General features: G+C 37.3%; 2 protein-coding genes and 3 pseudogenes across 5 annotated transcripts; 2 read left to right on the forward strand and 3 right to left on the reverse strand.

Annotated features, from left to right (window-relative positions):
- Positions 1 to 26,822: 26,822 nt before the first annotated feature.
- LOC308425005 (pre-mRNA-splicing factor 38A-like) lies at positions 26,823 to 33,635 on the reverse strand (the record flags this gene model as incomplete). The annotated part of the gene is given in 10 exon segments (XM_080942622.1): positions 26,823 to 26,864; positions 28,360 to 28,409; positions 28,831 to 28,928; positions 29,017 to 29,043; positions 29,692 to 29,774; positions 29,778 to 29,798; positions 29,802 to 29,804; positions 31,438 to 31,548; positions 33,221 to 33,306; positions 33,632 to 33,635. Coding segments are annotated over 10 exon segments (525 nt in total).
- Positions 33,636 to 33,926: 291 nt separating this feature from the next.
- LOC308425006 (terminal uridylyltransferase 4-like) lies at positions 33,927 to 145,596 on the forward strand (annotated as a pseudogene). The gene is made up of 5 exons: positions 33,927 to 34,206; positions 35,513 to 35,613; positions 39,646 to 40,092; positions 143,740 to 143,895; positions 145,408 to 145,596. The product of its transcript is annotated as a terminal uridylyltransferase 4-like (transcript).
- Positions 69,796 to 77,803, forward strand: LOC308425018 (pre-mRNA-splicing factor 38A-like; annotated as a pseudogene). Its single transcript has 8 exons — positions 69,796 to 69,805; positions 71,304 to 71,389; positions 73,059 to 73,169; positions 74,811 to 74,922; positions 75,573 to 75,599; positions 75,688 to 75,785; positions 76,207 to 76,255; positions 77,762 to 77,803. The product of its transcript is annotated as a pre-mRNA-splicing factor 38A-like (transcript).
- A 10,226-nt stretch (positions 145,597 to 155,822) lies between the features above and the next one.
- LOC308425007 (transcription elongation factor A protein-like 9) lies at positions 155,823 to 156,137 on the reverse strand (the record flags this gene model as incomplete). Its single annotated transcript, XM_080942623.1, has 1 exon — positions 155,823 to 156,137. The coding sequence occupies one exon, from the start codon at positions 156,135 to 156,137 to the stop codon at positions 155,823 to 155,825; it is 315 nt and encodes a 104-aa protein (XP_080798749.1).
- Positions 156,138 to 252,514: 96,377 nt separating this feature from the next.
- On the reverse strand, positions 252,515 to 265,622 carry LOC308425008 (pre-mRNA-splicing factor 38A-like; annotated as a pseudogene). Its single transcript has 8 exons — positions 265,619 to 265,622; positions 258,926 to 259,011; positions 257,145 to 257,255; positions 255,398 to 255,510; positions 254,716 to 254,742; positions 254,530 to 254,627; positions 254,060 to 254,108; positions 252,515 to 252,556 (listed from the first exon to the last, which is right to left on the reverse strand). The product of its transcript is annotated as a pre-mRNA-splicing factor 38A-like (transcript).
- Between the last annotated feature and the right edge of the window lie 22,736 nt (positions 265,623 to 288,358).

Consider the following 288,358-nt stretch of genomic DNA (forward strand, 5'->3'; position numbering starts at 1 on the left):
ATCATCCTGAGTAAGATAACCCAGTCACAAAAGAACAGACATAATATGCAGTCACTGATAGTGGGATGCTAACCCCAGAGGCTCGCACTACCCCAGAAATAACTCACAGACTGTGTGAAGTCCATGAAAATTGAAAATAAAAAAACAACAAAAAAATAGTTTTGCTCAATCCTTACCCACCAAGAACACATTGACAAATTCCGGGTTAGACCCTGTATTACATGTACTGTTTGCTCATTGTAAAAAAAAAATCTTTACACACCAAGAAAACTTTGACTATTTCCAGGTTACATCCTGTTTTACATGTACTTTATGCTCATTTGTAACTAGTAAGATCTTAATTACACTATCAAATCTTTAAAAAAAAAAAATACTGACAAAAATGTATTGTATACTTTTATGCAAAAATGCTTAAACTCTGTACATTTATCTTTGTTTTTTCAAATAAAGTTGTAAAAAAAATGAAAAAAACCCAAATTTCCATTGCATAGTATCCCTGTTTTCCTGGGTTAGTCATACTGTAGTGCCTGTATCTCTTTTTTTCTTTATGCTCTACACTGTTATTATTTTTAGTGATGTATATATGTTATGGTTTTGAAATACAAGAAGTTAAAAGATAAAGAGGATAAGTAGGAGTAAATGGGGAAATCATGAAATTGTGCTAAGGAGACAAAAGATGTGCTCACACACTCTTAGGTGCAAATAGTGTTTTGTTATAACAGCTGATATTGTCTCTGGAACAAATGGAATTTTCTTCCTATAATCAAGGTTAGTCTTGATATCAGAATATAGAGATCTCAAGCTAGACATGGGGGCTATTGTTTTGTTTTTGGTATGTTTTCTATAGCACTCCTCCCACACACGAAAAAGACAATATGCACGGATATTTTATGCAAAATTGCAATGGGAACTGAAGTGGTTCTTGAAGGAATGTGCAGGACTCACTTTTCTGCTGGCTTTTCGCCGAGTCTCTGGGCTTTAAGATGAATTGCCCCTGTGTCTCCGAGTTTAGTTTTTCCACAAGCAGCCCAGGCAAGGTGGGAAAAGCTGTGCAAATGCTTGAGTTTGATTTATTGAAATTATTTTGAACTCTGGTCATTATATCACACAGATATTCGTAGCCTATAAGGAGAAAATAAGAATATGAATTGAAACTAATAGTGATGAGTGTGTGCAACCCTTCCAAGAGGATTTAGTATGAACTGCTGCATTTTTTATCTATTCTTTTTCTGAATAATATGGACTGTACTCCACAAGCATTAAGAGACTTACATGGACATTATGATAAACTAAGTATGTTTAAGCTTAGAACTCTAAAATTGAGAAAAATCTCAACTTGTCATTTTATTAAACCAACCAGAGCATTTGTATTTCAGAATTTTTCTGTGTTCTACTCTGATAGTGTAAAGACCTGTCTGTCAGAGTCTTGATGTCTAAGAATTTTAAATTGTAAGTAATGGACTTATGTAGCTTTATATTAATAAATTTAAATATTTCCTACTGTAGATATCTATCTATCTATCTATCTATCTATCTATCTATCTATCTATCTATCTAACTATCTATGTATCTACCTTTTCATATAGTTTGGAAGTTGGCAGTCTATAAACAATTCTATTAACCATACCAAGCAATTCTCTGTCCTGCATTTTTTCTCTTATGATGATAGCTACACTTATAAAGAGTCCATTTCCTTTCCCATTATGAGGACAGTGTTTATTGGAATCAGGGAAGTAGAATGGCCCCTGTTCCTGCCACTGCTGTTTTCCTTGACAAGGGTCAGGTTGATGCTGTATGCTGTGAAAACACATGAGGCCTTCTGGACTCACAATATCATTTTTGATTCTAGTTGGGGATATGAAACTGGGAGAATGTGGCCTAATAATAAGGCAGGATGAAGTTGTGTATATAGGCAACTTTTTTAAGCACAATATATACATTATAATCCAAGGATTAAGAAGGATCAGCAGAGGAAAGTGTACAACTCCCAATCTAGATGAGACTAAACATGTTTCTCCATAGAGGCCTATGAACAACAATAGTTGAAGTAAACGCTTTCCTTTCTGCTACTACTACGGAGGGCATAAAAACACATTCAAAGAATAATTCAGTATCTTTAAGGAAACTGCTGTCACAAGACTGTGTGTGTGTGTGTGTGTGTGTGTGTGTGTTTGCTTGTGTGTGAAGATTTCTCATAAGAGTAAAGAATAATTCCATTCCCACTAGACCATTTTTAGACTGTTTTGAGAAATAGTGACTCTGGGCCAGAATTACAATTAAACAAATTGGAATTAAATCCACGTATTGATATGCTCTCTCCTGTTTTCAGCTATTCATTCTCTAATGAAATATTAGCAAGTACGTGCTGTGTTGTGTATGTGGTTTTCCAGGAAATATGAAATGTTGGATTTTCCACTTCTGATGAACTACCTATATGATGAAAGTCTTGGTTTGCATTTTCTTCTGACACAGAACATCAGTGCTACAATCACAGCAAGATTTACATCAACATTGAGATGAAACGACTCCAGGTCCCTCGAAAAGATCAATACAGAAAATTCTAGACATGAGGGACGCACACTTGATTATGTCCTGTGGTTTGAAATACATATTCGAAATGCTGCTGAGAAACCAACAAATGACTTAATTTCTGGGGATTTTTGAAGCATCCATGATGTACAAACCCCTGCAGATGTTAGAATTAAAATATTTATCAAGGTGAAACATTTTACTTAAGTTTTCTTTAGAATGTGCCACTCAGCATTTGTCTTTTCACTGCCTTGAGTACTGCTGTTGTGTCCACCATATAAAGAGTGAAAGACCAGATGACTTTGGAACATGCTTGTATTTTCAATGATCATTGGATTAGAATAGTGAGGGCCAAGAGTTACTTACCTGCCTGGACTCAATAGCAGTACACTCTTGCATAAATGGAAAATAAAGTCAAGTATGGGCATTGAGTTTACACAGCTTATCTAGTGTATTAAAATCCTGAAAATAACTACTGAAGAAAAATAAATGTAGTCCAGTTTCATTTTCCTTCAAATAATCAAGAATATCCCCAACTAGTTCTTTTCATGGTACATGAAAATTCTGATTAAAAATGTTCTTTGATCTCCAAAGGCATTGTTACTTTCCATTGTCCAAAGGTCACTTTAGGCATGAAAACTTCACCTTTTGATTAGCTTCTAAAATATCATCTTTGAAAGCACATTTGATGATTCTAGAATTTGAAATCTTATGCAAATGCCTCTGATTATTTTATTATTATTATTTATTTAGCAATAATTTAGTTGGTGAGAAAAAAGGCAACAGAAGGAATACATTATTCAGTCATGAAGTCTCAAAATGTCTTAATATGATCTCTCAGTCTGTGGGGAAATGCTGGTCATGAGGAGATGTGGACTGCATATTTCACACGGATTCAGAGATATGGCTTCATTACCATTTTCATTACAAATCAGGATCTACATAGTTTGGAACAAAAAGAATATTTTTTAAATTGGCCATATTTCTTACTGGTTATGAGAAATCCTCACACACAGAAGTAAAAGTCTTGTGGCCCCAGTTTTCTTAACACATTGAATTGTTCTTTAAATGATTTTCATTTTAATTGTAGACTTATTTTTTTTGGAACTATTTTGCGCCAATATATATTTTTGTACCATATTGAGCCTCATGCCTGATGCCTGACCAGAGAATTTGATCCCTGAAACTGGAGTTATGGATGGAGATAAGCTATCACATGGGTATTGAGAATCACTGAAATATTTCTTTGACTAGTAGCATTTTCTGTAATGATTTTCAAATGATATTTTTCCACAACAATACATCTAGAGTTTTGTTTTGTTTCTCTTTTTAGAAAAATTGTTTCTCAAATGAAAAACAATGAAATTTTCAGTTATTTTTGTCAGACCTCACACTCTTTTATAATGATATGTTATCATGTATGTGAAGACTATAATAAAGTTATTTATTATGAATGTAATAAAATATATGTTTAGTTATTTTGTTTTAGTGTGTATTTAAATTTAACACTAAATTATAGAAAAACACTGAGATTTCAGGGTTAGACCACTGAACTCAGCTAGTCTTTCCTGAGATTTCTCTGTTATTTACCTTGGAGTGGTATTGGAGCTTCCTTCTGTCCAGGACAGAACCACAGTTGGAAATCTTCAATGATCTAGGAGCAAAAAGAACAATTTCTCACAAATAGTTTGACAGTAGAGTGTTGACGAATGTAGTGATTATTTTTAATTACACTTTCCAGCCATCCAGCAGGAAAATTATTAGTGCCTGTATTAATGACATGTCTTCTGAACACAGGATTGAGTCATCAGAACTGATTTCAAAGAGAAACCCTTGTGTAGTTGCCTTCCCTCAGAGAGGGAACCTTGGCATGTTGATCCACAGTAGAAGAAAATACTCCATTCAGACATCAACACTAACCAAGGCCAATCTTATTACAAAATTACTCACAGGTCTTTACAGTCTGGCAGTCCAGTAGTGAATGTTGACTTGACATGAGCACACACCTAGTACCCAGATAGCCATATACTCACAGTGATTATGCTGACTTGAAAAAGGAACATTTGAAACATATGGTTAATTTGGCAACAGTTAGGGAAAAAATGAACAACCAGAAAAAAAATAGAGAGAGAGAATGAGGCTTTGAGGATGCCGAGGAGCACACACAGCCTTTGACTTTCATGCATAGATAGCCAGTCTATGGAGAGGACAAAGATGTGTCTAGCCAAAAAAAAAAAAAATACCAGACACTGAAAACAATTTCCACAACATAATTACTTCACATAGAGTTATGGATCCATTTGAAACAATCATATAAAAAGAACATTCTATTGAAATAGTCAAAACCTCCAGAATTGACTACATTGATAATATGCTCTAATTGGAGTTATCATTAGTTGTACATTCTTGTTGATTCATGATTAAAACCAAGGAATTGTCCCTTAGAGTTCTTATGTATTACACTAGGTCACTAAAACCTACTGAAGCAGACACTCATACCTCCACACACCCAAACATGCAAAGAGAGGAATGAGTGAGACAGACGAGAGACTGAGACAGAGAAACAGACTGACACTCAGAGAGACATCATACAACTCACAGGCAGTGATAGAGCAAAACATACTCACACACACACACACACACACACACACACAAGATAGAGAGAGAAAAAGACAGACAGATAGACAGACACACACACACACACACACACAAGATAAAGAGAGATAAAGACAGACAAATAGACAGACACACACACAAACACACACACACAGAGAGAGAGAGAAAGAGAGAGAGAGAGAAAGAAAGAGAGAGAGAGAGAGAGAGAGAGAGAGAGAGAGAGAGAGAGAGAGAGAGAGAGCAAGGGAGGGAGAAAGAGGGAGGGAGGAGAAACAGACAGACAGACGGAGAGAAGAACAAAGATCTTGTTGGCTTTAAGACTGGCATAGTTTAAAACATGTGTGTGCATAGGATCAATGAGTCTTACTTTATTACAATGTCTTAGTTTTCTAATGATAGTAATAGCATAGCTTAATACCATTGGGCTTTGAGTTTCATTTCTATAGAAACTTATAGAAATATGTCAAGGAAAAATCTCTGTCAAGACTATATTTTATCTTAAATGCCTTTAGTTCCAAAAGCAGAAGATTTAAAAATAAGATTTGTAAGTGTATCATAATCAAGTTTTGTGTGTATTATGTATATGCTTACACATTTGCACATATGTGGATCTTAAAAGTAAAATTCAGTTGTAATTCAAAGTAACTTGAAAATAACTTACAGGCATTTGTATCATTGGTAGCAATTTCTCAATTATGTCATTTACTGTATCGATGTTTCTTGCAGCTACACGTAAAGGCTATGAAAGATATAGGGAAGAAGGTTTTAAAATAACTTTGAAGCTCATGATTACAAAGTTAGTTATTGTCTAATATTACTTACAATCTACAAACTGAAATGACAACCTTAATATAGAACAAACATCTTATTTTCTTCCCTTGAGATAACTCTGGAAGACTGCCATTCTAAAATAATCAGCACAAAATTAACTGCGTGTGTACTTGGTATTCAAACAGAACTGTAACATGTGGTGTATGATGAAGGATGACTTGGCATGAGTGCAGGAGCTCAGTGCTCTGATTTTTCTTTCATTATAGCAGTGGAATGGCAGGGAGAAGGCTTGGTTAAAATAGGGCACAGCCCTTTGCTTCCTATCTAGACTTCCAAATTTTGACAGCCTTACTTTCATGTACAGCATGTGCAAAGTTCTAGGGAAATCAGGATAAATAGCAGCATTTAAAAAAGAAAACAAAATAAAAAACAAACAAAAATGAAAATTAATAAGACAAAACAAACAAAAGTTGAGTGATAACTCTATGTCCTTCTCTGTGTATAGTTAGATTATAGGTATACAGTACAGAAATCTGTAATGGTGATAGAAGGAGGAACCCAAATTAATAATACAGATATATCCATCACTTAATAATCCCAAGACAAATCAAGGTGCTGTGTTTTATTAGCTCTCTATTATCTCTCACAGAGACCTGACCTAGGAAGACAGTAAGGAGAAAGTAGCATGAAATTAGATGATAAGAATCTGAGATGATACCACTGCTATATGAGAATTTAATATGTTACCATAGCATATCACAGTGACTAGATCTTCATGAGGATATTTTCTATAGCATTAGTTATCTGCAATATGTGTTATAAGTGTCTAGGAAACAATCCCTTTAATAATAAACATACCACAAGTACCCCCTCGCTATCCGTAACAACCACCTTGAACCAAGACCAAAGGAAACTACTTCATAAGCCACCGCTTTCACAGATTCTTAATTTAGTTTCTTCTATCCCCTGGGCATAACCTACTACCCTGAAAATCACCATGTGTGTGTGTTATATATGTGTGTATGTTTATGTGTTTGTGTGTGTGTGTGTGTGTGTGTGTGCGCGTTCATATCTGTTAGCAATACTGAGCATTTGCCACAGATGAAATCAAGTAGCAGAGGCGAGAGAACATTTCCTTACAGGACTCTCCTGCTCTTTTCTGTACTGAGGTCACATTTGGTTTGACCAAGCTACTGAGCGATCTCCTGATTTATGTCACTGATTCTAAATAACTTTCATACTACATTTTTCTCTTTAATTACTCTTTTGCATAACCTTGAAAGTCATCAGATCAAATTGTGTGGTGAACATTATACACATCTTTGTACGTTTAGTGGATTTTTAAGTGTGACATGTTAGAATATTGACTCTAGGTATATTTTATATCCTTAGGAATTTATAAGACAGACACATGGTAATCCTCTGAGAGACATTCCATTCTGCTTTACAGTAGGAATGGATTTCAATGAACTGCATCCTACTTAACAGTTAAATTTCTTATGTGTACTAAATGCAATAGTAAATGAAGCAATAATATAAGTATTATTTAATAGTTATGTGTGTAACTCAATAATAAAACTACTATATAGTATATGTGAGTTGAGGAGATTATCCTAAGCATTACACACACACACACACACACACAAACAGAGAGAGAGAGAGAGAGAGAGAGAGAGAGAGAGAGAGAGAGAGAGAGAGAGAGAGAGAGGAGCGCAATGGTAAGTTAATAAAAATGATTTCTAAACCGAAGTAGCATGAAAAAATATCTTTATGCCTAGAATATTCAAATAAATACAAGGATAAAGAGCCATGATTAAGTAGCTGGCCTTCCTAAGCAGGTTTAAAAATGCAAAGACACACTAAAGAGCAGAGGACAGAGGTCAACAGAAAAATGTTATAAAACATGGAGATGTGGAGAGCAAATTGGTTCTTGATAATATTTAACTTTGTCTAAGATTTGTCTATGATTATTTTATATAATAACAACAAGTAGCTGAAAAAATCAGATGCAGATATTTGACTCCAACCAATTAATAGAAGTTGTTGACCCCTGTGGTTGAATTAGGGAAAAGCTGCTGACTCCTGTGGTTGAATTAGGGAGAAGCTGGAGGAAGCTGAGGAGAAGGGTGACCCTGTAAGAGGACCAAAAGTCTCAATTAACATGGACTTCTAAGACCTCTGTCACTGAATCAGCAGACAGGAAGCATACACCAGTTGATATGAGGACCACAACTCATATACAACAGAGGTCTGTGTTCAGTCAGAGAAGATGCACAAAACCCTTAAGAGGCTGGAGGCCCTGCCCTAGGATTTTAGAAGATTGGTAGGGGTAGGGTGGGGACATTCTTGTGGAGAAAAAAGGGAGGGAGGAAGTATGTATGGCATGTGGAACAGTAGGAGGGTGGACTTGGAGAGGAATAAAACCTTGAGTGTAAAAAATAAATTATAAAAATAAAGTAAAATAAAACAATCATTTTGATTAGACAGAAATATTTTAAAATAAATAATAGTGGAACAACACTTAACTTTATATATAATCAGTAAGAATTCAAGCAGTTTAATTCTAATAACTATACTTGACTTGGAAATGGAAGCTGTTGCAACTACCTGACTGAAAATTAAGTCACTTAAGAAAAATATTTTCTCTTTTTTTTTGTTACTTCAGTATGTGGATCAATCTTGCTTCATATGCTTTCAATATATCACACATAAAAGACATGTGTGTGCATGCCTTACACATAAAGTTTTTTATATATGTAAATGCTTCCTATCTCTGCCCCCCACCCTCCTATGTCTCCATCTTCCATCACTCTGCAAACTGCCTGTCTCTCTGCTAGTCAGGAACTTGAAATACCAGTTTTGGTTTGTGTTAACATACACTGTCACAGCATGGGATGTCCTCAGTGAGAATCTGCAGTGAGAATGTGTTGTTCATACTCTTCTTGGCTTCATTAATACACCTGCTCAAATGTAATAACAACATACAATATAGCAAAATTAATTGGCTAGTAGCTCATTTTAAGCTAATTACTTAATATTTTATAAGTACCAATTTTATAAGTGCCATCTTAGTGTTAAATGCAAGACAATCATTTAGCAATATGTATTATTGGATTAGAACATATTTAAAAAATATTTCAGAACCAAAGACATGGTCAGGAACATTGACCTCTGCCTCAGAACTTTTTCTTTGCAAAGTTGTCAACTGGACTATATCTGAAATGAACTTCAGTCCAAAGATAGAAAGCAGACCTGTGATCCAGATCTTGAGGTTGGAAAACACAGGCTTCTGACTTGGACCTTGACATGGAGATCTGGAAGCATTGTGGTCATGAAAACCTTAGGCCCAGGCAAGGAACAACACACTAAACATTAATTCCTAGGGACTGAGGAAAGTGGATCTCTGAGTTTAAGGTCAGCCTGGGACAAAGCAAGCTCATGATGTAGGCTGGGTAGTACATGCCTTTAATCTGAGCCACACCTTCTGCTGGAGGCCTACATTGGAAGAAGACTCACTCTTCTTTGTCTGGTTGTACTTATTTGCCAGGATATCTGTAGCTATCTACTTCTTCAGGATTCCAGAATCTACAGAAGCTCAGGTGACACAAACCACCCTCAGCAATGAACTTTTTTTACTAGAGTTTTTTGACTTCCCACACACAGCTGCCCATACTGGGGTTAGTTGGACTGCAGATCTTACATTATTACAGTTAATTCTCTTAATATAATGACATGGTCTAAAAGTTCGGTGGCTCTAGAGAATGTTCTGTGACAAATTCACCAGAGAAAGCAAAAATCTACTTGACCTCCAAGTAGGAGGTAGCAGATAGGTTCAATATACATGGTAGAGCAACACCTATGGAGTGGACTTTAAATAAAGAATAACGAGTACTGTTTACTGCAATATAAAGAGGAGGCAATGAATGCAGAACCTCCTCAAAATAAAAATGAAATATGTGGTAGACAAGAGAATCTAAAGCACCATCCAGTGAACATCTAATCAACAACATATTGAAGATAGTCTACCTCATATATTATTAATATAGAAATGAACAAACTGCAATTCTCATATCAGTATGGAGTTAAAGTAGAATCACAAGTAAAATACCTTTTGATAAAATAGTACCATTTCTCTTTCTGTTCTTTCGAACTGTAATGTCAAAAGTGAAAAACAAAATTAGAGTCTTAACATCGCTAAAACTTTTAAGATTATTTCTCATAAAATTATAATAACCCAATGCCATCATAAGGGGGCAGGTTTAGAGGATATTCTCCACAGGAGTGCCATTCTGAATGACATGTTTCACTGGAACACTTGTATGACAGGAAGCTGAATATACTGTGGTAGCTAATTGGGAATGTCAAGACTTGACTATTTTCAAAGAGCTGTGTGACTATGACTGGGCCAAATTGACTCCTAGCTTTAGTTTAATATAAAAAAGAATAGGTAAGACAGTGTCTTCTTAGCGTGAGGTCATGTTCACATAGAAAGGTTTCTTTATTCAAACGAAACCACAACTAAGGTATATGACTTTGGTATGACCATACCTAACCCAGGGCGAACACATTTTAAGAAAAGAACAGTAGTATTAATTTCCTCCTGTGAATTGCAGAATTGGCATACAAGACAGGAAGACCCAGAAACCAGTGCTTCATCTCTGAGAGTCATCAGATTAACTCTCCTGATAGAAATTAATGATGCATCTGCCACTATTCCACTGTAGAATTTAATACTCTAAGGTAAGCTAAAAAAAAATTCACAATGGTAACATTTTATAACTATAATTTCAATTTTGAATGAGTTAGAATTCACTGATATTTGATACATTTTCTGTCTTAAAGTCATCAACATTATCTGGTTGAGCAATTGTTTTGTTATCTAAACAGCAATCATTACCCAGTACACTATTCCTCTACCCCATGCTCACAACCCTAGGTCAGGTATTGTTTTCTCTTTCTGAAATTAATTATAGATGCTGCAAAGATCTTTCATGGCAGAAGTTTCTTTTCACCTTTGCCATGTTTCTAACATCCATAAGTCAAGCTGAATATTTGTATTGATATCCTCGGTGACTTCCTGTGGAATTATAAGCTGATTGTTGCCCAAAGACTGGTGTATTTATATTTTTAACTTTAACTGCGCACCTCACTCACTGTATACTCTGCTTACAAAAATATTTTTCTGGAGTGTGGATTATATCTGTGCTCCTTAACCACACCCATATATACATATACATATGCATATATATATATCACATCTAATATCACTAAAATAAAAAGTGGCATAGCAGGAAACCTCATAGGTACTTGATTATGTGTAGGGGATGGCTCTGATACTTTGATTAGGAAGCTACTTGAGAACACTGAAGATCCTATTACCCAATGATTATTTGTCAATAAAGATGCTAAGGGCAATGACCTAGATGGAATAGGCAGGACTTACAGGTTTAATACAGAAAGTCTAGCAGACACGGGGGAGGAGAAAAAAAAATTGCCATGATACAGAGGAAGAAAATGTCACAAGCTATTTGGTGTCTAAGGCAGGTTGGCCATTGACTGCTTCCTAAACTGGCTTGGGGTAGCAGGCAGGAGATTAGAAACATGATTCAGCAGAGGTTAGATTTAGCATGCTAAGCTAGGACTAATGTGACTGATCAAACGAAGTTGAGGGCAGATTAACAGGTGCTGAGCTGGGAGTAAAAAGAAGGAAGGCTGAGAAGATCCTGACCATTGAGCTAAAGCATATTAACATTGGCTAATGTGTGTGTGTGTGTGTGTGTGTGTGTGTGTGTGTGTGTGTGTGTACCATTTTCAGATCAGTTGGAACCTTTTTTTTTTTTTACCTTTATCCTTGTCAGTTGACCATTAGTCACTAGTTATATTCTGCTAGGCAGGCATTCAAATACTTGAGCATTCTACTAGTAACTATTTTTGTCTATTAAATTAAATGCTCTTTATTACAGAAATTAACCGAGTAGTATTGAAGGTATTGTTCAAAGTAAATTATACTATGTAGCGTTATTAGAGAGAAATGAATTTGTGTATTTTGAAAACCTAGACAATTCCAGACATTATGGGAAAAAGAATGTGTAGGATGTGGCAACTCCTTGCTTTGAGCACATCCTTCTTAGTAGGCAATGTACCTCGGTTGTGCTCCAAGATTCCTTAGGAGTTCTGATGAACATCACAGATCAAAAACTCATATACTAATACATCTAAAATGTATGTTGTGGAAAACGTAGAAAAACTAGAGTCATCACAGTTGGGGGAATTTTGAGTCGGTAGCCTATATACAATGAGACTAAAATAAATTATTTTGCAAACATTCTGGTTAATTGGTTTAACCTGTGAACTATCATGCAATACATTCCCACAGTTTATCTTACTGTTGTCAGTACAGGTCCAAACTGTAGGTCTTACCGAAAGGTGGCCAAAAAGTTCCCAGTGGGCCACAACAGGAAAATGGTGTTGCAAGTACAGGTTTTGATTTTCTTGATTAGATCTACGTCATCCGTGGCACACAGGTAATTCAGTGGGATGATACATTTGATCTTAAACTTTTTCTTTTTTCTAGAAAGCGAATAAGCATCTCTGTTAGTGTGATTTGTGTTGTGAATTACTATACAATTAACACACATACACACAAACACATACACACACAAACGCACGAACACATACTCACATATATATATATGCCTGTGTGTGTGTTTGTGTGTGTGTGTTTGGTGTGTGGCATATACATATCAATCTATCTATCTATCTATCTATCTATCTATCTATCTATCTATCTATCTATATAACATTTTAAAAAGGCCAAGTGATTCAAAAATTTTTTTCCTTAATTTAGATAAATAGTAAATATTTTTCGTAATGTCCATAGTTATACAAAAATATTAGTTAAAATATTACTTAAATTTTTGTACTTTAATTAATTACATTTAATAATCTTTCCAAAATAAATGATATACAAATATTGTTTAACTGAATAAAATTCATTTTCTATTGTTATCTGTACACTAGAAAGTCACATCAGCTCACTAAAGTGGCTGTTTTAGTAAATGTATAGCACATATTTTATACAAGTAAACAAACAGATTTATCCCAATAATTTAAACAAATAATTAAAAATTTGTCTTTTTATCAAGCATTCTGATCTTATCAAAGTTTTTGTAAAAAACAATAATCTTGGAGGCATGAATTTTCTTCTTTCATTATTCCATTTATGTGGAGTTTGTCCTTTGAGAAATTCACATACATACACAATTTGCTCTGATTACTTTTTGTTGCTCTCTCCTTTCCATTCTTTCTGTTGAAAGAATCCTTCACAGATTTGTGACTGTCCAATTATTTTATAATAGAGTGAATATTACGTCTCTGTGTGTGTGTGTGTGTGTGTGTGTGTGTGTGTGAACTTGGGGATGTAAATATTCACTGGACAATGTGAAAGACTGACTGTGAAAAAGAGTACAGAACTGAAAATACTGACCTTCCCTCTGCCTAAAATACAGAAGACAATATGACAGAAGTGTAAGACTTGATTCAAAAATACTTTATGTAAGTAATTCCCTAGAGTCATACAGAAACAACTAAAGATGTGTGCAGCTAACCATCAGACTGAAATGGGGTCCCCAATGAAGGAACTAGTGAAAGGACTGAAGTAGCTGAAAGGCTCTGTTAACACCATGGGAAGAATAACATTATCAACCAACCATACTGGCAAGAATTCCCAGGGACTAAAACACCAACCAGTGAGCACACATGGAGAAACTCATGGTTCCAGTTTATGTCGCAGAGGACAGCATTGTTGGCATCAATGGGAAAAGAGGCCTTTGGTCAAGTGAGGGTGAGTTTCCCAGTGTAGGGGAATGCCGAGGCACTGAGGTAGAGAGGTGGTTGTGAGAGGGAAACAAGCAGATAGGGAGGGTGGATATGAGTAGGTGAAAGGGGAATAACATTTGAAATGTGGATACAGAGAATATTCATTAAAAACAAAAAATAGGAAAAAATCATCACTCAAGCACACAATGAAATGCTGTCTCTCAATGTCTGTGATAGCTGGTAGGCAGTGGAAAAGAAAAAGCTCTTTGATAAATACAGCTAGAGATTCAGTAGGGCCTGCCAACTTCATTTTATTTGAGTATTCTAGAAAATGATAAGACATATACATGCAAACTCTGGATGCAAATTCATGTAAATTTTTGTTTTTTTCTGTTCTTATTCATCATAATTATAAGCAAGTTAAGAATAGTGGTCCACAGCTTTACTATTAGCACTCATGAAGTAATGGGTGTACAAAGAGACTATCGATAGCCTATGATCCACAACAAGAATTTGTCCAAAGAGAAGGTGGAGAAAGGAAGATGGATAGAAGAGAGAGAACAGCAATGTGTTAAATAAATCAAATAGAGCATAGCCATGTAATGAATATTAATATTCAATTGAAAAAAGAAGTATCTATATTTGCTTTTAACATGGGTGAATAAAAGAAATGCTATATTGAATGAAATAGCTCCTCACACACACACGAAAAAAAATGAAAAAGAACATATTTTATTTTTATACAAAAAGACCTAATTAAAGTGTAGGATATCATAGAAAGGAATGCATGTTGTGCATACTCACAGGTTATTAGATATAACCAACACATCATTAAATAAAGACAGATGTCTTTTCTTTCTTTTTCTGCCACTCGTGAGTTCAACAGGGCCTTGGCAAATCAAGGTTCGGAGATTCTCTCCCATTCCTTCCTTCACAAGGATTTCCATTTAGACAAAATAAGAATTCTCCTGGTACAGGCTTCCACCTAACAGAACAAATATTCACTGCATGAGTTTTAAGAGCAGTAGTGTTCATACTTAATTTGAAGGGGTTCATGATATTAAAACACAGAAATAAAGTTGAAAGAGAAAATCTGAGAATTATTATATCAACATTTATAATGATAACAGCTAATTCAAGGTATACATGTGTGAAATTCAAAACTAAAAATGTGATATTAAAAGATAATTGTAACTAAACATAAATGACATGTTTATGGAAAATATGTTAGGTAATTAAAAAATTAACCGTACTTAAAATTTTCAGACAGCTTTTGTGCATTTTACAGTCTCCACTGATATTCCAGTATCTCTCCAAACCTCTCCATCTACTGTACTATGCTAACTATCAAAGCCCCTCTCCATCATTATGAATGCAAAGTTACTGCTACTCAAGTTCTCCCCATTTTTATCTCCTGATAGTCTTCCATCTTTATTGCACAGCGGTGGCCATAACAAAACTGTTTCTTTATTATTTTTTATTACACTCCATATTTAGTCCCTTTGTTTTCCACCCCATACATCTTCCCAGAACCCATGTTTACACTAGGATGTCCCCATTCCACCTTTTCCACCAGATCTAAACTCCTGGGGCCAAATTTGTTTTTCTCTTCTCCAAAGTCTTCCACCTGCCTCTGAACATGTTTCCTCTTTTATCCAAAAGAAAAATCTTCCCTTGTAATAATGGAGTGAGTAATCTTCTGTAGGTTTCTTTACTGTGACCTGCTCATACAAATAGAAATTTTTGACATATTTCCTCTAAATAAATATAATTCTGCCCAAAACTTATTGAACCTTTCAAAGACTAGGGGAAGCAGCACCGAATTTTTACTTAGAAAGCATTTAGTATCACTGTGAAACAGAGTCAGGAGAAATGGCAGCCAATATTGCCATCACATGCTGCAACATAATATGAAGACATGTTAAACATAATACCAACTCATTTTAGCAATAAACAAAATTGAAAGTAAATAAATATGCCTGAACAGCAGTTCCTGTATAATCTGAATTAATATTCTAATACTTTAAATAGATTCCAAACAGCACAATATGTGTTGGAAAATATAACAATTTAAAGAAAACTAGATACTTCTGAGAAGTGGGTTTAACCAAACAGTGTGACTAGATGATTAAAAAAATTGTATTCATGTTTGTAAAAACAATTGGGTTTAATATAAAATAATCTTCACTCACAAGGAAAACAGATTTTTAAGGTTTACAGAAAATGTTCTCATGTAGGCTCAAAGCATATCTCTCCTCACATAATATTGTTGTTTAAAGAGAAGATTTGTAGTGAATATTCCTACATGATTGCCTTTTCAAGAAACCATTGCTGAGTTGAGAGTTAGTTCATAGGATCTGAAGGAATGAAGACAGAACATTTTCTGATATCGTTTGTCTATCATGAGAATCAAATGAGTTCTAAAAGTACCTTTTCCGTGGAGCCTGGAAAGGAGAAGTTCTCAATGAACTTGAACTTGATTTATCTTTCCTACCACTGCACACCAAACTGGTGACTGCAGTTGTCAGACAAACCACTGAAGTCTGAGGCTTCAGTGGTTGTCAAGAAACAGGTCTATTGTGATGTCACTAGTCTGAGGTTCATGCCTGGTGACATGGTGGCACATCCAGTGCCTCGCCTCATACCTAGTGACTCTCAAAATTATTTTTATAATAATTGTTGAACTGTAAATCTTGTAAAGAATAACATTTTCACAACCATATACATGCACGTGAAAGTTATATTTTATAGGCAATAGAAATTAGAGACTGATGGATGGATGATATATCAATAGACCAACATAACTACTCTGTTGGTGTTTTCTTTACCCTAATCATGCAATTAGAATATTGAGACATATATTATGTGAAAATGACACTGTCCAAAACATATGATAGATCTTTCAAAAATTATGTAGAAAGAGGAGAGTTTTTATGTAGAAAGCATTTAAGACGTATGAGATGCAAAGAGTCAGAAAAACAGCAACCGAAGGTTATCATCACACACATAAAGCAACAAAGATATTTTACAAAACAATACCAACTCATTTTTATGATATTCAATATTTAAATATTAAATGAACATGCTTAGAAAATCATTTTTTAATATCTGAATGAACATTTAACTATTTAAAAATTTTTATAAACATACCATATGTAGAAACAAAAACAATTTGCAGATAACCAGAGTGTTTCTGCCCGGCTATAGGAGGTGGCCTCTTCATTTTGCATATCCCCAAATGTAGTGAGTCACAGCTAAGGTCACAGTCTTTGATTCTTGTGTGGAATCCTTGTTCCAGGTCTCTCTCATCCTGCAGAAGCCTGCCATCTTCTTACCCTTGTCTGTTGCAAATATCTATTCATGTTCATGGCCACCTAGAGATCTCTCCTGACCTTCCCTTACCTGTCCATAAACCCCATATTCTCCCTCCCACTCAGTTTCCTCCCTCCATCTGCCTGTTATGACTATCTTTTTCCCTCTTCTAAGGGAGATCAAAGCTTGAGCTTTCCTTCTTGTTTAACTTCCTTGGGTCTGTGAAGTGTAACATGGTATAGTTAATCTATCCACTTATAAGTGAGCCCGTACCATGCATGTCCTTTAGGGACTGGGTTACCCCATTTGTATGCATACTTCATGATATCCTTGTATTTAATAGCTGAATACTATTTCATTGTGTAGATGTACATATTTTCTGTTTGCTTATATATTTTGTTGTTTGTTTTATCTATTCTTCTGTTCAGGGGCACATAGATCTATTTCAGTTTCTGGCTATTACAAATAAAGCTGCTATGAATATATTTAAGCAAGTATCTTTCTGGAATGTTGAAGCAACATTTGGGTATGTGCCCAGGAGTGGTATAGCTCTGTCTTGAGATATAACTATCCCTAGGTTTCTGAAAAAACTCCTAAGTTGATTTGCAAAGTGGTATTACCAGTTTACACTCCTAACAATGAAGAAATGTTCCCCTTGCTCCTCCTCCTTATCTGCATGTTCTTTCTTGAGGTTTTGACCTTTGCCTTGCTGATGGATTTAAGGTGGAATATCAGAGGTGTTTTGATTTGCTTTTTCTTGATGTCTAAGGACATTGAATATTGCTTTAAGTGCTTCTCAGACACTCAAGAGTCCTCTGCTGAGAATTTTCTATACCCCATTAAAAATTGGGTTATTTGTCTTGTAGGTATTTAACTTCTTGAATTTTTTTGTAAGTCTTGGGTATCAGCCCTCTGTCAGATGTAGGGTTGGTAAAGATATTTTCTTTATCTGTAGGTTGCTGATTTGTCCTATTGACAGTGTACTTTGCCTTAAGGAAACTTTCTGGTTTCTGGGACAAGTTATTCAGGTGTTGGTTTATACCTCAGGCCATTGGTGTTCAGGAAATAGTCTCCTGTACGAATGCTTTAAATGGGATTTGTCACTTCTTCTTCTATAAGAATTAGTGTTTCTTGTTATAAGTTGAGGCCCTTGATACACTTGTACTTAATTTTTTTTTTTTTTGCAGAGTGATATGTATGGATCTATTTTTATTCTTCTAAATGTAGACATCCAGTTAGGTTAGTCTAGCATCATTTGTTGACAATAGTTTTATTTTTCAATTTTATGATTTTGGTTTCTTTATCAAAAACCAAGTTTCAATATGTGTATGGGTTTTTTTTTTTTTTTTTTTGTGTCTTGATTCAAATCCATTGATCAAATTGTCCTTTTCTGTACCAATGCTATTTATTTCAAATCACTATTTTGCTGTAATACAGCTTAAGGTAGGGATGGGGATGCCTCCCAAAGTTCTTTTATTTATTTATATTTTCATTTATTTATTTATTCATTTGTGTTTTAATTTTTATTGGTTGTTTTATTTATTTACACTTCAAATGTTATCCCCCTTTTCCCAGTTTCACCTCCCCTGAAAAACTTTCTTCCCACTCTTTTCACCCCTCCTTCTATGAGGGTGCTTTCCTAGCCACCCTCCTACTCCTACCTCACTGCCCTAGCATTCCCATATACTGGGGCATAAAGTGTTTACAGGACCAAGGGCTTCCCCACCCACTGATGCCAAATAAGGCAATCCTGTGCTACATATATGGTTGGAGCCATGGCTCCCTCCATGTGTAATCTTTGGTTGATGGTTTGCTCCCTGGGAGCTCTGGGGTTCTGTGTGGTTGATATTGTTGTTCTTTATTTGGGGTTGCAAACCCTTTCAGCTTCTTCAGTCTGATGGCTGTCTGTGAGCATCCACATCTGTATTGGTGTTGAAATCTCCCACCATGAATGTGTGGGGTACAATTTAAGCTTTAGCAATGTTTCTTTTGCAGATGTTAAAGACCATGTGTTGGGGTACTGATTTTTAGAAATAAGATTATATTATGCTAGATTTTTTTAATGAATATGAAAGAAAATAAATAAGAAAGTGTCTTTCCTTGTATCTTTTGACAATTTTTGTTTAAAAGTTTATCTTATTAGATCATAGAATGGCTCCTCAAGCTTGTTTCTTGGGTCTATTTGCTTGAAAAATGTTTTAGCCCTTTAGGATGAAGTAAAGTCTACCTTTATGACTGAGGTGTGTTTCTTGTATGCAGCACAATGAGTCTTAATTTGCATCCATCCTGTTAGCATGTGTCTTATTATTGTGGAATTGATGTCATTGATGCGGAGAAATATTAATGACTAATGGTTATTTCCTGTTATTTTGATATTGCTGGTGTTAGTGTGTGTGTGTGTGCATGCACGCACAAATGCTTGCATGTGTATATGTGAGGGAACATGTCTGTTTTCCTTGTTTTTGCTGATATGGAATTACTTATTACCTGTGTTTTCTTGGATGAAGTTAGCATTCTTGAGTTCAAATTTTCTTCTGGTATTTTTGTAGGTGTGAATTTTTGAGTAAATATTATTTGAATTATGATTTGTCTTGAAACATCTTTTATCCATATGGTGACTGAGAGTTTTTTCTGGTATAGTAGTCTAGGATGCAACATGTTTTTTTTTTTTTTTTTTTTTTAGACTTTTCAAGATATCTGACAAGGCCCTTGTAGCTTTTAGGGTCTCTTTTGAAAAGTCTGGTGTGATTCTGATAGGTATGCCTTTGTACATTACCTGCTCTTTTTGACTTGCTCCTTTTAATATGCTTTCTTTTTCCTATAGCTTTTGTGGTTTGATTATTATATGGTGGGAGGATTTTCTTTTCTGCTGCAGTTTAACTGGAGTTCTATAAGCTTCTTATATGTTTATTGGTATTTCTTATGTTAGGTTGGAATTTTATGATTTTGTTGGGAATATTATCTGGCACTAGGAGATTGGACTCTGTTATACAGAAGGCAACTTGAAAATGACTGTAAAATTGAAACTATAAATACACTGAAATAGACCTGTTCTAGCTTATCTAAAATAAGTTCAACATAATCATAAATTTATAGGTGATAGGTTCATTATAACATGACTTATCGAGGGCTGAAAAACTGGGACCAGGAACAGAACTTTGGAACTTCTGTTTCCAACCAGTGGCGACTTCAGAGTGCAGAACAGAGCCAGACACATCTGCCACGCATACCGAAGCCTCTAGGGGTTGAGAAACTAGTAAGTGGGAGATCTGGACGGCTGGGGAGCAGAGAGATCTCTGCAGAGTTCGCATGCAGGACGCACCCTCCGATCTGCCTGATCCGGGGACCAGGAACAGAACTTTGGAACCTCTGTTCCCACCCAGCGACTCTGAGGCATATAACAGGCCTGGGCCCATCTGCCACCTGGACCAGTGGACATCCAGGGACACAGACCAGATACAAGGGATAGGTGAGAACATATCACTCACTGACAACAAAATGGCAAGAGGAAAGTGAAAGATTATATCCCAAGGAAACCAAGACAACCTGGCAACACCAGAACCCAGCTCTCCCATAACAGAAAACATTGTAATTCCAAACACTCAAGAAAAAGAAGACGCAGACCTGAAATCATACCTCAAGATGCTGATAGAGATACTTAAACAAGAACGGGAGGAAAAGGAAAAGATTCAGAAGCATTTAAAGAGGAAACATGTAAAATACTCAAAGAACTCCAAGAACAAGAGGAAAAGAGAAACAAAGAAATAAAGGAATGGAAGAGGGAAATTAAAACGGAAATTGACACAATAAAGAAAACACTAAAAGAAATAACCCTAGAGGCAGAACATAAAAAAAAAAAAAATCAGGAGTCATAGAAGCAAGCATTTCCAATAGATTACAAGAGATCGAAGAGAGAATCTCGGGGGCAGAAGACAACATTGCAAACATAGACAAAACAGCCAGAGAAGATGCAAAAAACAAAAAGCTCCTAACCCAAAATGTCCAGGAAATCCAAGACACAATGAGAAGACTGAACCTAAGGATAATAGGAATAGAAGAGGGAGAAGAATATCAACTAAGAGGCACAGTAAATATCTTCAACAAAATCGTGGAAGAAAACTTCCCTACCCTCAAGAATGAGATGACCACAAGCATAAAAGAAGCCTTCAGAACTCCAAATAGGTTGGACCAGAAAAGAAATACCTCCTGACACATAATAGTCAAAACACCAAGTGCCCAAAGCAAAGAAAGAATACTAAAAGCAGTAAGGGAAAAAAGTCAGGTAACATATAAAGGCAGACCAATCAGAATCACACCCGATTTCTCAACAGAGACTATGAAAGCTAGAAGACCCTGGGCAGACATCATGCACACGCTAAGAGAGCACAAGTGCCAGTCCAAGCTGCTATACCCAGCAAAACTATCAATCACCATAGATGGAGAGATGAAGATATATCAAGACAAATCAAAATTTACACAATATCTGACCACAAACCCAGCACTACAACGAATTATTGGTGGAAAACCCAATACAATGAGGGTAAATACAGCCTAGTAAAAACAAGAAAACTCCTAAACAAGAAAACTAAAAGAAGAAAAAGACACAAACACAACTCAACCCACAAAAGCAATAATGGCAGGAAACAGAAACAACTATTGCTAGATATCTATTAACATGAATGGACTCAACTCCCCAATAAAGAGATATAGGCTATCAGACTGGATACATAAACAAAATACAGCCTTTTGCTGCATACAGGAAACTCATCTCAGAGACAAAGACAGACACTATCTCAGATTAAAATGGTGGGAAAAAAACTTCCAAGAAAACAGCCCCAAGAAGCAAGCTGGAGTGGCTATTCTAATATTGAATAAAGTAAATTTCCAACCAAAATTTATCAAAAAAGATAAGGAAGGATACTTTTTACTCATTACTGGGGAAATCTGTCAGGAGGAACTCTCAATTCTTAACATATATGCTACATATAAAAAAGCACCCACATTCATAAAAGAAACCCTATTAAAGCTCAAAAAAAAAAAACATTTCACCCCACACAATAATAGTGGGAGACTTTAATACCCCACTCTCACCAATGGACAGATCATGGAAACAGAAACTGAACAAGGATACTGCAAATCTAGCAGAGACTTTCAACAAACTAGAATTAATAGATATATACAGAACATATTATCCTAAAGTAAAAGAATACACCTTCTTCTAACCATCCCATGGCACCTTCTCGAAAATAGACCACATAATTGGACACAGAGCGAGCCTCAATCGATATAAGAAGATTGAAATACTCCCATGCATCCTCTCAGATCACCATGGTCTACGGCTGGTCTTTAACAAAAACAAAGACAACAAAAAGCCCACATACACATGGAAACTAAACAACGCTCTGTGAAACAATAGCAGGGTCAAAGTAGAAATAAAGAAAGAAATTAAGGATTTTCTAGAATTCAACGAAAATGAAAACAAACATACCCAAACTTCTGGGATGCAATGAAAGCAGTATTGAGAGGAAAACTCATAGCCCAAAGTGCTTCCAAAAAGAAACTGGAGAGAGCTTACATCAGTAACCTGACAGCACAGCTAAAAGCCCTAGAACAGAAGGAAGCAGATATACCCAAAAAGAGTAGACGGCAAGAAATAATCAAAATTAAGGCAGAAATAGACCAAATAGAATCAAAAAGAACCACTGAAAAAATCAACAAAACCAAGAATTTGTTCTTTGAGTAAGTCAAAAAGATTGATAAACCCCTAGCAAGACTAACTAGAGGGCAAAGAGAGAGTATCCAAATTAACAAAATCAGAACTGAAAGTGTGGACATAACAAATTAAACTGAGGAAATTCAAGAAATCATCAGATCATACTACAAAAACTTATACTCCACAAAATTGGAAAATCTGGAGGAAATGGATGAATTCCTAGACAGATACAAGATCCCAAAGTTAAACCAGGACCAAGTAAACCATCTAAATAACCCTATAACACCTAAAGAAATAGAAGAAGTCATCAAAAGTCTCCCAACCAAAAAAAGTCCAGGTCCAGACGGGTTCAGTGCAGAATTTTACCAGACATTTATTGGGGATATAACACCAATACTCTCCAAACTATTCCAAAATATAGAATCAGATGGAATACTACCTAACTCATTTTTTGAGGCTACAATAACCCTCGTACCTAAACCACACAAAGACCCTACAAGGAAAGAGAACTTCAGACCAATCTATCTTATGAATATTGATGCAAAAATACTCAACAAAATCCTTGCAAACCGAATCCAAGAACACATTAAAACGATCATTCATCATGACCAAGTAGGCTTCATCCCTGGGATGCAGGGATGGTTTAATATAAGGAAATCCATCAATGTAATCCACCATATAAACAAACTCAAAGTTCAAAATCACATGGTCATCTCACTAGATGCTGAGAAAGCATTTGACAAAATCCAACACCCCTTCATGTTAAAAGTCCTGGAAAGAACAGGAATCCAAGGTGCATACCTAAACATAATAAAAGCAATATACAGCAAACCAACAGCCAACATCAAACTTAATGGCGAGAAACTTGAAGCAATCCCACTAAAATCAGGGACTCGACAAGGCTGCCCACTCTCCCCATACCTATTCAACATAGTACTGGAAGTCCTGGCTGGAGCAATTAGACAGCAAAAGGAGATCAAGGGGATACAAATCAGAAAGGAAGAGATAGAAACATCACTCTTTGCCGACGACATGATAGTGTACTTGAGTGACCCAAAAATTCCACCAGAGAACTCCTACAGCTGATAAACAAGTTCAGCAAAGTGGCTGGATACAAAATTAACTCAAACAAATCAGTAGCCTTCCTATACTCAAAGGACAAACATGTGGAGAAAGAAATTAAGGAAAAGGTACCCTTCACAATCATCACAAAAGTATGAAATAACTTGGTGTGACTCTAACTAAGCAAGTGAAGGACCTGTATGACAAGAACTTCAAACCTCTAAAGAAAGAAATTGAGGAGGATCTCAGAAAATGGAAAGATCTCCCATGCTCATGGATTGGAAAGATCAACATCTTAAAAATGGCCATTCTACCAAAAGCAATCTACAGATTCAATGCAATCCCCATCAAAATTCCAACCCAGTTCTTTAAGGAATTGGAAAGATCAATGTGCAATTTCATATGGAATAACAAAAGACCTAGAATAGTGAAATCCATCCTCAACAACAAAAAAACATCTGCGGGAATCACTATTCCTGACCTCAAGCTATATTACAAGGAAATTGTGTTGAAAACTGCATGGTACTGGTACAGAAATAGACATGTGCATCAATGAAATAGAATAGAAGATCCAGAAATGAGCCCTCATGTATATGGTCACCTGATTTTTGACAAAGGAGCAGTAAACATTCAATGGAAAAAGGACAGCCTATTCAACAAATGGTGCTGGTCCAACTGGCACTCAGCATGCAAAAGAATGAAAATAGACCCTTTCTTATCTCCTTGCATAAAACTCAAGTGTAAGTGGATCAGAGATCTCCACATTAAACCAGATACACTGAAATTATTAGATGAGAAAGTAGGGAAAATCCTAGAACACATAGGCACAGGAGAAAGTTTCCTGAACAAAACACCAATGGCTCAAGCTCTAAGGTCAAAGATTAACAAATGGGACTTAATGAGATTGCAAAGTTTCTGTAAGACTAAGGACATTGTCAAGAAAACAAAAAGGCAACCAACAGAATGAAAAAAGATCTTTACCAACACCACATCAGATAGAGGCCTAATATCCAAGGTATATAGGAACTCAAAAAGCTAGACACCAGAGAATCAAATAACCCTATTAAAAAATGGGGTACAGAGCTAAAGAAAACGTTTTCAGTTGAGGAACACCGAATGGCCGAGAAACATCTGAGGAAGTGCTCGACATCCTTAGCCATCAGAGAAATGCAAATCAAAACAACCCTGAGATTCCACCTCACACCACTCAGTTTGGCCATGATCCAAAACTCAGATGACAGCAGATGCTGGCGAGGCTGCGAAGAACAAGGAACACTTCTCCACTGTTGGTGGAGTTGCAAACTAATACAACCACTCTGGAAATCAGTCTGGCGATGCCTCAGAAAATTGGATATAGTACTACCTGAAGACCCAGCTATTCCACTTCTGGGCTTATACCCCAAAGACACTTTAATACACAACAAAGATATATGCACCACAATGTTCATAGCAGCTCTATTTATAATAGCCAGAAGCTGGAAGGAACCCAGATGTCCTTCAGAAAATGAATGGATACAAAAATTGTGGTACATTTACACAATGCAATACTACCCAGCGACTAGAAACAATGACTTAACCAAATTCTTAAGAAAATGGCTGCATCTAGAGAATATCATCCTGAGTGAGATAACCCAGTCACAAAAGAACAGACATAATATGCAGTCACTGATATTGGGATGCTAACCCCAGAGGCTTGCACTCCCCCCAAGAAACAACTCACAGACTGTATGAAGTCCAAGAAATAAAGAAAACAGAAAAATATATATATATTTACAAAACAAGAAGACTTTGACTATTTCCATGTTGCGTTTTGTTTTGCATGTACTTTACACTCATTGTAACTAGTAGGTTTTCAATGCATATTGTCAAGCCCTTGAAAAAATCAAGTACTGACTAAAAAATATATTCACAAAATTTTATGAAAATTATTTTGATATCTGAAAAAACAGTACTGACAAAAATGTATAATTTTAAGCAAAAAAATTTAAAATCTGTACATTTATCTTCGTTTTGTAAAATAAAGTCGTTTAAAAAATAAAGTGAACAGCCTTTGTGAATTACTAATTCTATTATTTCCTAGGTGGCCCTCATTACTAGGCACTGCTGCTCGCTCCTACTCTCTGGGAATCTAAATCTTCTGGCCTAGAGCACTATGCTGAACTCCACTAGTCCCTATTTTACCCACATAGAAACACTACAACTGTCTCCAACTTACTAAACTGAATGTGTTATTTTCATTCCTACCACAACCGTCTCACTTCCATACCCTCTGAAAGCAGGCTCTTGTTATCCAGCAACTTAGGTCAAAACCAGGAACAGTACTAGTCTTCAGCCGTGTTGAGATTACACTCGAGAACCATGATACCTGGCTTGTATCAAAGCTGTTACGTACGATCACATTGAATTATTTCATGAAACTGAACTTAAAAAACCCAGAAAAGGCTTTATGTTTGAATGTATTCTTCTGTTCTTGCAAAACTAGCTAGTTGTTTTGCATGTTTATTGCAACCTCCACTGTCTGTCCTTAGAAGTTAAGAATGACTATGCTTTACTAGTTGGGTGTTTACAAAACAGCAGCATAAACCAGAGGATTCTCAAAGCAGTTAATTGTAGAGAAGAAACCAAAAAATCAGAGAAAAAGGAGAACTGTCTCAGGTTTAATTACAAATAAAAGGATCACATCTTTTTATTCTCGGGAACCTCTCCAATTCCTTGGCCTTCTTTGACCCTGTTAAGTATGAATAGCCATAGTTGCTTAGGCCAAAACCTGACCTTGATATAGTCAAAAACACTCCTCAAATCAGCTGATTATAATCCAAAGAGATAAAAAATTTAGCACATCTGTAATATAAAATAAAAACATAACCCAACAAAACAAGAAGTTGATTTTGAAAAATCCAAAATACTCATAGCTTCTTGAAGAGGAGATCTTGATCATCCCCTTAAACAGACATGCGCATATCCACTGCAGGTCATTTGGACTAAAATCAAGACGAATCCATTACTCATTTCCTCTCCGGCTCTTCTTGTGGCTTTTCTTAGACTTGAAATGGATAAAAGCCATTCAGTTAGGTAGCACATAAGATGCACATAGTGTGCTGACGATGATGAGTACAGACGACAGGAACAGAAGATGATGTGTGTGGGCGGAGGGGAGGGCCGGAGGCTGTTGACAGTCTCCCACTTTTTCCTCCCCAGTGCTGGGATTACATGTGAATTTGTGTGTTTTACATGGCACCAGATGTACACATGTCCTTGAGTGACTATGCAGGCTGGAAGCTATGACACTCATGTCTTCATTTTCATTTATTGAGGCAGATGTCCAGTTGGCACAACCCAATCACTGGGGAAAAGGAAATGTCAACTGAGGATCTTCCTATAGTAGACTGGCTTTGGCCATGTCTGTGAGAGATTGATTGTCTTGATTGAGTGGAAGCTCGATCCACTGAGGACAGCCTCATTTCAAGGTTGTTGGGTCTAGGCTGTGTAACTATCGAGAAAGCAAGAGAGTAAGCAGTTCTCTTCTATGATTCCTGCTTGAGTTCCTTCCCTGACTTTCTTCAACCAAGGACTGCCACCTATAAGTACAGTCTGAAAGAAATCTGTTGCTTTGGGTTATACCATTTATCCCAGCATCAGAAAACTAGAGCTCAAAATGAAGTGAGTCTAGATAACCAGTCTACCTTGAGGAACCTTCAGTGTTGGGAGTCAAGAAAGGCTTTTCAAAAGTGGTTTCTAAGGATTTGGACTGCTTTGCAAAGCAAGTACTTTATCCTTGAAGCCACTGAGATACTATTGAGTTTTTTGTTTTTGTTTTTCACATACTCAATTATTAAGAAAAAGCACTATTAAAGAGAACCCAAGTTGAGTTCTTAGCATCCACATTTGGTCTTCCAATGACTGCAGTTTCTGGGATTTCATACATTTGACCTCCACTGGCATCTGCACTCACTTCAAATACACACATATGTACAATACAAATAAAAATATATCTTAAGATTAACCTTGTCTGGGGGATTTGGGGTTGGAAAACAGGATACCTTATTTAAGAGAAAAAAATAGGTCTTAGATCCCAGAACCATTGAAACTATATAGGTCCTATGCTATCCAAACCTTTAATTCTATAAAGAAAAGCAAGGTACAAAAGAAATAGAATTCTAGGAATTTTCTGAGGGGAAAAATGTCTATTTTTGTTTTGTGATAGCTAAAAATAGCCACATCAAAACAAAATTCTTCATCTTAATTGTCTTTAAAATTGTGTGTGCTTACTCTTGCGTACACACAAAAGTAGGCACGCTCATGTGTGCAAGAGTGCACACTCTCTCTCTCTCTCTCTCTCTCTCACACACACACACACACACACACTGGTGGGCCAGCAAGGTCTTTCTAGCACTAAAATTTCAGGTGCACCTGGCTTTTGACACAGTTGCTTCAGACTGTATTCTAGTCCTCCAGCTTCCATGACAAGTACCTTATTTACCCAATGAGTCACCTTCTCAGCCAAGTACTAAATTCTTAAGATGGAGGTTTAGCCCATACCTTTCAGGAGACTTTGAGTGGCTTCTATGTCTGTGACTACAGTGGTGACCTAGGGAAGCAAAGGTCATTGGATGAGCATTTCTGTTCTCCCAATCTTAGAACATAGTTCTCCCCTCCTCCAGTTCTCATATTACTTTTTTGGCCTATTCTAAGGATACAACTTACTATCACATCTGTCGAAGGTGGTTGTTAGTTGCAGCAGGGAATGCAGTAATGCAGTCATATATCCAGAGCACGATAGCTGTTTTTTGCTTTGACCTCTATTATACTGTGCAATTAGGATAAAAAACTGAAATCCCATTTCCATATGATGAAGCTCAGAAACGACGAATGTGAACTTCTGGTTTCCATGTCTCCCTTTCCTTCTCTGCTGGGTAGTAGTGCAGCTTGTTATTTCGTGTTGCAGGAGTCTTGATGCTCCTTTTAGATTTGATTACTAAGAAGATCAGTAAAGGGCCCATATACTGCACCTGGGGATTTAGAGCGAGATCTGTGCCGTCTGTCTCTGGACCTGCTTCGATGGCGCCGTGGACTCTTGCTCCTGTGCCTTTCTCGTCGGGGAGAAGGACTATGGAAAAGGAGCAGTTAGCTCAGCACACATTTACACACGATTTCCCCTATCAAAACTGTCATGAGATAAACAACCAAGGACCTACCTTCTTCTTTTAGGAGATCTACTCCGCCTGTGGCAAGAGGAAGAGCAGGTTAGTGTACTGGGTATTGTACAGTACATTGAAAAAAAAAACCACTCCCTCCTTTAAGAGTGAGAAGTACTGGGGACTGAACACTGTGACTTCTGATTTGTCCTTGTTCTATGTCTTAACTGTAGTATCTTTCTACTTCTAATACTCTGTTTGACTATGCAACCTATTTTGAACAGTCAGATAACAGCAAATATGCCATATAGATACTGGAAAAACCATTGTCTGAAAGGATCTATTGGCTGTTGAATTCTGCCAACTCCTTCAGAACTTAGGCAATTTAACCTGGTGGAGGACAGGTGGTGCAGGGGAGTAATTATAACTGAAATGTAGATCCAGGTCCAGCTTAATTTCCTGAAGACACACTAAAAAATGGTTTTTTTTAAATATAAATAGATGTGAGGGTATGAGTTCCAGTTCCCCTGTATCTGGAGTTACAGCTGTGAGCTGTCACCTGGGTGTGGGGAACTGAGCCCTGTTCTTCCAGAAGAGCAGCCAGTGCTCTTACACACTTAGCCATCTGTCCCAGCCCCAAGAAATGGGTTCTTTTTTGTCTACCAATGAGGTTTTAAGGGTGATGGTTCATTAGTAATAGAGAAACATCAACACTGGCAACATGTTCCACCCTACCTTCTGGGAGAGCGTCTCCGGCTCCTCCTGTAGTGCAGGGCAGGTGAGTGCCTTGGCTTGTCCAAGTCTCGGTAGCTTCCTTGTCAGTGGTCAGGTGACAGCACTCTTTACAGCTTGAAAAGAGGTAGAGGGACATTGGCTTCTAATAACAGCAGCCATGAGGCACTTGGTTACAGTTCCCTTCCTGTTCTGTCCAGTGTACATCTATCTCAAGTGACTCTGCAACAGTGATATGACTACATGGGTTGGTAGTTATAGTGACAAAAGAATTAACAACACACAGTTCTCGGTAACCTGCCTAGGACTGACTACAATAAGAAATAATAATACTGATTTCCTTAGGAATGTGAAATAGATCCAAGTTCAGTACTGTTGAATGCAAACCCATAGTGAATATCTTTATAATAATTTCCTCTAGTTCTTCCAAAAGGGTATGTAGCAGCAGAAGCCGGCATGGCAGTGTATGTATTTAATCCTAGCACTGGGGACACTGAGGCAGGTGAGTGTCAATGAGTATGAGACCACTATGGTCTATATAGTTCCAGGACACTCAGAAGTATACACCCTATCTTGAAAAAACAAACAAACAAACAAAACGAGAAGTCAAGTGAAGCAATGCCCAGAGTGTTATTTACATACAACATTTACAGCTTGGAATTGTGGTAAAGATGTCAAACACATAAGTGGAGGGAAAAGAAAGAAGATTTAAAAAATAATATCTCAAGGGTCAAAAACAGATAATTCTGTGTTGAGAAAAAATAATTAATTACTGTTTTTATCAATATAAAACCCAACTTGAGGTTAGTTTTAGTTTTAGAGACCAGGTCACACTGTGCAGCTCTGGTTGATCTCAAACTCACAGAGCTCTACTGCTTCTCTAGAGGGTTCAAAATTAAAGGCATGTGTCATCACGGCAAGAATTTCTTTTATGTCCTTCTGGCTCTTGCACGGTGTTTGTTAGAATACAATTGCAAATGCTTTAAAGCTTTGTTACTATAAGCACTTCCACATCTCCATCATTTCAATGGCTGCTTAAAAATCATGTCAACAACCGGCCTGACTCCTTAAATACTGACAGCTGAGGAGGTGGGTTGGTTTCAACTTTTAAGCACTATAATCATTAATTCTGACAAAATATGACTGTGCCGCAGGTACCCTCTCTCCTTAAGAGTATGGTCAAGCATGACAAGTGTTTTGTCCAAGACTTTGATAGCTAGCATTCATTTACTAATTATGTAGAAATATACTGAGACCTTCATGAACACACAGCATTCTTCAGAGAAAAGTTCTGTAATCCTTGCTTTACAGAAGTAATCTAACAGAGCAGTAGGGTCTGGTACACCTCAGGAATAGAATATGCATTTAACATAGGTGAAACTGTGGATGCAATCCCTAACACAAAGGGAGATATACCAGGACCATTAGACTCTACTGCTACTGTGACAGAGAAGAGGTTTTCAAGCCCAGGGGTATTTGATGCTAAAGCTCAGAATTTTAGTAACCATATAGCACTCTTATTTTCTAGGTACAGGCTGTAATCCTAGTATTCCTGAGCAGACTGAAATGTCTATCTTGCCTTATCCACACAATTGGGCTCCCCTTGTCCAAAAGGCCCCCAAAACTAAGTAATTATTCCACAAAATTGTAAAAAGAAAAGGTTGCCATTAATTTAAAACTAAAGCTTAACAAATAAAGTGAGGGCTATTTCCTTCCTTCCCAGCCTTTAAAGTTCGATATGAGCCTTACCCTCTCGTCTTCCTCTTCCTCTTCCTCACTAGACTCCACGTCATCCATGTCCTCTTCCAGAGCACTGACTCGAGGCTCCAGTTGCTCAGCTTCTTCCAGCACACACCGTTTCTACAGAGAACACAGTCAAAGTTAAAAGTCATTGCCTTTCCATATCCTGACCCTATCACTGAGCTCCTGGGGTTGATGGACAAGCCTTGGAACCACAGGTCTGGTATGATATGCCACTTCAAGACTTTCCTAAAAAGTTAATAAACCTGGAATCCCATATGCTTTTTAGAGTTCCCCGACAAACATAAGCAGATTGCTGAAGAGAACAAGTTCATTTACAATTGATTCTATTTCCAATGATTTTATACAGTGAGGTCAATGCACTGTCAATCAATTTGTGTGTCAACAAAAATGTTAACTTCAGGGCTGGAGAGATCATTCAGCTACTAAGAACACTTGCTGCACTTGAAATGGACCTGAGTTCAACTCCCAGTACCCACATGGTGGGTCACTAGTTCCAGAGGCTCTAATGCCCTCTTTTGGCATTCTCTGGTCAAAGGTGAATGTCCTCTGGCCCCTACATGCCCTGGCCCATTCACACATATCCAGCACTAATAATGGTTAGTAAAGATAACATAAAAAGCAAATGTGTTAATTTTATAAAGGCAAATTTGCTCATCTGTGTGACACATGCACATGAGTCTGCAAATATACTTACCTATGTTATCTATAGACAGCCAGAATAGGACCTCGGTGTCTTCTGTGATCTCCACTTTACTTCACTGAGACAGTCTTTACCTGAGCTGGGAGTTGCCTTTTTGGATACACTATCTGGCCAGCAAATTCTAAGCATTTATGTGTCTCTGCCTGCCAAGCTTGGGTTATAGGTACTTTGCAGCCATGCATTTTACATGGGTGCTTGTGGACTTGAACTCGGGTCCTTATGTTCACAGATCAAACACTCTTAACAAATGAATCATTTCCTAGCACTGGGCAGTTTGTTTGTTGTTTGGAGGGGTATTGGGTGAGCTTATTGTTTGTTTTTGAGACAGTCTCACTACGAAGGCTTGGTTGTCCTAGAACTAGTGCAGGTCCCCAAGCGTTGGGACTTTAGTCCTGTACCACAATGCCCGGCACAATAAACTTTCAGTAAATGTGCTCAGTTCTTTCAATATTTTACAATTTTATCTGGGAGTGTGAGTACATGTCAGAGTGCACACGTGAAGTCAGAGGACGACTGGGTGTCATTTTTTGCCTCCCCTTTGTTTTGTGCGTGTCTCTTATTCACTGCTGTGGATGCTAGCTTAGATGACTAGTAAGCTTGTGACATTATCCTTTCTCTGTCTTCCATCTGCCAGTAGTGGCCTGCTTGAGTTACTGCTGCAGGCACCAGCTCTGAATGTGGGTTCTGAGGATATGAACTCAGAGTCAGGTCTACACAGCAAGGGGTTTACCCCAAAGTCATTTCCTCAGCCCTAACAGTTGTCCTTTTTTGTTGTTTCATGGATAATCATCGCTCTGTGATGGTTCTGAGTGATCGTTTTCTGTTTGATAGACTGGTTTGCCAGTTTGAAAAAGCAGTACTCCAGCTAAATTTGGGATAGATATCCTATAGAGCCTTTCCTCTATTTATTTTCAAGTTGGCCAACCCAAGAAACATTACCTGGTTCTTTCTCATTCCCTATCCTCTATAAATTTTGGCATAAGGACTTTTTAAGACTACTCTTAAGGCTTCAATGATTCAGTAGGTACTTGTTCATGTGGTAGGAAAAAGGTCACCTTGGCCTCATACCTGTAGCCGAGGCAAAATGATGTCACAGACTCTCTCACTGTGCAGTAATTCATCAATGAACTCATCTACATGCATCAGTTCAAACTCTGGAAGAGAAAAACAATTAGATTAAGAAATCTGGAAATGACTTAAGTTACCTAAAGAGTAAAAGAATCATGAGCTTTTATATGAAGCTCCCTCCATGCAACACCTCTTTCCTTCCTTCCTTCCTTCCTTCCTTCCTTCCTTCCTTCCTTCCTTCCTTCCTCTGAGACAAGAACTGAAAGTAGGGCTTTGAGATTGCCTAGCTAGTATTTTGTCACTAAGGTAAATCCCCAACTGTAGCTCCCTACTACTGGGCTAAGTCCCCTACCCTGTGTCTTAGCTCTTTAAGAATGATTTAATCACATTTATTATTTACTTATTACATGCCCATGCACACGTTTTGCCACACTATATGTATGGAGGTCAGAGGGAAACTTTCCAGAACCTGTTCTCTCCTACCATATGGGTCTCAGGCTTACATCCACCATCCCAGTAGTGGCAGGAAGATCTTGAACTTGAGGCCAGTGGCTTTTACATAGCAGGCTGTATAGTGAGAGACTGTCTCAAAAATTAAAGAAACAGACAAATGATTTCATAAAACAACAACAATACTTATTTTTTGTCATGATTTGGGTATGTTTTCATTAGAAGTAGCTTTTTGAAAAAATAACAGCATAGAATTATGTATGTTAGTCCATTTTTCATTATATATGGTTTAGTTTGTTTTGCAAATCATCAGTTTGTAAGTTCCTGGCTCCACATTATTGGTATCAGCAGTTTACTGTTTAGACTAAAGAAGAAAGACAGTGAAGAAGAGAAAGAAGGAAATGAAGAAGAAAAAGACTCCTGGGACCTTCTTGACTCCCGAGACCTTAGGTGTTTCATATGTGGAGATGCCGGACATGTTCGCCGGGAATGACTGGAGGTCAAGATGGCCCACCAGAGGAATAGTAGTGTGGAAGGTAAGAAAGGATTAAAAAAATTGCAAATGTTAATTTGCTTGTTGCTAGGGATCAACCCAAGGCTGTTATACACACTACCCACATGGTTTACTACTGAGCTACAGCCCCAGTACTAGTACACTTCATTTTGATAACAGTTTTGCTATTTAGTTCAGGCTGCCCTAAATTTGTGGTCTTCCTTCATCAGCTTCCATGGAATTACACATGTATAACACCTGGCTTAACATATTAATTTTTAAGTAATGTGGCCCAAGATTTTAGTTTAATAGGAGTACAAATCTGCAATATAAAAGGCTCTGGTTTTGATGCTCTACAGTGTCAAATTTAAAATAAAAAAACAAAACAATTTACATGAGAGATTGGAAAATATTTTTTAAGCCAACTATCCCTGAGACAGAAACAAGCAGCTTGTTTGGCTACATAACAAGACTGTTTCAAAAAACCTGGTAATTAAGAGGAAGAGCCTGGGAGACATGCTCAGCTGTTACTTGCTGCTCTGCTAGGGGACCTGATCAGTTTCTAGCATCTTGGATAGGCAGTGAAAAAAGTTGCCTGGCAACAACTTCTGCTACATGGGATTTGGTTCCACCTTCTCACGTTTATGCATCTGGTGCATACATGTAGGCAAAACATTAATACTTATGAAGTAAATTATAATAAAATAAAATGTATAATAAAAATTTTAATAAAATAAAAGTTATATACAAAAAAACAAGGAGGAAGTGAATACAACTTAGTGGTAGAGTCCCTATGCAATGCTCTGGCTTTGATCTCCGCATGGGCTGGGCAAGAGAACAGTGGACACATCTTTAAAAGGATCATTGCTTAAAAGTTTGCTTTAGTATAATCTTTTGAGAAATATATATCTATTGCTTATGTAGAGTATATTGCTGTACTTGATCAATGCCAGCCTTGTTTCAAAAAGTATAGCTTGATAAAATTTATAGACAAGAAATTGTTAAGACACTGGAGTTTAGGGTCGTAGCTCACTGTAGAGTGCCTGCCTTACACATGAAATCCTGTGTTCAACCCACAGTGCCACAAAAAAATGCCATTAAAATCAGTGTTCTTTAATTTTATTGATGTCTGTTTATTCATTTCTATTACTTCCCGTGAGGTAGGTTTGTCTGAGACAGTCTCATACTCTCTCCACAGTGCTGGCATGGAACTCACTGTGCAGGTTCCCTTCTAGTTCACAGAAATCATCTGCCTCAGTGCTTCAAACATTGAGATTACAAGTGTGAAACAACTTGCCTACCTGCTTTTTCTGTATCTTGATTTTTTTTTCTGTGATGTCTTCTCTCAGCAGCCCAGCTGGTCTGTAATCTTGTCAATGCTCAGCAGGTGGCTGGTTCAGCCACACAACAGAGTGACCAGTCCATGAGGACTAGACAGTCTTCAGAATGAGTGAGTACTCCGCCTATGAATGAGTTTGACAGGAAGAGAACTACTTTTCATGTGTCTTAGTTTCTTTTCCTGTTAATATAATATACCATCAAAAGCAACTTAAGGGAGAAAGTATTTATTTTAGTTTACATTTCAAAGTCCGGTCTGACAAGGCAGCAGGAGCTCGAAACAGCTGTCATATCACATCCAAAGAAAGTGAGTAGAAAGGCATGAATGCACACTCATCTTCTTCCCATTTTATACAGGCCAGAAACGGGAACCTGTTCAGTGGTATGCCCAAAGACATCCATCTCTCCTGGATTCTAGATTGATGTTGACATTTGTCTTAGGGTTTTATTGCTGTCAAGAGCAACCATGATCATGGCATCGTGTAGGAAATTTCTTGTAAGGAAAATATCTTAATTGTGACTTGTTTATAGTTTCAAAGGTTTAGTCCATTATTGCCATGGTGTGAAACATGGCAGCATGCAGGCAGACATGGCGCTGGAGAAGAGGCTGAGAGTTCTACACCTTGATTTGCAGGCAGCATAAAGAAACTGCCATGTTAGTCTTAGCTTGAACATATGAGACCTCAGAGTCCACTCTACAGAGACCACTCCACAGAGACATTTTTCTTTTCCAACAAGGGCACACCTCCTAATAGTCTTATTCCCTATGTGCCAAACATTCACACATATGAGGTTATGAGGGACATTCCTGTTTAAATAGGTAACACCAACCATCACATCATATGTAATACCAAAGATCACATAATAATTTGCAGAGTTGTCCTTATTAGGCCCATAAGTTAAAGTAACATCTATGTTCCTATTAATAATAATGTAGCTATTTAACTTATCTGAGCCTGCTTTCTCATTTTCATAATAAAATAACTAATATGGAGGATTAAGTATTGCTGTTGCATAGTAGTAAAGTATCCTTTTCTCATTGCATATTCTTCTTTTGTTGCTGAGCCTAGCTGTAAAAATTTATATTTTCATTTGCTAGCATAAATTCAATTTTAGTTTCTAATGACTAAATGTAGGAAAGGAAACATGCGTTTTATGTATGTTTTTAAGTATGTTCAAAAAGATAAAATTATACCACTGTGAATATGTTTTGTTGATTTTTACCAAAAGAGAGGTTGGGAGCTGGGGATGATGATAGATTGTAGGGAGCCATTGCTGCCAATAGATGGCGCCAGCTTCCCGCCTATTATTCAGCCAACAAAACCTTTCTCCTCATGGTGCTCAAATACCACATAAGTCACAGCCCACTCTAGGGGCATGCTTATGAGCTACTGGAAGATGCACCAATCAGGTAGCAACACAAGTCTCTTAGGCATATATAAGCAGTGCATTTTTCTTCCACGTGAGAGTCTCCAGCTCAGAGTGCTGTACAATAAAGGTTGTTCGCAGAAGAATCCTGAACATTTTTTCTGAACATTTATTTGAATTTTTCTACTGTTTATTCATGTTTTTGTTTTTGTTTTTTTGTAAATATGGCATATTACTCAAGGTTGTCTTTAGAACAGAATTGATAGAATAAAAGAGAGAGAGAGAGAGAGAGAGAGAGAGAGAGAGAATGTGTGTGTTAAGAGCTGGAGAGATGGCTCAGTGGTTGAGAGCACTGACTACTCTTCCACAGGTCCTGAATTAAATTCCCAGCAACCTCATGGTGGCTCACAACCATCTCTAATGGGATAAAATGCCTTCTTCTGGTGTGTCTGAAGGTAGCTACAGTGTACTTATATAAATAAAAATAATTTAAAACATTTTTAAGTGGCTTACAGCTTATGGTCTGCTTAGTCCAGTAATGGCTGTATCCTGACAAAAAAGCCAAGAATCTGGTAGTTGTTGAGTCCTAGAATCTAGATGTTTCAGCAGTCACATTCTGGTGCTAGAGGTCCTAAAGAGCAGCCAGTTTTCAGCTCACATTGGAATTTCAAAAAAGGAGATTCTAGCACCAGAAAAGAACTGGTTCAGGAGAGATGAACCTGATAGTGAGATTGAGGGCAAGCAGAAAAAAGTCTCTCACATATTTGCATACCTGCTGGGGTTTTAGTTACTTTTTAATGTAGTCAAGTTATCAATCAAAGTTAGCCATACTACATAGTCATTGTTGTTGTTTTGTAATAATGTTGGGAATTCATTTCTACTTGGGTAGTTGTTTCATAGTCCTTTATTTGCCTATATATTAACTTCTTTCTCTCTCCAATCTCATGCCCTGGCTTTTCTAGAGCTCACAGTGCAGATCAGGCTGGCCCAGAACTCCACCTCTTCCCCTGAGTGCTAAGATTGAAAGTGTTTACCACCATGTCCAGATTTGTATATTCTCCTCACCTCACATCTGGATGTGTCGTGAGTGAGAATATAACTTGTGAAAGACCAGAATATCAAATGAGAATTCAGATGTTATCGCACCTTTTAATTAGTTTTATCAGTGTTTTCTTTTAGTAGTTTTTTTCATTATTATTAAATCAGAAAAATTTTAAATTTCAAGTTGATTATATTTCTTGTTCAAATTTTCAGTGGTTTTGTACTGCTCTTGTATAAATTGCATAAATTATATGATAAATAAAACACAGGCACCCTCATTGCCTTGTTTCTGTTTTAGTTGGTTCTTGTTTTATAATGGAGAGAACTTGGGCTTGATCCGAAAGCTGGCAGGAATACTGGTCATTGTATAATTTTTTACATGATTTAGTTCTAGTTTTTGTGCATTAGTGTCTTGCCTGCATGCATGTCTGTGTGAGGATGTCAGAACTCCTGAAATTGGAGGTGAGACTTTCTCTGGGTAGCCCTGATCTTAACAAATCCACCTGCCCCCCCTACTGGGATTATTTCTGTGTAGTTCTTAAGCCTCAGATACAGTATTCCCTTAGCTGTGTACTACACTATTTAACATCTTTTAGATTTCATTTATTTTACACAGTTAAGCATTTTCATGCCCATTGTCTCAGTTAGGGTTTTATAGCTGCGAAGAGACAGCTTTACTATGGTAACTCTTATTAAGGAAAGTTAATTGGGGCTGGCTTACAGATTGAGAGGTTCAGTCCATTATCAGCCTGGCAGGAAACCTGCCAGCATCCAAGCAGGCAGACATGGTTACTGCAGAAGCCATGAGTTCTACATATAATCTGAATGCAGCCTGGGCAGAGCCTGAGCATAGAAACCCTCAAAGCCTACCTACACTTCCTCTAAGAAGGCCACACCTATTCCAGTAAGGTTACACCTAATAGGGCCACTCCCTTCAGCCAAGCATTAAAACAACCGGGCCAAACCTCTTCAGAACATCACATTCATAGACCTTCTGACATGTTATTTCTGTTGCTAAGTATTCTTTCCTTCTCTGAAGCTTCTTAATTTTCGATTTGCTTCTATTTACCTTTTAGTCTCAGGTAAAGGTTACTTAATCTTGGAAAGTCTTTGATTTCTACTTTTCTTCAAAAGTGGAAGTTAGGTGTTTCTGTTTATCAAACTATACTATAAATGATACTTTTCTTGTAGAGAGCATTAGTCTCAATAAGCAGCCCATTTTGCTAGGCTTTATCCTCCGGCTTGCTTAGACAACACATATAATACACTAGCAAGCCTGACTTTCTAATTATATAGTCTTTATCATAGTAAAAATTGTTATACTGTGTAATTTTTTTCCTACTCCCCGATTTCTTATGCAGTAAACATTTAAACATCACGAAGGCATAGATGCATATTCAGTACCTAGTAATACTGCCTAGTATACACAATTGTTCAGGGGCTGAATGGAAGGGGATGTGAGTAATTTATGTGTTGGTTTCTAGTTTACAAAGGACATATGGTGTTCATGATGCTAGGTTTTCTCTTTTTTTTCCCCCTTGAACGAAGGGGGAAAAAACAGCTTATGAACCATTACTCAAGTGAGAGAATTTGAGCACCTGGGGGAAAATTTTATCTTCATGTAATAGGAAATTTTATTATTTGTTATAAATATCATATAGTTCTGTGTCTAATGTTCTAATAAAATAACTATTTTAATAATCTTAATTTTTAAAATTATTCTTTTTTCCTGCAGTCTGATTCACCATCCTATTCTCCTCAGCCTCAGCCTTTTCCACAGACTTCTCCCCAACCATCTGCTCTTCCCCCACCTCTATCCCAGCCAGGATCCCAGCCTAAGCTTGGCCCACCCCAGCAGGGAGGCCAGCCCCCTCACCAGGTTCAGGTGCCCTTGTATAACTTTCCTCCATCACCTCCAGCTCATTACTCACCCATGCACGGGATGGGATTATTGCCAATGCACCCCCTCCAGATCCCTACCCGTCATGGCCCATCCATGGCCCAATGCTACACTCTGCACCTGGCAGTACCCCCAACAATATTGGCTTGAGTGATCCCAGCATCATCTTCGCACAGCCTGCTGCCAGGCCCATGGCAATCCCTGGCTCATCTCATGATGGACACTGGCCTCGTACCGTGGCACCCAATTCCCTGGTGAACAATGGTGCAGTGGGTAATTCGGGTAATTTCCCTTTTCTCTTCCTTTTATATTTGGTTGTGGAAAGGTTGGGTGGTTAGTATTATTTGTTGAACATGGAGTAACAATGAGAAGAAAGGAAGATTAGCTGTATTTATGAAGATAAAATATAAAATTAAACTGTATAGACTTTAGATACAGACTAATCAACATTTGGATCTTGTTTGCCATTTCTTACAGTGTCTTGAGATTATTGCTCTATGTATTTCTTTCACTTCTAAAATAAGGATATGAATAGCCTCTAACAGGAATGTTGAATATTATATAATGCTTACAGCTATTAGTTTTATTGTTTTCCTTTTCACCTTCACCTCACTTGGTGTAGATATTATTAGCAATCATTTGAAAAATGATCTAATCAAGAGCCTGTGCAATTTCTCCACTCAGAATTGTTGAGACTAGCCTAGGCTAAATGAAATCGTCTCCCCACGAACAAAAGCCTAACAGAAAGCCAGGTGTATTTGGGGCCAGCTTGAGATGCTATCCCCCATTTTGGGGTGGTGAAATTGAAGTAGAATTAATAAACATTTAGTAGAATTAATAAACAGTATCTATTCTGATATCTTAATAAGTACAGATTTGAGATGTAATAGAAAGTTTTAAAGATGATTTAATATGTTACTAAAATGTTATTCTAAAACATTACTATGATTATTCAAAAATAGCTTATTTGCTGCATTTGCTAATTCTGTATCTAGCTTTGTAGTGCTGTCTTCATCTTAAAAATTACTATGGGAAATTTCATTTAAAACTGTTCTATATCACCAATGAACTTACTGTTGCTGAACTTAACAGTTACCGGTATTTTTTAAATCTGATCCTTTTCCACAATTTTAAGATCAAATCTCCGACAGTAGATCAGATTTGCTTTTAAACTTGCGTTTGGGATGATGGTGGGGTGGTTAAGCGGGTAAAGGTCTGCCACTGAAGCATGATGACTTTAGTTTGGTTTCTAAGATTTACATGGTAGAAATGATGGCACCAAGGCGGGATGTCCTGTCACTTTTTCCACAGACATTTCGTGGGTACTGGCAGACACTCACATACACTGGCAGGATTAATTGCTTAGCCTGAGCTACAACAAGGCTCTGCTTCAAGACACATTCTACCCACCACACACATCTTCTCTGTTCTTCACCATCCCACCACTTCCACTTAGCCTTCCTCCCACCTGCCTCCCACAATACACAAACTCCTTTAAGTAAGGAGCACATCACAGGTACTGAGGTGAGACACAACATCAGATGAAGGCCAAAGGTTAAAGATCTCTGGCCTTGTAACTCTCTAAGCTAATGGCCTCTGGCAGTTTAACTCTTAAGAGTTAACTGTTCTGTGGTTAAAAGTTTCTGGTTTCTAGTAATTAAGTCCTGTTGGTAGCAGCATGGGATTAAGGAAAGAAGGGTTAGTTACTTGGCTCTTTTTTTCTCTGGTTCAAGGGTCCCTACCTGACCAGGCTAGAATCAGGAATTCATTAACTCTTTATGAACCAGAGAGAAAAGGAAAGAAAAAGCACAGTGAGAGTTGGGGGGAGAAAAGAAAGTCTAACAAACCTTTATTTCTGTTCTCAGGATTAACACTTTCTCTAAAAATTACCTCATATAACTGTCAGAACCATTACAGCAGGATCATTAATTATATGATTTTCTAAATGCTCTTACACTCCATATCTTTATAGTAAGTTAAAGGCAATAGTTGATGTCATAATGTTGGAGGAGTTACAATAGAAATGTTTACATGTCTTCCCATACAGACGAGTACCTGGAGTTCTGGTGGAGAGCACAGGGAGCTCAGTGGTGTGGCCTCCTTCCACTCGGGCCACCCACGGCCTCTGCCCAGGCCAGGTGAGCCTTGGGGGGCCCAGGAGCAGCATCTGTCCCCTTCCTGTGGACAGTAGAAGCCAGAGCCCTAGGGGCAGGCACTGGCTGGGCTCCCTGCTATTCTGCAGCAACTCTTTTCCTGCCAAGGATGTGCATGGATGGAGGAGGCCTCTGTGCAAGGCCTTCAGGACTCTCCTGGCCCCCTACTGTGCAGGGTCGGGTCGGCTCCACAGAGAAGCCCAAGCCAGGCCTTCGAGGATGTCTCCGGGTGGTGGCGGGCATGGCATGCGGGAAAAAATGGGGCCACCTGAAAGCCAAGGCTGGCCCCTCGGGCTTCCGCGGCCTGAGGCGGTGGGTCTGCTGGAAGAACACTCTGCCATCTCCGGAAGGGGATCGACCCTGGACGAGCTCTCAGACCTGGATGAACAGAGGACTCGATGGGCCTGGATGAAGATGAGCGGAGTCCTGAATAGCTGAGAGAAGAGCAATCGATTCTTGGGCCGCAGGTCTTGCTTCCACCCAAGAGAAGCCAAGAGGGGACAACCGCTTGTGGACAATCAGTAACGCTGGTGAAGACTTACCTGCCTCTGAAGAAGGCCTGTGTATATAATATGAAAAAGCTGCTCTCAACATTTCCCCCTACCCTTTTTAACTTTTGGCTAAATCTGGACATGTAGCTGTAGAGATTGCAGACGAAGGGTAGAGATAGATCACCTGTATACCCAGTTGTCATAAAAAGAAGATCGTAGACTCATCCTCTGCATTGATTTTTGAAATGGAAATGTTTAGGCCTCTTCTAGAAAGACCCAGGAGCAACATTCATCCCTGTTTGTCTGTAGGTTAGAGGACCCAGCAGGAGGAGGAAGTGGTCTGGAGCCAGATTGGTCAGGTGAAGAAGACCTGTGTCTCTCTCACCCCCCAACCCCTTCTCTCTTGTGTATGCATTTTATTCCTCATTTACCACCCACCCCCATGTTTATGTGTGTATTTGAATATGCCAGGTTTTCTTCTTCTTCTTTTTTTCTCTTTTGGAAATGTTTTTCTAGCTGCTCTGAAGTTCCTGACATTTTATAAGAAGCATTCTGTAAATACCTTTTTGTTAGGATTTATTTGAAATAGTGTTTGGAGAGGAATAGCCAAACGACTCCTGAGTTGACCACATTGTGTTTGTGTGCTGGTTCCCAGAAGAGAAAACACAGCTCTCAGCCACTGTGGTCCGTGGGTGGGAAGGAACCACTATCCCATTTTGTTTGGCTTTGCTCTGTACATAATGTAAAGGACAAAGGGGTCCTCATTTACAGCATCTGCTCACTCTAGGCGTAGAAGAGCTTGCAGGTGTATGACAGTAGAATTAGTAGAGTACACTTTTTTCTTACATTTTGTGTTAAAGAATTTTTAATTACTTTTGTTACATGTGTATTGTTTACTGGACTGCTGTGTACATAGTGGACAACAGTCTTTACTTGAAACATTTGGTCTATCTAGATGTTTAGAAGTACCCAATGTATGTTAAATGTAGAGGAAGTGAAATATCACTTTGTAAATATCTTTTTGCAAAAGCTCATGAATCATTTTCTTGGAAGCAGAGTGATGAGCTCCCCCCAAGTCCCCCTGAGCAGTAGTGTCTGTACTCTCTCAGTGGGGAGGTGCTGGGAGGCAGTGACAATGGTCATGTAGTAGCATGTGTGTATATGGGACCTTTTCAGATGCCATTTCTATATATGTGCATTTTGTTTTGCTGTATGTTACTGTATATAATGGACAAATATGTCTAAAATTTTCAACATCTAGACTTCAGATGTTAAAGAGGTTGCCAATGTATGACAGAGTAGTAAAATTAGCACATAGTGTACAAGGTTAAAATTCATAGAAAAATTTGTTCTGTAAATGGCTTGCGGATAGGAATTTGTTCAGCTGTTTCTAAGCATTACACATGCCTATATTTGTTTGCTGGTTTGAAGGCAGAGAGAAGGGAGAAGAAAGTTGGTGGAAGCCCAAATGGTTACATTTAGAAGATACCTATGATAATATCCATTGTCTTGCATAGTTTTATTTACCAATGTCATGTGAATAGCAGATAAGTTCTTACATGAAACATCTATTCTTTCTCAGCATTTGAAAGTGCTTGATACATTTAAAGTTACAACTGCTAGAATGTTATCTTGTGTATACAGTTTAAAACTGGAGAAATCATGTGTAGAAGTAGGATTCTTAACCACATCTGCACACAGTGTACTGGCTGTACTTGTTCAGTGGACTGAGGAGGTGGGAGGGAGGAAACTGCAAAGATCCCATTAGTGTGCTAGACATTCCTAGCTTCCCCATCACCCTGTGTGCTGTGTGCATCTCATGTAGTTTTGCTATACTGTATATAGTGTAGATACTGGACAAATGAGTCCTATGATATCTAGTCTCTAGGTATTAAAGAGGTTGCCAATGTATGACAAAAGTAGTTAGTAGCCTCACACTCTGGATATTGTTAGTTCACTGCAAGGTGGTCTTCTGAAGAGTTGTGAAAGTGTATCATTCAAGGGACAGGCGCCTGTGCCACAGGACACAGGAATGAGCTGAAAGCAAAGAAAGGTGGGAGACCAGAATGTTCTCACCAGAAAACAGTTTGAGATCTAACTAGTTACATGTGTGTGTGGTTAACACTGCTCTGTATATAGGGAACAAATTTATGTCCTTATCTGAAACATCTAGTCCTTCTAGGTGTTTAGAAGTTCACAAAGTATGTTAAAAGTAGACATAGTAAATAATAGGTGTTGTTGATTCTCCTGTTTAAACTCATGATGAATGCTGTCTTTTTGAACTAGGAGAGAACCGCTTCTGAGCAGCAATGCAGCCTTGTTTGTGAGAGTTTGGAAGGAGGAAGAAAGAAAATGAAGGGCCTAATGCTAATGCTAATGTAAGTTTGGTAATGCAAGATTAGTCATTGTCCCTTATATCTGTACATCTTATTTTGTCATGTATAGAAGATGTGTCCAAATTTGCAGCACCCAGTCTTCTAGACAGTATAGAGGTGCCAGTGTGTTACACAGACATGTTTGTAAATTATGTGAAAATCTGTAGGAAAAACTCTTAAAACCACTTAGGAAGTGACAGTGTTATTCTCCCCACAAACCATGGCATTTCCACATGTGACCCCTGGAACTGGAAGAGGGACTAGAACAGAGCCTTGCTGTGGAGAAGGCAGTGTCTGACCACAGACTTTGTCGGGTGTGCAGTGTGTTCCCTGCAGTGTCTGACCGCAGCCTTTGTCGGGTGTGCAGTGTGTTTCCTACAGTGTCTGAGTGCAGACTTTGTTGGGTGTGCAGTGTGTTCCCTGCAGTGTCTGAGTGCAGCCTTTGTCGGGTGTGCAGTGTGTTCCCTGCAGTGTCTGACTGCAGCCTTTGTCGGGTGTGCAGTGTGTTCCCTACAGTGTCCTCATGTTGGGGAAACAGAAGTGCTTATTTGGAATATCTAGTGTCTAGACTTTTAAGTGCACAATAGACTAGATTTGGTATTGCATGTCTTTGACTCTAGGCTGAGGCAGGTGAATCTCTGTGCTCTGAGTCAGCCAGGGCTATATAGACTTTATCTCAACACAGTAAGAAAGTGAATAACTGACTGGTAGGGTGGCTCAGCATATAAAGGTGATTGTCACTATGGTGGTGTCCTGAGTTTGATTTCCAGGATCCACTTGATAGGAGAATTACAATTCTTTTTTTTTTTTTTCTTAGAAAAATCTTTTCTTTTAGCCTCCACACAAGTGCAGTGGCACATGTGTGCACACATGTGTACAGTAATGCATACATGTAAAAATGTACAACATGGTAAAAACAGAGAGCCGATACCAGTTTTTAGGATTGTTTTGTTATTTCAGAGGAATGGTCACACTGGGGAAATGGAGGTTAAACTTGGCCTTTGAGATGATGATAGTACCAGGTGGAGGTGACCTAAGGTAAAGATTAGTGCTCAGAAAAAGGCACTGTAGCTCTGGTTGGTTCAAGTTGTCTGGCCATTGGTTAGGTAATGTTGCCGGGCATTAGAGGTAAGTCCCTGTGGCTGAAGGATGTTAGAAGTAGCAAAAGAATCACTAAAAGTCAGGCTAGTCTTTGGGGAGGGCTGTGTTCTGGACATGGCCTTTGTTAATCCTTTCACTAGCATCATCTGCACTTAAGAGTTTAGCAAGGAACAGGATGGATGAGGGAGAGGCTCCCAGTGCCCCTGTATCTAGAAGACGGCTCTACCCAGGGGTCTCTATGTGCGTCTTGGTGAGATACTTGTGTTCATTGTACAGAGTTCATTCCTTGTCATCTGAACGTCATGTCCTAAAGGAGAGCACATGGTTAAAAGTACAGCTAGTTGATATGGTAGAACTGACAAGAAGGTTCCTCTTGAACATGGAACTATTAAACCATATCTGTACAGTGTGAGGAAGTTCAGGGCCATATCTGCAGCTGTGTGGAGACTGACATCATGAGAACCACCATCATAAGTGCATTTCTCAGCTGTGCCATAGGAATACATTTCTTGATTAGGAACACCCCTTCTACATATGTTAGTGTATAGAGCTGATGATAAGCTTAGGAATGCTAACTTAGTGTGGTCTGTTGCTTTATGTTTCCCTGTGAGCTGAGAACTGGGGGAATGCAGACTTTACTTGTAACTTAGCCAGTACATCTATCTAGAAGCCTGCTGCTATTTTTGTCATAAAAAATTATGAAATTTTTACTGCCAAGGAAGTCAGGAATACAATCTCGTCTGACAGATTGAGATGGCATGGTATATTCATGGTAATCAGAATTCTTGTAGCGTGGGGCTTTCAGTTGGTGAATATTCACAATGGGGGAAATCATGGCACATAATACATAATCTCAGTTACCTAAGTGTGTGCACACTTGCAGGATCTAGAATACACATAGCTGAGCTACTTGTGCCTGGGTGACTTTGTTCTTGCCTTCTTGTGTTTTATTTCCTGTACTGCACATATTAAAAAATAATTGAAAGTTTCTTTAAAAACTTAAAAAAAAAAAAACCTAGTACCTGACGAAACACTCATTCTGTATTAAAGCTTAAATTGTCAGACTATTGAGGAAGTAATTTGACCCATTTTGCCTGGATTCCATATATTCATGTTCCATTGTATTTTCCAGAGCTGTGTAAGCCACTTAACTTTTTTTTAAAACGACTTTATTTTACAAAACAAAGATAAATGTACAGATTTTAAACATTTTTTGCTTAAAATTATACATTTCTGTCAGTACTGCTTTTTCAGATATTAAAATAATTTTTACATAAAACTATGTGAATATATTTTTTAGTCAGTACTTGATATTTTCAAGGGCTTGACAGTATGCATTGAAAACCTAATAGTTACAATGAGCATAAAGTACATGCAAAACAAAATGCAACATGGAATAGTCAAAGTCTTCTTGTTTTGTAAATATATATTTTTTTGTTTTCTTTATTTCTTAGACTTCATACAGTCTGTGAGTTGTTTCTGGGGGAGTGCAAGCCTCTGGGGTTAGCATCCTACTATCAGTGACTGCATATTATGTCTGTTCTTTTGTGACTGGGTTATCTCACTTAGGATGATATTCTCTAGATGCAGCCATTTTCTTAAAAATTTGGTTAAGTCATTGTTTCTGGTGGCTGAGAAGTACTCCATTGTGTAAATGTACCACAATTTTTGTATCGATTCATCTTCTGAAGGACATCTGGGTTCTTTCCAGCTTCTGGCTATTATAAATAGAGTCGCTATGAACATTGTGGTGCATATATCTTTGTTGTGTATTAAAGTGTCTCTGGGGTATATGCCCAGAAGTGGAATAGCTGGGGCTTCAGGTAGTACTATATCCAATTTTCTGAGGTATCGCCAGACTGATTTCCAGAGTGGTTGTATTAGTTTGCAACCCCACCAACAGTGGAGAAATGTTCCTGTTTCTCTGCAGCCTGGCCAGCATCTGCTGTCATCTGATTTTTGGATCTTGGCCAATCTGACTGGTGTGAGGTGGAATCTCAGGGATGTTTTGATTTGCATTTCCCTGATGGCTAAGGATGTCTAGCACTTCCTCAGATGTTTCTCGGCCATTCAGTGTTCCTCAACTGAGAACGTTTTGTTTAGCTCTGTACCCCATTTTTTAATAGGGTTATTTGATTCTCTGGTGTCTAGCTTTTTGAGTTCATTGTATTCCTTGGATATTAGGCCTCTATCTGATGTGGTGTTGGTAAAGATCTTTTCCCATTCTGTTGATTGCCATTTTTTTTCTTGACAATATCCTTAGTCTTACAGAACCTTTGCAATCTCATTAAGTCCCATTTTTTAATCTTTGACCTTAGAGCTTGAGCCATTGGTGTTTTGTTCAGGAAATTTTCTCCTGTGCCTATGTGTTCCAAGGTTTTCCCTACTTTCTCATCAATAATTTCAGTGTATATGGTTTCATGTGGAGATCTTTGATCCACTTACACTTGACCTGTTTACAAGGAGATAAGAAAGGGTCTATTTTCATTCTTTTGCATGCTGAGTGCCAGTTGGACCAGCACCATTTGTTGAATAGGCTGTCCTTTTTGCATTGAATGTTTACGGCTCCTTTGTCAAAAACCAGGTGACCATATACATGAGGGTTCATTTCTGGATCTTCTATTCTATTCCATTGATCCACATGCCTATTTCTGTACCAGGACCATGCAGTTTTCAACTCAATTGCCTTGTAATATAGCTTGAGGTCAGGAATAGTGATTCCCGCAGATGTTTTTTTGTTGTTGAGGATGGATTTCATTATTCTAGGTCTTTTGTTATTCCATATGAAATTGCACATTGATCTTTCCAATTCCTTGAAGAACTGGGTTGGAATTTTGATGGGGATTGCATTGAATCTGTATTGATTGCTTTTGGTAGGATTGGCATTTTTAACATGTTGATCTTTCCAATCCATGAGTATGGGAGATCTTACCATTTTCTGAGATCCTCCTCAATTTCTTTCTGTACAGGTTTGAAGTTCTTGTCATACAGGTCCTTCACTTTCTTAGTTAGAGTCACACCAAGGTATTTCATAGTTTTTGTGACAATTGTGAAGGGTACCTTTTCTCTAATTTCTTTCTCCACATGTTTGTCCTTTGAGTATAGGAAGGCTACTGATTTGTTTGAGTTGATTTTGTATCCAGCCACTTTGCTGAACATGTTTATCAGCTGTAGGAGTTCTCTGGTGGAATTTTTGGGGTCACTCAAGTACACTATCATGTCATCAGCAAAGAGTGATGTTTATATCTCTCTTCCTTTCTGATTTGTATCCCCTTGATCTCCTTTTGCTGTCTAATTGCTCCAGCCAGGACTTCCAGTACTATGTTGAATAGGTAGGAGGAGAGTGGGCAGCCTTGTCGAGTCCCTGATTTTAGTGGGATTGCTTCAAGTTTCTCGCCGTTAAGTTTGATGTTGGCTGTTGGTTTGCTGTATATTGCTTTTATTATGTTTAGGTATGGACCTTGGATTCCTGTTCTTTCCAGGACTTTTAACATGAAGGGGTGTTGGATTTTGTCAAATGCTTTCTCAGCATCTACTGAGATTTCCTTGTGATTTTGATCTTTGAGTTTGTTTATATGGTGGATTACATTGATGGATTTCCTTATATTAAACCATCCTTGCATCCCAGGGATGAAGCCTACTTGGTCATGATGAATGATCATTTTGATGTGTTCTTGGATTCGGTTTGCAAGGTTTTTGTTGAGTATTTATGCATCAATGTTCAGAAGTGAGATTGGTCTGAAGTTCTCTTTCCTTGTAGGGTCTTTGTGTGGTTTAGTTATGAGGGTTATTGTAGCCTCAAAAAAATGAGTTGGGTAGCATTCCATCTGATTCTATCTTTTGGAATAGTTTGGAGAGTATTGGTGTTATATCCCCAATAAATGTCTGATAAAATTCTGCACTGAACCCGTCTGGACCTGGGCTTTTTTTGGTTGGGAGACTTTTGATGACTTCTTCTATTTCTTTAGGTGTTATAGGGTTATTTAGATGGTTTACTTGGTCCTGTCTTAACTTTGGGATCTTGTATCTGTCAAGGAATTCATCCATTTCCTCCAGATTTTCTAATTTTGTGGAGTATAAGTTTTTGTAGTAGGATCTGATGATTTCTTGAATTTCCTCAGTTTCAGTTGTTATGTCCCCACTTTCCTTTCTGATTTTGTTAATTTGTATACTCTCTCTTTGTCCTCTAGTTAGTCTTGCTAGGGGTTTATCAATCTTGTTGATTTTCTCAAAGAACCTACTCTTGGTTTTGTTGATTTTTTCAATGGTTCTTTTTGATTCTATTTGGTCTATTTCTGCCCTAATTTTTATTATTTCTTGCCGTCTACTCTTTTTGGGTATATCTGCTTCCTTTTGTTCTAGAGCTTTTTCCTGTGCTGTCAGGTTGCTGGTGTAAGCTCTCTCCAGTTTCTTTTTGGAAGCACTTAGGGCTACGAGTTTTCCTCTCAGAACTGCTTTCATTGCATCTCATAGGTTTGAGTAGGTTGTGTTTTCGTTTTCGTTAAATTCTAGAAAATCCTAAATTCCTTTTTTAATTTCTTCTTTGACCCTGCTATCATTTAACAGAGCATTGCTTAGTTTCCATGTGTCTGTGGGCTTTTTGTTGTCTTTGTTATTGTTAAAGACCAGCCGTAAACCATGGTGATCTAAGAGGATGCATGGGCGTATTTCAATCTTCTTATATCTATTGAGGCTCGTTCTGTGTCCAATTATGTGGTCAATTTTCGAGAAGGTGCCATTGGGTAGTGAGAAGAAGGTGTATTCTTTTACTTTAGGATGATATGTTCTGTAGATATCTATTAATTCTAGTTGGTTCAAAGTCTCTACTAGTTTTGCAGTGTCCTTGTTTAGTTTCTGTTTTCATCAACTGTCCATTGGTGAGAGTGGGGTATTAAAGTCTCCCACTATTATTGTGTGGGGTAAAATGTATTTTTTGAGCTTTAGTAGTATTTTTTTTATGAATGTGGGTGCTTTTTTATTTGGAGTATATATGTTAAGGATTGAGAGTTTCTCCTGACAGATTTTCCATGTAATGAGTAAAAATTTTCCTTCCTTATCTTTTTTGATATCTTTTGGTTGGAAATTTGCTTTATTCGATATTAGAATAGCCACTCCAGCTTGCTTCTTGGAGCTGTTTGCTTGGAAGTTTTTTTCCCACCCTTTAACTCTGAGATAGTGTCTGTCTCTGTCTCTGAGATATGTTTCCTGTAAGCAGCAAAAGGCTGGATTTTTTTATGTATCCAGTCTGATAGCCTATGTCTCTTTATTGGGGAGTTGAGTCCATTTATGTTAATAGATATCAAGGAATAGTTGTTTTTGTTTCCTGCCATTATTGCTTTTGTGGGTTGAGTTGTGTCTGTGTCTTTTTCTTCTTTTAGTTTTCTTTTTTAGGAGTTTTGTTGGTTTTACTAGGCTGTATTTTCCCTCATTGTATTGGGTTTTCCACCAATAATTCGTTGTAGTGCTGGGTTTGTGGTCAGATATTGTGTAAATTTTGATTTGTCTTGAAATATCTTCATCTCTCCATCTATGGTGATTGATAATTTGGCTGGGTATAGCAGCTTGGGCTGGCACTTGTGTTCTCTTAGGGTGTGCATGATGTCTCTCCAGGCTCTTCTAGTTTTCATAGTCTCTGTTGAGAAATCAGGTGTGATTCTGATTGGCCTTCCTTTATATGTTACCTGACCTTTTTCCTTTACTGCTTTTAGCATTTTTTTCTTTGCTTTGGTCACTTGGTGTTTTTACTATTATGTGTCAGAAGGTATTTCTTTTCTGGTCCAACCTATTTGGAGTTCTGAAGGTTTCTTTTATGCTCGTGGTCATCTCATTCTTGAGGGTAGGGAAGTTTTCTTCTACGATTTTGTTGAAGATATTTACTGTGCCTCTTAGTTGATACTCTTCTTTCTCTTCTATTCCTATTATCCTTAGGATTGGTCTTCTCATTGTGTCCTGGATTTCCTGGACATTTTGGGTTAGGATCTTTTTGTTTTTTGCATCTTCTCTGGCTGTTTTGTCTATGTTTACAATGTTGTCTTCTGCCCCGGAGATTCTGTCTTCCATCTCTTGTAATCTATTGGAAATGCTTGCTTCTATGATTCCTGATTTCTTTTTTAGGTGTTCTACCTCTAGGGTTATCTCTTTTTGTGTTTTCTTTATTGTGTTAATATCCGTTTTAATTTCCCTCTTCCATTCCTTCATCTCTTTGATTCTGTTTTCCTCTAGTTCTTTGAGTTCTTTGAGTATTTTTCTTGTTTCCTCTTTAAAAGCTTCTCAATCTTTTTGCTTTTCCTCCAGTTCCTGGTAGCTTAATAGGGCAGGGCAGGGCAGGGCAAGGGAGGGGGTGCACTTTCCGTGTGCACTCCCCAGAGATCTCTCTGCTCACTGGCAGCCCAGGTCTCCCACCCACCAGTTGCTCAGCCTCTAATAGCCACCGTTCCGGGTGGCAGATGGGCCAGGCTCTGCCCACTCTTAATTTGAAGCTCCTTGACATCATCATTTTCCATTGAAGCACGTATTTCTCTGAAATGAAAACCTTCACATTAGTGGGTATTAAATTCCATGCAGAAGAAACTAAACATTTTTAGAACATGTTGTTTGAGCATCAGTGAATTGTAGCCTTTCCATGCTCGCACCAATATACCTTGAAGGAACATTGTCACAACCCTGAAAACATCTTCACATGCATCACATTGCAGCGGATTCTTCAGGAGCTATTTCACTTCTTTTAACAAGACTGCTGTTTCAAGATATGGAAAAGTGTTTCAAGATGAAGGAACTTAATCAATCTCTGTTGAATTCAAATGAATGAACTGAGAGCTTTGAATAAAATCATTACTATAAAATGATATTCTTGTTTATTTGAAAATCTTGGTAAGATATCAAGCAAAATGGTAGATTAGACAAATTTTAACTCAACTGATGATAATTTTCATAGAACATTATATGCAGAAAAAGTCAGTTCACTTCTCACACTTATATTCTAGAGACAAAGCCCTGCATATTCCATAAGCAAACTAGCCCATTTTTTTTGTCAATAAGAAACCCTGAGTGTGCGTTCCATGGTAGACATAACAATAAACCCTTGGTTGATGGTAGTATATGTATTGCCACAATCCTGTGGCATGTGGACATTTTTATGGGTATTGTCACATAACCAGGGAAAGAGGTGTGCAGACAGAGAATGAGGCATTTCTATCCATTCAAAGAATATGCTCCTTTGAGAGACACTTCTAGTGAGTTTTCTCACAAGACACAGTATATTTACATCCTTTGCCTGTACAAAGTTAATTACTCACTTCTTTTCCCAAATACTGATTTGCCATTATTTACTTTTTCAGTGATACTTTCTTAAGCATCTGACCATCTAACTAAGTAACCGGCCAAAATTGTAAATCTACAGGCACAAATTTAATTGTAGTCTATGGAATTGTCTTGACGATAAAAGTGAACATCCTTTGTGAATTACTAATTCTATTATTTCCTAGGTGACCCTCATTACTAGGCACTGCTGCTCGCTCCTACTCTCTGGGAATCTAAATCTTCTGACCTAGAGCACTATGCTGAACTCCACTAGTCCCTATTTTACCCACATAGAAACACTACAACTGTCTCCAACTTACTAAACTGAATGTGTTATTTTCATTCCTACCACAACTGCCTCACTTCCATACCCTCTGAAAGCAGGCTCTTGTTATCCAGCAACTTAGGTCAAAACCAGGAACAGTACTAGTCTTCAGCCGTGTTGAGATTACACTCTAGAACCATGATACCTGGCTTGTATCAAAGCTGTTACGTACGATCACATTGAATTATTTCATGAAACTTAACTTAAAAAACCCAGAAAAGGCTTTATGTTTGAATGTATTCTTCTGTTGTTGCAAAACTAACTAGTTGTTTTGCTTGTTAATTGCCACTCCCACTGTCTGTCCTTAGAAGTTAAGAATGACTATGCTTTACTAGTTGGGTGTTTACAAAACAGCAGCATAAACCAGAGGATTCTCAAAGCAGTTAATTGTAGAGAAGAAACCAAAAAATCAGAGAAAAAGGAGAACTGTATCAGGTTTAATTACAAATAAAATGATCACATCTTTTTATTCTCAGGAACCTCTCCAATTCCTAGGCCTTCTTTGACCCTGTTAAGTATGAATAGCCATAGTTGCTTAGGCCAAGACCTGACCTTGATGTAGTCAAAAACACTCCTTAAATCTGCTGATTATAATCCAAAGAAATACAAAACTTAGCACCTCTGTAATATAAAATAAAAACATAACCCAACAAAACAAGAAGTTGATTTTGAAAAATCCAAAATACTCATAGCTTCTTGAAGAGGAGATCTTGATCATCCCCTTAAACAGACATGTGCATATCCACTGCAGGTTATTTGGACTAAAATCAAGATGAATCCATTACTCATTTCCTCTCTGGATTTCTTGTGGCTTTTCTTAGACCTGAAATGGATAAAAGCCATTCAGTTAGGTAGCACATAAGATGTACATAGTGTGCTGACAATGATGAGTACAGACGACAAAAACAGAAGATGATGTGTGGGGGGGGGGAGGGGAGGGCCGGAGGTTGTTGACAGTCTCCAACTTTTTCCTCCCCAGTTCTGGGATTACATGTGAATTTGTGTGTTTTACATGGCACCGGATGTACACATGTACTTGAGTGACTACGCAGGCTGGAAGCTATGACACTCATGTCTTCATTTTCATTTATTGAGGCAGATGTCCAGTTGGCACAACCCAATCACTGGGGAAAAGGAAATGTCAACTGAGGATCTTTCTACAGTAGACTGGCCTTGGCTGCGTCTGTGAGAGATTGATTGTCTTGATTGAGTGGAAGCCCAATCCACTGAGGACAGCCTCATTTCAAGGTTGTTGGGTCTAGGCTGTGTAACTAGCGAGAAAGCAAGACAGTAAGCAGTTCTCTTCTATGATTCCTGCTTGAGTTCGTTCCCTGACTTTCTTCAACCAAGGACTGTCACCTAGAAGTACAATCTGAAAGAAATCTGTTGCTTTGTGTTATACCATTTATCAAAGCATCAGAAAACTAGAGCTCAAAATGAAGTTAGTCTAGATAAGCAGTCTACCTTGAGGAACCTTCAGTGTTGGGAGTCAAGAAAGGCTTTTCAAAAGTGATTTCTAAGGATTTGGACTGCTTTGCACAGCAAGTACTTTATCCTTGAAGCCACTGAGATACTATTGAGTTTTTTGTTTTTGTTTTTCACATACTCAATTATTAAGAAAAAGCACTATTAAAGAGAACCCAAGTTGAGTTCTTAGCATCCACATTTGGTCTTCCAATGACTGCAGTTCCTGGGATTTCATACATTTGACCTCCACTGGCATCTGCACTCACTTCAAATACACACATATGTACAATACAAATAAAAATATATCTTAAGATTAACCTTGTCTGGGGGATTGGGGGTGGAAAACAGGATACCTTATTTAAGAGAAAAAAATAGGTCTTAGATCCCAGAACCATTAAAACTATATAGGTCCTCTCTATCCAAACCTTTAATTCTATAAAGAAAAGCAAGGTACAAAAGAAATAGAATTCTAGGAATTTTCTGAGGGAAAAATGCCTATTTTTTTTTGTGATAGCTACAAATACCCACATCAAAACAAAATTCTTCATCTTAATTGTCTTTGAAATTGTGTGTGCTTACTCTTGTATACACACACAAGGAGGCTTGCAAGTGTGTGCAAGAGCACACACTCACACACACACACACACACACACACACACACACACACATACACACTGGTGAGCCAGCAAGGTCTTTCTAGCACTAAAATTTCAGGTGCACCTGGCTTTTGACACAGTTGCTACAGACTGAATTCTAGTCCTCCAGCTTCCATTACAAGTACTTTATTTACCCAATGAGTCACCTCATTGTGGTACATTTACACAATGGAATACTACTCAGCCACCAGAAACAATGATTTAACCAAATTCTTAAGAAAATGGATGCATCTAGAGAATATCATTCTGACTGAGATAACCCAGTCACAAAAGAACAGACATAATATGCAGTCACTGTTAATGGGATTTTAACCCCAGAGGCTTGCACTGCCCCAGAAACAACTCACAGTCTGTATGAAGTCCAAGAAATAAAGAAAACAAAACAAAACCAAATAAAAAAATTTTCTATACCACAAGAAAACTTTGACTATTTCCATGTTACATATTGTTTTACATGTATTTTATGCTCATTGTAACTATTAAGTTTTCAATGCATACTATCAAAACTTCAAAAAAATCAAGTACTGACTAAAAAATATATTCATACAGTTTTATGTAAAAATTATTTTAAAATCTGAAAAAAAGTACTGACAAAATTGTATTGTATAATGTTATGCAAACAATGCTTAAAATCTGTACATTTATCTTTGTTTTGTAAAATAAAGTTGTTAAAAAAAGATTACTTATCTATAAAACATATATATGCCTAAACATAGAACTAGACATTACATATAACATGGATTAGATGAAAAATTTTTAGATGTTAAAAATTCATGTAAAAAGTATGTGAACAACCCATTATATATATATATATATAATGTTCACAATTATATAGAAGAACTCAATCATGTACTTTGAAATATGAAATGAACAGCTTGTTGACAAATAGGTGAAATTTGATTCATAAAACCAAGGCACCCATTTTCTTTTGCATTACTTCATAGATTTTGTTTCCTCACAAAAAAAGTGTCCCTAAAACCATAGTTTTGTAATGTGGTGGTTTAGATGACAATGGTCCCCATATTCTCTTACATTTGAATACAGGGTCCCTATTTGGTAGAACTGTTACTACCAGATTATAGGCCGTACCTTGTTGAAAATACTGTATAACTGGGGACAGCATTGATGTTACTAATGCATATGCCATGTTCAGTCTCTCTTTCTGTGCCTCATCCAGTGCATGTGGGGTAGCTGTCAGCTTCTGCTCCAGTACTGTATCTGCATGCCTGCGGCACTGTTCATAACCATGTCAGGGGCATACCCACTAGTAACTATAATCTTCAATAATCTGTATTTTTCTATAAATTGACCTGTTCAGGTACTTCTTCACAAGAACAGAAGATATACCAAGACAAACAACTTCATTTGTTATTTGTAAATTCCTATAATATTTTTACATACTTTTGACATTTTACTGTAAGAAAATTGATGAAATTGATCCTTAATACAGTATGACTATAGTATCAGGAAATTATAAAACCTACTATAATGTAATCATTCAGTCTGAACACTAAAGGAAAAATATTTGCAACAGCAAAGGTAAATTCAACATTATATATTTTAATAAATTTATAATGTTCAACTTTCTAATCAAAATGAATCCAAGGTTAATTTGAGGAGAATATTTGACACGGAATTTTTTCTTCACAACATATTTATTTCACTTGCCAGTATTGGTTTGCTCACTCCAAATTAGACAGTTTGGCCTTGCTCACCTTCTTACTGGCATATGACTACATATGATCTTTCACTTCCTTCTAGAAACATATATGGCAAAAGAATATACAAATAAGCCTGAATATAACTTTGACTTTATAGCTGGTGAGAGAATGTAGCTAGTATCCATACCTATGAACTTCTCAATCCTTCACCAAATATTTTCGCTCTATGGTTTTGTTACTAACTGGGTAGACAAAACTCTCGGTGCGGAATTTTTCTCTTTTAGTTTTCTTGTCCTTATTTTTTGTTACATCTTTTTTGTTGACTTAAATCACAGGTAAGCAACTCTAAAACATACATTTCACCACAGACAATGCCATAAATTGTCTTTGGCTTCTCTTATCTGTGGGTAAGGTGAGTAGTTATCACTCTTAATTTCTTTTTTTTAAAACGACTTTATTTTACAAAACAAAGATAAATGTACAGATTTTAAACATTTTTTGCTTAAAATTAAACATTTTTGTCAGTACTGCTTTTTCAGATATTAAGATAATTTTTACATAAAACTATGTGAATATATTTTTTAGTCAGTACTTGATTTTTTCAAGGGCTTGACAGTATGCATTGAAAACTTAATAGATCCCATGAGCGTAAAGTACATGCAAAACAAAACGCAACATGGAAATAGTCAAAGTCTTCTTGTTGTGTAAATATATATTTTTTTTGTTTTCTTTATTTCTTAAACTTAATACAGTCTTTGAGTTGTTTCTGAAAGAGTGCAAGCCTCTGGGGTTAGCATCCCAATATCAGTGACTGCATATTATGTCTGTTCTTTTGTGACTGGGTTATCTCACTCAGGATGATATTCTCTAGATGCAGCCATTTTCTTAAGAATTTGCTTAAGTCATTGTTCCTGGTGGCTGAGTAGTATTCCATTGTGTAAATGTACCACAATTTTTGTATCCATTCATCTTCTGAAGGACATCTGGGTTCTTTCCAGCTTCTGACTATTATAAATAGAGCTGCTAACATATGTAGAAGGGGTGTTCCTAATCAAGAAATGTATTCCTATGGCGCAGCTGAGAAATGCACTTATGATGGTGGTTCTCATGATGTCAGTCTCCACACAGCTGCAGATATGGCCCTGAACTTCCTCACACTGTCCAGACATGGTTTAATAGTTCCATGTTCAAGAGGAACCTTCTTGTCAGTTCTACCATATCCACTAGCTGTACTTTTAACTGTGTGCTCTCCTTTAGGACATGACGTTCAGATGACAAAAAATGACCTCGGTATGATGAACACAAGTATCTCACCAAGACGAACATAGAGACCTCTGGGTAGAACCGTCTTCTAGATACAGGGGCACTAGGAGCATCTCCCTCATCCATCCTCTTCCTTGCAAAACTCTTAAGTGCAGATGATGCTAGTGAGAGGATTAACAAAGGCCATGTCCCAAACACAGCTCTCCACAAGGACTAGCCTGATTCTTTTGCTACTTCTAACATCCTTCAGGCACCGGGACTTACCTCTAATGCCTGGCAACATTACCTAACCAATAGCTAGACAACTTGAACCAACCAAAGCTACAGTGCCTTTTTCTGAGCACTAATCTTTGCCTTAGCTCACCTCCACCTGGTACTATCATCATCTCAAAGGCCAAGTTTAACCTCCATTTCCCCAGTGTGACCATTCCTATGAAATAACAAAACAATCCTAAAAAGCGGTATCGGCTCTCTATTTTTACCATGTTGTGCATTTTTACATGTATGCATTACTGTATGCATGTGTGCACAAATGTGCTACTGCACTTGTGTGGAGGCTAAAAGAAAAGATTTTTCTAAAAAAAAAAAAAAAGAATTGTAATTCTCCTATCAAGTGGATCCTGGAAATTAAACTTAGGTCACCACCTTGGTGACAAGCACCTTTATATGCTGAGCCACCCTACCAGTCCATTATCCACTTTCTTACTGTGTTGAGACAAAGTCTATATAGTCCTGGCTGACTCAGAGCACAGAGATCCACCTGCCTCAGCCTAGAGTCAAAGACATGCAATTCCACATCTAGTCTATTGTGCACTTAAAAGTCTAGACAATAGATATTCCAAATAAGACCTTCTGTTTCCCCAACATGAGGACACTGTAGGGAACACACTGCACACCCAACAAAGGCTGCACTCAGACACTGTAGGGAACACACTGCACACCCAACAATGGTTGCACTCAGACACTGCAGGGAACACACTGCACACCTGACAAAGGCTGTGGTCAGACACTGCCTTCTCCACAGCAAGGCTGTGTTCTAGTCCCTCTTCAAGTTCCAGGGGTCACATGTGGAAATGCCATGTTTTGTGGGGAGATTAACACTGTCACTTCCTAAGTGGTTTTAAGAGTTTTTCCTACAGATTTTCACATAATTTACAAACATGTTTGTGTCACACACTGGCACCTCTATACTGTCTAGAAGACTGGGTGCTGCAAATTTGGACACATCTTCTATACATTACAAAATAAGATGTACAGATATAAAAGACAATGACTAATCTTGCATTACCAAACTTACATTAGCATTAGCATTAGGCTCTTCATTTTCTTTCTTCCTCCTTCCAAACTCTCACAAGCAAGGCTGCATTGCTGCTCAGAAGCAGTTCTCTCTTTCTAGTTCCAAAAGACAGCATTCATCATGAGTTTAAACAGGAGAATCAACTACACGTATTATTTACTATGTCTACTTTTAACATACTTTGTGCACTTCTAAACACCTAGAAGGACTAGATGTTTCAGAAGAGGACATAAATTTGTCCCCTATATACAGAGCAGTGTTAACCACACACATGTAACTAGTTAGATCTCAAAGATGAGAACATTCTGGTCTCCCACCTTTCTTCCCTTTCAGGCCATTCCTGTGTCCTGTGACACAGGCGCCTATCCCTTGGATGATACACTTTCACCACTCTTCAGAAGACAACCTTGCAGTGAACTAACAATATACAGAGTGTGAGGCTACTAACTACTTTTGTAATACATTGGCAACCTCTTTAATACCTAGAGAGTAGATATCATAGGACTCATTTTTCCAGTATGTACACTATATACAGTATAGCAAAACTACATGAGATGCACACAGCACACAGGGTGATGGGGAAGCTAGGAATGTCTAGCACACTAATGGGATCTTTGCAGTTTCCTCCCTCCCACCTCCTCAGTCCACTGAACAAGCACAGCCAGTACAATGTGTACAGAAGTGGTTAACAATCCTACTTCTACACATGATTTCTCCAGTTTTAAACTGTATACACAAGATAACATTCTAGCAGTTGTAACTTTAAATGTATCAAGCACTTTCAAATGCCGAGAAAGAATAGATGTTTCATGTAAGAACTTATCTGCTATTTACATGACATTGGTAAATAAAACTATGCAAAACAATGGATATTATCATAGGTATCTTCTTTATGTAACCATTTGGGCTTCCACCCACTTTCTTCTTTTTTCTCTCTGCCTTCAAACCAGGGGACAAAAATAGGCATGTGTAATGCTTAGAAACAGCTGAACAAATTCCTATCCCCAAGCCATTTACAGAACAAATTTTTCTATGAATTTTAACCTTGTACACTATGTGCTAATTTTACTACTCTGTCATACATTGGCAACCTCTTTAACATCTCAAGTCTAGATGTTGAAAATTTTAGACATATTTGTCCATTATATACAGTATACATACAGCAAAACAAAATGCACATATATAGAAATGGCATCTGAAAAGGTCCCATAAACACACATGCTACTACATGACCATTGTCACTGCCTACCAGCACCTCCCCACTGAGAGAGTACAGACACTACTGCTCAGGGAGGGTTGGGGGGAGCTCATCACTCAACTTCCAAGACAATGGTTCATGAGCTTTTGCAAAAAGATATTTACAAAGTGATATTTCACTTCCTCTACATTAAACATACATTGGGCACTTCTAAACATCTAGATAGACCAAATGTTTCAAGTAAGGACTGTTGTCCACTATGTACACAGCAGTCTAGTAAACAATACACATGTAACAAAGGTAATTAAAAATTCTTTAACACAAAATGTAAGAAAAAAGTGTACTCTACTAATTCTACTGTCATACACCTGCAAGCTCTTCTACACCTAGAGTGAGCAGATGCTGTAAATGAGGAACCCTTTGTCCTTTACATTATGTACAGAGCAAAGCCAAACAAAATGGGATAGTGGTTTTTTCCCACCCACGGACCACAGTGGCTGAGAGCTCTGGATTCCCTTCTGGGAACCAGCACACAAACACAATGTGGTCAACTCAGGAGTCGTTTGGCTATTCCTCTCCAAACACTATTTCAAATAAATCCTAACAAAAAGGTATTTACAGAATGCTTCTTATAAAATATCAGGAACTTCAGAGAAGCTAGAAAAACATTTCCTAAAGAGAAAAAAAAAAAAAAAGAAGAAGAAAAAAAACCTGGCATTTTCAAATACACACAGATACACGGGGGTCGGTGGTAAAAGAGGAATAAAATGCATACAGAAGAGAGAGGGGATTGAGGGGTGAGAGAGAGACACAGGTCTTCTTCACATGACCAATCTGGCTCCTGACCACTTCCTCCTCCTGTTGGGTCCTCTAACCTACAGACAAACAGGGATGAATGTTGCTCCTGGGTCTTTCTAGAAGCGGCCTAAGCAATTCCATTTCAAAAATCACTTGCAGAGGATGAGTCTACGATCTGCTTTTTATGACGACTGGTATACAGGTGATCTATCTCTACCCTTTGTCTGCAATCTCTACAGCTACATGTCCAGATTTAGACAAAAGTTAAAAAGGGTAGGGGGAAATGTTGAGAGCAGCTATTTCATATTATATATACACAGGCCTTCTTCAGAGGCAGGTAAGTCTTCTCCAGTGTTACTGATTGTCCACAAGCGGTTGTCCCCTCTTGGCTTCTCTTGGGTGGAAGGAAGACCCGCGGCCCAAGAATCGATCGCTCCTCTCTCAGCTATTCAGGGCTCCGCTCACCTTAGTCCACGCCCGTTGAGTCCTCTGTTCATCCAGGTCTGAGAGCTCGTCCAGGGGCGATCCCCTCCCAAGATGGCGGAGTGTTCTTCCTGCAGACCCACCGCCTCAGGCCGCGGAAGCCCCGAGGGGCCAGCCATGGCTTTCAGGTGGCCGCCATTCTTTCCACCATGCCATGCCAGCCACCACCAGGAGACATCCTCAAGGCCTGGTTTGGGCTTCTCTGTGGACCCGACCCTGGACAGTAGGGGGTCAGGAGATTCCTGAAGGCTGCCTGCAGAGGGTGAACAAGGTTCACCAGGCCTTGGCAGAGGCCTTGGGGGGCTCGGGTGGAAGGAGGCCACACCAATGAGCTCCCTGAACTCTCCCCCAAAACTTCAGGTACTAGTCTGTATGGGAAGACATGTAAACATTTCTATTGTAACTCCTCCAACATTATGACATCAACTATTGCCTTTAACTTACTATAAAGTTATGGAGTGTAAGAGCATTTAGAAAATCATATAATTAATGATCCTGCTGTAATGGTTCTGATAGTTATATGAGGTAATTTTTAGAGAAAGTTTAAGTCCTGAGAACAGAAATAAAGGTTTGTTAGACCTTCTTTTCTCCCCCCACCCCCACCTCTCACTCTGCTTTTTCTTTCCTTTCCTCTCTGGTTCATAAAGAGTTAATGAATTCCTGATTCTAGCCTGGTCAGGTAGGAACCCTTGAACCAGGGAAAAAAAGAGCCAAGTAACTAACCCTTCTTTCCTTAATCCCATGCTGCTACCAACAGGACTTAATTACTAGAAACCAGAAACTTTTAACCACAGAACATTTAACTCTTAAGAGTTAAACTGCCAGAGGCCATTACCTTAGAGTTACAAGGCCAGAGATCTTTAACCTTTGGCCTTCATCTGATGTTGTGTCTCACCTCAGTACCTGTGATGTGCTCCTTACTTAAAGGAGTTTGTGTATTGTGGGAGGCAGGTGGGAGGAAGGCTAAGTGGAAGTGGTGGGATGGTGAAGAACAGAGAAGATGTGTGTGGTGGGTAGAATGTGTCTTGAAGCAGAGCCTTGTTGTAGCTCAGGCTAAGCAATTAATCCTGCCAGTGTATGTGAGTGTCTGCCAGTACCCACGAAATGTCTGTGGAAAAAGTGACAGGACATCCCGCCTTGGTGCCATCATTTCTACCATGTAAATCTTAGAAACCAAACTAAAGTCATCATGCTTCAGTGGCAGACCTTTACCCGCTTAACCACCCCACCATCATCCTAAACGCAAGTTTAAAAGCAAATCTGATCCACTGTCGGAGATTTGATCTTAAAATTGTGGAAAAGAATCAGATTTAAAAAATACCGGTAACTGTTAAGTTCAGCAACAGTAAGTTCATTGGTGATATAGAACAGTTTTAAATGAAATTTCCCATAGTAATTTTTAAGATGAAGACAGCACTACAAAGCTAGATACAGAATTAGCAAATGCAGCAAATAGGGTATTTTTGAATAATCATAGTAATGTTTTAGAATAACATTTTAGTAACATATTAAATCATCTTTAAAACTTTCTATTACATCTCAAATCTGTACTTATTAAGATATCAGAATAGCTACTGTTTATTAATTCTACTAAATGTTTATTAATTCTACTTCAATTTCACCACCCCAAAATGGGGGATAGCATCTCAAGCTGGCCCCAAATACACCTGGCTTTCTGTTAGGCTTTTGTTCGTGGGGAGACGATTTCATTTAGCCTAGGCTAGTCTCAACAATTCTGAGTGGAGAAATTGCACAGGCTCTTGATTAGATCATTTTTCAAATGATTGCTAATAATATCTACACCAAGTGAGGTGAAGGTGAAAAGGAAAACAATAAAACTAATAGCTGTAAGCATTATATAATATTCAACATTCCTGTTAGAGGCTATTCATATCCTTATTTTAGAAGTGAAAGAAATACATAGAGCAATAATCTCAAGACACTGTAAGAAATGGCAAACAAGATCCAAATGTTGATTAGTCTGTATCTAAAGTCTATACAGTTTAATTTTATATTTTATCTTCATAAATACAGCTAATCTTCCTTTCTTCTCATTGTTACCACATGATCAACAAATAATACTAACCACCCAACCTTTCCACAACCAAATATAAAAGGAAGAGAAAAGGGAAATTACCCGAATTACCCACTGCACCATTGTTCACCAGGGAATTGGGTGCCACGGTACGAGGCCAGTGTCCATCATGAGATGAGCCAGGGATTGCCATGGGCCTGGCAGCAGGCTGTGCGAAGATGATGCTGGGATCACTCAAGCCAATATTGTTGGGGGTACTGCCAGGTGCAGAGTGTAGCATTGGGCCATGGATGGGCCATGACGGGGTAGGGATCTGGAGGGGGTGCATGGGCAATAATCCCATCCCGTGCATGGGTGAGTAATGAGCTGGAGGTGATGGAGGAAAGTTATACAAGGGCACCTGAACCTGGTGAGGGGGCTGGCCTCCCTGCTGGGGTGGGCCAAGCTTAGGCTGGGATCCTGGCTGGGATGGAGGTGGGGGAAGAGCAGATGGTTGGGGAGAAGTCTGTGGAAAAGGCTGAGGCTGAGGAGAATAGGATGGTGAATCAGACTGCAGGAAAAAAGGATAATTTTAAAAATTAAGATTATTAAAATAGTTATTTTATTAGAACATTAGACACAGAACTATATATTTATAACAAATAATAAAATTTCCTATTACATGAAGATAAAATTTTTCCCCAGGTGCTCAAATTCTCTCACTTGAGTAATGGTTCATAAGCTGTTTTTTCCCCCTTCGTTCAAGGGGGAAAAAAAAGAGAAAACCTAGCATCATGAACACCATATGTCCTTTGTAAACTAGAAACCAACACATAAATTACTCACATCCCCTTCCATTCAGCCCCTGAACAATTGTGTATACTAGGCAGTATTACTAGGTACTGAATATGCATCTATGCCTTCGTGATGTTTAAATGTTTACTGCATAAGAAATCGGGGAGTAGGAAAAAAATTACACAGTATAACAATTTTTACTATGATAAAGACTATATAATTAGAAAGTCAGGCTTCCTAGTGTATTATATGTGTTGTCTAAGCAAGCCGGAGGATAAAGCCTAGCAAAATGGGCTGCTTATTGAGACTAATGCTCTCTACAAGAAAAGTATCATTTATAGTATAGTTTGATAAACAGAAACACCTAACTTCCACTTTTGAAGAAAAGTAGAAATCAAAGACTTTCCAAGATTAAGTAACCTTTACCTGAGACTAAAAGGTAAATAGAAGCAAATCGAAAATTAAGAAGCTTCAGAGAAGGAAAGAATACTTAGCAACAGAAATAACATGTCAGAAGGTCTATGAATGTGATGTTCTGAAGAGGTTTGGCCCGGTTGTTTTAATGCTTGGCTGAAGGGAGTGGCCCTATTAGGTGTAACCTTACTGGAATAGGTGTGGCCTTCTTAGAGGAAGTGTAGGTAGGCTTTGAGGGTTTCTATGCTCAGGCTCTGCCCAGGCTGCATTCAGATTATATGTAGAACTCATGGCTTCTGCAGTAACCATGTCTGCCTGCTTGGATGCTGGCAGGTTTCCTGCCAGGCTGATAATGGACTGAACCTCTCAATCTGTAAGCCAGCCCCAATTAACTTTCCTTAATAAGAGTTACCATAGTAAAGCTGTCTCTTCGCAGCTATAAAACCCTAACTGAGACAATGGGCATGAAAATGCTTAACTGTGTAAAATAAATGAAATCTAAAAGATGTTAAATAGTGTAGTACACAGCTAAGGGAATACTGTATCTGAGGCTTAAGAACTACACAGAAATAATCCCAGTAGGGGGGGGGGGCAGGTGGATTTGTTAAGATCAGGGCTACCCAGAGAAAGTCTCACCTCCAATTTCAGGAGTTCTGACATCCTCACACAGACATGCATGCAGGCAAGACACTAATGCACAAAAACTAGAACTAAATCATGTAAAAAATTATACAATGACCAGTATGCCTGCCAGCTTTCGGATCAAGCCCAAGTTCTCTCCATTATAAAACAAGAACCAACTAAAACAGAAACAAGGCAATGAGGGTGCCTGTGTTTTATTTATCATATAATTTATGCAATTTATACAAGAGCAGTACAAAACCACTGAAAATTTGAACAAGAAATATAATCAACTTGAAATTTAAAATTTTTCTGATTTAATAATAATGAAAAAAACTACTAAAAGAAAACACTGATAAAACTAATTAAAAGGTGCGATAACATCTGAATTCTCATTTGATATTCTGGTCTTTCACAAGTTATATTCTCACTCACGACACATCCAGATGTGAGGTGAGGAGAATATACAAATCTGGACATGGTGGTAAACACTTTCAATCTTAGCACTCAGGGGAAGAGGTGGAGTTCTGGGCCAGCCTGATCTGCACTGTGAGCTCTAGAAAAGCCAGGGCATGAGATTGGAGAGAGAAAGAAGTTAATATATAGGCAAATAAAGGACTATGAAACAACTACCCAAGTAGAAATGAATTCCCAACATTATTACAAAACAACAACAATGACTATGTAGTATGGCTAACTTTGATTGATAACTTGACTACATTAAAAAGTAACTAAAACCCCAGCAGGTATGCAAATATGTGAGAGACTTTTTTCTGCTTGCCCTCAATCTCACTATCAGGTTCATCTCTCCTGAACCAGTTCTTTTCTGGTGCTAGAATCTCCTTTTTTGAAATTCCAATGTGAGCTGAAAACTGGCTGCTCTTTAGGACCTCTAGCACCAGAATGTGACTGCTGAAACATCTAGATTCTAGGACTCAACAACTACCAGATTCTTGGCTTTTTTGTCAGGATACAGCCATTACTGGACTAAGCAGACCATAAGCTGTAAGCCACTTAAAAATGTTTTAAATTATTTTTATTTATATAAGTACACTGTAGCTACCTTCAGACACACCAGAAGAAGGCATTTTATCCCATTAGAGATGGTTGTGAGCCACCATGAGGTTGCTGGGAATTTAATTCAGGACCTGTGGAAGAGTAGTCAGTGCTCTCAACCACTGAGCCATCTCTCCAGCTCTTAACACACACATTCTCTCTCTCTCTCTCTCTCTCTCTCTCTCTCTCTTTTATTCTATCAATTCTGTTCTAAAGACAACCTTGAGTAATATGCCATATTTACAAAAAAACAAAAACAAAAACATGAATAAACAGTAGAAAAATTCAAATAAATGTTCAGAAAAAATGTTCAGGATTCTTCTGCGAACAACCTTTATTGTACAGCACTCTGAGCTGGAGACTCTCACGTGGAAGAAAAATGCACTGCTTATATATGCCTAAGAGACTTGTGTTGCTACCTGATTGGTGCATCTTCCAGTAGCTCATAAGCATGCCCCTAGAGTGGGCTGTGACTTATGTGGTATTTGAGCACCATGAGGAGAAAGGTTTTGTTGGCTGAATAATAGGCGGGAAGCTGGCGCCATCTATTGGCAGCAATGGCTCCCTACAATCTATCATCATCCCCAGCTCCCAACCTCTCTTTTGGTAAAAATCAACAAAACATATTCACAGTGGTATAATTTTATCTTTTTGAACATACTTAAAAACATACATAAAACGCATGTTTCCTTTCCTACATTTAGTCATTAGAAACTAAAATTGAATTTATGCTAGCAAATGAAAATATAAATTTTTACAGCTAGGCTCAGCAACAAAAGAAGAATATGCAATGAGAAAAGGATACTTTACTACTATGCAACAGCAATACTTAATCCTCCATATTAGTTATTTTATTATGAAAATGAGAAAGCAGGCTCAGATAAGTTAAATAGCTACATTATTATTAATAGGAACATAGATGTTACTTTAACTTATGGGCCTAATAAGGACAACTCTGCAAATTATTATGTGATCTTTGGTATTACATATGATGTGATGGTTGGTGTTACCTATTTAAACAGGAATGTCCCTCATAACCTCATATGTGTGAATGTTTGGCACATAGGGAATAAGACTATTAGGAGGTGTGCCCTTGTTGGAAAAGAAAAATGTCTCTGTGGAGTGGTCTCTGTAGAGTGGACTCTGAGGTCTCATATGTTCAAGCTAAGACTAACATGGCAGTTTCTTTATGCTGCCTGCAAATCAAGGTGTAGAACTCTCAGCCTCTTCTCCAACGCCATGTCTGCCTGCATGCTGCCATGTTTCACACCATGGCAATAATGGACTAAACCTTTGAAACTATAAACAAGTCACAATTAAGATATTTTCCTTACAAGAAATTTCTTACACGATGCCATGATCATGGTTGCTCTTGACAGCAATAAAACCCTAAGACAAATGTCAACATCAATCTAGAATCCAGGAGAGATGGATGTCTTTGGGCATACCACTGAACAGGTTCCCGTTTCTGGCCTGTATAAAATGGGAAGAAGATGAGTGTGCATTCATGCCTTTCTACTCACTTTCTTTGGATGTGATATGACAGCTGTTTCGAGCTCCTGCTGTTTTGTCAGACCGGACTTTGAAATGTAAACTAAAATAAATACTTTCTCCCTTAAGTTGCTTTTGATGGTATATTATATTAACAGGAAAAGAAACTAAGACACATGAAAAGTAGTTCTCTTCCTGTCAAACTCATTCATAGGCGGAGTACTCACTCATTCTGAAGACTGTCTAGTCCTCATGGACTGGTCACTCTGTTGTGGGGCTGAACCAGCCACCTGCTGAGCATTGACAAGATTACGGACCAGCTGGGCTGCTGAGAGAAGACATCACAGAAAAAAAATCAAGATACAGAAAAAGCAGGTAGGCAAGTTGTTTCACACTTGTAATCTCAATGTTTGAAGCACTGAGGCAGATGATTTCTGTGAACTAGAAGGGAACCTGCACAGTGAGTTCCATGCCAGCACTGTGGAGAGAGTATGAGACTGTCTCAGACAAACCTACCTCACGGGAAGTAATAGAAATGAATAAACAGACATCAATAAAATTAAAGAACACTGATTTTAATGGCATTTTTTTGTGGCACTGTGGGTTGAACACAGGATTTCATGTGTAAGGCAGGCACTCTACAGTGAGCTACGACCCTAAACTCCAGTGTCTTAACAATTTCTTGTCTATAAATTTTATCAAGCTATACTTTTTGAAACAAGGCTGGCATTGATCAAGTACAGCAATATACTCTACATAAGCAATAGATATATATTTCTCAAAAGATTATACTAAAGCAAACTTTTAAGCAATGATCCTTTTAAAGATGTGTCCACTGTTCTCTTGCCCAGCCCATGCGGAGATCAAAGCCAGAGCATTGCATAGGGACTCTACCACTAAGTTGTATTCACTTCCTCCTTGTTTTTTTGTATATAACTTTTATTTTATTAAAATTTTTATTATACATTTTTATTTTATTATAATTTACTTCATAAGTATTAATGTTTTGCCTACATGTATGCACCAGATGCATAAACGTGAGAAGGTGGAACCAAATCCCATGTAGCAGAAGTTGTTGCCAGGCAACTTTTTTCACTGCCTATCCAAGATGCTAGAAACTGATCAGGTCCCCTAGCAGAGCAGCAAGTAACAGCTGAGCATGTCTCCCAGGCTCTTCCTCTTAATTACCAGGTTTTTTGAAACAGTCTTGTTATGTAGCCAAACAAGCTGCTTGTTTCTGTCTCAGGGATAGTTGGCTTAAAAAATATTTTCCAATCTCTCATGTAAATTGTTTTGTTTTTTTATTTTAAATTTGACACTGTAGAGCATCAAAACCAGAGCCTTTTATATTGCAGATTTGTACTCCTATTAAACTAAAATCTTGGGCCACATTACTTAAAAATTAATATGTTAAGCCAGGTGTTATACATGTGTAATTCCATGGAAGCTGATGAAGGAAGACCACAAATTTAGGGCAGCCTGAACTAAATAGCAAAACTGTTATCAAAATGAAATGTACTAGTACTGGGGCTGTAGCTCAGTAGTAAACCATGTTGTTATAACAGACTTGGGTTGATTCCCTAGCAACAAGCAAATTAAGATTTGCAATTTTTTAATCCTTTCTTACCTGACACACTACTATTCCTCTGGTGGGCCATCTTGACCTCCAGTCATTCCCGGCGAACATGTCCGGCATCTCCACATATGAAACACCTAAGGTCTCGGGAGTCAAGAAGGTCCCAGGAGTCTTTTTCTTCTTCATTTCCTTCTTTCTCTTCTTCACTGTCTTTCTTCTTTAGTCTAAACAGTAAACTGCTGATACCAATAATGTGGAGCCAGGAACTTACAAACTGATGATTTGCAAAACAAACTAAACCATATATAATGAAAAATGGACTAACATACATAATTCTATGCTGTTATTTTTTCAAAAAGCTACTTCTAATGAAAACATACCCAAATCATGACAAAAAATAAGTATTGTTGTTGTTTTATGAAATCATTTGTCTGTTTCTTTAATTTTTGAGACAGTCTCTCACTATACAGCCTGCTATGTAAAAGCCACTGGCCTCAAGTTCAAGATCTTCCTGCCACTACTGGGATGGTGGATGTAAGCCTGAGACCCATATGGTAGGAGAGAACAGGTTCTGGAAAGTTTCCCTCTGACCTCCATACATATAGTGTGGCAAAACGTGTGCATGGGCATGTAATAAGTAAATAATAAATGTGATTAAATCATTCTTAAAGAGCTAAGACACAGGGTAGGGGACTTAGCCCAGTAGTAGGGAGCTACAGTTGGGGATTTACCTTAGTGACAAAATACTAGCTAGGCAATCTCAAAGCCCTACTTTCAGTTCTTGTCTCAGAAGAAGGAAGGAAGGAAGGAAGGAAGGAAGGAAGGAAGGAAGGAAGGAAGGAAGGAAGGAAAGAGGTGTTGCATGGAGGGAGCTTCATATAAAAGCTCATGATTCTTTTACTCTTTAGGTAACTTAAGTCATTTCCAGATTTCTTAATCTAATTGTTTTTCTCTTCCAGAGTTTGAACTGATGCATGTAGATGAGTTCATTGATGAATTACTGCACAGTGAGAGAGTCTGTGACATCATTTTGCCTCGGCTACAGGTATGAGGCCAAGGTGACCTTTTTCCTACCACATGAACAAGTACCTACTGAAACACTGAAGCCTTAAGAGTAGTCTTAAAAAGTCCTTATGCCAAAATTTATAGAGGATAGGGAATGAGAAAGAACCAGGTAATGTTTCTTGGGTTGGCCAACTTGAAAATAAATAGAGGAAAGGCTCTATAGGATATCTATCCCAAATTTAGCTGGAGTACTGCTTTTTCAAACTGGCAAACCAGTCTATCAAACAGAAAACGATCACTCAGAACCATCACAGAGCGATGATTATCCATGAAACAACAAAAAAGGACAACTGTTAGGGCTGAGGAAATGACTTTGGGGTAAACCCCTTGCTGTGCAGACCTGACTCTGAGTTCATATCCTCAGAACCCACATTCAGAGCTGGTGCCTGCAGCAGTAACTCAAGCAGGCCACTACTGGCAGATGGAAGACAGAGAAAGGATAATGTCACAAGCTTACTAGTCATCTAAGCTAGCATCCACAGCAGTGAATAAGAGACGCACAAAACAAAGGGGAGGCAAAAAATGACACCCAGTCGTCCTCTGACTTCACGTGTGCACTCTGACATGTACTCACACTCCCAGATAAAATTGTAAAATATTGAAAGAACTGAGCACATTTACTGAAAGTTTATTGTGCCGGGCATTGTGGTACAGGACTAAAGTCCCAACGCTTGGGGACCTGCACTAGTTCTAGGACAACCAAGCCTTCGTAGTGAGACTGTCTCAAAAACAAACAATAAGCTCACCCAATACCCTCCAAACAACAAACAAACTGCCCAGTGCTAGGAAATGATTCATTTGTTAAGAGTGTTTGATCTGTGAACATAAGGACCCGAGTTCAAGTCCACAAGCACCCATGTAAAATGCATGGCTGCTAAGTACCTATAACCCAAGCTTGGCAGGCAGAGACACATAAATGCTTAGAATTTGCAGGCCAGATACTGTAGCCAAAATGGCAACTCCCAGCTCAGGTAAAGACTGTCTCAGTGAAGTAAAGTGGAGATCACAGAAGACACCGAGGTCCTATTCTGGCTGTCTATAGGTAACATAAGTACGTATATTTGCAGACTCATGTGCATGTGTCACACAGATGAGCAAATTTGCCTTTATAAAATTAACACATTTGCTTTTTATGTTATCTTTACTAACCATTATTAGTGCTGGATATGTGTGAATGGGCCAGGGCATGTAGGGGCCAGAGGACATTCACCTTTGACCAGAGAATGCCAAAAGAGGGCATTAAAGCCTCTGGAACTAGTGACCCACCATGTGGGTACTGGGAGTTGAACTCAGGTCCATTTCAAGTGCAGCAAGTGTTCTTAGTAGCTGAATGATCTCTCCAGCCCTGAAGTTAACATTTTTGTTGACACACAAATTGATTGACAGTGCATTGACCTCACTGTATAAAATCATTGGAAATAGAATCAATTGTAAATGAACTTGTTCTCTTCAGCAATCTGCTTATGTTTGTAGGGGAACTCTAAAAAGCATATGGGATTCCAGGTTTATTAACTTCTTAGGAAAGTCTTGAAGTGGCATATCATACCAGACCTGTGGTTCCAAGGCTTGTCCATCAACCCCAGGAGCTCAGTGATAGGGTCAGGATATGGAAAGGCAATGACTTTTAAATTTGACTGTGTTCTTTGTAGAAACGGTGTGTGCTGGAAGAAGCTGAGCAACTGGAGCCTCGAGTCAGTGCTCTGGAAGAGGACATGGATGACGTGGAGTCTAGTGAGGAAGAGGAAGAGGAAGACGAGAGGGTAAGGCTCATATGGAAGCTTTAAGGGCTGGGAAGGAAGGAAATAGCCCTCACTTTATTTGTTAAGCTTTAGTTTTTAAATTAATGGCAACCTTTTCTTTTTACAATTTTGTGGATTAATTACTTAGTTTTGGGGGCCTTTTGGACAAGGGGAGCCCAATTGTATGGATAAGGCAAGATAGACAGTTCAGTCTGCTCAGGAATACTAGGATTACAGCCTGTACCTAGAAAATAAGAGTGCTGTATGGTTACTAAAATTCTGAGCTTTATAGCATCAAATACCCCTGGGCTTGAAAACCTCTTCTCTGTCACAGTAGCAGTAGAGTCTAATGGTCCTGGCTTTTCTCCCTTTGTGTTAGGGAATGCATCCAAAGTCTCACCTATGCTAAATGCATATTCTATCACTGAGGGGTACCCAGTCCCTACTGCTCTGTTAGATTACTTCTGTAAAGCAAGGATTACAGAACTTTTCTCTGAAGAATGCTGTGTGTTCATGAAGGTCTCAGTATATTTCTACATAATTAGTAAATGAATGCTAGCTATCAAAGACTTGGACAAAACACTTGTCATGCTTGACCATATTCTTAAGGAGAGAGGGTACCTGCTGCACAGTCATATTTTGTCAGAATTAATGATTATAGTGCTGAAAAGTTGAAACCAACCCACCTCCTCAGCTGTCAGTATCTAAGGAGTCAGGCCGGTTGTGGACATGATTTTTAAGCAGCCATTGAAATGATGGAGATGTGGAAGTGCTTATAGTAACAAAGCTTTAAAGCATTTGCAATTATATTCTAACAAACACCGTGCAAGAGCCAGAAGGACATAAAAGAAATTCTTGCCGTGATGACACGTGCCTTTAATTTTGAACCCTCTAGAGCAGCAGTGGAGCTGTGTGAGTTTGAGATCAACCAGAGCTGCACAGTGTGACCTGGTCTCTAAAACTAAAACTAACCTCAAATTGGGTTTTATATTGATAAAAACAGTAATTAATTGTTTTTCTCAACACAGAATTATCTGTTTTTGATGCTTGAGATATTATTTTTTAAATCTTCTTTCTTTTCCCTCCACTTATGTGTTTGACATCTTTACCACAAATCCAAGCTGTAAATGTTGTATGTAAATAACACTCTGGGCATTGATTCACTTGACTTCTCGTTTTGTTTGTTTGTTTGTTTGTTTTTTCAAGATAGGGTGTATACTTCTGAGTGTCCTGGAACTATATAGACCATAGTGGTCTCATACTCATTGAGACTCATCTGCCTCAGTGTCCCCAGTGCTAGGATTAAATACATACACCGCCATGCCGGCTTCTGCTGCTACATACCCTTTTGGAAGAACTAGAGGAAATTATTATAAAGATATTCAGTGTGGGTTTGCATTCAACAGTACTGAACTTGGATCTATTTCACATTCCTAAGGAAATCAGTATTATTATTTCTTATTGTAGTCAGTCATAGGCAGGTTACCGAGAACTGTGTGTTGTTAATTCCTTTGTCACTATAAATACCAACCCATGTAGTCATATCACTGTTGCAAAGTCACTTGAGATAGATGTACACTGCACAGAACAGGAAGGGAACTGTAACCATGTGCCTCCTGGCTGCCATTATCAGAAGCCAATGTCCCTCTACCTCTTTTCAAGCTGTAAAGAGTGCCGTCACCTGCAACTGACAAAGAAGCTACCGAGACTTGGACAAGCCAAGGCACTCACCTGCCCTGCACTACAGGAGGAGCCGGAGTCGCTCTCCCAGAAGGTAGGGTGGAACATGCTGCCAGTGTTGATGTTTCTCTATTACTAATGAAACAGCACCCTTAAAACCTCATTGGTAGACAAAAAAGAACCCATTTCTTGGGGGCTGGGACAGATGGCTAAGTGTGTAAGAGCACTGGCTGCTCTTCTGGAAGAACAGTGCTAAGTTCCCCACACCCAGGTGACAGCTCACAGCTGTAACTCCAGATACAGGGGAACTGGAACTAATACCCTCACATCTATTTATATTAAAAAAAAAAACAAAAAACATTTTTTAGTGTGTCGTCAGGAAATTAAGCTGGACCTGGATCTACATTTCAGTTATAATTACTCCCTTGCACCACCTGTCCTCCCCCAGGTTTAATTGCATAAGTTCTGAAGGAGTTGGCAGAATTCAACAGTCAATAGATCCTTTCAGACAACGGTTTTTCCAGTATCTATTTATGGCACATTTGAGTGTTCAAAATAGGTTGCATAGTCAAACAGAGTATTAGAAGTAGAAAGATACTACAGTTAAGACATAGAACAAGGACAAATCAGAAGTCACAGTGTTCAGTCCCCAGTACTTCTCCCTCTTAAAGGAGGGAGTGGTTTTTTTTTATCAATGTACTGTACAATACCCAGTACACTAACCTGCTCTTCCTCTTGCCACAGGCGGAGTAGATCCCCTAAAAGAAGAAGGTAGGTCCTTAGTTGTTTATCTCATGACAGTTTTGATAGGGGAAATCGTGTGTAAATGTGTGCTGAGCTAACTGCTCCTTTTCCATAGTCCTTTTCCCCGACGAGAAAGTCACAGGAGCAAGAGTCCACAGTGCCATTGAAGCAGGTCCAGAGACAGATGGCACAGATCTCGCTCTAAATTCCCAGGTGCAGTATATGGGCCTTTTACTGATCTTCTTAGTATTCAAATCTAAAAGGAGCATCAAGACTCCTGCAACACGAAATAACAAGCTGCACTACTACCCAGCAGAGAAGGAAAGGGAGACATGGAAACCAGAAGTTCACATTCGTCGTTTCTGAGCTTCATCATATGGAAATGGGATTTCAGTTTTTTATCCTAATTGCACAGTATAATAGAGGTCAAAGCAAAAAACAGCTATCGTGCTCTAGATATATGACTGCATTACTGCATTCCCTGCTGCAACTAACAACCACCTTCGACAGATGTGATAGTAAGTTGTATCCTTAGAATAGGCCAGAAAAGTAATATGAGAATTGGCGGAGGGGAGAACTATGTTCTAAGATTGGGAGAACAGAAATGCTCATCCAATGACCTTTTCTTCCCTAGGTCACCACGTACTCACAGACATAGAAGCCACTCAAAGTCTCCTGAAAGGTATGGGCTAAACCTCCATCTTAAGAATTTAGTACTTGGCTGAGAAGGTGACTCATTGGGTAAATAAGGTACTTGTCATGGAAGCTGGAGGACTAGAATACAGTCTGAAGCAACTGTGTCAAAAGCCAGGTGCACCTGAAATTTTAGTGCTAGAAAGACCTTGCTGGCCCACCAGTGTGTGTGTGTGTGTTTGTGTGTGTGTGTGTGTGTGAGAGAGAGAGAGAGAGAGTGTGTGTGTACTCTTGCACACATGAGCGTGCCTACTTTTGTGTGTACGCAAGAGTAAGCACCCACAATTTTAAAGACAATTAAGATGAAGAATTTTGTTTTGATGTGGCTATTTTTAGCTATCACAAAACAAAAATAGACATTTTTCCCCTCAGAAAATTCCTAGAATTCTATTTCTTTTGTACCTTGCTTTTCTTTATAGAATTAAAGGTTTGGATAGCATAGGACCTATATAGTTTCAATGATTCTGGGATCTAAGACCTATTTTTTTCTCTTAAATAAGGTATCCTGTTTTCCACCCCCAATCCCCCAGACAAGGTTAATCTTAAGATATATTTTTATTTGTATTGTACATATGTGTGTATTTGAAGTGAGTGCAGATGCCAGTGGAGGTCAAATGTATGAAATCCCAGGAACTGCAGTCATTGGAAGACCAAATGTGGATGCTAAGAACTCAACTTGGGTTCTCTTTAATAGTGCTTTTTCTTAATAATTGAGTATGTGAAAAACAAAAACAAAAAACTCAATAGTATCTCAGTGGCTTCGAGGATAAAGTACTTGCTGTGCAAAGCAGTCCAAATCCTTAGAAACCACTTTTGAAAAGCCTTTCTTGACTCCCAACACTGAAGGTTCCTCAAGGTAGACTGGTTATCTAGACTCACTTCATTTTGAGCTCTAGTTTTCTGATGCTGGGATAAATGGTATAACCCAAAGCAACAGATTTCTTTCAGACTGTACTTCTAGGTGACAGTCCTTGGTTGAAGAAAGTCAGGGAAGGAACTCAAGCAGGAATCATAGAAGAGAACTGCTTACTCTTTTGCTTTCTCGATAGTTACACAGCCTAGACCCAACAACCTTGAAATGAGGCTGTCCTCAGTGGATCGAGCTTCCACTCAATCAAGACAATCAATCTCTCACAGACGTGGCCAAAGCCAGTCTACTATAGGAAGATCCTCAGTTGACATTTCCTTTTCCCCAGTGATTGGGTTGTGCCAACTGGACATCTGCCTCAATAAATGAAAATGAAGACATGAGTGTCATAGCTTCCAGCCTGCATAGTCACTCAAGGACATGTGTACATCTGGTGCCATGTAAAACACACAAATTCACATGTAATCCCAGCACTGGGGAGGAAAAAGTGGGAGACTGTCAACAGCCTCCGGCCCTCCCCTCCGCCCACACACATCATCTTCTGTTCCTGTCTTCTGTACTCATCATCGTCAGCACACTATGTGCATCTTATGTGCTACCTAACTGAATGGCTTTTATCCATTTCAAGTCTAAGAAAAGCCACAAGAAGAGCCGGAGAGGAAATGAGTAATGGATTCGTCTTGATTTTAGTCCAAATGACCTGCAGTGGATATGCGCATGTCTGTTTAAGGGGATGATCAAGATCTCCTCTTCAAGAAGCTATGAGTATTTTGGATTTTTCAAAATCAACTTCTTTTTTTGTTGGGTTATGTTTTTATTTTATATTACAGAGGTGCTAAGTTTTGTATCTCTTTGGATTATAATCAGCAGATTTGAGGAGTGTTTTTGACTATATCAAGGTCAGGTTTTGGCCTAAGCAACTATGGCTCTTCATACTTAACAGGGTCAAAGAAGGCCAAGGAATTGGAGAGGTTCCCGAGAATAAAAAGATGTGATCCTTTTATTTGTAATTAAACCTGAGACAGTTCTCCTTTTTCTCTGATTTTTTGGTTTCTTCTCTACAATTAACTGCTTTGAGAATCCTCTGGTTTATGCTGCTGTTTTGTAAACACCCAACTAGTAAAGCATAGTCATTCTTAACTTCTAAGGACAGACAGTGGAGGTTGCAATAAACATGCAAAACAACTAGTTAGTTTTGCAAGAACAGAAGAATACATTCAAACATAAAGCCTTTTCTGGGTTTTTTAAGTTCAGTTTCATGAAATAATTCAATGTGATCGTACGTAACAGCTTTGATACAAGCCAGGTATCATGGTTCTCGTGTGTAATCTCAACACGGCTGAAGACTAGTACTGTTCCTGGTTTTGACCTAAGTTGCTGGATAACAAGAGCCTGCTTTCAGAGGGTATGGAAGTGAGACGGTTGTAGTAGGAATGAAAATAACACATTCAGTTTAGTAAATTGGAGACAGTTGTAGTGTTTCTATGTGGGTAAAATAGGGACTAGTGGAGTTCAGCATAGTGCTCTAGGCCAGAAGATTTAGATTCCCAGAGAGTAGGAGCGAGCAGCAGTGCCTAGTAATGAGGGCCACCTAGGAAATAATAGAATTAGTAATTCACAAAAGCTGTTCACTTTATTTTTTAAACGACTTTATTTTATAAAACAAAGATAAATGTACAGATTTTAAATATTTTTTGCTTAAAATTATACATTTTTGTCAGTACTGTTTTTTCAGATATCAAAATAATTTTCATAAAATTCTGTGAATATATTTTTTAGTCAGTACTTGATTTTTTCAAGGGCTTGACAATATGCATTGAAAACCTACTAGTTACAATGAGTGTAAAGTACATGCAAAACAAAACGCAACATGGAAATAGTCAAAGTCTTCTTGTTTTGTAAATATATATATATTTTTCTGTTTTCTTTATTTCTTGGACTTCATACAGTCTGTGAGTTGTTTCTTGGGGGGAGTGCAAGCCTCTGGGGTTAGCATCCCAATATCAGTGACTGTATATTATGTCTGTTCTTTTGTGACTGAGTTATCTCACTCAGGATGATATTCTCTAGATGCAGACATTTTCTTAAGAATTTGGTTAAGTCATTGTTTCTATTCGCTGAGTAGTATTGCATTGTGTAAATGTACCACAATTTTTGTATCCATTCATTTTCTGAAGGACATCTGGGTTCCTTCCAGCTTCTGGCTATTATAAATAGAGCTGCTATGAACATTGTGGTGCATATATCTTTGTTGTGTATTAAAGTGTCTTTGGGGTATAAGCCCAGAAGTGGAATAGCTGGGTCTTCAGGTAGTACTATATCCAATTTTCTGAGGTATCACCAGACTGATTTCCAGAGTGGTTGTATTAGTTTGCAACTCCACCAACAGTGGAGAAGTGTTCTTGTTCTTCACAGCCTCGCCAGCATCTGCTGTCATCTGAGTTTTGGATCATGGCCAAACTGAGTGGTGTGAGGTGGAATCTCAGGGTTGTTTTGATTTGCATTTCTCTGATGGCTAAGGATGTGGAGCACTTCCTCAGATGTTTCTCGGCCATTCGGTGTTCCTCAACTGAAAACGTTTTCTTTAGCTCTGTACCCCATTTTTTAATAGGGTTATTTGATTCTCTGGTGTCTAGCTTTTTGAGTTTCTGTATACCTTGGATATTAGGCCTCTATCTGATGTGGTGTTGGTAAAGATCTTTTCCCATTCTGTTGGTTGCCTTTTTGTTTTCTTGACAATGTCCTTAGTCTTACAGAAACTTTGCAATCTCATTAAGTCCCATTTGTTAATCTTTGACCTTAGAGCTTGAACCATTGGTGTTTTGTTCAGGAAACTTTCTCCTGTGCCTATGTGTTCTAGGATTTTCCCTACTTTCTCATCTAATAATTTCAGTGTATCTGGTTTAATGTGGAGATCTCTGATCCACATACACTTGAGTTTTATGCAAGGAGATAAGAAAGGGTCTATTTTCATTCTTTTGCATGCTGAGTGCCAGTTGGACCAGCACCATTTGTTGAATAGGCTGTCCTTTTTCCATTGAATGTTTACTGCTCCTTTGTCAAAAATCAGGTGACCATATACATGAGGGCTCATTTCTGGATCTTCTATTCTATTTCATTGATGCACATGCCTATTTCTGTACCAGTACCATGCAGTTTTCAACACAATTTCCTTGTAATATAGCTTGAGGTCAGGAATAGTGATTCCCGCAGATGTTTTTTTGTTTTTGAGGATGGATTTCGCTATTCTATGTCTTTTGTTATTCCATATGAAATTGCACATTGATTTTTCCAATTCCTTAAAGAACTGGGTTGGAATTTAATGGGGATTGCATTGAATCTGTAGATTGCTTTTGGTAGGATGGCCATTTTTATGATGTTGATCATGGGAGATCTTTCCATTTTCTGAGATCCTCCTCAATTTCTTTCTTTAGAGGTTTGAAGTTCTTGTCATACAGGTCCTTCACTTGCTTAGTTAGAGTCACACCAAGGTATTTCATACTTTTGTGATGATTGTGAAGGGTACCTTTTCCTTAATTTCTTTCTCCACATGTTTGTCCTTTGAGTATAGGAAGGCTACTGATTTGTTTGAGTTAATTTTGTATCCAGCCACTTTGCTGAACTTGTTTATCAGCTGTAGGAGTTCTCTGGTGGAATTTTTGGGTCACTCAAGTACACTATCATGTCGTCGGCAAATAGTGATGTTTCTATCTCTTCCTTTCTGATTTGTATCCCCTTGATCTCCTTTTGCTGTCTAATTGCTCCAGCCAGGACTTCCAGTACTATGTTGAATAGGTATGGGGAGAGTGCGCAGCCTTGTCGCGTCCCTGATTTTAGTGGGATTGCTTCAAGTTTCTCGCTATTAAGTTTGATGTTGGCTGTTGGTTTGCTGTATATTGCTTTTATTATGTTTAGGTATGCACCTTGGATTCCTGTTCTTTCCAGGACTTTTAACATGAAGGGGTGTTGGATTTTGTCAAATGATTTCTCAGCATCTAGTGAGATGACCATGTGATTTTGAACTTTGAGTTTGTTTATATGGTGGATTACATTGATGGATTTCCTTATATTAAACCATCCCTGCATCCCAGGGATGAAGCCTACTTGGTCATGATGAATGATCGTTTTAATGTGTTCTTGGATTCGGTTGCAAGGATTTTGTTGAGTATTTTTGCATCAATATTCATAAGATAGATTGGTCTGAAGTTCTCTTTCCTTGTAGGGTCTTTGTGTGGTTTAGGTAAGAGGGTTATTGTAGCCTCAAAAATGAGTTAGGTAGTATTCCATCTGATTCTATATTTTGGAATAGTTTGGAGAGTATTGGTGTTATATCCCCAATAAATGTCTGGTAAAATTCTGCACTGAACCCGTCTGGACCTGGACTTTTTTTGGTTGGGAGACTTTTGATGACTTCTTCTATTTCTTTAGGTGTTATAGGGTTATTTAGATGGTTTACTTGGTCCTGGTTTAACTTTGGGATCTTGTATCTGTCTAGGAATTCATCCATTTCCTCCAGATTTTCCAATTTTGTGGAGTATAAGTTTTTGTAGTACGATCTGATGATTTCTTGAATTTCCTCAGTTTAATTTGTTATGTCCACACTTTCATTTCTGATTTTGTTAATTTGGATACTCTCTCTTTGCCCTCTAGTTAGTCTTGCTAGGGGTTTATCAATCTTGTTGATTTTCTCAAAGAACCTACTCTTGGTTTTGTTGATTTTTTCAATGGTTCTTTTTGATTCTATTTGGTCTATTTCTGCCTTAATTTTGATTATTTCTTGCCGTCTACTCTTTTTGGGTATATCTGCTTCCTTCTGTTCTAGGGCTTTTAGCTGTGCTGTCAGGTTACTGATGTAAGCTCTCTCCAGTTTCTTTTTGGAAGCACTTTGGGCTATGAGTTTTCCTCTCAATACTGCTTTCATTGCATCCCAGAAGTTTGTGTATGTTTGTTTTCGTTTTCGTTGAATTCTAGAAAATCCTTAATTTCTGTCTTTATTTCTACTTTGACCCTGCTATTGTTTCACAGAGCGTTATTTAGTTTCCATGTGTATGTGGGCTTTTTGTTGTCTTTGTTTTTGTTAAAGACCAGCCGTAGACCATGGTGATCTGAGAGGATGCATGGGAGTATTTCAATCTTCTTATATCGATTGAGGCTCGCTCTGTGTCCAATTATGTGGTCTATTTTGGAGAAGGTGCCATGGGATGGTTAGAAGAAGGTGTATTCTTTTACTTTAGGATAATATGTTCTGTATATATCTATTAATTCTAGTTTGTTCAAAGTCTCTGCTAGATTTGCAGTATCCTTGTTCAGTTTCTGTTTCCATGATCTGTCCATTGGTGAGAGTGGGGTATTAAAGTCTCCCACTATTATTGTGTGGGGTGAAATGTTTTTTTTTTGAGCTTTAATAGGGTTTCTTTTATGAATGTGGGTGCTTTTTTATATGTAGCATATATGTTAAGAATTGAGAGTTCCTCCTGACAGATTTCCCCGGTAATGAGTAAAAAGTATCCTTCCTTATCTTTTTTGATAACTTTTGGTTAGAAATTTACTTTATTCGATATTAGAATAGCCACTCCAGCTTGCTTCTTGGGGCTGTTTGCTTGGAAGTTTTTTTCCCACCCTTTTACTCTGAGTAGTGTCTGTCTTTGTCTCTGAGATGAGTTTCCTGTATGCAGCAAAAGGCTGTATTTTGTTTATGTATCCAGTCTGATAGCCTATATCTTTTTATTGGGGAGTTGAGTCCATTCATGTTAATAGATATCTAGCAATAGTTGTTTCTGTTTCCTGCCATTATTGCTTTTGTGGGTTGAGTTGTGTTTGTGTCTTTTTCTTCTTTTAGTTTTCTTGTTTAGGAGTTTTCTTGTTTTTACTAGGCTGTATTTACCCTCATTGTATTGGGTTTTCCACCAATAATTTGTTGTAGTGCTGGGTTTGTGGTCAGATATTGTGTAAATTTTGATTTGTCTTGAAATATCTTCATCTCTCCATCTATGGTGATTGATAGTTTTGCTGGGTATAGCAGCTTGGACTGGCACTTGTGCTCTCTTAGGGTGTGCATGATGTCTGTCCAGGCTCTTCTAGCTTTCATAGTCTCTGTTGAGAAATCGGGTGTGATTCTGATTGGCCTGCCTTTATACGTTACCTGACCTTTTCCCCTTACTGCTTTTAGTATTCTTTCTTTGCTTTGTGCACTTGGTGTTTTGACTATTATGTGTCGGGAGGTATTTTTTTTTTCTGGTCCAACCTATTTGGAGTTCTGAAGGCTTCTTTTATGCTCGTGGTCATCTCATTTTTGAGGGTAGGAAAGTTTTCTTCTACGATTTTGTTGAAGATATTTACTGTGCCTCTTAGTTGATACTCTTCTCCCTCTTCTATTCCTATTATCCTTAGGTTCGGTCTTCTCATTGTGTCCTGGATTTCCTGGACATTTTGGGTTAGGAGCTTTTTGTTTTTTGCATCTCCTCTTGCTGTTTTGTCTGTGTTTACAATGTTATCTTCTGCCCCCGAGATTCTCTCTTCCATCATTTGTAATCTATTGGAAATTCTTGCTTCTTTGACTCCTGATTTCTTTTTTAGGTGTTCTACCTCTAGGGTTATCTCTTTTAGTGTTTTCTTTATTGTGTCAATTTCCGTTTTAATTTCCCTCTTCCATTCCTTTATTTCTTTGTTTCTCTTTTCCTCTTGTTCTTGGAGTTCTTTGAGTATTTTACATGTTTCCTCTTTAAAAGCTTCTGAATCTTTTCCTTTTCCTCCCCTTCTTGTTTAAGTATCTCTATCAGCATCTTGAGGTATGATTTCAGGTCTGCGTCTTCTTTTTCTGGAGTGTTTGGAATTAGAATGTTTTCTGTTATGGGAGAGCTGGGTTCTGGTGTTGCCAGGTTGTCTTGGTTTCCTTGGGATATAATCTTTCACTTTCCTCTTGCCATTTTGTTGTCAGTGAGTGATATGTTCTCACCTATCCCTTGTATCTGGTCTGTGTCCCTGGATGTCCACTGGTCCAGGTGGCAGATGGGCCCAGGCCTGTTATATGCCTCAGAGTCGCTGGGTGGGAACAGAGGTTCAAAAGTTTTGTTCCTGGTCTCCGGATCTGGCAGATCGGAGGGTGCGTCTGCATGCGAACTCTGCAGAGATCTCTCTGCTCCCCAGCCGTCCAGATTTCCCACTTACTAGTTTCTCAACCCCTAGAGGCTTCGGTATGCATGGCAGATGTGTCTGGCTCTGTTCTGCACTCTGAAGTCGCCACCGGTTGGAAACAGAAGTTCCAAAGTTCTGTTCCTGGTCCCAGTTTTTCAGCCCTCGATAAGTCATGTTATAATGAACCTATCACCTATAAATTTATGATTATGTTGAACTTATTTTAGATAAGCTAGAACAGGTCTATTTCAGTGTATTTATAGTTTCAATTTTACAGTCATTTTCAAGTTGCCTTCTGTATAACAGAGTCCAATCTCCTAGTGCCAGATAATATTTCCAACAAAATCATAAAATTCCAACCTAACATAAGAAATACCAATAAACATATAAGAAGCTTATAGAACTCCAGTTAAACTGCAGCAGAAAAGAAAATCCTCCCACCATATAATAATCAAACCACAAAAGCTATAGGAAAAAGAAAGCATATTAAAAGGAGCAAGTCAAAAAGAGCAGGTAATGTACAAAGGCATACCTATCAGAATCGCACCAGACTTTTCAAAAGAGACCCTAAAAGCTACAAGGGCCTTGTCAGATATCTTGAAAAGTCTAAAAAAAAAAACATGTTGCATCCTAGACTACTATACCAGAAAAAACTCTCAGTCACCATATGGAGAAAAGATATTTCAAGACAAATCATAATTCAAATAATATTTACTCAAAAATTCACACCTACAAAAATACCAGAAGAAAATTTGAACTCAAGAATGCTAACTTCATCCAAGAAAACACAGGTAATAAGTAATTCCATATCAGCAAAAACAAGGAAAACAGACATGTTCCCTCACATATACACATGCAAGCATTTGTGCGTGCATGCACACACACACACACTAACACCAGCAATATCAAAATAACAGGAAATAACCATTAGTCATTAATATTTCTCCGCATCAGTGACATCAATTCCACAATAATAAGACACATGCTAACAGGATGGATGCAAATTAAGACTCATTGTGCTGCATACAAGAAACACACCTCAGTCATAAAGGTAGACTTTACTTCATCCTAAAGGGCTAAAACATTTTTCAAGCAAATAGACCCAAGAAACAAGCTTGAGGAGCCATTCTATGATCTAATAAGATAAACTTTTAAACAAAAATTGTCAAAAGATACAAGGAAAGACACTTTCTTATTTATTTTCTTTCATATTCATTAAAAAAATCTAGCATAATATAATCTTATTTCTAAAAATCAGTACCCCAACACATGGTCTTTAACATCTGCAAAAGAAACATTGCTAAAGCTTAAATTGTACCCCACACATTCATGGTGGGAGATTTCAACACCAATACAGATATGGATGCTCACAGACAGCCATCAGACTGAAGAAGCTGAAAGGGTTTGCAACCCCAAATAAAGAACAACAATATCAACCACACAGAACCCCAGAGCTCCCAGGGCGCAATCCATCAACCAAAGATTACACATGGAGAGAGCCATGGCTCCAACCATATATGTAGCACAGGATTGCCTTATTTGGCATCAGTGGGTGGAGAAGCCCTTGGTCCTATAAACACTTTATGCCCCAGTATATGGGAATGCTAGGGCAGTGAGGTAGGAGTAGGAGGGTGGCTAGGAAAGCACCCTCATAGAAGGAGGGGTGAAGGGAGTGGGAAGAAAGTTTTTCAGGGGAGGTTAAACTGGGAAAAGGGGGATAACATTTGAAGTGTAAATAAATAAAACAACCAATAAAAATTAAAACACAAATGAATAAATAAATAAATGAAAATATAAATAAATAAAAGAACTTTGGGAGGCATCCCCATCCCTACCTTAAGCTGTATTACAGCAAAATAGTGATTTGAAATAAATAGCATTGGTACAGAAAAGGACAATTTGATCAATGGATTTGAATCAAGACACAAAAAAAAAAAACCCATACACATATTGAAACTTGGTTTTTGATAAAGAAACCAAAATCATAAAATTGAAAAATAAAACTATTGTCAACAAATGATGCTAGACTAACCTAACTGGATGTCTACATTTAGAAGAATAAAAATAGATCCATACATATCACTCTGCAAAAAAAAAACTTAAGTACAAGTGTATCAAGGGCCTCAACTTATAACAAGAAACACTAATTCTTATAGAAGAAGAAGTGACAAATCCCATTTAAAGCATTCGTACAGGAGACTATTTCCTGAACACCAATGGCCTGAGGTATAAACCAACACCTGAATAACTTGTCCCAGAAACCAGAAAGTTTCCTTAAGGCAAAGTACACTGTCAATAGGACAAATCAGCAACCTACAGATAAAGAAAATATCTTTACCAACCCTACATCTGACAGAGGGCTGATACCCAAGAATTACAAAAAAATTCAAGAAGTTAAATACCTACAAGACAAATAACCCAATTTTTAATGGGGTATAGAGAATTCTCAGCAGAGGACTCTTGAGTGTCTGAGAAGCACTTAAAGCAATATTCAATGTCCTTAGACATCAAGAAAAAGCAAATCAAAACACCTCTGATATTCCACCTTAAATCCATCAGCAAGGCAAAGGTCAAAACCTCAAGAAAGAACATGCAGATAAGGAGGAGGAGCAAGGGGAACATTTCTTCATTGTTAGGAGTGTAAACTGGTAATACCACTTTGCAAATCAACTTAGGAGTTTTTTCAGAAACCTAGGGATAGTTATATCTCAAGACAGAGCTATACCACTCCTGGGTACATACCCAAATGTTGCTTCAACATTCCAGAAAGATACTTGCTTAAATATATTCATAGCAGCTTTATTTGTAATAGCCAGAAACTGAAATAGATCTATGTGCCCCTGAACAGAAGAATAGATAAAACAAACAACAAAATATAAAAGCAAACAGAAAATATGTACATCTACACAATGAAATAGAATTCAGCTATTAAATACAAGGATATCATGAAGTATGCATACAAATAGGGTAACCCAGGCCCAAAAGGACATGCATGGTATGGACTCACTTATAAGTGGATAGATTAACTATACCATGTTACACTTCACAGACCCAAGGAAGTTAAACAAGAAGGAAAGCTCAAGCTTTGATCTCCCTTAGAAGGGGAAATAAGAAAGTCATAACAGGCAGATGGAGGGAGGAAACTGAGTGGGATGGAGAATATGGGGTTTATGGACTGGTAAGGGAAGGTCAGGAGAGATCTCTAGGTGACCATGAACATGAATAGATATTTGCAACAGACAAGGGTAAGAAGATGGCAGGCTTCTGCAGGATGAGAGAGACCTGGAACAAGGATTCCACACAAGAATCAAAGACTGTGACCTTAACTGTGACTCATTACATTTGGGGATATGCAAAATGAAGAGGCCACCTCCTATAGCCGGGCAGAAACACTCTGGTTATCTGCAAATTGTTTTTGTTTCTACATATGGTATGTTTATAAAAATATTTAAGTAGTTAAATGTTCATTCAGATAGAACAAAATCATTTTCCAAGCATGTTCATTTAATATTTAAATACTGAATATCATAAAAATGAGTTGGTATTGTTTTGTAAAATATCTTTGTTGCTTGATGTGTGTGATGATAACCTTCGGTTGCTGTTTTTCTGACTCTTTGCATCTCATACGTCTTAAATGCTTTCTACATAAAAACTCTCCTCTTTCTACATAATTTTTGAAAGATCTATCATATGTTTTGGACAGTGTCATTTTCACATAATATATGTCTCAATATTCTAATTGCATGATTAGGGTAAAGAAAACACCAACAGAGTAGTTATGTTGGTCTATTGATATATCATCCATCCATCAGTCTCTAATTTCTATTGCCTATAAAATATAACTTTCATGTGCATGTATATGGTTGTGAAAATGTTATTCTTTACAAGATTTACATTTCAACAATTATTATAAAAATAATTTTGAGAGTCACTAGGTATGAGGCGAGGCACTGGATGTGCCACCATGTCACCAGGCATGAACCTCAGACTAGTGACATCACAATAGACCTGTTTCCTGACAACCACTGAGGCCTCAGACTTCAGTGGTTTGTCTGACAACGGCAGTCACCAGTTTGGTGTGCAGTGGTAGGAAAGATAAATCAAGTTCAAGTTCATTGAGAACTTCTCCTTTCCAGGCTCCACGGAAAAGGTACTTTTAGAACTCATTTGATTCTCATGATAGACAAACGATATCAGAAAATGTTCTGTCTTGATTCCTTCAGATCCTATGAACTAACTCTCAACTCAGCAATGGTTTCTTGAAAAGGCAATCATGTAGGAATATTCACTACAAATCTTCTCTTTAAACAACAATATTATGTGAGGAGAGATATGCTTTGAGCCTACATGAGAACATTTTCTGTAAACCTTAAAAATCTGTTTTCCTTGTGAGTGAAGATTATTTTATATTAAACCCAATTGTTTTTACAAACATGAATACAATTTTTTTAATCATCTAGTCACACTGTTTGGTTAAACCCACTTCTCAGAAGTATCTAGTTTTCTTTAAATTGTTATATTTTCCAACACATATTGTGCTGTTTGGAATCTATTTAAAGTATTAGAATATTAATTCAGATTATACAGGAACTGCTGTTCAGGCATATTTATTTACTTTCAATTTTGTTTATTGCTAAAATGAGTTAGTATTATGTTTAACATGTCTTTATATTATGTTGCAGCATGTGATGGCAATATTGGCTGCCATTTCTCCTGACTCTGTTTCACAGTGATACTAAATGCTTTCTAAGTAAAAATTCGGTGCTGCTTCCCCTATTCCTTGAAAGGTTCAATAAGTTTTGGGCAGAATTATATTTATTTAGAGGAAATATGTCAAAAATTTCTATTTGTATGAGCAGGTCACAGTAAAGAAACCTACAGAAGATTACTCACTCCATTATTACAAGGGAAGATTTTTCTTTTGGATAAAAGAGGAAACATGTTCAGAGGCAGGTGGAAGACTTTGGAGTAGAGAAAAACAAATTTGGCCCCAGGAGTTTAGATCTGGTGGAAAAGGTGGAATGGGGACATCCTAGTGTAAACATGGGTTCTGGGAAGATGTATGGGGTGGAAAACAAAGGGACTAAATATGGAGTGTAATAAAAAATAATAAAGAAACAGTTTTGTTATGGCCACCGCTGTGCAATAAAGATGGAAGACTATCAGGAGATAAAAATGGGGAGAACTTGAGTAGCAGTAACTTTGCATTCATAATGATGGAGAGGGGCTTTGATAGTTAGCATAGTACAGTAGATGGAGAGGTTTGGAGAGATACTGGAATATCAGTGGAGACTGTAAAATGCACAAAAGCTGTCTGAAAATTTTAAGTACTGTTAATTTTTTAATTACCTAACATATTTCCTTTTTTTCCATAAACATGTCATTTATGTTTAGTTACAATTATCTTTTAATATCACATTTTTAGTTTTGAAATTCACACATGTATACCTTGAATTAGCTGTTATCATTATAAATGTTGATATAATAATTCTCAGATTTTCTCTTTCAACTTTATTTCTGTGTTTTAATATCATGAACCCCTTCAAATTAAGTATGAACACTACTGCTCTTAAAACTCATGCAGTGAATATTTGTTCTGTTAGGTGGAAGCCTGTACCAGGAGAATTCTTATTTTGTCTAAATGGAAATCCTTGTGAAGGAAGGAATGGGAGAGAATCTCCGAACCTTGATTTGCCAAGGCCCTGTGGAACTCACGAGTGGCAGAAAAAGAAAGAAAAGACATCTGTCTTTATTTAATGATGTGTTGGTTATATCTAATAACCTGTGAGTATGCACAACATGCATTCCTTTCTATGATATCCTACACTTTAATTAGGTCTTTTTGTATAAAAATAAAATATGTTCTTTTTCATTTTTTTCGTGTGTGTGTGAGGAGCTATTTCATTCAATATAGCAATTCTTTTATTCACCCATGTTAAAAGCAAATATAGATACTTCTTTTTTCAATTGAATATTAATATTCATTACATGGCTATGCTCTATTTGATTTATTTAACACATTGCTGTTCTCTCTCTTCTATCCATCTTCCTTTCTCCACCTTCTCTTTGGACAAATTCTTGTTGTGGATCATAGGCTATCGATAGTCTCTTTGCACACCCATTACTTCATGAGTGCTAATAGTATAGCTGTGGACCACTATTCTTAACTTGCTTATAATTATGATGAATAAGAACAGAAAAAAACAAAAATTTACATGAATTTGCATCCAGAGTTTGCATGTATATGTCTTATCATTTTCTAGAATACTCAAATAAAATGAAGTTGGCAGGCCCTACTGAATCTCTAGCTGTATTTATCAAAGAGCTTTTTCTTTTCCACTGCCTACCAGCTATCACAGACATTGAGAGACAGCATTTCATTGTGTGCTTGAGTGATGATTTTTTCCTATTTTTTGTTTTTAATGAATATTCTCTGTATCCACATTTCAAATGTTATTCCCCTTTCACCTACTCATATCCACCCTCCCTATCTGCTTGTTTCCCTCTCACAACCACCTCTCTACCTCAGTGCCTCGGCATTCCCGTACACTGGGAAACTCACCCTCACTTGACCAAAGGCCTCTTTTCCCATTGATGCCAACAATGCTGTCCTCTGCGACATAAACTGGAACCATGAGTTTCTCCATGTGTGCTCACTGGTTGGTGTTTTAGTCCCTGGGAATTCTTGCCAGTATGGTTGGTTGATAAGGTTATTCTTCCCATGGTGTTAACAGAGCCTTTCAGCTACTTCAGTCCTTTCACTAGCTCCTTCATTGGGGACCCCATTTCAGTCTGATGGTTAGCTGCACACATCTTTAGTTGTTTCTGTATGACTCTAGGGAATTACTTACATAAAGTATTTTTGAATCAAGTCTTACACTTCTGTCATATTGTCTTCTGTATCTTAGGCAGAGGGAAGGTCAGTATTTTCAGTTCTGTACTCTTTTTCACAGTCAGTCTTTCACATTGTCCAGTGAATATTTACATCCCCAAGTTCACACACACACACACACACACACACACACACACACACACACACAGAGAGAGAGACGTAATATTCACTCAATTATAAAATAACTGGACAGTCACAAATCTGTGAAGGATTCTCTCAACAGAAAGAATGGAAAGGAGAGACCAACAAAAAGTAATCAGAGCAAATTGTGTATGTATGTGAATTTCTCAAAGGACAAACTCCACATAAATGGAATAATGAAAGAAGAAAATTCATGCCTCCAAGATTATTGTTTTTTACAAAAACTTTGATAAGATCAGAATGCTTGATTAAAAGACAAATTTTTAATTATTTGTTTAAATTATTGGGATAAATCTGTTTGTTTACTTGTATAAAATATGTGCTATACATTTACTAAAACAGCCACTTTAGTGAGCTGATGTGACTTTCTAGTGTACAGATAACAATAGAAAATGAATTTTATTCAGTTAAACAATATTTGTATATCATTTATTTTGGAAAGATTATTAAATGTAATTAATTAAAGTACAAAAATTTAAGTAATATTTTAACTAATATTTTTGTATAACTATGGACATTACGAAAAATATTTACTATTTATCTAAATTAAGGAAAAAATTTTTGAATCACTTGGCCTTTTTAAAATGTTATATAGATAGATAGATAGATAGATAGATAGATAGATAGATTGATATGTATATGCCACACACCAAACACACACACACAAACACACACACAGGCATATATATATATGTGAGTATGTGTTCGTGCGTTTGTGTGTGTATGTGTTTGTGTGTATGTGTGTTAATTGTATAGTAATTCACAACACAAATCACACTAACAGAGATGCTTATTCGCTTTCTAGAAAAAAGAAAAAGTTTAAGATCAAATGTATCATCCCACTGAATTACCTGTGTGCCACGGATGACGTAGATCTAATCAAGAAAATCAAAACCTGTACTTGCAACACCATTTTCCTGTTGTGGCCCACTGGGAACTTTTTGGCCACCTTTCGGTAAGACCTACAGTTTGGACCTGTACTGACAACAGTAAGATAAACTGTGGGAATGTATTGCATGATAGTTCACAGGTTAAACCAATTAGCCAGAATGTTTGCAAAATAATTTATTTTAGTCTCATTGTATATAGGCTACCGACTCAAAATTCCCCCAACTGTGATGACTCTAGTTTTTCTACATTTTCCACAACATACATTTTAGATGTATTAGTATATGAGTTTTTGATCTGTGATGTTCATCAGGACTCCTAAGGAATCTTGGAGCACAACCAAGGTACATTGCCTACTAAGAAGGATGTGCTCAAAGCAAGGACTTGCCACATCCTACACATTCTTTTTCCCATAATGTCTGGAATTGTCTAGGTTTTCAAAATACACAAATTCATTTCTCTCTAATAACGCTACATAGTATAATTTACTTTGAACAATACCTTCAATACTACTCGGTTAATTTCTGTAATAAAGAGCATTTAATTTAATAGACAAAAATAGTTACTAGTAGAATGCTCAAGTATTTGAATGCCTGCCTAGCAGAATATAACTAGTGACTAATGGTCAACTGACAAGGATAAAGGTAAAAAAATAAAAGGTTCCAACTGATCTGAAAATGGTACACACACACACACACACACACACACACACAAACACAAACACACACATTAGCCAATGTTGATATGCTTTAGCTCAATGGTCAGGATCTTCTCAGCCTTCCTTCTTTTTACTCCCAGCTCAGCACCTGTTAATCTGCCCTCAACTTCGTTTGATCAGTCACATTAGTCCTAGCTTAGCATGCTAAATCTAACCTCTGCTGAATCATGTTTCTAATCTCCTGCCTGCTACCCCAAGCCAGTTTAGGAAGCAGTCAATGGCCAACCTGCCTTAGACACCAAATAGCTTGTGACATTTTCTTCCTCTGTATCATGGCAATTTTTTTTTCTCCTCCCCCGTGTCTGCTAGACTTTCTGTATTAAACCTGTAAGTCCTGCCTATTCCATCTAGGTCATTGCCCTTAGCATCTTTATTGACAAATAATCATTGGGTAATAGGATCTTCGGTGTTCTCAAGTAGCTTCCTAATCAAAGTATCAGAGCCATCCCCTACACATAATCAAGTACCTATGAGGTTTCCTGCTATGCCACTTTTTATTTTAGTGATATTAGATGTGATATATATATATGTATATGCATATGTATATGTATATATGGGTGTGGTTAAGGAGCACAGATATAATCCACACTCCAGAAAAATATTTTTGTAAGCAGAGTATACAGTGAGTGAGGTGCGCAGTTAAAGTTAAAAATATAAATGCACCAGTCTTTGGGCAACAATCAGCTTATAATTCCACAGGAAGTCACCGAGGATATCAATACAAATATTCAGCTTGACTTATGGATGTTAGAAACATGGCAAAGGTGAGAAGAAACTTCTGCCATGAAAGATCTTTGCAGCATCTATAATTAATTTCAGAAAGAGAAAACAATACCTGACCTAGGGTTGTGAGCATGGGGTAGAGGAATAGTGTACTGGGTAATGATTGCTGTTTAGATAACAAAACAATTGATCAACCAGATAATGTTGATGACTTTAAGACAGAAAATGTATCAAATATCAGTGAATTCTAACTCATACAAAATTGAAATTATAGTTATAAAATGTTACCATTGTGAATTTTTCTTTAGCTTACCTTAGAGTATTAAATTCTACAGTGGAATAGTGGCAGATGCATCATTAATTTCTATCAGGAGAGTTAATCCGATGACTCTCAGAGATGAAGCACTGGTTTCTGGGTCTTCCTGTCTTGTATGCCAATTCTGCAATTCACAGGAGGAAATTAATACTACTTTTCTTAAAATGTGTTCGCCCTGGGTTAGGTATGGTCATACCAAAGTCATATACCTTAGTTGTGGTTTCGTTTGAATAAAGACACCTTTCTATGTGAACATGACCTCACGCTAAGAAGACACTGTCTTACCTATTCTTTTTTATATTAAACTAAAGCTAGGAGTCAATTTGGCCCAGTCATAGTCACACAGCTCTTTGAAAATAGTCAAGTCTTGACATTTCCTATTAGCTACCACAGTATATTCAGCTTCCTGTCATACAAGTGTTCCAGTGAAACATGTCATTCAGAATGGCACTCCTGTGGAGAATATCCTCTAAACCTGCCTTCTTATGATGGCATTGGGTTATTATAATTTTATGAGAAATAATCTTAAAAGTTTTAGCGATGTTAAGACTCTAATTTTGTTTTTCACTTTTGACATTACAGTTCGAAAGAACAGAAAGAGAAATGGTACTATTTTATCAAAAGGTATTTTACTTGTGATTCTACTTTAACTCCATACTGATATGAGAATTGCAGTTTGTTCATTTCTATATTAATAATATATGAGGTAGACTATCTTCAATATGTTGTTGATTAGATGTTCACTGGATGGTGCTTTAGATTCTCTTGTCTACCACATATTTCATTTTTATTTTGAGGAGGTTCTGCATTCATTGCCTCCTCTTTATATTGCAGTAAACAGTACTCGTTATTCTTTATTTAAAGTCCACTCCATAGGTGTTGCTCTACCATGTATATTGAACCTATCTGCTACCTCCTACTTGGAGGTCAAGTAGATTTTTGCTTTCTCTGGTGAATTTGTCACAGAACATTCTCTAGAGCCACCAAACTTTTAGACCATGTCATTATATTAAGATAATTAACTGTAATAATGTAAGATCTGCAGTCCAACTAACCCCACGATGGGCAGCTGTATATGGGAAGTCAAAAAACTCTAGTAAAAAAAGTTCATTGCTGAGGGTGGTTTGTGTCACCTGAGCTTCTGTAGATTCTGGAATCCTGAAGAAGTAGATAGCTACAGATATCCTGGCAAATAAGTACAACCAGACAAAGAAGAGTGAGTCTTCTTCCAATGTAGGCCTCCAGCAGAAGGTGTGGCTCAGATTAAAGGCATGTACTACCCAGCCTACATCATGAGCTTGCTTTGTCCCAGGCTGACCTTAAACTCAGAGATCCACTTTCCTCAGTCTCTAGGAATTAATGGTTAGTGTGTTGTTCCTTGCCTGGGCCTAAGGTTTTCATGACCACAATGCTTCCAGATCTCCATGTCAAGGTCCAAGTCAGAAGCCTGTGTTTTCCAACCTCAAGATCTGGATCACAGGTCTGCTTTCTATCTTTGGACTGAAGTTCATTTCAGATATAGTCCAGTTGACAACTTTGCAAAGAAAAAGTTCTGAGGCACAGGTCAATGTTCCTGACCATGTCTTTGGTTCTGAAATATTTTTTAAATATGTTCTAATCCAATAATACATATTGCTAAATGATTGTCTTGCATTTAACACTAAGATGGCACTTATAAAATTGGTACTTATAAAATATTAAGTAATTAGCTTAAAATGAGCTACTAGCCAATTAATTTTGCTATATTGTATGTTGTTATTACATTTGAGCAGGTGTATTAATGAAGCCAAGAAGAGTATGAACAACACATTCTCACTGCAGATTCTCACTGAGGACATCCCATGCTGTGACAGTGTATGTTAACACAAACTAAAACTGGTATTTCAAGTTCCTGACTAGCAGAGAGACAGGCAGTTTGCAGAGTGATGGAAGATGGAGACATAGGAGGGTGGGGGGCAGAGATAGGAAGCATTTACATATATAAAAAACTTTATGTGTAAGGCATGCACAAACATGTCTTTTATGTGTGATATATTGAAAGCATATGAAGCAAGATTGATCCACATACTGAAGTAACAAAAAAAAAAGAGAAAATATTTTTTCTTAAGTGACTTAATTTTCAGTCAGGTAGTTGCAACAGCTTCCATTTCCAAGTCAAGTATAGTTATTAGAATTAAACTGCTTGAATTCTTACTGATTATATATAAAGTTAAGTGTTGTTCCACTATTATTTATTTTAAAATATTTCTGTCTAATCAAAATGATTGTTTTATTTTACTTTATTTTTATAATTTATTTTTTACACTCAAGGTTTTATTCCTCTCCAAGTCCACCCTCCTACTGTTTTACATGCCATACATACTTCCTCCCTCCCTTTTTTCTCCACAAGAATGTCCCCACCCTACCCCTACCAATCTTCTAAAATCCTAGGGCAGGGCCTCCAGCCTCTAAAGGGTTTTGTGCATCTTCTCTGACTGAACACAGACCTCTGTTGTATATGAGTTGTGGTCCTCATATCAACTGGTGTATGCTTCCTGTCTGCTGATTCAGTGACAGAGGTCTTAGAAGTCCAGGTTAATTGAGACTTTTGGTCCTCTTACAGGGTCACCCTTCTCCTCAGCTTCCTCCAGCTTCTCCCTAATTCAACCACAGGAGTCAGCAGCTTTTCCCTAATTCAACCACAGGGGTCAACAACTTCTATTAATTGGTTGGAGTCAAATATCTGCATCTGATTTTTTCAGCTACTTGTTGTTATTATATAAGATAATCATAGACAAATCTTAGACAAAGTTAAATATTATCAAGAACCAATTTGCTCTCCACATCTCCATGTTTTATAACATTTTTCTGTTGACCTCTGTCCTCTGCTCTTTAGTGTGTCTTTGCATTTTTAAACCTGCTTAGGAAGGCCAGCTACTTAATCATGGCTCTTTATCCTTGTATTTATTTGAATATTCTAGGCATAAAGATATTTTTTCATGCTACTTCGGTTTAGAAATCATTTTTATTAACTTACCATTGCGCTCCTCTCTCTCTCTCTCTCTCTCTCTCTCTCTCTCTCTCTCTCTCTCTCTGTGTGTGTTTGTGTGTGTGTGTGTAATGCTTAGGATAATCTCCTCAACTCACATATACTATATAGTAGTTTTATTATTGAGTTACACACATAACTATTAAATAATACTTATATTATTGCTCCATTTACTATTGCATTTAGTACACATAAGAAATTTAACTGTTAAGTAGGATGCAGTTCATTGAAATCCATTCCTACTGTAAAGCAGAATGGAATGTCTCTCAGAGGATTACCATGTGTCTGTCTTATAAATTCCTAAGGATATAAAATATACCTAGAGTCAATATTCTAACATGTCACACTTAAAAATCCACTAAACGTACAAAGATGTGTATAATGTTCACCACACAATTTGATCTGATGACTTTCAAGGTTATGCAAAAGAGTAATTAAAGAGAAAAATGTAGTATGAAAGTTATTTAGAATCAGTGACATAAATCAGGAGATCGCTCAGTAGCTTGGTCAAACCAGATGTGACCTCAGTACAGAAAAGAGCAGGAGAGTCCTGTAAGGAAATGTTCTCTCGCCTCTGCTACTTGATTTCATCTGTGGCAAATGCTCAGTATTGCTAACAGATATGAACGCGCACACACACACACACACACACACACACACACAAACACATAAACATACACACATATATAACACACACACATGGTGATTTTCAGGGCAGTAGGTTATGCCCAGGGGATAGAAGAAACTAAATTAAGAATCTGTGAAAGCGGTGGCTTATGAAGTAGTTTCCTTTGGTCTTGGTTCAAGGTGGTTGTTACGGATAGCGAGGGGGTACTTGTGGTATGTTTATTATTTAAGGGATTGTTTTCTAGACACTTATAACACATATTGCAGATAACTAATGCTATAGAAAATATCCTCATGAAGATCTAGTCACTGTGATATGCTATGGTAACATATTAAATTCTCATATAGCAGTGGTATCATCTCAGATTCTTATCATCTAATTTCATGCTACTTTCTCCTTACTGTCTTCCTAGGTCAGGTCTCTGTGAGAGATAATAGAGAGCTAATAAAACACAGCACCTTGATTTGTCTTGGGATTATTAAGTGATGGATATATCTGTATTATTAATTTGGGTTCCTCCTTCTATCACCATTACAGATTTCTGTACTGTATACCTATAATCTAACTATACACAGAGAAGGACATAGAGTTATCACTCAACTTTTGTTTGTTTTGTCTTATTAATTTTCATTTTTGTTTGTTTTTTATTTTGTTTTCTTTTCTAATTGCTGCTATTTATCCCGATTTCCCTAGAACTTTGCACATGCTGTACATGAAAGTAAGGCTGTCAAAATTTGGAAGTCTAGATAGGAAGCAAAGGGCTGTGCCCTATTTTAACCAAGCCTTCTCCCTGCCATTCCACTGCTATAATGAAAGAAAAATCAGAGCACTGAGCTCCTGCACTCATGCCAAGTCATCCTTCATCATACACCACATGTTACAGTTATGTTTGAATACCAAGTACACACGCAGTTAATTTTGTGCTGATTATTTTAGAATGGCAGTCTTCCAGAGTTATCTCAAGGGAAGAAAATAAGATGTTTGTTCTATATTAAGGTTGTCATTTCAGTTTGTAGATTGTAAGTAATATTAGACAATAACTAACTTTGTAATCATGAGCTTCAAAGTTATTTTAAAACCTTCTTCCCTATATCTTTCATAGCCTTTACGTGTAGCTGCAAGAAACATCGATACAGTAAATGACATAATTGAGAAATTGCTACCAATGATACAAATGCCTGTAAGTTATTTTCAAGTTACTTTGAATTACAATTGAATTTTACTTTTAAGATCCACATATGTGCAAATGTGTAAGCATATACATAATACACACAAAACTTGATTATGATACACTTACAAATCTTATTTTTAAATCTTCTGCTTTTGGAACTAAAGGCATTTAAGATAAAATATAGTCTTGACAGAGATTTTTCCTTGACATATTTCTATAAGTTTCTATAGAAATGAAACTCAAAGCCCAATGGTATTAAGCTATGCTATTACTATCATTAGAAAACTAAGACATTGTAATAAAGTAAGACTCATTGATCCTATGCACACACATGTTTTAAACTATGCCAGTCTTAAAGCCAACAAGATCTTTGTTCTTCTCTCCGTCTCTGTCTGTCTGTTTCTCCTCCCTCCCTCTCCCTCCCTCCCTTGCTCTCTCTCTCTCTCTCTCTCTCTCTCTCTCTCTCTCTCTCTCTCTCTCTTTCTTTCTCTCTCTCTCTCTTTCTCTCTCTGTGTGTGTGTGTGTGTTTGTGTGTGTGTCTGTCTATCTGTCTGTCTTTATCTCTCTCTATCTTGTGTGTGTGTGTGTGTGTGTGTGTGTGTGTGTGTCTGTCTATCTGTCTTTTTCTCTCTCTATCTTGTGTGTGTGTGTGTGTGTGTGTGTGTGTGTGTGTGAGTATGTTTTGCTCTATCACTGCCTGTGAGTTGTATGATGTCTCTCTGAGTGTCAGTCTGTTTCTCTGTCTCAGTCTCTCGTCTGTCTCACTCATTCCTCTCTTTGCATGTTTGGGTGTGTGGAGGTATGAGTGTCTGCTTCAGTAGGTTTTAGTGACCTAGTGTAATACATAAGAACTCTAAGGGACAATTCCTTGGTTTTAATCATGAATCAACAAGAATGTACAACTAATGATAACACCAATTAGAGCATATTATCATTGTAGTCAATTCTGGAGGTTTTGACTATTTCAATAGAATGTTCTTTTTATATGATTGTTTCAAATGGATCCATAACTCTATGTGAAGTAATTATGTTGTGGAAATTGTTTTCAGTGTCTGGTATTTTTTTTTTTTTTTTTTTGGCTAGACACATCTTTGTCCTCTCCATAGACTGGCTATCTATGCATGAAAGTCAAAGGCTGTGTGTGCTCCTCGGCATCCTCAAAGCCTCATTCTCTCTCTCTATTTTTTTTCTGGTTGTTCATTTTTTCCCTAACTGTTGCCAAATTAACCATATGTTTCAAATGTTCCTTTTTCAAGTCAGCATAATCACTGTGAGTATATGGCTATCTGGGTACTAGGTGTGTGCTCATGTCAAGTCAACATTCACTACTGGACTGCCAGACTGTAAAGACCTGTGAGTAATTTTGTAATAAGATTGGCCTTGGTTAGTGTTGATGTCTGAATGGAGTATTTTCTTCTACTGTGGATCAACATGCCAAGGTTCCCTCTCTGAGGGAAGGCAACTACACAAGGGTTTCTCTTTGAAATCAGTTCTGATGACTCAATCCTGTGTTCAGAAGACATGTCATTAATACAGGCACTAATAATTTTCCTGCTGGATGGCTGGAAAGTGTAATTAAAAATAATCACTACATTTGTCAACACTCTACTGTCAAACTATTTGTGAGAAATTGTTCTTTTTGCTCCTAGATCATTGAAGATTTCCAACTGTGGTTCTGTCCTGGACAGAAGGAAGCTCCAATACCACTCCAAGGTAAATAACAGAGAAATCTCAGGAAAGACTAGCTGAGTTCAGTGGTCTAACCCTGAAATCTCAGTGTTTTTCCATAATTTAGTGTTAAATTTAAATACACACTAAAACAAAATAACTAAACATATATTTTATTACATTCATAATAAATAACTTTATTATAGTCTTCACATACATGATAACATATCATTATAAAAGAGTGTGAGGTCTGACAAAAATAACTGAAAATTTCATTGTTTTTCATTTGAGAAACAATTTTTCTAAAAAGAGAAACAAAACAAAACTCTAGATGTATTGTTGTGGAAAAATATCATTTGAAAATCATTACAGAAAATGCTACTAGTCAAAGAAATATTTCAGTGATTCTCAATACCCATGTGATAGCTTATCTCCATCCATAACTCCAGTTTCAGGGATCAAATTCTCTGGTCAGGCATCAGGCATGAGGCTCAATATGGTACAAAAATATATATTGGCGCAAAATAGTTCCAAAAAAAATAAGTCTACAATTAAAATGAAAATCATTTAAAGAACAATTCAATGTGTTAAGAAAACTGGGGCCACAAGACTTTTACTTCTGTGTGTGAGGATTTCTCATAACCAGTAAGAAATATGGCCAATTTAAAAAATATTCTTTTTGTTCCAAACTATGTAGATCCTGATTTGTAATGAAAATGGTAATGAAGCCATATCTCTGAATCCGTGTGAAATATGCAGTCCACATCTCCTCATGACCAGCATTTCCCCACAGACTGAGAGATCATATTAAGACATTTTGAGACTTCATGACTGAATAATGTATTCCTTCTGTTGCCTTTTTTCTCACCAACTAAATTATTGCTAAATAAATAATAATAATAAAATAATCAGAAGCATTTGCATAAGATTTCAAATTCTAGAATCATCAAATGTGCTTTCAAAGATGATATTTTAGAAGCTAATCAAAAGGTGAAGTTTTCATGCCTAAAGTGACCTTTGGACAATGGAAAGTAACAATGCCTTTGGAGATCAAAGAACATTTTTAATCAGAATTTTCATGTACCATGAAAAGAACTAGTTGGGGATATTCTTGATTATTTGAAGGAAAATGAAACTGGACTACATTTATTTTTCTTCAGTAGTTATTTTCAGGATTTTAATACACTAGATAAGCTGTGTAAACTCAATGCCCATACTTGACTTTATTTTCCATTTATGCAAGAGTGTACTGCTATTGAGTCCAGGCAGGTAAGTAACTCTTGGCCCTCACTGTTCTAATCCAATGATCATTGAAAATACAAGCATGTTCCAAAGTCATCTGGTCTTTCACTCTTTATATGGTGGACACAACAGCAGTACTCAAGGCAGTGAAAAGACAAATGCTGAGTGGCACATTCTAAAGTAAACTTAAGTAAAATGTTTCACCTTGATAAATATTTTAATTCTAACATCTGCAGGGGTTTGTACATCATGGATGCTTCAAAAATCCCCAGAAATTAAGTCATTTGTTGGTTTCTCAGCAGCATTTCGAATATGTATTTCAAACCACAGGACATAATCAAGTGTGCGTCCCTCATGTCTAGAATTTTCTGTATTGATCTTTTGGAGGGACCTGGAGTCGTTTCATCTCAATGTTGATGTAAATCTTGCTGTGATTGTAGCACTGATGTTCTGTGTCAGAAGAAAATGCAAACCAAGACTTTCATCATATAGGTAGTTCATCAGAAGTGGAAAATCCAACATTTCATATTTCCTGGAAAACCACATACACAACACAGCACGTACTTGCTAATATTTCATTAGAGAATGAATAGCTGAAAACAGGAGAGAGCATATCAATACGTGGATTTAATTCCCATTTGTTTAATTGTAATTCTGGCCCAGAGTCACTATTTCTCAAAACAGTCTAAAAATGGTATAGTGGGAATGGAATTATTCTTTACTCTTATGAGAAATCTTCACACACAAGCAAACACACACACACACACACACATACACACACACACACACACACACACAGTCTTGTGACAGCAGTTTCCTTAAAGATACTGAATTATTCTTTGAATGTGTTTTTATGCCCTCCGTAGTAGTAGCAGAAAGGAAAGCGTTTACTTCAACTATTGTTGTTCATAGGCCTCTATGGAGAAACATGTTTAGTCTCATCTAGATTGGGAGTTGTACACTTTCCTCTGCTGATTCTTCTTAATCCTTGGATTATAATGTATATATTGTGCTTAAAAAAGTTGCCTATATACACAACTTCATCCTGCCTTATTATTAGGCCACATTCTCCCAGTTTCATATCCCCAACTAGAATCAAAAATGATATTGTGAGTCCAGAAGGCCTCATGTGTTTTCACAGCATACAGCATCAACCTGACCCTTGTCAAGGAAAACAGCAGTGGCAGGAACAGGGACCATTCTACTTCCCTGATTCCAATAAACACTGTCCTCATAATGGGAAAGGAAATGGACTCTTTATAAGTGTAGCTATCATCATAAGAGAAAAAATGCAGGACAGAGAATTGCTTGGTATGGTTAATAGAATTGTTTATAGACTGCCAACTTCCAAACTATATGAAAAGGTAGATACATAGATAGTTAGATAGATAGATAGATAGATAGATATCTACAGTAGGAAATATTTAAATTTATTAATATAAAGCTACATAAGTCCATTACTTACAATTTAAAATTCTTAGACATCAAGACTCTGACAGACAGGTCTTTACACTATCAGAGTAGAACACAGAAAAATTCTGAAATACAAATGCTCTGGTTGGTTTAATAAAATGACAAGTTGAGATTTTTCTCAATTTTAGAGTTCTAAGCTTAAACATACTTAGTTTATCATAATGTCCATGTAAGTCTCTTAATGCTTGTGGAGTACAGTCCATATTATTCAGAAAAAGAATAGATAAAAAATGCAGCAGTTCATACTAAATCCCCTTGGAAGGGTTGCACACACTCATCACTATTAGTTTCAATTCATATTCTTATTTTCTCCTTATAGGCTACGAATATCTGTGTGATATAATGACCAGAGTTCAAAATAATTTCAATAAATCAAACTCAAGCATTTGCACAGCTTTTCCCACCTTGCCTGGGCTGCTTGTGGAAAAACTAAACTCGGAGACACAGGGGCAATTCATCTTAAAGCCCAGAGACTCGGCGAAAAGCCAGCAGAAAAGTGAGTCCTGCACATTCCTTCAAGAACCACTTCAGTTCCCATTGCAATTTTGCATAAAATATCCGTGCATATTGTCTTTTTCGTGTGTGGGAGGAGTGCTATAGAAAACATACCAAAAACAAAACAATAGCCCCCATGTCTAGCTTGAGATCTCTATATTCTGATATCAAGACTAACCTTGATTATAGGAAGAAAATTCCATTTGTTCCAGAGACAATATCAGCTGTTATAACAAAACACTATTTGCACCTAAGAGTGTGTGAGCACATCTTTTGTCTCCTTAGCACAATTTCATGATTTCCCCATTTACTCCTACTTATCCTCTTTATCTTTTAACTTCTTGTATTTCAAAACCATAACATATATACATCACTAAAAATAATAACAGTGTAGAGCATAGGGAAAAAAAGAGATACAGGCACTACAGTATGACTAACCCAGGAAAACAGGGATACTATGCAATGGAAATTTGGTTTTTTTTCATTTTTTTTACAACTTTATTTGAAAAAACAAAGATAAATGTACAGAGTTTAAGCATTTTTGCATAAAAGTATACAATACATTTTTGTCAGTACTTTTTTTTTTTAAAGATTTGATAGTGTAATTAAGATCTTACTAGTTACAAATGAGCATAAAGTACATGTAAAACAGGATGTAACCTGGAAATAGTCAAAGTTTTCTTGGTGTGTAAAGATTTTTTTTTTACAATGAGCAAACAGTACATGTAATACAGGGTCTAACCCGGAATTTGTCAATGTGTTCTTGGTGGGTAAGGATTGAGCAAAACTATTTTTTTGTTGTTTTTTTTATTTTCAATTTTCATGGACTTCACACAGTCTGTGAGTTATTTCTGGGGTAGTGCGAGCCTCTGGGGTTAGCATCCCACTATCAGTGACTGCATATTATGTCTGTTCTTTTCTGACTGGGTTATCTTACTCAGGATGATATTCTCTAGATGCAGCCATTTTCTTAAGAATTTGGTTAAGTCATTGTTTCTGGTGGCTGATTAGTAGTCCATTGTGTAAATGTACCACAATTTTTGTATCCATACATCTACTGAAGGACATCTGGGTTCTTTCCAGCTTCTGGCTATTATAAATAGAGCTGCTATGAACATTTTGGTGCATCTATCTTTGTTGTGTTTTAAAGTGTTTTTTTTTAAAGAGCTGTATAAATTACACTATTCCTGTAATGATCTCATCTTCTCTTCAGATGCAAAGGAAAGACCTTGTGTAATAACATCATGTTGCCACAGGGGTTCTGTGCCCGACAAGGACGAAGTATGCACTGTCCCAAGAGTTAATGAGGGAAGAAAACTTTTTGGTCAAGAACTGAGTTCAATTTGTTGTGAAGGAAAATTTCCCACATCAATTTTGGTAGGTCTCATCATTTATCAGATGTGCTAGGGAAAATTTTGGATAAAATGAAACCTTGCCTGATCTCGAGGTTAAACTAAGGGTGGGATGTGTACAACAGAAGATTGAGGCAAAACCACAGTTCCAGGTCCTCTCTGTCTGTTCCATCCCTCATGCTTCACCCTTGCACACCATTGGTCTAGTTCTCAAGGAGCATACAGTATTCTGTGCTTCAGGAAGTGTTTCAGGTATTTCCCTTTCTTCCTCTCAGGACATACTGTCTGTTATAAAAACAGAAGGGACAAAGACAGAGGGAATTTTTATAAAACCTCCCGATTACAAATTATTTGAAACTCTAAAGGGAGATTTGGATTCTGGAAGAGCAGTGGATATAAGGAATAAATCGGTGCATGATGTGGCATGGATCTTAAAGGTAGGGGACATCCTTGCATTGTTCACCCTCAAGATGCCTCTGGGTCTACATGAATAGTCTTTCTTCTTCATCATGCATTCCCTTGAGTGATAGTAGATGTGTGAAAGAGACATCTATTAAGCTCAAAGATTCCTCTGCTATTCCCAACATAAGAGAAGGGGATCCAAACAAAAATCCAGCCAGAATGAGCAGTAATGTAACTAAGTATCTTTTAATTTGACATTTATCATGTGGCCGTGTGGAGGGTCACTTCATACATGCATATGGGAGTCACCTGTTTCATATGCCTAGTCAAATGCATTTGATTACCAATGTTCTTCATTCTCTGTCACTTTCTCCTTTTTTCTGAGAGAGAGATTTCTCTTCCTCAGTATACACTAAGTGACTCCTTCATGTGTCTCTTTGCCATACTGACAGATATGATCTCATGATCTGCTTATCTTTGTCTCACAAAACATTGGTCCCCAAATGCAGGTTCTCATGACTGAAACAGGTGTTCTTAATCACTCTGCTATACCTTCAGCACCATGAATGATATTGTTATTCAATTGAAATTTAAATTCAATCCCAACATTTCATCCAACCCGTTACTGTTGCTAACATGGATGATACTTTGTTTAGAAATTGTTTTAACAAGCATATTATATTGCTGGACTATAAAAGTGAAGCCTCCCACACATTTCTAAAAGGACCAATATCAAATCCCATTTGATGATCCTCTAGTGTATAATCTTTTTGACTCTTTTAACCAATTTTTGGAGCCCAAGGATGAGTAGTTAGTGTGTAATATGTACTCAGTGGGGCTTAGAACCAGAGGATATTTCCTTTCTCTATATCTTGAATAGCTGTGATTTTCTGTAACAGTCTTCACCCACTGCCAAGAGAACCTTCTTTGAGATATAGGTAAAGGCTACATCATCTTTAAGTATTAGCTTAAATATTTACAATCATGGAAATCATGTTTGTTTAGAAAAACAGTGATAGGACCTTGTCTAAGAGCCATGACCTCATGGAATCCCATGCTTCCGGTAATAAACATGATTTTCTACACTTCAGAAATCAGATAGTAATTTACTATGATCTACATTACCATGGTGTATATTCCTGTCATTTGAAAATAGTATTTGGTCTGATGTATTGATCTCTTATGAGTCCTACTTTGCTCAGTTGTTCATGAGAGACATGTAGAGCTAGAGGAGATTTTTCTGTAATCGAGGAACTTCTAAAATTCTGCTCTTTGTTTTTTACTTTTGAATGGAAACTTACTGGACCTAGATATAGGTCAATGTTTTAAATAGGGGAAAGTTTAAGAGCTGTGAAGCAAGTTTGATCTGACCTAAATTTTAGAGTTGACTATGTTTTGAGTAATCTCCATAATTTATATTTTCTGCAAAATGTGTTTTCTCTCTATATAAGGTATTTCTTTTAAAGATCAAAGGGAGTCTGCTCACTTCTAAGTTAAATGACGAATGGCTTGCAATAAACGAAAAGGACAATGACAAAGAGAAAATAGCAGCAGTGCAGAGGTAATGACAAGCAAATTGTGTGAACAACATCAATGAAATGAAGTAATATTTGCTTGCACACATTAGAGATTATATATTACAGAAATATTCACCAAAATACTAATTGACCGCAAAGGGTTTTGTGAGTTCACAAACTTGGGAGGCATTTTCAAACAGAAGTGTGACTTGGGGAGTCACAGTGGACCATGCTTATAATCTTAGCTTTGTATGCCTGTTAAATTCTTCATTTTGCTCCTGAATCTAGATAAATATTACAAGCAATATTTTGAACATACATTCTTACTTTCATTTCATTCATGGAGGTCCATATATAAAATACAATTACTCAGTCCCCCCTTTTTCATGTTTACAAATTGAGTAAACTTGTTTTAAAATAACTGTCTCTTTGTTCAGTCTTTTAGAAAAACTACCACCATCAAACGCAGCTCTTCTGATACAACTTTTTAGAATATTATACCAAATTGAAAAAAATTCGTGTGTTACTAAGATTTCATCTTATACTCTGTCTGTTGCCATTGCACCATATATCTTATGCCTTCCCAGCTACCACATTGGACTGACAAATGATATCACAAGAAAGGTAATTAGAAATTAACTTTAAGCCTAGCTTTGATAAGCCTATACAAGGAGACAGGAATACAGGATTATCCTGAGAGTCTGTGTTATTTTGTTGTTGTTGTTGATTGCTTTTGATTTAGTGTTGTTTTATTTTGTAAGAGAAGAACACCTTTAAATGGTGTCCTTCTGAAGCAGAAGAATCATTGGTGCATTTTAAGAGAGTAAAAGATCCATGGGCATTTGAGCCCAATGACCCAGTCTTTGTCATTGTGGTTACAATATCCTTACACTATCCCAGTGAGAACAGATACTGTGAAATGGGACAATAATCCTGGGAAATAAGTTAGCAATAAAGATCTGATATAATCAGTGAGGAATGTGTAAAATTCTACTCGTTTTCAAACTGGTCTTTCCAAGAAAACCAAGGCAATAAAATTTGGATTGTTTTTATCAGATATGATTGTTAGGACTCCTGATAGTGTGATTACATAAACCCTTGACCTCTTGATGCTGGTTACAATTTGTTTAGAGTTTACTTTTCTATAGTAGCTGCCTTTCAAATGCTATAATAAAATACCAAAACTTACACAGTATTGAGATCAAATGGTTATTTTGACTTTCAGTGTTTGAGTTTCTGATTCATTATGAATTGACCGACTGCCCCTGGAACTGTCCGGAATATATTGGAGGAAAGCCAAACTGAGAAAAAAATATTCCTCATACTGTATAGGATCAAATATCAGAAATAAAAGATAGCATTCCAAAGTACTTGCAGTTGAAGATCCATAACTATCCAATTTCTTTTAAATAGGCATTGTTTCAAATGCCTCACAACATAATAAACCTGAGAATCAAGCTGTTACTTTTGCATCTGCACTGAGCCATCAGAGACACGTGAACGTTACTGCTCAGAAGGGTTTGCCTGACCCTTGCTTTTTATTCAGGCCATGGGAACGTTCAGTAGCATGGTGCCCACATCAGAGTTCATCTTCCCTCTTTAGTTGTGCCTTTCTAATAGCATCCTTAGAAATATGCACAGCCATGAACATGTCACAGGCAACCACAGTTACTCAGGTGGACAGTGTGTACCACATAGTAGCCATCACAATGTGAAAACTGAAAATCATCCTCTTACATAATACTGAGCTGTGATGATCACACTTGAACATCTTATTTCAGAAACATCTATCAAAAATCCCCCAGTAAATGTGTAAACGCTGACATTTTTTCACAGTTTTGAACTACATATTCTTAGGTGCCAAGACTCATAATTAAATGTGAATTGAACCCATGCAAAATGACAGAAACCCTCTGTTTTTCCCTGTTTTTCACAGATTGCTCTGGTAGAATTTATGATCCAAAACTCTCCAGAAATATTTGGAGAGGATGTGGTTTTATTTCAGTATGAAACATCACTCTTTTACCCAAGTGGAGTGAAGCCCTCATGTTTTCTGGATACTCCATCAGAGATCGGGAACATAAGGGAAAGAGAACATGGACTCAGCAGCTCCTCAGGTGGGAAGTCATGCACCCCTGGCAATGATGTAGTGCTGAGAAATCCTGGTACTCCTCTTCCAAATGGAGGCATGACAGGTGTGTATACTTGTTCTACTACAATAGCTTCAAAGGTAGAATCATTTACCACTGAGAATATGAATTGTAACAAACGACAATAAAGAATTTACCTAACCATGTGAAGGAAAACTTCACCTGTGCGTATCCATAGTATCCCATTGTGGGAAAGTGCCTCCAATTTTTGGTGCCCCTTTCCAATGGCCCTGGGATTATGCAAGAGGTAAATCTCAGAAATGAAATCAATTAATAAATTAAGGATATGTCACTTAATTTGATAAGTTGAATATTAACTTATATCTGTATAATACATAGATTAGCAATTTCATACCAAATTGTGTTTTCTCTGTGTAAAAGCCCTGGCTGTTCTGAAATTCCTTGGTAGAAGAGGCAGACCTCAAACTCACAGAGGTCCTCTTGGCTCTGCTTTTGAGATCTGGGAATAAAGGCATGTGCTATCATGCTTTTCTTTCTGCAGGTCTTAAGGTCCAGCATAACTTAGCCATACGGGAGCCCTAGACACTATGATCTCAGGTGTGAGCTCTCAGCTCAGGGCGGGAGAACCTGTTAGAACCTCAGGGCTCTAACAGAAGTGCAGTGAAGGGAGTGTTATGAAGTGCAGAGTCTGCCATTAATTTACAGTTTCCAAGGTTGTGCAGTCAAAATTCATGCAGTAGGCTAAAAGATTGGTACTGTATTATGTCTTGACTCCAACACCTAAATGCACAGCTTTCAAGGCAGACAGAGGAGATTACCGTTTATTCCAGAATCATGGGCCATATGCAACTAGATATCCAGTGCCTTATGAAAAATGCAACTAATATATAGATAGAAGTTGTGATTTTGAATAGGTATTTTCTGTGTGTTTGTGGTGATGCAAAAGACATGCAGGCTGTAGAACACTAATGGCATGCAGAGGCTAAGTGATTTCAATCACAACCAACGATGCTTTCCCTTCTTTCTTAGATTTGGAGAGATCTAAAGATGAGGCACCCTCCTCCCAGGCAGCACCTTCTAAAAATCCACCAGCACCAAAGAAAAACACGCTTTTTGATAACTTTTATTCTAGTGCTTACGAAGGTGGAATTCTGCCCGCTCGGATACTAGTGAGTTTCATTTTGGGTTTCCACAGCTGTCCAATTTCACCTAATTTCTGGGAAGCTTTGTTTTAAGTAAATTTTTCATCAAACTGATGAATGTATAGATAACCTATTCATGAGGGTAAAGTTCTTTGAAGGTAGAAATAAGTCCCACCAAAGTTTTGAGTCATCTAATGAAAAATTGAACATGGTGGAGTGTGTGTTCTTATTGTATGTTGGAGCATCTTTTAGATACATGCCCAGGAGTGGTATAGCTGGGTCCTCAAGTAGTACTATGTTCAATTTTCTGAGGAACCACTAGTCGTATTTCCAGAGTGTTTGTACCAGCTTAAATCTAATCAAGAGTCAAGGAGTGTTCCTCTTTCTTCACATCCTCACCAGCATCTGCTGTCACCTGAGGTTTTGATCTTAATAGTATTTTCATATTTTGCACTAGTTTCAGCATAGACCCAAAACAACCAGCTTGTTGTGTGAAATGGATCTATTGAAGTGCCTCCACTGACTCCCCAATTATCAATTTTTCTCTGCTCAGTTATGACTCCATATTAATGTAGAATCTACCTTTAAAGCACTGCCCATGAATTTACTCAATCTTATAATTAAAGATATCTATAGACATTTATTTGTTATTATCAATGAATTCGATATACATGTTCTTTGAACTACATTAATCTTTTAACCTAGTGAACTATATGTAAATTTCACCCACTATGACTTAGTATATTTTAAATAAGCTACTATAAGTCCATTGGAAATATTTATTTATTCTCCAGCATCTATTTTTGAAATATGTCTGTGCCAGGAATTTATTCTGAACATGAAAAAGTTTATCATGTCAGACATGAGAATTACTATCAGTTCCTTGGTATTTTAGAGCATAATTTTTTGTTAACAATAATTGTAATCATGTAATAAATTGAAAATAGAGAAAATATGAAGTAAATCTGTGTGTGGTCATTATTTTTACAGTGTGGAACCATGGAAGAATCGTGAAATTTACTTAGGCTCATAAATGTAACTGCATCTATAGACATAGATATTAAAAATAAGTTATAGATAAAGGAAATAAAACACTAAGACCTATAGTGAAACAAAAGCTTTCTTAAAACCACAAATGTTAGGATTCATAATAAAAGCCAGAACAGAGAGGAGGTTAAATAGTGATTTGATCTCTGATAGAAAAATATCCCAAAGTCACTTAGAATGGCATGATTGAGAAAGACATTCATAGTACAAAAGAAAAAAGATGAGAGATGACCATTCATAAAATGCTTTAGGGAGTAGAAGTGTGATTCAGTCCTGAGGATCATAAGATTCTAAGAAAACTATGATGTTTTAAATCGAGAAAAGGGATTGTGGAAAAAAATATATTCAGAAGCTAAAAAAAAAAAAAAAAGGTAAATGTCTTCTTCATTCCTCTCAGTTGTAGCTCTGCATCCAAAATTGGCTATGCTTCAAAATAAAAGACATATTTGTGCTTCCCATGTTTGGATTGTAATAATAGAAGCTTGTCTTTACACAGGATATGCTTTCAATTATTGAGAAAAAGGGTCATACTTCAAACAAAATCATTAGGTTCCAATCCGGAAGATCATTCTGGGACCTGAGGGATAAGATTTTCATGGGACAACAGATTAACTTGGACAAATGGTCTGTACTCACCATTGCGGCAGTTTTAAAGGTAAGTAATGGCTGTGCATCACGAGCATTAAGCACCACTCTAGATAGAAAGCACACATGCATAAAATGTTGACAGTTTCCATGAACTATAGAAACAAGGCCTCCAGAGAAGAGGCATGGTAGCGGTGAGCACACATGGAGAGACACATGGCTGCAGTTGCATATGTAGCAGAGGATAGCAGTATCTGGCATCAATGGGAGAAGAGGCCTTTGGTTCTGTGAAGACAAATTTTCCCAGTATAGGGGAATGACAGGGCACCGAGGTAAAGAGGGTCAAACTTCATGGAATCAAGTTGAGTGGAGGAGGGGATTGGAGGAGGGGAGAGGGGATAACATTTGAAATGTAAATTCAGAGAATATACAATAAAAAGATATATGATAGGCAAAAGTCTGACAAGCTCAAAGATTCATCACAAAGACAGGGCTGAACAGTTTCTATTGAAAGTTAACTTCTTTATATATATTAGACGGGTCTTGTTTAGCATTACAAATGTTCCCACTGATCCCACCTCTGATCATACCATGTGAATTAATAGTCTAACAAGCAATAAAAGTGGTAAAATTGTGTTTTACAAAATACATGTCTTGAATCATACTTACCAACTAATAATCCTCATAATTAACAACAGTACAAAAGAGCTGGACTAACACAGACCTATAATAGGTTATGAATTGGCTGCTGTCCTCTGTCCAGTAGAAATGTGAAATTGCTTTTTCTACCAAAACATAAACCAGAACTTTCACTATTGCTAGAGATTACCATCCTCACCCCATGTGAACTAATGAAGAATTAGCCAAACCTACTTCTAAATAGTTTACCATGCTCAACTTATCAGTGGGCAGCAGTTACTCAGGAGTAGATGTCACTGTTTTATTTTTATTTGGACCATGACTTGAATTTGCCTCTCAGTAGAGAGTGGAGCTATGGCCCCAGACTAGAAGACAAAAGAGATTGCTCTGAGAGCAGGCAGGCTTAATAATTGGCAAAGGTATTAAATGATCCCTCCTCGGCCATTGAGCTTACAAAGTGCATCTGAATTTCATTGCCAGAAACCTGGGACCACATCATGGGGAGGAAAGTAAAGATCAGTAACTGAAGGTGGCCATGTGTATTCATAGCAATTTAAAGGTACAGGAGCACATGGGAATCTTCCATACTACTGATTTGCTATCTTTGGTAAAACTTGAAGATAATTGTGGTTTTTCATAAACACAGATACTTTTCTATCCTTCAACCAAGCTTCTGCTTGTAATAAATGTAAATAGTTAAATATTTACAAATTGAAAGGAATTTATGTGAAACTGTGAAACCTCTCATATAAAACAGGGTAATCAGGTAAGAAATTTCACCACTATTCAGGGTTGTCCGTAACCCGAGGTATACGTGTACATTACAGCTTTATTCACTGTGAAATAAAATACAGATTTACCAAAAATATAAAAGCAGAATGAGTTATTTCCTGGCCCTGCCATTTTCTTATGGTTATGTATTGTGAGGAGGCATACTTTGCTTTTCTTTTTACTTTAATAGTTACTATTTAGTTTTTACTGTTTGTTATTATTATTGTATCCACTTATTTATTTATTTTTGTTTATTAATTTATTCATTTTAAAAGGTAAAGGCTGCCCCCTACCTCTTCACCATTCAGAGTCTCGTCCCTTCTCCTCTGAGCAGGTTAGGGCCTTTGGTTATCCTAGCACCCGGGCTTATCAACTCTCTTCTTGGTTAGCACATCTTCTCCTATTTGGTCAGTTGGTGAAGGGCTTCCACCGATAGTCTACAGCTCTATGGATAGCCCCTGCTCCACATGCTTGGTGACCCACATGGAGACTCATCTTCACATTGGATCCATATGTACCAAAGGTCATATTGCACCTTCTGTATGCTTTTTGGTTGGTGATCATTTCTTTGGTAGCTCCCCATGGTCCAGGTTAGTTGACTCTTGGTCTTCCTGTGGAGTCCCTATCTTCTACGGGACCCTGAATTCTTTCCCTAACTCTTCCATAAGAGTCCCTAGCTCCTTCCAATGTTTGGTTCCGGTCTGTTTATCTGTTTTAGTCAGCTTCCAGGTGAAGCCTATGAGAGCAGTTATGAGGTTCCTCTCTGGATGTCCCACATAGGACCTGGCGTCCTTTGAGATAGACAAAGCTTCAGGCTGTGGAGTGCAAATCTCTGATTGCAGGTAGTCATATAAACAAGAAGTCAGGGAAGGAAATTTTAACAGACAGTGGGTTTAATTAATTGATAATATCAGCCAGAACTCTGATTTTGATCCTAGTCTTATGTAAGAACACATAAGTTCCATTTTTGAGCCAATATTTTGGGTAGGTGACATGTTGGGAATTTCTTAAGGAAGTAGGATCTCGACCAGTGTTTTTAGCCTTCCTGTTTCTGTGACTTTAATATAGTTCATCATGCTGTGGCAATCCCTAACCATGACATCGTTTGGTTGTTATTTCATAATTGAGGTTCTGCTACTGTTATGAATTATAATGTATATTGTACAAACTATCTAATCATGTAAGATATGTAATATTTGATCCAAAAAAGGATTGTGACATACCAGTTAAAAATCATTGACCTAAAATGTTATATTTCAACAAAAATATTTCTCCAGTAATTTCTAGAAATATACATTGACAATAACCTTGTTTTTTTCATTGAAAAAGGATTTTAATAGAAATATACAAGGAAGCTTATTGTCTTCATATTTATATGAAAATTGGCTTAGTGTTACCAGTGAAGCATCTTTAGCGGGACAAATATCTGCTATTCAAAGGTAAAGATACAATAAGCACTTGGGGAACTGCACAAAGATATATATATATATATATATATATATATATATATATATATATCAATGTATTTTAAATGTACATATACTTGTAAATCCAGGATTATAAACTGGAATGATGTCGCATGAGAAAAAATATCCTTTGCTGAGCCATGAATAGTCACTTTATAAACAGGTGTGTTTCTCAAGCAAGAGTGTTGGGCCATATCTGGAGTCCCCCCACTTGAGAGTCGTTTATAACTGTCATGGTTTAGACGACAGTCTATGCTACACAGTTGTGTGCAGGTCATCCATGTTTGGGTGCCTTAAAGAGACAAATTGAAGGAACTATGTGTGTATAATACTTGTGTGACATTTGTATTCTAATATTATCATGGCATTATGAATATTTCACATGTCAAATATATGTCATTGCTTAGAGCATGAAGCTATCACTGAGTTTGTCTTTCTCAACTATGCTACCTAGAGAAGTCTGGATCAGGTATAGCTTTGACTTCTTTGAATCATATTCCTGTATGATAGTCCATAGAATGATTTCTTAGGTAACTGGAGCTTTGATTTCCTATTGCTATCCAGGAACCCAGCATCCCTGCTTTCCTATAGCAGAAGCCCTTTTTTCTGCATTCTGAAGGTCACTAGTGTGCTTTCTGCTCCTTATGTTCTAGAGTGTCACAAGAGTGTCACATGTATTCACAGTGCATTAAATATTAAGAGTGTCCTGACTGTGGTCAGAAAGATGTTTCACTGTTTAACAACAGTGGATGTTTCCATACACAGAACACATGTGACCTGCAGCAATCTTCATTCATTCTAATTCCAGGAAACCTGACACCTTCCTCTAGGTTTTGTATTTAGTTGTCATACATATAGTACACATTAATTTATGCTTAATTTTTAACAATTTCCCAGAATTCTATGAGGAGTGACTTGCAGAATATATTTTAGGCAATACTTTACATTTAAATTCTTACTTGTTTTGAATTCTGATTATACTGTGAGCTGGTCTACAAAAAAGTTTACCCCAAATTTTCTTTGTATTTTCATTTTGGATTTAACATTACTTGCAAGACAATCAACAGCACTATTTTTCTTTTTCTATATATAGTAATCTTTTGAAGATGCCAAAACAAAACTACCTTCTGCAAAAACTACTTATACATGTGCTCTCAAAAATTAAAAACTCTCCGTTGACTCAGTTAGATACCTTCATCCTATCTATCCGCATAGCCCCTTATGTGCTGTGGGATTCAACTTGTATGAACTTAAAAATCTTTGGGAGTGACCTCTACCAAAAGGTAAGGGAATCTGATTTTCCCCTGTGGAAACAAAGTCCTCGTTGTGATCTAGGAATTGGGAATGCCCCTGCAAGGTCACTGATGTTAAAGGACACCCTAGGCTTGATTCTTCTGGAGTGAGAGATGCAATGATCTATTTCAGATACGAATGAGAAGGGAGAGTGTTAATGTTGTTAGAAGTAAGTAAACACTTTCACTTTGGTTATTTCTTTATTTTCAGAAATTGATGCTGTTCTAGCCAAAAATATGTTTAATGGTAATCCAAGAAGACTACAGTGAAACTGAATAAAACACACACACACACACACACACACACACACACACAGTTACATAGTGTGTGTTTTTTTTTTTTATTGTAGACCTACTTTAGGGAAATTGATAGTTGCGCTTCATAGTGGATATTCTAATATAATTATAAAATATTTACCTAACTTCACTGGTGGTCACTGAAAAATTCATTTTCTTCAAATATATATATATATATACACATATATTTTATATATATAACTATATATGTGCTCCACATGTTTGGATTGTAATAATAGAAGCTTGTCTTTACACAGGATATGCTTTCAATTATTGAGAAAAAGGGTCATACTTCAAACAAAATCATTAGGTTCCAATCCGGAAGATCATTCTGGGACCTGAGGGATAAGATTTTCATGGGACAACAGATTAACTTGGACAAATGGTCTGTACTCACCATTGCGGCAGTTTTAAAGGTAAGTAATGGCTGCGCATCACGAGCATTAAGCACCCCTCTTGATAGAAAGCACACATGCATAAAATGTTGACAGTTTCCATGAACTATAGAAACAAGGCCTCCAGAGAAGAGGCATGGTAGCAGTGAGCACACATGGAGAGACACATGGCTGCAGTTGCATATGTAGCAGAGGATAGCAGTATCTGGCATCAATGGGAGAAGAGGCCTTTGGTTCTGTGAAGACAAATTTTCCCAGTATAGGGGAATGACAGGGCACCGAGGTAAAGAGGGTCAAACTTCATGGAATCAAGTTGAGTGGAGGAGGGGATTGGAGGAGGGGAGAGGGGATAACATTTGAAATGTAAATTCAGAGAATATACAATAAAAAGATATATGATAGGCAAAAGTCTGACAAGCTCAAAGATTCATCACAAAGACAGGGCTGAACAGTTTCTATTGAAAGTTAACTTCTTTATATATATTAGACGGGTCTTGTTTAGCATTCCAAATGTTCCCACTGATCCCACCTCTGATCATACCATGTGAATTAATAGTCTAACAAGCAATAAAAGTGGTAAAATTGTGTTTTACAAAATACATGTCTTAAATCATACTTACCAACTAATAATCCTCATAATTAACAACAGTACAAAAGAGCTGGACTAACACAGACCTATAATAGGTTATGAATTGGCTGCTGTCCTCTGTCCAGTAGAAATGTGAAATTGCTTTTTCTACCAAAACATAAACCAGAACTTTCACTTTTGCTAGAGATTACCATCCTCACCCCATGTGAACTAATGAAGAATTAGCCAAACCTACTTCTAAATAGTTTACCATGCTCAACTTATCAGTGGGCAGCAGTTACTCGGGAGTAGATGTCACTGTTTTATTTTTATTTGGACCATGACTTGAATTTGCCTCTCAGTAGAGAGTGGAGCTATGGCCCCAGACTAGAAGACAAAAGAGATTGCTCCGAGAGCAGGCAGGCTTAATAATTGGCAAAGGTATTAAATGATCCCTTCTCGGCCATTGAGCTTACAAAGTGCATCTGAATTTCATTGCCAGAAACCTGGGACCACATCATGGGGAGGAAAGTATAGATCAGTAACTGAAGGTGGCCATGTGTATTCATAGCAATTTAAAGGTACAGGAGCACATGGGAATCTTCCATACTACTGATTTGCTATCTTTGGTAAAACTTGAAGATAATTGTGGTTTTTCATAAACACAGATACTTTTCTATCCTTCAACCAAGCTTCTGCTTGTAATAAATGTAAATAGTTAAATATTTACAAATTGAAAGGAATTTATGTGAAACTGTGAAACCTCTCATATAAAACAGGGTAATCAGGTAAGAAATTTCACCACTATTCAGGGTTGTCCGTAAGCCGAGGTATACGTGTACATTACAGCTTTATTCACTGTGAAATAAAATACAGATTTACCAAAAATATAAAAGCAGAATGAGTTATTTTCTGGCCCTGCCATTTTCTTATGGTTACGTATTGTGAGGAGGCATACTTTGCTTTTCTTTTTACTTTAATAGTTACTATTTAGTTTTTACTGTTTGTTATTATTATTGTATCCACTTATTTATTTATTTTTGTTTATTAATTTATTCATTTTAAAAGGTAAAGGCTGCCCCCTACCTCTTCACCATTCAGAGTCTCGTCCCTTCTCCTCTGAGCAAGTTAGGGCCTTTGGTTATCCTAGCACCCGGGCTTATCAACTCTCTTCTTGGTTAGCACATCTTCTCCTATTTGGTCAGTTGGTGAAGGGCTTCCACCGATAGTCTACAGCTCTATGGATAGCCCCTGCTCCACATGCTTGGTGACCCACATGGAGACTCATCTTCACATTGGATCCATATGTACCAAAGGTCATATTGCACCTTCTGTATGCTTTTTGGTTGGTGATCATTTCTTTGGTAGCTCCCCATGGTCCAGGTTAGTTGACTCTTGGTCTTCCTGTGGAGTCCCTATCTTCTACGGGACCCTGAATTCTTTCCCTAACTATTCCATAAGAGTCCCTAGCTCCTTCCAATGTTTGGTTCCGGTCTCTTTATCTGTTTTAGTCAGCTTCCAGGTGAAGCCTATGAGAGCAGTTATGAGGTTCCTCTCTGGATGTCCCACATAGGACCTGGCGTCCTTTGAGATAGACAAAGCTTCAGACTGTGGAGTGCAAATCTCTGATTGCAGGTAGTCATATAAACAAGAAGTCAGGGAAGGAAATTTTAACAGACAGTGGGTTTAATTAATTGATAATATCAGCCAGAACTCTGATTTTGATCCTAGTCTTATATAAGAACACATAAGTTCCATTTTTGAGCCAATATTTTGGGTAGGTGACATGTTGGGAATTTCTTAAGGAAGTAGGATCTCGACCAGTGTTTTTAGCCTTCCTGTTTCTGTGACTTTAATATAGTTCATCATGCTGTGGCAATCCCTAACCATGACATCGTTTTGTTGTTATTTCATAATTGAGGTTCTGCTACTGTTATGAATTATATTGTATATTGTACAAACTATATAATCATGTAAGATATGTAATATTTGATCCAAAAAAGGATTGTGACATACCAGTTAAAAATCATTGACCTAAAATGTTATATTTCAACAAAAATATTTCTCCAGTAATTTCTAGAAATATACATTGACAATAACCTTGTTTTTTTCATTGAAAAAGGATTTTAATAGAAATATACAAGGAAGCTTATTGTCTTCATATTTATATGAAAATTGGCTTAGTGTTACCAGTGAAGCATCTTTAGCGGGACAAATATCTGCTATTCAAAGGTAAAGATACAATAAGCACTTGGGGAACTGCACAAAGATATATATATATATATATATATAATCAATGTATTTTAAATATACATAGACTTGTAAATCCAGGATTATAAACTGGAATGATGTCGCATGAGAAAAAATATCCTTTGCTGAGCCATGAATAGTCACTTTATAAACAGGTGTGTTTCTCAAGCAAGAGTGTTGGGCCATATCTGGAGTCCCCCCACTTGAGAGTCGTTTATAACTGTCATGGTTTAGACGACAGTCTATGCTACACAGTTGTGTGCAGGTCATCCATGTTTGGGTGCCTTAAAGAGACAAATTGAAGGAACTATGTGTGTATAATACTTGTGTGACATTTGTATTCTAATATTATCATGGCATTATGAATATTTCACATGTCAAATATATGTCATTGCTTAGAGCATGAAGCTATCACTGAGTTTGTCTTTCTCAACTATGCTACCTATAGAAGTCTGGATCAGGTATAGCTTTGACTTCTTTGAATCATATTCCTGTATGATAGTCCATAGAATGATTTCTTAGGTAACTGGAGCTTTGATTTCCTATTGCTATCCAGGAACCCAGCATCCCTGCTTTCCTATAGCAGAAGCCCTTTTTTCTGCATTCTGAAGGTCACTAGTGTGCTTTCTGCTCCTTATGTTCTAGAGTGTCACAAGAGTGTCACATGTATTCACAGTGCATTAAATATTAAGAGTGTCCTGACTGTGGTCAGAAAGATGTTTCACTGTTTAACAACAGTGGATGTTTCCATACACAGAACACATGTGACCTGCAGCAATCTTCATTCATTCTAATTCCAGGAAACCTGACACCTTCCTCTAGGTTCTGTATTCAGTTGTCATACATATAGTACTCATAAATTTATGCTTAATTTTTAACAATTTCCCAGAATTCTATGAGAAGTGATTTGCAGAATATATTTTAGGCAATACTTTACATTTAAATTCTTACTTGTTTTGAATTCTGATTATACTGTGAGCTAGTCTACAAAAAAGTTTACCCCAAATTTTCTTTGTATTTATATTTTGGATTTAACATTACTTGCAAGACAATCAACAGCACTATTTTTCTTTTTCTAAATATAGTAATCTTTTGAAGATGCCAAAACAAAACTACCTTCTGCAAAAACTACTTATACATGTGCTCTCAAAAATTAAAAACTCTCTGTTGAATCAGTTAGATACCTTCATCCTATCTATCCGCATAGCCCCTTATGTGCTGTGGGATTCAACTTGTATGAACTTAAAAATCTTTGGGAGTGACCTCTACCAAAAGGTAAGGGAATCTGATTTTTCCCTGTGGAAACAAAGTCCTCGTTATGATCTAGGAATTGGGAATGCCCCTGCAAGGTCACTGATGTGAAAGGACACCCTAGGCTTGAATTCTTCTGGAGTGAGAGATGCATTGATCTATTACAGAAAGGAATGGGAAGGGAGAGTGTTAATGTTGTTAGAAGTAACTAAACACTTTCACTTTGGTTATTTCTTTATTTTCAGAAATTGATGCTGTTCTAGCCAAAAATATGTATAATGGTAATCCAAGAAGACTACAGTGAAACTGAATAAAAAAAAACACACACACACACACACACACAGTTACATAGTATGAGGTTTTTTTTTTTTGTTTTTTGTTTTTTTTTATTGTAGACCTACTTTAGGGCCCTTGATAGTTGAGCTTCATAGTGGATATTCTAATATAATTATAAAATATTTACCTAACTTCACTGGTGGTCACTGAAAAAATGCATTTTCTTCAAATATATATATATATATATATATATATATATATATATATATATATATATATATATATATATATATATTTAAATATATAACTATATATGTGCTTCACATGTTTGGATTGTAATAATAGAAGATTGTCTTTACACAGGATATGCTTTCAATTATTGAGAAAAAGGGTCATACTTCAAACAAAATCTTTAGGTTCCAATCCGGAAGATCATTCTGGGACCTGAGGGATAAGATTTTCATGGGACAACAGATTAACTTGGACAAATGGTCTGTACTCACCATTGCGGCAGTTTTAAAGGTAAGTAATGGCTGTGCATCACGAGCATTCAGCACCCTTCTAGACAGAAAGCACACATGCATAAAATGTTGACAGTTTCCATGAACTATAGAAAAAGGCCTCCAGAGAAGAGGCATGGTATCGGTGAGCATTCATGGAGAGACACATGGCTGCAGTTGCATATGTAGCAGAGGATAGCAGTATCTGGCATCAATGGGAGAAGAGGCCTTTGGTTCTGTGAAGACAAATTTTCCCAGTATAGGGAAATGACAGGGCACCGAGTTAAAGAGGGTCAACCTTCATGGAATCAAGTTGAGTGGAGGAGGGGATTGGAGGAGGGGAGAGGGGATAACATTTGAAATGTAAATTCAGAGAATATACAGTAAAAAGAGACATGATAGGCAAAAGCCTGACAAGCTCAAAGATTCATCACAAAGACAGGGCTGAACAGTTTCTATTGAAAGTTAACTTCTTTATATATATTAGACGGGTCTTGTTTAGCATTACAAATGTTCCCACTGATTCCACCTCTGATCATACCATGTGAATTAATAGTCTAACAAGCAATAAAAGTGGTAAAATTGTGTTTTACAAAATACATGTCTTAAATCATACTTACCAAGTAATATTTCTCATAATTAACAACAGTACAAAAGAGCTGGTCTAACACAGACCTATAATAGGTTATGAATTGGCTGCTGTCCTCTGTCCAGTAGAAATGTGAAATTGCTTTTTCTACCAAAACATAAACCAGAACTTTCACTTTTGCTAGAGATTACCATCCTCACCCCATGTGAACTAATGAAGAATTAGCCAAACCTACTTCTAAATAGTTTACCATGCTCAACTTATCAGTGGGCAGCAGTTACTCGGGAGTAGATGTCACTGTTTTATTTTTATTTGGACCATGACATGAATTTGCCTCTCAGTAGACAGTGGAGCTATGGCCCCAGACTAGAAGACAAAAGAGATTGCTCTGAGAGCAGGCAGGCTTAATAATTGGCAAAGGTATCAAATGATCCCTCCTCGACCATTGAGCTTGCAAAGTGCATCTGAATTTCATTGCCAGAAACCTGGGACCACATCATGGGGAGGAAAGTAAAGATCAGTAACTGAAGGTGGCCATGTGTATTCATAGCAATTTACAGGTACAGGAGCACATGGGAATCTTCCATACTACTGATTTGCTATCTTTGTAAAACTTGAAGATAATTGTGGTTTTTCATAAACACAGATACTTTTCTATCCTTCAACCAAGCTTCTGCTTGTAATAAATGTAAATAGTTAAATATTTACAAATTTAAAGGAATTTATGTGAAACTGTGAGACCTCTCATATAAAACAGGGTAATCAGGTAAGAAATTTCACCACTATTCAGGGTTGTCTGTAAGCCGAGTTATACGTGTACATTACAGCTTTATTCACTGTGAAATAAAATACAGATTTACCAAAAATATAAAAGCAGAATGAGTTATTTCCTGGCCCTGCCATTTTCTTATGGTTACGTATTGTGAGGAGGCATACTTTGCTTTTCTTTTTACTTTAATAGTTACTATTTAGTTTTTACTGTTTGTTATTATTATATCCAGTTATTTATTTATTTTTGTTTATTAATTTATTCATTTTAAAATGTAAAGGCTGCCCCCTACCTCTTCACCATTCAGAGTCTCTTTCCTTCTCCTCTGAGCAGGTTAGGGCCATTGGTTATCCTAGCACCCGGGCTTATCAACTCTCTTCTTGGTTAGCACATCTTCTCCTATTTGGTCAGTTGGTGAAGGGCTTCCACCGATAGTCTACAGCTCTATGGATAGCCCCTGCTCCACATGCTTGGTGACCCACATGGAGACTCATCTTCACATTGGATCCATATGTACCAAAGGTCATATTGTACCTTCTGTATGCTTTTTGGTTGGTGATCATTTCTTTGATAGCTCCCCATGGTCCAGGTTAGTTGAATCTTGGTCTTCCTGTGGAGTCCCTATCTTCTACGGGACCCTGAATTCTGTCCCTAACTCTTCCATAAGAGTCCCTAGCTCCTTCCAATGTTTGGTTCCGGTCTGTTTATCTGTTTTAGTCAGCTTCCAGGTGAAGCCTATGAGAGCAGTTATGAGGTTCCTCTCTGGATGTCCCACATAGGAACTGGCGTCCTATGAGATTGACAAAGCTTCAGGCTGTGGAGTGCAAATCTTTGATTGCAGGTAGTCATATGGACAAGAAGTCAGGGAAGGAAATTTTAACAGACAGTGGGTTTAATTAATTGATAATATCAGCCAGAACTCTGATTTTTGATCCTAGTCTTAGGAAAGAACACAAAAGTTCCATTTTTGAGCCAATATTTTGGGTAGGTGACATGTTGGGAATTTCTTAAGTAAGTAGGATCTCGACCACTGTTTTTAGCCTTCTTGTTCCTGTGACTTTAATATAGTTCATCATGCTGTGGCAATCCCTAACCATGACATCGTTATGTTGTTATTACATAATTGAGGTTCTGCTACTGTTATGAATTATAATGTATATTGTACAAACTATATAATCATGTAAGATATGTAATATTTGAACCACAAAAGGATTGTGACATACCAGTTAAAAATCATTGACCTAAAATGCTATTTTTCAACAAAAATATTTCTCCAGTAATTTCTACAAATATACATTGACAATAACCTTGTTTTTTTCATTGAAAAAGGATTTTAATAGAAATATACAAGGAAGCTTATTGTCTTCATATTTATATGAAAATTGGCTTAGTGTTACCAGTGAAGCATCTTTAGCTGGACAAATATCTGCTATTCAAAGGTAAAGATACAATAAGCACTTGGGGAACTGCACAAAGATATATATATATATATATAATCAATGTATTTTAAATGTACATAGACTTGTAAATCCAGGATTATAAACTGGAATGATGTCGCATGAGAAAAAATATCCTTTGCTCAGCCATGAATAGTCACTTTATAAACAGGTGTGTTTCTGAAGCAAGAGTGTTGGGCCATGTCTGGAGTCCCCCCACTATAGAGTCGTATATAACTGTCATGGTTTAGACGACAGTCTATGCTACACAGTTGTGTGCAGGTCATCCAAGTTTGGGTGCCTTAAAGAGACAAATTGTAGGAACTATGTGTGTATAATACTTGTGTGACATTTGTATTCTAATATTATCATGGCATTATGAATATTTCACATGTCAAATATATGTCATTGCTTAGAGCATGAAGCTATCACTGAGTTTGTCTTTCTCAACTATGCTACCTAGAGAACTCTGGATCAGGTATAGCTTTGACTTCTTTGAATCATATTCCTGCATGATAGTCCATAGAATGATTTCTTAGGTAACTGGAGCTTTGATTCCTTATTGCTATCCAGGAACCCAGCATCCCTGCTTTCCTATAGCAGAAGCCCTTTTTTCTGCATTCTGAAGGTCACTAGTGTGCTTTCTGCTCCTTATGTTCTAGAGTGTCACAAGAGTGTCACATGTATTCACAGTGCATTAAATATTAAGAGTGTCCTGACTGTGGTCAGAAAGATGTTTCACTGTTTAACAACAGTGGATGTTTCCATACACAGAACACATGTGACCTGCAGCAATCTTCATTCATTCTAATTCCAGGAAACCTGACACCTTCCTCTAGGTTCTGTATTCAGTTGTCATATATATAGTACTCATAAATTTATGCTTAATTTTTAACAATTTCCCAGAATTCTATGAGGAGTGATTTGCAGAATATATTTTAGGCAATACTTTACATTTAAATTCTTACTTGTTTTGAATTCTGATTATACTGTGAGCTGGTCTACAAAAAAGTTTACCCCAATTTTTCTTTGTATTTACATTTTGGATTTAACATTACTTGCAAGACAATCAACAGCACTATTTTTCTTTTTCTATATATAGTAATCTTTTGAAGATGCCAAAACAAAACTACCTTCTGCAAAAACTACTTATACATGTGCTCTCAAAAATTAAAAACTCTCTGTTGAATCAGTTAGATACCTTCATCCTATCTATCCGCATAGCCCCTTATGTGCTGTGGGATTCAACTTGTATGAACTTAAAAATCTTTGGGAGTGACCTCTACCAAAAGGTAAGGGAATCTGATTTTTCCCCGAGGAAACAAAGTCCTCGTTATGATCTAGGAATTGGGAATGCCCCTGCAAGGTCACTGATGTTAAAGGACACCCTAGGCTTGAATTCTTCTGGAGTGAGAGATGCATTGATCTATTTCAGAAAGAAATGGGAAGGGCGAGTGTTAATGTTGTTAGAAGTATGTAAACACTTTCACTTTGGTTATTTCTCTATTTTCAGATATCGATGCTGTTCTAGCCAAAAATATGTTTAATGGTAATCCAAGAAGATTACAGTTAAACTAAAAAAAAAAAAAAAAAAAAAAAAAAAAAAAAAACAGTTACATAGTGTTTTTTTTTTTATTGTAGACCTACTTTAGGGCACATTATAGTTGTGCTTCATAGTGGATATTCTAATATAAATATAAAATATTTACCTAACTTCACTGGTGGTCACTGAAAAATGCGTTTTCTTCAAATATATATATATATATATATATATATATATATATATATATGTATATATGTATGTATGCATGTATGTATATCTATATATGACATATGTGACCATATGTGATATAGTGAATAATAGTTATTTCTGTGTCAAAACACTGATTAAAAGAGCTTTGGAAGGCAGGTTACACTTCATGAAAGACTTCCACTTACCAATTAACTACTGAAAAATGTCATGGCCCAAAGCTAGGCAGAGCAGGAACCTGGAGGCAAGAACTGAAGCAGAAGCTGAGTAGTTCTGCCTCCTGTCCTGCACCTCATATCTTTATTTGTCTGACTAATAGCTTAAGGGTGGGACCATCATGCAGATATATGCCCTAAAAATGCATCATTAAGACAATATACCTTAATCTTCCCTACACACTAGACCAATCTGATGGAGGCATTTTATTAACTAAGATCCCTTTTCGCACCAACTTCTTCCCTTAGTCATTTTTCCATTGCTTTCAATCAACACCAGAAGCAAGGAAACTTATAAATGTAAATGTTTACTTAGGACTTAGAGATGTAGAGGAATTACAGTCCTTCAAGGCCATGACAGAGGAGCATGGCTGCAGGAGGAAAGGACAACCAAACAGAAAGCAGAGACCTGGTCGCTCTCATGTTAGGCAGTAAACATGAAGCACAGAGTCTACTGCAAATGGCACCTGGCTTCTGTCACCCTAAATTATAGCCAATGACATAATTCCTCTAGGAAATCCTAGCCACTTAAACCACCCAAAAAATGTCACAAAGAGGATATCATGTAGTCCTATACCCACAATTAGCCAGGGATCCCATTCAAACCATCACAAAGAAACTCCAACTCCTCTGCACAATCCCAAAAAATACCCAAAATTCGAGAAACCTTTTGAAGTCATTAATCTGATTCACTCACAGATCTTCTGGCAGAATTCAGTTCTGAAATGATACTTAGCTTTAGTAGTTCCCCCATTCACTGCAACATGTATGAAATTTTAGATAGGGTTAGGAAGTGGTAAAGAACTTAAGAGTCCCTAATTCAGAGAGAACTTGGCTTCACAGGTTCAGACCTGCTTGTAGTAACTGCTATTATGTTTTATCATTTTGCATTTTAATTAATAATTGATTTCAATTTTGAAAACTATGTGAAATGACAGTGAATCTTGTATTTGCCTTATGATTTTACAGATGACGCTTATACAAATTATGATTGAAAATAGTCAAGCAATATTTGGAGACCAGGAAAACATATTGTCAATAAATTTTCCTAGCAAATCAAATAAGAAAGAAGACAAAGACAGTCACAGTGAGAAAATCTTTTCAAATGCCAACAGTGAAGAATTGAAGATTTCTTCTAATGCTCCTCAGGATGAAAGTCCTACATTTAAGAGTTTTAATTAGTCATCAAATGAGTGTAAGGATGATATCACCCCATGATTTAATAAATTTGTAAATATCAGAACAGTGTTGGAGCACATTATGATATTCGATTATGGGACAAGCTTTTTAAACAAAACTTCAATTAAATTATATATGAATATATGCGTATATACTTATGTCTACATACATATACACATGCATATGTATCTATGAAAAAGAGACTCCTGAATTAACACCTATAAGAATTCTAAAACATTACCTGCTACACTCCTTTCTTCCTGTGGTCCATAAGTCATCTAGGGTATTTTTGATATGAAATTATTTTTGAAAAGATAACTTAGAAACAATTATTTGATTTAAAAATCCATGAAACATACTACGCTATTAAACCATGTGCAAGAAACATTTGCTATCCTTGTGCAAAAACACTTAATTTCATTTGAGAAATAATCTGGACAAATGCTTAGACATTGGTATAAATATTAAATTGCACAGGATCATTATGACACATATGTTAAGATTAAGAGGTTTGAATAGGTAACACCATTCAAAATCAGATATATAGTTAACTGAAGTAATTCTTTGTGTAGAATTAAGAGAAGAGATTCATTTGAGACTGTTTGTCTAAAGATGACATTTTATGTGTTTCACTTAGGAGGGCCCAACCAAACAACTTCAACATATAACTTTCCACAAAGGAAACTTCTGAATGAAGAAGGTTCTGCTCATTCTATTTCAATGTTTCCTTCTACCTCCCACTTAACCAAGCAGAAGTAATTACTATAAGAAACAACTGTAGTATTATATTTAACCATATTATTTGTTACAAATCGTTTCACTAACTATATACATTTTATGTTTTATATTACATATTCTTACCTATTTTAATAAATGTTATTAAATTATGTTATTGGTTGTCTTAGTCAGAGTTTCTATTCCTGTACAAACATCAGGACCAGAAGCAAGTTGGGGAGGAAAGGGTTTATTCAGTATACACTTCCATGTTCATCACCAGAGGAAGTCAGAACTAGAACTCAAGAAGGTCAGGAAGCAGGAGCTGATGCAGAGGCCATGGAGGGATGTTACTTACTTGCTTGCTTCCCCTGGCTTGCTCAGCTTGCTTTCTTATAGGACCCAGGTCTACCAGCCCAGGGATGGCACCAACCACAATGGGCTGGGCCCTCCCCCCTTGATCACTAGTTGAGAAAATGCCTTACAGCTGGATCTCATGGTGGCATTTCTTAAACTGAGGCTCCTTTCTCTGTGATGACTCCAGCTTGTGTCAAGTTGACACAAAACCAGCCAGTACATTGGTTAAGTGCCAATGTGTCTGATTCATGATTTTCTAGTCTTGGAAAATGGCATTTTTTATTGGATATTCTCTGTATTTACATTTCAAATGTTATTCTCTTTCCCCCCAATTTCACACACCTTCCACCCCCCTTGCTTCCATGAAGATGCTCCCTCTCCCAACAACCTTGTCCCACCTTAGCACCTGGGCATTCCCCTACACTGGAAAAACAAACCTTCACTGGACCAAAGGCCTCTTCTCCCACTTATGCCAGACAATGTTATCCTCTGCTATATATGCAACTAGAGCCATGGATCTCTTCATGCATACTCATTGGTTGGTGTTTTAGAGCTATTGAGGGTTTGGGTGGTTCATAATGTTGTTTTTCCTATGGGGTTTGCACATCCTTTCAACTCCTACAATTCTTTCTCTAGCCTCTTCATCGGGGTCCCTATTTTCAGTCTGATGGTTAGCTGCAAGCATCCTCAACTGTATTAACATGACTTGGCAGAACTTCTCAGGACACATCCCTATTTTTCTCCTGCCAGTAAGCACCTTTGGCATCAGCAATAGTACTTGCATTTGGTGGCTGCATATGGGGTGGATACCCAGGTGAGGCGGTCTCCAAAAGAATTTTTTTTCAATCCCTGCTCCTCTATTTGTCCTTTGGTTTCCTCCCATAAGTGTTTTTGTTCTCCCTTCTAAAAAGGAATTAGGCATCCAAATTCTGGCCATTCTTCCTTTTGACCTTTATGTGGTGTATGGAATCTATCTTGGATATTCTGAGATTTTGGGCTAGTAACCACTTATCGGTGGTTGCCTATCATGTGTGTTCTTTTGTGGCTGGGTTACCTCACTCAGGACAATAGCTTCTAGTTCTATCCATTTGCCTAGAAATTTCACAAAACATTGTTTTAATAGCTGAGTAATAGTCTATTATGTTAATGTACCACAATTTCTGTATCCATTCCTCTGTTGACAGATATTGGTTCTATCCAGCTTCTGGCTAGTATTAAGAAGGCTGCTATAAACATGATGGAGCATGTATTTTTTAATATATGTTTGAGCATGTTTTGGGTATGTGCCCAGTAGTGGTATAGCTGGGCCCTCAGGTAGTACTATGCCCAATTTTCTGAACAACCGCCAGAATGATTTCCAGAGTGATTTTACCAGCTTGCAATTTCACCAACAATGGAGGAGTGTTCCTCTTTCTCAACATCTTCACCACCATCTGCTGTCACCGGAGTTTTTGGTCTTAGCCATTCTGACTGGTGTGAGGTGGAATCTCAGGGTTGTTTTGATCTGCATTTCCCTGATGCATTTTTAGTATTCTCCTCTTCCTGTTACTCAGGGCCCTACATTCAACTGACAGACCCACTAGAATCACTTTATTAATTTTTTTCTTTTAAACTACAACCAAATTGACAGTCTGAGTAGTGCTGAATAAATGAAAGTTGGGATTTCTTTAAGGAAATTCTTGCGGATTCTCATACAATGGTCCCAATGGTTAAGAAGTAACTATTTAGTAGTACAATAAAATCAGAATCACTCCTATGAATTGTAGCAACCCTTTAAAATGAATTTTATTTATATTTCCGTGAGAAAGTACTCTAGAAAATTATGTGTATTAGGAATAATGCACATTGAAGGCTCAGGGCATCATCATATGGCACTTCTGGTGTCAGGTTGCAGGTAGTGAAGTCCTCACCTGGTTGGGAAGTAGAGAAAGATGAAGGTTCATATTCAATGAGCTTCTTTTGATGCATTGTAACTATGCCTATGGAACAGCACAGCCCTGTTACAGTGTCAGTTTCTTCAGATCAGTTATCTAAGCAGAGACAGAAACTAATGACATTGAATACTCCCTTTGATTTGTGCCCAGAATCATTGACATACAGTTCTAAATATAATTCATTAATGATATTAATTATCACATTCAAAGCCAGCACCCTTTGTATACAGAAAGATGTTTGAAAGAGGAACTAACAATGTCTTAGCAGTTTTCTACATACTGTACAAGCTGTATTAAAGATTGTATGTATCTTACTAATATTGTTACCATTATGCAAGGGATTTTTGTTGTCTTTTTGATCCTTCCTTCTGAACCTAAACTACTGAATTTGAATTTTCATTTATCATAGACATAATTGTGAGTAGTTTTAAAATTTTTTTCAAATAATCATTTTATTAGGTTACAGTTCAAACAATATCCCCTTCCAGCTTATCCTTCCAAAACTCCCCTCACATCACTTCCCTTTGCTTCTATGAGCGATCTTCTCCACCCACTCACCCACTTCCACCTCACCCCTCTAGCTGGGGCGCCAGGCCTCCACAGGACCACGGGCCTCTCCTCTCATTTATGTAAGATAAGACCATCCTCTGCTACAGATGAATCTGAAGACATGGATGCCGCCATGTATACATTTTGGTTGGTAGTCCTTGGGGGCTTTGGGTGGTCTGGGCATTTGATATTGTTCTTTCTATGGGGTTACAATTCCATTCAGCTTTTTCAGTTGTTACTATAGCTTCTCTATTGGGGTCCCCTAGTCAGGCTGATGGTTGGCTGTATGTGCAACTGAATTGATCAGATGGTAGTTGAGCCTCTTAGTGGACAGACATATCTGTCTCCTGTAAGCAAGTGCTTCTTGGATCAGCAATAATGTCAGGGTTTGGTGTCTGCAGATGGAATGGATCTCTAGATCAGTCTCTGGATGGCTTTAGCATCAGTCTCTGTTCAACATTTTTGTCCCCATTTTTCCTTGGGAAAGCCATTTCCATAGGTTAATAAGTTTGAGATTGGTAGGTAGGCTCATCACTCAACTGGGGTGCTGTACCAAGAGGTTAAATACCAACAATCCAAACAACTCAATTTAAAAATGGGGTATAGAACAAGAGATGGGATTCTCAGCAGAGGGCTCTTGAGTGTCAGAGAAGCACTTAAATCAACATTCAATGTCCTTAGACATCAAAGAAAAGCAAATCAAAACAACTATGAGGTTACATCTTACCTCCATCACCAAGAAAAGATCAAATATTTAAGATACAGAACATGCAGAAGAGGAGGAGGAGCAAGGGGAGCACTTTTTCATTGTTAGGAGTGTCAGCTTGTAATACCACTCTACACATCAACATAGAAGTTTTCTCAGAAACCTAGGGATAGTTATATCTCAAGACTGAGCTATACCACTTCTGGGCATATACCCAAATGCTGTTCCAACATTCCAGAAAGATACTTGCTTAAATATATCCATAGCAGCTTTATTTGTAACAGCCAGAAACTGAAATAGATCTACGTGCCCCTGAACAGAAGAATAGATAAAAGAAACAAAATATAAAAGCAAACAAAAAATATGTACATCTACAAAATGAAATAGTATTCAGCTATTAAATACAAGGATATCATGAAGTATGCATACAAATGAGGTAACCCAGTCCCAAAAGGACATGCATGGTACGGGCTCACTTATAAGTGGATAGATTAACTATACCATGTTACACTTCACAGACCCAAGGAAGTTAAACAAGAAGGAAAGCTCAAGCTTTGATCTCCCTTAGAAGGGGAAATAAGAAAGTCATGACAGGCAGATGGAGGGAGGAAACTGAGTGGGATGGAGAATATGGGGTTTATGGACAGGTAAGGGAAGGTCAGGAGAGATCTCTAGGTGGCCATAAACATAAGTAGATATTGGCCACAGACAAGGGTAAGAAGATGGCAGGCTTCTGCAGGATGAGAGAGACCTGGAACAAGGATTCCACACAAGAATCAAAGACTGTGACCTTAGCTGTGACTCACTACATTTGGGGATATGCAAAATGAAGAGGCCACCTCCTATAGCCGGGCAGAAACACTCTGGTTACCTGCAAATTGTTTTTGTTTCTACATATGGTATGTTTATAAAAATTTTTAAATAGTAAAATGTTCATTCAGATAGAAAAAAAATCATTTTCCAAGCATGTTCATTTAATATTTAAATATTAAATATCATAAAAATGAATTCAGGAAGTACCGGAAACATGAGATATGAAGGCATGAAATTGGATCTGTGATATCCATAGAAAAGTTAGACACACTTATGCATGACTATGACCTTAGCACTGGGGGCATGGTGATTGGTGGCAAATCTAGCCAATCAGTAAGTTCTAGACACCTGTCTAGAGACACCCTGTCTCAGAGATAAGATGAAGAATGATAATGGAAACCTTCAGTGCCAATCGATGATCTCTACATGGACGTGTGCACCTGCACTCTCACATGCACAGGCACTATTTACATGCTATATACACGCTATATACACACTAACTATATACACGCTATATACCCACCAAACACATGTCAAATATTTAATGGCATTTCTTTGTATCTCACCTTTAGCTCAAATGTTTTCATTTAAAAAGTATGTTTATATCAAGTCTAAGAAGATTCTTTTATTTTGCCTGTTTGAAATTAATCTAGAAGTTTTATTAAAAAGAAGGACCAAAAGAGGAGGAGGAGGAGGAGTTATCAGTGGGTATGGACAGGCTTATTGCTACAGAAACAGACTTAGGAAGTTCTGGGATAAGGTGTCTTCTTCAAAGGGAGAGAAAATAGAGATTACAAGAGTGAGCAGCCTGGATCTATTTGGTGAGCACAGAGGGAAGTCAGTGAAGAAATTCTAGAATTTGGTAAGAAGATGTTTGAGTGAAGACAGCAGAAAAAAATGTTCCAGTTGTGATAGTTTGCAGGGTGACACTGGAGAGATGCAGGTAGACTCAGTGCTTTTAGTGTCTCATACTACTCATGATAGTCTATTGGAATTGATGATCATTATTACATATTATATATTTACATATATAACATTATATATTGCATATAATTATTTAATATTACACTTATTATCATATATTACATTATATTTACATAGGCAGTATCTGTTCTTATTACATGTTTTCCTTCCCCTAGCTCCTTTTTAAATGCCTGCATACATTTTAAGCATTTAGTGTATTAGGTCACTGCTAATACCATACTTCTGTTTCTGTCCATGAATTATTGATAAGAAAGACAGTTACTATAGTTTTACAAAGAACTCAATGGTAGCCTCAATATGAACATGAATTAAACACAAGCCTGCCTATAACTTCATTATTTGCATTTTTTGTTGCTACATGTATACTGAAAAGATATATGTATTCCAGGTCTTCTGCATTTTGAGTTGTGTGACTTGGAGATGTTTCCATTTAACAGGGCCTTAGCATGTGCTCCTTCCCTCTAAGCTCACTATTCCACCTTAGCCCAGCTAGCCTTCAACACTATTTCAACTTCACCTATTTAACCTTCAAAGAGAAGACTTCTATAAGTCCAATCAGACCCGGAACATTGGCCCCCACCTGATGGTGGTAAGAGAAGGAAGTGAAGAGAGAAGCTTATGGTGAACATCACCTTTATGTTTTGTTCTAATCTAATTTTTTTTCACCTTTCATTTTATAAAGAGATTTTCCTTAGTCCAACCTTGATGACTTTTTTAAAAGTTTTTTCCCCAAGTTTTTCCTACCATATTGGTACTATAACACTTACTTAGGAAGAGAATTCTCTCAAACTCTTCTTGAACTTAGAAGTTTTTCTCCATATTACGGTACCTATTGTTTAGTCCTGAGTAATTTAAGGTCTCTAAAAAGATTATCAGTGTTAAGATTGCATGGCCAAAAAAGGCATGCCCCCAAGGGGTGGAAGATTCAACTCTAAAACCTAAGGTTATCCCTGAAGAGGAAAACAAAACAAAACAAGTGTGCTGTCTAGTTTAATGTCTACATAAACGAGAGTTATCTAAGAAGAGGGAACCACATTGAGAAAATGTATTAATAAAATTGAGCTGTAAACAGGATTATAAGCATTTCCTTAATTAGTGACTGAATGTGGGAGAGCCCTCCCCATCATGGTTTGCCACCCTTGAGAAGGCAGTACTGGAATGTATAATGAAACAGTGTGAGCAAACATGAGGAGCAAACCAGCAAGCAGCACTCCTTCATCTCTGCTTCAGTTTCTGCCACCAGGTTTCTTCCTTGAGTTTCTTTGATGATGGAACTGTGACATGGAACTGTAAGCTGAAATAAATCCTTTCTCTCCCAAGGTCCTTTTGGTCATGAATTTAGCACAGCAAAAGAAACTTTAAACAAAAAGGAAAGCAGACTGTCATTGCTACAGGAAGTAAGAATGAGATTTGTGAGAAGTCTTAGGCTTCCACAAAACTTATGCACTCAGCCCTGATTACACACATATAAGTTATATTACACAAACCAGCAGGTTATATTTAGGAAGACACTTTGTGTGTGTGTGTGTGTGTGTGTGTGTGTGTGTGTGTGCACGCGCACACACATGTGTGTGTAATAATAAATCATGAAAAAAGAGCATAAATTTGAAAAATAATTAGGGATATACAGGAGGGTTTGGAGAAGGAAAGGAAATTGTGTAATTATATTATAATCTCAAAGATAAAATAAAATAAAGAAGAAATACCTGATATGTCCATGACACTGGGCAGACAATGTGGAAATTCCAGCATTAGCAAGGCAGCAGTAGGAACTCATAAAGACCATTACTGATGAGGGTCTATCATCTAGACTTACATGAACATGTTTTGGTATGATGCCAGCTGCAAATGGGTAGCTCAGGATGCCCACATTTATGGTCCACTGGCTGCAAATTCTTCAGTCTTCAGCCTGACAGTTGACCTCTTCTCAGAAAAGAGCCCATAATCTGTACCTTGCTCCAGCATATGAAATAATGTACTCTCTCAGTGTATTTCAGCCACACTCTTGGGACAAAATAAAACAGACAGGGAACTATAGCTGTCTTTAGGAAGGAAGAAACCCATAATAAGAGCACCAAGACAAAAAAGTACACAACGAACATTATTCTGTAGTGTGCCTATAGTGTGAGTCTTAGAAGATGGAAGAAGAGGTTTCTACCACACTCACTTTGCTGGACCCTGTGCAGATATTTGGGAATCTGTCTGGTAAGATATTTATTTCTGTTGGCATAGTCAGAGATGTTGAGATCTCAGCTGTAGTTTCTGAAAGAATGAAGACTGCCAGACATCTCAGACTTGTCACCAAATCTGAGAGTAAAACATGTCATCTTTTTTTTTTTTTGGGTGGGGGTCCAGTGGTCAAGGGTCCTACAATTATCTTACAACTGACAGATAACAAGGATAAGAGATGGGGTTACTTAGGAACACATGCAGAAGTACTCAGTGCTGTATACCTCCAGTCAGTATCTTAGGTCAGCTTTATGTCACAAGTACAGCAAAGGGACAGGAGAATATTACTCGTAGCAAGGTACTGAAATTTCTCCTGGGTTTTCATGCAGTTTGCCTCCCTGGCCTCTAGATGAATTCCAAGGTACTCCTGAGAATGGAGTCCAATGGCAGCTGAAGTTTATGACATGCTTGTTAGATAAGTAAAGTCCAGCTACCAGATCAATAACAAAATTTTCCTTTCAAATAATCTTTATTCCTACTCAGAGTCTACACATATATCCCCAGGAATCCAGAGACATATGCCATCCCAGGAACTTTCATAAGGAAAACCCCACTAGAACCCTCCAGGCCTAAGTTCTGAGATAGTATTTTTAGAGACATGCCCTAGAGCTTCAGGAAGGGTAGGTGACAGTCCTGGTGATAGAGAAATTGCCAGATAATATATGGGCAGTTCAGGGGTTATGAATAAGGTCCCTGCACAGACTGACATCACCCTGGGCCTTGTGCCAACAGTATGAGCCATCATTTTGTGTCATGGTGTTTGAGTCATCTCTCTGTGCCACAGTTAGAGCAGGTGCCAGTTACATCTCTCAGATCCAAAGCCTGTTGCTTGTCTTCTGAACATCGTTGTGTAATACTTCAAGTTAAGTAACACCAGGCTGATTATTCTTTACCCAACTTTGTCCTTCACTTATTACAAACAAGAAGAAGTAGACTGTTTATACTTTAGGGTCACAATTTGATCCTGTAACTGCAGTAAACCTTTATTACAGTGGAAATATTTGGAGAAAAATGTGTGGTTCAAAGAGGAAATCTCAATTGACAATTTCTCACACTCTCCATTTCTTTACAGAGAAATTGTGCTATTTTTCTACAAAGAAAAAAAAGTGCCTTCTTTCTACTAGATTTATCTTTAGAACTCTGGGAAGTTTGGTATTATTAGCATGATCAAGAACACCTATAAAAACTCTGTATCCTAAGCCTGTCTTTTAAACAATCCATTAACCACGTACAGTACAGAATTATTTCTTCATAGATGATGGGTTGAGGAACATACAAAACTGGCAGAGTGAAATTTCATACAGAAGGCATTGTGAGACATGAATAATTGTGACCAAGAGCAAGAAGAGATAACAAATTAACAAGAAGGGTCCAGATACTTTGAGAAGACTTTATCCCACTCACTCAGCCATTTTGTTTGTGGATCAAATGTGGGCTTTCATAATATTATCTACACTTATTGTTCAGGGTGGAAGAGGCTCTGCACACTGTAGATGGTCAGTAGCTCCTGACTTCCACCCTGACCCAGCCATGACCATTGAAGATGTCTTCAGACATTGTCAAATGTCCCCCAGAAGACAGAACCTGCATCTTGCAGGAAATGAGGAACACTGCTTCAGCAATGTCTGAAAAGAGCCTCAGAAGGTTAACTAGAAAGTAAGGGAATTTTTTTTTGCAGCTTAGGAGGTAGGTACTGCAATATGTACCCTTTATTGCAGGAGTGCAGGAGTGTGCTTGGGTTGGGGATGGAGCAGAGTAATGCAGTTTGACAGGGTTGCTGGAGACAGCAAAGTAAATATTTTTGAGACAAGAAAGCTATAAAATGCTTAAATTGATTGAAAAATTTTCCATGATGCCTTCAGTTGAAACATCAATGAATCTTTGTAGAGGTTTCTAGAATGAACACAAAACAACTATTACTTTACTAAGCAAGGGTTTTCTGGGCAAGACAGTTGTCCCCCCCCCCCTTTTTTGGATATTCTTTGTATTTACATTTCAGGTGTTATGCTTTTTCAGAAAATTTCCTCCCTCTCCCCTCCCATTGCCTCCATGAAGGTGCTCCCTCTCCCAACCACCCTCTTCCACCTCAGCACCCCTGCATTCCCCTGCACTGGGAGAATGGGCCTTCCCTAGATCAAAGTCCTTTTCACTCATTTATGCCAGAAAATGCTATCCTCTGCTGCATATGCACCTGGAGCCATGAGTCCCTCCATAAGAACTTACTGAGTGGTGTTTTAGTCCCTGGGAGCTGTGGTGGGTTTGGTTAGTTAATAATTTTGTTCTTCTCATGGAGTTGCAAGCCCTTTAAGCTCCTTCAATCCTTTCTCTAGCTCCTTCATTGGGGTGTCTGAATTAAGTCAAATGGTTAGTTGCAAGAATCCTTCTCTGTATGAGTATGGTTCTGGCAAAACCTCTGAGGAGGCATCCATATCAAATTCCTGCCAGTAAGCACTACTTGGCATCAGAAATAGTGCTTGGGTTTGGTGACTGCATATGAAATGGATTCTCAGGTGAGGCAGACTTTTGATGATCTTTTCTCCAATCCCGGCTCCTGTATTTGTCCCATTATTTCCTCCCATGAGTGTTTTGCTCTCTCTTCTAAAAAGGACTGAGGCATCCAACTTATGGCCTTCTTTATCCTTGAGCTTCATAACTTCTGTGAATTATTACTTGGGTATTCCGAGCTTTTTGGGATAGTATCCACTTAACAGTGAGTAGATACTACGAGTGTTCTTTTGTGACTGGGAAACTTCATTTAGGATGATAATTTCAAGTTCCATCCATTTGCCTGGAAATTTCATGAAGTCCTTGTTTTCGATAGCTCAATAGTACGCCATTGTGTAAGTGTACCACAATTTCTGTTACCATTCCTCTGTTGATGGACATCTGGGTTCTTTCCAACTTCTGGTTATTAAAAATAAAGCTGCAATGACCATGGTGGAACATGTGTCCTGTTCAGGAATCTTTTCCCTGTGCCTATGTGTTCTAAACTCTTCCTCACTTTCTCTTCTAATACTTTCAGTGTACCTGGTTTTCTGTGGAGATCTTTGATCCACTTGGACTTGAGCTTTGTACAAGGGGATAGGAAAGTATCAAATTGCATTCTTCTGCATGCTTACTGTCAGTTGAGCCAACACCATTTGTTGAAGAGGCTGTCCTTTTTCCATTGAATGTTTTTAGCGCCTTTGTCAAAGATCAAGTGACCATAGATGTGTGGGTTCATTTCTGGATCTTCAATTCTGTTCCATAGATCCACCTCTCTATCTCCGTACCAATACCATGCAGTTTTTATCACAATTGCTTTATATTATAGCTTGAGATCAGGGATAGAGATTCCCCCACAAGTGTTTTTATTATTGAGAATAGATTTTTCTATTCTAGATTTTTTCTTTTTCCACATGAATTTGAAAATTGCTTTTTCCAACTCTATGAAGAATTGAGTTGAAATTTTTATGGAGATTGCATTGAATCTTTAGATTACTTTTGGCAAGATGGCCATTTTTACAATGTTGATCCTGCCAATCCATGAGCATGGGAGAACTTTTTATCTTCTGAGATCTTCTTCAATTTCTTTCTTCAGAGTCTTGAAGTTCTTTTCATACAGATCCTTTAACAGCTTTGTTAGGATTACTCCAAGGTATTTTATATTCTTTGTGACTATTGTGAAGGGTGTTGATTCTCTAATTTTTTTCTTAGCTTGTTTATCCTTTAAGTAGAGGAAGGCTACTGATTTGTTTGAGTTAATTTTATAGCCAGTCACTTTGCTGAAGTTTTTTTATCAGTTGTAAAAGTTTTTTGGTGGAATTTTTGGGGTCACTTAAGCATACTATCTATCACCTGAAAATAGTGATATTTTGACTTCGTCCTTTCCAATGTGAATCCCTTTGATTTCTTTTTGTTGTCTAATTGCTCTGGCCAGGACTTCCAGTAATATATTGAATAGGTAGGGGGACAGTGGGCAGTCTTGTCTATTCTTTGATTTTAGTGGGATTGCTTCAAGTTTCTCACCACTTAGTTTGGTATTGGTTACTGGTTTTCTGTATATTGCTTTTCGTATGTTTAAGTATGGCCGTTGAATTCATAATCTTTTGAAGACTTTTATAATGAAGGGATGTTGAATTTTGCCAACTGCTGCTCAGCATCTAAAGAGATGTGCATGTAGTTTTTTTCGTTGAGTTTGTTTATATTGTGAATTATGTTGATAAATTTCCATATACTGAACCATCCTTGCATCCCTGGAATAAAGCCTACTTGGTCATGGTTACTGATCATTTTAATGTGGCCTTGGATACAGTTTTCAAGAATTTTATTGAGGATTTTTGCATCAATGTTCTTGAGAGAAATTGATCTGAAGTTATTTTTCTTTGTAGGGTCTTTGTGGGGTTTAAGAATGAACATAATTATGATTTTGAAGAATTACTTGGGTAGTGTTTCTTTTTTTTCTATCTTGTGGCATAGTTGGAGAGTATTTGTATTAAGTCTTCTATGAAGATCTGATAGAATTCAGCACTAAACCCATCTGGTCCTGAGATGTTTATGCTTGGGAGGCTTTTGACGACTACTTCCATTTCTTTAGGGGTTTGGGGGTTCTTTAAATGGTTTATCTGATCCTGACTTAACTTTGGTACCTGGTATCTGTCTAGAAAATTTTCCAATTTCTCTAGATTTTTCAGTTTTATTGAGTATTGGTTTTTGTTGTAGGATCTGATGACTTCTTGAATTTCCTCAGTTTCTGTTGTCATCTCTCTCCTTTAATTTCTGATTTTGTTAATTTAAATATTCTCAGTTTGACCTCTCATCAGCCTGACTAAGTTTATTAATCATGTTGATTTTCTCAAAGAACCAGCTCCTGGTTTTGTTGATTCTTTCTATAGTTCTTTTTCTTTTTATTTAGTTGCTTTCAGCTCTTAGTTTATTTCCTGCCATCTACTACTCTTGGGTGTATCTGCTTCGTTTTGTTCTATAGCTTTCATGTGTGCTGTCAAGCTCTTATTATATGCTCTCTCCAGTTTCTCTTTAGAGGCACTCACAGGTGTGAGTTTTCCTCTTAACACTGCTTTCACTGAATTCCATAAGTTTGTGTATATTGTGCCTTCATTTTCATTAAATTTTCAAAAAATTATTAAACATTATTATAAAAAAACAAAGATAAAAGAAAAAAAATTTAAAACATTTTTGCATAAATCTATACAAATATAATTGAGTCACTGATTGGCTTTTTTTCATTTTTTTAAGGTTTTATACTCTGCATTAAGGTCTTACTAGTTACAATGAGCAAAAACTACATGTAAAACAGGATGTAACACGGAATTAGTCAATGTCTTCTTGGTGTGTAACGATTGAGCATGACTTTTTTTGTTTTGTTTTGTTTTCTTGAACTTCACACAGTCTGTGAGTTGTTTCGGAGGCAGTGCAAGCCTCTAGGGTTAGCATCCCACTATCAGTGACTGCACATTATGTCTGTTCTTTTGTGACTGGGTTATGTCACTCAGGATGATATTCTCTAGATGCAGCCACTTTCTTAAGAATTTAGAAAAGTCACTGTTTCTGATGGCTGAGTAGTATTCCATTGTGTAAATGTACCACAATTTTTGTATCCATTCATCTACTGAAGGACATCTGGGTTCTTTCCAGCTTCTGGCTATTATACATAGAGCTGCTATGAACATTGTGGTGCATGTATCTTTGTTGTGTATTAAGGGGTCTCTGGGGTATATGCCCAGAAGTGGAATAGCTGGATCTTCAGGTAGTACTATGTCCAATTTTCGGAGGAATCACCAGACTGATTTCCAGAGTGGTTGTAGCAGTTTACAACACCACCAACAGTGGAGAAGTGTTCCTCTTTCTCTGCAACCTTGCCAGCATCTTCTGTCATCTGAGTTTTGGATCTAGGCCAATCTGACTGGTGTGAGGTGGAATCTCAGGGTTCTTTTTATATGCATTACCCTGATGGCTAAGGATGTTGAGCACTTCCTTAGATGTTTCTCAGCCATTCGATATTTCTCAATTGAGAACGTTTTGTTTAGATCTGTACCCCATTTTTTAATAGGGTTGTTTGACTCTCTGGTGTCTAGCTTTTTGAGTTCTTTGAGTACCTTGGATATTAGGCCTCTATCTGATGTGGAGTTGGTAAAGATCTTTTCTCATTCTGGTGGCTGCCGTTTTACTTTCTTGACAATGTCCTTAGCCTTACAGAAACTTTGCAATCTCATTAAGTCCCATTTGTTAATCTTTGAACTTAGACCTTGAGCCATTGGTGTTTTGTTCAGAATCTTTTCTCCTGTGCCTATGTGTTCTAAGGTTTTCCCTACTTTCTCATCTAATAGTTTCAATGTATCTGGTTTAATGTGGAGATCTTTGATCCACTTACACTTGAGCTTTACACAAATAGATAAGCATTATTTTGCATGCTGAGTGCCAGTTGGACCAGCACCATTTGTTGAATAGGCTGTCATTTTTCCATTGAGAACGTTTTGTTTAGATCTGTACCCCATTTTTTAATAGGGTTGTTTGATTCTCTGGTGTCAAACTTCTTGAGTTCTTTGAATACCTTGGATATTAGGCCTCGATCAGATGTGGGATTGGTAAAGATCTTTTCCCACTCTGTTGGATGTCATTTTGTTTTCTTGACAGTGTCCTTAGCCTAACAGAAACTTTGCAATCTCATTAAGTCCCATTTGTCGATATTTGGCCTTAGAGCTTGAGCCATTGGTGTTCTGTTCAGGAAATTTTCTCCTGTGCCTGTGTGTTCCAAGGTTTTCCCTACGTTCTACTCTAATAATTTCAGTGTACCATGTTTAATGTGGATATCTTTGATCCACTTACACTTTAGCTTTGTACAAGGAGATAAGAAAGGGTCTATATTCATTCTTCTACATGCTGAGTGCCAGTTGAACCAACACCATTTGTTGAAGAGGTTGTCCTTTTTCCATTGAATGTTTATAGCTCCTTTGTCAAAAATCAAGTGACCATATATGTGAGGGCTCATTTCTGGATCTTCTATTCTATTCCACTGATTCACATGCCTATCTCTGTACCAGTACCATTCAGTTTTTAACACAATTCCCTTATAATATAACTTGAGATCAGGGATGGAGATTCCCGCAGATATTTTCTTGTTGTTGAGGATGGATTTCGCTATTCTAGGTCTTTTGTTATTCCAGATGAAATTGCACATTGCTCTTTCCAACTCTATGAAGAATTGGGTTGAAATTTTGATGGGGATTGCATTGAATCTCTAGATTGCTTTTGTTGAGATGGCCATTTTTACAATGTTGATCCTTCCAATCCATGAGCATGAAACCCAAGTTTTCAACCCTTTTTTGTACAAGCTTCTTTTGTAATAAGATCTGGTCTATTTGATATTGTAATAAGGGTAAAAATCTTAAGTTTTGTAATGTCATATATTACAATTCTCTGAAACGTGTATCACCACCTACCTGGCGATTTGTTCATCATCCTTTTGTTTGGGTCATTGTTTTGTGCCTGTTTGTGTGTTTTTGTTTTTTGAGTCAGGATCTCTGTATAGCCCTGACTCTCCTGGGTTCATTCTTAGCCCAGGATGGCCTTAATCCACCTGCCTCAGCCTCAAGTGCTGGAATTAAAGGTGTTTGCCCCAATATTCGGCTTGCCCATTTCTTCTTTGGTTTTTCTATGATGCTGATTCTTTTGTACTCTTTCTTGTTCTTAGACTCTCCTTCATTCTTATTCTTCTCTTAATGCTCCCGGTGCCACTTCTGTCTGTTCTTGAAAGTTCTTGTTAGCCACTATATGTAAACCTCCCAGCCTCGAAATCTTTGGTTTAGCAGATATATTATTGTATATTACATGTATGTAAATATTTTGAACAAATAATAATGCTTGATTCTTTAAAAGAAATTTAGCATTTGGATTTAGCATAATACACAGTAGATGTTAGGTCCTTGGTATATCTCTAGAATACAGTAATATTTGAGTTATTAAACGTAATATTTTAAAATTGTTTTATTTCCTGTTGGAATGCAGAGCCACGTTTCTGAGGACTAAATCCTCCAATTCCATGGGAACATGCACCATGTCCCCATTTCCCCCTTGTCCCAGCTTTGTGGCCTCATGGTTTGCATCAAAACTTCATGCATCAGGAAAATCCAAGATTTCAGCCCAAATCATTCTACATTCAAGGTACCAGTATTTATAACTCAGTATCAGAATGGGTGGTTTTCTTCTGAGCTGGGAAACTCAGTGGAAGCCACGATTAAGGGTTAACATATATGCATTTATGAAATGCTATTTATTGGAACAGCAACTGTATGCCAGACTATATTCACTACTTGTTACTTAGAAACTAGGCAAAACAAAATGCCCATACTTAATGCATATTATAGTAAGAGAGCAAAGCATGTAAAAACAGCCAAAAAATAGTTTATAAGAATAAGTTAACAGTATCCTGGTTGTCTACCTCGTAAGGCCTTAGGTATCAGAGATTGGATCTGAATTTCATCTTATAAGATTTTTTTTTTAATTTTTAAAAATTTTTAGGTTTTATTCCTGTTTCTTTTTCTCTCTTTTTTTTAGATTTATTTATTCATTATATATGAGCACACTGTAGCTGTCTTCAAATACACCAGAAGAGGGCATCAGATTCCATTACTGATGGTTGTGAGCCACCATGTGGTTGTTGAGATTTGAACTTGAGCCTCTGGAAGAGCACTCAGTGCTCTTCACCACTGAACCATCGCTCTAGCCCATAAAATTATTTATTTCCCTAGAATTTTAAAACAAGGAAAATGTTCTTAATTAAGGTATATGTGTAAAATGTCACTGAGTTTTATCTGACATAAAAAAAGAATAAATTAATACTAGAGAAAGGAGGTGGATACCAAAGATATGTAAATGGCAATGCTAGATAGGTAAGGTAGGCTGAAAAATTCTGTAAAGGAGTTTGAATTTCATTTAGGAAACCGTAAAGATTTAATAGTGTCAGAATACTAAAAGTAGTACATGAATGACACTTGAATTAATTTTATTTGTCTGCTTCTAATATCTGTGACTGAGTTAATAACTATAAAACACATTTTAAGAACTAAGACCATTTATCTAAGTTCTTACCTCAAAATTATCATTCTTAGGAGGGAGTAATTTTCCTGGTCTATGAGCTACTGGACACTTGCATAGTATAAATTGGTGATTCTCAACCTGTGGGTTGTCACCCCTTTCAAAGGATCCTTTACATGGACCTAGGACCACTAGAAAGCATATATTTACATTCTAACTCATAACAGAAATAAAATTACAGTTATGAGGTAGCAATGAAAATAATAAGTTGGGGTCCCCACAACATGAGGAACTGTATTAACGGTCTCAGCAGTGAGAAGGCTGAGAACCACTGCATAGAATGAATGGCAGGACCCTGACCATGGTAGGTTATCTCTTGAGCAGAGATTTAAGCTGAAGAGGTTCTGACAGGTATAGGAGAGTTTGCAGTCTTTCTGCATGTGGGGTTTCTTTCCCTTGTTTCTTGCCCTTTTTTGTTTCCTGTCTTCATTCACATATATTTGCGTTTCCCTCCAAATGTTTTGTTATTACGTGAACTTTTAAAACACTGTAAGTAGTTACCAAATTTATTTAAGGAGGGATGTTGAACTAAATAGACACAAACCTGTCAGTCTGCTTTGTGTTGTCTCCAGCAGACAGATGTGCAATGCCTCGAAGTAGAGATCGATGTCTCCACTCACCTCGAGGAAATGTGTCGGAGTAATGCCAGCCCACAACAACCAGCCAACCCTGCTGTCTCAAGGGTACCCGTACCTCAGTCAGTTACACTCAGCAGAAAGTGACAGTAAAGGAAAGCAATGCAAATCGAGTCCTGATTTAAAATTTTAACACATGTTTAAATAGCTTATTTAAATTCTCAGACTCATTTTAAACACTATATTATTTGTATATAAATATAAACTATAGTTTTTACTGGTATCACTACATTGAGTGATACAAATTTAATCTATTTTATTACCCTATTTTAATGGAATTTTATGTTTTGTTTAAACTTGATGAATTGTATAAAGAGAGAATTTAAAAATTACATTCTTTATTTTCTTTTTTTCTTTTTTTTAACAACTTTATTTTACAAAACAAATATAAATGTACAGATTTTAAGCATTCTTTGCATAAAATTATACAATACATTTTTGTCAGTACTTTTTTTCAGATTTTAATATAATTTTTTACATAAAAATGTATGAATATATTTGTTAGTCAGTACTTGATTTTTTTAAAGGTTTGATAGTATGCATTGAAAACTTAATAGTTACAATGAGCATAAAGTACATGTAAAACAAAATGTAACATAGAAATAGTCAAAGTTTTCTTGTTGTATAGAGATTTTTTTGTTTTGTTTTGTTTTGTTTTCTTTATTTCTTGGACTTCATACAGTCTGTGAGTTGTTTCTGGGGCAGTGCGAGCCTCTGCGGTTAGCATCCCATTATCAGTGACTGCATATTATGTCTGTTCTTTTGTGACTGGGTTATCTCACTCAGAATGATATTCTCTAGATGCAGCCATTTTCTTAAGAATTTGGTCAAGTCATTGTTTTGGTGACTGAGTAGTATTCCATTGTGTAAATGTACCATAATTTTTGTATCCATTCATCTTCTGAAGGACATCTGGGTTCTTTCCAGCTTCTGGCTATTATAAATACAGCTGCTATGAACATTGTGTTGCATATATCTTTGTTGTGTACTAAGGTGTCTCTGGGGTATATGCCCAGAAGTGGAATAGTTGGGTCTTCAGGTAGTATTATGTTCAATTTTCTGAGGTATCGCCAGACTGATTTACAGAGTGGACGTATAAATTAGGGAAAAGGTACCCTTCACAATTGTCACAAAAACTATGAAATACCTTGGTGTGACTCTAACTAAGCTAGTGAAGGACCTGTATGACAAGAACTTCAAACCTCTAAAGAAGGAAATTAAGAAGGATCTCAGAAAATGGAAAGATCTCCCATGCTCATGGATTGGAAAGATCAAAATTTTAAAAATGGCCATCCTACCAAAAGCAATCTACAGATTCAATGCAATCCCCATTAAAATTCCAACCCAATTCTTCATGGAATAGGAAAGATCAATGTGCAATTTCATATGGAAGAACAAAAGACCTGGAATAGCGAAATCCATCCTCAACAACAAAAAAACATCTGCGGGAATCACTATCCCTGACCTCAAGCTATATTACAAGGCAATTGTGCTGAAAACTTCATGGTACTGGTACAAAAATAGGCATGTGGATCAATGGAATAGAATAGAAGCTCCAGAAATGAGCCCTCACATATATGGTCACCTGATTTTTGACAAAGGAGCCGTAAACATTCAATGGAAAAAAAAAACCAGCCTATTCAACAAATGGTGCTGGTCCAACTGGCACTCAACATGCAAAAGAATGAAAATAGACCCTTTCTTATCTCCTTGTACAAAGCTCAAGTGTAAGTGGATCAAAGATCTCCACACTAAACCAGATACAGTGAAACTATTAGAGGAGAAAGTAGGGAAAACTTTAGAACATATAGGCACAGGAGAAAATTTTCTGATCAAAACACCAATGGCTCAAGCTTTAAGGTCAAAGATTAACAAATGGGACTTAATGAGATTGAAAAATTTCTGTAAGGCTAAAAATATTGTCAAGAAAACAAAACGGCGGAGAGACTGGTGAGTGTGGGATCTGGGCGGCCGGGGAGCAGAGAGATCCCTGTGGAGTGTGCACTTGGAGCGCGCCCTCCGACCTGCCTGATCCAGGGACCAGGAACAGAACTTTGGAACCTCTCTTCCCACCCGGCGACCCTGAGGCATAGAATAGGGCTGGGCCCATCTGCTACCTGGACCACTAGAGATCCAGGGACACAGACCAGATACAAGGGAAAGGCTAGAACATATCACCGACTACAAAATGGCAAGAGGAAAGCAAAAGAGTATATCCCAAGGAAACCAAGACAACCTGGCAACACCAGAACCCAGCCCTCCCATGACAGCAAACATCGGAATTCCAAACACTCCAGAAAAAGAAGATGCAGACCTAAAATCATACCTCAAGATGCTAATAGAGATACTTAAACAAGAACGGGAGGAAAAGCAAAAAGATTCAGAAGCTTTTAAAGAGGAAACAAAAAAAAAAAACACTCAACAAACTCAAAGAACTAGAGGAAAACAGAACCAAAGAAATAAAGGAATGGAAGAGGGAAATTAAAACAGAAATTGACACAATAAAGAAAACACTAAAAGAAATAACCCTAGAGGCAGAACACCAAAAAAAGAATTCAGGAGTCACAGAAGCAAGCATTTCCAATAGATGACAAGAGATCGAAGAGAGAATCTCGGGGGCAGAAGACAACATCCCAAACATAGACAAAACAGCCAGAGAAGATGCAAAAAACAAAAAGCTCCTAACCCAAAATGTCCAGGAAATCTAAGACACAATGAGTAGACTGAACCTAAGGATAATAGGAATAGAAGAGGGAGAAGAATATCAACTAAGAGGCACAGTAAATATCTTCAACAAAATCCTGGAAGAAAACTTCCCTACCCTCAAGAATGAGATGAACACAAGTATAAAAGAAGCCTTCAGAACTCCAAATAGGTTGGACCAGAAAAGAAATACCTCTCGACACATAATAGTCAAAACACCAAGTGCCCAAAGCAAAGAAAGAATACTAAAAGCAGTAAGGGAAAAAAGTCAGGTAACATATAAAGGAAGACCAATCAGAATCACACCCGATTTCTCAACAGATACTATGAAAGCTAGAAGAGCCTGGACAGACATCATGCACACCCTAAGAGAGCACAAGTGCCAGCCCAAGCTGCTATACCCAGCAAAACTATCAATCACCATAGATGGAGAGATGAAGGTATTTAAAGACAAATCAAAATTTACACAATATCTGACCACAAACCCAGCACTACAACGAATTATAGGTGGAAAACCCAATACAATGAGGGAAAATACAGCCTAGTAAAAACAAGAAAACTCCTAACCAAAAAAACTAAAAGAAGAAAAAGACACAGACACAACTCAACCCACAAAAGCAATAATAGCAGGAAAGAGAAACAACTATTCATTGATATCTATTAACATAAATGGACTCAACTCCCCAATAAAGAGACATAGGCTACCAGACTGGATACATAAACAAAATCCAGCCTTTTGCTGCATACAGGAAACTCATCTCAGAGACAAAGACAGACGCTATCTCAGAGTAAAAGGGTGGGAAAAAAACTTCCAAGCAAACAGCCCCAAGAAGCAAGCTGGAGACGCTATTCTAATATCGAATATAGTAAATTTCCAACCAAAAGTTATCAAAAAAGATAAGGAAGGACACTTTTTACTCATTACCGGGAAAATCTGTCAGGAGGAACTCTCAATACTTAACATATATGCTCCAAATAAAAAAGCACCCGTATTCATAAAAGAAACCCAAATAAAGCTCAAAAAATACATTTTACCCCACAAAATAATAGTGGGAGACTTTAATACCCCACTCTCACCAATGGACAGATCATGGAAACAGAAACTGGACAAGGACACTGCAAAACTAACAGAGACCTTGAACCAACTAGAATTGATAGATATATACAGAACATATCATCCTAAAGTAAAAGAATACACCTTCTTCTCAGCACCCCATGGAACCTTCTCGAAAATTGACCACATAATAGGACACAGAACAAGCCTCAATGGATATAAGAAGATTGAAATACTCCCATGCATCCTCTCAGATCACCATGGTCTACAGCTGGTCTTTAACAACAAAGACAACAAAAAGCCTAAGTACACATGGAAACTAAACAATGCTCTGTTTAATGATAGCAGGGTCTAAAAAGAAATAAAGAAAAAAATTAAGGACTTTCTTAGAATTCAACGAAAACACAACATACCCAAACCTATGGGATGCAAGGAAAGCAGTACTGAGAGGAAAACTCATAGCCCTAAGTGCTTCCAAAAAGAAACTAGAGAGAGCTTACATCAACAACCTGACAGCACAACTAAAAGCCCTGGAACAAAAGAAAGCAGATATACCCAAGAAGAGTAGATGGAAAGAAATAATCAAAATTAGGGCAGAAATAGTCCAAATAGAATCAAAAAGAAACATAGAAAAAATCAACGAAACCAAGATTTAGTTCTCTGAGAAAATCAACAAGATTGATAAACCCGTAGCCAGACTAACTAGAGGGCAAAGAGAGAGTATACAAATCAACAAAATCAGAAAGGAAAGTGGAGACATAAAAACTGAAACTGAGGATATTCAAGAAATCATCAGATCCTACTACAAAAACATATACTCCACAAAATTGGAAAATCTGGAGGAAATGGATGAATTCCTAGACAGATACAAGATCCCAAAGTTAAACCAGAAACAAGTGAACCATCTATATAACCCTATAACACCTAAAGAAATAGAAGAAGTCATCAAAAGTCTCCCAACCAAAAAAAGCCCAGGTCCAGACAGGTTCATCACTCTTTGCCGATGACATGATAGTGTACTTGAGTGACCCAAAAACTCCACCAGAGAACTTCTACAGCTGATAAACAAGTTCAGCAAATTGGCTGGATACAAATTAACTAGAACAAATCAGTAGCCTTCCTCTACTCAAAGGACAAACATGTGGAGAAAGAAATTAGGGAAAAGGTACCCTTCACAATTGTCACAAAAACTATGAAATACCTTGGTGTGACTCTAACTAAGCAAGTGAAGGACCTGTACGACAAGAACTTCAAACCTCTAAAGAAAGAAATTGAGGAGGATCTCAGAAAATGGAAAGATCTCCCATGCTCATGGATTGGAAAGATCAACATCTTAAAAATGGCCATCCTACCAAAAGCAATCTACAGATTCAATGCAATCCCCATCAAAATTCCAACCCAGTTCTTTATGGAACTGGAAAGATCAATATGCAATTTCATATGGAATAACAAAAGACCTAGAATAGCTAAATCCATCCTCAACAACAAAAAAACATCTGCGGGAATCACTATCCCTGACCTCAAGCTATATTACAAGGCAATTGTGCTGAAAACTGCATGGTACTGGTACAGAAATAGGCATGTGGATCAATGGAATAGAATAGAAGATCCAGAAATGAGCCCTCATGTATATGGTCACCTGATTTTTGACAAAGGAGCAGTAAACATTCAATGGAAAAAGGACAGCTTATTCAACTAATGGTGCTAGTCCAACAGGCACTCAGCATGCAAAAGAATGAAAATAGACTATTTCTTATCTCCTTGTACATAGCTCAAGTGTAAGTGGATCAAAGATCTCCACATTAAACCAGATACACTGAAACTATTAGATGAGGAAGTAGGGAAAACCTTAGAACACATAGGCACAGGAGAAATTTTCCTGAACAAAGCACCAATGGCTCAAGCTCTAAGTTCAAAGATTAACAAATGGGACTTAATGAGATTGCAAAGTTTCTGTAAGGCTAACGACATTGTCAAGTAAACAAAACGGCAACCAACAGAATGGGAAAAGATCTTTACCAACACCACATTAGATAGAGGCCTAATATCCAAGGTATACAAGAAACTCAAAAAGCTAGACACCAGAGAATCAAATAACCCTTTTAAAAAATTGAGTACATAGCTAAACAAAACGTTCTCAGTTGAGGAACAATGAATGGCCAAGAAACATCTGAGGAAGTGCTCAACATCCTTAGCCATCAGGGAAATGCAAATCAAAACTACCCTGAGATTCCACCTCACACCAGTCAGATTGGCCAAGATCCAAATATCAGATGACAGCAGATGCTGGTGAGGCTGCAGAGAAAGAGGAACACTTCTCCACTGTTGGTGGGGTTGAAAACTAATACAACCACTCTGGAAATCAGTCTGGCGATACCTCAGAAAATTGGATATAGTACTACCTGAAGACCCAGCTATTCCACTTCTGGGCATATACCCCAGAGAGACTTTAATACACAACAAAGATATATGCACCACAATGTTCATAGTGGCTCTATTTATAATAGTCAGAAGTAGAAAGAACCCAGATGTCCTTCAGAAGGCGAATGAATACAAAAATTTTGGTACATTTACACAATGGAATACTACTCAGCCACCAGAAACAATGACTTAACCAAATTCTTAAGAAAATGGCTGCATCTAGAGAATATCATCCTGAGTGAGATAACCCAGTCACAAAAGAACAGACATAATATGCAGTCACTGATATTGGGATGCTAACCCCAGAGGCTTGCACTCCCCCAGAAACAAGTCACAGACTGTATGAAGTCCAAGAAATAAAGAAAACAATATATATATATATATATATTTACAAAACAAGAAGACTTTGACTATTTCCATGTTGCGATTTGTTTTGTTTTGCATGTACTTTATGCTCATTGTAACTATTAGGTTTTCAATGCATACTGTCAAGCCCTTGAAAAAATCAAGTACTGACTAAAAAATATATTCACATAGTTTTATGTAAAAATTATTTTAATATCTGAAAAAACAGTACTGATAAAAATGTATAATTTTAAGCAAAAAATGTTTAAAATCTGTACATTTATCTTTGTTTTGAAAAATAAAGTCGTTTAAAAATAAAAAAAAAAGAATAAATTGGCAGCCAACAGAATGGGAAAAGATTTTTACCAACTCCACATCAGATAGAGGCCTAATATCTAAGGTATAAAAAGAACTCAAAAAGCTAGACACCAGAAAATCAAATAACCCTATTTAAAAATGGAGTACAGAGCTAAACAAAACTTTCTCAGTTAAGGAATATCGAATGGCTGAGAAATATCTGAGGATGTGCTTGACATCTCTAGCCATCAGGTAAATGCAAATCAAAACAACCCTGAGATTCCACCTCACACCAGTCAGATTGGCCAAATCCAAAACTCAGATGACAACAGATGCTGGTGAGGTTGCAGAGAAAGAGGAACATTTCTCTACTGTTCGTGGGGTTGCAAACTAATACCACCACTCTGGAAATCATTCTTTATTTTCTATTAGCTGTATTCATACTTTGGTTGTTCAGACTTTACATATATAGTTCTTAAGAATTAGGAAAGGATTTCATGTGTTTTATATTTGTCACTTCTATTCTTTACAGAACCTTCTAGTGCCAAAAATTTTTTAAAGGTTAAAAAAAAATAAAATTACAACATAAAGATTGAAAAATTTTTTTCTTTTACATGTATATTAAATATATTCAAACTTGAATGGTAAGTTTCTTATGTCTGTATTTGAAGTTCTATTTTAAGTTAATAAATCTTTTTGACAAGAGTCATATTTGGTTAATTCATCTGATGTATGTTAAGAATAATACATTGTAATAATTGAAGAAATTTACACTTAGTGACTATTCCAAATCAGACTTAGTTTTAGGGATTCAAAGATCTCTTCCTCATTTTACTGGATTTTCACAACCACTTTGTGAAGGTGATAGAAGTAAATGCTGTGTCTATGTTATCACTGAAAATGAAAACTGGGGCTGAAGAGATGGCTCAGTTGCTGCTCTTCCAGAGGTCCTGAGTTCAAATTCCAGCAACCACATGGTGGCTCATAACCATCTGTGATGGGATCTGATGCCCTCTTCTGATGTGTCTGAAGACAGCTACAGTGTACTTATATACATAAAAAATAAATAATTTTTCTAAAAAAAGAAAATGAAAACTAAAGAGTAGAGCAATGGAGTGAATTCCAAACGTGCAGTACGTGCTGCAGTTTGACTCAAAATAGATCCTTTGAGGACTGGGTTATAATGACTTTTGCAGAGAGCTTTCCTATCGTGTTCAAGACACTGAGTTCAATCTATAGCAATGCCCCCTTCCCCAGGACACCCCTCCCCATATTTTTAAAGGAAAGTTTACCATTTAAAAGTAGAGGAAATATAATTCTTCAGTGAAGAGCTAGTACATGGCAGACTAGCCATTCATAGTCCTGTGCTACTGCCTGGAATGCTGCTTGCCAGGATGGGAGTTGTTTACCAGTGCTTATCATGAGCCCTTTAGCTGCTGGGATCTATTTCAAGAAATACATCATAGGGCAGTGTCAGCATTGTTTAAACATCTGAGTTTGCTTAAGTTTAGATAATACTGTCTTTCAGTTTATTTATCTTCATGTTACAATTAACAGATAAAATAAACATGAGGTATGTGAAATATATGTTAACTATATAACTGATAGTACAATATGTTTGATACACCAGCTTCACCAAAGCGTGTAGTGTATAACTAGCTAAAATCAAGACACCTGTAGTAGGAATTTTCAGCCCCATCATTACAGGCCATGAAGTTGGTCATCAAGCAAAATGTTGCTGTAAATGTATGGTATACTAAAATTCAGACTTGATGGTGGTGGCATATTTTTTTAACTTCCTTTTACTGTGTTATTTTTTTTTTTGTCTCTGTTCCCTTAATTAGATTTGCCCTCTGATATTATGTTTTCAAAAGCTAATAGTAGATAGAATTATTCAAGGACAGTATATTATTTTGGTTGTGCTTAAATAGGAGCCTTTCTGTGCTCTTGCCATATTTTCCACTTAAAAGATACTTGAAATATTCCTGAAATACAGGTGGTTGAGAGTATCTCTGCTGTATTCACAGCCCCATGTTGGGGACAGTTAAATTTACCTTGGATTTTCACATTGCATATTCAGTATCATAGAGGTTCTTTAAAAATAGTGGAGTCAGCTCTTGTTAATATACCTTATCCCCCTGTACTTCTATGTTAATAAAAAAGACAAGTTGGAGCATCCTGCATTCCTAGCGTTGTAGGTAGAGTGAGAAGATGAAGAAATTAAAGGTCTGTCTGGCATGAAGGCACAGAACTTATCCTAGTTCTTGGGACACAGAGGCAGGCAGATCTAGAGTTTGAGGCCAACCTCATAATTCAGAACAAGCTCCAAGCTAGCCAGGGCTACAAATTAAGATCTTGTCTCAAACAATCACTTAGAAATTGAAGGCCATCCTTAACTACATAGAGTCTGAGACTAGACTGAGCTACCACACACATACATGTATTTACTTCAAGATCAAATGTTTCACATGGGGATTAAAAGTATACACTTTTCATTGTTCTGCTTCTCTGTGTAATTGAGGTTTTCACAGAAACAAAATGCAAAGAAACCTTTTTTTAAACTTTATTTTAAAAAACAAAGATAAAATGTACAGATTTTAAGCATTTTTTTGCATAAAAGTATACAATACATTTTTGTTAGTACTTGTTTTTTTTTAAAGGTTTGATAGTGTGATTACGATCTTACTAGTTACAATGAGCATAAAGTACATGTTAAACAAGATGTAACCTGGAAATAGTCAAAAGGAAACCTTTTTTAAAAAAAATGTAACAAGGACGCATGCCAGGAGCTCCCCCCCCAACCTTTCCTGATGGCAGCATATTGTTAATCCAGGTTTTACAACAATCACAGTGTTCCATTCACTAATTGTGGATAATCAGCCTCTCCTTCAGAGTTTGTAAAACTCAGTAACTAAGCTAAGGATCAGAATCTCTGTGGGCTGGAGAGATGGCTCAGTGGTTAAGGGCACTGACTGCTTTTCTGGATGTCCTGAGTTCAATTCCCAGCAACCACATGGTGGGTCAGAACCATCAGTAATGGGATCCAGTGCCCTCTTCTGTTGTGTCTGACAATAGTTACAGTGTACTCACATACACTTTTTTTTCTCATTTTTAGTTATAAAACCTTTATTATTTTTAGCAAGAATAATGCGTGTTCATTTTAGGAATATGGCAAATGCAAGTAAGTAGAAAAAAAATCATTCATCTTTCACAAGTAATATATGTAACATACAAAGGTACTCCTGTCTTTCAAAATATGATATTCCCATATTATTTTGTATCCTTTCCTTACTTTGTATCCCATCAGAAGCTCTTTTTTTTTTTTAAATCAGTAAAGCTCTCCTTTTCAAAGCCAGAGACATATAGATTGGTTCAAATATAATCAACAGTAAGATACAGACAACAAGAGATACGGCTAAAGCCACTAACAGCAACAGATTCAATGCAGGAAGATGGGCAAAGGTCTCAGCAGGAAAATGCTAATCAAAAGAAAGCTAGATTGCAATGGTATCACTGGATCAAAAGGAAATCAAGCCGAGCTACAATAAATAGGGGTAAGGATGGCTTCGATTAGCCTTCCAAGGCATCACTATGAGCTTGTTCCTCACCCTCCTGATCTCATCTAGCTCATCCACATCCCTAAACATATCTTCACTGCTCAGATGCCTGTTGTGTATGTCCTCCTTAAAATCCTGGAGAGACTGAATCAGCCTCTCCCGAAAAGTTTCTTCTGATTTTTCCTCCTCTTCTGGTTCATCCTCCTCCTCTGGCTTTTCCTCGGGCTTTGGCTCTTCCTCCGGCTTTGGCTCGTTCTCCTTTTCCAGGTTTTCTTCCATTTTTTGGCAGGGTTTCATCTTTGCTGCTTCCTGCCAAATACGTGAATACAATTATTTCAGGTACGGATCTGGTCGACTTCTTTTTCCGACTTGTTTTAGCCAGAAGAGGTACAAAGACCAAACCTGCTGAATTCAAGCAAGCTCTCTCCTGCCGCAGGCTTCTCACACCGCCGCCTGGAAGGCGAAGGGAGCTGGTACCCAGATGGAAACAAGGACCAGACTAGCAGGATTTCTGCACATGTCGACTCCTCACATACACTTTTAAAAAAAGAAAGAAAGACTGTAATTTACAGAGTAGCTGTTCTGTGTGAAAAAGCAGTTAATAGTCCACAAATTATTAAGTCCTAGGGAACACATACACACTCTGCAAACCATATTTATTTTTTGTTATATATAATCTGTGTCATTTGACATAGAGGTGGCTTTACCTTGACCCATTACAATTATTAAAAAACGTACTATGAGCTGGAAGTGGTGGAACATACCTTTAATCTCAGCACTCAGGAGACAGAAGTAGGTAGTGATAGAGAACTTTCACAGACAGCCTGGTCTACATATCCAGGTGAAGGCTATATATTTAAGCCTATCTCAAAACAAAAAAAAAATTAACAAGATATAATTCATTCAAGATCCACATAGAGATTCTTTGCTTGTCTCTCGGTTTTCTCCTATAAATAAGGCACATGCATCGTGGTGGCAAAATGATGCTATTTATAGATTTTATTCTGGTAGCATGAATGGGGTTGAGAAAAAGAATAAGCGTTTTCAAATTTTTTTACTTTTCTATGTTTGGAGTGTATATAAAGGTGCCCTGAGTCCACAGGAAGGTGTTCAATCCTCTAAAGCTATAATTACAGGTGAGTGAGTACCAGCCAGTTGAAGTAGATGTAAAGAACTGAATGCACAGCTTCTGCAGGAGCAGTATCCACTTCACCAAGAGCCGTCTGCAGGCACAAAGGATAAAAGTTCTAAAGTTTTAATCATCTTCCATAAAATTGGTGGCTAGTTAAACCCCCTTTTTTTGTAAATGAAAATGGGATGTGTTTATTGAACGATCTTAGGGTAAGGCTCGAAAAATGGCTAAGTAGTTGCCTTCCTTGTTGATGATGTCATTTTTCCCATATATTACTTGTGTGCGCACACAAAATCAAATAGAAAACAATAAAATCCATCAATTAAGAATCCTGTTTTTACCTAGTGAGTTTCATTCATTCCATCCAGTTAGCTCAAGTGTATGTGTACAAGATTTTATAAAAATGTGAATACTTGCAATACAGTGAGTTAGGGAGGGAACTGGTGCCTCTCTGCTAGGCTAGCAAGGCACTTAAATATAGAAAACTAATTTCACTAAACTTGGAATTTGAAATGACAACTGTTTTCCCCACAGAAATCCTAATTTCAACATTGCTCACCAAACTAATTTTGCAAGCCACTGAAAAACTTTATTTTCTAGCTTCATGTCTCTTAGACATCAGTATGGTTAACATAAAAAGAAATGAAAAATATTTCCTCTCTTGGTTTTTATTGTGTATGTGTATGCATGATGCATGTGGATGCACCTGAAGATCCCAGGAGTGGAGTGGCTTCTCCTTCCCCCATCATTGTACCCAGGCATCAAGTTTGGGTTATTAGTCTTGGGACCATTTTCTGATTTTCATTTAAACTCAGATTATACTACTGAAGAGTAACAAAAGGAAGTTAATGAGATTTAACATTGGGTTGTTCTATTACAACCTACTAACAAAAGCCTGGCATTTCTTGCCCTATGAAAACAAATTCTTAGTGTTAAGGTTGTGTGAGCTTTAAGGAACAGGATTTTGAATTGTGGAAAGTGAAATCCATCAAGTGGTTTAAAATCAAATCATTGGGACTGGAACAATAGCTCAGTGGTTAAAAGCATTTGCAAAGTGGTGATGTCTCACCCCAGAAATCATGTCAGGTGTCTCACAAACACCTGTAACATAGCCAGTATCAAAGGATCCAGCACCATCTCTGGCCTTTCAGTTCGTGTACACACTCAGCGACATGTACATACACATACAGACCTTTTTTTTTTTTTTGAAATCTCAACAAAACTAACATTTTATATACTTTTTTTATTCTTTTACTTCTAAGACTATGTGATAACCGAAGCATTTTAAAGCCACTATTCAAAGGCCTCGTGCAATAGGTAAAACGAATGACAGGAGTTTGTCCCTAAAATCTCAGCTCTGTAAACTTCTGTTTTGCAAAGAAGGTCTCTAGTAGTAAACATGCCACACTCACCCTTACCTCATTTGTTTGTATTAAGTAACAGTGATACTGTGCTTCCTGCTGCCCATTGATATAGATTTACAAGATAGAATATGTATGCTTTAAAATTGGGTAGGGTTTCTCTTAAAATATTGTAGGGAGCATTTTATGATAAGTTTTATTATAAGTTTGTACTTGGTTGGCTATGGCATGGGTCATATAGCAAGAGGCATCTTTCTACCTAAATCACATCAGTAAGGAATAAGCTTCTAGAATTTTCAACCAGATCTTAATAATGATGCTTGTGTTTAATTTTAAAAGTCACAAGATGTAATTCTATCAATAAGCTATATATGCCTTACAGACAACTTTATTGATGTGTGTGTGTCAAGATTCCAGGAATCACTGGAGAATATGAAAACACAAACTGTTAGAAACTGCTTTAATATTGCTATAAAAGTACCCAGGACAGTAAGAAACAATAGAAATATTTACCCTATAACCAGATAGAATTGCCTGAGAAGTGGAGCCTATGAGGCTGCTGACATTTATGACTCCTCCTAGGACTAGAGTTGCAAGAAGTCAGTCATTTCTCCCATCTAAAGGATAAAAGGTAAGTACAGGCAAAAGGAGCTGGTGTAGTTCGAATCTTAATCCTCTCAAGTATCAGTGCCTATGCACTTGTGTCTCTGACCTGCTGGGTCCATGTTCTCTTTCCCTTATGTTCCCGATCTCTGATGGAGTATCCTGGGAACATGAGGGCTTCACTACACTTGGTAAAAGAGTGATGTTTCATCAAAAAAAAAGTCATGCTCAATCCTTACCCACCAAGAACACATTGACAAATTTTAGGTTACACCCTGTATTACATGTACTGTTTGCTCATTGTAAAAAAAAAATCTTTACACACCAAGAAAACTTTGACTATTTCCATGTTACATCTTGTTTTACATGTACTTTATGCTCATTATAACTAGTAAGATCATAATCACACTATCAAACCTTAAAAAAAAAACCAAGTACTGACAAAAATGAATTGTATACTTTTATGCAAAAAGCACTTAAAATCTGTACATTTATCTTTGTTTTTAAAAATAAAGTTGTAAAAAAAAGGTTGTAATTAGGTATTTGTGGGTACATATACATACACCTACTCAGCTGTCAGAAACAATGACTTAACAAAATTCTAAAGAAAATGCATGCATCTAGAGAATATCATCCTGAGTGAGATAACCCAGTCTTAAATGAACAGACATAATATGAAGTTACTGATAATGGGATACTAACCCCAGAAAGCTCTGAACAACCCAAAAACATCTCATAGACTGTGTGAAGTTCAAGAAAAAAAAAGAATATATTTTAATTAAAATAGAACTGTATCACATACCCCTTTCCTTCCTACAGCCCCTCCCAGTTCCTCTCCTATCTCAAATTAATAGCCTCTTTTCCTATATTCTTGTTACATATATACATATGTGTATGTATATGTATGCACAAATACTTAATTACAACCTTAACTTTTCTTAAATACATCTGTTTTTCCTCACTTAGGAAAGAGAAAAGATGTGGACTAAATAAATGAAAAGAAAGTAGGAACTGGGAATATTTAGGAAAGGCAAAAAAATAGAAAATATTTTATGACAAAAACATATTTTCAAGAAAAAAATCCAAGGTTTAAATACCAAAAAAAAAAAAAAAAAAAAAAAGAGTGATGTTTCATACTGAACTGAAACCACAACCTCTCCAAGAATTTTTGTAGAGTCTTTGATCATAAATTCTACCAGAGGAATCTGTGACAAATGGGAAAAACAGGGTTTCTGTCATTTTGCATGGGTTCAATTCACATTTAATTATGTGTCTTGAGACTAAGAATATGTAGTTCAAAACTGTGAAAAAATGTCAGCGTTTACACATCTACAGGGGGATTTTTGATAGATGTTTCTGAAATAAGATGCTCAAGTGTGATCATCACAGCTCAGTATTATGTAAGAGGATAATTTCCAGTTTTCACATGGTGATGGCTACTATGTGGTACACACTGTCCACCTGAGTAACTGTGGTTGCCTGTGACACGTTCATGGCTGTGCATATTTCTAAGGATGCTATTAGAAAGGCACAACTAAAGAGGGAAGATGAACTCTGCCATCTTCTGACCCTTATCAGTTGCAAATTTCTACTCATGTTTATGGCTACCTAGCAATCTCTCCTGACCTTCCCTTACCTGTCCATAAACCCCATATTCTCCCTCCCACTCAGTTTCCTCCCTCCATCTGCCTGTTATGACTTTCTTATTTCCCCTTCTAAGGGAGATCAAAGCTTGAGCTTTCCTTCTTGTTTAACTTCCTTGGGTCTGTGAAGTGTAACATGGTATAGTTAATGTATCCACTTATAAGTGAGCCCGTACCATGCATGTCCTTTTGGGACTGGGTTACCTCATTTGTATGCATACTTCATGATATCCTTGTATTTAATAGCTGAATACTATTTCATTTTGTAGATGTACATATTTTTTGTTTGCTTTTATATTTTGTTTCTTTTATCTATTCTTCTGTTCAGGGGCACGTAGATCTATTTCAGTTTCTGGCTGTTACAAATAAAGCTGCTATGGATATATTTAAGCAAGTATCTTTCTGGAATGTTGGAACAGCATTTGGGTATGTGCCCAGGAGTGGTATAGCTCAGTCTTGAGATGTAACTATCCCTAGGTTTCTGAGAAAACTTCTATGTTGATGTGTAGAGTGGTATTACAAGCTGACACTCCTAACAATGAAAAAGTGCTCCCCTTGCTCCTCCTCCTCTTCTGCATGTTCTGTATCTTAAATATTTGATCTTTTCTTGGTGATGGAGGTAAGATGTAACCTCATAGTTGTTTTGATTTGCTTTTCTTTGATGTCTAAGGACATTGAATGTTGATTTAAGTGCTTCTCTGACACTCAAGAGCCCTCTGCTGAGAATCCCATCTCTTGTTCTATACCCCATTTTTAAATTGAGTTGTTTGGATTGTTGGTATTTAACCTCTTGGTACAGCACCCCAGTTGAGTGATGAGCCTACCTACCAATCTCAAACTTATTAACCTATGGAAATGGCTATACCAAGGAAAAATGGGGACAAAAATGTTGAACAGAGACTGATGCTAAAAGCCATCCAGAGACTGATCTAGAGATCCATTCCATCTGCAGACACCAAACCCTGACATTATTGCTGATCCAAGAAGCACTTGCTTACAGGAGACAGATATGTCTGTCCACTAAGAGGCTCAACTACCATCTGATCAATTCAGTTGCACATACAGCCAACCATCAGCCTGACTAGGGGACCCCAATAGAGAAGCTATGGTAACAACTGAAAAAGCTGAATGGAATTGTAACCCCATAGAAAGAACAATATCAAATGCCCAGACCACCCAAAGCCCCCAAGGACTACCAACCAAAATGTATACATGGCGGCATCCATGTCTTCAGATTCATCTGTAGCAGAGGATGGTCTTATCTTACATAAATGAGAGGAGAGGCCCATGGTCCTGTGGAGGCCTGGAGCCCCAGCTAGAGGGGTGAGGTGGAAGTGGGTGAGTGGGTGGAGAAGATCGCTCATAGAAGCAAAGGGAAGTGATGTGAGGGGAGTTTTGGAAGGATAAGCTGGAAGCGGATATTATTTGAACTGTAACTTAATAAAATGATTATTTGAAAAAAAATTTTAAACTACTCACAATTATGTCTATGATAAATGAAAATTCAAATTCAGTAGTTTAGGTTCAGAAGGAAGGATCAAAAAGACAACAAAAATGCCTTGCATAATGGTAACAATATTAGTAAGGTACATACAATCTTTAATACAGCTTGTACAGTATGTAGAAAACTGCTAAGACATTGTTAGTTCCTCTTTCAAACATCTTTCTGTATACAAAGGGTGCTGGCTTTGAATATGATAATTAATATCATTAATGAATTATATTTAGAACTGTATGTCAATGATTCTGGGCACAAATCAAAGGGAGTATTCAATGTCATTAGTTTCTGTCTCTGCTTAGATAACTGATCTGAAGAAACTGACACTGTAACAGGGCTGTGCTGTTCCATAGGCATAGTTACAATGCCTCAAAAGAAGCTCATTGAATATGAACCTTCATCTTTCTCTACTTCCCAACCAGGTGAGGACTTCACTACCTGCAACCTGACACCAGAAGTGCCATATGATGATGCCCTGAGCCTTCAATGTGCATTATTCCTAATACACATAATTTTCTAGAGTACTTTCTCACAGAAATATAAATAAAATTCATTTTAAAGGGTTGCTACAATTCATAGGAGTGATTCTGATTTTATTGTACTACTAAATAGTTACTTCTTAACCATTGGGACCATTGTATGAGAATCCGCAAGAATTTCCTTAAAGAAATCCCAACTTTCATTTATTCAGCACTAGTCAGACTGTCAATTTGGTTGTAGTTTAAAAGAAAAAAATTAATAAAGTGATTCTAGTGGGTCTGTCAGTTGAATGTAGGGCCCTGAGTAACAGGAAGAGGAGAATACTGAAAATGCATCAGGGAAATGCAGATCAAAACAACCCTGAGATTCCACCTCACACCAGTCAGAATGGCTAAGACCAAAAACTCCGGTGACAGCAGATGCTGGTGAAGATGTTGAGAAAGAGGAACACTCCTCCATTGTTGGTGAAATTGCAAGCTGGTAAAATCACTCTGGAAATCATTCTGGCGGTTGTTCAGAAAATTGGGCATAGTACTACCTGAGGGCCCAGCTATACCACTACTGGGCACATACCCAAAACATGCTAAAACATATATTAAAAAATACATGCTCCATCATGTTTATAGCAGCCTTCTTAATACTAGCCAGAAGCTGGATAGAACCAATATCTGTCAACAGAGGAATGGATACAGAAATTGTGGTACATTAACATAATAGACTATTACTCAGCTATTAAAACAATGTTTTGTGAAATTTCTAGGCAAATGGATAGAACTAGAAGCTATTGTCCTGAGTGAGGTAACCCAGCCACAAAAGAACACACATGATAGGCAACCACCGATAAGTGGTTACTAGCCCAAAATCTCAGAATATCCAAGATAGAATCCATACACCACATAAAGGTCAAAATGAAGAACGGCCAGAATTTGGATGCCTAATTCCTTTTTAGAAGGGAGAACAAAAACACTTATGGGAGGAAACCAAAGGAAAATAGAGGAGCAGGGATTGAAAAAAAATTCTTTTGGAGACCGCCTCACCTGGGTATCCACCCCATATGCAGCCACCAAATGCAAGTACTATTGCTGATGCCAAAGGTGCTTACTGGCAGGAGAAAAATAGGGATGTGTCCTGAGAAGTTCTGCCAAGTCATGTTAATACAGTTGAGGATGCTTGCAGCTAACCATCAGACTGAAAATAGGGACCCCGATGAAGAGGCTAGAGAAAGAATTGTAGGAGTTGAAAGGATGTGCAAACCCCATAGGAAAAACAACATTATGAACCACCCAAACCCTCAATAGCTCTAAAACACCAACCAATGAGTATGCATGAAGAGATCCATGGCTCTAGTTGCATATGTAGCAGAGGATAACATTGTCTGGCATAAGTGGGAGAAGAGGCCTTTGGTCCAGTGAAGGTTTGTTTTTCCAGTGTAGGGGAATGCCCAGGTGCTAAGGTGGGACAAGGTTGTTGGGAGAGGGAGCACCTTCATGGAAGCAAGGGGGGTGGAAAGTGTGTGAAATTGGGGGGAAAGAGAATAACATTTGAAATGTAAATACAGAGAATATCCAATAAAAAATGCCATTTTCCAAAGACTAGAAAATCATGAATCAGACACATTGGCACTTAACCAATGTACTGGCTGGTTTTGTGTCAACTTGACACAAGCTGGAGTCATCACAGAGAAAGGAGCCTCAGTTTAAGAAATGCCACCATGAGATCCAGCTGTAAGGCATTTTCTCAACTAGTGATCAAGGGGGGAGGGCCCAGCCCATTGTGGTTGGTGCCATCCCTGGGCTGGTAGACCTGGGTCCTATAAGAAAGCAAGCTGAGCAAGCCAGGGGAAGCAAGCAAGTAAGTAACATCCCTCCATGGCCTCTGCATCAGCTCCTGCTTCCTGACCTTCTTGAGTTCTAGTCCTGACTTCCTCTGGTGATGAACATGGAAGTGTATACTGAATAAACCCTTTCCTCCCCAACTTGCTTCTGGTCCTGATGTTTGTACAGGAATAGAAACTCTGACTAAGACAACCAATAACATAATTTAATAACATTTATTAAAATAGGTAAGAATATGTAATATAAAACATAAAATGTATATAGTTAGTGAAACGATTTGTAACAAATAATATGGTTAAATATAATACTACAGTTGTTTCTTATAGTAATTACTTCTGCTTGGTTAAGTGGGAGGTAGAAGGAAACATTGAAATAGAATGAGCAGAACCTTCTTCATTCAGAAGTTTCCTTTGTGGAAAGTTATATGTTGAAGTTGTTTGGTTGGGCCCTCCTAAGTGAAACACATAAAATGTCATCTTTAGACAAACAGTCTCAAATGAATCTCTTCTCTTATTTCTACACAAAGAATTACTTCAGTTAACTATATATCTGATTTTGAATGGTGTTACCTGTTCAAACCTCTTAATCTTAACATATGTGTCATAATGATCCTGTGCAATTTAATATTTATACCAATGTCTAAGCATTTGTCCAGATTATTTCTCAAATGAAATTAAGTGTTTTTGCACAAGGATAGCAAATGTTTCTTGCACTTGGTTTAATAGCGTAGTATGTTTCATGGATTTTTAAATCAAATAATTGTTTCTAAGTTATCTTTTCAAAAATAATTTCATATCAAAAATACCCTAGATGACTTATGGACCACAGGAAGAAAGGAGTGTAGCAGGTAATGTTTTAGAATTCTTATAGGTGTTAATTCAGGAGTCTCTTTTTCATAGATACATATGCATGTGTATATGTATGTAGACATAAGTATATACGCATATATTCATATATAATTTAATTGAAGTTTTGTTTAAAAAGATTGTCCCATAATCGAATATCATAATGTGCTCCAACACTGTTCTGATATTACAAATTTATTAAATCAGGGGGTGATATCATCCTTCCACTCATTTGATGACTAATTAAAACTCTTAAATGTAGGACTTTCATCCTGAGGAGCATTAGAAGAAATCTTCAATTCTTCACTGTTGGCATTTGAAAAGATTTTCTCATTGTGACTGTCTTTGTTTTTTTTCTTATTTGATTTGCTAGGAAAATTTATTGACAATATGTTTTCCTGGTCTCCAAATATTTCTTGACTATTTTCAATCATAATTTGTATAAGCGTCATCTGTAAAATCACAAGGCAAATACAAGATTCACTGTCATTTCACATAGTTTTCAAAATTGAAATCAATTATTAATTAAAATGCAAAATGATAAAAACATAATAGCAGTTACTACAAGCAGGTCTGAACCTGTGAAGCCAAGTTCTCTCTGAATGAGGGTCTCTTAAGTTCTTTACCACTTCCTAACCCTATCTAAAATTTCATACATGTTGCAGTGAATGGGGGAACTACTAAAGCTAAGTATTATTTCAGAACTGAATTCTGCCAGAAGATCTGTGAGTGAATCAGATTAATGACTTCAAAAGGTTTCTCGAATTTTGGGTATTTTTTGGGATTGTGCAGAGGAGTTGGAGTTTCTTTGGGATGGTTTGAATGGGTTCCCTGGCTAATTGTGGGTATAGGACTACATGATATCCTCTTTGTGACATTTTTTGGGTGATTTAAGTGGCTAGGATTTCCTAGAGGAATTATGTCATTGGCTATAATTTAGGGTGACAGAATCCAGGTGCCATTTGCAGTAGACTCTGTGCTTCATGTTTACTGCCTAACATGAGAGCGACCAGATCTCTGCTTTCTGTTTGGTTGTCCTTTCCTCCTGCAGCCATGCTCCTCTGTCATGGCCTTGAAGGACTGTAATTCCTCTACATCTCTAAGTCCTAAGTAAACATTTACATTTATAAGTTTCCTTGCTTCTGGTGTTGATTGAAAGCAATGGAAAAATGACTAAGGGAAGAAGTTGGTGCGAAAAGGGATCTTATTTAATAAAATGCCTCCATCAGATTGGTCTAGTGTGTAGGGAAGATTAAGGTATATTGTCTTAATGATGCATTTTTAGGGCACATATCTGCATGATGGTCCCACCCTTAAGCTATTAGTCAGACAAATAAAGATATGAGGTGCAGGACAGGAGGCAGAACTACTCAGCTTCTGCTTCAGTTCTTGCCTCCAGGGTCCTGCTCTGCCTAGCTTTGGGCCATGACATTTTTCAGTAGTTAACTGGTAAGTGGAAGTCTTTCAAGAAGTGTAACCTGCCTTCCAAAGCTGCTTTTAATCAGTGTTTTGACACAGAAATAACTATTATTCACTATATCACATATGGTCACATATGTCATATATAGATATACATACATGCATACATACATATATACATACATACATATATATATATTTGAAGAAAATGCATTTTTTAGTGACCATCAGTGAAGTTAGGTAAATATTTTATAATTATATTAGAATATCCACTATGAAGCACAACTATAATGTGCCCTAAAGTAGGTCTAAAATAAAGGATAACACTATGTAACTGTGTTTTTTTTTTTTTTTTCATTTAGTTTAACTGTAATCTTCTTAGATTACCATTAAACATATTTTTGGCTAGAACAGCATGGATATCTGAAAATAAAGAAATAACCAAAGTGAAAGTGTTTATTTACTTCTAACAACATTAACACTCGCCCTTCCCATTCGTACCTGAAATAGATCAATGCACCTCTCATTAAGAAGAATGCAAGCCTAGGGTGTTCTTTAACATCAGTGACCTTGCAGGAGAATTCCCAATTAATAGATCATAATGAGGACTTTGTTTCCACGGGGAAAAATCAGATTCCCTTACCTTTTGGTAGAGGTCACTCCCAAAGATTTTTAAGTTCATACAAGTTGAATCCCACAGCACATAAGGGGCTATGCGGATAGATAGGATGAAGGTATCAAACTGACTCAACGGAGAGTTTTTAATTTTTGAGAGCACATGTATAAGTAGTTTTTGCAGAAGGTAGTTTTGTTTTGGCATCTTCAAAAGATTACTATATATAGAAAAAGAAAAATAGTGCTGTTGATTGTCTTGCAAGTAATGTTAAATCCAAAATGTAAATACAAAGAAAATTTGGGGTAAACTTTTTTGTAGACCAGCTCACAGTATAATCAGAATTCAAAACAAGTAAGAATTTAAATGTAAAGTATTGCCTAAAATATATTCTGCAAGTCACTCCTCATAGAATTCTGGGAAATTGTTAAAAATTAAGCATAAATTAATGTGTACTATATGTATGACAACTGAATACAGAACCCAGAGGAAGGTGTCAGGTTTCCTGGAATTACAATTAATGAAGATTGTTGCAGGTCACATGTATTCTGTGTATGGAAACATCCAGTGTTTTTCAACAGTGAAACATCTTTCTGACCACAGTCGGGACACTCTTAATATTTAATGCACTGTGAATACATGTGACACTCTTGTGAAACTCTAGAACATAAGGAGCAGAAAGCACACTAGTGACCTTCAGAATGCAGAAAAAAGGGCTTCTGCTATAGGAAAGCAGGGATGCTGGGTTCCTGGATAGCAATAGGAAATCAAAGCTCCAGTTACCTAAGAAATCATTCTATGGACTATCATACAGGAATATGATTCAAAGAATTCAAAGCTATATCTGATCCAGAGTTCTCTAGGTAGCATAGTTGAGAAAGACAAACTCAGTGATAGCTTCATGCTCTAAGCAATGACATATATTTGACATGCGAAATATTCATGATGCCATGATAATATTAGAATACAAATGTCACACAAGTATTATACACACATAGTTCCTTCAATTTTTCTCTTTAAGGCACCCAAACTTGGATGACCAGCACACAACTGTGTAGCATAGACTGTCGTCTAAACCATGACAGTTATATACGACTCTCAAGTGGGGGGACTCCAGACATGGCCCAACACTCTTGCTTGAGAAACACACCTGTTTATAAAGTGACTATTCATGGCTCAGCAAAGGATATTTTTTCTCATGCGACATCTTTCCAGTTTATAATCCTGGATTTACAAGTCTATGTACATTTAAAATACATTGATTATATATATATATATATCTTTGTGCAGTTCCCCAAGAGCTTATTGTATCTTTACCTTTGAATAGCAGATATTTGTCCAGCTAAAGATGCTTCACTGGTAACACTAAGCCAATTTTCATATAAATATGAAGACAATAAGCTTCCTTGTATATTTCTATTAAAATCCTTTTTCAATGAAAAAAACAAGGTTATTGTCAATGTATATTTGTAGAAATTACAGGAGAAATATTTTTGTTGAAAAATAGCATTTTAGGTCAATGATTTTTAACTGGTATGTCACAATCCTTTTGTGGATCAAATATTACATATCTTACATGATTAGATAGTTTGTACAATATACATTATAATTCATAACAGTAGCAGAACCTCAATGATGAAATAACAACAAAACGATGTCATGGTTAGGGATTGCCACACCATGATGAACTATATTAAGTCACAGGAACAGGAAGGCTAAAAACACTGGTCGAGATCCTACTTCCTTAAAAAATTCCCAACATGTCACCTACCCAAAATATTGGCTCAAAAATGGAACTTATGTGTTCTTACCTAAGACTAGGATCAAAAATCAGAGTTCTGGCTGATATTATCAATTAATTAAACCCACTGTCTGTTAAAATTTCCTTCCCTGACTTCTTGTCCATATGACTACCTGCAATCAAAGATTTGCACTCCACAGCCTGAAGCTTTGTCTATCTCAAAGGATGCCAGTTCCTTTGTGGGACATCCAGAGGGGAACCTCATAACTGCTCTCATAGGCTTCACTTGGAAGCTGACTAAAACAGATAAGGAGACCGGAACCAAACATTGGAAGGAGCTAGGGACTCTTATTGAAGAGTTAGGAAAAGAATTCAGGGTCCCGTAGAAGATAGGGATTCCACAGGAAGACCAAGAATCAACTAACCTGGACATGGGGAGCTACCAAAGAAATTATCACCAACCAAAAAGCATACAGAAGGTGCAATATGACCTTTGGTACATATGGATCCAATGTGAAGATGAGTCTCCATGTGGGTTACCAATCATGTGGAGCAGGGGCTATCCATAGAGCTGTAGACTATCGGTGGAAGCCCTTCACCAACTGACCAAATAGGAGAAGATGTGCTAACCAAGAAGAGAGTTGATAAGCCCGGGTGCTAGGATAACCAAGGCCCTAACCTGCTCAGAGGAGCAGGGACGAGACTCTGAATGGTGAAGAGGTAGGGGCAGCATTAACGTTATAAAATGAATAAATTGATAAACAAAAATAAATAAATAAGTGGATATAATAATAATAACAAACATTAAAAACTAAATAGTAACTATTAAAGTAAAAAGAAAAGAAAAGTATGCTTCCTCACAATACATAACCATAAGAAAATGGCAGGGCCAGGAAATAACTCATTCTGCTTTTATATTTTTGATAAATCTGTATTTTATTTCACAGTGAATAAAGCTGTAATGTACATGTATACCTCGGCTTATGGGCAACCCTGAATAGTGGTGAAATTTCTTACCTGATTACCCTGTTTTATATGAGAGGTCTCACAGTTTCACATAAATTCCTTTAAATTTGTAAATATTTAACTATTTACATTTATTACAAGCAGAAGCTTGATTGAAGGATAGAAAAGTATCTGTGTTTATGAAAAACCACAATTATCTTCAAGTTTTACCAAAGATAGCAAATCAGTAGTATGGAAGATTCCCATGTGCTCCTGTACCTTTAAATTGCTAAGAATACACATGGCCACCTTCAGTTACTGATCTTTACTTTCCTCCCCATGATGTGGTCCCAGGTTTCTGGCAATGAAATTCAGATGCACTTTGCAAGCTCAATGGCCGAGGAGGGATCATTTGATACCTTTGCCAATTATTAAGCCTGCCTGCTCTCAGAGCAATCTCTTTTGTCTTCTAGTCTGGGGCCATAGCTCCACTGTCTACTGAGAGGCAAATTCATGTCATGGTCCAAATAAAAATAAAATAGTGACATCTACTCCCGAGTAACTGCTGCCCACTGATAAATTGAGCATGGTAAACTATTTAGAAGTAGGTTTGGCTAATTCTTCATTAGTTCACATGGGGTGAGGATGGTAATCTCTAGCAAAAGTGAAAGTTCTGGTTTATGTTTTGGTAGAAAAAGCAATTTCACATTTCTACTGGACAGAGGACAGCAGCCAATTCATAACCTATTATAGGTCTGTGTTAGACCAGCTCTTTTGTACTGTTGTTAATTATGAGGAATATTACTTGGTAAGTATGATTTAAGACATGTATTTTGTAAAACACAATTTTACCACTTTTATTGCTTGTTAGACTATTAATTCACATGGTATGGTCAGAGGTGGAATCAGTGGGAACATTTGTAATGCTAAACAAGACCTGTCTAATATATATAAAGAAGTTAACTTTCAATAGAAACTGTTCAGCCCTGTCTTTGTGATGAATCTTTGAGCTTGTCAGACTTTTGCCTATCTTATCTCTTTTTATTGTATATTCTCTGAATTTACATTTCAAATGTTATCCCCTCTCCCCTCCTCCAATTCCCTCCTCCACTCAACTTGATTCCATGAAGGTTGACCCTCTTTACCTCGGTGCCCTGTCATTCCCCTATACTGGGAAAATTTGTCTTCACAGAACCAAAGGCCTCTTCTCCCATTGATGCCAGATACTGCTATCCTCTGCTACATATGCAACTGCAGCCATGTGTCTCTCCATGTGTGCTTACCCCTACCATGCCTCTTCTCTGGAGGCCTTGTTTCTATAGTTCATGGAAACTGTCAACATTTTATGCATGTGTCCTTTCTGTCTAGAGGGATGCTGAATGCTCGTGATGCGCAGCCATTACTTACCTTTAAAACTGCAGCAATGGTGAGTACAGACCATTTGTCCAAGTTAATCTGTTGTCCCATGAAAATCTTATCCCTCAGGTCCCAGAATGATCTTCCGGATTGGAACCTAATGATTTTGTTTGAAGTATGACCCTTTTTCTCAATAATTGAAAGCATATCCTGTGTAAACACAAGCTTCTATTATTACATTCCAAACATGTGAAGCACATGTATAGTTATATATATAATATAAATATATATTTGAAGAAAATGCATTTTTCGGTGACCACCAGTGAAGTTACGTAAATATTTTATAATTATATTAGAATATCCACTATGAAGTGCAAATATCATGTGCCCTAAAGTAGGTCTACAATTAAAAAAAAACAACACTATGTAACTGTGTTTATTTTTTTATTCAGTTTCACTGTAGTCTTCTTGGATTACCATTAAACATATTTTTGGCTAGAACAGCATCAATTTCTGAAAATAAAGAAGTAACCAAAGTGAAAGTGTTTACTTACTTCTAACAACATTAACACTCTCCCTTCTCATTCGTACCTGAAATAGATCAATGCATCTCTCACTCCAGAAGAATTCAAGCCTAGGGTGTCCTTTAACATCAGTGACCTGGCAGGGGCATTCCCAATTCCTAGATCATAACTAGGACTTTGTTTCCACAGGGAAAAATCAGATTCCCTTACCTTTTGGTAGAGGTCACTCCCAAAGATTTTCAAGTTCATACAAGTTGAATCCCACAGCACATAAGGGGCTATGCGGATAGATAGGATGAAGGTATCTAACTGAGTCAACGGAGAGTTTTTAATTTTTGAGAGCACATGTATAAGTAGTTTTTGCAGAAGGTAGTTTTGTTTTGGCATCTTCAAAAGATTACTATATATAGAAAAAGAAAAATAGTGCTGTTGATTGTCTTGCAAGTAATGTTAAATCCAAAATGTAAATACAAAGAAAATTTGGGGTAAACTTTTTTGTAGACCAGCTCACAGTATAATCAGAATTCAAAACAAGTAAGAATTTAAATGTAAAGTATTACCTAAAATATATTCTGCAAATCACTCCTCATAGAATTCTGGGAAATTGTTAAAAATTAAGCATAAATTAATGTGTACTATATGTATGACAACTAAATACAAAACCTAGAGGAAGGTGTCAGGTTTCCTGGAATTAGAATGAATGAAGATTGCTGCAGGTCACATGTGTTCTGTGTATGGAAACATCCACTGTTGTTAAACAGTGAAACATCTTTCTGACCACAGTCAGGACACTCTTAATATTTAATGCACTGTGAATACATGTGACACTCTTGTGACACTCTAGAACATAAGGAGCAGAAAGCACACTAGTGACCTTCAGAATGCAGAAAAAAGGGCTTCTGCTATAGGAAAGCAGGGATGCTGGGTTCCTGGATAGCAATAGGAAATCAAAGCTCCAGTTACCTAAGAAATCATTCTATGGACTATCATACAGGAATATGATTCAAAGAAGTCAAAGCTATACCTGATCCAGACTTCTCTAGGTAGCATAGTTGAGAAAGACAAACTCAGTGATAGCTTCATGCTCTAAGCAATGACATATATTTGACATGTGAAATATTCATAATGCCATGATAATATTAGAATACAAATGTCACACAAGTATTATACACACATAGTTCCTTCAATTTGTCTCTTTAAGGCACCCAAACATGGATGACCTGCACACAACTGTGTAGCATAGACTGTCGTCTAAACCATGACAGTTATAAACGACTCTCAAGTGGGGGGACTCCAGATATGGCCCAACACTCTTGCTTGAGAAACACACCTGTTTATAAAGTGACTATTCATGGCTCAGCAAAGGATATTTTTTCTCATGCGACATCATTCCAGTTTATAATCCTGGATTTACAAGTCTATGTACATTTAAAATACATTGATTATATATATATATATATATATATATCTTTGTGCAGTTCCCCAAGTGCTTATTGTATCTTTACCTTTGAATAGCAGATATTTGTCCCGCTAAAGATGCTTCACTGGTAACACTAAGCCAATTTTCATATAAATATGAAGACAATAAGCTTCCTTGTATATTTCTATTAAAATCCTTTTTCAATGAAAAAAACAAGGTTATTGTCAATGTATATTTCTAGAAATTACTGGAGAAATATTTTTGTTGAAATATAACATTTTAGGTCAATGATTTTTAACTGGTATGTCACAATCCTTTTTTGGATCAAATATTACATATCTTACATGATTAGATAGTTTGTACAATATACATTATAATTCATAACAGTAGCAGAACCTCAATTATGAAATAACAACAAAACGATGTCATGGTTAGGGATTGCCACAGCATGATGAACTATATTAAAGTCACAGAAACAGGAAGGCTAAAAACACTGGTCGAGATCCTACTTCCTTAAGAAATTCCCAACATGTCACCTACCCAAAATATTGGCTCAAAAATGGAACTTATGTGTTCTTACATAAGACTAGGATCAAAATCAGAGTTCTGGCTGATATTATCAATTAATTAAACCCACTGTCTGTTAAAATTTCCTTCCCTGACTTCTTGTTTATATGACTACCTGCAATCAGAGATTTGCACTCCACAGCCTGAAGCTTTGTCTATCTCAAAGGACGCCAGGTCCTATGTGGGACATCCAGAGAGGAACCTCATAACTGCTCTCATAGGCTTCACCTGGAAGCTGACTAAAACAGATAAAGAGACCGGAACCAAACATTGGAAGGAGCTAGGGACTCTTATGGAAGAGTTAGGGAAAGAATTCAGGGTCCCGTAGAAGATAGGGACTCCACAGGAAGACCAAGAGTCAACTAACCTGGACCATGGGGAGCTACCAAAGAAATGATCACCAACCAAAAAGCATACAGAAGGTGCAATATGACCTTTGGTACATATAGATCCAATGTGAAGATGAGTCTCCATGTGGGTCACCAAGCATGTGGAGCAGGGGCTATCCATAGAGCTGTAGACTATCGGTGGAAGCCCTTCACCAACTGACCAAATAGGAGAAGATGTGCTAACCAAGAAGAGAGTTGATAAGCCCGGGTGCTAGGATAACCAAAGGCCCTAACCTGCTCAGAGGAGAAGGGACGAGACTCTGAATGGTGAAGAGGTAGGGGGCAGCCTTTACCTTTTAAAATGAATAAATTAATAAACAAAAATAAATAAATAAGTGGATACAATAATAATAACAAACAGTAAAAACTAAATAGTAACTATTAAAGTAAAAAGAAAAGCAAAGTATGCCTCCTCACAATACGCAACCATAAGAAAATGGCAGGGCCAGGAAATAACTCATTCTGCTTTTATATTTTTGGTAAATCTGTATTTTATTTCACAGTGAATAAAGCTGTAATGTACACGTATACCTCGGCTTACGGACAACCCTGAATAGTGGTGAAATTTCTTACCTGATTACCCTGTTTTATATGAGAGGTTTCACAGTTTCACATAAATTTTTTTAAATTTGTAAATATTTAACTATTTACATTTATTACAAGCAGAAGCTTGGTTGAAGGATAGAAAAGTATCTGTGTTTATGAAAAACCACAATTATCTTCAAGTTTTACCAAAGATAGCAAATCAGTAGTATGGAAGATTCCCATGTGCTCCTGTACCTTTAAATTGCTATGAATACACATGACCACCTTCAGTTACTGATCTTTACTTTCCTCCCCATGATGTGGTCCCAGGTTTCTGGCAATGAAATTCAGATGCACTTTGTAAGCTCAATGGCCGAGGAGGGATCATTTAATACCTTTGCCAATTATTAAGCCTGCCTGCTCTCGGAGCAATCTCTTTTGTCTTCTAGTCTGGGGCCATAGCTCCACTCTCTACTGAGAGGCAAATTCAAGTCATGGTCCAAATAAAAATAAAACAGTGACATCTACTCCCGAGTAACTGCTGCCCACTGATAAGTTGAGCATGGTAAACTATTTAGAAGTAGGTTTGGCTAATTCTTCATTAGTTCACATGGGGTGAGGATGGTAATCTCTAGCAAAAGTGAAAGTTCTGGTTTATGTTTTGGTAGAAAAAGCAATTTCACATTTCTACTGGACAGAGGACAGCAGCCAATTCATAACCTATTATAGGTCTGTGTTAGTCCAGCTCTTTTGTACTGTTGTTAATTATGAGGATTATTAGTTGGTAAGTATGATTTAAGACATGTATTTTGTAAAACACAATTTTACCACTTTTATTGCTTGTTAGACTATTAATTCACATGGTATGATCAGAGGTGGGATCAGTGGGAACATTTGTAATGCTAAACAAGACCCGTCTAATATATATAAAGAAGTTAACTTTCAATAGAAACTGTTCAGCCCTGTCTTTGTGATGAATCTTTGAGCTTGTCAGACTTTTGCCTATCATATATCTTTTTATTGTATATTCTCTGAATTTACATTTCAAATGTTATCCCCTCTCCCCTCCTCCATTCCCCTCCTCCACTCAACATGATTCCATGAAGTTTGACCCTCTTTACCTCGGTGCCCTGTCATTCCCCTATACTGGGAAAATTTGTCTTCACAGAACCAAAGGCCTCTTCTCCCATTGATGCCAGATACTGCTATCCTTTGCTACATATACAACTGCAGCCATGTGTCTCTCCATGTGTGCTCACTGCTACCATGCCTCTTCTCTGGAGGCCTTGTTTCTATAGTTCATGGAAACTGTCAACATTTTATGCATGTGTGCTTTCTATCTAGAGGGGTGCTTAATGCTCGTGATGCGCAGCCATTACTTACCTTTAAAACTGCCGCAATGGTGAGTACAGACCATTTGTCCAAGTTAATCTGTTGTCCCATGAAAATCTTATCCCTCAGGTCCCAGAATGATCTTCCGGATTGGAACCTAATGATTTTGTTTGAAGTATGACCCTTTTTCTCAATAATTGAAAGCATATCCTGTGTAAAGACAAGCTTCTATTATTACAATCCAAACATGTGGAGCACATATATAGTTATATATATAAAATATATGTGTATATATATATCTATATATATATATATATATATTTGAAGAAAATGCATTTTTCAGTGACCACCAGTGAAGTTAGGTAAATATTTTATAATTATATTAGAATATCCACTATGAAGCGCAACTATCAATTTCCCTAAAGTAGGTCTACAATAAAAAAAAAAACACACACTATGTAACTCTGTGTGTGTGTGTGTGTGTGTGTGTGTGTGTGTGTGTTTTATTCAGTTTCACTGTAGTCTTCTTGGATTACCATGAAACATATTTTTGGCTAGAACAGCATCAATTTCTGAAAATAAAGAAATAACCAAAGTGAAAGTGTTTACTTACTTCTAACAACATTAACACTCTCCCTTCCCATTCGTATCTGAAATAGATCATTGCATCTCTCACTCCAGAAGAATCAAGCCTAGGGTGTCCTTTAACATCAGTGACCTTGCAGGGGCATTCCCAATTCCTAGATCATAACTAGGACTTTGTTTCCACAGGGAAAAATCAGATTCCCTTACCTTTTGGTAGAGGTCACTCCCAAAGATTTTTAAGTTCATACAAGTTGAATCCCACAGCACATAAGGGGCTATGCGGATAGATAGGATGAAGGTATCTAACTGAGTCAACGGAGAGTTTTTAATTTTTGAGAGCACATGTATAAGTAGTTTTTGCAGAAGGTAGTTTTGTTTTGGCATCTTCAAAAGATTACTATATATAGAAAAAGAAAAATAGTGCTGTTGATTGTCTTGCAAGTAATGTTAAATCCAAAATGAAAATACAAAGAAAATTTGGGGTAAACTTTTTTGTAGACCAGCTCACAGTATAATCAGAATTCAAAACAAGTAAGAATTTAAATGTAAAGTATTGCCTAAAATATATTCTGCAAGTCACTCCTCATAGAATTCTGGGAAATTGTTAAAAATTAAGCATAAATTAATGTGTACTATATGTATGACAACTAAATACAAAACCTAGAGGAAGGTGTCAGGTTTCCTGGAATTAGAATGAATGAAGATTGCTGCAGGTCACATGTGTTCTGTGTATGGAAACATCCACTGTTGTTAAACAGTGAAACATCTTTCTGACCACAGTCAGGACACTCTTAATATTTAATGCACTGTGAATACATGTGACACTCTTGTGACACTCTAGAACATAAGGAGCAGAAAGCACACTAGTGACCTTCAGAATGCAGAAAAAGGGCTTCTGCTATAGGAAAGCAGGGATGCTGGGTTCCTGGATAGCAATAGGAAATCAAAGCTCCAGTTACCTAAGAAATCATTCTATGGACTATCATACAGGAATATGATTCAAAGAAGTCAAAGCTATACCTGATCCAGACTTCTCTAGGTAGCATAGTTGAGAAAGACAAACTCAGTGATAGCTTCATGCTCTAAGCAATGACATATATTTGACATGTGAAATATTCATAATGCCATGATAATATTAGAATACAAATGTCACACAAGTATTATACACACATAGTTCCTTCAATTTGTCTCTTTAAGGCACCCAAACATGGATGACATGCACACAACTGTGTAGCATAGACTGTCGTCTAAACCATGACAGTTATAAACGACTCTCAAGTAGGGGGACTCCAGATATGGCCCAACACTCTTGCTTGAGAAACACACCTGTTTATAAAGTGACTATTCATGGCTCAGCAAAGGATATTTTTTCTCATGCGACATCATTCCAGTTTATAATCCTGGATTTACAAGTCTATGTACATTTAAAATACATTGATTATATATATATATATATATATATATATATATATCTTTGTGCAGTTCCCCAAGTGCTTATTGTATCTTTACCTTTGAATAGCAGATATTTGTCCCGCTAAAGATGCTTCACTGGTAACACTAAGCCAATTTTCATATAAATATGAAGACAATAAGCTTCCTTGTATATTTCTATTAAAATCCTTTTTCAATGAAAAAAACAAGGTTATTGTCAATGTATATTTCTAGAAATTACTGGAGAAATATTTTTGTTGAAATATAACATTTTAGGTCAATGATTTTTAACTGGTATGTCACAATCCTTTTTTGGATCAAATATTACATATCTTACATGATTAGATAGTTTGTACAATATACATTATAATTCATAACAGTAGCAGAACCTCAATTATGAAATAACAACAAAACGATGTCATGGTTAGGGATTGCCACAGCATGATGAACTATATTAAAGTCACAGAAACAGGAAGGCTAAAAACACTGGTCGAGATCCTACTTCCTTAAGAAATTCCCAACATGTCACCTACCCAAAATATTGGCTCAAAAATGGAACTTATGTGTTCTTACATAAGACTAGGATCAAAATCAGAGTTCTGGCTGATATTATCAATTAATTAAACCCACTGTCTGTTAAAATTTCCTTCCCTGACTTCTTGTTTATATGACTACCTGCAATCAGAGATTTGCACTCCACAGCCTGAAGCTTTGTCTATCTCAAAGGACGCCAGGTCCTATGTGGGACATCCAGAGAGGAACCTCATAACTGCTCTCATAGGCTTCACCTGGAAGCTGACTAAAACAGATAAAGAGACCGGAACCAAACATTGGAAGGAGCTAGGGACTCTTATGGAAGAGTTAGGGAAAGAATTCAGGGTCCCGTAGAAGATAGGGACTCCACAGGAAGACCAAGAGTCAACTAACCTGGACCATGGGGAGCTACCAAAGAAATGATCACCAACCAAAAAGCATACAGAAGGTGCAATATGACCTTTGGTACATATGGATCCAATGTGAAGATGAGTCTCCATGTGGGTCACCAAGCATGTGGAGCAGGGGCTATCCATAGAGCTGTAGACTATCGGTGGAAGCCCTTCACCAACTGACCAAATAGGAGAAGATGTGCTAACCAAGAAGAGAGTTGATAAGCCCGGGTGCTAGGATAACCAAAGGCCCTAACCTGCTCAGAGGAGAAGGGACGAGACTCTGAATGGTGAAGAGGTAGGGGGCAGCCTTTACCTTTTAAAATGAATAAATTAATAAACAAAAATAAATAAATAAGTGGATACAATAATAATAACAAACAGTAAAAACTAAATAGTAACTATTAAAGTAAAAAGAAAAGCAAAGTATGCCTCCTCACAATACGCAACCATAAGAAAATGGCAGGGCCAGGAAATAACTCATTCTGCTTTTATATTTTTGGTAAATCTGTATTTTATTTCACAGTGAATAAAGCTGTAATGTACACGTATACCTCGGCTTACGGACAACCCTGAATAGTGGTGAAATTTCTTACCTGATTACCCTGTTTTATATGAGAGGTTTCACAGTTTCACATAAATTCCTTTAAATTTGTAAATATTTAACTATTTACATTTATTACAAGCAGAAGCTTGGTTGAAGGATAGAAAAGTATCTGTGTTTATGAAAAACCACAATTATCTTCAAGTTTTACCAAAGATAGCAAATCAGTAGTATGGAAGATTCCCATGTGCTCCTGTACCTTTAAATTGCTATGAATACACATGACCACCTTCAGTTACTGATCTTTACTTTCCTCCCCATGATGTGGTCCCAGGTTTCTGGCAATGAAATTCAGATGCACTTTGTAAGCTCAATGGCCGAGGAGGGATCATTTAATACCTTTGCCAATTATTAAGCCTGCCTGCTCTCGGCGCAATCTCTTTTGTCTTCTAGTCTGGGGCCATAGCTCCACTCTCTACTGAGAGGCAAATTCAAGTCATGGTCCAAATAAAAATAAAACAGTGACATCTACTCCCGAGTAACTGCTGCCCACTGATAAGTTGAGCATGGTAAACTATTTAGAAGTAGGTTTGGCTAATTCTTCATTAGTTCACATGGGGTGAGGATGGTAATCTCTAGCAAAAGTGAAAGTTCTGGTTTATGTTTTGGTAGAAAAAGCAATTTCACATTTCTACTGGACAGAGGACAGCAGCCAATTCATAACCTATTATAGGTCTGTGTTAGTCCAGCTCTTTTGTACTGTTGTTAATTATGAGGATTATTAGTTGGTAAGTATGATTTAAGACATGTATTTTGTAAAACACAATTTTACCACTTTTATTGCTTGTTAGACTATTAATTCACATGGTATGATCAGAGGTGGGATCAGTGGGAACATTTGTAATGCTAAACAAGACCCGTCTAATATATATAAAGAAGTTAACTTTCAATAGAAACTGTTCAGCCCTGTCTTTGTGATGAATCTTTGAGCTTGTCAGACTTTTGCCTATCATATATCTTTTTATTGTATATTCTCTGAATTTACATTTCAAATGTTATCCCCTCTCCCCTCCTCCAATCCCCTCCTCCACTCAACTTGATTCCATGAAGTTTGACCCTCTTTACCTCGGTGCCCTGTCATTCCCTATACTGGGAAAATTTGTCTTCACAGAACCAAAGGCCTCTTCTCCTATTGATGCCAGATACTGCTATCCTCTGCTACATATGCAACTGCAGCCATGTGTCTCTCCATGTGTGCTCACCGCTACCATGCCTCTTCTCTGGAGGCCTTGTTTCTATAGTTCATGGAAACTGTCAACATTTTATGCATGTGTGCTTTCTATCTAGAGGGGTGCTTAATGCTCGTGATGCGCAGCCATTACTTACCTTTAAAACTGCCGCAATGGTGAGTACAGACCATTTGTCCAAGTTAATCTGTTGTCCCATGAAAATCTTATCCCTCAGGTCCCAGAATGATCTTCCGGATTGGAACCTAATGATTTTGTTTGAAGTATGACCCTTTTTCTCAATAATTGAAAGCATATCCTGTGTAAAGACAAGCTTCTATTATTACAATCCAAACATGTGGAGCACATATATAGTTATATATATAAAATATATGTGTATATATATATATATATATATATATATATATATATATATATATATATTTGAAGAAAATGCATTTTTCAGTGACCACCAGTGAAGTTAGGTAAATATTTTATAATTATATTAGAATATCCACTATGAAGCGCAACTATCAATTTCCCTAAAGTAGGTCTACAATAAAAAAAAAAAACACACACTATGTAACTCTGTGTGTGTGTGTGTGTGTGTGTGTGTGTGTGTTTTTTTTATTCAGTTTCACTGTAGTCTTCTTGGATTACCATGAAACATATTTTTGGCTAGAACAGCATCAATTTCTGAAAATAAAGAAATAACCAAAGTGAAAGTGTTTACTTACTTCTAACAACATTAACACTCTCCCTTCCCATTCGTATCTGAAATAGATCATTGCATCTCTCACTCCAGAAGAATCAAGCCTAGGGTGTCCTTTAACATCAGTGACCTTGCAGGGGCATTCCCAATTCCTAGATCATAACTAGGACTTTGTTTCCACAGGGAAAAATCAGATTCCCTTACCTTTTGGTAGAGGTCACTCCCAAAGATTTTTAAGTTCATACAAGTTGAATCCCACAGCACATAAGGGGCTATGCGGATAGATAGGATGAAGGTATCTAACTGAGTCAACGGAGAGTTTTTAATTTTTGAGAGCACATGTATAAGTAGTTTTTGCAGAAGGTAGTTTTGTTTTGGCATCTTCAAAAGATTACTATATATAGAAAAAGAAAAATAGTGCTGTTGATTGTCTTGCAAGTAATGTTAAATCCAAAATGAAAATACAAAGAAAATTTGGGGTAAACTTTTTTGTAGACCAGCTCACAGTATAATCAGAATTCAAAACAAGTAAGAATTTAAATGTAAAGTATTGCCTAAAATATATTCTGCAAGTCACTCCTCATAGAATTCTGGGAAATTGTTAAAAATTAAGCATAAATTTATGTGTACTATATGTATGACAACTAAATACAAAACCTAGAGGAAGGTGTCAGGTTTCCTGGAATTAGAATGAATGAAGATTGCTGCAGGTCACATGTGTTCTGTGTATGGAAACATCCACTGTTGTTAAACAGTGAAACATCTTTCTGACCACAGTCAGGACACTCTTAATATTTAATGGACTGTGAATACATGTGACACTCTTGTGACACTCTAGAACATAAGGAGCAGAAAGCACACTAGTGACCTTCAGAATGCAGAAAAAAGGGCTTCTGCTATAGGAAAGCAGGGATGCTGGGTTCCTGGATAGCAATAGGAAATCAAAGCTCCAGTTACCTAAGAAATCATTCTATGGACTATCATACAGGAATATGATTCAAAGAAGTCAAAGCTATACCTGATCCAGACTTCTCTAGGTAGCATAGTTGAGAAAGACAAACTCAGTGATAGCTTCATGCTCTAAGCAATGACATATATTTGACATGTGAAATATTCATAATGCCATGATAATATTAGAATACAAATGTCACACAAGTATTATACACACATAGTTCCTTCAATTTGTCTCTTTAAGGCACCCAAACATGGATGACCTGCACACAACTGTGTAGCATAGACTGTCGTCTAAACCATGACAGTTATAAACGACTCTCAAGTGGGGGGACTCCAGATATGGCCCAACACTCTTGCTTGAGAAACACACCTGTTTATAAAGTGACTATTCATGGCTCAGCAAAGGATATTTTTTCTCATGCGACATCATTCCAGTTTATAATCCTGGATTTACAAGTCTATGTACATTTAAAATACATTGATTATATATATATATATATCTTTGTGCAGTTCCCCAAGTGCTTATTGTATCTTTACCTTTGAATAGCAGATATTTGTCCCGCTAAAGATGCTTCACTGGTAACACTAAGCCAATTTTCATATAAATATGAAGACAATAAGCTTCCTTGTATATTTCTATTAAAATCCTTTTTCAATGAAAAAAACAAGGTTATTGTCAATGTATATTTCTAGAAATTACTGGAGAAATATTTTTGTTGAAATATAACATTTTAGGTCAATGATTTTTAACTGGTATGTCACAATCCTTTTTTGGATCAAATATTACATATCTTACATGATTAGATAGTTTGTACAATATACATTATAATTCATAACAGTAGCAGAACCTCAATTATGAAATAACAACAAAACGATGTCATGGTTAGGGATTGCCACAGCATGATGAACTATATTAAAGTCACAGAAACAGGAAGGCTAAAAACACTGGTCGAGATCCTACTTCCTTAAGAAATTCCCAACATGTCACCTACCCAAAATATTGGCTCAAAAATGGAACTTATGTGTTCTTACATAAGACTAGGATCAAAATCAGAGTTCTGGCTGATATTATCAATTAATTAAACCCACTGTCTGTTAAAATTTCCTTCCCTGACTTCTTGTTTATATGACTACCTGCAATCAGAGATTTGCACTCCACAGCCTGAAGCTTTGTCTATCTCAAAGGACGCCAGGTCCTATGTGGGACATCCAGAGAGGAACCTCATAACTGCTCTCATAGGCTTCACCTGGAAGCTGACTAAAACAGATAAAGAGACCGGAACCAAACATTGGAAGGAGCTAGGGACTCTTATGGAAGAGTTAGGGAAAGAATTCAGGGTCCCGTAGAAGATAGGGACTCCACAGGAAGACCAAGAGTCAACTAACCTGGACCATGGGGAGCTACCAAAGAAATGATCACCAACCAAAAAGCATACAGAAGGTGCAATATGACCTTTGGTACATATGGATCCAATGTGAAGATGAGTCTCCATGTGGGTCACCAAGCATGTGGAGCAGGGGCTATCCATAGAGCTGTAGACTATCGGTGGAAGCCCTTCACCAACTGACCAAATAGGAGAAGATGTGCTAACCAAGAAGAGAGTTGATAAGCCCGGGTGCTAGGATAACCAAAGGCCCTAACCTGCTCAGAGGAGAAGGGACGAGACTCTGAATGGTGAAGAGGTAGGGGGCAGCCTTTACCTTTTAAAATGAATAAATTAATAAACAAAAATAAATAAGTGGATACAATAATAATAACAAACAGTAAAAACTAAATAGTAACTATTAAAGTAAAAAGAAAAGCAAAGTATGCCTCCTCACAATACGTAACCATAAGAAAATGGCAGGGCCAGGAAATAACTCATTCTGCTTTTATATTTTTGGTAAATCTGTATTTTATTTCACAGTGAATAAAGCTGTAATGTACACGTATACCTCGGCTTACGGACAACCCTGAATAGTGGTGAAATTTCTTACCTGATTACCCTGTTTTATATGAGAGGTTTCACAGTTTCACATAAATTCCTTTAAATTTGTAAATATTTAACTATTTACATTTATTACAAGCAGAAGCTTGGTTGAAGGATAGAAAAGTATCTGTGTTTATGAAAAACCACAATTATCTTCAAGTTTTACCAAAGATAGCAAATCAGTAGTATGGAAGATTCCCATGTGCTCCTGTACCTTTAAATTGCTATGAATACACATGGCCACCTTCAGTTACTGATCTATACTTTCCTCCCCATGATGTGGTCCCAGGTTTCTGGCAATGAAATTCAGATGCACTTTGTAAGCTCAATGGCCGAGGAGGGATCATTTAATACCTTTGCCAATTATTAAGCCTGCCTGCTCTCGGAGCAATCTCTTTTGTCTTCTAGTCTGGGGCCATAGCTCCACTCTCTACTGAGAGGCAAATTCAAGTCATGGTCCAAATAAAAATAAAACAGTGACATCTACTCCTGAGTAACTGCTGCCCACTGATAAGTTGAGCATGGTAAACTATTTAGAAGTAGGTTTGGCTAATTCTTCATTAGTTCACATGGGGTGAGGATGGTAATCTCTAGCAAAAGTGAAAGTTCTGGTTTATGTTTTGGTAGAAAAAGCAATTTCACATTTCTACTGGACAGAGGACAGCAGCCAATTCATAACCTATTATAGGTCTGTGTTAGTCCAGCTCTTTTGTACTGTTGTTAATTATGAGGATTATTAGTTGGTAAGTATGATTTAAGACATGTATTTTGTAAAACACAATTTTACCACTTTTATTGCTTGTTAGACTATTAATTCACATGGTATGATCAGAGGTGGGATCAGTGGGAACATTTGTAATGCTAAACAAGACCCGTCTAATATATATAAAGAAGTTAACTTTCAATAGAAACTGTTCAGCCCTGTCTTTGTGATGAATCTTTGAGCTTGTCAGACTTTTGCCTATCATATATCTTTTTATTGTATATTCTCTGAATTTACATTTCAAATGTTATCCCCTCTCCCCTCCTCCAATCCCCTCCTCCACTCAACTTGATTCCATGAAGTTTGACCCTCTTTACCTCGGTGCCCTGTCATTCCCCTATACTGGGAAAATTTGTCTTCACAGAACCAAAGGCCTCTTCTCCCATTGATGCCAGATACTGCTATCCTCTGCTACATATGCAACTGCAGCCATGTGTCTCTCCATGTGTGCTCACCGCTACCATGCCTCTTCTCTGGAGGCCTTGTTTCTATAGTTCATGGAAACTGTCAACATTTTATGCATGTGTGCTTTCTATCTAGAGGGGTGCTTAATGCTCGTGATGCGCAGCCATTACTTACCTTTAAAACTGCCGCAATAGTGAGTACAGACCATTTGTCCAAGTTAATCTGTTGTCCCATGAAAATCTTATCCCTCAGGTCCCAGAATGATCTTCCGGATTGGAACCTAATGATTTTGTTTGAAGTATGACCCTTTTTCTCAATAATTGAAAGCATATCCTGTGTAAAGACAAGCTTCTATTATTACAATCCAAACATGTGGAGCACATATATAGTTATATATATAAAATATATGTGTGTGTATATATATATATATATATATATATATATATATATATATATATATATATATATATATACATATTTGAAGAAAATGCATTTTTCAGTGACCACCAGTGAAGTTAGGTAAATATTTTATAATTATATTAGAATATCCACTATGAAGCGCAACTATCAATTTCCCTAAAGTAGGTCTACAATAAAAAAAAAAAAACACACACTATGTAACTCTGTGTGTGTGTGTGTGTGTGTGTGTGTGTGTGTGTGTGTGTGTGTTTTATTCAGTTTCACTGTAGTCTTCTTGGATTACCATGAAACATATTTTTGGCTAGAACAGCATCAATTTCTGAAAATAAAGAAATAACCAAAGTGAAAGTGTTTACTTACTTCTAACAACATTAACACTCTCCCTTCCCATTCGTATCTGAAATAGATCATTGCATCTCTCACTCCAGAAGAATCAAGCCTAGGGTGTCCTTTAACATCAGTGACCTTGCAGGGGCATTCCCAATTCCTAGATCACAACGAGGACTTTGTTTCCACAGGGAAAAATCAGATTCCCTTACCTTTTGGTAGAGGTCACTCCCAAAGATTTTTAAGTTCATACAAGTTGAATCCCACAGCACATAAGGGGCTATGCGGATAGATAGGATGAAGGTATCTAACTGAGTCAACGGAGAGTTTTTAATTTTTGAGAGCACATGTATAAGTAGTTTTTGCAGAAGGTAGTTTTGTTTTGGCATCTTCAAAAGATTACTATATATAGAAAAAGAAAAATAGTGCTGTTGATTGTCTTGCAAGTAATGTTAAATCCAAAATGTAAATACAAAGAAAATTTGGGGTAAACTTTTTTGTAGACCAGCTCACAGTATAATCAGAATTCAAAACAAGTAAGAATTTAAATGTAAAGTATTGCCTAAAATATATTCTGCAAGTCACTCCTCATAGAATTCTGGGAAATTGTTAAAAATTAAGCATAAATTAATGTGTACTATATGTATGACAACTAAATACAAAACCTAGAGGAAGGTGTCAGGTTTCCTGGAATTAGAATGAATGAAGATTGCTGCAGGTCACATGTGTTCTGTGTATGGAAACATCCACTGTTGTTAAACAGTGAAACATCTTTCTGACCACAGTCAGGACACTCTTAATATTTAATGCACTGTGAATACATGTGACACTCTTGTGACACTCTAGAACATAAGGAGCAGAAAGCACACTAGTGACCTTCAAAATGCAGAAAAAAGGGCTTCTGCTATAGGAAAGCAGGGATGCTGGGTTCCTGGATAGCAATAGGAAATCAAAGCTCCAGTTACCTAAGAAATCATTCTATGGACTATCATACAGGAATATGATTCAAAGAAGTCAAAGCTATACCTGATCCAGACTTCTCTAGGTAGCATAGTTGAGAAAGACAAACTCAGTGATAGCTTCATGCTCTAAGCAATGACATATATTTGACATGTGAAATATTCATAATGCCATGATAATATTAGAATACAAATGTCACACAAGTATTATACACACATAGTTCCTTCAATTTGTCTCTTTAAGGCACCCAAACATGGATGACCTGCACACAACTGTGTAGCATAGACTGTCGTCTAAACCATGACAGTCATAAACGACTCTCAAGTGGGGGTACTCCAGATATGGCCCAACACTCTTGCTTGAGAAACACACCTGTTTATAAAGTGACTATTCATGGCTCAGCAAAGGATATTTTTTCTCATGCGACATCATTCCAGTTTATAATCCTGGATTTACAAGTCTATGTACATTTAAAATACATTGATTATATATATATATATATATATCTTTGTGCAGTTCCCCAAGTGCTTATTGTATCTTTACCTTTGAATAGCAGATATTTGTCCCGCTAAAGATGCTTCACTGGTAACACTAAGCCAATTTTCATATAAATATGAAGACAATAAGCTTCTTTGTATATTTCTATTAAAATCCTTTTTCAATGAAAAAAACAAGGTTATTGTCAATGTATATTTCTAGAAATTACTGGAGAAATATTTTTGTTGAAATATAACATTTTAGGTCAATGATTTTTAACTGGTATGTCACAATCCTTTTTTGGATCAAATATTACATATCTTACATGATTAGATAGTTTGTACAATATACATTATAATTCATAACAGTAGCAGAACCTCAATTATGAAATAACAACAAAACGATGTCATGGTTAGGGATTGCCACAGCATGATGAACTATATTAAAGTCACAGAAACAGGAAGGCTAAAAACACTGGTCGAGATCCTACTTCCTTAAGAAATTCCCAACATGTCACCTACCCAAAATATTGGCTCAAAAATGGAACTTATGTGTTCTTACATAAGACTAGGATCAAAATCAGAGTTCTGGCTGATATTATCAATTAATTAAACCCACTGTCTGTTAAAATTTCCTTCCCTGACTTCTTGTTTATATGACTACCTGCAATCAGAGATTTGCACTCCACAGCCTGAAGCTTTGTCTATCTCAAAGGACGCCAGGTCCTATGTGGGACATCCAGAGAGGAACCTCATAACTGCTCTCATAGGCTTCACCTGGAAGCTGACTAAAACAGATAAAGAGACCGGAACCAAACATTGGAAGGAGCTAGGGACTCTTATGGAAGAGTTAGGGAAAGAATTCAGGGTCCCGTAGAAGATAGGGACTCCACAGGAAGACCAAGAGTCAACTAACCTGGACCATGGGGAGCTACCAAAGAAATGATCACCAACCAAAAAGCATACAGAAGGTGCAATATGACCTTTGGTACATATGGATCCAATGTGAAGATGAGTCTCCATGTGGGTCACCAAGCATGTGGAGCAGGGGCTATCCATAGAGCTGTAGACTATCGGTGGAAGCCCTTCACCAACTGACCAAATAGGAGAAGATGTGCTAACCAAGAAGAGAGTTGATAAGCCCGGGTGCTAGGATAACCAAAGGCCCTAACCTGCTCAGAGGAGAAGGGACGAGACTCTGAATGGTGAAGAGGTAGGGGGCAGCCTTTACCTTTTAAAATGAATAAATTAATAAACAAAAATAAATAAATAAGTGGATACAATAATAATAACAAACAGTAAAAACTAAATAGTAACTATTAAAGTAAAAAGAAAAGCAAAGTATGCCTCCTCACAATACGCAACCATAAGAAAATGGCAGGGCCAGGAAATAACTCATTCTGCTTTTATATTTTTGGTAAATCTGTATTTTATTTCACAGTGAATAAAGCTGTAATGTACACGTATACCTCGGCTTACGGACAACCCTGAATAGTGGTGAAATTTCTTACCTGATTACCCTGTTTTATATGAGAGGTTTCACAGTTTCACATAAATTCCTTTAAATTTGTAAATATTTAACTATTTACATTTATTACAAGCAGAAGCTTGGTTGAAGGATAGAAAAGTATCTGTGTTTATGAAAAACCACAATTATCTTCAAGTTTTACCAAAGATAGCAAATCAGTAGTATGGAAGATTCCCATGTGCTCCTGTACCTTTAAATTGCTATGAATACACATGGCCACCTTCAGTTACTGATCTATACTTTCCTCCCCATGATGTGGTCCCAGGTTTCTGGCAATGAAATTCAGATGCACTTTGTAAGCTCAATGGCCGAGGAGGGATCATTTAATACCTTTGCCAATTATTAAGCCTGCCTGCTCTCGGAGCAATCTCTTTTGTCTTCTAGTCTGGGGCCATAGCTCCACTCTCTACTGAGAGGCAAATTCAAGTCATGGTCCAAATAAAAATAAAACAGTGACATCTACTCCTGAGTAACTGCTGCCCACTGATAAGTTGAGCATGGTAAACTATTTAGAAGTAGGTTTGGCTAATTCTTCATTAGTTCACATGGGGTGAGGATGGTAATCTCTAGCAAAAGTGAAAGTTCTGGTTTATGTTTTGGTAGAAAAAGCAATTTCACATTTCTACTGGACAGAGGACAGCAGCCAATTCATAACCTATTATAGGTCTGTGTTAGTCCAGCTCTTTTGTACTGTTGTTAATTATGAGGATTATTAGTTGGTAAGTATGATTTAAGACATGTATTTTGTAAAACACAATTTTACCACTTTTATTGCTTGTTAGACTATTAATTCACATGGTATGATCAGAGGTGGGATCAGTGGGAACATTTGTAATGCTAAACAAGACCCGTCTAATATATATAAAGAAGTTAACTTTCAATAGAAACTGTTCAGCCCTGTCTTTGTGATGAATCTTTGAGCTTGTCAGACTTTTGCCTATCATATATCTTTTTATTGTATATTCTCTGAATTTACATTTCAAATGTTATCCCCTCTCCCCTCCTCCAATCCCCTCCTCCACTCAACTTGATTCCATGAAGTTTGACCCTCTTTACCTCGGTGCCCTGTCATTCCCCTATACTGGGAAAATTTGTCTTCACAGAACCAAAGGCCTCTTCTCCCATTGATGCCAGATACTGCTATCCTCTGCTACATATGCAACTGCAGCCATGTGTCTCTCCATGTGTGCTCACCGCTACCATGCCTCTTCTCTGGAGGCCTTGTTTCTATAGTTCATGGAAACTGTCAACATTTTATGCATGTGTGCTTTCTATCTAGAGGGGTGCTTAATGCTCGTGATGCGCAGCCATTACTTACCTTTAAAACTGCCGCAATAGTGAGTACAGACCATTTGTCCAAGTTAATCTGTTGTCCCATGAAAATCTTATCCCTCAGGTCCCAGAATGATCTTCCGGATTGGAACCTAATGATTTTGTTTGAAGTATGACCCTTTTTCTCAATAATTGAAAGCATATCCTGTGTAAAGACAAGCTTCTATTATTACAATCCAAACATGTGGAGCACATATATAGTTATATATATAAAATATATGTGTGTGTATATATATATATATATATATATATATATATATATATATATATACATATTTGAAGAAAATGCATTTTTCAGTGACCACCAGTGAAGTTAGGTAAATATTTTATAATTATATTAGAATATCCACTATGAAGCGCAACTATCAATTTCCCTAAAGTAGGTCTACAATAAAAAAAAAAAACACACACTATGTAACTCTGTGTGTGTGTGTGTGTGTGTGTGTGTGTGTGTGTGTTTTATTCAGTTTCACTGTAGTCTTCTTGGATTACCATGAAACATATTTTTGGCTAGAACAGCATCAATTTCTGAAAATAAAGAAATAACCAAAGTGAAAGTGTTTACTTACTTCTAACAACATTAACACTCTCCCTTCCCATTCGTATCTGAAATAGATCATTGCATCTCTCACTCCAGAAGAATCAAGCCTAGGGTGTCCTTTAACATCAGTGACCTTGCAGGGGCATTCCCAATTCCTAGATCATAACTAGGACTTTGTTTCCACAGGGAAAAATCAGATTCCCTTACCTTTTGGTAGAGGTCACTCCCAAAGATTTTTAAGTTCATACAAGTTGAATCCCACAGCACATAAGGGGCTATGCGGATAGATAGGATGAAGGTATCTAACTGAGTCAACGGAGAGTTTTTAATTTTTGAGAGCACATGTATAAGTAGTTTTTGCAGAAGGTAGTTTTGTTTTGGCATCTTCAAAAGATTACTATATATAGAAAAAGAAAAATAGTGCTGTTGATTGTCTTGCAAGTAATGTTAAATCCAAAATGAAAATACAAAGAAAATTTGGGGTAAACTTTTTTGTAGACCAGCTCACAGTATAATCAGAATTCAAAACAAGTAAGAATTTAAATGTAAAGTATTGCCTAAAATATATTCTGCAAGTCACTCCTCATAGAATTCTGGAAAATTGTTAAAAATTAAGCATAAATTAATGTGTACTATATGTATGACAACTAAATACAAAACCTAGAGGAAGGTGTCAGGTTTCCTGGAATTAGAATGAATGAAGATTGCTGCAGGTCACATGTGTTCTGTGTATGGAAACATCCACTGTTGTTAAACAGTGAAACATCTTTCTGACCACAGTCAGGACACTCTTAATATTTAATGCACTGTGAATACATGTGACACTCTTGTGACACTCTAGAACATAAGGAGCAGAAAGCACACTAGTGACCTTCAAAATGCAGAAAAAAGGGCTTCTGCTATAGGAAAGCAGGGATGCTGGGTTCCTGGATAGCAATAGGAAATCAAAGCTCCAGTTACCTAAGAAATCATTCTATGGACTATCATACAGGAATATGATTCAAAGAAGTCAAAGCTATACCTGATCCAGACTTCTCTAGGTAGCATAGTTGAGAAAGACAAACTCAGTGATAGCTTCATGCTCTAAGCAATGACATATATTTGACATGTGAAATATTCATAATGCCATGATAATATTAGAATACAAATGTCACACAAGTATTATACACACATAGTTCCTTCAATTTGTCTCTTTAAGGCACCCAAACATGGATGACCTGCACACAACTGTGTAGCATAGACTGTCGTCTAAACCATGACAGTCATAAACGACTCTCAAGTGGGGGTACTCCAGATATGGCCCAACACTCTTGCTTGAGAAACACACCTGTTTATAAAGTGACTATTCATGGCTCAGCAAAGGATATTTTTTCTCATGCGACATCATTCCAGTTTATAATCCTGGATTTACAAGTCTATGTACATTTAAAATACATTGATTATATATATATATATATATATCTTTGTGCAGTTCCCCAAGTGCTTATTGTATCTTTACCTTTGAATAGCAGATATTTGTCCCGCTAAAGATGCTTCACTGGTAACACTAAGCCAATTTTCATATAAATATGAAGACAATAAGCTTCTTTGTATATTTCTATTAAAATCCTTTTTCAATGAAAAAAACAAGGTTATTGTCAATGTATATTTCTAGAAATTACTGGAGAAATATTTTTGTTGAAATATAACATTTTAGGTCAATGATTTTTAACTGGTATGTCACAATCCTTTTTTGGATCAAATATTACATATCTTACATGATTAGATAGTTTGTACAATATACATTATAATTCATAACAGTAGCAGAACCTCAATTATGAAATAACAACAAAACGATGTCATGGTTAGGGATTGCCACAGCATGATGAACTATATTAAAGTCACAGAAACAGGAAGGCTAAAAACACTGGTCGAGATCCTACTTCCTTAAGAAATTCCCAACATGTCACCTACCCAAAATATTGGCTCAAAAATGGAACTTATGTGTTCTTACATAAGACTAGGATCAAAATCAGAGTTCTGGCTGATATTATCAATTAATTAAACCCACTGTCTGTTAAAATTTCCTTCCCTGACTTCTTGTTTATATGACTACCTGCAATCAGAGATTTGCACTCCACAGCCTGAAGCTTTGTCTATCTCAAAGGACGCCAGGTCCTATGTGGGACATCCAGAGAGGAACCTCATAACTGCTCTCATAGGCTTCACCTGGAAGCTGACTAAAACAGATAAAGAGACCGGAACCAAACATTGGAAGGAGCTAGGGACTCTTATGGAAGAGTTAGGGAAAGAATTCAGGGTCCCGTAGAAGATAGGGACTCCACAGGAAGACCAAGAGTCAACTAACCTGGACCATGGGGAGCTACCAAAGAAATGATCACCAACCAAAAAGCATACAGAAGGTGCAATATGACCTTTGGTACATATGGATCCAATGTGAAGATGAGTCTCCATGTGGGTCACCAAGCATGTGGAGCAGGGGCTATCCATAGAGCTGTAGACTATCGGTGGAAGCCCTTCACCAACTGACCAAATAGGAGAAGATGTGCTAACCAAGAAGAGAGTTGATAAGCCCGGGTGCTAGGATAACCAAAGGCCCTAACCTGCTCAGAGGAGAAGGGACGAGACTCTGAATGGTGAAGAGGTAGGGGGCAGCCTTTACCTTTTAAAATGAATAAATTAATAAACAAAAATAAATAAATAAGTGGATACAATAATAATAACAAACAGTAAAAACTAAATAGTAACTATTAAAGTAAAAAGAAAAGCAAAGTATGCCTCCTCACAATACGCAACCATAAGAAAATGGCAGGGCCAGGAAATAACTCATTCTGCTTTTATATTTTTGGTAAATCTGTATTTTATTTCACAGTGAATAAAGCTGTAATGTACACGTATACCTCGGCTTACGGACAACCCTGAATAGTGGTGAAATTTCTTACCTGATTACCCTGTTTTATATGAGAGGTTTCACAGTTTCACATAAATTCCTTTAAATTTGTAAATATTTAACTATTTACATTTATTACAAGCAGAAGCTTGGTTGAAGGATAGAAAAGTATCTGTGTTTATGAAAAACCACAATTATCTTCAAGTTTTACCAAAGATAGCAAATCAGTAGTATGGAAGATTCCCATGTGCTCCTGTACCTTTAAATTGCTATGAATACACATGGCCACCTTCAGTTACTGATCTATACTTTCCTCCCCATGATGTGGTCCCAGGTTTCTGGCAATGAAATTCAGATGCACTTTGTAAGCTCAATGGCCGAGGAGGGATCATTTAATACCTTTGCCAATTATTAAGCCTGCCTGCTCTCGGAGCAATCTCTTTTGTCTTCTAGTCTGGGGCCATAGCTCCACTCTCTACTGAGAGGCAAATTCAAGTCATGGTCCAAATAAAAATAAAACAGTGACATCTACTCCTGAGTAACTGCTGCCCACTGATAAGTTGAGCATGGTAAACTATTTAGAAGTAGGTTTGGCTAATTCTTCATTAGTTCACATGGGGTGAGGATGGTAATCTCTAGCAAAAGTGAAAGTTCTGGTTTATGTTTTGGTAGAAAAAGCAATTTCACATTTCTACTGGACAGAGGACAGCAGCCAATTCATAACCTATTATAGGTCTGTGTTAGTCCAGCTCTTTTGTACTGTTGTTAATTATGAGGATTATTAGTTGGTAAGTATGATTTAAGACATGTATTTTGTAAAACACAATTTTACCACTTTTATTGCTTGTTAGACTATTAATTCACATGGTATGATCAGAGGTGGGATCAGTGGGAACATTTGTAATGCTAAACAAGACCCGTCTAATATATATAAAGAAGTTAACTTTCAATAGAAACTGTTCAGCCCTGTCTTTGTGATGAATCTTTGAGCTTGTCAGACTTTTGCCTATCATATATCTTTTTATTGTATATTCTCTGAATTTACATTTCAAATGTTATCCCCTCTCCCCTCCTCCAATCCCCTCCTCCACTCAACTTGATTCCATGAAGTTTGACCCTCTTTACCTCGGTGCCCTGTCATTCCCCTATACTGGGAAAATTTGTCTTCACAGAACCAAAGGCCTCTTCTCCCATTGATGCCAGATACTGCTATCCTCTGCTACATATGCAACTGCAGCCATGTGTCTCTCCATGTGTGCTCACCGCTACCATGCCTCTTCTCTGGAGGCCTTGTTTCTATAGTTCATGGAAACTGTCAACATTTTATGCATGTGTGCTTTCTATCTAGAGGGGTGCTTAATGCTCGTGATGCGCAGCCATTACTTACCTTTAAAACTGCCGCAATAGTGAGTACAGACCATTTGTCCAAGTTAATCTGTTGTCCCATGAAAATCTTATCCCTCAGGTCCCAGAATGATCTTCCGGATTGGAACCTAATGATTTTGTTTGAAGTATGACCCTTTTTCTCAATAATTGAAAGCATATCCTGTGTAAAGACAAGCTTCTATTATTACAATCCAAACATGTGGAGCACATATATAGTTATATATATAAAATATATGTGTGTATATATATATATATATATATATATATATATATATATATATATATATATATATATATACATATTTGAAGAAAATGCATTTTTCAGTGACCACCAGTGAAGTTAGGTAAATATTTTATAATTATATTAGAATATCCACTATGAAGCGCAACTATCAATTTCCCTAAAGTAGGTCTACAATAAAAAAAAAAAAACACACACTATGTAACTCTGTGTGTGTGTGTGTGTGTGTGTGTGTGTGTGTGTGTGTGTGTGTGTGTGTTTTATTCAGTTTCACTGTAGTCTTCTTGGATTACCATGAAACATATTTTTGGCTAGAACAGCATCAATTTCTGAAAATAAAGAAATAACCAAAGTGAAAGTGTTTACTTACTTCTAACAACATTAACACTCTCCCTTCCCATTCGTATCTGAAATAGATCATTGCATCTCTCACTCCAGAAGAATCAAGCCTAGGGTGTCCTTTAACATCAGTGACCTTGCAGGGGCATTCCCAATTCCTAGATCATAACTAGGACTTTGTTTCCACAGGGAAAAATCAGATTCCCTTACCTTTTGGTAGAGGTCACTCCCAAAGATTTTTAAGTTCATACAAGTTGAATCCCACAGCACATAAGGGGCTATGCGGATAGATAGGATGAAGGTATCTAACTGAGTCAACGGAGAGTTTTTAATTTTTGAGAGCACATGTATAAGTAGTTTTTGCAGAAGGTAGTTTTGTTTTGGCATCTTCAAAAGATTACTATATATAGAAAAAGAAAAATAGTGCTGTTGATTGTCTTGCAAGTAATGTTAAATCCAAAATGAAAATACAAAGAAAATTTGGGGTAAACTTTTTTGTAGACCAGCTCACAGTATAATCAGAATTCAAAACAAGTAAGAATTTAAATGTAAAGTATTGCCTAAAATATATTCTGCAAGTCACTCCTCATAGAATTCTGGGAAATTGTTAAAAATTAAGCATAAATTTATGTGTACTATATGTATGACAACTAAATACAAAACCTAGAGGAAGGTGTCAGGTTTCCTGGAATTAGAATGAATGAAGATTGCTGCAGGTCACATGTGTTCTGTGTATGGAAACATCCACTGTTGTTAAACAGTGAAACATCTTTCTGACCACAGTCAGGACACTCTTAATATTTAATGCACTGTGAATACATGTGACACTCTTGTGACACTCTAGAACATAAGGAGCAGAAAGCACACTAGTGACCTTCAAAATGCAGAAAAAAGGGCTTCTGCTATAGGAAAGCAGGGATGCTGGGTTCCTGGATAGCAATAGGAAATCAAAGCTCCAGTTACCTAAGAAATCATTCTATGGACTATCATACAGGAATATGATTCAAAGAAGTCAAAGCTATACCTGATCCAGACTTCTCTAGGTAGCATAGTTGAGAAAGACAAACTCAGTGATAGCTTCATGCTCTAAGCAATGACATATATTTGACATGTGAAATATTCATAATGCCATGATAATATTAGAATACAAATGTCACACAAGTATTATACACACATAGTTCCTTCAATTTGTCTCTTTAAGGCACCCAAACATGGATGACCTGCACACAACTGTGTAGCATAGACTGTCGTCTAAACCATGACAGTCATAAACGACTCTCAAGTGGGGGTACTCCAGATATGGCCCAACACTCTTGCTTGAGAAACACACCTGTTTATAAAGTGACTATTCATGGCTCAGCAAAGGATATTTTTTCTCATGCGACATCATTCCAGTTTATAATCCTGGATTTACAAGTCTATGTACATTTAAAATACATTGATTATATATATATATATATATCTTTGTGCAGTTCCCCAAGTGCTTATTGTATCTTTACCTTTGAATAGCAGATATTTGTCCCGCTAAAGATGCTTCACTGGTAACACTAAGCCAATTTTCATATAAATATGAAGACAATAAGCTTCTTTGTATATTTCTATTAAAATCCTTTTTCAATGAAAAAAACAAGGTTATTGTCAATGTATATTTCTAGAAATTACTGGAGAAATATTTTTGTTGAAATATAACATTTTAGGTCAATGATTTTTAACTGGTATGTCACAATCCTTTTTTGGATCAAATATTACATATCTTACATGATTAGATAGTTTGTACAATATACATTATAATTCATAACAGTAGCAGAACCTCAATTATGAAATAACAACAAAACGATGTCATGGTTAGGGATTGCCACAGCATGATGAACTATATTAAAGTCACAGAAACAGGAAGGCTAAAAACACTGGTCGAGATCCTACTTCCTTAAGAAATTCCCAACATGTCACCTACCCAAAATATTGGCTCAAAAATGGAACTTATGTGTTCTTACATAAGACTAGGATCAAAATCAGAGTTCTGGCTGATATTATCAATTAATTAAACCCACTGTCTGTTAAAATTTCCTTCCCTGACTTCTTGTTTATATGACTACCTGCAATCAGAGATTTGCACTCCACAGCCTGAAGCTTTGTCTATCTCAAAGGACGCCAGGTCCTATGTGGGACATCCAGAGAGGAACCTCATAACTGCTCTCATAGGCTTCACCTGGAAGCTGACTAAAACAGATAAAGAGACCGGAACCAAACATTGGAAGGAGCTAGGGACTCTTATGGAAGAGTTAGGGAAAGAATTCAGGGTCCCGTAGAAGATAGGGACTCCACAGGAAGACCAAGAGTCAACTAACCTGGACCATGGGGAGCTACCAAAGAAATGATCACCAACCAAAAAGCATACAGAAGGTGCAATATGACCTTTGGTACATATGGATCCAATGTGAAGATGAGTCTCCATGTGGGTCACCAAGCATGTGGAGCAGGGGCTATCCATAGAGCTGTAGACTATCGGTGGAAGCCCTTCACCAACTGACCAAATAGGAGAAGATGTGCTAACCAAGAAGAGAGTTGATAAGCCCGGGTGCTAGGATAACCAAAGGCCCTAACCTGCTCAGAGGAGAAGGGACGAGACTCTGAATGGTGAAGAGGTAGGGGGCAGCCTTTACCTTTTAAAATGAATAAATTAATAAACAAAAATAAATAAATAAGTGGATACAATAATAATAACAAACAGTAAAAACTAAATAGTAACTATTAAAGTAAAAAGAAAAGCAAAGTATGCCTCCTCACAATACGCAACCATAAGAAAATGGCAGGGCCAGGAAATAACTCATTCTGCTTTTATATTTTTGGTAAATCTGTATTTTATTTCACAGTGAATAAAGCTGTAATGTACACGTATACCTCGGCTTACGGACAACCCTGAATAGTGGTGAAATTTCTTACCTGATTACCCTGTTTTATATGAGAGGTTTCACAGTTTCACATAAATTCCTTTAAATTTGTAAATATTTAACTATTTACATTTATTACAAGCAGAAGCTTGGTTGAAGGATAGAAAAGTATCTGTGTTTATGAAAAACCACAATTATCTTCAAGTTTTACCAAAGATAGCAAATCAGTAGTATGGAAGATTCCCATGTGCTCCTGTACCTTTAAATTGCTATGAATACACATGGCCACCTTCAGTTACTGATCTATACTTTCCTCCCCATGATGTGGTCCCAGGTTTCTGGCAATGAAATTCAGATGCACTTTGTAAGCTCAATGGCCGAGGAGGGATCATTTAATACCTTTGCCAATTATTAAGCCTGCCTGCTCTCGGAGCAATCTCTTTTGTCTTCTAGTCTGGGGCCATAGCTCCACTCTCTACTGAGAGGCAAATTCAAGTCATGGTCCAAATAAAAATAAAACAGTGACATCTACTCCTGAGTAACTGCTGCCCACTGATAAGTTGAGCATGGTAAACTATTTAGAAGTAGGTTTGGCTAATTCTTCATTAGTTCACATGGGGTGAGGATGGTAATCTCTAGCAAAAGTGAAAGTTCTGGTTTATGTTTTGGTAGAAAAAGCAATTTCACATTTCTACTGGACAGAGGACAGCAGCCAATTCATAACCTATTATAGGTCTGTGTTAGTCCAGCTCTTTTGTACTGTTGTTAATTATGAGGATTATTAGTTGGTAAGTATGATTTAAGACATGTATTTTGTAAAACACAATTTTACCACTTTTATTGCTTGTTAGACTATTAATTCACATGGTATGATCAGAGGTGGGATCAGTGGGAACATTTGTAATGCTAAACAAGACCCGTCTAATATATATAAAGAAGTTAACTTTCAATAGAAACTGTTCAGCCCTGTCTTTGTGATGAATCTTTGAGCTTGTCAGACTTTTGCCTATCATATATCTTTTTATTGTATATTCTCTGAATTTACATTTCAAATGTTATCCCCTCTCCCCTCCTCCAATCCCCTCCTCCACTCAACTTGATTCCATGAAGTTTGACCCTCTTTACCTCGGTGCCCTGTCATTCCCCTATACTGGGAAAATTTGTCTTCACAGAACCAAAGGCCTCTTCTCCCATTGATGCCAGATACTGCTATCCTCTGCTACATATGCAACTGTAGCCATGTGTCTCTCCATGTGTGCTCACCGCTACCATGCCTCTTCTCTGGAGGCCTTGTTTCTATAGTTCATGGAAACTGTCAACATTTTATGCATGTGTGCTTTCTATCTAGAGGGGTGCTTAATGCTCGTGATGCGCAGCCATTACTTACCTTTAAAACTGCCGCAATGGTGAGTACAGACCATTTGTCCAAGTTAATCTGTTGTCCCATGAAAATCTTATCCCTCAGGTCCCAGAATGATCTTCCGGATTGGAACCTAATGATTTTGTTTGAAGTATGACCCTTTTTCTCAATAATTGAAAGCATATCCTGTGTAAAGACAAGCTTCTATTATTACAATCCAAACATGTGGAGCACATATATAGTTATATATATAAAATATATGTGTGTGTGTATATATATATATATATATATATATATATATATATATATATATATATATATATATATATATATATATTTGAAGAAAATGCATTTTTCAGTGACCACCAGTGAAGTTAGGTAAATATTTTATAATTATATTAGAATATCCACTATGAAGCGCAACTATCAATTTCCCTAAAGTAGGTCTACAATAAAAAAAAAAAACACACACTATGTAACTCTGTGTGTGTGTGTGTGTGTGTGTGTGTGTGTGTGTGTGTGTGTTTTATTCAGTTTCACTGTAGTCTTCTTGGATTACCATGAAACATATTTTTGGCTAGAACAGCATCAATTTCTGAAAATAAAGAAATAACCAAAGTGAAAGTGTTTACTTACTTCTAACAACATTAACACTCTCCCTTCCCATTCGTATCTGAAATAGATCATTGCATCTCTCACTCCAGAAAAATCAAGCCTAGGGTGTCCTTTAACATCAGTGACCTTGCAGGGGCATTCTCAATTCCTAGATCATAACTAGGACTTTGTTTCCACAGGGAAAAATCAGATTCCCTTACCTTTTGGTAGAGGTCACTCCCAAAGATTTTTAAGTTCATACAAGTTGAATCCCACAGCACATAAGGGGCTATGCGGATAGATAGGATGAAGGTATCTAACTGAGTCAACGGAGAGTTTTTAATTTTTGAGAGCACATGTATAAGTAGTTTTTGCAGAAGGTAGTTTTGTTTTGGCATCTTCAAAAGATTACTATATATAGAAAAAGAAAAATAGTGCTGTTGATTGTCTTGCAAGTAATGTTAAATCCAAAATGAAAATACAAAGAAAATTTGGGGTAAACTTTTTTGTAGACCAGCTCACAGTATAATCAGAATTCAAAACAAGTAAGAATTTAAATGTAAAGTATTGCCTAAAATATATTCTGCAAGTCACTCCTCATAGAATTCTGGGAAATTGTTAAAAATTAAGCATAAATTAATGTGTACTATATGTATGACAACTAAATACAAAACCTAGAGGAAGGTGTCAGGTTTCCTGGAATTAGAATGAATGAAGATTGCTGCAGGTCACATGTGTTCTGTGTATGGAAACATCCACTGTTGTTAAACAGTGAAACATCTTTCTGACCACAGTCAGGACACTCTTAATATTTAATGCACTGTGAATACATGTGACACTCTTGTGACACTCTAGAACATAAGGAGCAGAAAGCACACTAGTGACCTTCAGAATGCAGAAAAAAGGGCTTCTGCTATAGGAAAGCAGGGATGCTGGGTTCCTGGATAGCAATAGGAAATCAAAGCTCCAGTTACCTAAGAAATCATTCTATGGACTATCATACAGGAATATGATTCAAAGAAGTCAAAGCTATACCTGATCCAGACTTCTCTAGGTAGAATAGTTGAGAAAGACAAACTCAGTGATAGCTTCATGCTCTAAGCAATGACATATATTTGACATGTGAAATATTCATAATGCCATGATAATATTAGAATACAAATGTCACACAAGTATTATACACACATAGTTCCTTCAATTTGTCTCTTTAAGGCACCCAAACATGGATGACCTGCACACAACTGAGTAGCATAGACTGTCGTCTAAACCATGACAGTCATAAACGACTCTCAAGTGGGGGTACTCCAGATATGGCCCAACACTCTTGCTTGAGAAACACACCTGTTTATAAAGTGACTATTCATGGCTCAGCAAAGGATATTTTTTCTCATGCGACATCATTCCAGTTTATAATCCTGGATTTACAAGTCTATGTACATTTAAAATACTTTGATTATATATATATATATATATATATATATATATATATATATATATATATATATATATCTTTGTGCAGATATATATATATCTTTGTGCAGTTTCCCAAGTGCTTATTGTATCTTTACCTTTGAATAGCAGATATTTGTCCCGCTAAAGATGCTTCACTGGTAACACTAAGCCAATTTTCATATAAATATGAAGACAATAAGCTTCCTTGTATATTTCTATTAAAATCCTTTTTCAATGAAAAAAACAAGGTTATTGTCAATGTATATTTCTAGAAATTACTGGAGAAATATTTTTGTTGAAATATAACATTTTAGGTCAATGATTTTTAACTGGTATGTCACAATCCTTTTTTGGATCAAATATTACATATCTTACATGATTAGATAGTTTGTACAATATACATTATAATTCATAACAGTAGCAGAACCTCAATTATGAAATAACAACAAAACGATGTCATGGTTAGGGATTGCCACAGCATGATGAACTATATTAAAGTCACAGAAACAGGAAGGCTAAAAACACTGGTCGAGATCCTACTTCCTTAAGAAATTCCCAACATGTCACCTACCCAAAATATTGGCTCAAAAATGGAACTTATGTGTTCTTACATAAGACTAGGATCAAAATCAGAGTTCTGGCTGATATTATCAATTAATTAAACCCACTGTCTGTTAAAATTTCCTTCTCTGACTTCTTGTTTATATGACTACCTGCAATCAGAGATTTGCACTCCACAGCCTGAAGCTTTGTCTATCTCAAAGGACGCCAGGTCCTATGTGGGACATCCAGAGAGGAACCTCATAACTGCTCTCATAGGCTTCACCTGGAAGCTGACTAAAACAGATAAAGAGACCGGAACCAAACATTGGAAGGAGCTAGGGACTCTTATGGAAGAGTTAGGGAAAGAATTCAGGGTCCCGTAGAAGATAGGGACTCCACAGGAAGACCAAGAGTCAACTAACCTGGACCATGGGGAGCTACCAAAGAAATGATCACCAACCAAAAAGCATACAGAAGGTGCAATATGACCTTTGGTACATATGGATCCAATGTGAAGATGAGTCTCCATGTGGGTCACCAAGCATGTGGAGCAGGGGCTATCCATAGAGCTGTAGACTATCGGTGGAAGCCCTTCACCAACTGACCAAATAGGAGAAGATGTGCTAACCAAGAAGAGAGTTGATAAGCCCGGGTGCTAGGATAACCAAAGGCCCTAACCTGCTCAGAGGAGAAGGGACGAGACTCTGAATGGTGAAGAGGTAGGGGGCAGCCTTTACCTTTTAAAATGAATAAATTAATAAACAAAAATAAATAAATAAGTGGATACAATAATAATAACAAACAGTAAAAACTAAATAGTAACTATTAAAGTAAAAAGAAAAGCAAAGTATGCCTCCTCACAATACGTAACCATAAGAAAATGGCAGGGCCAGGAAATAACTCATTCTGCTTTTATATTTTTGGTAAATCTGTATTTTATTTCACAGTGAATAAAGCTGTAATGTACACGTATACCTCGGCTTACGGACAACCCTGAATAGTGGTGAAATTTCTTACCTGATTACCCTGTTTTATATGAGAGGTTTCACAGTTTCACATAAATTCCTTTAAATTTGTAAATATTTAACTATTTACATTTATTACAAGCAGAAGCTTGGTTGAAGGATAGAAAAGTATCTGTGTTTATGAAAAACCACAATTATCTTCAAGTTTTACCAAAGATAGCAAATCAGTAGTATGGAAGATTCCCATGTGCTCCTGTACCTTTAAATTGCTATGAATACACATGGCCACCTTCAGTTACTGATCTATACTTTCCTCCCCATGATGTGGTCCCAGGTTTCTGGCAATGAAATTCAGATGCACTTTGTAAGCTCAATGGCCGAGGAGGGATCATTTAATACCTTTGCCAATTATTAAGCCTGCCTGCTCTCGGAGCAATCTCTTTTGTCTTCTAGTCTGGGGCCATAGCTCCACTCTCTACTGAGAGGCAAATTCAAGTCATGGTCCAAATAAAAATAAAACAGTGACATCTACTCCTGAGTAACTGCTGCCCACTGATAAGTTGAGCATGGTAAACTATTTAGAAGTAGGTTTGGCTAATTCTTCATTAGTTCACATGGGGTGAGGATGGTAATCTCTAGCAAAAGTGAAAGTTCTGGTTTATGTTTTGGTAGAAAAAGCAATTTCACATTTCTACTGGACAGAGGACAGCAGCCAATTCATAACCTATTATAGGTCTGTGTTAGTCCAGCTCTTTTGTACTGTTGTTAATTATGAGGATTATTAGTTGGTAAGTATGATTTAAGACATGTATTTTGTAAAACACAATTTTACCACTTTTATTGCTTGTTAGACTATTAATTCACATGGTATGATCAGAGGTGGGATCAGTGGGAACATTTGTAATGCTAAACAAGACCCGTCTAATATATATAAAGAAGTTAACTTTCAATAGAAACTGTTCAGCCCTGTCTTTGTGATGAATCTTTGAGCTTGTCAGACTTTTGCCTATCATATATCTTTTTATTGTATATTCTCTGAATTTACATTTCAAATGTTATCCCCTCTCCCCTCCTCCAATCCCCTCCTCCACTCAACTTGATTCCATGAAGTTTGACCCTCTTTACCTCGGTGCCCTGTCATTCCCCTATACTGGGAAAATTTGTCTTCACAGAACCAAAGGCCTCTTCTCCCATTGATGCCAGATACTGCTATCCTCTGCTACATATGCAACTGCAGCCATGTGTCTCTCCATGTGTGCTCACCGCTACCATGCCTCTTCTCTGGAGGCCTTGTTTCTATAGTTCATGGAAACTGTCAACATTTTATGCATGTGTGCTTTCTATCTAGAGGGGTGCTTAATGCTCGTGATGCGCAGCCATTACTTACCTTTAAAACTGCCGCAATGGTGAGTACAGACCATTTGTCCAAGTTAATCTGTTGTCCCATGAAAATCTTATCCCTCAGGTCCCAGAATGATCTTCCGGATTGGAACCTAATGATTTTGTTTGAAGTATGACCCTTTTTCTCAATAATTGAAAGCATATCCTGTGTAAAGACAAGCTTCTATTATTACAATCCAAACATGTGGAGCACATATATAGTTATATATATAAAATATATGTATATATATATACATTTTATATAAAATATATATATATATATATATACATTTGAAGAAAATGCATTTTTCAGTGACCACCAGTGAAGTTAGGTAAATATTTTATAATTATATTAGAATATCCACTATGAAGCGCAACTATCAATTTCCCTAAAGTAGGTCTACAATAAAAAAAAAAAACACACACTATGTAACTCTGTGTGTGTGTGTGTGTGTGTGTGTGTGTGTTTTTTATTCAGTTTCACTGTAGTCTTCTTGGATTACCATGAAACATATTTTTGGCTAGAACAGCATCAATTTCTGAAAATAAAGAAATAACCAAAGTGAAAGTGTTTACTTACTTCTAACAACATTAACACTCTCCCTTCCCATTCGTATCTGAAATAGATCATTGCATCTCTCACTCCAGAAGAATCAAGCCTAGGGTGTCCTTTAACATCAGTGACCTTGCAGGGGCATTCCCAATTCCTAGATCATAACTAGGACTTTGTTTCCACAGGGAAAAATCAGATTCCCTTACCTTTTGGTAGAGGTCACTCCCAAAGATTTTTAAGTTCATACAAGTTGAATCCCACAGCACATAAGGGGCTATGCGGATAGATAGGATGAAGGTATCTAACTGAGTCAACGGAGAGTTTTTAATTTTTGAGAGCACATGTATAAGTAGTTTTTGCAGAAGGTAGTTTTGTTTTGGCATCTTCAAAAGATTACTATATATAGAAAAAGAAAAATAGTGCTGTTGATTGTCTTGCAAGTAATGTTAAATCCAAAATGAAAATACAAAGAAAATTTGGGGTAAACTTTTTTGTAGACCAGCTCACAGTATAATCAGAATTCAAAACAAGTAAGAATTTAAATGTAAAGTATTGCCTAAAATATATTCTGCAAGTCACTCCTCATAGAATTCTGGGAAATTGTTAAAAATTAAGCATAAATTTATGTGTACTATATGTATGACAACTAAATACAAAACCTAGAGGAAGGTGTCAGGTTTCCTGGAATTAGAATGAATGAAGATTGCTGCAGGTCACATGTGTTCGGTGTATGGAAACATCCACTGTTGTTAAACAGTGAAACATCTTTCTGACCACAGTCAGGACACTCTTAATATTTAATGCACTGTGAATACATGTGACACTCTTGTGACACTCTAGAACATAAGGAGCAGAAAGCACACTAGTGACCTTCAGAATGCAGAAAAAAGGGCTTCTGCTATAGGAAAGCAGGGATGCTGGGTTCCTGGATAGCAATAGGAAATCAAAGCTCCAGTTACCTAAGAAATCATTCTATGGACTATCATACAGGAATATGATTCAAAGAAGTCAAAGCTATACCTGATCCAGACTTCTCTAGGTAGCATAGTTGAGAAAGACAAACTCAGTGATAGCTTCATGCTCTAAGCAATGACATATATTTGACATGTGAAATATTCATAATGCCATGATAATATTAGAATACAAATGTCACACAAGTATTATACACACATAGTTCCTTCAATTTGTCTCTTTAAGGCACCCAAACATGGATGACCTGCACACAACTCTGTAGCATAGACTGTCGTCTAAACCATGACAGTTATAAACGACTCTCAAGTGGGGGGACTCCAGATATGGCCCAACACTCTTGCTTGAGAAACACACCTGTTTATAAAGTGACTATTCATGGCTCAGCAAAGGATATTTTTTCTCATGCGACATCATTCCAGTTTATAATCCTGGATTTACAAGTCTATGTACATTTAAAATACATTGATATATATATATATATATATATATATATATATATATATATATATATATATATATATCTTTGTGCAGTTCCCCAAGTGCTTATTGTATCTTTACCTTTGAATAGCAGATATTTGTCCCGCTAAAGATGCTTCACTGGTAACACTAAGCCAATTTTCATATAAATATGAAGACAATAAGCTTCCTTGTATATTTCTATTAAAATCCTTTTTCAATGAAAAAAACAAGGTTATTGTCAATGTATATTTCTAGAAATTACTGGAGAAATATTTTTGTTGAAATATAACATTTTAGGTCAATGATTTTTAACTGGTATGTCACAATCCTTTTTTGGATCAAATATTACATATCTTACATGATTAGATAGTTTGTACAATATACATTATAATTCATAACAGTAGCAGAACCTCAATTATGAAATAACAACCAAACGATGTCATGGTTAGGGATTGCCACAGCATGATGAACTATATTAAAGTCACAGAAACAGGAAGGCTAAAAACACTGGTCGAGATCCTACTTCCTTAAGAAATTCCCAACATGTCACCTACCCAAAATATTGGCTCAAAAATGGAACTTATGTGTTCTTACATAAGACTAGGATCAAAATCAGAGTTCTGGCTGATATTATCAATTAATTAAACCCACTGTCTGTTAAAATTTCCTTCCCTGACTTCTTGTTTATATGACTACCTGCAATCAGAGATTTGCACTCCACAGCCTGAAGCTTTGTCTATCTCAAAGGACGCCAGGTCCTATGTGGGACATCCAGAGAGGAACCTCATAACTGCTCTCATAGGCTTCACCTGGAAGCTGACTAAAACAGATAAAGAGACCGGAACCAAACATTGGAAGGAGCTAGGGACTCTTATGGAAGAGTTAGGGAAAGAATTCAGGGTCCCGTAGAAGATAGGGACTCCACAGGAAGACCAAGAGTCAACTAACCTGGACCATGGGGAGCTACCAAAGAAATGATCACCAACCAAAAAGCATACAGAAGGTGCAATATGACCTTTGGTACATATGGATCCAATGTGAAGATGAGTCTCCATGTGGGTCACCAAGCATGTGGAGCAGGGGCTATCCATAGAGCTGTAGACTATCGGTGGAAGCCCTTCACCAACTGACCAAATAGGAGAAGATGTGCTAACCAAGAAGAGAGTTGATAAGCCCGGGTGCTAGGATAACCAAAGGCCCTAACCTGCTCAGAGGAGAAGACGAGACTCTGAATGGTGAAGAGGTAGGGGGCAGCCTTTACCTTTTAAAATGAATAAATTAATAAACAAAAATAAATAAATAAGTGGATACAATAATAATAACAAACAGTAAAAACTAAATAGTAACTATTAAAGTAAAAAGAAAAGCAAAGTATGCCTCCTCACAATACGTAACCATAAGAAAATGGCAGGGCCAGGAAATAACTCATTCTGCTTTTATATTTTTGGTAAATCTGTATTTTATTTCACAGTGAATAAAGCTGTAATGTACACGTATACCTCGGCTTACGGACAACCCTGAATAGTGGTGAAATTTCTTACCTGATTACCCTGTTTTATATGAGAGGTTTCACAGTTTCACATAAATTCCTTTAAATTTGTAAATATTTAACTATTTACATTTATTACAAGCAGAAGCTTGGTTGAAGGATAGAAAAGTATCTGTGTTTATGAAAAACCACAATTATCTTCAAGTTTTACCAAAGATAGCAAATCAGTAGTATGGAAGATTCCCATGTGCTCCTGTACCTTTAAATTGCTATGAATACACATGGCCACCTTCAGTTACTGATCTATACTTTCCTCCCCATGATGTGGTCCCAGGTTTCTGGCAATGAAATTCAGATGCACTTTGTAAGCTCAATGGCCGAGGAGGGATCATTTAATACCTTTGCCAATTATTAAGCCTGCCTGCTCTCGGAGCAATCTCTTTTGTCTTCTAGTCTGGGGCCATAGCTCCACTCTCTACTGAGAGGCAAATTCAAGTCATGGTCCAAATAAAAATAAAACAGTGACATCTACTCCTGAGTAACTGCTGCCCACTGATAAGTTGAGCATGGTAAACTATTTAGAAGTAGGTTTGGCTAATTCTTCATTAGTTCACATGGGGTGAGGATGGTAATCTCTAGCAAAAGTGAAAGTTCTGGTTTATGTTTTGGTAGAAAAAGCAATTTCACATTTCTACTGGACAGAGGACAGCAGCCAATTCATAACCTATTATAGGTCTGTGTTAGTCCAGCTCTTTTGTACTGTTGTTAATTATGAGGATTATTAGTTGGTAAGTATGATTTAAGACATGTATTTTGTAAAACACAATTTTACCACTTTTATTGCTTGTTAGACTATTAATTCACATGGTATGATCAGAGGTGGGATCAGTGGGAACATTTGTAATGCTAAACAAGACCCGTCTAATATATATAAAGAAGTTAACTTTCAATAGAAACTGTTCAGCCCTGTCTTTGTGATGAATCTTTGAGCTTGTCAGACTTTTGCCTATCATATATCTTTTTATTGTATATTCTCTGAATTTACATTTCAAATGTTATCCCCTCTCCCCTCCTCCAATCCCCTCCTCCACTCAACTTGATTCCATGAAGTTTGACCCTCTTTACCTCGGTGCCCTGTCATTCCCCTATACTGGGAAAATTTGTCTTCACAGAACCAAAGGCCTCTTCTCCCATTGATGCCAGATACTGCTATCCTCTGCTACATATGCAACTGCAGCCATGTGTCTCTCCATGTGTGCTCACCGCTACCATGCCTCTTCTCTGGAGGCCTTGTTTCTATAGTTCATGGAAACTGTCAACATTTTATGCATGTGTGCTTTCTATCTAGAGGGGTGCTTAATGCTCGTGATGCGCAGCCATTACTTACCTTTAAAACTGCCGCAATGGTGAGTACAGACCATTTGTCCAAGTTAATCTGTTGTCCCATGAAAATCTTATCCCTCAGGTCCCAGAATGATCTTCCGGATTGGAACCTAATGATTTTGTTTGAAGTATGACCCTTTTTCTCAATAATTGAAAGCATATCCTGTGTAAAGACAAGCTTCTATTATTACAATCCAAACATGTGGAGCACATATATAGTTATATATATAAAATATATGTGTATATATATATATATATATATATATATATATATATATATATTTGAAGAAAATGCATTTTTCAGTGACCACCAGTGAAGTTAGGTAAATATTTTATAATTATATTAGAATATCCACTATGAAGCGCAACTATCAATTTCCCTAAAGTAGGTCTACAATAAAAAAAAAAAACACACACTATGTAACTCTGTGTGTGTGTGTGTGTGTGTGTGTGTGTGTGTGTGTGTGTGTGTGTTTTATTCAGTTTCACTGTAGTCTTCTTGGATTACCATGAAACATATTTTTGGCTAGAACAGCATCAATTTCTGAAAATAAAGAAATAACCAAAGTGAAAGTGTTTACTTACTTCTAACAACATTAACACTCTCCCTTCCCATTCGTATCTGAAATAGATCATTGCATCTCTCACTCCAGAAGAATCAAGCCTAGGGTGTCCTTTAACATCAGTGACCTTGCAGGGGCATTCCCAATTCCTAGATCATAACTAGGACTTTGTTTCCACAGGGAAAAATCAGATTCCCTTACCTTTTGGTAGAGGTCACTCCCAAAGATTTTTAAGTTCATACAAGTTGAATCCCACAGCACATAAGGGGCTATGCGGATAGATAGGATGAAGGTATCTAACTGAGTCAACGAAGAGTTTTTAATTTTTGAGAGCACATGTATAAGTAGTTTTTGCAGAAGGTAGTTTTGTTTTGGCATCTTCAAAAGATTACTATATATAGAAAAAGAAAAATAGTGCTGTTGATTGTCTTGCAAGTAATGTTAAATCCAAAATGTAAATACAAAGAAAATTTGGGGTAAACTTTTTTGTAGACCAGCTCACAGTATAATCAGAATTCAAAACAAGTAAGAATTTAAATGTAAAGTATTGCCTAAAATATATTCTGCAAGTCACTCCTCATAGAATTCTGGGAAATTGTTAAAAATTAAGCATAAATTAATGTGTACTATATGTATGACAACTAAATACAAAACCTAGAGGAAGGTGTCAGGTTTCCTGGAATTAGAATGAATGAAGATTGCTGCAGGTCACATGTGTTCTGTGTATGGAAACATCCACTGTTGTTAAACAGTGAAACATCTTTCTGACCACAGTCAGGACACTCTTAATATTTAATGCACTGTGAATACATGTGACACTCTTGTGACACTCTAGAACATAAGGAGCAGAAAGCACACTAGTGACCTTCAGAATGCAGAAAAAAGGGCTTCTGCTATAGGAAAGCAGGGATGCTGGGTTCCTGGATAGCAATAGGAAATCAAAGCTCCAGTTACCTAAGAAATCATTCTATGGACTATCATACAGGAATATGATTCAAAGAAGTCAAAGCTATACCTGATCCAGACTTCTCTAGGTAGCATAGTTGAGAAAGACAAACTCAGTGATAGCTTCATGCTCTAAGCAATGACATATATTTGACATGTGAAATATTCATAATGCCATGATAATATTAGAATACAAATGTCACACAAGTATTATACACACATAGTTCCTTCAATTTGTCTCTTTAAGGCACCCAAACATGGATGACCTGCACACAACTGTGTAGCATAGACTGTCGTCTAAACCATGACAGTTATAAACGACTCTCAAGTGGGGGGACTCCAGATATGGCCCAACACTCTTGCTTGAGAAACACACCTGTTTATAAAGTGACTATTCATGGCTCAGCAAAGGATATTTTTTCTCATGCGACATCATTCCAGTTTATAATCCTGGATTTACAAGTCTATGTACATTTAAAATACATTGATATATATATATATATATATATCTTTGTGCAGTTCCCCAAGTGCTTATTGTATCTTTACCTTTGAATAGCAGATATTTGTCCCGCTAAAGATGCTTCACTGGTAACACTAAGCCAATTTTCATATAAATATGAAGACAATAAGCTTCCTTGTATATTTCTATTAAAATCCTTTTTCAATGAAAAAAACAAGGTTATTGTCAATGTATATTTCTAGAAATTACTGGAGAAATATTTTTGTTGAAATATAACATTTTAGGTCAATGATTTTTAACTGGTATGTCACAATCCTTTTTTGGATCAAATATTACATATCTTACATGATTAGATAGTTTGTACAATATACATTATAATTCATAACAGTAGCAGAACCTCAATTATGAAATAACAACCAAACGATGTCATGGTTAGGGATTGCCACAGCATGATGAACTATATTAAAGTCACAGAAACAGGAAGGCTAAAAACACTGGTCGAGATCCTACTTCCTTAAGAAATTCCCAACATGTCACCTACCCAAAATATTGGCTCAAAAATGGAACTTATGTGTTCTTACATAAGACTAGGATCAAAATCAGAGTTCTGGCTGATATTATCAATTAATTAAACCCACTGTCTGTTAAAATTTCCTTCCCTGACTTCTTGTTTATATGACTACCTGCAATCAGAGATTTGCACTCCACAGCCTGAAGCTTTGTCTATCTCAAAGGACGCCAGGTCCTATGTGGGACATCCAGAGAGGAACCTCATAACTGCTCTCATAGGCTTCACCTGGAAGCTGACTAAAACAGATAAAGAGACCGGAACCAAACATTGGAAGGAGCTAGGGACTCTTATGGAAGAGTTAGGGAAAGAATTCAGGGTCCCGTAGAAGATAGGGACTCCACAGGAAGACCAAGAGTCAACTAACCTGGACCATGGGGAGCTACCAAAGAAATGATCACCAACCAAAAAGCATACAGAAGGTGCAATATGACCTTTGGTACATATGGATCCAATGTGAAGATGAGTCGCCATGTGGGTCACCAAGCATGTGGAGCAGGGGCTATCCATAGAGCTGTAGACTATCGGTGGAAGCCCTTCACCAACTGACCAAATAGGAGAAGATGTGCTAACCAAGAAGAGAGTTGATAAGCCCGGGTGCTAGGATAACCAAAGGCCCTAACCTGCTCAGAGGAGAAGGGACGAGACTCTGAATGGTGAAGAGGTAGGGGGCAGCCTTTACCTTTTAAAATGAATAAATTAATAAACAAAAATAAATAAATAAGTGGATACAATAATAATAACAAACAGTAAAAACTAAATAGTAACTATTAAAGTAAAAAGAAAAGCAAAGTATGCCTCCTCACAATACGTAACCGTAAGAAAATGGCAGGGCCAGGAAATAACTCATTCTGCTTTTATATTTTTGGTAAATCTGTATTTTATTTCACAGTGAATAAAGCTGTAATGTACACGTATACCTCGGCTTACGGACAACCCTGAATAGTGGTGAAATTTCTTACCTGATTACCCTGTTTTATATGAGAGGTTTCACAGTTTCACATAAATTCCTTTAAATTTGTAAATATTTAACTATTTACATTTATTACAAGCAGAAGCTTGGTTGAAGGATAGAAAAGTATCTGTGTTTATGAAAAACCACAATTATCTTCAAGTTTTACCAAAGATAGCAAATCAGTAGTATGGAAGATTCCCATGTGCTCCTGTACCTTTAAATTGCTATGAATACACATGGCCACCTTCAGTTACTGATCTATACTTTCCTCCCCATGATGTGGTCCCAGGTTTCTGGCAATGAAATTCAGATGCACTTTGTAAGCTCAATGGCCGAGGAGGGATCATTTAATACCTTTGCCAATTATTAAGCCTGCCTGCTCTCGGAGCAATCTCTTTTGTCTTCTAGTCTGGGGCCATAGCTCCACTCTCTACTGAGAGGCAAATTCAAGTCATGGTCCAAATAAAAATAAAACAGTGACATCTACTCCTGAGTAACTGCTGCCCACTGATAAGTTGAGCATGGTAAACTATTTAGAAGTAGGTTTGGCTAATTCTTCATTAGTTCACATGGGGTGAGGATGGTAATCTCTAGCAAAAGTGAAAGTTCTGGTTTATGTTTTGGTAGAAAAAGCAATTTCACATTTCTACTGGACAGAGGACAGCAGCCAATTCATAACCTATTATAGGTCTGTGTTAGTCCAGCTCTTTTGTACTGTTGTTAATTATGAGGATTATTAGTTGGTAAGTATGATTTAAGACATGTATTTTGTAAAACACAATTTTACCACTTTTATTGCTTGTTAGACTATTAATTCACATGGTATGATCAGAGGTGGGATCAGTGGGAACATTTGTAATGCTAAACAAGACCCGTCTAATATATATAAAGAAGTTAACTTTCAATAGAAACTGTTCAGCCCTGTCTTTGTGATGAATCTTTGAGCTTGTCAGACTTTTGCCTATCATATATCTTTTTATTGTATATTCTCTGAATTTACATTTCAAATGTTATCCCCTCTCCCCTCCTCCAATCCCCTCCTCCACTCAACTTGATTCCATGAAGTTTGACCCTCTTTACCTCGGTGCCCTGTCATTCCCCTATACTGGGAAAATTTGTCTTCACAGAACCAAAGGCCTCTTCTCCCATTGATGCCAGATACTGCTATCCTCTGCTACATATGCAACTGCAGCCATGTGTCTCTCCATGTGTGCTCACCGCTACCATGCCTCTTCTCTGGAGGCCTTGTTTCTATAGTTCATGGAAACTGTCAACATTTTATGCATGTGTGCTTTCTATCTAGAGGGGTGCTTAATGCTCGTGATGCGCAGCCATTACTTACCTTTAAAACTGCCGCAATGGTGAGTACAGACCATTTGTCCAAGTTAATCTGTTGTCCCATGAAAATCTTATCCCTCAGGTCCCAGAATGATCTTCCGGATTGGAACCTAATGATTTTGTTTGAAGTATGACCCTTTTTCTCAATAATTGAAAGCATATCCTGTGTAAAGACAAGCTTCTATTATTACAATCCAAACATGGGAAGCACAAATATGTCTTTTATTTTGAAGCATAGCCAATTTTGGATGCAGAGCTACAACTGAGAGGAATGAAGAAGACATTTAGCTTTTTTTTTTTTTTTTTTTTAGCTTCTGAATATATTTTTTTCCACAATCCCTTTTCTCGATTTAAAACATCATAGTTTTCTTAGAATCTTATGATCCTCAGGACTGAATCACACTTCTACTCCCTAAAGCATTTTATGAATGGTAATCTCTCATCTTTTTTCTTTTGTACTATGAATGTCTTTCTCAATCATGCCATTCTAAGTGACTTTGGGATATTTTTCTATCAGAGATCAAATCACTATTTAACCTCCTCTCTGTTCTGGCTTTTATTATGAATCCTAACATTTGTGGTTTTAAGAAAGCTTTTGTTTCACTATAGGTCTTAGTGTTTTATTTCCTTTATCTATAACTTATTTTTAATATCTATGTCTATAGATGCAGTTACATTTATGAGCCTAAGTAAATTTCATGATTCTTCCATGGTTCCGCACTGTAAAAATAATGACCACACACAGATTTACTTCATATTTTCTCTATTTTCAATTTATTACATGATTACAATTATTGTTAACAAAAAATTATGCTCTAAAATACCAAGGAACTGATAGTAATTCTCATGTCTGACATGATAAACTTTTTCATGTTCAGAATAAATTCCTGGCACAGACATATTTCAAAAATAGATGCTGGAGAGTAAATAAATATTTCCAATGGACTTATAGTAGCTTATTTAAAATATACTAAGTCATAGTGGGTGAAATTTACATATAGTTCACTAGGTTAAAAGATTAATGTAGTTCAAAGAACATGTATATCGAATTCATTGATAATAACAAATAAATGTCTATAGATATCTTTAATTATAAGATTGAGTAAATTCATGGGCAGTGCTTTAAAGGTAGATTCTACATTAATATGGAGTCATAACTGAGCAGAGAAAAATTGATAATTGGGGAGTCAGTGGAGGCACTTCAATAGATCCATTTCACACAACAAGCTGGTTGTTTTGGGTCTATGCTGAAACTAGTGCAAAATATGAAAATCCTATTAAGATCAAAACCTCAGGTGACAGCAGATGCTGGTGAGGATGTGAAGAAAGAGGAACACTCCTTGACTCTTGATTAGATTTAAGCTGGTACAAACACTCTGGAAATACGACTAGTGGTTCCTAAGAAAATTGAACATAGTACTACTTGAGGACCCAGCTATACCACTCCTGGGCATGTATCTAAAAGATGCTCCAACATACAATAAGAACACACACTCCACCATGTTCAACTTTTCATTAGTAGACTCAAAACTTTGGTGGGACTTATTTCTACCTTCAAAGAACTTTACCCTCATGAATAGGTTATCTATACATTCATCAGTTTGATGAAAAATTTACTTAAAACAAAGCTTCCCAGAAATTAGGTGAAATTGGACAGCTGTGGAAACCCAAAATGAAACTCACTAGTATCCGAGCAGGCAGAATTCCACCTTCGTAAGCACTAGAATAAAAGTTATCAAAAAGCGTGTGTTTCTGTGGTGCTGGTGGATTTTTAGAAGGTGCTGCCTGGGAGGAGGGTGCCTCATCTTTAGATCTCTCCAAATCTAAGAAAGAAGGGAAAGCATCGTTGGTTGTGATTGAAATCACTTAGCCTCTGCATGCCATTAGTGTTCTACAGCCTGCATGTCTTATGCATCACCACAAACACACAGAAAATACCTATTCAAAATCACAACTTCTATCTATTTATTAGTTGCATTTTTCATAAGGCACTGGATATCTAGTTGCATATGGCCCATGATTCTGGAATAAACGGTAATCTCCTCTGTCTGCCTTGAAAGCTGTGCATTTAGGTGTTGGAGTCAAGACATAATACAGTACCAATCTTTTAGCCTACTGCATGAATTTTGACTGCACAACCTTGGAAACTGTAAATTAATGGCAGACTCTGCACTTCATAACACTCCCCTCACTGCACTTCTGTTAGAGCCCTCGGCTCTCCCGCCCTGAGCTAAGAGCTCACACCTGAGATCATAGTGTCTAGGGCTCCCGTATGGCTAAGTTATGCTGGACCTTAAGACCTGCAGAAAGAAAAGCATGATAGCACATGCCTTTATTCCCAGATCTCAGAAGCAGAGCCAAGAGGACCTCTGTGAGTTTGAGGTCTGCCTCTTCTACACAGGAATTTCAGAACAGCCAGGGCTTTAACAGAGAGAAAACACAATTTGGTATAAAATTGCTAATCTATGTATTATACAGATATAAGTTAATATTCAACTTATCAAATTAAGTGACATATCCTTAATTTATTAATTGATTTCATTTCTGAGATTTACCTCTTGCATAATCCCAGGGCCATTGGAAAGGGGCACCAAAAATTGGAGGCACTTTCCCACAATGGGATACTATCGATACACACAGGTGAAGTTTTCCTTCACATGCTTAGGTAAATTCTTTATTGTCGTTTGTTAGAATTTATATTCTCAGTGGCAAATGATTCTACCTTTGAAGCTATTGAAGTAGAACAAGTATACACACCTGTCATGCCTCCAAACGGAAGAGGAGCAGCAAGATTTCTCAGCACTACATCATTGCCAGGGGTGCATGACTTCCCACCTGGGGAGCTGCTGAGTCCATGTTCTCTTTCTCTTATGTTCCCGATCTCTGATGGAGTATCCACAAAACATGAGGGCTTCACTCCACTTGGGTAAAAGAGTGATGTTTCATACTGAAATAAAACCACATCCTCTCCAAATATTTCTGGAGAGTTTTGGATCATAAATTTTACCAGAGCGATCTGTGAAAAACAGGGAAAGACAGAGGGTTTCTGTCATTTTTCATGGGTTCAATTCACATTTAATTATGAGTCTTGGCAGCTAAGAATATGTAGTTCAAAACTGAAAAAATGTCAGCGTTTACACATTTACTGGGGGATTTTTGATAGATGTTTCTGAAATAAGATGTTCAAGTGTGATCATCACAGCTCAGTATTATGTAAGAGGATGATTTCCAGTTTTCACATTGTGATGGCTACTATGTGGTACACACTGTCCACCTGAGTAACTGTGGTTGCCTGTGACACGTTCATGGCTGTGCATATTTCTAAGGATGCTATTAGAAAGGCACAACTAAAGAGGGAAGATGAACTCTGATGTGGGCACCATGCTACTGAATGTTCCCATGGCCTGACTAAAAATCAAGGGTCAGGCAAACCCTTCTGAGCAGAAACGTTCACGTGTCTCTGATGGCTCAGTGCAGATGCAAAAGTAACAGCTTGATTCTCAGGTTTATTATGTTGTGCGGCATTTGAAACAATGCCTATTTGGAAGAAATTGGATAGTTATGGATCTTCAATTGCAAGTTCTTTGGAACACTATCTTTTTCTTCTGGTATTTGATCCTATACAGTATGAGGAATATTTTTTTCTCAGTTTGGGTTTCCTCCAATATATTCTGGACAGGTCCAGGGGCAGTTGGTCAATTCATAATGAATCAGAAATTCAAATACTGAAAGTCAAAATAACCATTTTATCTCAATACCGTGTAAGTTTTGGTATTTTATTACAGCATTTGAAAGGCAGCTACTATAGAAAAGTAAACTCTAAACAAATTGTAACCAGCATCAAGAGGTCAAGGGTTTATGTAATCACACCAGCAGGAGTCCTAACAATCATATCTGATAAAAACAATCCAAATTTTATTGCCTTGATTTTCTTGGAAAGACCACTTTGAAAACAAGTAGAATTTTACACATTCCTCACTTATTTTGTCAGATCTTGATTGCTAACCTATTTCCCAGGATTATTGTCGCATTTCACAGTATCTGTTCTCACTGGGATAGTGTAAGGATATTGTAACCACAATGACAAAGACTGGGTCATTGGGCTCAAATGCCCATGGATCTTTTACTCTCTTAAAATGCACCAATGATTCTTTTGCTTCAGAAGGACACCATTTAAAGGTGTTCTTCTCTTACAAAATAAAACAACACTAAATCAAAAGCAATCAACAACAACAACAAAATAACACACACTCTCAGGATAATCCAGTATTCCTGTCTCCTTGTATAGGCTTATCAAAGCTAGGCTTAAAGTTAATTTCTAATTACCTTTCTTGTGATATCATTTGTCAGTCCATTGTGGTAGCTGGGAAGGCATAAGATATATGGTGCAATGGCCATAGACAGACGATAAGATGACATCTTAGTAACACGCGAATTTTTTTTAATTTGGTATAATATTCTAAAAAGTTGTATCAGAAGAGCTGCGTTTGATGGTGGTAGTTTTTCTAAAAGACTGAACAAAGAGACAGTTATTTTAAAACAAGTTTACTCAATTTGTAAACATGAACAAAGGGGGACTGAGTAATTGTATATTCTATATAGACCTCCATGAATAAAATGAAAGTAAGAATGTATGTTCAAAATATTTCTTGAAATATTTACCTAGAGTCAGGAGCAAAATGAAGAATTTAACAGGAATACAAAGCTAAGATTATAAGCATGGTCCACTGTGACTCCCCAAGTCACACTTCTGTTTGAAAATGCCTCCCATGTTTGTGAACTAATGAAACCCTTTTCTGTCAATTAGTATTTTGGTGAATATTTCTGTAATATATAATCTCTAATGTGTGTAAGCAAATATTACTTCATTTCATTGATGTTGTTCACACAATTTGCTTGTCATTACCTCTGCACTGCTGCTATTTTCTCCTTGTCATTGTCCTTTTCGTTTATTGCAAGCCATTGGTCATTTAACTTAGAAGTGAGCAGACTCCCTTTGATCTTTAAAAGAAATTCCTTATATAGAGAGAAAACATATTTTGCAGAAAACATAAATTATGGAGATTACTCAAAACATAGTCAACTCTAAAATTTAGGTCAGATCAAACTTGCTTCACAGCTCTTAAACTTTCCCCTATTTAAAACAGTGACCTATATCTAGGTCCATTAAGTTTCCATTCAAAAGTAAAAAACAAAGAGCAGAATTTTAGAAGTTCCTCGATTACAGAAAAATCTCTAGCTCTACATGTCTCTCATGAACAGCTGAGCAAAGTAGGACTCATAAGAGATCAATACATCAGACCAAATACTATTTTCAAATGACAGGAATATACAGCATGGTAATGTAGATCATAGTAAATTACTATCTGATTTCTGAGGTGTAGAAAATCATGTTTATTACCGGAAGAATGGGATTCCATGAGGTCATGGCTCTTAGACAAGGTCCTATCACTGTTTTTCTAAACAAACATGATTCCCATGATTGCAAATATTTAAGCTAATAGTTAAAGATGATGTAGCCTTTACCTATATCTCAAAGAAGGTTCTCTTGGCAGTGGGTGAAGACTGTTACAGAAAACCACAGCTATTCAAGATATAGAGAAAGGAAATATCCTCTGTTTCTAAGCCCCACTGAGTACATATTACACACTAACTACTCATCCTTGGGCTCCAAATATTGGTTATAAGAGTCAAAAAGATTATACACTAGAGGATCATCAAATGGGATTTTATACTGGGCCTTTTAGAAATGTGTGGGAGGCTTCACTTTTATACTCCAGCAATATAACATGCTTGTTAAAACAGTTTCTAAAAAAATATCATCCATGTTAGCAACAGTAACGGGTTAGAAGAAATGTTGGGATTGAATTTAAATTTCAATTAAATAAAAATATCATTCATGGTGCTGAAGGTACAGCAGAGTGATTAAGAACACCTGTTTCCAATTCCATAAAGAACTGGGTTGGAATTTTGATGGGGATTGCATTGAATCTGTAGATTGCTTTTGGTAGGATGGCCATTTTTGAGATGTTGATTTTTCCAATCCATGAGCATGGGAGATTTTTCCATTTTCTGAGATCCTCCTCAATTTCTTTCTTTAGAGGTTTGAAGTTCTTGTCATATAGGTCCTTACTTGCTTAGTTAGAGTCACACCAAGGTATTTCATAGTTTTTGTAACGATTGTGAAGGGTACATTTTCCCTAATTTCTTTCTCCACATGTTTGCCCTTTGAGTACAGGAAGGCTACTGATTTGTTTGAGTTAATTTTGTATCCAGCCACTTTGCTGAACTTGTTTATCAGCTGTAGGAGTTCTCTGGTGGAATTTTTGGGGTCACTCAAGTACACTATCATGTCATCGGCAAAGAGTGATGTTTTTATCTCTTCCTTTCCGATTTGTATCTCCTTGATCTCCTTTTGCTGTCTAATTGCTCCAGCCAGGACTTCCAGTACCATGTTGAATAGGTAGAAGGAGAGTGGGCAGCCTTGTCGAGTCCCTGATTTTAGTGGGATTGCTTCAAGTTTCTCGCCATTATGTTTGATGTTGGCTGTTGGTTTGCTGTATATTGCTTTTATTATGTTTAAGTATGGGCCTTGGATTCCTGTTTTTTCCAGGACTTTTAACATGAAGGGGTGTTGGATTTTGTCAAATGCTTTCTCAGCATCTAGTGAGATGGCCATGTGATTTTGGTCTTTGAGTTTGTTTATATGGTGGATTACGTTGATGGATTTCCTTATGTTAAACCATCCCTGCATCCCAGGGATGAAGCCTACTTGGTCATGATGAATGATCGTTTTGATGTGTTCTTGTATTCGGTTTGCAAGGATTTTGTTGAGTATTTTTGCATCAATTTTCATAAGTGAGATTGGTCTGAAGTTCTCTTTCCTTGTAGGGTCTTTGTGTGGTTTAGGTATGAGTGTTATTGTAGCCTCAAAAAAAATGAGTTGGGTAATATTCCATCTGATTCTATCTTTTGGAATAGTTTGGTGAGTATTGGTGTTATATCCTCAATAAAAAGTCTGATAAAATTCTGCACTGAACCCGTCTGGACCTGGGCTTTTTTTGGTTGGGAGGTTTTTGATGACTTCTTCTATGTCTTTAGGTGTTATAGGGTTATTTAGATAGTTTACTTGGTCCTGGTTTAACTCTGGGACCTTGTATCTGTCTAGGAATTCATCCATTTCCTCCAGATTTTCCAATTTTGTGGAGTATAAATTTTTGTAGTAGGATCTGATGATTCCTTGAATTTCCTCAGTTTAAGTTGTTATGTCCCCACTTTCCTTTCTGATTTTGTTAATTTGTATACTCTCTCTTTGCCCTCTAGTTAGTCTGGCTAGGGGTTTATCAATCTTGTTGATTTTCTCAAAGAACCAACTCTTGGTTTTGTTGATTTTTTCAATGGTTCTTTTTGTTTCTATTTGGTCTATTTCTGCCCTAATTTTGATTATTTCTTGCCATCTACTCTTTTTGGCTATATCTGCTTCCTTTTGTTCTAGGGCTTTTAGCTGTGCTGTCAGGTTGCTGATGTGAGCTCTCTCCAGTTTCTTTTTGGAAGCACTTAGGGCTATGAGTTTTCCTCTCAATACTGCTTTCATTGCATCCCATAGGTTTGGGTATGTTGTGTTTTCATTTTCGTTGAATTCTAGAAAGTCCATAATTTCTTTCTTTATTTCTTCTTTGACCCTGTTATCCTTTAACAGCGCATTGTTTAGATTCCATGTGTATGTGGGCTTTTTGTTGTCTTTGTTGTTGTTAAAGACCAGCCATAGACCATGGTGATCTGAGAGGATGCATGGGAGTATCTCTATTAGATGAGAAAGTAGGGAAAACCTTAGAACACATAGGTACAGGAGAAAATTTCCTGAACAAAACACCAATGGCTCAAGCTCTAAAGTCAAAGATTAACCAAGGGGACTTAATGAGATTGCAAAGTTTCTGTAAGGCTAAAGACATCGTCAAGAAAACAAAACGGCAACCAACAGAATGGGAAAAGATCTTTCCCAACACCACATCAGATAGAGGCCTAATATCCAAGGTGTACAAGGAACTCAAAAAGCCAGACACCAGAGAATCAAATAACCCTATTAAAAAATGGGGTACAGAGCTAAACAAAACGTTTTCAGTTGAGGAACACCGAATGGCCAAGAAACACCTGAGGAAGTGTTCTACATCCTTAGCCATCAGGGAAATGCAAATCAAAACAACCCTGAGATTCCACCTCACACCAGTCAGATTGGCCAAGATCCAAAACTCAGATGACAGCAGATGCTGGCGAGGCTGCGGAGAAAGAGGAACACTTCTCCACTGTTGGTGGGGTTGCAAGCTAATACAACCACTCTGGAAATTTGTCTGGCGATACCTCAGAAAATTGGATATAGTACTACCTGAAGACCCAGCTATTCCACTTCTGGGCATATACCCCAGAGACACTTTAATACACAACAAAGATATATGCACCACAATGTTCATAGCGGCTCTATTTATAATAGCCAGAAGCTGGAAGGAACCCAGATGTCCTCCAGAAGATGAATGGATACAAAAATTTTGGTACATATACACAATGGAATACTACTCAGCCACCAGAAACAATGACTTAACCAAGTTCTTAAGAAAATGGCTGCATCTAGAGAATATCATCCTGAGTCAGATAACCTAGTCACAAAAGAACAGACATAATATGCAGTCACTGATAGTGGGATGCTAACCCCAGAGGCTTGTACTCCCCCAGAAACAACTCACAGACTGTATGAAGTCCAAGAAATAAAGAAAACAAAAAAATATACATATATTTACAAAACAAGAAGACTTTGACTATTTCCATGTTGCGTTTTGTTTTGCATGTACACTCTACGCTTATTGTAACTATTAGGTTTTCAATGCATACTGTCAAGCCCTTGAAAAAAATCAAGTACTGACTAAAAAAATATATTCACATGGTTTTATGTAAATATTACCTCAATGTCTGAAAAAACAGTACTGACAAAAATGTATAATTTTAAGCAAAAAATGTTTAAAATCTGTATATTTATCTTTGTTTTGTAAAATAAAGTCGTTTAAAAAAAAGAACACCTGCTTCAGTCATGAGAACCTGCATTTGGGGACCAATGTTTTGTGAGACAAAGATAAGCAGATCATGAGATCATATCTGTCAGTATGGCAAAGAGACACATGAAGGAGTCACTTAGTGTATACTGAGAAAGAGAAATCTCTCTCTCAGAAAAAAGGAGAAAGTGACAGAGAATGAAGAACATAGGTAATCAAATGCATTTGACTAGGCATATGTAACAGGTGACTCCCTTATGCATGTATGAAGTGACCCTCCACATGGCCACATGATAAATGTCAAATGAAAAGATACTTAGTTACATTACTGCTCATTCTGGCTGGATTTTTGTTTGGATCCCTTTCCCTTACGTTGGGAACAGCAGAGGAATCTTTGAGCTTATTAGATGTCTCTTTCACACATCTACTATCACTCAAGGGAATGTATGATGAAGAAGACTATTCATGTAGACCCAGAGGTTTCTTGAGGGTGAACAATGCAAGGATGCCCCCTACCTTTAAGATCCATGCCACATCATGCACTGATTTATTCCTTATATCCACTGCTCTTCCAGAATCCAAATCTCCCTTTAGAGTTTTAAATGATTTGTAATCGGGAGGTATTAAAAAAATATCCTCTGTCTTTGTCCCTTCTGTTTTTATAACAGACAGTATGTCCTGAGAGGAAGAAAGGGAAATACCTGTCACACTTCCTGCAGCACAGAGTACTGTATGCTCCTTGAGAACTAGACCAATGGTGTGCAAGGGTGAAGCATGAGGGATGGCACAGACAGAGAGGACCTGGAACTGGGGTCGTGCCTCAATCTTCTGTTGTACACATCCCACCCTTAGTTTAACCCTGAGATCAGGCAACGTTTCATTTTATCCAAAAATTTCCCCAGCAAATCTGATAAACCATGAAACCTACCAAAATTGATGTGGGAAATTTGCCTTCACAACAAATTGAACTCAGTTCTTGACCAAAAAGTTTTCCTCCCTCATTAACTCTTGGGACAGTGCATACTTCGTCCTTGTCGGGCACAGAACCCCTGTGGCAACATGATGTTATTACACAAGGTCTTTTCTTTGCATCTGAAGAGAAGATGAGATCATTACAGGAATAGTGTAATTTATACAGCTCTTTAAAAAAAAACACTTTAATACACAACAAAGATACATGCACCACAATGTTCAAAGCAGCTCTATTTATAATAGCTAGAAGCTGGAAAGAACCCAGATGTCCTTCAGTAGATGAATGGATATAAAAATTGTGGTACATTTACACAATGGAATACTACTCAGCCACCAGAAACAATGACTTAACCAAATTCTTAAGAAAATGGCTGCAACTAGAGAATATCATCCTGAGTAAGATAACCCAGTCACAAAAGAACAGACATAATATGCAGTTACTGATAGTGGGATGCTAACCCCAGAGGCTCGCACTGCCCCAGATATAACTCACAGACTGTGTGAAGTCCATGAAAAATGAAAATAAAACAAAACAACAACAAAAAAAATTTTGCTCAATCCTTACCCACCAAGAACACATTGACAAATTCCGGGTTACACCCTGTAGTACATGTACTGTTTGCTCATTGTAAAAAAAAAAAAAAAAAAAAAAAACTTTACACACCAAGAAAACTTTGACTATTTCCAGGTTACATCCTCTTTTACATGTACTTTATGCTCATTGTAACTAGTAAGATATTAATCACACTATCAAATCTTTAAGAAAAAAAAAACCAAGTACTGACAATATGTATTGTATACTTTTATGCAAAAATGCTTAAAATCTGTACATTTATCTTTGTTTTTTCAAATAAAGTTGTAAAAAATAAAAGAAGTAAAAAAAATAAACAAATTTCTATTGCATAGTATCCCTGTTTTCCTGGGTTAGTCATTCTGTAGTGCCTGTATCTCTTTTTTCCCCTATGCTCTACACTGTTATTAATTTTAGTGATGTATGTATGTTATGTTTTTGAAAAACAAGAACTTATAAGATAAAGGGGATAAGTAGGAGTAAATGGGGAATTCATGAAATTGTGCTAAGGAGACAAAAGATGTGCTCACACACTCTTAGGTGCAAATAGTGTTTTGTTATAACAGCTGATATTGTCTCTGGAACAAATGGAATTTTCTTCCTATAATCAAGGTTAGTCTTGATATCAGAATATATAGAGATCTCAAGCTAGACATGGGGGCTATTGTTTTGTTTTTGGGATGTTTTCTATAGCACTCCTCCCACACACGAAAAAGACAATATGCACGAATATTTTATGCAAAATTGCAATGGGAACTGAAGTGGTTCTTGAAGGAATGTGCAGGACTCACTTTTCTGCTGGCTTTTTGCCGAGTCTCTGGGCTTTAAGATGAATTGCCCCTGTGTCTCCGAGTTTAGTTTTTCCACAAGCAGCCCAGGCAAGGTGGGAAAAGCTGTGCAAATGCTTGAGTTTGATTTATTTAAAGTATTTTGAACTCTGGTCATTATATCACACAGATATTCGTAGCCTATAAGGAGAAAATAAGAATATGAATTGAAACTAATAGTGATGAGTGTGCGCAACCCTTCCAAGAGGATTTAGTATGAACTGCTGCATTTTTTATCTATTCTTTTTCTGAATAATATGGACTGTACTCCACAAGCATTAAGAGACTTACATGGACATTATGATAAACTAAGTATGTTTAAGCTTAGAACTCTAAAATTGAGAAAAATCTCAACTTGTCATTTTATTAAACCAACCAGAGCATTTGTATTTCAGAATTTTTCTGTGTTCTACTCTGATAGTGTAAAGACCTATCTGTCAGAGTCTTGATGTCTAAGAATTTTAAATTGTAAGTAATGGACTTATGTAGCTTTATATTAATAAATTTAAATATTTCCTACTGTAGATATCTATCTATCTATCTATCTATATATATATCTATCAATCTATCTACCTTTTCATATAGTTTGGAAATTGGCAGTCTATAAACAATTCTATTAACCATACCAAGCAATTCTGTGTCCTGCATTTTTTCTCTTATGATGATGGATACACTAATAAAGAGGCCATTTCCTTTAACATTATGCAGGGTTTATTGGAATCAGGGAAGTAGAATGGCCCCTGTTCCTGCCACTGCTGTTTTCCTTGACAAAGGTCAGGTTGATGCTGTATGCTGTGAAAACACATGAGGCCTTCTGGACTCACATTATCATTTTTGATTCTAGTTGGGGATATGAAACTGGGAGAATGTGGCCTAATAATAAGGCAGGATGAAGTTGAGTATATAGACAACATTTTTCAGCACAATATATACATTATAATCTGAGGATTAAGAAAAGTCAGCAGAGGAAAGTGTACAACTCCCAATCTAGATGAGACTAAATATGTTTCTCCATAGAGGCCTATGAACAACAATAGTTGAAGTAAACGCTTTCCTTTCTGCTACTACTACGGAGGGCATAAAAACACATTCAAAGAATAATTCAGTATCTTTAAGGAAACTGCTGTCACAAAACTGTGTGTGTGTGTGTGTGTGTGTGTGTATGTGTGTGTGTGTGTGTGTGTGTTTGCTTGTGTGTGAGGATTTCTCATAAGAGCAAAGAATAATTCCTTTCCCACTATACCATTTTTAGACTGTTTTGAAAAATCGTGACTCTGGGCCAGAATTACAATTAAACAAATTGGAATTAAATCCAGGTATTGATATGCTCTCTCCTGTTTTCAGCTATTTATTCTCTAATGAAATATTAGCAAGTATTTCCTGTGTTGTGTATGTGGTTTTTCAGGAAATATGAAATGTTGGATTTTCCACTTCTGATGAACCACCTATATGATGAAGTCTTGGTTTACATTTTCTTCTGACACAGAACGTCAGTGCTACAATCACAACAAGATTTACATCAACATTGAGATGAAAGGACTCCAGGCTCCTCCAAAAGATCAATACGGAAATTTCTAGACATGAGGGACGCACACTTGAGTATGGCCTGTGGTTTGAAATACACATTCAAAATGCTGCTGAGAAACCAACAAATGACTTAAGTTCTGGGGATTTTTGAAGCATCCATAATGTACAAACCCCTGCAGATGTTAGAATTAAAATATTTATCCAGGTGAAACATTTTACTTAAGTTTACTTTAGACTGTGCCACTCAGCATTTGTCTTTTCACTGCCTTGAGTACTGCTGTTGTGTCCACCATATAAAGAGTGAAAGACAAGATGACTTTGGCACATGCTTGTATTTTCAATGATCATTGGATCAGTGAGGGCCTAGAGTTACTTACCTGCCTGACTCAATAACAGTACACTCTCGCATAAAGGAAAATAAAGTCAAGTATGGGCATTGAGTATACCCAGTTTATCTAGTGTATTAAAATCCTGAAAATAACTACTGAAGAAAAGTAAAAGTAGTCCAGTTTCATTTTCCTTCAAATAATCAAGTATATCCCCAACGGGTTCTTTTCATGGTACATGAAAATACTCATTAAAAATGTTCTTTGATCTCCAAAGACATTGTTACTTTCCGTTGTTCGAAGGTCACTTTATGCGTGAAAACTTCACCTTTTCATTAGCTTCTAAAATATCATCTTTGAAAGCACATTTTATGATTTCAGAATTTGAAATCTTATGCAAATGCTTCTGATTATTTTATTATTATTATTTATTTAGTAATAATTTAGTTGGTGAGAAAAAAAGGCTACAGAAGGAATACTATTCAGTCATGAAGTCTCAAAATATCTTAATATGATCTCTCAGTCTGTGGGGAAATGCTGGACATGAGGAGATGTGGACTGTATATTTCACACGGATTCAGAGATATGGCTTCATTACCATTTTCATTACAAATCAGGATCTACATAGTTTGGAACAAAAAGAATATTTTTTAAATTGTCCGTATTTCTTACTGGTTATGAGAAATCTTCACACACAGAAGTAAATGTCTTGTGGCCCTATTTTTCTTAAGACATTGAATTGTTCTTTGAATGATTTTCATTTTAATTGTAGACTTATTTTTCTGGAAACTATTTTGCTCCAATATATATTTTTGTACCATATTGAGCCTCATACCTGATGCTTGACCAGAGAATTTGATTCTTGAAACTGATGGAGATAAGCTATCACATTGGGTATTGAGAATCACTGAAATATTTCTTTGACTAGTAGCATTTTCTGTAATAATTTTCAAATGATATTTTTCCACAACAATACATCTAGAGTTCTGTTTTCTTTCTCTTTTTAGAAAAATTGTTTCTCAAATGAAAAAAATGAAAATTTCAGTTATTTTTGTCAGACCTCACACTCTTTATGATGACATGTTATCATGTATGTGAAGACTATACTAAAGTTATTAATTATGAATGTAATAAAATAAATGTTTAGTTATTTTGTTTTAGTGTGTATTTAAATTTAAGACTAAATAGTGGAAAAACTTTGAGATATCAGGGTTAGACCACTGAACTCAGCTAGTCTTTCCTGAGATTCCTCTGTTATTTACCTTGGAGTGGTATTGGAGCTTCCTTCTGTCCAGGACAGAACCACAGTTGGAAATCTTCAATGTTCTAGGAGCAAAAAGAACAATTTCTCAGAAATAGTTTGACAGTAGAGTGTTGACAAAGGTAGTGATTATTTTTAATTACACTGTCAAGCTTTCTAGCAAGAAAATTATTAGTGCCTGTATTAATGACATGTCTTCTGAACACAGGATTGAGTCATCAGAACTGATTTCAAAGAGAAACCCTTGTGTAGTTGCCTTCCCTCTAGAGGGAACCTTGGCATGTTGATCCACAGTAGAAGAAAATACTCCATTCAGACATCAACACTAACCAAGGCCAATCTTATTACAAAATTACTCATAGGTCTTTCCAGTCTGGCAGTCCAGTAGTGAATGTTGACTTGACATGAGCACACACCTAGTACCCAGATAGCCATATACTCACAGTGATTATGCTGACTTGATAAAGGAACATTTGAAACATATGGTTAATTTGGCAACAGTTAGGGAAAAAATGAACAACCAGAAAAAAAATAGAGAGAGAGAATGAGGCTTTGAGGATTCCGAGGAGCACACACAGCCTTTGACTTTCATGCATAGATAGCCAGTCTATGGATAGGACAAAGATGTGTCTAGCCAAAAAAAAAAAAAAGAAAATGAAAAGAAAAGAAAATAACAGAAAAATATACCAGATACCGAAAACAATTTCCACAACATAATTACTTCACATAGAGTTATGGATCCATTTGAAACAATCATATAAAAAGAACATTCTATTGAAATAGTCAAAACCTCCAGAATTGACTAAAATGATAATATGCTCTAATTGGAGTTATCACTAATTGAACTTTCTTGTTGATTCATGATTAAAACCAAGGAATTGTCCCTTAGAGTTCTTATGTATTACACTAGGTCACTAAAACCTACTGAAGCAGACACTCATACCTCCACACACCCAAACATGCAAAGAGAGGAATGAGTGAGACAGACGAGAGACTGAGACAGAGAAACAGACTGACACTCAGAGAGACATACAACTCACAGGCAGTGATAGAGCAAAACATACTCACACACACACACACACACACACACACACACACACAAAGATAGAGAGAGATAAAGAGAGACAGATAGATAGACACACAAAATCACACACACAGACACACACACACACACACAGAGAGAGAAAGAGAGAGAGAGAGAGAGAGAGAGAGAGAGAGAGAGAGAGAGAGAGAGAGAGAGAGAGAGAGAGAGAAAGGGAGAGAGGGAGGGAGGGCAGGATGGAGGGAGAGGGAGGGAAGGAGAAACAGACAGAGACGGAGAGAAGAACAAAGATCTTGTTGGTTTTAAGACTGGCATAGTTTAAACCATGTGTGTTCATAGGACCAATGAGTATTACTTTATTACTATGTCTTAGTTGTCTAATGATAGTAATAGTATAGCTTAATACCATTGGGCTTTGAGTTTCATTTCTATAGAAACTTATAGAAATATGTCAAGAAAAAAATCCCTGTCAAGACTATATTTTATCTTAAATGCCTTTAGTTCCAAAAGCAGAAGATTTAAAAATAAGATTTGTAAGTGTATCATAATCAAGTTTCGTGTGTATTATGTATATGCTTACACATTTGCACATATGTGGATCTTAAAAGTAAAATTCAATTGTAATTCAAAGTAACTTGAAATTAACTTACATGCATTTGTATCATTGGTAGCAAATTCTCAATTATGTCATTTACTGTATCGATGTTTCTTGCAGCTACACGTAAAGGCTATGAAAGAGATAGGGAAGAAGGTTTTAAAATAACTTTGAAGCTCATTATTACAAAGTTAGTTATTGTCTAATATTACTTACAATCTACAATCTGAAATGACAACTCTAATATAGAACAAATATCTTATTTTCTTCCCTTGAGAAGGGAAGACAGTCACTGATAGTGGGATGCTAATCCCCGAGGCTCGCACTGCCCCAGAAACAACTCACAGACTGTATGAAGTCCAAGAAATAAAGAAAACAAAATTAAACAAAACAAAAAAATCTTTATACAACAAGAAAACTTTGACTATTTCCATGTTACATTTTGTTTTACATGTACTTTATGCTCATTGTAACTATTAAGTTTTCAATGCATACTATCAAACCTTTAAAAATATCAAGTAGTGACTAAAAATATATTCATACAATTTTATGTAAAAATTATTTTAAAATCTGAAAAAAGTACTGACAAAAATGTATTGTATAATTTTATGCAAAAAATGCTTAAAATCTGTACATTTATCTTTGTTTTGTAAAATAAAGTTGTTAAAAAAACAAAGTTAGTTTTTGTCTAATATTACTTACAATCTACAATCTGAAATGACAACTCTAATATAGAAAAAACATCTTATTTTCTTCCCTTGAGATAACTCTGGAAGACTGCCATTCTAAAATAATCAGCACAAAATTAACTGCGTGTGTACTTGGTATTCAAACATAACTGTAACATGTGGTGTATGATGAAGGATGACTTGGCATGAGTGCAGGAGCTCAGTGCTCTGATTTTTCTTTCATTATAGCAGTGGAATGGCAGGGAGGAGGCTTGGTTAAAATAGGGCACAGCCCTTTGCTTCCTGTCTAGACTTCCAATATTTGACAGCCTTACTTTCATGTACAGCATGTGCACAGTTCTAGGGAAATCGGGATAAATAGCAGCAATTAGAAAAGAAAACAAAATAAAAAACAAACAAAAATGAAGATTAGTAAGACAAAACAAACAAAAGTTGAGTGAGAACTCTATGTCCTTCTCTGTGTATAGTTAGATTATAGGTATACAGTACAGAAATCTGTAATTGTGATAGAAGGAGGAACCCAAATGAATAATACAGATATATCCATCACTTAATAATCCCAAGACAAAGCAAGGTGCTCTGTTTTATTAGCTCTCTATTATCTCTCACAGAGACCTGACCTAGGAAGACAGTAAGGAGAAAGTAGCATGAAATTAGATGATAAGAATCTGAGATAATACCACTGATATATGAGAATTTAATATGTTACCATAGCATATCACAGTGAGTAGACAGGTATATCCTCATGAGGATATTTTCTATAGCATTAGTTATCTGCAATATGTGTTATAAGTGTCTAGGAAACAATCCCTTAAATAATAAACATACCACAAGTACCTCCTCGCTATCCGTAACAACCACCTTGAACCAAGACCAAAGGAAACCACTTCATAAGCCACCTCTTTCACAGATTCTTAATTTAGTATCTTCTATCTCCTGGGTATAACCTACTGCCCTGAAAATCACCATGAGTGTGTGTTATATATGTGTGGATGTATGTTTATGTGTGTGTGTGTGTGTGTGTGTGTGTGTGTGTGTGTGTGTGTATGTGTGTGTTCATATCTGTGAGCAATACTGAGCATTTGCCACAGATGAAATCAAGTAGCAGAGGCAAGAGAACATTTTTTTACAGGACTCTCCTGCTCTTTTCTGTACTGAGGTCACATCTGGTTTGATCAAGCTACTGAGCGATGTCCTGATTTATGTCACTGATTCTAAATAACTTTCATACTACATTTTTCTCTTTAATTACTCTTTTGCATAACATTGAAAGTCATCAGATCAAATTGTGTGGTGAACATTATACACATCTTTGTACATTTAGTGGATTTTTAAGTGTGACGTGTTAGAATATTGTATCTAGGTATATTTTATATCGTTTAGAATTTATAAGACAGACACATGGTAATCCTCTGAGAGACATTTCATTCTGCTTTACGGTAGGAATGGATTTCAATAAACTGCATCCTACGTAACAGTTAAATTCCTTTATGTACAAAATGCAATAGTAAATAGAACAATAATATAAGTATTATTTAATAGTTATGTGTGTAACTTAATAATAAAACTACTATATAGTATATGTGAGTTGAGAAGATTATCCTAAGCATTGCACACACAAACACACACACACACACACACACACACACACACAGAGAGAGAGAGAGAGAGAGAGAGAGAGAGACAGAGAGAGAGAGAGAGAGAGAGAGAGAGAGAGAGAGAGAGAGAGAGCAAGGGAGAGAGAAAGGGAGGGATGGAGGGAGGCAGAGGGAGGGAGGAAGAAACAGACAGACAGAGACGGAGAGAAGAACAAAGATCTTGTTGGCTTTAAGACTGGCATAGTTTAAACCATGTGTGTGCATAGGACCAATGAGTCTTACTTTATTACAATGTCTTAGTTGTCTAATGATAGTAATAGTATAGCTTAATACCATTGGGCTTTGAGTTTCCTTTCTATAGAAACTTATAGAAATATGTCAAGAAAAAATCCCTGTCAAGACTATATTTTATCTTAAATGCCTTTAGTTCCAAAAGCAGAAGATTTAAAAATAAGATTTGTAAGTGTATCATAATCAAGTTTCGTTTGTATTATGTATATGCTTACACATTTGCACATATGTGGATCTTAAAAGTAAAATTCAATTGTAATTCAAAGTAACTTGAAAATAACTTACAGGCTTTTGTATCATTGGTAGCAATTTCTCAATTATGTCATTTACTGTATCGATGTTTCTTGCAGCTACACGTAAAGGCTATGAAAGAGATAGGGAAGAAGGTTTTAAAATAACTTTGAAGCTCATTATTACAAAGTTAGTTATTGTCTAATATTACTTACAATCTACAATCTGAAATGACAACTCTAATATAGAACAAATATCTTATTTTCTTCCCTTGAGAAGGGAAGACAGTGTCTGATAGTGGGATGCTAATCCCAGAGGCTCCCACTGCCCCAGAAACAACTCACAGACTGTATGAAGTCCAAGAAATAAAGAAAACAAAATTAAACAAAACAAAAAAATCTTTATACAACAAGAAAACTTTGACTATTTCCATGTTACATTTTGTTTTACATGTACTTTATGCTCATTGTAACTATTAAGTTTTCAATGCATACTATCAAACCTTTAAAAATATCAAGTACTGACTAAAAATATATTCATACAGTTTTATGTAAAAATTATTTTAAAATCTGAAAAAAGTACTGACAAAAATGTATTGTATAATTTTATGCAAAAAATGCTTAAAATCTGTACATTTATCTTTGTTTTGTAAAATAAAGTTGTTAAAAAAAACAAAGTTAGTTTTTGTCTAATATTACTTAAAATCTACAATCTGAAATGACAACTCTAATATAGAACAAACATCTTATTTTCTTCCCTTGAGATAACTCTGGAAGACTGCCATTCTAAAATAATCAGCACAAAATTAACTGCGTGTGTATTGGTATTCAAACATAACTGTAACATGTGGTGTATGATGAAGGATGACTTGGCATGAGTGCAGGAGCTCAGTGCTCTGATTTTTCTTTCATTATAGCAGTGGAATGGCAGGGAGGAGGCTTGGTTAAAATAGGGCACAGCCCTTTGCTTCCTATCTAGACTTCCAATATTTGACAGCCTTACTTTCATATACAGCATGTATACAGTTCTAGGGAAATCGGGATAAATAGCAGCAATTAGAAAAGAAAACAAAATAAAAAACAAACAAAAATGAAGATTAGTAAGACAAAACAAACAAAAGTTGAGTGAGAACTCTATGTCCTTCTCTGTGTATAGTTAGATTATAGGTATACAGTACAGAAATCTGTAATTGTGATAGAAGGAGGAACCCAAATGAATAATATAGATATATCCATCACTTAATAATCCCAAGACAAAGCAAGGTGCTGTGTTTTATTAGCTCTCTATTATCTCTCACAGAGACCTGACCTAGGAAGACAGTAAGGAGAAAGTAGCATGAAATTAGATGATAAGAATCTGAGATAATACCACTGATATATGAGAATTTAATATGTTACCATAGCATATCACAGTGAGTAGACAGGTATATCCTCATGAGGATATTTTCTATAGCATTAGTTATCTGCAATATGTGTTATAAGTGTCTAGGAAACAATCCCTTAAATAATAAACATACCACAAGTACCTCCTCGCTATCCGTAACAACCACCTTGAACCAAGACCAAAGGAAACCACTTCATAAGCCACCTCTTTCACAGATTCTTAATTTAGTATCTTCTATCTCCTGGGTATAACCTACTGCCCTGAAAATCACCATGTGTGTGTGTTATATATGTGTGGATGTATGTTTATGTGTTTGTGTGTGTGTCTGTGTGTTCATATCTGTGAGCAATACTGAGCATCTGCCACAGATGAAATCAAGTAGCAGAGGCAAGAGAACATTTCCTTACAGGACTCTCCTGCTCTTTTCTGTACTGAGGTCACATCTGGTTTGACCAAGCTACTGAGCGATCTCCTGATTTATGTCACTGATTCTAAATAACTTTCATACTACATTTTTCTCTTTAATTACTCTTTTGCATAACATTGAAAGTCATCAGATCAAATTGTGTGGTGAACATTATACACATCTTTGTACGTTTAGTGGATTTTTAAGTGTGACATGTTAGAATATTGACTCTAGGTATATTTTATATCATTTAAAATTTATAAGACAGACACACGGTAATCCTTTGAGAGACATTTCATTCTGCTTTACAGTAGGAATGGATTTCAATAAACTGCATCCTACGTAACAGTTAAATTTCTTATAGGTACTAAATGCAATAGTAAATAGAACAATAATATAAGTATTCTTTAAGTTATGTGTTTAACTTAATAATAAAACTACTATATATTATATGTGAGTTGAGGAGATTATCCTAAGCATTACACACACACACACACACACACACACACACAGAGAGAGAGAGAGAGAGAGAGAGAGAGAGAGAGAGAGAGAGAGAGAGAGAGAGAGCAATGGTAAGTTAATAAAAATGATTTCTCAACCGAAGTAACATGAAAAAATATCTTTATGCCTAAAATATTCAAATAAATACAAGGATAAAAAGCCATGATTATGTAGCTGGCCTTCATAAGCAGGTTTAAAAATGCAAAGACACACTAAAGAGCAGAGGACAGAGGAAAACAGAAAAATGTAATAAAACATGGAGATGTGGAGAGCAAATTGGTTCTTGATAATATTTCACTTTGTCTATGATTTGTCTATGATTATCTTATATAATAACAAGTAGCTGAAAAAATCAGATGCAGATATTTGACTCCAACCAATTAACAGAAGTTGTTGACCCCTGTGGTTGAATTAGGGAAAAGCTGCTGACCCCTGTGGTTGAATTAGGGAGAAGCTGGAGGAAGCTGAGGAGAAGGGTGACCCTGTAAGAGGACCAAAAGTCTCAATTAACCTGGACTTCTAAGACCTCTGTCACTGGATCAGCAGACAGGAAGCATACACCAGTTGATATGAGGACCACAACACATATACAACAGAGGTCTGTGTTCAGTCAGAGAAGATGCACAAAACCCTTAAGAGGCTGGAGGCCCTGCCCTAGGATTTTAGAAGATTGGTAGGGGTAGGGTGGGGACATTCTTGTGGAGAAAAGGGGGAGGGAGGAAGTATGTATGGCATGTGGAACAGTAGGAGGGTGGACTGGGAGAGGAATAAAATCTTGAGTGTAAAAAATAAATTATAAAAATAAAGTAAAATAAAACAATCATTTTGATTAGACAGAAATATTTTAAAATAAATAATAGTGGAACAACACTTAACTTTATATATAATCAGTAAGAACTCAAGCAGTTTAATTCTAATAACTATACTTGACATGGAAATGGATGCTATTGCAACTACCTGACTGAAAATTCAGTCACTTAAGAAAAAATATTTTCTCTTTTTTTTTTGTTACTTTAGTATGTGGATCAATCTTGCTTCATGTGCTTTCAATATATCACACATAAAAGACATGTTTGTGCATGCCTTACACATAAAGTTTTTATATATGTAAATGCTTCCTATCTCTGCCCCCCACCCTCCTATGTCTCCATCTTCCATCACTCTGCAAACTGCCTGTCTCTCTGCTAGTCAGGAACTTGAAATACCAGTTTTGGTTTGTGTTAACATACACTGTCACAGCATGGGATGTCCTCAGTGAGAATCTGCAGTGAGAATGTGTTGTTCATACTCTTCTTGGCTTCATTAATACACCTGCTCAAATGTAATAACAACATACGATATAGCAAAATTAATTGGCTAGTAGCTCATTTTAAGCTAATTACTTAATATTTTATAAGTACCAATTTTATAAGTGCCATCTTAGTGTTAAATGCAAGACAATCATTTAGCAATATGTATTATTGGATTAGAACATATTTTAAAAATATTTCAGAACCAAAGACTTGGTCAGGAACATTGACCTGTGCCTCAGAACTTTTTCTTTGCAAAGTTGTCAACTGGACTATATCTGAAATGAACTTCAGTCCAAAGATAGAAAGCAGACCTGTGATCCAGATCTTGAGGTTGGAAAACACAGGCTTCTGACTTGGACCTTGACATGGAGATCTGGAAGCATTGTGGTCATGAAAACCTTAGGCCCAGGCAAGGAACAACACACTAACCATTAATTCCTAGAGACTGAGGAAAGTGGATCTCTGAGTTTAAGGTCAGCCTGGGACAAAGCAAGCTCATGATGTAGGCTGGGTAGTACATGCCTTTAATCTGAGCCACACCTTCTGCTGGAGGCCTACATTGGAAGAAGACTCACTCTTCTTTGTCTGGTTGTACTTATTTGCCAGGATATCTGTAGCTATCTACTTCTTCAGGATTCCAGAATCTACAGAAGCTCAGGTGACACAAACCACCCTCAGCAATGAACTTTTTTTACTAGAGTTTTTTGACTTCCCATATACAGCTGCCCATCGTGGGGTTAGTTGGACTGCAGATCTTACATTATTACAGTTAATTATCTTAATATAATGACATAGTCCAAAAGTTCGGTGGCTCTAGAGAAAGTTCTGTGACAAATTCACCAGAGAAAGCAAAAATCTACTTGACTTCCAAGTAGGAGGTAGCAGATAGGTTCAATATATATGGTAGAGCAACACCTATGGAGTGGACTTTAAATAAAGAGTAACAAGTACCATTTACTGCAATATAAAGAGGAGGCAATGAATGAAGAACTTTCTCAAAAAGAAATGAAATATGTGGTAGACAAGAGAATCTAAAGCACCATCCAGTGAACATCTAATTAACAACATATTTGAAGATAGTCTACCTCATATATTTTTAATATAGAAATGAAGCACAAACTGCAATTCTCATATCAGTATGGAGTTAAAGTAGAATCACAAGTAAAATACCTTTTGATAAAATAGTACCATTTCTCTTTCTGTTCTTTCGAACTGTAATGTCAAAAGTGAAAAAACAAAATTAGAGTCTTGACATCGCTAAAACTTTTAAGATTATTTCTCATAAAATTATAATAACCCAATGCCATCATAAGGGGGCAGGTTTAGAGGATATTCTCCATAGGAGTGCCATTCTGAATGACATGTTTCACTGGAACACTTGTATGACAGGAAGCTGAATATACTGTGGTAGCTAATTGGGAATGTCAAGATTGACTATTTTCAAAGAGCTGTGTGACTATGACTGGGCCAAATTGACTCCTAGCTTTAGTTTAATATAAAAAAGAATAGTTAAGACAGTGTCTTCTTAGCGTGAGGTCATGTTCACATAGAAAGGTGTCTTTATTCAAACTAAACCACATCTAAGGTATATGACTTTGGTATGACCATACCTAACCCAGGGCGAACACATTTTAAGAAAAGAACAGTAGTATTAATTTCCTCCTGTGAATTGCAGAATTGGCATACAAGACAGGAAGACCCAGAAACCAGTGCTTCATCTCTGAGAGTCATCGGATTAACTCTCCTGATAGAAATTAATGATGCATCTGCCACTATTCCACTGTAGAATTTAATACTCTAAGGTAAGCTAAAGAAAAATTCACAATGGTAACATTTTATAACTATAATTTCAATTTTGAATGAGTTAGAATTCACTGATATTTGATACATTTTCTGTCTTAAAGTCATCAACATTATCTGGTTGATCAATTGTTTTGTTATCTAAACAGCAATCATTACCCAGTACACTATTCCTCTACCCCATGCTCACAACCCTAGGTCAGGTATTGTTTTCTCTTTCTGAAATTAATTATAGATGCTGCAAAGATCTTTCATGGCAGAAGTTTCTTCTCACCTTTGCCATGTTTCTAACATCCATAAGTCAAGCTGAATATTTGTATTGATATCCTCGGTGACTTCCTGTGGAATTATAAGCTGATTGTTGCCCAAAGACTGGTGCATTTATATTTTTAACTTTAACTGCGCACCTCACTCACTGTATACTCTGCTTACAAAAATATTTTTCTGGAGTGTGGATTATATCTGTGCTCCTTTACCACACCCATATATACATATACATATGCATATATATATCACATCTAATATCACTAAAATAAAAAGTGGCATAGCAGGAAACCTCATAGGTACTTGATTATGTGTAGGGGATGGCTCTGATACTTTGATTAGGAAGCTACTTGAGAACACCGAAGATCCTATTACCCAATGATTATTTGTCAATAAAGATGCTAAGGGCAATGACCTAGATGGAATAGGCAGGACTTACAGGTTTAATACAGAAAGTCTAGCAGACACGGGGGAGGAGAAAAAAATTGCCATGATACAGAGGGAAAAAATGTCACAAGCTATTTGGTGTCTAAGGCAGATTGGCCATTGACTGCTTCCTTAACTGGCTTGGGGTAGCAGCCAGGAGATTAGAAACATAATTAAGCAGAGGTTAGATTTAGCATGCTAAGCTAGGATTAATGTGACTGATCAAACGAAGTTGAGGGCAGATTCACAGGTGCTGAGCTGGGGGTAAAAAGAAGGAAGGCTGAGAAGATCCTGACCATTGAGCTAAAGCATATCAACATTGGCTAATGTGTGTGTGTGTGTGTGTGTGTGTGTGTGTGTGTGTGTGTGTACCATTTTCGGATCAGTTGGAACCTTTTTTTTTTTTTTTTTTGACCTTTATCCTTGTCAGTTGACCATTAGTCACCAGTTATATTCTGCTAGGCAGGCATTCAAATACTTGAGCATTCTACTAGTAACTATTTTTATCTATTAAATTAAATGCTCTTTATTACAGAAATTAACCGAGTAGTATTGAAGGTATTGTTCAAATTAAATTATACTATGTAGCGTTATTAGAGAGAAATGAATTTGTGTTCTTTGAAAACCTAGACAATGCCAGACATTATAGGAAAAAGAATGTGTAGGATGTGGCAAGTCCTTGCTTTGAGCACATCCTTCTTAGTAGGCAATGTACCTCGGTTGTGCTCCAAGATTCCTTAGGAGTCCTGATGAACATCACAGATCAAAAACTCATATACTAATACATCTAAAATGTATGTTGTGGAAAATGTAGACAAACTAGGGTCATCACAGATGGGGGAATTGTGAGTCGGTAGCCTATATACAATGAGACTAAAATAAATTATATTGCAAACATTCTGGTTAATTGGTTTAACCTGTGAACTATCATGCATTATATTTGCACAGTTTATCTAACTGTTGTCAGTACAGGTCCAAACTGTAGGTCTTACCGAAAGGTGGCCAAAAAGTTCCCATTGGGCCACAACAGGAAAATAGTTTTGCAAGTACAGGTTGTGTTGTTCTTGATTAGATCTACATCATCCTTGGCACACAGGTAATTCAGTGGGATGATACATTTGATCTTAAACTTTTTCTTTTTTCTAGAAAGCGAATAAACATCTCTGTTAGTGTGATTTGCGTTGTGGTTGTAATTGCTTAAAGAAATACCCAGTTCTTCCCCAGAGCAGAGCATCACTCCACCCTTCCATCACTCAGCAGGCGTCAAGCCATGGGAGATGGAATTCAACAAAGCATGTGAGGAAAAGTCACTGCATGCAAGCTTCTCCCTGGTCACAAATAAACATAGCCTGAATGTTTTATGATTGGACATTGCTTAGAATGACTATACTATGAATACACACACACACACACACACACACACACACACTCGCACGCATGAACACATACACACACACATATATATGCGTGTGTGTGTTTGTGTCTGTGTGTGTGTGGTGTGTGGAATATACGTACATATATATATATATATATATATATATACAAATACATATACATATATATATATATATATATATATATATGGCATTTTATAAAGGCCAAGTGATTCAAATATTTTTTCCTTAATTTTGTTAAATAGTAACCATTATTCTTAATGTCCATAGTTATACAAAAAATATTAGTTAAAATACTACTTAAATTTTTGTACTTTAATTAATTACATTTAATCATCTTTTCAAAATAAATGATATACAAATATTGTTTAACTCAATAAAATTCATTTTCTATTGTTATCTGTATACTAGGAAGTCACAAAAGCTCACTACAGTGGCTGTTTTAGTAAATGCATAGCGCTTATTTTATACAAGTAAACAAACAGATTTATCCCAATAATTTTAAAAAATAATTAGAAATTTGTCTTCCTATCAAGCATTCTGATCTTATCAAAGTTTTTGTACAAAACAATAATCTTGGAGGCATGAATTTTCTTCTTTCATTATTCCATTTATGTGGAGTTTGTCCTTTGAGAAATTCACATACATACACAATGTACTCTCATTACTTTTTGTTTCTCTCTCCTTTCCATTCTTCTGTTGAGTGAATCCTTCACAGATTTGTGACTGTCCAATTATTTTATAATAGACTGAATTTTACCTCTCTCTCTCTCTCTCTCTCTCTCTCTCTGTGTGTGTGTGTGTGTGTGTGTGTGTGTGTGTGTGTGTGTGTGTGAGAGAGAGTGAACTTGGGGATGTAAATATTCACTGGATACTGTGAAAAACTGAACTGTGAAAAACAGTACAGAACTGAAGGTACTGACATTCCCTCTGCCTAAGATACAGAAGACAATATGACAGAAGTGTAAGACTTGATTCAGAAATAATTTATGTAAGTAATTCCCTAGAGTCATACAGAAACAGCTAAAGATGCGTGCAGCTAACCATCAGACTGAAATGGGGTCCCCAATGAAGGAGCTAGTGAAAGGACTGAAGTAGCTGAAAGGCTCTGTACCCCCATGGGAAGAATAACATTATCAACCAACCATACTGGCAAGAATTCCCAGGGACTAAAACACCAACCAGTGAGCACACATGGAGAGACTCATGGTTCCAGTTTATGTAGCAGAGAACAGCATTGTTGGCATCAATGGGAAAAGAGGCCTTTGGTCAAGTGAGGGTGAGTTTCCCAGTGTAGGGGAATGCCAAGGCACTGAGGTAGAGAGGTGGTTGTAAGAGGGAAACAAGCGAATAGGGAGGGTGGATGTGAGTAGGTGAAAGAAGAATAACATTTGAAATGTTGATACAGAGAATATTCATTAACAACAAAAATAGGAAAAAAATCACTCAATCTTCCAATGAAATGCTGTCTCTCAATATCTGTGATAGTTGGTAGGCAGTGGAAAAGAAAAAGCTCTTTGATAAATACAGCTAGAGATTCAGTAGGGCCTGCCAACTTCATTTCTTTTTGAGTATTCTAGAAAATGATAAGACATATACATGCAAACTCTGGATGCAAATGCATGTAAATTTTTGTTTTTTTTCTGTTCTTATTCATCGTAATTATAAGCAAGTAAAGAATAGTGGTCCACAGCTATACTATTAGCACTCATGAAGTAATGGGTGTGCAAAGAGACTATCGATAGCCTATGATCCACAACAAGAATTTGTCCAAAGAGAAGGTGGAGAAAGGAAGATGAGTAGAGGAGACAGAACAGCAATGTGTTAAATAAATCAAATAGAGCATAGCCATGTTATGAATATTAATTGTCAATTAAAAAGGAAGTATGTATGTTTCATTATAACATGAGTGAATAAAAAAATTGCTATATTGAATGAAATAGCTCCTCACACACACACCAAAAAAAAAAAAAAAAAAAGAAAAGAAAAAGAACATATTTTATTTTTATACAAAAAGACCTAATTAAAGTGTAGGATATCATAGAAAAGAATGCATGTTGTGTATACTCACAGGTTATTAGATATAACCAACACATCATTAAATAAAGAGAGATGTCTTTTCTTTCTTTTTCTGCCACTCGTGAGTTCCACGGGGCCTTGGCAAATCAAGGTTCGGAGATTCTCTCCCATTCGTTCCTTCTCAAGGATTTCCAGTTAGACAAAATAAGAAATCTCCTGGTACAGGCTTCCACCTAACAGAACAAATATTCACTGCATGAGTTTTAAGAGCAGTAGTGTTCATACTTAATTTGAAGGGGTTCATGATATTAAAATAGAAATAAAGTTGAAAGAGAACATCTGAGAATTATTATATCAACATTTATAATGATAACAGCTAATTCAAGGTATACATGTGTGAAATTCAAAACTAAAAATGTGATATTAAAAGATAATTGTAACTAAACATAAATGATATGTTTATGGAAAATATGTTAGGTAATTAAAAAATTAACCGTACTTAAAATTTTCAGACAGCTTTTGTGCATTTTACAGTCTCCACTGATATTCCAGTATCTCTCCAAACCTCTCCATTTACTGTACTATGCTAACTATCAAAGCCCCTCTCCATCATTATGATTGCAAAGTTACTGCTACTCAAGTTCTCCCCATTTTTATCTCCTGATATTCTTCCATCCTCATTGCACAGTGGTGGCCATAACAAAACTGTTTATTTTTTTTCATTACACTCCATATTTAGTCCCTTTGTGGTCCAACCTCCTACTGTTCCAGATCCCATACATCTTCCCAGAACCCATGTTTACACTAGGATGTCCTCACTCCACTTTCCCAACCAGATCTAAACTCCTGGGGCCAAATCTGTTTTTCTCTACTCCGAAGTCTTCCACCTGCCTCTGAACATGTTTCCTCTTTTATCCAAAATAAAAATCTTCCCTTGTAATAATGGAGTGAGTAATCTTCTGTAGGTTTCTTTACTGTGACCTGCTCATACAAATAGAAATTTTTGACATATTTCCTCTAAATAAATATAATTCTGCCGAAAACTTATTGAACCTTTCAAAGACTAGGGGAAGCGGCACCGAATTTTTACTTAGAAAGCATTTAGTATCACTGTGAAATAGAGTCAGGAGAAATGGCAGCCAATATTGTCATCACATGCTTCAACATAATATAAAGACATGTTAAACATAATACCAACTCATTATAGCAATAAACAAAATTGAAAGTAAATAAATATGCCTGAAAAGCAGTTCCTGTATAATCTGAATTAATATTCTAATACTTTAAATAGATTCCAAACAGCACAATATGTGTTGGAAAATATAACAATTTAAAGAAAACTAGATACTTCTGAGAAGTGGGTTTAACCAAACAGTGTGACTAGATGATTAAAAAAATTGTATTCATGTTTGTAAAAACAATTGGGTTGCATATAAAATAATCTTCACTCATAAGTAGAACAGATTTTTAAGGTTTACAGAAAATGTTCTCATGTAGGCTCAAAGCATATCTCCCCTCACATAATATTGTTGTTTATAGAGAAGATTTGTAATGAATATGCATACATGATTGCCTTTTCAAGAAACCATTGCTGAGTTGAGAGTTAGTTCATAGGATCTGAAGGAATCAAGACAGAACATTTTCTGATATCGTTTGTCTATCATGAGAATCAAATGAATTCTAAAAGTACCTTTTCCGTGGAGCCTGGAAAGGAGAAGTTCTCAATGAACTTGAACTTGATTTATCTTTCCTACCACTGCACACCAAACTGGTGACTGCAGTTGTCAGACAAACCACTGAAGTCTGAGACTTTAGTGGTTGTCAGGAAACAGGTCTATTGTGATGTCACTAGTCTGAGGTTCATGCCTGGTGACATGGTGGCACATCCAGTGCCTCACCTCATACCTAGTGACTCTCAAAATTATTTTTATAGTAATTGTTGAACTGTAAATCTTGTAAGAAATAACATTTTCACAACCATATACATGCACGTGAAAGTTACATTTTATAGGCAATAGAAATTAGAGACTGATGGATGGATGATAGATCAATAGACCGACAAACTACTATGTTGGTGTTTTCTTTACCCTAACCATGCAATTAGAATATTGAAACATGTATTATGTGAAAATGACACTGTCTAAAACATATGATAGATCTTTCAAAAATTATGTAGAAAGAGGGGAGTTTTTATGTAGAAAGCATTTAAGATATATGAGATGCAAAGAATCAGAAAACCAGCAACAGAAAGTTATCATCACACACATCAAGCAACAAAGATATTTTACAAAACAATACCAACTCATTTTTATGATATTCAGTATTTAAATATTAAATGAACATGCTTGGAAAATGATTTTGTTCTATCTGAATGAACATTTAACTACTTAAAAATTTTTATAAACATACCATATGTAGAAACAAAAACAATTTGCAGATAACCAGAGTGTTTCTGCCGGGCTATAGGAGGTGGCCTCTTCATTTTGCATATCCCCAAATGTAGTGAGTCACAGTTAAGGTCACAGTCTTTGATTATTGTGTGGAAACCTTGTTCCAGGTCTCTCTCATCCTGCAGAAGCCTGCCATCTTCTTATCCTTGTCTGTTGCAAATATCTATTCATGTTCATGGCCACCTAGAGATCTCTCCTGACCTTCCCTAACCTGTCCATAAACCCCATATTCTCCCTCCCACTCAGTTTCCTCCCTCCATCTGCCTGTTATGACTTTCTTATTTCCCCTTCTAAGGGAGATCAAAGCTTGAGCTTTCCTTCTTGTTTAACTTCCTTGGGTCTGTGAAGTGTAACATGGTATAGTTAATCTATCCACTTATAAGTGAGCCCGTACCATGCATGTCCTTTTGGGACTGGGTTACCCTATTTGTATGCATACTTCATGATATCCTTGTATTTAATAGCTGAATTCTATTTCATTGTGTAGATGTACATATTTTCTGTTTGCTTTTATATTTTGTTGTTTGTTTTATCTATTCTTCTGTTCAGGGGCACGTAGATCTATTTCAGTTTCTGGCTAACAAATAAAGCTGCTATGAATATATTTAAGCAAGTATCTTTCTGGAATGTTGGAGCAACATTTGGGTATGTGCCCAGGAGTGGTATAGCTCGGTCTTGAGATATAACTATCCCTAGGTTTCTGAGAAAACTCCTAAGTTGATTTGCAAAGTGGTATTACCAGAATACACTCCTAACCGTGAAGAAGTGCTCCCCTTCCTCCTCCTCCTTTTCTGCATTTTCCATTTCTTGAGTTTTTGACCTTTGCCTTGCTGATGGATTTAAGGTGGAATGTCAGAGGTGTTTTGATTTGCTTTTTCTTGATGTCTAAGGACGTTGAATATTGCTTTAAGTGCTTCTCAGACACTCAAGAGTCCTCTGCTGAGAATTCTCTATAACAGAATGCTCTGATAACAGAACACTGTCCCGTAAGAGTCGGGGCGGGAGCTGTGCCTAGCCTTTGTTCCTGTGCTGAAGGGTATGCTGTTTTTCTGTAGATTACAAGAGTGAGCACTCTCAGACTCCGATAAGCGGAGTCCCCCATTTTAAAATTGGGTTATTTGGGTTGTAGGTATTTAACTTCTTGAATTTTGTTGTAAATCTTGGGTATCAGCCCTCTGTCAGATGTAGGGTGGTACAGATATTTTCTTTATCTGTAGGTTGCTGATTTGTCCTATTGACAGTGTACTTTGCCTTAAGGAAACTTTCTTGTTTCCTGGGACAAGTTATTCAGGTGTGAAGTATGGTCTCATACCTCAGGCCATTGGTGTTCAGGAAATAGTCTCCTGTACAAATGTTTTAAATGGAATTTGTCACTTCTTCTTCTATAAGAATTAGAGTATCTTGTTATAAGTTGAGGCCCTTGATAAATTGTACTTAAGTTTTTTTGGCAGAGTGATATGTATGGATCTATTTTTATTCTTCTAAATGTAGACACCAAGTTAGATTAGTCTTGCATCATTTGTTGACAATAGTTTTATTTTTCAATAGTATGATTTTAGTTTCTTTATCAAAAACCAAGTTTCAATATGTGTATGGGTTTATTTTTGTGTCTTGATTCAAATCCATTGATCAAATTGTCCTTTTCTGTACCAATGCTATTTATTTTAAATCACTATTTTGCTGTAATACAGCTTAAGGTAGTGATGGGGATGCCTCCCAAAGTTCTTTTATTTATTTATGTTTTCATTTATTTATTTATTCATTTGTGTTTTAATTTTTATTGGTTGTTTTATTTATTTACACTTCAAATGTTATCCCCCTTTTCCAAGTTTCACCTCCCCTGAAAAACTCTCTTCCCACTCCCTTAACCCCTCCTTCTATGAGGGTGCTTTCCTAGCCACTCTCCTACTCCTACCTCACTGCCCTAGCATTCCCATATACTGGGGCATCAAGTCTTTACAGGACCAAGGGCTTCCCCACCCACTGATGCCAAATAAGGCAATCCTGTGCTACATATATGGTTGGAGCCATGGCTCCCTCTATGTGTAATCTTTGGTTGATGGATTGCTCCCTGGGAGCTCTGGGGTTCTGTGTGGTTGATATTGTTGTTCTTTATTTGGGGTTGCAAACCCTTTCAGCTTCTTCAGTCTGATGGCTGTCTGTGAGCATCCGCATCTGTATTGGTGTTGAAATCTCCCACCATGAATGTGTGGGGTACAATTTAAGCTTTAGCAATGTTTCTTTTGCAGATTTTAAAGACCATGTGTTGGGGTACTGATTTTTAGAAATAAGATTATATTATGATAGATTTTTTTTAATGAATTTGAAAAAAAATAAATAAGAAAGTGTCTTTCCTTGTATCTTTTGACAAATTTTGTTTAAAAGTTTATCTTATTAGATCATAGAATGGCTCCTCAAACTTGTTTCTTGGGTCTATTTGCTTGAAAAATGTTTTAGCCCTTTAGGATGAAGTAAAGACTACCTTTATGACTGAGGTGTGTTTCTTGTATGCAGCAGAATGAGTCTTAATTTGCATCCATCCTGTTAGCATGTGTCTTATTATTGTGAAATTGATTTCATTGATGCTGAGAAATATTAATGACTAATGGTTATTTCCTGTTATTTTGATATTGGTGGTGTTAGTGTGTGCGTGTGTGTGCATGTGTACACAAATGCTTGCATTTGTATATGTGAGGGAACATGTGTGTGTTTTCCTTGTTTTTGCTGATATGGAATTACTTATTACCTGTGTTTTCTTGGATGAAGTTAGCATTCTTGAGTTCAAATTTTCTTCTGGAATTTTTGTAGGTGTGAATTGTTGAGTAAATATTATTTGAATTATGATTTGTCTTGAAACATCTTTTCTCCATATGGTGATTGAGAGTTTTTTCTGGTATAGTAGTCTAGGATACAACAATTTTTTTTAGACTTTTCAAGATATCTGACAAGGCCCTTGTAGCTTTTAGGGTCTCTGTTGAAAAATCTGGTGCGATTCTGATAGGTCTGCCTTTGTACTTTACCTGCTCTTTTTGACTTGCTTCTTTTAATATGCTTTCTTTTTCTTATAGATTTTGTGGTTTGATTATTATATGGTGGGAGGATTTTCTTTTCTGCTGCAGTTTAACTGGAGTTCTAAAAGCTTCTCATATGTTTATTGGTATTTCTTTTGTTAGGTTGGAATTTTATGATTTTGTTGGGAATATTTTCTGGCACTATCAGATTGGACTCTGTTATACAGAAGGCAACTTGAAAATGACTGTAAAATTGAAACAATAAATACACTGAAATAGACCTGTTCTAGCTTATCTAAAATAAGCTCAACATAATCAAAATATTTATAGGTTATAGGTTCATTATAAGATTACTTATCTATAAAACATATATATGCCTAAATATAGAACTAGACATTACATATAACATGGATTAGATTTTAAAAATTTAGATGTTAAAAATTCATGTAAGAAGTATGTGAACAACCCATTTTATATATAGAATGTTCACAATTATATAGAAGAACTCAATCATGTACTTTGAAATATGAAATGAACAGCTTGATGACAAATAGGTAAAATTTGATTCATAAAACCAAGGCACCCATTTTCTTTTGCATTACTTCATAGATTTTGTTTCCTCACAAAAAAAGTGTCCCTAAAACTATACTTTTGTAATGTAGTGGTTTAGATGACAATGGCCCCCATATTCTCTTACATTTGAATACAGGGTCCCTATTTGGTAGAACTGTTACTACCAGATTAGAAGGCCGTTCCTTATTGAAAATGCTGTATAACTGGGGACAGCATTGATGTTACTAATGCATATGCCATGTTCAGTCTCTCTTTTTGTGCGCCATCCAGTGCATGTGGGGTAGCTGTCAGCTTCTGATCCAGTACTGTATCTGCATGCCTGCGGCACTGTTCATAACCATGTCCGGGGCATACCCACTAGTAACTATAATCTTCAATAATCTGTATTTTTCTATAAATTGACCTGTTCAGGTACTTCTTCACAAGAACAGAAGATATACCAAGACAAACAACTTCATTTGTTATTTGTAAATTCCTATAATATTTTTACATACTTTTGACATTTTACTGTTTGAAAATTGATGAAATTGATCCTTAATACAGTATGACTATAGTTTCAGGAAAATATAAAACCTACTATAATGTAATCATTCAGTCTGAACACTAAAGGAAAAATATTTGCAACAGCAAAGGTAAATTCAACATTATATATTTTAATAAATTTATAAAGTTCAACTTTCTAATCAAAATGAATCCAGGGTTAATTTGAGGAGAATATTTGACATGGAATTTTTTTCTTCACAACATATTTATTTCACTTGCCAGTATTGGTTTGCTCACTCCAAATTAGACAGTTTGGCCTTGCTTGCCTTCTTACTGGCATATGACTACATATGGTCTTTCACTTCCTTCTAGAAACATTGATAAAAATATATGGCAAAAGAATATACAAATAAGCCTGAATATAACTTTGACTTTATAGCTGGTGAGAAGATGTAGCTAGTATCCATACCTATGAACTTCTCAATCCTTCACCAAATATTTTCGCTCTATGGTTTTGTAACTAACTGGGTAGACAAAACTCTCGGTGCAGAATTTTTCTCTTTTAGTTTTCCTGTACTTATTTTTTGTTACATCTTTTTTGTTGACTTAACTCACAGGTACACAACTCTAAAACATACATTTCACCACAGACAATGCCATAAATTGTCTTTGGCTTCTTTTATCTGTGGGTAAGGTGAGTAGTTATCACTCTTAATTTCAAGCTCCATGGCATCATCATTTTCTATTGAAGTATGTATTTCTCTGAAAACCTTACATTAGTGGGTGTTAAATTTCATGAAGGAGAAACTAAACATTTTTAGAACACGTTGTTTGAGCATCAGTGAATTGTAGCCTTTCCATGCTCACACCAATATACCTTGAAGGAACATTGTCACAAGCCTGAAAACATCTTCACATGCATCACATTGCAGCGGATTATTCAGGAGCTATTTCACTTCTTTTAACAAGCCTGCTGTTTCAAGATATTGAGAAGTGTTACAAGATGAATAAACTTAATCAATCCCTGTTGAATTCAAATGAATGAACTTAGAGCTTTGAATAAAATCATTACTATAAAATGATATTCTTGTTTAATTGAAAATCTTGGTAAGATATCAAGCAAAATAGTAGATCAGACAAATTTTAACTCAACTGATGATATTTTTCATAGAACATTATATGCAGAAAAAGTCAGTTCACTTATCACACTTATATTCTAGAGACAAAGCCCTGCATATTCCATAAGCAAACTAGCCCAGTGTTGACTGTCAATAAGAAACTCTGAGTGCGCATTCCATGGTAGACATAACAATAAACCCTTGGTTGATGGTAGTATATGTATTGCCACAATCCTGTGGCATGTGGACATTTTTTATGGGTATTGTCACATAACCAGGGAAAGAGGTGTGCAGACAGAGAATGAGTCATTTCTATCCATTCAAAGAATATGCTCCTTTGAGAGACACCTCTAGTGAGTTTTCTCACAAGACACAGTGCATTTACATCCTTTGCCTGTACAAAGTTAATTACTCACATCTTTCACCAAATACTGATTTGCCATTATTCATTTTTTCAGTGATACTTTCTTAAGCATCTGACCATCTAGCTAAGTAACTGGCCAAAATTGTAAATTGTAAACAGGCACAAATTTAATTGTAGTCTAAGCAATTGTCTTGACGATAAAAGTGAACAGCCTTTGTGAATTACTAATTCTATTATTTCCTAGGTGACCCTCATTACTAGGCACTGCTGCTCCCACCTACTCTCTGGGAATCTAAATCTTCTGGCCTAGAGCACAATGCTGAACTCCACTAGTCCCTATTTTACCCACATAGAAACACCACAACTGTCTCCAACTTACTAAACTGAATGTGTTATTTTCATTCCTACCACAACCCTCTCACTTCCATACCCTCTGAAAGCAGGCTCTTGTTATCCAGCAACTTAGGTCAAAACCAGGAACAGTACTAGTCTTCAGCCGTGTTGAGATTACACTCTAGAACCATGATACCTGGCTTGTATCAAAGCTGTTACGTATGATCACATTGAATTATTTCATGAAACTTAACTTAAAAAACCCAGAAAAGGCTTTATGTTTGAATGTATTCTTCTGTTGTTGCAAAACTAACTAGTTGTTTTGCTTGTTAATTGCCACTCCCACTGTCTGTCCTTAGAAGTTAAGAATGACTATGCTTTACTAGTTGGGTGTTTACAAAACAGCAGCATAAACCAGAGGATTCTCAAAGCAGTTAATCATAGAGAAGAAACCAAAAAATCAGAGAAAAAGGAGAACTGTATCAGGTTTAATTACAAATAAAAGGATCACATCTTTTTATTCTCGGGAACCTCTCCAATTCCTAGGCCTTCTTTGACCCTGTCAAGTATGAATAGCCATAGTTGCTTAGGCCAAAACCTGACCTTGATGTAGTAAAAAACACTCCTTAAATCTGCTGATTATAATCCAAAGAGATACAAAACTTAGCACCTCTGTAATATAAAATAAAAACATAACCCAACAAAAAAAGAAGTTGATTTTGAAAAATCCAAAATACTCATAGCTTCTTGAAGAGGAGATCTTGATCATCCACTTAAACAGACATGTGCATATCCACTGCAGGTCATTTGGACTAAAATCAAGATGAATCCATTACTCATTTTCTCTCCGGCTCTTCTTGTGGCTTTTCTTAACCTGAAATGGATAAAAGCCATTCAGTTAGGTAGCACATAAGATGCACATAGTGTGCTGACGATGATGAGTACAGAAGACAGGAACAGAAGATGATGTGTGTGGGCGGAGGGGAGGGCCGGAGGCTGTTGACAGTCTCCCACTTTTTCCTCCCCAGTGCTGGGATTACATGTGAATTTGTGTGTTTTACATGGCACCAGATGTACACATGTCCTTGAGTGACTATGCAGGCTGGAAGCTATGACACTCATGTCTTCATTTTCATTTATTGAGGCAGATGTCCAGTTGGCACAACCCAATCACTGGGGAAAAGGAAATGTCAACTGAGGATCTTCCTATAGTAGACTGGCTTTGGCCACGTCTGTGAGAGATTGATTGTCTTGATTGAGTGGAAGCTCGATCCACTGAGGACAGCCTCATTTCAAGGTTGTTGGGTCTAGGCTGTGTAACTATCGAGAAAGCAAAAGAGTAAGCAGTTCTCTTCTATGATTCCTGCTTGAGTTCCTTCCCTGACTTTCTTCAACCAAGGACTGTCACCTAGAAGTACAGTCTGAAAGAAATCTGTTGCTTTGGGTTATACCATTTATCCCAGCATCAGAAAACTAGAGCTCAAAATGAAGTGAGTCTAGATAACCAGTCTACCTTGAGGAACCTTCAGTGTTGGGAGTCAAGAAAGGCTTTTCAAAAGTGGTTTCTAAGGATTTGGACTGCTTTGCACAGCAAGTACTTTATCCTTGAAGCCACTGAGATACTATTGAGTTTTTTGTTTTTGTTTTTCACATACTCCACGGTTAAGAAAAAGCACTATTAAAGAGAACCCAAGTTGAGTTCTTAGCATCCACATTTGGTCTTCCAATGACTGCAGTTCCTGGGATTTCATACATTTGACCTCCACTGGCATCTGCACTCACTTCAAATACACACATATGTACAATACAAATAAAAATATATCTTAAGATTAACCTTGTCTGGGGGATTGGGGGTGGAAAACAGGATACCTTATTTAAGAGAAAAAAATAGGTCTTAGATCCCAGAATCATTGAAACTATATAGGTCCTATGCTATCCAAACCTTTAATTCTATAAAGAAAAGCAAGGTACAAAAGAAATAGAATTCTAGGAATTTTCTGAGGGGAAAAATGTCTATTTTTGTTTTGTGATAGCTAAAAATAGCCACATCAAAACAAAATTCTTCATCTTAATTGTCTTTAAAATTGTGGGTGCTTACTCTTGCGTACACACAAAAGTAGGCACGCTCATGTGTGCAAGAGTGCACACACTCTCTCTCTCTCTCTCACACACACACACACACACACACACACACACACACACACTGGTGGGCCAGCAAGGTCTTTCTAGCACTAAAATTTCAGGTGCACCTGGCTTTTGACACAGTTGCTTCAGACTGTATTCTAGTCCTCCAGCTTCCATGACAAGTACCTTATTTACCCAATGAGTCACCTTCTCAGCCAAGTACTAAATTCTTAAGATGGAGGTTTAGCCCATACCTTTCAGGAGACTTTGAGTGGCTTCTATGTCTGTGAGTACGTGGTGACCTAGGGAAGAAAAGGTCATTGGATGAGCATTTCTGTTCTCCCAATCTTAGAACATAGTTCTCCCCTCCGCCAATTCTCATATTACTTTTCTGGCCTATTCTAAGGATACAACTTACTATCACATCTGTCGAAGGTGGTTGTTAGTTGCAGCAGGGAATGCAGTAATGCAGTCATATATCCAGAGCACGATAGCTGTTTTTTGCTTTGACCTCTATTATACTGTGCAATTAGGATAAAAAACTGAAATCCCATTTTCATATGATGAAGCTCAGAAACGACGAATGTGAACTTCTGGTTTCCATGTCTCCCTTTCCTTCTCTGCTGGGTAGTAGTGCAGCTTGTTATTTCGTGTTGCAGGAGTCTTGATGCTCCTTTTAGATTTGAATACTAAGAAGATCAGTAAAAGGCCCATATACTGCACCTGGGAATTTAGAGCGAGATCTGTGCCATCTGTCTCTGGACCTGCTTCAATGGCACTGTGGACTCTTGCTCCTGTGACTTTCTCGTCGGGGAAAAGGACTATGGAAAAGGAGCAGTTAGCTCAGCACACATTTACACACGATTTCCCCTATCAAAACTGTCATGAGATAAACAACTAAGGACCTACCTTCTTCTTTTAGGGGATCTACTCCGCCTGTGGCAAGAGGAAGAGCAGGTTAGTGTACGGGGTATTGTACAGTACATTGATAAAAAAAAAAAAGAACCACTCCCTCCTTTAAGAGTGAGAAGTACTGGGGACTGAACACAGTGGCTTCTGATTTGTCCTTGTTCTATGTCTTAACTGTAGTATCTTTCTACTTCTAATACTCTGTTTGACTATGCAACCTATTTTGAACAGTCAGATAACAGCAAATATGCCATATAGATACTGGAAAAATCGTTGTCTGAAAGGATCTATTGGCTGTTGAATTCTGCCAACTCCTTCAGAACTTAGGCAATTTAACCTGGTGGAGGACAGGTGGTGCAGGGGAGTAATTATAACTGAAATGTAGATCCAGGTCCAGCTTAATTTCCTGAAGACACACTAAAAAAATGGTTTTTTTAAATATAAATAGATGTGAGGGTATGAGTTCCAGTTCCCCTGTATCTGGAGTTACAGCTGTGAGCTGTCACCTGGGTGTGGGGAACTGAGCCCTGTTCTTCCAGAAGAGCAGCCAGTGCTCTTACACACTTAGCCATCTGTCCCAGCCCCAAGAAATGGGTTCTTTTTTGTCTACCAATGAGGTTTTAAGGGTGATGGTTCATTAGTAATAGAGAAACATCAACACTGGCAACATGTTCCACCCTACCTTCTGGGAGAGCGACTCCGGCTCCTCCTGTAGTGCAGGGCAGGTGAGTGCCTTGGCTTGTCCAAGTCTCGGTAGCTTCTTTGTCAGTGGTCAGGTGACAGCACTCTTTACAGCTTGAAAAGAGGTAGAGGGACATTGGCTTCTAATAACAGCAGCCATGAGGCACTTGGTTACAGTTCCCTTCCTGTTCTGTCCAGTGTACATCTATCTCAAGTGACTCTGCAACAGTGATATGACTACATGGGTTGGTAGTTATAGTGACAAAAGAATTAACAACACACAGTTCTCGGTAACCTGCCTAGGACTGACTACAATAAGAAATAATAATACTGATTTCCTTAGGAATGTGAAATAGATCCAAGTTCAGTACTGTTGAATGCAAACCCATAGTGGATATCTTTATAATAATTTCCTCTAGTTCTTCCAAAAGGGTATGTAGCAGCAGAAGCCGGCATGGCAGTGTATGTATTTAATCCTAGCACTGGGGACACTGAGGCAGGTGAGTGTCAATGAGTATGAGACCACTATGGTCTATATATTTCTAGGACACTCAGAAGTATACACCCTATCTTGAAAAAACAAACAAACAAACAAAACGAGAAGTCAAGTGAAGCAATGCCCAGAGTGTTATTTACATACAACATTTACAGCTTGGAATTGTGGTAAAGATGTCAAACACATAAGTGGAGGGAAAAGAAAGAAGATTTAAAAAATAATATCTCAAGGGTCAAAAACAGATAATTCTGTGTTGAGAAAAAATAATTAATTACTGTTTTTATCAATATAAAACCCAACTTGAGGTTAGTTTTAGTTTTAGAGACCAGGTCACACTGTGCAGCTCTGGTTGATCTCAAACTCACAGAGCTCTACTGCTTCTCTAGAGGGTTCAAAATTAAAGGCATGTGTCATCACGGCAAGAATTTCTTTTATGTCCTTCTGGCTCTTGCACGGTGTTTGTTAGAATACAATTGCAAATGCTTTAAAGCTTTGTTACTATAAGCACTTCCACATCTCCATCATTTTAATGGCTGCTTAAAAATCATGTCAACAACCGGCCTGACTCCTTAAATACTGACAGCTGAGGAGGTGGGTTGGTTTCAACTTTTAAGCACTATAATCATTAATTCTGACAAAATATAACTGTGCCTCAGGTACCCTCTCTCCTTAAGAGTATGGTCAAGCATGACAAGTGTTTTGTCCAAGACTTTGATAGCTAGCATTCATTTACTAATTATGTAGAAATATACTGAGACCTTCATGAACACACAGCATTCTTCAGAGAAAAGTTCTGTAATCCTTGCTTTACAGAAGTAATCTAACAGAGCAGTAGGGTCTGGGTACACCTCAGGGATAGAATATGCATTTAACATAGGTGAAACTGTGGATGCAATCCCTAACACAAAGGGAGAAATACCAGGACCATTAGACTCTACTGCTACTGTGACAGAGAAGAGGTTTTCAAGCCCAGGGGTATTTGATGCTAAAGCTCAGAATTTTAGTAACCATATAGCACTCTTATTTTCTAGGCACAGGCTGTAATCCTAGTATTCCTGAGCAGACTGAAATGTCTATCTTGCCTTATCAACACAATTGGGCTCCCCTTGTCCAAAAGGCCCCCAAAACTAAGTAATTATTCCACAAAATTGTAAAAAGAAAAGGTTGCCATTAATTTAAAACTAAAGCTTAACAAATAAAGTGAGGGCTATTTCCTTCCTTCCCAGCCTTTAAAGTTCGATATGAGCCTTACCCTCTCGTCTTCCTCTTCCTCTTCCTCACTAGACTCCACGTCATCCATGTCCTCTTCCAGAGCACTGACTCGAGGCTCCAGTTGCTCAGCTTCTTCCAGCACACACCGTTTCTACAGAGAACACAGTCAAAGTTAAAAGTCATTGCCTTTCCATATCCTGACCCTATCACTGAGCTCCTGGGGTTGATGGACAAGCCTTGGAACCACAGCTCTGGTATGATATGCCACTTCAAGACTTTCCTAAGAAGTTAATAAACCTGGAATCCCATATGCTTTTTAGAGTTCCCCTACAAACATAAGCAGATTGCTGAAGAGAACAAGTTCATTTACAATTGATTCTATTTCCAATGATTTTATACAGTGAGGTCAATGCACTGTCAATCAATTTGTGTGTCAACAAAAATGTTAACTTCAGGGCTGGAGAGATCATTCAGCTACTAAGAACACTTGCTGCACTTGAAATGGACCTGAGTTCAACTCCCAGTACCCACATGGTGGGTCACTAGTTCCAGAGGCTCTAATGCCTTCTTTTGGCATTCTCTGGTCAAAGGTGAATGTCCTCTGGCCCCTACATGCCCTGGCCCATTCACACATATGCAGCACTAATAATGGTTAGTAAAGATAACATAAAAAGCAAATGTGTTAATTTTATAAAGGCAAATTTGCTCATCTGTGTGACACATGCACATGAGTCTGCAAATATACGTACTTATGTTACCTATAGACAGCCAGAATAGGACCTCGGTGTCTTCTGTGATCTCCACTTTACTTCACTGAGACAGTCTTTACCTGAGCTGGGAGTTGCCATTTTGGCTACAGTATCTGGCCTGCAAATTCTAAGCATTTATGTGTCTCTGCCTGCCAAGCTTGGGTTATAGGTACTTAGCAGCCATGCATTTTACATGGGTGCTTGTGGACTTGAACTCGGGTCCTTATGTTCACAGATCAAACACTCTTAACAAATGAATCATTTCCTAGCACTGGGCAGTTTGTTTGTTGTTTGGAGGGGTATTGGGTGAGCTTATTGTTTGTTTTTGAGACAGTCTCACTAGGAAGGCTTGGTTGTCCTAGAACTAGTGCAGGTCCCCAAGCGTTGGGACTTTAGTCCTGTACCACAATGCCCGGTACAATAAACTTTCAGTAAATGTGCTCAGTTCTTTCAATATTTTACAATTTTATCTGGGAGTGTGAGTACATGTCAGAGTGCACACGTGAAGTCAGAGGACGACTGTGTGTCATTTTTTGCCTCCCCTTTGTTTTGTGCGTCTCTTATTCACTGCTGTGGATGCTAGCTTAGATGACTAGTAAGCTTGTGACATTATCCTTTCTCTGTCTTCCATCTGCCAGTAGTGGCCTGCTTGAGTTACTGCTGCAGGCACCAGCTCTGAATGTGGGTTCTGAGGATATGAACTCAGAGTCAGGTCTGCACAGCAAGGGGTTTACCCCAAAGTCATTTCCTCAGCCCTAACAGTTGTCCTTTTTTTTTGTTTCATGGATAATCATCGCTCTGTGATGGTTCTGAGTGATCGTTTTCTGTTTTATAGACTGGTTTGCCAGTTTGAAAAAGCAGTACTCCAGCTAAATTTGGGATAGATATCCTATAGAGCCTTTCCTCTATTTATTTTCAAGTTGGCCAACCCAAGACACATTACCTGGTTCTTTCTCATTCCCTATCCTCTATAAATTTTGGCATAAGGACTTTTTAAGACTACTCTTAAGGCTTCAGTGTTTCAGTAGGTACTTGTTCATGTGGTAGGAAAAAGGTCACCTTGGCCTCATACCTGTAGCCGAGGCAAAATGATGTCACAGACTCTCTCACTGTGCAGTAATTCATCAATGAACTCATCTACATGCATCAGTTCAAACTCTGGAAGAGAAAAACAATTAGATTAAGAAATCTGGAAATGACTTAGTTACCTAAAGAGTAAAAGAATCATGAGCTTTTATATGAAGCTCCCTCCATGCAACACCTCTTTCCTTCCTTCCTTCCTTCCTTCCTTCCTTCCTTCCTTCCTTCCTTCCTTCCTTCCTTCCTTCCTTCCTTCCTTCCTCTGAGACAAGAACTGAAAGTAGGGCTTTGAGATTGCCTAGCTAGTATTTTGTCACTAAGGTAAATCCCCAACTGTAGCTCCCTACTACTGGGCTAAGTCCCCTACCCTGTGTCTTAGCTCTTTAAGAATGATTTAATCACATTTATTATTTACTTATTACATGCCCATGCACACGTTTTGCCACACTATATGTATGGAGGTCAGAGGGAAACTTTCCAGAACCTGTTCTCTCCTACCATATGGGTCTCAGCCTTACATCCACCATCCCAGTAGTGGCAGGAAGATCTTGAACTTGAGGCCAGTGGCTTTTACATAGCAGGCTGTATAGTGAGAGACTGTCTCAAAAATTAAAGAAACAGACAAATGATTTCATAAAACAACAACAATACTTATTTTTTGTCATGATTTGGGTATGTTTTCATTAGAAGTAGCTTTTTGAAAAAATAACAGCATAGAATTATGTATGTTAGTCCATTTTTCATTATATATGGTTTAGTTTGTTTTGCAAATCATCAGTTTGTAAGTTCCTGGCTCCACATTATTGGTATCAGCAGTTTACTGTTTAGACTAAAGAAGAAAGACAGTGAAGAAGAGAAAGAAGGAAATGAAGAAGAAAAAGACTCCTGGGACCTTCTTGACTCCCGAGACCTTAGGTGTTTCATATGTGGAGATGCCGGACATGTTCACCGGGAATGACTGGAGGTCAAGATGGCCCACCAGAGGAATAGTAGTGTGTCAGGTAAGAAAGGATTAAAAAATTGCAAATCTTAATTTGCTTGTTGCTAGGGAATCAACCCAAGTCTGTTATAACAACATGGTTTACTACTGAGCTACAGCCCCAGTACTAGTACATTTCATTTTGATAACAGTTTTGCTATTTAGTTCAGGCTGCCCTAAATTTGTGGTCTTCCTTCATCAGCTTCCATGGAATTACACATGTATAACACCTGGCTTAACATATTAATTTTTAAGTAATGTGGCCCAAGATTTTAGTTTAATAGGAGTACAAATCTGCAATATAAAAGGCTCTGGTTTTGATGCTCTACAGTGTCAAATTTAAAATAAAAAAACAAAACAATTTACATGAGAGATTGGAAAATATTTTTTAAGCCAACTATCCCTGAGACAGAAACAAGCAGCTTGTTTGGCTACATAACAAGACTGTTTCAAAAAACCTGGTAATTAAGAGGAAGAGCCTGGGAGACATGCTCAGCTGTTACTTGCTGCTCTGCTAGGGGACCTGATCAGTTTCTAGCATCTTGGATAGGCAGTGAAAAAGTTGCCTGGCAACAACTTCTGCTACATGGGATTTGGTTCCACCTTCTCACGTTTATGCATCTGGTGCATACATGTAGGCAAAACATTAATACTTATGAAGTAAATTATAATAAAATAAAATGTATAATAAAAATTTTAATAAAATAAAAGTTATATACAAAAAAACAAGGAGGAAGTGAATACAGATTAGTGGTAGAGTCCCTATGCAATGCTCTGGCTTTGATCTCCGCATGGGCTGGGCAAGAGAACAGTGGACACATCTTTAAAAGGATCATTGCTTAAAAGTTTGCTTTAGTATAATCTTTTGAGAAATATATATCTATTGCTTATGTAGAGTATATTGCTGTACTTGATCAATGCCAGCCTTGTTTCAAAAAGTATAGCTTGATAAAATTTATAGACAAGAAATTGTTAAGACACTGGAGTTTAGGGTCGTAGCTCACTGTAGAGTGCCTGCCTTACACATGAAATCCTGTGTTCAACCCACAGTGCCACAAAAAAATGCCATTAAAATCAGTGTTCTTTAATTTTATTGATGTCTGTTTATTCATTTCTATTACTTCCCGTGAGGTAGGTTTGTCTGAGACAGTCTCATACTCTCTCCACAGTGCTGGCATGGAACTCACTGTGCAGGTTCCCTTCTAGTTCACAGAAATCATCTGCCTCAGTGCTTCAAACATTGAGATTACAAGTGTGAAACAACTTGCCTACCTGCTTTTTCTGTATCTTGATTTTTTTTCTGTGATGTCTTCTCTCAGCAGCCCAGCTGGTCTGTAATCTTGTCAATGCTCAGCAGGTGGCTGGTTCAGCCACACAACAGAGTGACCAGTCCATGAGGACTAGACAGTCTTCAGAATGAGTGAGTACTCCGCCTATGAATGAGTTTGACAGGAAGAGAACTACTTTTCATGTGTCTTAGTTTCTTTTCCTGTTAATATAATATACCATCAAAAGCAACTTAAGGGAGAAAGTATTTATTTTAGTTTACATTTCAAAGTTCGGTCTGACAAGGCAGCAGGAGCTCGAAACAGCTGTCATATCACATCCAAAGAAAGTGAGTAGAAAGGCATGAATGCACACTCATCTTCTTCCCATTTTATACAGGCCAGAAACGGGAACCTGTTCAGTGGTATGCCCAAAGACATCCATCTCTCCTGGATTCTAGATTGATGTTGACATTTGTCTTAGGGTTTTATTGCTGTCAAGAGCAACCATGATCATGGCATCGTGTAGGAAATTTCTTGTAAGGAAAATATCTTAATTGTGACTTGTTTATAGTTTCAAAGGTTTAGTCCATTATTGCCATGGTGTGAAACATGGCAGCATGCAGGCAGACATGGCGCTGGAGAAGAGGCTGAGAGTTCTACACCTTGATTTGCAGGCAGCATAAAGAAACTGCCATGTTAGTCTTAGCTTGAACATATGAGACCTCAGAGTCCACTCTACAGAGACCACTCCACAGAGACATTTTTCTTTTCCAACAAGGGCACACCTCCTAATAGTCTTATTCCCTATGTGCCAAACATTCACACATATGAGGTTATGAGGGACATTCCTGTTTAAATAGGTAACACCAACCATCACATCATATGTAATACCAAAGATCACATAATAATTTGCAGAGTTGTCCTTATTAGGCCCATAAGTTAAAGTAACATCTATGTTCCTATTAATAATAATGTAGCTATTTAACTTATCTGAGCCTGCTTTCTCATTTTCATAATAAAATAACTAATATGGAGGATTAAGTATTGCTGTTGCATAGTAGTAAAGTATCCTTTTCTCATTGCATATTCTTCTTTTGTTGCTGAGCCTAGCTGTAAAAATTTATATTTTCATTTGCTAGCATAAATTCAATTTTAGTTTCTAATGACTAAATGTAGGAAAGGAAACATGCGTTTTATGTATGTTTTTAAGTATGTTCAAAAAGATAAAATTATACCACTGTGAATATGTTTTGTTGATTTTTACCAAAAGAGAGGTTGGGAACTGGGGATGATGATAGATTGTAGGGAGCCATTGCTGCCAATAGATGGCGCCAGCTTCCCGCCTATTTTTCAGCCAACAAAACCTTTCTCCTCATGGTGCTCAAATACCACATAAGTCACAGCCCACTCTAGGGGCATGCTTATGAGCTACTGGAAGATGCACCAATCAGGTAGCAACACAAGTCTCGTAGGCATATATAAGCAGTGCATTTTTCTTCCACGTGAGAGTCTCCAGCTCAGAGTGCTGTACAATAAAGGTTGTTCGCAAAAGAATCCTGAACATTTTTTCTGAACATTTATTTGAATTTTTCTACTGTTTATTCATGTTTTTGTTTTTGTTTTTTTGTAAATATGGCATATTACTCAAGGTTGTCTTTAGAACAGAATTGATAGAATAAGAGAGAGAGAGAGAGAGAGAGAGAGAGAGAGAGAGAGAGAGAGAGAGAGAGAGAGAGAGAGAGAGAGAGAGAGAGAGAGAGAGAGAGAGAGAATGTGTGTGTTAAGAGCTGGAGAGATGGCTCAGTGGTTGAGAGCACTGACTACTCTTCCACAGGTCCTGAATTAAATTCCCAGCAACCTCATGGTGGCTCACAACCATCTCTAATGGGATAAAATGCCTTCTTCTGGTGTGTCTGAAGGTAGCTACAGTGTACTTATATAAATAAAAATAATTTAAAACATTTTTAAGTGGCTTACAGCTTATGGTCTGCTTAGTCCAGTAATGGCTGTATCCTGACAAAAAAGCCAAGAATCTGGTAGTTGTTGAGTCCTAGAATCTAGATGTTTCAGCAGTCACATTCTGGTGCTAGAGGTCCTAAAGAGCAGCCAGTTTTCAGCTCACATTGGAATTTCAAAAAAGGAGATTCTAGCACCAGAAAAGAACTGGTTCAGGAGAGATGAACCTGCTAGTGAGATTGAGGGCAAGCAGAAAAAAGTCTCTCACATATTTGCATACCTGCTGGGGTTTTAGTTACTTTTTAATGTAGTCAAGTTATCAATCAAAGTTAGCCATACTACATAGTCATTGTTGTTGTTTTGTAATAATGTTGGGAATTCATTTCTACTTGGGTAGTTGTTTCATAGTCCTTTATTTGCCTATATATTAACTTCTTTCTCTCTCCAATCTCATGCCCTGGCTTTTCTAGAGCTCACAGTGCAGATCAGGCTGGCCCAGAACTCCACCTCTTCCCCTGAGTGCTAAGATTGAAAGTGTTTACCACCATGTCCAGATTTGTATATTCTCCTCACCTCACATCTGGATGTGTCGTGAGTGAGAATATAACTTGTGAAAGACCAGAATATCAAATGAGAATTCAGATGTTATCGCACCTTTTAATTAGTTTTATCAGTGTTTTCTTTTAGTAGTTTTTTTCATTATTATTAAATCAGAAAAATTTTAAATTTCAAGTTGATTATATTTCTTGTTCAAATTTTCAGTGGTTTTGTACTGCTCTTGTATAAATTGCATAAATTATATGATAAATAAAACACAGGCACCCTCATTGCCTTGTTTCTGTTTTAGTTGGTTCTTGTTTTATAATGGAGAGAACTTGGGCTTGATCCGAAAGCTGGCAGGCATACTGGTCATTGTATAATTTTTTACATGATTTAGTTCTAGTTTTTGTGCATTAGTGTCTTGCCTGCATGCATGTCTGTGTGAGGATGTCAGAACTCCTGAAATTGGAGGTGAGACTTTCTCTGGGTAGCCCTGATCTTAACAAATCCACCTGCCCCCCCCCTACTGGGATTATTTCTGTGTAGTTCTTAAGCCTCAGATACAGTATTCCCTTAGCTGTGTACTACACTATTTAACATCTTTTAGATTTCATTTATTTTACACAGTTAAGCATTTTCATGCCCATTGTCTCAGTTAGGGTTTTATAGCTGCGAAGAGACAGCTTTACTATGGTAACTCTTATTAAGGAAAGTTAATTGGGGCTGGCTTACAGATTGAGAGGTTCAGTCCATTATCAGCCTGGCAGGAAACCTGCCAGCATCCAAGCAGGCAGACATGGTTACTGCAGAAGCCATGAGTTCTACATATAATCTGAATGCAGCCTGGGCAGAGCCTGAGCATAGAAACCCTCAAAGCCTACCTACACTTCCTCTAAGAAGGCCACTCCTATTCCAGTAAGGTTACACCTAATAGGGCCACTCCCTTCAGCCAAGCATTAAAACAACCGGGCCAAACCTCTTCAGAACATCACATTCATAGACCTTCTGACATGTTATTTCTGTTGCTAAGTATTCTTTCCTTCTCTGAAGCTTCTTAATTTTCGATTTGCTTCTATTTACCTTTTAGTCTCAGGTAAAGGTTACTTAATCTTGGAAAGTCTTTGATTTCTACTTTTCTTCAAAAGTGGAAGTTAGGTGTTTCTGTTTATCAAACTATACTATAAATGATACTTTTCTTGTAGAGAGCATTAGTCTCAATAAGCAGCCCATTTTGCTAGGCTTTATCCTCCGGCTTGCTTAGACAACACATATAATACACTAGCAAGCCTGACTTTCTAATTATATAGTCTTTATCATAGTAAAAATTGTTATACTGTGTAATTTTTTTCCTACTCCCCGATTTCTTATGCAGTAAACATTTAAACATCACGAAGGCATAGATGCATATTCAGTACCTAGTAATACTGCCTAGTATACACAATTGTTCAGGGGCTGAATGGAAGGGGATGTGAGTAATTTATGTGTTGGTTTCTAGTTTACAAAAAACATATGGTGTTCATGATGCTAGGTTTTCTCTTTTTTTTCCCCCTTGAACGAAGGGGGAAAAAACAGCTTATGAACCATTACTCAAGTGAGAGAATTTGAGCACCTGGGGGAAAATTTTATCTTCATGTAATAGGAAATTTTATTATTTGTTATAAATATCATATAGTTCTGTGTCTAATGTTCTAATAAAATAACTATTTTAATAATCTTAATTTTTAAAATTATCCTTTTTTCCTGCAGTCTGATTCACCATCCTATTCTCCTCAGCCTCAGCCTTTTCCACAGACTTCTCCCCAACCATCTGCTCTTCCCCCACCTCTATCCCAGCCAGGATCCCAGCCTAAGCTTGGCCCACCCCAGCAGGGAGGCCAGCCCCCTCACCAGGTTCAGGTGCCCTTGTATAACTTTCCTCCATCACCTCCAGCTCATTACTCACCCATGCACGGGATGGGATTATTGCCAATGCACCCCCTCCAGATCCCTACCCCGTCATGGCCCATCCATGGCCCAATGCTACACTCTGCACCTGGCAGTACCCCCAACAATATTGGCTTGAGTGATCCCAGCATCATCTTCGCACAGCCTGCTGCCAGGCCCATGGCAATCCCTGGCTCATCTCATGATGGACACTGGCCTCGTACCGTGGCACCCAATTCCCTGGTGAACAATGGTGCAGTGGGTAATTCGGGTAATTTCCCTTTTCTCTTCCTTTTATATTTGGTTGTGGAAAGGTTGGGTGGTTAGTATTATTTGTTGAACATGGAGTAACAATGAGAAGAAAGGAAGATTAGCTGTATTTATGAAGATAAAATATAAAATTAAACTGTATAGACTTTAGATACAGACTAATCAACATTTGGATCTTGTTTGCCATTTCTTACAGTGTCTTGAGATTATTGCTCTATGTATTTCTTTCACTTCTAAAATAAGGATATGAATAGCCTCTAACAGGAATGTTGAATATTATATAATGCTTACAGCTATTAGTTTTATTGTTTTCCTTTTCACCTTCACCTCACTTGGTGTAGATATTATTAGCAATCATTTGAAAAATGATCTAATCAAGAGCCTGTGCAATTTCTCCACTCAGAATTGTTGAGACTAGCCTAGGCTAAATGAAATCGTCTCCCCACGAACAAAAGCCTAACAGAAAGCCAGGTGTATTTGGGGCCAGCTTGAGATGCTATCCCCCATTTTGGGGTGGTGAAATTGAAGTAGAATTAATAAACATTTAGTAGAATTAATAAACAGTAGCTATTCTGATATCTTAATAAGTACAGATTTGAGATGTAATAGAAAGTTTTAAAGATGATTTAATATGTTACTAAAATGTTATTCTAAAACATTACTATGATTATTCAAAAATAGCTTATTTGCTGCATTTGCTAATTCTGTATCTAGCTTTGTAGTGCTGTCTTCATCTTAAAAATTACTATGGGAAATTTCATTTAAAACTGTTCTATATCACCAATGAACTTACTGTTGCTGAACTTAACAGTTACCGGTATTTTTTAAATCTGATCCTTTTCCACAATTTTAAGATCAAATCTCCGACAGTGGATCAGATTTGCTTTTAAACTTGCGTTTGGGATGATGGTGGGGTGGTTAAGCGGGTAAAGGTCTGCCACTGAAGCATGATGGCTTTAGTTTGGTTTCTAAGATTTACATGGTAGAAATGATGGCACCAAGGCGGGATGTCCTGTCACTTTTTCCACAGACATTTCGTGGGTACTGGCAGACACTCACATACACTGGCAGGATTAATTGCTTAGCCTGAGCTACAACAAGGCTCTGCTTCAAGACACATTCTACCCACCACACACATCTTCTCTGTTCTTCACCATCCCACCACTTCCACTTAGCCTTCCTCCCACCTGCCTCCCACAATACACAAACTCCTTTAAGTAAGGAGCACATCACAGGTACTGAGGTGAGACACAACATCAGATGAAGGCCAAAGGTTAAAGATCTCTGGCCTTGTAACTCTCTAAGCTAATGGCCTCTGGCAGTTTAACTCTTAAGAGTTAACTGTTCTGTGGTTAAAAGTTTCTGGTTTCTAGTAATTAAGTCCTGTTGGTAGCAGCATGGGATTAAGGAAAGAAGGGTTAGTTACTTGGCTCTTTTTTTCTCTGGTTCAAGGGTTCCTACCTGACCAGGCTAGAATCAGGAATTCATTAACTCTTTATGAACCAGAGAGAAAAGGAAAGAAAAAGCACAGTGAGAGGTGGGGGGAGAAAAGAAAGTCTAACAAACCTTTATTTCTGTTCTCAGGATTTACACTTTCTCTAAAAATTACCTCATATAACTATCAGAACCATTACAGCAGGATCATTAATTATATGATTTTCTAAATGCTCTTACACTCCATATCTTTATAGTAAGTTAAAGGCAATAGTTGATGTCATAATGTTGGAGGAGTTACAATAGAAATGTTTACATGTCTTCCCATACAGACGAGTACCTGGAGTTCTGGTGGAGAGCACAGGGAGCTCAGTGGTGTGGCCTCCTTCCACTCGGGCCACCCACGGCCTCTGCCCAGGCCAGGTGAGCCTTGGGGGGCCCAGGAGCAGCATCTGTCCCCTTCCTGTGGACAGTAGGAGCCAGAGCCCTAGGGGCAGGCACTGGCTGGGCTCCCTGCTATTCTGCAGAGATCTTTTCCTGGGAATGATGTGCCTGGATAGAGGAGGCCTCTGCATGGGGCCTTCACAACTCTACTGGCCCCCTACTGTGCAGGGTCAGCTCCACAGAGAAGCCCAAGCCAGGCCTTCGAGGATGTTTCTGGGTGGTGGCGGGCATGGCATGGCAGAAAGAATGGCGGCCACCTGAAAGCCAAGGCTGGCCCCTGGGGGCTTCTGGGGCCTGAGGTGGTGGGTCTGCGGGAAGAACACTCCGCCATCTTGGGAGGGGATCGCCCCTGGACGAGCTCTCAGACCTGGATGAACAGAGGGCTCAATGGGCCTGGACTAAGGTGAGCGGAGCCCTGAATAGCTGAGAGAGGAGCGATCGATTCTTGGGCCTTCCTTCCACCCAAGAGAAGCCAAGAGGGGACAACCGCTTGTGGACAATCAGTAAGGCTGGCTAAGACTTACCTGCCTCTGAAGAAGGCCTGTGTATATATAATATGAAATAGCTGCTCTCAACATTTCCCCCTACCCTTTTTAACTTTTGGCTAAATCTGGACATGTAGCTGTAGAGATTGCAGACGAAGGGTAGAGATAGATCACCTGTATACCAGTCGTCATAAAAAGATGATTGTAGACTTGTCCTCTGCAAGTGATTTTTAAAATGGCATTGTTTAGGCTGCTTCTAGAAAGACCCAGGAGCAACACTCGTCCCTGTTTGTTTTGTAGGTTAGAGGACCCAGCAGGACTAGGAAGAGGTCCAGAGCCAGATTGGTCATGTGAAGAAGACCTGTGTCTCTCTCTCTCTCTCAACCCCCAACCCCATCTCTCTTGTGTATGCATTTTATTCCTCATTTACCACCCACCCCCGTGTTTATGTGTGTATTTGAAAATACCAGGTTTTTTTTTCTTTTTTTTTTTCTCTTTTGGAAATGTTTTTCTAGCTGCTCTGAAGTGCCTGACATTTTATAAGAAGCATTCTGTAAATACCTGTTTGTTAGGATTTATTTGAAATAGTGTTTGGAGAGGAATAGCCAAACGACTCCTGAGTTGACCACATTGTGTTTGTGTGCTGGTTCCCAGAAGGGAATCCAGAGCTCTCAGCCACTGTGGTCCGTGGGTGGGAAGGAACCACTATCCCATTTTGTTTGGCTTTGCTCTGTACATAATGTAAAGGACAAAGGGGTCCTCATTTACAGCATCTGCTCACTCTAGGCGTAGAAGAGCTTGCAGGTGTATGACAGTAGAATTAGTAGAGTACACTTTTTTCTTACATTTTGTGTTAAAGAATTTTAATTACTTTTGTTACATGTGTATTGTTTACTGGACTGCTGTGTACATAGTGGACAACAGTCCTTACTTGAAACATTTGGTCTATCTAGATGTTTAGAAGTGCCCAACTTATGTTAAATGTAGAGGTAGTGAAATATCACTTTGTAAATATCTTTTTGCAAAAGCTCATGAACCATTGTCTTGGAAGTTGAGTGATGAGCTCCCCCCAACTCCCCCTGAGCAGTAGTGTCTGTACTCTCTCAGTGGGGAGGTGCTAGGAGGCAGTGACAATGGTCATGTAGTAGCATGTGTGTATATGGGACCTTTTCAGATGCCATTTCTATATATGTGCATTTTGTTTTGCTGTATGTATACTGTATATAATGGACAAATATGTCTAAAATTTTCAACATCTAGACTTCAGATGTTAATGAGGTTGCCAATGTATGACAGAGTAGTAAAATTAGCACATAGTGTACACGGTTAAAATTCATAGAAAAATTTGTTCTGTAAATGGCTTGGGGATAGGAATTTGTTCAGCTGTTTCTAAGCATTACACATGCCTATTTTTGTCTGCTGGTTTGAAGGCAGAGAGAAGAAAGAAGAAAGTGGGTGGAAGCCCAAATGGTTACATAAAGAAGATACCTCAGATAATATCTATTGTTTTGCATAGTTTTATTTACCAATGTCATGTGAATAGCAGATAAGTTCTTACATGAAACATTTATTCTTTCTCAGCATTTGAAAGTGCTTGATACATTTAAAGTTACAACTGCTAGAATGTTATCTTGTGTATACAGTTTAAAACTGGAGAAATCGTGTAGAAGTAGGATTCTTAACCACATCTGCACACAGTGTACTGGCTGTGCTTGTTCAGTGGACTGAGGAGGTGGGAGGGAGGAAACTGCAAAGATCCCATTAGTGTGCTAGACATTCCTAGCTTCCCCATCACCTTGTGTGCTGTGTGCATCTCATGTAGTTTTGCTATACTGTATATAGTGTACATACTGGACAAATGAGTCCTATGATATCTAGTCTCTAGGTATTAAAGAGGTTGCCAATGTATGACAAAAGTAGTTAGTAGCCTCACACTCTGTATACTGTTAGTTCACTGCAAGGATGTCTTCTGAAGAGTTGTGAAAGTGTATCATCCAAGGGACAGGCGCCTGTGTCACAGGACACAGGAATGGGCTGAAAGGGAAGAAAGGTGGGAGACCAGAATGTTCTCACCAGAAAACACTTTGAGATCTAACTAGTTACATGTGTGTGTGGTTAACACTACTCTGTATATAGGGGACAAATTTATGTCCTCATCTGAAACATCTAGTCCTTCTAGGTGTTTAGAAGTGCACAAAGTATGTTAAAAGTAGACATAGTAAATAATACGTGTTGTCGATTCTCCTGTTTAAACTCACGATGAATACTGTCTTTTGGAACTAGAGAGAACCGCTTCTGAGCAGCAATGCAGCCTTGCTTGTGAGAGTTTGGAAGGAGGAAGAAAGAAAATGAAGGGCCTAATGCTAATGCTAATGTAAGTTTGGTAATGCAAGATTAGTCATTGTTCCTTATATCTGTACATCTTATTTTGTCATGTATAGAAGATGTGTCCAAATTTGCAGCACCCAGTCTTCTAGACAGTATAGAGGTGCCAGTGTGTGACACAGACATGTTTGTAAATTATGTGAAAATCTGTAGGAAAAACTCTTAAAACCACTTAGGAAGTGACAGTGTAATTCTCCCCACAAACCATGGCATTTCCACATGTGACCCCTAGAACTGGAAGAGGGACTAGAACAGAGCCTTGCTGTGGAGAAGGCAGTGTCTGATCACAGCCTTTGTCGGGTGTGCAGTGTGTTCCCTGCAGTGTCTGACCGCAGACTTTGTCAGGTGTGCAGTGTGTTCCCTGCAGTGTCTGACCGCAGCCTTTGTCCGGTGTGCAGTGTGTTCCCTACAGTGTCTGAGTGCAGCCTTTGTCAGGTGTGCAGTGTGTTCCCTACAGTGTCTGACTGCAGCCTTTGTCAGGTGTGCAGTGTGTTCCCTACAGTGTCTGACTGCAGCCTTCGTCAGGTGTGCAGTGTGTTCCCTACAGTGTCTGAGTGCAGCCTTTGTCAGTTGTGCAGTGTGTTCCCTGCAGTGTCTGAGTGCAGCCTTTGTCGGGTGTGCAGTGTGTTCCCTGCAGTGTCTGAGTGCAGCCTTTGTCGGGTGTGCAGTGTGTTCCCTACAGTGTCTTAGTGCAGCCTTTGTCGGGTGTGCAGTGTGTTCCCTGCAGTGTCTGAGTGCAGCCTTTGTCGGGTGTTCAGTGTGTTCCCTACAGTGTCTGAGTGCAGCCTTTGTCGGGTGTGCAGTGTGTTCCCTGCAGTGTCTGACCGCAGCCTTTGTCAGGTGTGCAGTGTGTTCCCTGCAGTGTCTGAGTGCAGCCCTTTTCGGGTGTGCAGTGTGTTCTCTACAGTGTCCTCATGTTGGGAAAACAGAAGTGCTTATTTGGAATATCAGTATCTAGACTTTTAAGTGCACAATATACTAGATGTGGTATTGCATGTCTTTGACTCTAGGCTGAGGCAGGTGGATCTCTGTGCTTTGAGTCAGCCAGGGCTATATAGACTTTGTCTCAACACAGTAAGAAAGTGAATAAATGACTGGTAGGGTGGCTCAGCATATAAAGGTGATTGTCACTACGGTGGTGTCCTGAGTTTGATTTCCAGGATCCACTTGATAGGAGAATTTCAATTCTTTTTTTTTTTTTTTTTTAGAAAAATCTTTTCTTTTAGCTTCCACATAAATGCAGTGGCACATGTGTGCACACATGTGTACAGTAATGCATACATGTAAAAATGTACAACATGGTAAAAATAGAGAGCTGATATTACTTTTTAGGATTGTTTTTTTATTTCATAGGAATGGTCACACTGGGGAAATGGAGGTTAAACTTGGCCTTTGAGATGATGATAGTACCAGGTGGTTGTGACCTAAAAGATTAGTTCTCAGAAAAAGGCACTGTAGCTTTGGTTGGTTCAAGTTGTCTGGCCATTGGTTAGGTAATGTTGCCGGGCATTAGACGTAAGTCCCGGTGCCTGAAGGATGTTAGAAGTAGCTAAAGAATCAGGCTAGTCCTTGTGGAGGGCTGTGTTCTGGACATGGCCATTGTTAATCCTTTCACTAGCATCATCTGCACTTAAGAGTTGTGCAAGGAAGAGGATGGATGAGGGAGAGGCTCCTAGTGCCCCTGTATCTAGAAGACGGCCCTCCCCAGGGGTCTCTATTTGCGTCTTGGTGAGATACTTGTGTTCATTGTACAGATTTCATTCCTTGTCATCTGAATGTCATGTCCTAAAGGAGAGCACATGGTTAAAAGTACAGCTAGTGGATATGGTAGAACTGACAAGAAGGTTCCTCTTGAACATGGAACTATTAAACCATGTCTGGACTGTGTGATGTAGTTCAGGACCAGATCTGCAGCTGTGTGGAGACTGACATCATGAGAACCACCATCATAAGTGCATTTCTCAGCTGCGCCATAGGAATACATTTCTTTATTAGGAACACCCCTTCTACATATGTTAGTGTATAGAGCTGATGATAAGCTTAGGAATGCTATACTTAGTGTGGTCTGTTGCTTTATGTTTCCCTGTGAGCTGAACACTGGGGGAATTCAGAATTAGTTGTAACTTAGCCAGTACATCTATCTAGAAGCCTGCTGCTATTTTTGTCTTTATGAAATTTTTACTGCCAAGGAAGTCAGGAATACAATCTCGTCTGACAGATTGAGATGGCATGGTATATTCATGGTAATCAGAATTCTCGTAGCGTGGGGCTTTTAGTTGGTGAATATTCACAATGGGGGAAATCATGACACATAATACATAATCTCAGTTACCTAAGTGCGCACACACTTGCAGGATCTAGAATACATCTAGCTGAGCTGCTTGTGCCTGGGTCACTTTGTTCTTGCCTTCTTGTGTTTTATTTCCTATACTGTACTTATTATAAAATAAACAAAAGTTTCTTTAAAAACTTAAAAAAAAAAAAGACTAGTACCTGATGAAACACTCACTCTGGATTAAAGCTTAAATTGTCAGACTATTGAGGAAGTAATTTGACCCATTTTGTCTGGATTCTATATATACACGTTCCTTTGAATTTTCCAGATCTGTGTAAGCCACTTAACTTTTTAAATTATTGCTTTCAAAATCTTAGTAATTTTCAAGAAAGATTCAAGCTATATATGTTTGTTTATAAAACCCACGTTTGTAGAACAGGTGTGGTCCATCTTCCACCCAGACAAGTAGTTCCTAAAATTTTAAAGACTGGTGAGTAGGAGATCTGGGCAGCCAGGGAGCAGAGAGAGCTCTGCGGAGTGCGTACAGAAAGTGTGCTTCTGCCCTGTCTGAGCCAGGGACCAGGGACACAGCATTGGAACCTCTGTTTCCATCTGGTGACTTTGGGCCACAGAACAGAGCTCGGCCCATCTGCCACCCAGACCATCAGTTCCTAAAGTTTGAAAGACTGGTGTGTAGGAGATCTGGGCATCAAGGGATCAGAGAGATCTCTGCTGAGTGCGCACAGAAAGCACAGCACCCCTGCCTGATCCAGGGATCAGGAACTCAACATTGGAACCTTTGTTTTCACCTGGTGACTTTGGGGCACAGAACAGAGCTCGGCCCATCTGCCACCCGGACAAGCAGTTCCTAAAGTATTAAAGACTGGTGAGTAGGAGATCTGGGTAGCAAGGGAACAGAGATCTCTGCGGAGTGCAAAAGGAAAAGCACGCCCCCGCCCTTCTTCCACCCGGCGGCTTTGGGGCACAGAACAGGGCTTGGACCATCTGCCACCTGGAGCAGTGGAGATCCAGGGTCATAGACCAGATACAAGGGAAAGGTAAGAACATATCACTGAAAACAAGATGGCAAGAGGAAAGCGAAAGAGTATATCCCAAGGAAACCAAGACAACCTGGCAACACCAGAACCCAGCTCTTTCATAACAGCAAACGTTGGAATGCCAACCACTCCAGAAAAAGAAGATGCAAACCTGATATCATACCTCAGGACGCTGATAGAGATACTTAAACAAGAACGGGAAGAAAAGGAAAAAGAATCAGAAGCTTTTAAAGAGGAAACAAGAAAAACACTCAAGTACTCAAAGAACTGGAGGAAAAGAGAAACAAAGAAATAAAGGAATGGAAGAGGGAATTTAAAATGGAAATTGACACAATAAAGCACTAAAAGAGATAACCCTAGAGGTAGAACATCCAAAAAAGAAATCAGGAGTCACAGAAGCAAGCATTTCCAATAGACTACAAGAGATGGAAGAGAGAATCTCAGGGGCAAAAGACAACATTGTAAACATAGACAAAACAGCCAGAGAAGATGCAAAAAGCAAAAAGCTCCTAACCCAAAATGTCCAGGAAATCCAGGACACAATGAGAAGACCGAACCTAAGCATAATAGGAAGAGAAGAGGGAGAAGAGTATCAACTAAGAGGCACAGTAAATTTCTTCAACAAAATCATAGAAGAAAACTTCCCTACCCTTAAGAATGAGATGACCGAGGACAGAGAGTGGAGCCTGGGCCATCTGTCACCCGGAAGGGCGGCTTGTAGAGGCTGAGCAACTGGTGGGTGGGAGACCTTGGCTGCCGGGGAGCAGAGAGATCTCTGCGGAGTTCACACGGAAAGTGCACCCCCTGCCTTGCCCTGCCCTGCCCTTCCTGATCCAGCGAACGGGAACAGAACGTGGAACTTCTATTCCCACCCGACGACTCAGAGGCATAGAACAGGGCTCGGCCCATCTGACACCTGGACCAGTGGAGATTCAGGGACACAGACCAGATACAAGGGAAAGGCAAGAACATATCACTGACAACAAAATGGCAAGAGGAAAGCGAAAGAGTATATCCCAAGGAAACCAAGACAATCTAGCAACACCAGAACCTAGCTCTCCCATAACAGCAAACATCGGAATTCCAAACACTCCAGAAAAAGAAGACACAGACCTGAAATCATACCTCAAGATGCAGATAGAGATACTTTAACAAGAAAGGGAGGAAAAGCAAAAAAGATTCAGAAGCATTTAAAGAAGAAACAAGAAAAACACTCAAAGAACTCAAAGAACTAGAGGAAAACAGAACAAAAGAAATAAAGGAATGGAAGAGGGAAATTAAAACGGAAATTGACACAATAAAGAAAACACTAAAAGAGATAACCCTACAGGCAGAACACCAAGAAAAGAAATCAGGAGTCACAGAAGCAAGCATTTCCAATAGATTACAAGAGATGGAAGAGAGAATCTTGGGGGCAGAAGACAACATTGCAAACATAGACAAAACAGCCAGAGAAGATGCAAAAAACAAAAAGCTCCTAACCCAAAATGTCCAGGAAATACAAGACACAATGAGAAGACCGAACCTAAGGATAATAGGAATAGAAGAGGGAGAAGAGTATCAACTAAGAGACTTCCCTACCCGCAAGAATGAGATGACCACGAGCATAAAAGAAGCCTTCAGAACTCCAAATAGGTTGGACCAGAAAAGAAATACCTCCCGACACATAATAGTAAAAACATCAAGTGCCCAAAACAAAGAAAGAATACTAAAAGCAGTAAGGGAAAAAGGTCAGGTAACATATAAAGGCAGGCCAATCAGACTCACACCCAATTTCTCAACAGAGACTATGAAACCTAGAGAGCCTGAACAAACATCATGCACACCCTAAGAGAGCAAAAGTGCCAGCCCAAGCTGCTATACCCAGCAAAACTATCAATCACCATTGATGGAGAGATAAAGATATTTCAAGACAAATCAAAATTTACACAATATCTGACCACAAACCCAGCACTACAACGAATTATAGGTGGAAAACCCAATACAATGAGGGAAAATACAGCCTAGTAAAAACAAGAAAACTCCTAAACAAGAAAACTAAAAGAAGAAAAAAACACAGACACAACTCAACCCAAAAAAGCAATAATGGCAGGAAACAGAAACAACTATTCCTTGATATCTATTAACATAAATGGACTCAACTCCCCAATAAAGAGACATAGACTATCAGACTGGATATATAAACAAAATTCAGCCTTTTGCTGCATACAGGAAACTCATCTCAGAGACAGAGACAACAGACACTATCTCAGAGTAAAAGGGTGGGAAAAACACTTCCAAGCAAACAGCCCCAAAAAGCAAGCTGGAGTGGCTAAAATAAGTCCAAAGAGAGAAAAGAAAGAAGAAAAGAGTGCATAAAACAAGTATATACTCAGTTTTGAAGATATAGATTTTTGTGAAATCCTATCAAATGGGGTATTTTTTAAACAACTTTATTTTACAAAACAAAGATAAATGTACAGATTTTAAGCATTTTTTGCCTAAAATTATATAATACTTTTTTGTCAGTGCTTTTTTTGAGATTAAAATAATTTTTACATAAAACTATATGAATATATTTTTAGTCAGTTCTTGATTTTTTTAAAGGTTTGATAGTATGCATTGAAAAATTAATAGTTACATTGAGCATAAAGTACATGTAAAACAAAATGTAACATGGAAATAGACAAAGTTTTCTTGTTGTGTAACGATTGTTTTGTTTTGTTTTGTATTGTTTTCTTTATTTCTTCGACTTCATACAGTCTGTGAGTTGTTTCTGGGGCAGTGCAAGCCTCGGGGGTTGGTATCCCACAGCTAAAAGCCCTAGAACCAAAGGAAGCAGATATACCAAAGAAGAGTACACGGGAAGAAATAATCAAAATTAGGGCAGAAATAGACCAAATAGAAACAAAAAGAACCATTGAAAAAAATCAACAAAACCAAGAGTTGGTTCTTTGAGAAAATCAATATGATTGATAAACCCCTAGCCAGACTAACTAGAGGGCAAAAGAGAGTATACAAGTTAACAAAATCAGAAAGGAAAATGGAGACATAACAATTGAAACAGAGGAAATTCAAGAAATCATCAGATCCTACTACAAAAACTTATACTCCACAAAATTGGAAAATCTGGAGGAAATGGACGAATTCCTAGACAGATACAAGGTCCTAAAGTTAAACCAGTACCAAGTAAACCATCTAAATAACCCTATAACACCTAAAGAAATAGAAGAAGTCATCAAAGCCTCACAACCAAAAAAAGCCCAGGTCCAGACGGGTTCACTGCAGAATTTTATCAGACATTTATTGGGGATATAACACCAATACTCTCAGAACTATTCCAAAAGATAGAATTAGATGGAATGCGACCTAAGTCATTTTTTGAGGCTACAATAACCCTCGTACCTAAACCACACAAAGACCCTACAAGGAAAGAGAACTTCAGACCAATCTCACTTATGAACATTGATGCAAAAATACTCAACAAAAAATACTCATCAAATGGGAAAGACCCTACAAGGAAAGAGAACTTCAGACCAATCTCACTTATGAACATTGATGCAAAAATACTCAACAAAAAATACTCATCAAATGGGGTATTAACCAAACATTTTTATTTTTTTAAAATTTTCACTGGTAAGAATTAGTGATTATTTAAATAAATAATTGTGTAAGCCAGTAAAAAAAAAGAAAAAAAAAGAGAAAAAGAAGAAATGATTTTCTCACTGTGACTGTCTTTGTCTTCTTTCTTATTTGTGATTTGCTTGGAGAATTTATTGACAATATGTTTTCCTGGTCTCCAAATATGTCTTGACTATTTTCAGTCATGATTTGTTTAAGCGTCATCTGTAAAATCACAAGGCAAATACAAGATTCACTGTCATTTCACATAGTTTGCAAAATTGAAATCAATTATTAATCAAAATAAAAAATGATGGAAACATAATAGCAGTTACTACAAGGAGGTCTGAACCTGTGAAGCCAAGTTTCTCTCTGAATGAGGGACTCTTAAGTTCTTTACCAGTTCCTAACCCTATCAAAAATTTCATACATGTTGCAGTAAATGGGGGAACTACTAAAGCTAAGTATCATTTCAGAACTCATTTCTGCCAGAAGACCTGTGAGTGAATCAGATTAATGATTTCAAAAGGTTTCTAGAATTTTGGATATTTTTCGGGATTGTGCACAGGAGTAGGAGTTTCTTTGTGATGCTTTGAATGGGATCCCTGGCTAATTGTGGGTATAGGAATACATGATATCCTCTTTGTGACATTTTGGGTGGTTTAAGTGGCTAGGATTTCCTAGAGGAATTATGTCATTGGCTATAATTTAGGGTGACAGAAGCCAGGTGCCATTTGCAGTAGACTTTGTGCTTCATGTTTACTGCCTAACATGAGAGCCACCAGGTCTCTGCTTTCTGTTTGGTTGTCCTTTCCTCCTGCAGCCATGCTCCTCTGTCATGGCCTTGAAGGACTGTAATCCCTCTACATCTCTAAGTCCTAAGTAAACATTTACTTTTAAAAGTTTCCTTGCTTCTGGTGTTGATTTAAAGCAATGGAAAAATGACTAAGGGAAGAAGTTGTTGCGAAGAGGGATCTTAGTTAATAAAATGCCTCCAACAGATTGGTCTAGTGTGTAGGGAAGTCTAAGGTATATTGACTTAATGATGCATTTTTAGGGCACATATCTCCATGATGGTCCCACCCTTGAGCTATTAGTCAGACAAAGAAAGATATGAGGTGCAGGACAGGAGGCAGAACTACTCAGCTTCTGCTTCAGTTCTTGCCTCAAGGTTCCTGCTCTTCTTTGCTTTGGGCCATGACATTTTTCAGTAGTTAACTGGTAAGTGGAAGTCTTTCATGAAGTGTAACCTGTCTTCCAAAGCTGCTTTTAATCAGTGTTTTGACTCAGAAATAGCTATTATTCACTATATCACATATGGTCATATATGTCATATATAAATACAAGCTTCTATTATTACAATCCAAACATGCGAAGCACAAATATGTCTTTTATTGTGAACCAGAGCCATGGCAATTTTGGATGCAGAGCTACAACTGAGAAGAATGAAGAAGACATTTAGCTTTTTTTTTTTTTTTTTTTTTTTTTTGTTTTTAGCTTCCGAATATATTTTCTTCCACAATCCCTTTTCTCAATTTGAAAGATCAGGGTTTTCTTAGAATCTTAGATTCTCAGGACTGAATCACACTTCTACTCCCCAAAGCATTTTCGTGAATGGTCATCTTTCATCTTTTTTCTTTTGTACTATGAATGTCTTTCTCAATCATGCCATTCTAAGTGACTTTGGGATATTTTTCTATCAGAGATCAAATCACTATTTAACCTCCTCTCTGTTCTGGCGTTTATTATGAATCCTAACATTTGTGGTTTTAAGAAAGCTTTTGTTTCACTATATGTCTTAGAGATTTATTTCCTTTATCTATAACTTATTTTTAATATCTATGTCTATAGATGCAGTTACATTTATGAGCCTAAGTAAATTTCACGATTCTTCCATGGTTCCACACGACCACACACAGATTTACTTCATATTTTCTCTATTTTCAATTTATTACATGATTACAATTATTGTTAACAAAAAATTATGCTCTAAAATACCTAAAGAACAGATACTAATTCTCATGTCTGACATGATAAACTTGTTCATGTTCAGAATAAATTCCTGGCACAGACATATTTAAAAAATAGATTCTGGAGAGTAAATAAATATTTCCTATGGACTTATAGTAGATTATTTAAAATATACTAAGTCATAGTGGGTGAAATTTACATATAGTTCACTAGGTTAAAAGATTAATGTAGAGCAAAGAACATGTATATCTAATTCATTGATAATAACAAATAAATGTCTATAGATATTTTTAATTATAAGATTGAGTAAATTCACGGGCAGTGCTTTAAAGGTAGACTCTACATTAATAAGGAGTCATAACTGAGCAGAGAAAAATTGATAATTGGGGAGTCAGTGGAGGCACTTCAATAGATCCATTTCACACAACAAGCTGGTTATTTTGGGTCTATGCTGAAACCAGTGCAAAATATGAAAATACTATTAAGATCAAAACCTTAGGTGACAGCAGATTTTGGTGAGGATATGAAGAAAGAGGAACACTCCTTGACTCTTGATTAGATTTAAGCTGGTACAAACACTCTGGAAATACGACTAGTGGTTCCTAAGAAAATTGAACATAGTACTACTTGAGGACCCAGCTATACCACTCCTGGGCATGTATCTAAAAGATGCTCCAACATACAATAAGAACACACACTCCACCATGTTCAACTTTTCATTAGTAGACTCAAAACTTTGGTGGGACTTATTTCTACCTTCAAAGAACTTTACCCTCATGAATAGGTTATCTATACATTCATCAGTTTGATGAAAAATTTACTTAAAACAAAGCTTCCCAGAAATTAGGTGAAATTGGACAGCTGTGGAAACCCAAAATGAAACTCACTAGTATCCGAGCGGGCAGAATTCCACCTTCGTAAGCACTAGAATAAAAGTTATCAAAAAGCGTGTTTTTCTTTGGTGCTGGTGGATTTTTAGAAGGTGCTGCCTGGGAGGAGGGTGCCTCATCTTTAGATCTCTCCAAATCTAAGAAAGAAGGGAAAGCATCGTTGGTTGTGATTGAAATCACTTAGCCTCTGCATGCCATTAGTGTTCTACAGCCTGCATGTCTTATGCATCACCACAAACACACAGAAAATACCTATTCAAAATCACAACTTCTATCTATATATTAGTTGCATTTTTCATAAGGCACTGGATATCTAGTTGCATATGGCCCATGATTCTGGAATAAACGGTAATCTCCTCTGTCTGCCTTGAAAGCTGTGCATTTAGGTGTTGGAGTCAAGACATAATACAGTACCAATCTTTTAGCCTACTGCATGAATTTTGACTGCACAACCTTGGAAACTGTAAATTAATGGCAGACTCTGCACTTCATAACACTCCCCTCAGTGCACTTCTGTTAGAGCCCTCGGCTCTCCCGCCCTGAGCTAAGAGCTCACACCTGAGATCATAGTGTCTAGAGCTCCCGAATGGCTAAGTTATGCTGGACCTTAAGACCTGCAGAAAGGACGCAGAGCAGAGCCTGGCCCAACCACCAGCCGGAAAGGCGGCTCGTACAGGCTGAGCTACTGTGACCTGGAACAGATCTTAGGAACTTCTGTTCCCACCTGGAGAGGACTTCAAGACGCAGAGCAGAGCCTGGCCCAACCACCAGCCGGAAAGACGGCTCGTACAGGCTGAGCAACTGGTGAGTGGGAGACCTAGGCTGCGGGGGAGCAGAGGGATCTCTGCGGAGTGCACACAGAAAGGGCACCCCCTGCCCTGACCTGCCCTGTCCTCCCCGATCCAGTGACCTGGAACAGATCTTAGGAACTTCTGTTCCCACCCGGAGAGGACTTCAGGACGCAGAGCAGAGCCTGGCCCAACCACCAGCCGGAAAGGCGGCTCGTACAGGCTGAGCTACTGTGACCTGGAACAGATCTTAGGAACTTCTGTTCCCACCCGGAGACGACTTCAGGACACAGAGCAGGGCCTGGCCCAACAGCCAGCCGGAAAGGTAGCTCGGAGAGGCTGAGCATCTGTGACCAGGAACAGATCTTAGGAATGTCTGTTCCCACCCGGGGGCGACTTCAGGACGCAGAGCAGAGCCTGTCCCAGCTGCCACCCGGAACCTGGGCTGCTGGGGAGTAGAGAGATCTCTGAGGAGTGCACACGGAAAGTGTACCAGGGACACAGACCAGATACAAGGGAAAGGCAAGAACATATCACTGACAACAAAATGGCAAGAGGAAAGAGAAAGAGTATATCCCAAGGAAACCAAGACAATCTAGCAACACCAGAACCCAGCTCTCCGATAGTAGCAAACATAGGAATTCCAAACACTCCAGAGAAAGAAGACACAGACCTGAAAACATGCCTCAAGACGCTGATAGAGTTACTTAAACAAGAAAGGGAGGAAAAGCAAAAAGATTCAGAAGCTTTTAAAGAAGAAACAAGAAAAACACTCAAAGAACTCAAAGAACGAGACGAAAACAGAACCAAAGAAATAAAGGAATGGAAGAGGGAAATTAAAACAGAAATTGATACAATAAAGAAAGCGCTAAAAGAGATAACCCTAGAGTCAGAACACCAAAAAAAGAAATCAGGAGTCACAGAAGCAAGCATTTCCAACAGATTACAAGAGATCGAGGAGAGAATCTCGGGGGCAGAAGACAACATTGCAAACATAGACAAAACAGCCAGAGAAGATGCAAAAAACAAAAAGCTCCTAACCCAAAATGTCCAGGAAATACAAGACACAATGAGAAGACCGAACCTAAGGATAATAGGAATAGAAGAGGGAGAAGAGTATCAACTAAGAGGCACAGTAAATATCTTCAACAAAATCATAGAAGAAAACTTCCCTACCCGCAAGAATGAGATGACCACGAGCATAAAAGAAGCCTTCAGAACTCCAAATAGGTTGGACCAGAAAAGAAATACCTCCCGACACATAATAGTAAAAACATCAAGTGCCCAAAGTAAAGAAAGAATACTAAAAGCAGTAAGGGAAAAAGGTCAGGTAACATATAAAGGCAGACCAATCAGACTCACACCCGATTTCTCAACAGAGACTATGAAAGCTAGAAGAGCCTGGACAGACATCATGCACTCCTTAAGAGAGCACAAGTGCCAGCCCAAGCTGCTATACCCAGCAAAACTATCAATCACCATCGATGGAGAGACAAAGATATTTCAAGACAAATCAAAATTCACACAATATCTGACCACAAACCCAGCACTACAACGAATTATAGGTGGAAAACCCAATACAAGGAGGGAAAATACAGCCTAGTAAAAACAAGAAAACTCCTAAACAAGAAAACTAAAGAAAAAAAAAACACAGACACAACTCAACCCAAAAAAGCAAAAATGGCAGGAAACAGAAACAATTATTCCTTGATATCTATTAACATAAATGGTCTCAACTCCCCAATAAAGAGACATAGACTATCAGACTGGATACGTAAAAAAAATCCAGCCTTTTGCTGCATACAGGAAACTCATCTCAGAGACAGAGACAGACGCTATCTCAGAGTAAAAGGGTGGGAAAAAAACTTCCAAGCAAACAGCTCCAAGAAGCAAGCTGGAGTGGCTATTCTAATATCGAATAAAGTAAATTTCCAACCAAAAGTTATCAAAAAAGATAAAGAAGGACACTTTTTACTCATTACCGGGGAAATCTGTCAGGAGGACCTCTCAATCCTTAACATATATGCTCCAAATAAAAAATCACCCACATTCATAAAAGAAACTCTACTAAAGCTCAAAAAATACATTTCACCCCACACAATAATAGTGGGAGACTTTAACACCCCACTCTCACCAATGGACAGATCAGGGAAACAGAAACTGAACAAGGACACTGCAAAACTAGCAGAGACTTTGAACCAACTAGAATTAATAGATATATACAGAACATACTATCCTAAAGTAAAAGAATACACCTTCTTCTCACCACCCCATGGCACCTTCTCGAAAATTGACCACATAATTGGACACAGAACGAGCCTTCATCGATATAAGAAGATTGAAATACTCCCATGCATCCTCTCAGATCACCATGGTCTATGGCTGGTCTTTAACAACAACAAAGACAACAAAATGCCCACATACACATGGAAACTAAACAACACTCTGTTAAAGGATAGCAGGGTCAAAGAAGAAATAAAGAAAGAAATTAAGGATTTTCTAGAATTCAACGAAAACGAAAACACAACATACCCAAACCTATGGGATACAATGAAAGCAGTATTGAGAGGAAAACTCATTGCCCTAAGTGCTTCCAAGAAGAAACTGGAGAGAGCTCACATCAGCAACCTGACAGCACAGCTAAAAGCACTAGAACAAAAGGAAGCAGATATACCCAAAAAGAGTAGACGGCAAGAAATAATCAAAATTAGGGCAGAAATAGACCAAATAGAAACAAAAAAAAATCATTGAAAAAATCAACAAAACCAAGAGTTGGTTCTTTGAGAAAATCAACAAGATTGATAAACCCCTAGCCAGACTAACTAAAGGGCAAAGAGAGAGTATCGAAATTAACAAAATCAGAAAGGAAAGTGGTGACATAACAACTGAAACTAAGGAAATTCAAGAAATCATCAGATCCTACTACAAAAACTTATACTCCACAAAATTGGAAAATCTGGAGGAAATGGACGAATTCCTAGACAGATACAAGGTCCCAAAGTTGAACCAGGACCAAGTAAACCATCTAAATAACCCTATAACACCTAAAGAAATAGAAGAAGTCATCAAAAGACTCTCAACCAAAAAAAGCCCAGGTCCAGACAGGTTCAGTGCAGAATTTTATCAGACATTTATTGGGGATATAACACCAATATTCGCCAAGCTATTCCAAAAGATAGAATCAGATGGAATATTACCCAACTCATTTTTTGAGGCTACAATAACCCTCGTACCTAAGCCACACAAAGACCCTACAAGGAAAGAGAACTTCAGACCAATCTCACTTATGAACATTGATGCAAAAATACTCAACAAAATCCTTGCAAACCGAATCCAAGAACACATCAAAACCATCATTCATCATGACCAAGTAGGCTTCATCCCTGGGATGCAGGGATGGTTTAACATAAGGAAATCCATCAATGTAATCCACCATATAAACAAACTTAAAGACCAAAATCACATGGTCATCTCACTAGATGCTGAGAAAGCATTCGACAAAATCCAACACCCCTTCATGTTAAAAGTCCTGGAAAGAACAGGAATCCAAGGCCCATATTTAAACATAATAAAAGCAATATACAGCAAACCAACAGCCAACATCAAACTTAATGGCGAGAAACTTGAAGCAATCCCACTAAAATCAGGGACTCGACAAGGCTGCCCACTCTCTCCCTACCTATTCAACATAGTACTGGAAGTACTGGCTGGAGCAATTAGACAGCAGAAGGAGATCAAGGGGATACAAATCGGAAAGGAAGAGATAAAAACATCACTCTTTGCCGATGACATGATAGTGTACTTGAGTGACCCCAAAAATTCCACCAGAGAACTCCTACAGCTGATAAACAAGTTCAGCAAAGTGGCCGGATACAAAATTAACTCAAACAAATCAGTAGCCTTCCTATACTCAAAGGACAAACATGTGGAGAAAGAAATTAGGGAAAAGGTACCCTTCACAATAGTTACAAAAACTATGAAATACCTTGGTGTGACTCTAACTAAGGAAGTAAAGGACCTGTATGACAAGAACTTCAAACCTCTAAAGAAAGAAATAGAGGAGGATCTCAGAAAGTGGAAAGATCTCTCATGCTCATGGATTGGAAAGATCAACATCTTAAAAATGGCCATCCTACCAAAAGCAATCTACAGATTCAATGCAATCCCCATCAAAATTCCAACCCAGTTCTTCATGGAATTGGAAAGATCAATGTGCAATTTCATATGGAATAACAAAAGACCTAGAATAGCGAAATCCATCCTCAACAACAAAAAAACATCTGCGGGAATCACTATCCCTGACCTCAAGCTATATTACAAGGCAATTGTGCTGAAAACTGCATGGTACTGGTACAGAAATAGGCAAGTGGATCAATGGAATAGAATAGAAGATCCAGAAATGAGCCCTCATGTATATGGTCACCTGATTTTTAACAAAGGAGCAGTAAACATTCAATGGAAAAAGGACAGCCTATTCAACAAATGGTGCTGGTCCAACTGGCACTCAACATGCAAAAGAATGAAAATAGACCCTTTCTTATCTCCTTGTACAAAGCTCAAGTGTAAGTGGATTAAAGATCTCCACATTAAACCAGATACACTGGAACTATTAGATGAGAAAGTAGGGAAAACCTTAGAACACATAGGCACAGGAGAAAATTTCCTGAACAAAACACCAATGGCTCAAGCTCTAAGGTCAAAGATTAACAAATGGGACTTAATGAGATTGCAAAGTTTCTGTAAGGCTAAGGACATTGTCAAGAAAACAAAACGGCAACCAACAGAATGGGAAAAGATCTTTACCAACACCACATCAGATAGAGGCCTAATATCCAAGGTGTACAAGGAACTCAAAAAGCTAGACACCAGAGAATCAAATAACCCTATTAAAAAATGGGGTACAGAGCTAAACAAATCATTTTCAGTTGAGGAACACCGAATGGCCGAGAAACATCTGAGGAAGTGCTCGACATCCTTAGCCATCAGGGAAATGCAAATCAAAACAACCCTAAGATTCCACCTCACACCAGTCAGATTGGCCAAGATCCAAAACTCAGATGACAGCAGATGCTGGCGAGGCTGCGGAGAAATAGGAACACTTCTTCACTGTTGGTGGGGTTGCAAGCTAATACAACCACTCTGGAAATCTGTCTGGCGATACCTCAGAAAATTGGATATAGTACTACCTGAAGACCCAGCTATTCCACTTCTGGGCATATACCCCAGAGACACTTTAATACACAACAAAGATATATGCACCACAATGTTCATAGCGGCTCTATTTATAATAGCCAGAAGCTGGAAGGAACCCAGATGTCCTCCAGAAGACGAATGGATACAAAAATTGTGGTACATATACACAATGGAATACTACTCAGCCACCAGAAACAATAACTTAACCAAATTCTTAAGAAAATGGCTGCATCTAGAGAAGATCATCCTGAGTGAGATAACCCAGTCACAAAAGAACAGACATAATATGCAGTCACTGATAGTGGGATGCTAACCCCAGAGGCTTGCACTCCCCCAGAAACAACTCTCAGACTGTATGAAGTCCAAGAAATAAAGAAAACAAAAACTATACATATATTCACAAAACAAGAAGACTTTGACTATTTCCATGTTGCGTTTTGTTTTGCATGTACTTTACGCTTATTGCAACTAGTACGTTTTCAATGCATACTGTCAAGCCCTTGAAAAAAATCAAGTACTGACTAAAAAACATATTCACATGGTTTTATGTAAAATTTATTTTAATGTCTGAAAAAACAGTACTGACAAAAATGTATAATTTTAAGCAAAAAATGTTTAAAATCTTTAAAAAAAATTATAAGCTGTTAGTCTTTTGTGTAGATGGAAATATCTCAAGAAACACTTCTTGTTATGATTAATAATTTGAGTCTTATTTGTAACAGATAAGAGACCAATGTATTTTCCATGTATTTTCATGTTAAAAAAAAATAAATCTTGTTTTGAAGACAAAAAAAAAAAAAAAAAAAAAAGACCTGCAGAAAGAAAAGCATGCTAGCACAAGCCTTTATTCCCAGATCTCAGAAGCAGAGCCAAGAGGACCTCTGTGATTTGAGGTCTGCCTCTTCTACCAAGGAATTTCAGAACAGCCAGGGCTTTTACACAGAAAAAACACAATTTGCTATGAAATTGCTAATCTATGTATTATATAGATATAAGTTAATATTCAACTTATCAAATTAAGTGACATATCCTTAATTTATTAATTGATTTCATTTCTGAGATTTACCTCTTGCATAATCCCAGGGCCATTGGAAAGGGGCACCAAAAATTGGAGGCACTTTCGCACAATGGGATACTATCTAAACGCACAGGTGAAGTTTTACTTCACATGGTAAGGTAAATTCTTTATTGTCGTTTGTTGGAATTCATATTCTCAGTGGTAAATGATTCTACCTTTGAAGCGATTGAAGTAGAACAAGTATACACACCTGTAATGCCTCCATCCGGAAGAGGAGCAGCAGGATTTCTCAGCACTACATCATTGCCAGGGGTGCATGACTTCCCACCTGGGGAGCTGCTGAGTCCATGTTCTCCTTCCCTTATGTTCCCGATCTCTGATGGAGTATCCAGAAAACATGAGGGCTTCACTCCACTTGGGTAAAAGAGTGATGTTTCATACTGAAATAAAACCACATCCTCTCCAAATATTTCTGGAGAGTTTTGAATCATAAATTCTACCAGAGCAATCTGTGACAAACAGGGAAAAACAGAGGGTTTCTGTCATTTTGCATGGGTTCAATTCACATTTAATTATGAGTCTTGGCAGCTAAGAATATGTAGTTCAAAACTGAAAAAATGTCAGCATTTACACATTTACTGTGGGATTTTTGATAGATGTTTCTGAAATAAGATGTTCAAGTGTGATCATCACAGCTCAGTATTATGTAAGAGGATGATTTCCAGTTTTCCCATTGTGATGGCTACTATGTGGTACACACTTTCCACCTGAGTAACTGTGGTTGCCTGTGACACATTCATGGCTGTGCATATTTCTAAGGATGCTATTAGAAAGGCACAACTAAAGGGGGAAGATGAACTCTGATGTGGGCACCATGCTACTGAACGTTCCCATGGCCTGACTAAAAAGCAAGGGTCAGGCAAACCCTTCTGAGCAGTAACGTTCACT

This window comes from Micromys minutus (assembly GCF_963924665.1).
Source record: "Micromys minutus genome assembly, contig: SUPER_9_unloc_1, whole genome shotgun sequence".
NCBI classification, from domain to species: Eukaryota; Metazoa; Chordata; class Mammalia; order Rodentia; family Muridae; genus Micromys; species Micromys minutus.